Source organism: Pholcus phalangioides, unplaced genomic scaffold, assembly GCF_987345545.1.
Source record: "Pholcus phalangioides strain wild (caught in Gottingen) unplaced genomic scaffold, Ppha-v1.0 ptg000014l_1, whole genome shotgun sequence".
Classification (NCBI taxonomy): Eukaryota; Metazoa; Arthropoda; class Arachnida; order Araneae; family Pholcidae; genus Pholcus; species Pholcus phalangioides.
In genome coordinates, this window is record NW_028301607.1 from 26608591 (window position 1) to 26814782 (window position 206192).

The following is a 206192-nucleotide window of genomic DNA, read 5'->3' on the forward strand; positions in this document are numbered from 1 at the left end:
AATATGGTGAAAATTTGTCTGTCCCGTAAAATACGGGATGATCCGAGGCGAGCTGCACAATAAGTCGCTTCACCGACACATCGCCCCGGATCAGCATGCCTCCGCACTATTCACGGCTAAAGATGTCTAACTTCACTAAATTCACAGCGGAATGTCTACCTGCACTAAATTCGCAGCTAAACATCTACCTTCACTAAATTCGCAGCTAAACATCTACCTTCACTAAATTCGCAGCTGAATGTCTACCTTCACTAAATTCGCAACTGAATGTCTGCCTCCGCTCATTCGCTTCTGAATTTGTCTGGTTCTGCTCTATTCGCAGCAGATGTCTAAATTCCCTTCATTCGCAGCTGAATGTGTCTACCTCCGCTCATTCGTATCTGTATTTGTCTGACTCAGCTGAAGATGCCTGCCTTGGATGCGTATGTACGCCTCAGGCGCGAATGCAGAGGTGGGAAGGGGATAGGAACGACCATCTCTCCTAAGAGCTCAATGATATGGGAAAATTTGTCTGTCCCGTAAAATACAGGACGGTCAAACGAACTCACACAGTTCACCACCCCCCCCCCTCCACCGTCACGTCGTGCTGCATCAGCACCCGTACCATTGAAATGATTGGTATTGCTTCAGCAACATTAGCACAATATGTTCCGGTGTCCCTACAGTGACCACACCTCTCGTATTTCCGGGGCAGTCCCGGTTTTTTTTTTTCTGGCGATCTCCCGACTTTTTTGGCAAAAATGTCCCAGTTTTTCAAGTATTTTCAACGAAGCCAACTTAATTTTTGTTCTCTTCAAATCAATAATTAAAATTACCTTCCCAACTCAGAAATTACACTACAATGATTACGACTTTAAACAAAAATATTAATATTGCATATTTGATATATACAGTATATATACTAGCAAAAATACCCGGCAATGCCCGGGTTTTCTTAAGTTACTGGCAGGATTGAAAAAGTGACAAACCATTATAATAAACTATTATACATAATACTGGCAGGGAAAAAGAAGTGACAAACCAGTGTAAAGGCATGTGCATGTCTGAAACATGGAGGTATTATAATAGACAATACCTTCTAGGTAATGCCATGGAAGGTATTATACTAGATAATACCTTCCATGGTCTTAAACGCATTGTTAGGTAACCACGGTAACCGAAGTGAAAATTACGAAAGTGATTGTTGGAGCCCAGGAACCATTGTTGGCCAACAGTTTTTTTGCCCATTTCGGGCACTTGCCCAACTCTGATGGACTTTTTATGTATCTTATGGTTCAATCCCGGTCCCGTCTGGTATATATATATATGCAAAATTTGGCGACGATCGATCTCAAGTTGTATAAAGAACAAACATACATATATATATATATATACATACTTTTACTTTTATATATAAGATATATTTTTTATTTCACGGCGATTTGCTGTGGCGCGTCATTTCCCACGATTGACGACTTTTTCTGGGATTTCAAATGGTTAGTTGGCAACTCTTTCTTTACTTTTGGTATAATTTTTCGCGATAATTGGCAATGTCCCGTATTTGTAAGATTAATATCCCGCATTTTCTCGAGAAAATATAGTCAGCATAGGCGTTCCTGACTGACCATTTCAACTTGTTCAGAATTGGCAAAAAAAAAAAAGAAATGGAGCCAAAGATGATCCGGACACTACATTCCAACCAAAAATGAGAGAGGGAACAAAATGAAATTAAAACTATCCAAAAATCCTAAAAAATTTCCATCTCTAATTCGGTATGCATAATAGTACTCCAAAAAAATTGCCAACTAATAAGGCAAACACCAGGAAATACTAGAACTTAGGTAAACTTAGATTTTCAACATTTCTGTGTATAAATTGGTTAAATAAGCCGGTTCAATAAAGCTTATATTGTAATACAGGTTGATCAGCGAATAAGTCCTTATTTCAAAATTAAATATCTCTACAACAAAGATCAATAGAATTATGCGGTAAACGGTACGTTTATTAGCAAAACTGTAAGAATGTTGTACAGAAATTTCGAAAATTTGGTTTTTTTTTTTTAATTTTTTAAAATGTAAAAAAAAAACTGGAGATTTTGGGGTTCCGAAAATCCTCATTTGTGCGAAGAGAAACCACTGCATTCACCTAAAGTTACTGCATGGGCTGCGGTATGCGCCAGAGGCATTATCGGCCCCTTCTTCGTGCGAGAAACGATTACTACTGAACGTTACGTTACAATTTTGGAACAATTTGTCAGCACACATGGCGCATACAGCAGCCCATGCAGTAACTTTAGGCGAATGCAGTGGTTTCTCTTCACACAAATGAGGATTTTCGGAACCCCAAAATCTCCAGTTTTTTTTTAATTTTAAAAAATTTAAAAAAAAACTAAATTTTCGAAATTTCTGTACAACATTCTTACAGTTTTGCTAATAAACGTACCGTTTACCGCATAACTCTATTGATCTTTGTTGTAGAGATATTTAATTTTGAAATAAGGGCTTATTCGCTTGATTTATTAAAAAGTTAAGTGCCATCTAGGATTCGTTTGAAAAAGTATTAAAGAATTGAGTTCGATTACATTTCCATAGATGTCGCTATTGTGAGATCGAAAAGATATTATCTATTATAGATATATCTATTTGTGGTGGAAATTTAAAATTAAAGTGAAATTTAATTTATATTTAAACATTTTTTTGTGGAAATATTTGGCCTATTTAGGCCATATCTATTTCCCCGTGACTTTCAAATGGGGGGGGGTCCAAAGAGACTAAGCCCAGATAGTTGAAGACTTTCATTAATATTGCAATATAATTTCTTCTTTACGAGGAATCTGAATCCCTCCCCCCACCCCCGAATAATTAATGACCAACGCACCACTCCCCCTCCTGCATAAAGGCTCGGGTCCGTCCCGTGTGTACGGGACAAATGGCAACTTTCAGCCTCCCCGCCGCAATGTTTTCTTCATGTCGACGTCTCTGATCCGAGAATTAAAATTTTATTAAATTATTTCTATTTTTGAGTATAAAGAATATTTTCTATTCTTTCATTAATTTTAACGTTCCATAAAATAGAAATTTACATTAACTATGGATTTTTAGTTGATCTGAAGTTGTTTTTCTCATCGAATCCGGATTTATATTAAAAATCTGGAATTTTATTATTTCTGGAATTATCTCTTTCAGTAAATAATGAGCTTTTATTTATTCCGAAATAATTTATTTCAATAATTCTGTGAACTTTATTCATTCTGACCATTATCCCTTTCTGAAGTTCCGAACTCCGAACTCTGAAGTTCCGATAGTCATTCTGACATTATCTCTTCCAATAATTCTTAACTTTCATTGATTCTGCCATTATTTCTTTCAATAATTCTGAGACCATCTCTTCTGAAATTCAATTGGTTATTATGCAACCAGTTATTTACTAATAACAAACCAAGAGATATATAATCATATAATATTTTTCAATAACTTGTATACACTGCTGTGCATCAGTATTAGTGCTGTTATCTATTTTTCAGACTTTTTCTTTCAAACCGAGCACAACTGAGGGCTATCACCATCTATGGACGATTACCTAGTGAGTTGTGCCGGAAGTGTAACTGTGTGTATATACTTAATAGTCTGAGTGCGTATGTAGTGTTGTGTTTGATTTTTCAATGCTGCCATCTGTATTTCCCAAGTGAAGTGAGTGATGTGTTATGATTGAATTACATTTGGGGCCATTCAAGTATTACGTAAACAGATTTTCAGCCATTTTTGAGCCCCTCCCCCCGTCAGAAAAACACTGACCCCCTCGCCCCCTGTCAGCAAAATTTCGTCAGTAGCTTAGAATATTTCATATCTTCAAAAAGGGGTGGTTGATGACGTAAGCAACCTTCAACCCCCCCCCCTCCCCCTTGTCATCAAAAGTCAGCAAATCCGAAACCCCCTCCCCCCACCCTCGATGCTGACGTAATACTTGTATGACCCCCTTTGTACTGTTTGTAGTTCTGTTGCTCTCTGTGGCGAGACTGGTTCGCATTCGCGCCTTGAAGTTGGGAACCATAGAAAACCAACTTCAGACGACCACCACTTTGGTGACGGTGGGGTTCGAACCCGGGACCTCGCGACGCGAGTCCGTCACTATGACCAACCACTATTTTTCAGAGTATGAGCGAGAAGTGTAGTGATTAAATATTTGTACCGTTGTGGGGTCTTAATCTCTGTGGGGCGAGGGTGAAGGTTGGACGTGGGTCCTGGCGGTGCAAGTCCGTCGCTATGACCCACATATTTGGATGGTATGGTAGATATTGTCAACTTTTTTTAAACAAACGCTCAAGATTCAGATGAGAGATGCTCAGCATTCTTTGTCTCTTCATAAAAAACTTCGGAAGTAACGTCAGAGAATTCTGAATATCTCCTTTAAATTCTGCACTATCCCCGTTTCCATAGGATCGTTTTCTTCAATTGAAATTCTGATGTTTATTATCAGAAGCGTACCCACAATCGATCTTTGGAGGGGGGCACAAAATTCAGGGGTTCTCAAACTTCTTCCACACCCCTTTACCCTAGTCAACGCTTATCCGCTGACCCCCAAGAAAATTTAACGAAGGATCTCTTCGAAAAACCTTTGTCGGGCTGCCTCTCCACGCGCCTCTGACAAAAGTTACTGGCGCATAGTTTGAGAACCCTTGGCTTAGGGGATGGGGTCACAATGAATTTCTCAAAGATAAACTTTGAGTTCTTAGCCGTCAAATGGCATTGAAATTAACACAGAAATTGTTTATACAGTCGACGTTCGTTATAACGACCCCACATTATAACAGCCATTCCACAACGACCGGTACGATAAGTCCCAAATGTTTTCATAGAACGACTATGATACATTTGGTTTGAACGACTATGATTACTTTCGATATAACGACACTCCCAATATAACGTTCGTTTTCGACGGGACGAAGGAAGTCGTTATATCGAACTGTATTGACATATAAGGTATTTTGTAACATACAAGTATTTTCTTCTGATATTCTTTCAATATTTTGTCATCAAAAATAAATTATTGACAGTCTTCCCCCGTCGCATAGTCTCTCATCCCAATATGTGTTGAGAAGTGGGAGGGGGGCAGAGCTGACGAAACTTTGTTGATAAGAGAGAGAGGGGGGGGGGGGTCAAAAATGAGACTAAAAATCTGTTGATGTAATACTTGAATTTCCCCCTAATCTTTGAGCGCATAGAAAAGGGAACTTATCTCTGTCTGCGGCGAGGGGGAGGGGGTACCAAAAAAAAAATTACATTCAAAAAATAGTTTTTTTTAAATATACAAAATGTAAGAGAAAGACCGCGCCAACCCCGTCTAAGCAACTAAAAATTCAAGTCCAGGGTTAGATGGGAGAGAGTTTGAGAATAATTTTAAGAGGAACCAAAGAGTTATAGTAGATAATTCTTGTCATTAAATAAAAGCAAATTTGACTTTTTCTTTTCATTTTTGTTAATGTATTTAACTTTCTTTGCACGCAAGCTTTTGCCAAGAAACTTGGACAATGTGCAGTTGAACTAGCAGAGATAATTCTCAAAAAAGTGGTGTTCTTGTTGACATACAGCAAAGGAAATGAAAGGAGTCAAAAAAAATTAGAAAAATACGTTTTTCATTCTTTTTCTCCCTCTTCCAGCCACAATTTCTCTATGTATGTAACATTAATTTTTTTGGAGAAAAAAACCTCAGAGAAGAGAGCGCAAATATATACATTTCTTCCATGTTACGCGCGTTAACGTAAATATATGCATTAAACAATTTCTGTTAATTTTAATGTTTTTAAAGGGTAATAATTCAAAATGTCTCGGGAAGAAAATTTTCGTGCCCCCCCCCCCCAAAGGTCGATCCTGCGTACGCCCCTGTTCCTTGTAGGTTAAGGAGTTAATTGTATCAACGAAAACTTTATTAGGCGCGGTAGCCCAGGTCGATAAGATACTCGCCTAAAGTACCATAGGATGTTAGAGGTGTCGCGAATTGGATACCCGGTTCGTCCTTGTCAGAAAACTTTCCTGGTACAGGGGTACAACAAAAACGGCGACATGACCGCAGAAAAAAAAAAATTGCTACCGCAAGGAGTCCCCCATCGAGGGATTAGCGCATCAGCCTATCGACGAGTATAAAAACAGGCCTGGCGTTCGGAATCGGCGATAAATTGTAGGTCGCGGTCTAGTTAGCCCTCGTGTGCAGAAAATGACTGTGGTGCGACAAAAATGATCAAATGAAAACTTTATTGTAAAATACGAAACATTTCTTTCCTCTTTCATTTGTGTGTATATACAGGGTGTCCCATCAAGGCCGTCCAAACTCTGCACAGCCAGGCTCCTCGCTTTGAATACATAAAAAATGCCCAGCGAACTGTACCTGTACGACCCATAGTTTTCGAGAACAATGCGAAAGAAAAAGTATGACGTCATATCCGGTGCTATATCAAACGACGGCTTGATGTCATTCCACGGCTCGCATGCTTAGAGGAGAAATAAAGTTTCTCCTCTTTATTTCTCCTCGATGCTCGCATGCATGCCTCGATATGCGTGATAGATATTTTGAACATCTTCCCATGTAAACATATGCATATACCGATGTGTGGTTCATGTATCCAATAAAGTTTTTTTTTCCCTTGCACCGCATATGACGTCATATTTTTCTTTCGCATTTTCTCGAAAACTATGGGTCGTACAGGTACAGTTCTTTGGGCACTTGTTTATGTATTCCAAGCGAGGAGTCTGGCTGTGAAGAGTTTGGGGCGTCTTGATGGGAGTATAAGTTTCTTCTTTGCAATGAAGGCATTTCTCCCCTAGACAAAAATCCCAAAAATAATTGATATTACACATGAATACATCACCTCCAAGGTTTCCTCCGTCGGTTGTTTCAAGTTCAATGATACACAACATCAATAAATGTGAACTAGACACATGAATTTGGTAAAACATTTATTCGAAATTACCATAATATGGCAACCAACCTTTAATAGCTTTTTTTTTTAATCCTTCCATTTTTTTTTTTTTTTTTTTTTTTTGCTCACATAATGAAGCATCGTCTGAAAAAACCATTTTCAAGTAATGGAAAAATCATTTAATTTTTCTTATTACAATATAAAACACGCCACAAAGAAAGGGGGGAAAAAACCATCATGGTCCAAATACAAAATTGGCTTCGACAAACTTTGAACAAAATCGTCCTACAAAACGATACAATAATAAAAAAAATTTTAAAAAATGAGCACTTTATTGTATTGTCTTAAATTGAGTTTTAAAGGAAACACTCTAAAATAGAAATAAGGGAACTACATCGAAACAACGTGAAGATGTTTCTTCTTCTTCTTTTTACAACCCAACATCAATGACATATAAATAAAATGACAAAACGCGTGTGACTATTAAAAAATAATAATAATAAACATGAAAAAAAAATGTGTTTGTATAATAATTATGAGAGAAAACAAAGAATTCATCTATAATACAACGAACACATGATGAACTTGACTTTTCACACAGTTTCTCAGCAAATCCACACAGTGGATTATTTTATATTATCATCACCACTCATTATTATTATCTTTTCTTTTTTTTAAATATTATCTACAAAATGAGCTACTGCTGGCAGTGCTGTTTCCAATGATGCGGAGACTGGATTCAACAAAAGGATTGGATTCACATTTACAATAATATATCACGGACATATTACTTTTTTTTTTCTTCCCTTAAATACATCCTCTCCTTCGTTGACATGCATTATTATAATTTATAACATCATACACCAAAAAAAAAGAAAAAGAAAAAAAACTCCCATAAAAATGATTATTGGTTATATTCACGTAGGCTTTTGTGATAGAAATCTGTGCACGCTATGCAAAATAGGTTCTCAATGGCAGAGGTATCGACTCGACTCGATGTACACATAACATGTATATATTGACTGTATGAGGCAGGAATAGAAACTACGGATGAAAAGGAAATTAAATAAGTTCATAATGCCCTAAGTCGATTGCATATCATGCAGGCCGCAGTTTCTACAACTCTTATAGCCAAGCAGTTCGCCTAACAAAACTAATTAAGCAGACTGCTGAGTGTAGAACAGACCCAATAAATAGGTTCTTGCACGGTTTCTCAACAACTCGGTAAATGCCACTCAGTGCATTTATTGGATGAATGCTTTTTGTGAATAAGGATGAGCAATATAATTTTCTTTATAATGGCAATATTCTTCTAGCAGAACCTTATCGCAAATATGCACAGATCTCTGAGCCTCTCAAATGCACACAGATACACATATGTATATAACATTACAAAGCAACTGTAAAAAATGGCAGTGATACAGCTGAGTTGTTTAATTTATTTTACTAGTGTCGCACACACAACACACATAAACAAATCAAAGGACACAAAATTCACATAAAGAAATTAAGATACAAACTATACAGGGGAGAGGGAGGGGGGAAATCGGAAGGAAAATTCACTTATACCGGCCTAAACATGTTGTTTGAATGTCTTGGAGCCTTTTCTAATTTTTGAGAGTGAAACAGAAGGATCTAACAGAAAATTTTTGTTTTTTTCTTCTTTCAGAAAATTAGCCAAAAAGGCACGAAAATAAACATGCAAAAGGTATGCATTTGAATGGATGGTGCCAAATATATTGCATGGAAAAAAAATTTAATCCTCCTTGCAACAGTCCTAGGAGCTGTGACATACATTTTGAGAAACGCTATCCTAGAGGGCTCTACCCATGAAATCTCCAACAAGAGGGAAGCTGGCAAAGCTTGAGTCCATATAAGTTGATTGAACTGATCAGGAAGGAGGATGAGGGATCAGTTAAGATGGAGGGGGACGACCCAAAGAAGAAAATTCATTCAAAGAGGGGCCATGGATGGCAACAGATTAACAAACAAGCACTCAAATATATGTAAGAAACTGAGCGATTCACTTTGTGACTAACAGAAAAAAAAGCAACTGTAATGAAACAGTCTCGGCTAAGGCACCTAGAAAGTTAGAAGTGGCCTCATCCTCCACCATCTTTGAACAAAAAACTGGTTTGCTGCTGCAAGTGATGTCCAGCATTCAAAAAAAAGAGAGCAGAATACAGAACAGCAATTGGCTGTGTAGCGATACTAATAACATCACACATTCACTCAAATATGGCAGATGAGCCAGCCTGGAGTTGCCTCAGCCAAATTGAAGAATATGCATGAAAATCAAATGAAAATTTAGATTAAGTAAGGAAAGTATTGGTCACAAAAAATTAAGCAAGTGGAGGGCGTGACACCTTTCAAGAGCAAAGTTGAGACAACATCATGACAATGCAGAGTTCATGCTCCATTTGAAAATAGATTATGTCTTTTCCGTTCCGAAATATTTGAGATAAATTATGGGATAAAATCAAACAAATATGACAGAGAGAGAAACAAAATTGACTGATTATAATTAATGAGCATCTAACATCTATGGCATCCTTTACACATTAACAACATACCAAATAATATTTCAGTCATCATAAAAAAAAAAAAAACATTTAAAATAATTTATAAAAGGGGAAGCAGAATAATTTCACATATACAATCAAATATAATAATGATGCAGTCACGGTACGTCACAGTATTACAAACTGATGCACAAGGAACGAAACGAAAAAAAAGAACAAATATATAATGATAGTAAGCCTCATGAAGTAAATTTTAGTTGAAAAAAAATCAACACGATGAAATCGAAGGGACGGGGTGGGGGAGGGGGCAAACCATGGCATATTTGAAGTGCAGCGTATGTAAATACTTCAAACACTATCATTATATTACTTTCTTTCTTTCCAAAGGAGCCACTATCCATACAATACACACAAGATTTAATTTATCTACACAATTCAAACTGGGAAGGGGGGGGGACAACAATATTTTTCGACAAAGAAGACGGTGATATTCACAATTTTTTTTTTTCCATCTTCGACTTTTTGATGCTATGTCAATATTCAATGGTGCTCATTTAGAAAATGAAAGCAAAAAACAGTAAGTCTCTTTCTTTTTTCGCCCTCGAAGGAAACAAAAATTAATTGCAAAGAGTTCATTTACGGTTTCTTGCAAGAAGACAAGGGAGGAAATCATTATGATTCAGCACACACGCAACGCTTGTTGCTGGTCATTTCATATCGTACGATAATACAAAAATAGTTGATATACAATATGTATCAGATTACAGTGTTTTTTTTTTCCCCTAAACAGTCACTTGATTTTCCTTGATCCAAATAGGCAGTATGACTGTATAATTTTTATTTGGGCATGAGGCGCGTGAGTTGAGTTCCTTTATTTATTTTTTTTGTATTTCTCAAGCAAAACCATTTGCTAAGCATTTCAAAAAAAAAAACCATGCTCATGTCGAATTCCTACACTTGTTTTAGACACAATTACTACACTTTTTTCAATATACATCCCGACAAAAAGAGATGCGAAACCACTTCTCACCAAACTATATATTATATATAATATATATATATATATATATATGTATATACACATATGCACACACTTATAGGATTCAAGCCCACATTCAAATTTTTTTTCACATTTGCAAACATGACACAAGCAATTCGAGAAAATTTGTTTTCTTGGTAAACATTTTGATAAATGAAACTACACTTTTTTTTTTGACATGCAAAAATTCGCTCTCCGTGGATGAACTAAACTCTAATATCAATGATTAACACACACATCAGCCTAAACAAAGCTGTAAATGTATTCTGAGATGTGATAATATTCAGTGCGGAAACGACCTTGTCAATTCTAAACATGTTCAGCCTTTATGCTTCGAAAATCATGAAATTAGAGTACAGAGTGTGTTGCTGATATAGCTCTTTTTTGTATAAGCACTATTTACAATTAAAACAGTGCTTATACAAACTTGAAGCGCTCATTGGCGAATGAATTAAATCTTCTAAGAGATAAGAAGATTCAGAAAGAAAATATCCATTTATTGAGCTTCCCGACATTCTAAAATAAATATAATTAATCGGAATGGCAGATAAAGAAGAGAAAGAAATGAGTGTTTTTGTCGTAAAGCATCACATGTTTCGAATTAACAAGGTGATTTATTAATGATATTTTTTTCCCCGCAAAATGTTTTCAACATTGTTTAAGATATATATGATTAAATATTAATGCCTTGTAAATTTTCTCTCAACATTTTGATTATGTCTTCTTTTGTTTGATAGCAAACGGGGGGAACATAAAATTTCCTCACCTCCTGCCCGTAAGCAATAATTTACAATTTACATCCGTTCATTACTTCCCCCCACTTCATCTGAAGTCTTGCGACCATCTTAGAGAAAATTATAAATAGATGAAATTAACTACAGAGTTTTAACTGCATATTCAACAGACCCATGAAAACAAAACCCAATTATTCAGCAAATATGTTATCGATAAGTTAGACATAATGTTTATAAAAGAGAAGATTCTAATGAATATTATGGTACATAGTATTCATTGATGCAAATAATATGTGCCATTTTAATAACAAGGAAATGAGATGGGAAGACATTATGTCTATTGATGCAAATCAAACCATTAAAAACACCTAAGAAGAATGTTTTGCATTGTCCTGCAATGAGCATTCACATAACTGAAAATTTTCTACAGTAAAAATTTGTGCATAATTTGTTCCACAGTATTGTATTTAATACATAACTGTTTTTGGTATTTCTCTCAATTAATAATTATCTAGCTTTTTTTGAAGAGATTCCAGCAACTTCTATAATAATTGAGAAAACATGGAAAGAGTTTACCTCCTTAAAATTTGCCTCAACATTGTTCTGTGACGTTTTTAATGCTTAAAATGATTATGGAAGAGATGACTTTGCCTAATAATACTCAAACAATTGTCAACAAATAAGGCAAAAGGAAATACTAAAAAATTCCTAATGTATTTTGGCAGGCTATGGGTGTTGCTTCAGAGGATAAGAGTATCACACTGACTGAGTTTCCGATTTGGATTGAGTACCAAATCTTCAATCTCAGTTGTTCAGCGGAACGAAAAAAATTATACGCTGTTCAAGTCAAATGTCATGTTCTGTGAAAAGATGTTAAACGTATTCATCACTTCATAGACTCATTGCCATTTAAGATGGGAAGAGTAGATGACTTTGCCTAATAACACTCAAAAAATTATCGGTGAATAAGATAAATACCAGGATAATACTAAAAACTATGTTACACGATGTTTGATTTGAACAGATGTATAGTTTCTCATTCTGCTGAGCAACCGAGATTGAAGATTTGGTAATCAATTCAAGGGAAACTCGGTCAACATGATATTCTTATCCTCTGGAGATGGTACCTATAGCATGTCGAAATGCATTAGGAATTTTTTTAGTATTTCCTGGTATTTGCCTTATTCGTTGATGATTTTTTGAGCAAAATGATTATCTTAACAAATACTTAACTCACAAGATCTTAAAAGTTAACGATAATACTAAAATTATATTTTCAATCTGAAAACAAGAACTTAGGTCAATGGAAAAACGGCCATAGAGAGTAACACCACATATATTGCTGGCAAAACGGATTAGTTGATGTCTTTCATTCAATTGCTAATCTTTTTTCTATGGATTTTAATAAATTTTTCATTCCGCTTCTTCTTAATGTCACTCGATCACTTTATGGGCAAGTGTTTGTTATCACAGTTTTGTTAATCTGGTTGGTCGTGTGCATTGCTGCTGCTTGAAAATTAAATTTCCGAAATAATATGTAGGTTCTTTGTTCAAGTCATTTCTCATGTGTGTATCATAATCAAAAAAAAATTACTATTCTTTCTATTTTCCAAGGCTGCTGTTAAGATTTGAGTCTATTACAGATATTATGAGCATCTAGATATTTTAGCCGCCGATGATATTGCTACAATAGCTAGATTATCATGATGATGGTCCTATATTTTGTTCAAAAATTATCTTCCACTTTTAAACTTCATTAATAAAGTTCAAAGATGATTGAAATAGATGCTTTAAAAGTCACATGCAGATGTGTTTTTCTGACACTACAAACGACATTAATGTCTTAGCATTAAGAAAAAATCATATTTGTACTCCAGGTGTTGCTTCGATACAATTACATCAGTCAGTCATAATGTCACTTTAAAAAAAAGAAGCACATAATGCATCACAGAATCACATTAAAAACTATTTGTTACATCTGAAAATGACGACGAATTGTCATCATATGGACCATTTCTGCTCTATCCACTATATCACCAGTGAACATGCATAATTAGAAGCTCTCGTCTTATTATTATGTTTAGCTTTGTACTTTTACCATACAAAGATATAAAATCTGAAGGTTTCGGCTTCTTATAATTTCCTTGCAAAAACAAAACTATTTAACTGTAACAAACATGTTTAAAGTGATACATTATTTCAAATGAAAACTCATAGTAACGAATCAAATAGATGTACAAGAAGTTGAAAGCTCTTTCTATTTTTAGACTGAAAAAATTAATGCAACTGTTAGAAATCTGCATGTATGAATGGCTGTTTCTTACGTCATAAATTCACAGTGTTTAAGAAAAATTACTCTTCAAATGGGTCAAAGTTTCTTGGGTGACATACCCCAAAGATTCCTGGGAATTCTACACATATATCGTAGAACCTGCAGGAAAGAAATCAGCAGAATGATCAGAGTACAGTGATATTTTGGCTAAGGAGAACACCTCAGCTAACGAAGATGCAGTACTTCTATCTCAGCTAACCAATATGGATTCCAAATGAATGGTTTGGTTGATATGGATGTAAGTGCTAGCATTCGCATCATGAGCTAAATTTTTGCACAATGATAATTATCAGATTTATTGTCACTTGAACCGGATTAATTTATACATTTTTCCCAGCACCACTTCCCGGATATACGTCTCGATTTCTCTTTCAGAAAATTTTTGAGCCATTTCATATAAAATTAAACTAAGAAAAAATGTGTTAAAAAAAAGAAAAAAAGAGAGAGAGAACCTAGACTTTAATGTCATTAGTGCACATAGTAGAATTTTTATGACCAAACTGAACGATCTGGAAATGTTTGTAAGAGCTTATCTGCTCCACTTGCGTGTATAAGGGGGGGTGGGGCCCAACACCTAGAAAAACTCTCGCACTCCCAACTGAAATGTGTAGGATAAAAGATCTTTATAGTGTGTCATCTTCTGGTAAATTCTCATTTATCCAATTGTGAAGTTGTTCATTTCGGTCTCTGATCTTTTTCACGGTGCTCCTTAATGTTTTATAGGATTAATAACTCCAGGCTTTACCTGGAATGAGTTAAACAATTTCTGTTTCCTATGGAAAATTGTATTTCAGCAAATGAATATCGCCTCCCTCATGCCAGAAGCCTGAATGTGCAATGTCCTCGGGAAGAAAAAAGAACATGAGAAATGATGTTTGAATGTTTACTCTACCCATGTTACTCTATGGAAGTTATTTTCCTAAAATGTTTTAGGGCAATGTGTTTCAATAGGGGTGCATATTCACATTTCATGGGAAAAATCAGCAAAGTAAGGTATCCAACTAGCTGATGAATAATAAAAAAAGAGAAAATTTGCACATTTGTACTTCTGGCATGTAGGAGACGGCATGATTTCCGAATGAATTATCAGCCAAGATATCACTGAACTAGGATTTCAAAAGATGTTACAAAATGAAAGCAGCTGTAATATAAGAGGATGCTTGCAGGCAGCACACACTCAACAAATCTACATCAAAAGAGAAAAATTTGCACATTTGTGCTTCTGGCATGTAGGAGACGGCATGATTTTCGAATGAATCAGCAGAATGATCAGAGTACAGTGATAAAAAACCACATATTATTAACCTCTTAGTTCCTATTTTAGCCTTTCCGCAGCTCTATGAGAGCTCTATGATACCACAGAGAGCTCTACTATGAGATATTTATTCACACACACACACGTGGGACTTTTCTTATTCCAAATGTGTTCCGCCTTTTCTTGTTATGGATAAAGAAGGTTTCTATTGTATATTTAAAATTATGACAAATTTTAAGTGAGATAATTTGTCGACTGCTGATGAAGATTATTATAGACATATTCTCTCAAGTCCCTAAACATACTCTCTTTATGACGACATTTCAACTTCAACAAATCATTCATAAAAGCAGATTTCTAAAAGTATTTCCAGAATAATGATTGAAACAATATTGAATTTTGTGTGTTCTTTGCATAAACCATAAAATATATCAGTGGAGTCACTCTATTCTGAATCGCTTATTACTTACAGATTCTTACAGTAAAAGCGTGTGAGTAAAATTATTTTCCAAAATTATTCAGCATTCTATAGAGTTTCGATAACTTCCCTGATATATGAGAATGTTTGCTATACAATCAGAATTCATAATATAATTCGCCAATGAATATTTGCTACTTATACAAGTGTGTGAAACATAAATACAAAGTTTGAAGTCTGCAGCACTTGCGAACGTGGAATTTGTGACTGAACATAGAAACAAAGCACTCGTTTACACCAACTATCACGTTAGCTTCAGGAAAAATCGTAACCTATTGCATAGAAAAAGAGCATTACGAGAGAGCTAACCAGATGGCAGAGTAGTTTAGAAAAGGCACTCATCAGACCAGCTTTACAATTCTGAGAGCCACCTTGCTATATTCTTCTTTGTTTTCATTCTTTTCGAACCTACAAGTGAAACAGAGTTCTCGACAGACTTATCTTTTTCGATTGCTGTGTCATTCTAACAGAATCATTTACTGCTTCCCCTTGGTGTTTGCCAACTGTAGAAGAAAGGAAAAAAGACAAATTCGTTTTTGCATCAGTTTTGCTTTCCATTGCGATGATGAACGATTTAAACTACAAAAATAAATTATGTGGTATATGTATGATATTTTCCTATAAAATCGTGAGGGGGAGAGAGGAGGGATTCAAACAGTGATGTGATCGGGGGGAAGTAGTAGGCAGGTAATGATGAAAATATGAATATATTATGAGTGGACTAATACACACATAATAAAAATAGGAGGGTTGGTTGCCCATTACCCTTCCCTAGAGAAGTCGTCAGTGGCACTTGAGATGAAGCCAGTCACTTCTTCTGTCTAATCACTCGTAAGTCTTGAGGTAAAAATTCGATGATGAAAAAAAAAAACAAATATAAAGAGCGGGGGGAGAGGAATTGACACACTAGAGAACACACAAATATGAGTATCATTTCATTTTCTTCGTCTTTTTCCTGGTCGAGGCAAAAGTTTTGCACTGTATACAGGATCCAAATGAACTAAACAATCTGGAGGTAGACTGGATATTGGAATGGTTTTCTGACAACTCGAGAGAGCTTCTTCCTCAGGCACCCAACAGTCTGGCAACCTGCATCGATGCAAAAAAAAAAAAAGTAAAAATATATATATATATACATCCTATCTTAGTTGACGATACAGATAAATTGAACTACAAAAAAAAACAAATGCATATTTTGTGGTTTGAGAATTTTTAGAGCACGCGTATTTCAATTTTAGTAGAAAAACCTTGTGGACAACATCTTCAATAATAAGATAATAAGATAATTTCATTAGGTCACACCAGACAACTATGAAATTGCATCCCCATACTTGCCAACTACTATGAAATTTCAGTAGTTTATACAGATTTCTACCGCAAAATACAGAGCTACGGCGAATTGTGAAAACTATGGAAATCTGTTTTATAAAAACTACTGTTGCTCAAGGATTTCTTTGAATTCCATTATGTCCTATCGAGTACAAAATGACGTCACGCAAAGACCACATCTCCAAAGAGTAAATATGAAATTAATAACAAATTAACCAAGTGACATAAAAAGGTGTGGTTTGCAGTAAGATAACTTATCGTGGCCTAGATTTTTGATAAATAAAAGAAAGTTCAAATTTTATTCACAGATGGCACTGTAAAATTAAAAAACTCGACATCTATGCATATAAAATGTATTTACCGTGTGTCTGCCTGTGTTTATATTCTCTATGCAAAATCTACAATTTCATACTAATCTTTGGCAAATTTTGTATGTGCACCAAACAGGCCCCCCAACTTAAACGATAGACTACTTTGAAGGTTCTTGAGAATTGATCTAATGCCTGATAGGGTCTAAAGACTGTCCAGCAACAATGAATTTTGTTATCTTAGTTCCCCAAACAATGGTCTGTCAGTTTTTTAATGCTCCCAGTATATATTCCCGGGCAGTGCTAGGCATTACTGCTAGTTCTATATAGAATGTCAGATTCACAATTTTTTCTAGAGTTGAAGAAAATTGATTTTTGAATTTAAAAAAAAAAAGTTTCATTTTCTTTTGGGGGGGGGGGCGAAAGGGAGAGGGAATCACATGATCTTTTTTTCTTCCAGAGATGTGTGAGCATTATGACTGTGGAGAGGCTTGGTTCCAAAGTTGACATGTATGCGCCCAGCATAAAAAATATAAAATTCTACATGGTTTTGACCAGCTGAACACGAATAACACCATTAAAAAGTTTTATTAGCTCTTGTGTTTTTAGCTATTACCCTGTTAACAGTTACAAAGTGCTTTATGAATGTTTTTATATGGTGAAAAAGTAGTAAGGACCAGGACTGGACAAATCTATTGCCCGACATGTATAAATTCCCCCAAGTCGTCACCTCATGTTATCGAAAAATTATGGCGGCATAAGCGGAGTGTCATCAGTATCAATGTGCAATGTTATGAAAATTGTATAAATTTAAAATAACATTTATTAAAATATGAATCAAAATTACAATATTAATAAAATTTATAGATTGCAAAACAAAAAAATAATAGAATTTTTTTACCTTTTTGAGCTCTTATTACTAGATAAACTGGTACACTTTGATTTATACCAGTAATTTTTAATTTAGACTAATCAGAGCAACTGTTATAATAGTGAGCTTTTTCTTCACAACTTCACATCAATTTTACATATAGATGAAATTTAATTTTAGTGTCTTAATTCTTCATTAGTAGTTCACGATACAACTACAAGGTTATCTCAAACACAGGACCCACTTTTGTCTTGGGAGGGGGAGCAAGGGAAAAATAAAAACATTAGAGGACATTAACTTTCCTGTTTTATGGGCCCCATGCAGAAATCAGGTCTAGCTCGAACACTTGCTCACATTTTAAAAACCTTGGTCTGCAAATGAACTTCCCCAGCGTAACTTTTTGTTACTTAAACTGTTCAGTTTTGGTACATAGGTTTTTATGGTGACTTTCAAGCATATGGCAATGCTGTTAACAAGATCTTTTTTAAAAGAAAGCCATAAAAATAATCTGTTCCTCTCTCTCAAAATTTTCCACAATGATGAGTTAACCGAAATTAGCAACAAGTAACGATGGTTTAATAACATTGTTGTCTATGAAAGCTGGAAGGGCCCATATGAAAACGACGACTTGAGCAGAGTGGCGGCCAATGGCATCTTAACGCATGGGTGGGCACGGTGGACGTGCACATTCAAATAACACCTGGGCATGGCTCTAGGGCCTCGAGAGAATAGGGGCATAAAAAAATGAGAAATAGTTTAATTTTTTGAGAATTTACCAGCTAAAGGCCTCAGAAAAATCACTTGGCCTGGGTCCCCGTGATGCTCTTAAGACGGCCCTGGGAGTGACGACTTATTAGTCCGACAACTCAACTAGGTTTTACTGTATTATAAAAAGGGCAGTTTCGTCAGGTCACACTATAAAAGTTTTCTGAAAGTTCTGTTACAAAACTTGGAAAATTCAACCAGCTGTATATTTGCTGAAGTGTAACCGATATGCTCATTGGTTGCATTTGTCATGGTTAGTGTAATACCACACAGCCTTAGACTACGTGGCTATCACTGATCAAAACTCGTGGGAAGAATTGGCGGCAGTCTGTGTCAGTTTATAAGGCCGGGATTACGCTACAAAAGTTTGATAAAATACCTTTTACAAATCTTACTTGTCCATATTCCACAGCTGAACTTCTATCGAATCATTACATGTTGGAATGTGCATGTCTGTGTTTTGAACCTAATGGGAAGTTTATTTCTGTGTAATGCTTGTTATAGTGATGCCATCTATTTTTCGAACAATGAAGTGTAATGATGCTGGCTGACTACTGTTACTGTAAATACATTAGGGCGACATGTACAATACAGACAACAAACAAAAGTACTTTCTTATGTTTACAAGGTGCATATGTAGTAGGAGACTCCATTCCACTACTACACCCGGGGGGGGGGGGGCATTATGCTGTTAAGATGGCCCCGAAGGAGACAAATTCATAGTATCAGTTACATTTACATGCGATTATCCTGATAGTATTTTATGAACAATATGTTTGTACTTACATGTCCTCAGGATCCCAATGTAGTAGCACTTTGGCTTTCCCTGATGCTTCGACCCGACGAGCAGTTATCTAAAAGAGAACAACGCAGATGTAATGATGCATATTGAAACTACCAGAAAAGGTTGCGGCACACAGTCGAACTTGGTAATCAAAGAAATATGTGAATATAATGAAAATTATATATCTTTAACGAACAATTTCTCAATGTTTGAAAGCATTGTGAACAAAGGTTCCGCTTTCATCAGGATACAACTTTTGTATTAATGACATAGTAAACACAGCAATCAGTAGAAACGGATATTGCAGGCAATACTACTCTGAAAAAGAAGAAGTTAAATACCAATTTAGCTTGTTGTTGTTGTTGTTGTTTAAATTTTTTACCATATCGAGGGCACGCAGAGAAGGTTTGTGCATTTTTAAACTTACAGAAACGAAAATTGCACCGATCGCGAATCTTTACAATAAAAATACCCTAAAAGTATGCACGAGCAGTAATGAATGTTTTTTGTGTTGCAATGATGCAGCACATACACATGAATATATCTTTCCACTTTAAAAAAAAAGAAATTGCATCTGTAAAACCAAGTTCAGCTGCAGTAATATTGAAAGCACATAGAGTACACCCAGAATTCATATTACTTGAAGCTACTCACAATACAGGAAAGTTGCTAAGGTAGTTGAGTATTCTGAAATAATTAAATGAAAACAAATGCACGGTGAAACATCAACTTCACAAAGGAATGTCAAATGGAACTTGATTCGAAAAGAAGGTACCTGAAGTTTCATTTGTCGATTCCGATCAAATAAGTATCACCGAGCTATATAACTGCAAATTTAGAGTTTTTAAAGTGGCGATTCTATTTACTCATAAAAATGTGCTCATTGTTTTTGGGTATATACACATCTGCAGAGAGGTTTTGTGTTTATTTAACAGCTAAAGCTTTCATCCTTCACGACTCCCTTGCCCTGTCCCTCCAGAGGGTGCTATTATTGATAAAATGTCACTATCCCATTGTCAAATGCCTTGGAACTACAAGAAACCCATCCTCACAAAATTAATCATTTCAATGGTGGACATGTATCTATGGCTCATAAGAGTAGTCTAATAAATGACTGCTTCAACTGTCAAACAGGCACTCGTGAATATCGCCAGCTTGCAGTGCCACTGCTGACAAAAGTTGGTGAGGCTTTTAGGATTAGGAGCAGTGTCACACACTTTGAGGACCACTACCATAGACTAAGAAAATTAAAAAAAAAACTATGAGGAAACTGGCCATATGGTTGCCTGTAACTTCTGGAAGATAAACTGAAGCATGGATAGTTTCATTCGCTCATTTCTGTTATACCACAGTCATTTTATGGGCACATGCAAAGGCAGGTTGAGGTCGGTTGAGGCCCTGGGTGCAGAAAAAAAATATTGGGCCCCTTAAAATTGGAAAAAAAGTGTACAATTGGGGTTTTGCGGAGCCTTTCAGAAGTTGGAACCCAGGTGTGCTTGCCATTACCTGGTCTCAAGAGCTGATCAAAATCTATTCTCGAGACCATATGTACACTCTTTCAATAGTTAAATTAACAATTTGTGTGACCTTATACAAAATTGCTGCATATATATATATATATATACCACAACAATATTTTCCCCTATCCTTCCTTTCATTTAAACAAATGAATTGGTCCCATTCAGATTTATTGGTCTCATATCACTCACCCACCTCCTTCTTAGAAAATACCCCCCAAGAAAACCTATGAGATCCTGTGTTTTATTTGCAGTTGGTACAGTCTTCGGGGTCTGTTCTAGTCAATCCATTATCCTCTCCCTTCCAATTTGTTTTGCATTTGCGAGCAAATCAATGAAACTGGGACTTAAAGTTTGGAACCAACTTTTTTAAATAAATCCCCTGTACTAAATTGATACAGAGAACTATATATTTCAAATCAAACTGATCAAAAAATGTTTGCAATAATGCGATCATTCTTTTGCTTTTCTCATTCTTAGTTCACTCTGGACTGGAGTATGCTGTAAGGTTTTGGAGACTATATCTACAGAGAGAGACATAGACTTGGTTGAAGGGGTGCAGAGAAGCGCTATGTGTGTGCTCTTGTTGGTACGCAAGGCTTGAACTAGGAAGAATGACTCAATTTCCTAAATATGTCCACATTGGATGAATGCGGGTATCGGAAGTACATGATCGAAATGTTTAAAATTTTAAACGGGGTGGATAGGATGAACCATAATTTATTAATACACCTTCAACCAACTGCTTTGACAAGGGGATACCAGTGTCATTAGATAAAGGATAATTCCAGGTTGTGTGTCACAAGAAATTTTTCACTGATAGGGTTGTAAATAAATGGAATCGCTCAATCCTTCGGGGGTCGTGAATCCTATCTCACAATTGAAACATTTATAAAGATGCACAATAAACGTAGTGGGATAAATCATATCCATACTTAGTTTAATGCAACCATAATCTTTGTTATGGGCAGTGCATTTTTTTTTTAATGTAGGCTTTATACTGGGTTGCTGTATTCAATTAATATTTGGCATCCATATTTTTTTATGGGCATCTTCTTTTTTCAGTCACCTCGTTAGGCAATTTGCCTATTGTGGCCTTTGTATTAATAACTTTGCATAATAACTTATGTACAGTATTGGTTTTGAATGCCTAGTTCTTCATATCTGATGATATTAAGCAGCATATTCTGATTAATCGAAATGTGCAATCAGATTCTGGCCTGAATATTTTGGTTCATTTTGTTTTGCTACAAGTGAATAAGAGGGGGGCATAGTAGCAATGGCAATGGTGATTTTTTTATTACGCAGTCATATAACAGGAAATTTGCTTCCCATCCCCAATGATAGAAATTTCATCAGGTCGAGTAACATAAAACTCAGGGTACCTTCTTCGCAGAAACAAACATGATGTAAATCAGTCTGATGTCAGGGACTTCCAACTGCTTTGCTGTGGAAAATTCACATAAGAATGTGTTGTGATAAGCAATAATGTGCTGAAAAATTAGAACTAATTCATAATTTCAAGATATGCTAAAGGTCATTTTATTACTATACTAATTTATATACTATACAGATTGTACCATAAATGCCAATTAATAGCTAATATAACATAACTCCTTGCATACATGTAGATCATATCTACATTATATAAAACTGATTTTCTGTGTGTGTGTGTGTGTTCTCTATACAAATCTACAATTTTAGATCTCCCATCGCCAAATTTTGCATACATGCCAATATAATTAAATGATAAGCTACTTTAAAAGTTTGTCAGAGCTGTGCAAATGACCAAAATGGGCAAAAAACTGTCAGGAAACAATGGTTTCTGTGCTTCAACAATCACTTTTGGAATGTTTACTTTGGTTGTGATTCCCAATCAATGTGTTTCAGACATGTATATGCCTTTATGGTTTGCCACTTCTTTAATTCTCCCAGTAAATTAAGAAAACCCGGGCAGCGCCAGGTTTTATAGCTAGTAATCAATAATAGGGCTATGTTTTAACCTCCTCAGTCCTGGCGTCGCTTATTGTCACTACTGCAACTACTTAACCATACATGCACCTCGTACACATTCCTCTACTGAATTTATAATGAATTGGTACATGCCCGAATGTGTGTTCTGAGTGTATATATGTGGCTCTAAAGTATATATATATATATATATATATATGCTGTAAGAATTGTGCGCATTTTGTGTTCCTGCTAGTGCTATCCACATTTCCAATATTTTGAAGTAAAGATGGTAAATGCTTGAATTTTCATGTGATGTCAGTATCATGTTGTAAGACTGCTCTTGTTCTTTCTCTCTCTCTCTCTCTCTCTCTCTCTCTCTCTCTCTCTGCGGAGAGACATTTTAAATAGGAAACAAGCTTGCATTCACGCCTCAAAGTTGGAAAACCAACTTTAGTCCAACCAACTTTAAACCAACTAAACCAACAGAGTTCGAATCTGGATCCCCACAATGACCACACAGCGGTTGTAGGAGACGCTAGACCCACACTTCTAAGAAAATTTCATCTACCTAAATGAAATGCTCACAGAGCCCTCAAAATTAGTTCTAGACGTTGTTGATTGTTACTGTTAGGGAAAAGAACTTGCTATTTGTGTTCTTTCCCAGGATCGAACCTGCAGACCTGACAGCAACCTACACGGTGATAGGGCACTAGAGGTACCAAACTGGCAATGAATGCATATTTAATAGAGCAAATATACTTTCCCTGGTAGAGCCATACAAAATTTCAGAATTACATACACTTTTATTGGTTGATTTTATATGCTTCGTTGTTGTTGTTTTTTTTCGTATTACTATGCTTACCTAAGGCAGCTGCTAAGGAATTACAATTTCAGCTGGACAGGGTAGCGTTCGAAAACAATATATATGGGTAAATCTATTAACAACTGAAAGATGAGATGAATAAATAAATGGACCTTAATATTTTTCCTTAAATTAAATAACTACACTAAAAATTACCTATAGTTTAACTTTTTGTTTAACTATAGTTAACTTATAGTTTGAAATTTTTGTGGCAGAATATTATTATTATTATTATGGCTCAAGAAAATGTAATACATGTATCATATCATCATGCAAACCATTATGCGCTGCAAACAGATCAAAATATTGCTCATTGTAATCCCTTCATATTGATGTATAATTTCAAGGCCATCAGCAAGTATGCATGGTTCGTAAGAGAACTTGCTCAACAAAACTCCAGCTGAAGAGTAATGCTAACAAGTTATATTTGCCTCACAATTAGGAACAATGTACATACACATTTGGTAATATCAGATCTTTCTCATGATGATTCCATTCATTTATTTACCTTTGTTCTAATAGAAGTTGATTCCAATATAAAACCTTGGGTGTGACAGGATTCACCCGACACAAAAATAAAACACCAATTAATTACTCTATAAACATCAAAATTAATTGGAAGTTGCATTCAGCTCTGTAGTTAATATCTAGCACTATTTTCATCCAAGGCGGGGGAAAGAATGCCATTAAAAAGAAACAGCATGCTTAAGTATATTTTAGCACTTTATACAGCTGATGTTTGTTTTTACGAACTTGAACAATCAGTTCGTAAAGAGGAAAGACATGAAAAAAATTACATACAGTTTGACCCCCAATATAACAAACTGTCATTCAATGAATTTCTCGATCTAACGATTTTTTCCTGAAATTCTGATGAAAATAAAAGTCAAACTCTATTTAATGAATAAAAAACCCTCAATATAACAATTTTTATTTTCCAAACTACTTTTAATATTTTTCTTTCTCATATTTTGTCTCTCAAAACTACAATCCGAAGATTTGACATTACACTCTTGTTCTTTAGAGCCAAGGGCAATAAGAGTATGCATGGAAGGTTTCAGTGAACAATTAGTGTATGCAATACCACAAAACATTGTGCTATTCACATGTTTAGATTTCAGTAAAGAAATGAAGTTACTTCAAGTTTGAGCTCTGTCTTGACAAGCAAAGAATGAAGGGTCATCAAAAGAGAACAAATTTTTATAACCAAAAGAATTACAATTTTGACAGAATTTGATGAAAATGTGATACCAAACAAACGTCTACCAAGCAATTTTTTCAAGCATCCTGATTTTATTTTCACTTTTTTTTTCCAGTCGTCACAAATAAGTTTTAACAGCAACTCCACAGTAATATTGTAATGGTACTGTATCTTGAAATGAAATCTTTTTTGGTGAAGCGTTTTGTAAATCTCAGAAAAGGCTTCATTCATAGTGACAGTCATTTGTATAAGGCTATTGTATAAGTTTTTTAAATTTGCCTTTTCGAGTGTATTTATGTTCTTAATCAATTTGATCCCTATTTAATGATTTCCTTCATTTGACAAATAAATTGTCAATTTATTCTGATTTGTTGAATAGGAGTTCAGCAGTGTTGTTCGAAACTAAAGGAATCCTTCCTCATGAGCGTATGGGCTCATAAAAATCAAGCCTGTACTCTTGTGCTTTACAGCACATTTCCATTTTGAAGTTGTCTGAATTACATTGGATCATAAGCAAATTTACAGTAGTGGTTATTAGTGTGAAATTCTCAAGCAAATTTATCAGTTACCAGCACCAACGTCTGTGGAACACGAAATGAAACAAAACAAATATTACAAAAAAAAAGCTTCATAGGTCAGAAGGCCAGTCACATTTCTGCATGAGAAGATTTATGAGCTTCTGGCGCAATAAAGAACCAGCAATAAAAGCTAATGATAAAAAATTATAAATCATAAACACATTCCAACACAACTATGGGTATCTTCATCAGAAGAAATGTATAAAACCACTATCATGCACCGAAAAAATTTCAGGTTGGTTACCAAATCTCAACTCCTGCCGCTAATTGAGCAAAAAAACCTTGTTTTAACAAATCAGAGGCTATGGCTGGAATAAAGCTGAAACTATGCATGCAAGTTGGAAGCAACATTTAATTGGTTGTTAACAACCCAATCAGAAAGTTGCTTCTGCCTATTCAGAATTTCTGCTGCAGTTTGAGTGAAAGTGAAAGTATGCGTGCAAGTTGGAAGTCACAATTATTGACGCCCAATTGAACTGCTGCCTCTATCTGTTCAAGAAAGAGTATAAAAACTTTTTGTCCCATCATCCTCTTCTTTCAAAAATGTTTTTCTCTCATCGCCCACCCCAAGCCAACCCATAGGATCCTGTGTTATATACGTAGCTTCTGTCGCCCTTCTTGACCATTTCATCACCTTCCCTCCCCCAGAGGGCAATATTGTCCACTTTGGGAAACGCTGGTTTAGGATGTGATTTACCTCATAATTTGGCTTCATCATTGATTCTGCATTATGTTGATATCAGGCAAAGGATTCCAATTTCTCCTCATGAGTAACTGTTGTCAGAGTCAAACTCAGGCACGAGTAAATTTGTAAGTTATCAAAGGCTGTCACTCTGAGGCATGAACAAACTTTATCAGTCACCAGTAATCAGAGTCACACAAGGAATGGTTTTTAAGGTGTAAACATTGATAGGATATTGATAGATGCTGAATACGTTCTACTACTACATTCAAAAAGTTCTGAGACTTATTTTATTACAGAAGAATGAATACAGATAGAACCTGTTTATTTGGTGTTTCATTCAAAGTAACTACCCTGTGCAATCATGCATTTTTGCCATTGTTCATACAAAGACGTACATGGGAATTGTGGAAGTATTTTTTGTCACATCCTCCAGTGCCTCAATCGCTGAACTTCTACGGAACATTAGAATCATTGCCCCTTAAGCAAATTATTATCTGGGCTTTAGATTCTTATCAAAAGCTTCATCTGGGGGGAAAAGTCACATGGGGCAAAATCTGGGCAGTGAGCTGATTATAGAAGTATTGGAATGTGATGTTTTGGCAGGTAAATCTGACAACAGGAAAGACCTGTGACTCCTAAAACGTCTGCATGATTTGGTGAGATGCAAGTGACCAGATCTTTGGAAGGCCCAGTCATGGGTGTTCCATCACGTCAACGTGCTCGTCAAAACATCATATTCTAATACTTCTACAATCTTATGGCCCTGATCTTGCTCCATGAGATTTTCCCCCCTTTTCCTCTGATAAAGAATTAGCTTAAGGAGCAATGATTCTCATGATCTGAAGAAGTGCAGCGACCAAGGCACAACAACAAAAAAAAACTTACAATCAACATTTACGTCTTTGTATGAACAATGGAAAAAATGTGTAATTGCACAGGGTAGTCACTTTTAAGCAAATACCAAATAAACAGGTTCCATCTGTATTCACTCTTCTGTAATAAAATAAGTTTCGAGGTAAAAAAAAGTTTGTTCTCCCTTATATAATTGATGACTGCATAAGTAGTCATAACATCAAAATTATAAATCAATGTAGAAGGTTTGAAATGAGCCTTGTTTGATTCATTCTTCTTTTATCGTCATTGGTTCACAGGGTGTTTTGATTTCTTTTTGCCATTTTATCCTATTTACTTAGTCGCACAATTACATTTTTTCAGTAGATAAGCTAAAATAATCCACAGAGTCACAAAACAGCTGGATGTTCTTGAACAATACTACTATCTCAATACCAATAATGAGCAAATGACATGTTTATCAATTTTCAATGGAAATAGTTGGGGCATCTTGTGGATGTGAGCAGAAATTCATACAGTAAGATTAAGCTATCATTAAAAAAAGCAGATATTATAAGTGGTAATGAGAATTGTCCTCATTGTTAATGCCAATGTGAAGTATTACAACATGAACAAGCAAAATGTAGCATTCATACACTGAAAAAAAGGCCTACAAATAATAACATACACAGAATATGGCGAAAAAGTAATTTTTCAGAGCTCCATAACATTGTCAGATAGTTAGGTGCACCAAAGCCATGGTCTTCACAATGGTGGGGCTGGGAGGGCTTCATCCTGGTGGCCAGGAAAGTTTGTCTTTTCCCACTATAAATTCATTATAGAGGATGTCCAGTGAAAAATTATGGTCAGGCAGTTACCCCCCTACGATCCCAGTATAGGGACCCTGCTTGCAGGATGTGGAACCTATGGCCAAAGTAACCTGTCTAGTAATGAGCAATTAATTGTGTATCCTAACGTGTATTTAACCCCCAAACACAAAAGTTCAACATATAGGTTATACGTCAAGGGTGGTCAACCTTAATGAGAATGGTGCAGGCCGCTCTTCAGTGATTTGAAACCATGTTGCGATCACTTACTTAAGTGATCAGTGAATGTGTTTCTGGCCTCTCAAATGAACTGGAATTGTGTCAAGTTTTACTCAAGTGATCGGTAAATATGCTGCGTGTGTCGCTTAAGTTATCTGGAATTGTGCAGCAGGTCCTTCAAGTAGATCTGCAGATATGGTGTGGGTCACTCAAGTTATCTGGAAATATGTCACGAGCCACTCTAATGATGTGGAACTGTATAGTGGGCCACATAAGTAATCTGAAAATGTGACACCTATTTTGATTTTTAAAAAATTAGGTTTAAGATTGTGGGCCACATCAGATGACTACGATGGCCACATTTTGCCCGCAAGCTATTGGTTGAGCATGTATTTTATACGTTATTGAAGTTCCTCTGTTCCGAGCTGTAACAGTCAGAAAATTATGAAACTTTAGGAATGTCCCAATAAAAAGATACTGTGTTCGTAAAAGAATTTCACCAGCAAAGTACATTATTGCATAGCTGCCAACTTTTGAAAATGAAAATTCGGGAGATTTTCGCGCACACCCGTATTTTATGCTAAAACCACACCCTAATAAATACAATAGGGATTTTTCCCAAATAAAATAGGGATTTTCCAAATATAAAAGTTAGAGCGTAGGGAATAAAATCCCTACTCAAAAACTGAAGTCAAATTAAAATAGGGATTTTACACACATGGAAGTTAAACCCTTGGGAATAAAATTCCTACACAAAAAACAAGTGAAATCGGAGAAACGCTGTCAACAAACATTCTGCGCGAATGACCCCAAAATCATCGGAAGATGAAGGAAAACACCGTCAATTTTTGAAAAACACTGACTTTTTGTGACACTTGCTGGATGTTTTTTTTTTTTTCATTTCACGAGTGATGATGGCAGTCTTTCCATGACCGATGTTTATGTCCGTAACACAACTTGTACAAAAAGGAAAAGTCGGCCCTCTTCTGGAACGTTTGATGAAAGGAAATTCATCGGAATAAGTATCTTTAAAATTGATTAAACATGTTTTTGCTTATCAGTATTCGTGTTTTGTTATATCGCACGTTATAACAAAAGAAATTTTGACCACATGCGCGTGACTATAATCTTCAATTATTATCCAGGACTATTGGCTGCTAAGTCATTTCCCTGCATGATAAGACAAACAACTTTCTTGTTACCATCAGAGGGTTTGTAAAACTTCCTTAAAAAGGGAATTTTACATTCACGACGATACCCCATTTACGACGTGTGACGTCATTTCGAAAGGGAAAAAAAAGATGCCCCACAAGAAATTCCTTAGGGATTGTTTTCATAAGCGGGGATTTTTTTTAATGAAGTAGGGAATTTTAAGGGACAATTAGGGATTTTTGTGATTTTCGTAAAAATTCGGGAGATTTAAGAACTTTTCGGGATGTCGAGCGATGAAGTTAAAATTCGGGAGATTCCCGAAAAATTCGGGAGACTTGGCAGCTGAAGATTGTGAAATCAACGCCACAATCTTCAGTGAATAAATTAGAATGGAAATTTGTGGATACCCTGCTGTCAAGCTTCGGGAGTTTGTTCACGTGTTTGCAATAAAAAATTAGCATGAGCCACACAATTTGCATAGGAAATGGTCTCCAGGGATGAATGTAAGAACCTATTTGCTTTTCTTTCATAGTTTCCATCCCATCTCCTTCATTCAGGAATTCCCTAAGTTTCATGTCTTTCTGATGAACAGTTACAGCTGTAGGCAGCTCGGAGCAGGGGAACTTTAATTATGTACATCTCGCAGAGGTGTGCACAAGGAAGGGGGAGTGCTGCTCAGGGGACCCGTTTCCCCCCTTCCCAAGATGACCAAAAAATGTGACAGAAAATAGACATGTACATGTAGACCAGAGCTTGACAAATCCCAGGTGCCAAGTCTATTGGCCCCCTATAAAATTTTCCATATGTGATTGCTAAATAGGTATCTAAGAATGATAGAGAAATTCTGATTTCGTGACAGAGTCAGAAGGGCCATAAAATTGCACAATGGTTGAAATTAATAAAAACCATGCTTTTGGCTCCCAAGAAATCTGATTTTCTTATAATTTTTTTTCTTTTCTTTCCAATTTATGAAGCCCCGATACAGACAGCATGAAAATGCAGCAAAATACAGAAAGTGTGATATGATAGGAGCGATGAGACTTACAGTACTGTGGAATGTTATTGCTGCTGGTGGCCCTGATCTGTCCATCCCCTCAACGGAACTGAGCTCCAACAGACTGTGACGAACTTGCTCCATTATGCCATCATCAAAAAAATCATTGGACTTGACTGGAAAAATTATAGAAATATGTGAAAAATGAGTATATTAAACAATGTAAAGTTTTTGCACAAGCATGTATGGGAAATACACAGTAAAATACATGAAAAAACCATAGAACATAGTTTTATATAATTCTGAAATTTTTGTATATTTTTTATATCTCAGTTTATAACACAAGCCATCATTTTTGGAGCAAGGCCTTCAGTTAGAAACAGGGCTGTAGCATACCTTATCGGGGCCCCGGGGCAGACTGGGGGGCTTTAAAAAGGAAGAAGCATGCAAAATTAGTGTACGTGTTTTGTGGGTCCCCATTTGGCTTGGGGCCCAGGGCAGTGCCTAGCTATGACCCTGGTTAGAAAACAGTCCAATATAAATCTGGATACACAACCAATTGAACTGAAAATTTTCAGGTGAATATCGCTTAGATATCTGACGTTTTGAAAATAATCATGAAGACCAATGAAAAGGCAAATGCATAGAAGAGACACAAAATTTCTAATGCTTCTTCGACACACTATGGGTATCACATCTTCTGAGGAAAAATATAATAACCACTATCACACTGACTAGGAATCACACTTGGATTGGATGCCAAATTTTTAATCAGGGTTACTCGTCTACAAGTCAAACGTCATGGTCAGAATGAAGCTGAGCACCTGCATAATGCAAGTCTAATGCAACATTCTGATTGGTTGCTTGGGAAATGGAGGTACAGTTGAATTCTATTTTAACTAATACTGTTATAGTGAAAATCTCATTTTAATGAGCACTTTAACGAGCACCCCCGATAAGTTTTCATAGGAACAATGCAAAAACCTGGAATTCCATTATAACAAAATTTCGTTATAACAAAGTAATTTCTCCAGTGTTCTTGGAGTTCATTATGACAGGATTCGACTGTGTTTGATTGACCTATTCGAGTATTCTTATAATTCCCACTCGTAATGATAAGCCATAGCGATCACAGAAGTCGTGAAGATGAAGCCTGTAGTGTGTTGAAATGCATTATAAATTTTGTATTTTTTTCTGTGTATTTGCTATTTTGTTTGTCTTCTTTTGTGATTATATAAGGCGAAGAATTATTTAGTCTTCCATTTAATATCGTTCATAAATCCTTCGTAACATTTGAAGATGTGCAGAAAAAAAAACCTATGTTACATTTAGATAAAAAATTTAAAAGGCCTGCATTAGCTCTTAACAGTAAAAGTGCCGTTGTTCAAAATGTTTTTATTACATTCAATATTGTTCCTCAGCTGTTATTACATCTAACACTGATTAAAAGAATTTAATACACTTAATATTGTTCGAAACGGCTGTGTTACATTGGTTTTATACTGAATCTTAACTTACAGTTAGTCACCTCAGGAGAAAATATACGCTATAAAAGTCAAACATCATGGTCAGAATGCCAGATTCCATGTCAGTGTGATGATAGGAGTTATTATGTTTATTAGGACGTGTCGAAAAGACAGTATGTCAAATGCATTATGAATTTCAATTTTTTTCTTTTTCTGTATTTGCCTTATCATTGTTCTTATGATAATAATTCTTATTATTCCTTCTTTGCCTTATCATCTTCTTTTTGTGATTATATCAGGCAAAGGAGTGGCCCTTCTACTGACGTATCTTCAGAAAGAAAGAAGATACTTCCCTATCAGAAACTTATTTTGTGAACCATTTATTGATTCTTACTACACCACTCTACTAGTACTTCCTCCTATATGAACCTCATATACATTCCTCTACCGAATTGCGAACAAACTGGTACATGCCAGAATGTGTGTTCTGGGTGTATGTGTGGCCCTAACGTATTTATGTTGTTACAATTGTGCTTGTTTTGAGATTTTTCTGGTGCAGCCATCTTTCTTTCATATTTTGAAGTACAGATGGTAAATAATTTAATTTTCATGTTATGTCAGCAGGGCCTAACTAGGGGGCGGGGCGAGGGGCAACTGCCTGGGCGACAAAATTTAGGGGGGAAACAGTTTTAGGTGGAAAAAAAAAGAACACTTTTACAACATCATATAATTTTAAAGGTGTGGAGGGGGGCATAAAAATAATGTTTGCCCCAGGCGGCCAAAATCCTAGTTAGGGGTCATTCAAAAATTACGTCAGCATCAAAGGGGGAGGGGATTTCGGATTTGCTGACTTTTGATGACAAGGGGAGGGGCGGGATTTGAAGGTTGCTTACGTCATCAACCACCCCTTTTTGAAGATATGAAATATTCTAAGCTGCTGACGGGGGAAGGGGGTCAGTGTTTTGCTGACAAGGAAGGGAGGTCAAAAATTGCCGAAAATCTGCTTACCTAATACTTGAATGGCCCCTTTCGGCCCCGATGTCACGCCTTGAAGTTCAAAAACCGCAGATAAACTACTTTGGCCGAAGATTATGGAATAAATGCGCCAAACTAAACCACCCCGTCCCAAAATTTTTGCACAGAATCAATAATGGTTTTCCAACTTCCATGACAAAATGACGACTGGAATACGTAAAATAATCTGCGGAGTTGTTGCTTCTGCATTCGGAAGAGAGATGAAAGCACCTCCCAAACACAAGCAATGCTTTTCTGAGAAATAAAATTCACATTAGGTCACAATTCTTTCTCAGCACATTCCGGCATGCACCCTTTTGTTGGAAATTCCTGTAACTAATGTTTACGAAATGCAAGTGGGAGTAATAACAGTAGTAGCGAAACGAACTCTCGTCACGAAGCCCCGGGTTCGATTCCCGCAAACGGCAAAGTCGTATTCGGCTGAAGTTACGCTTTTCAACTTGGAGGCGCGCACGCACAAGTCCCATCTGAAAAATTATCTCCACAGAAAGTAGGCAAACCTTCGATACTCAAACTCAGGAATCCGTCTCTTTCACTTCCAATGTGGAAGACAGGTGGCAGCACTTCTTGAACCCGAGACACGCATAACTCTGGCATCATGAATAAGTAAAATCGGCAAATTTCATACAGTCAGTTCTGAGAGAGACTTTCAGAGACCTTCTGAAAAATGGTGAATGAAGCGCGTCCGTTGGTTGTGTCTGCGATGGGCATAGCGACGATTCTTGGCCACGAAGTCCATTTCAGAGGCAATAGATGTTTAAAAAACCCTTTATAAGTGGTTTTTAAAATTTTTCCGATCCGCATTGTAACTGCCACACTGGCAATAAAAGCGAACTTTCACTGCGGAATATAAAAACAAGGCTATATCCCTACCACTAGCATTTTATTGTCCCATAATAGAACGCATTGACCGTGACGCCACGTCGGCGTCAACCGCCGACTGGAGAAAGACGAATGCGTGGCGTCTCCCGCACCCGAGATATTTTGAAAGAAATAAAGAAGATAAGGTTTGACGAGATATCTCGGGATCGCCGGCGTCAACCGCCGACTGGAGAAAGACGAATGCGTGGCGTCTCCCGCACCCGAGATATTTCGACAGAAATAAAGCAGATAAGGTTTGACGAGATATCTCGGGATCGCCGGCGTCAACCGCCGACTGGAGAAAGACGAATGCGTGGCGTCTCCCGCACCCGAGATATTTCGAAAGAAATAAAGAAGATAAGGTTTGACGAGATATCTCGGGATCGCCGGCGTCAACCGCCGACTGGAGAAAGACGAATGCGTGGCGTCTCCCGCACCCGAGATATTTCGACAGAAATAAAGCAGATAAGGTTTGACGAGATATCTCGGGATCGCCGCTGTAAGGGTTAATTAATTCTATACGGCTTCGAAAGTATGAATATGGTTCGTTTTCTGATGTTCTTATCTCTATCAAAGCTACTACTGGAGCTTTAACTATCCTCTCAAAGCTATTTTTGGAGCTTTAACTATCCTCTCAAAGCTATTTTTAGAGCTTTAACTATCCTCTCAAAGCTATTTTTAGAGCTTTAACTATCCTCTCAAAGCTATTTTTAGAGCTTTAACTATCCTCTCAAAGCTATTTTTAGAGCTTTAACTATCCTCTCAAAGCTATTTTTAGAGCTTTGAACAATCCTGTATATTTCTGAACCAGGGTTACACACGTTCCAAAAAAAAACAACCACACAAGATGGATCACAATCCTCCATTGGAGAAACATTTTATCTTTGGATAGAAATCTCTCAGGCTATTATGGAGATTTCTCATAGACCCATCAATCATTCGTGAGTCATGAACCATTTTCTCCAGCCGATCGCACGTGACCAGCTCCGCCGATCAAAACAAGTGAAGGTCACGTGAGACATTCAGTTTCTGAATGACAGTTTCTTTTTTTGAAGAATAAATAAGTTTAAAAAAAAGAAAAGAAAAGAAAAATCCTAATTATTCAACGGATGACATCACGTCTACATAAGCCTAAAAAAAGCGAATTAAATATAAAATGAAAACGAAACCAAGAAAAAATAAATAAAGGTAGGTAATATCATCAATAACGGACTGGAAGGCGGAAAAAAAGAAAAGAAGACTCTCTTCTCTAAATGGTCAATCGTCTTAAGTAGGTTTCATTCAGGGTAGAGGGGTGGAAGCAGGAAACGTCTAGAAATGTCTACTTCCAGACAACAACAAGCGTATTTGGTTATTCAGAACAGAAACAGAAAAGAAAAATCCGAGACGAGTTCTACGGGGGCATCAGCCAGTAAAATCGTGGCAATGGCCTCTTTCAAGTGTAAAAAATAAAATAATAGACCCCATGCGCGTGTGTATGTGTGTGTGTGTGTGTGTATATATATCGATATTTAAATCAGATAGCATCGATTACAAATAGCAAATGGTACGTGCGAGCTGATAGAAAAACAAAACAAGCGAGAAACTTGAATGGCGTGTCGAAGCCTTTCAGAAAAATCGAGTCGATGAATCCACTACAGGAGTGTTCCCCCAAAGTGGACGATGGAATGCAATACCAGAAGGAAGTGAGCAATAATAGCTACATAGAAACGATATAGGGTTATAATGGGTTCACTCAAGACGTACGGGGAGGGGGGGGGGGTATTCTGAGAAGATATCGTTCTCAAACCAAGGGTACTCGATTTTTTTCGAGAATGTGGGCCATTTCGTTGGTTTGACGAGTCGCAGGTCACTAAAGTAACAAAGCAATCTATATATATGACGTGGATCAGTTGAGTAATCTATGTATAATGGGCCGCGAGCCGCTTGAGCGATCTGGAACTGTACCGCGGGTAACTTGAGTGGTATGGAACTCCGCCGCAAGCAACTTGAGCGATCTGAAACAGTACTGCGCGTAACTTGAGTGATGCGGAACTTTACCACGGGCCACTCAAGTGCTTTGAAACTGTGTCGTGGGTCACTCGTGATCTGGTATAGAGCCACGCACTTGAGTGCTCTGGAACTGTACCGCGGGTTACTTAAGCGAACTGTAAATGTCCCGTGGGTCATTTGAATGATCCGGAACTGTTCCGCGGGTAACTTAAGCGATGTGGAACAGCACCGGAGGTAACTTTAGTGATGTGGAACTGCACCAGAGGTAACTTTAGTGATATGTAATTGCACCGAGGTCACATTTAAGTGCTCTGGAATTGTGCCGCTTAGCTCATTTCTACAAAAATTAGATTTGAGGTCTCGGGCCACATCAAATGACTTCGCCGGTGAAGTCAGGCCCAAGCGGTGAGAGTGCCCTTCCCCCGCATTGCCAAAAACAGGCAAACCACATTTTATTTCCCATCTACTATAATTAATGCTACCTCTATTTGGCGACCACCACAGAATACCAAGAGGCGCGAAAGAAAGAGAGGGAGTTTGACTGCACCAGCAAAACTGGAACAACATATTGAAGCGTCAGAAAATTGTATTTCAATTCCTTCGTACACAATCTCTTCCGATCACGAAAATACCCCCCGCCCATGTAGTACGGTTTCCAGTGAAGAGAAAGGCAGAGCGACGGACGGTTCAAGACCAAGAGAAATCATAGGAATAGACTCTCTCCGTGTACATTCATGGCAATAAAAGAAGACGAATGGCGTCGGGAAGTTTGTAGCAAAAGGCAGGAAGGACTTCCTTGAAGCTGACCCGAGAGAAATATCTCACAAAAAATAAAATAAAAAAAATACAAACAGGGATGGGGTTTGGGATCTTGCCCCGGCTCAGGCTAATTCTGGATGCGGATGAACTACCACCGCTACTACAACTACTCCTCTTCCTATTGGATATTCTGGTAGGGAACCCATACGAAATCGAATTGTGTCTCGGATTCCGATCGAGAGAGAGAGACTGGCCTAATGTGATAAAGTCCTGTCCAGCAGTCACTGCGGAACTTTCATTTCCTGCTGGAAGAGAAACTCGTTATCATCTTCTCTTCCAGAGAGAGAGAGAGAGAGAGAGAGAGGAAAAGGCCTTGGCTTCCTCCCACAATCCCATTCCCATGGCTGATGACCATGCATTTCCTCTTCCACCCCATCCATACAACTGTACCTTCTCCACAGTGCACAACTTTTTATCTTCACCAGCAAACAACAAGAAAGCCCGTTTCTTGATGACACCGTGGATCTCCACCTATCTCGTGACTAAATATTCATATATTTTTGCATGCTTGAACGCCTGGCTGGCTCACAAGCAAATCGGGGAGGATGGGGGGGGGGGGGGTCCCCCCAACCGCCATATTTAAGATTCTGAACATCCTTGAAGCTGGAATAACGCACAGAACGGCAAAAAAAAAACGTGACTTTATTTCTGGGGTTTCTGAGAACCAAGATGGGAAAAATTAACCCGTAAGACGACTTCGTGCCACATTTCGATCGAAACCTAGCCAAAAATTACTAAACTGTAATTATTAAAATAATTTCCTCGTGTGTAAATAGCCCTTACAGCTATATAGCCCCCCGTAGGAGAGGAAAAAGCTCGATATACAAGACCGGGTCGGAACTGGGGGGGGGGGGGGGGCAAAGGGAGCAACTGCCCCGGACGGAGAATTTTAGAAGAGAACAAAAATACTGTTAAAAAATCATCGCATTTTTCTGTGGTGGTGGCAGAAAAAAATCATGTTCTTTCACTAAAACTCTAGTTACGGCCTTTATAAACTCACAATATTGCATAGATTGCAATATTGCATAGACCAGTGTTTCTCAACGATAAGCGGCGGCCCGTTCGTCAGTGATTCGATATGTTTCACTCTCACTCATTTATTTCTCATTACTCGTTAGTAAAGCCCGGCCTTCCACTCACAAAAGAAAAAGAATCACAAGGGTAGAGTTGACAGGGTTCTGAACCCGAACGATTCTCATCATTTTTTAACTCTGTAAATTTACTATAGGAGGGGGTGGGGCATTTGGCGTCTGCCTCAAAAGATGCCAGCGGGGGGAGGGCGGTCCATAACGGGTGATTTATGGGTACGTGAAAAATATTCGACGTATTATAGTATAGAAAGAAATATATCATTCCTACGGGTACCCAACCAAGCCTTGTGTACATTTTTAACGGTATGAAATCCTCCTATGCATATCTACGAGCAGAAGGCATGCTTCCCGATAATTCCTAGGCCTTCTATGTGCAACTAGACGTACGTAAGTTTACTAAGCATTCCAAGACGAGGTGAGCTCGACTTCTAAGCATTTGCTGCGGGATCGCGTATAGTTTTCCAAAGGAAATACGCATTTGTAATTTCTAGGGACACGCAAGCCTTCTATAACTTTCTAGGGTTACGTAAGTTTCCTATGCATTTGAATAGGTGAGCACCCTTATACCCTTACACTTCTAAGCATTTGTAGGGACTCATGGAATTCTAAGGGGTGTCACTAAGCCGACCTAAAGGATTCCATATTGCCGTGATTCCCAGCCTATTCCCTGCGGAGCCCTTGGCACTTCGTGTGAACTTCCCAGGGGTTCCACGGCCGCTCAAGAAAAATAGTCAACTCAGAAAACTTAATAAATAAATAAAAAGTCTAAGAGCGTTCCACCATGAAAATTGATTCTAAATGGGGTTCCAGAATTGTGAAGATGGGAACTACTGCTATACTCTATTTGCATGTGTTGCTTCTACAGCCTCCCCCCCCCCCGTTTCATTGCTGTCCAAAGAGTGATATCGCTTACTTTAGACTTCAGGGTCCCCGTCTGCTTTATGTCTGCTATTCACCTAGTCGTATGACAATGATGCACGCAACGAGGCACGTTACCTCAACATTACAGCACCATATCAGAATAGCCCTAAGATCAATCCTCTCCCCCCCCCCCACCTCTCCTTCCCGCTTTAGCCGAACTCTCAAGGCCAAGGAAAGTACACATTTTTTTACACTATAATTTCTAGAAATGGACGATGAAAAATCTTGACCGGAAGGGGGGGGGGCTCTCCGGGGACCCAATGAAAAACGTCAATGGCCTCCACTGATCCTACAATGCATAATGGCATCATCACCGCACAACCACAATGTTACGTCAACACGTGAAATTACAGAATAAGATATCATTACTATTGAAAATAGTGAATGTTCTCAGATGACACCATTCAGACAAAGGAAATTTCAGAGAAATGCCCAGGTCCATTTCGCTCCCTCCCTGCTTAAACTTCAAACCACAGGACTTAATAGCCGAGCAGTCGAGTCTCTACGACCGACCTATTGGGGCTCAGCTTTTATTATTACACCAAAGAGGACAGGAGACTGAAAAAGTAAGAGAGAGAAGGGTCCACAGATTAAGAGCATTCGGCGCCAACCGTTCTTTAAAAAAAAAAAAAGACGTTCCTGGTCTTTATTTAATGGTCTGTCTTCTCCAATTTAGGAAGATCTTTTTTTAAGGGTCCTTAAGTACAGGGTTTACTCCTTATCCACCCCCCCCCCAATCTCTCTGCATGCCCTATTCCTTAACTCGTTTTCTGGCAAGTGCCCCCCTCCTATAACCATCTCTTTCTTACGTCCTTTGGGGTTCCTAGATTTTTTTTTCTTTTTGTATGGGCTGGAAGATTAACATGAGTTACTCATATATAGCTTCTGGCAAAATAATACGTCATCACGAGTAAAAAAAAGCTTGAAATATAGAAGTTTCTGAGGATACTAATGATGTATGGGGTTATAACCAAACGTTCATGATCCAAGCATCGAGATGATCATGAACTAGTCTTTAATGAGATCAGATCCTGATCCAGATGTACAGGCTAAGATCTCCTGGAGATCAATGTATTCTAATACAATGATTTAGAACAGTGCAGTTCCCAACATTTCTTGCATTTGAGAGGTTTGCGTACGTACTCAGGGATCGGTCCTCCTCCTCCCGTTATTATTCTTGATTTACATTAAAGACCTCTCCAAATCCCTCAACTGCACCACTAGATTCTTTGCAGATGACTGCGTTATTTACCGCATCATCATTCACCAACAGCCTGATCAAGAACTTCAACAAAATAATCTGGCTTCCATCTCTGACTTGTGTTCACTATAGCAGATGCCTATCAATATTTCAAAAACAGTTTTCATGATAGTCACCCGAAAATTACTTCCTCTTGAATACTTTTACTCAATCGATAACTTAACTATATCCCAAGTTTCTGAAATTGAATAACCTCGGCGTCATGATCTCAGCTGGCCTACGTTGGAACAAACATGTTGATTACGTCTTCAAGAGAAATGTCTCTTTTCTTCCTCCGCCGCAACCTCATAACATTCCGTTCGGGATATCAGACTGCTCTGCCACCAAACTTACATCTCTCCCGTTCCCTCCTACGCCGCTGAAATCTGGGACCTCTACACCTCTACCAATATAAACAAACTCCAATCAATCCAAAATAATTCCACCCGTTTCATTCACGACTGCTGATCATCTTTTGTCTCCGTGTCCAAACTTAATCTTCCTTCCACCCCCGTTCGTCTTATTTCTCGACTAACCCTGATTTATAAGAGAGATCTATCATGGTCATCTTGACATAGATACTTCTGGTATTCTTGCCAAACCATCCTACATCTCCTGACGACTCAACCATTCTCTTAAAATAAAACCAATTTATGCTTCTACTGACTGTTTTAAATACAGCTTCTTTCCTCATACCATTGATGAATGGAACAAATTCCCAAGCTCTATATTGTCAACTCCCCCACTATATCTCTAGCTTTTTTTGCACAATATCAAACAATATCTGTCTCATTCAATCGCATTCTCTCAGGGCGCCCATCGTATAGGCCTCAGGGCTACAATATTGTACAAATAATAAATAAATACTCTTTTGGAAAAGCGTGCGCGACCCCTACAAAGGATTAGAACGCTTGCGTGCTCCTCTGGGGAAAAAGTATGTACCTCTACAAATGTTTAGACTTTTTACAAAAATGCTTAAAAAGCTTGCGTGATCCTTTGGGAAAGCGTGTGCGTCCCCCTCAAATGCTGAGGTAGTTTAGTGCTGCTCGGAAAGCGTGCGTACCTCTACAAATGTTAAGAAGCCATACGTGATACTCTAGAAAAGCGTGCGTATCCTAAAACTGCTAGAGGAGTTTGCGTGATCCTCTGGAAAAGCTTGCGTACCCTTACAAATGCATAGAACACGTGTACTGCTCTGGAAAAGCGTAGAAAGCTGGCGTACTCCTCTGATAGTCCTACAAATGCTTGGAAGACTTGCGTGATCCTCTAGAAGAGCGTGTGCACCTCCCTACAAATACTAAGAACGCGTATGTACGTCTTGGAATGCGTGGGAAACTAATATGCGCCTAGAAATGCATAGGATGCTTGTGTAGCTTTTGAAATGCTCGAGAGGCTTACCTGCTCCCAGATATGCGTAAGAGGCTTTCACAACTCAAAAAAATGCGTTAAGAAGCGTTCGTACCCGTACAAACGTGCGAAAGATATGTGTTTTTTCTTCTCCTTTCTACAAATTAGTCCATGACAGATATGCACTGCACTTTTTTATTACTTTACAGGGTATTTCCGCCATCACTGATTATTTTACGCGTACCTCTCTAAATGACCCATCATGGACCCCCCCCCCCCTTCTTCCCCCATGGAGCAAAGTAGCTTGGAACAATCTCCGTATTGTAAAGAATCCCTGGAATAATTTCATGTTTTAGGAAGCACTAGAAATAATATTCACGTTACTGGGCAATCCTTGAGGTTACGTATATGATCTAGGAATTACATGCAACTTATCCATGTCGTAACCGTTCGCGCGGTAGGTGGCTACGAAACCGTTCCGTGGAACCCCCCCCCCCCGAAAAAAACGGGGGGGGAAAAAACATGAGCAATTCTTCAACATAGTTACTTTCATTGATGCATGCGGAACACCCGTGAGAAACTTATGATCATCTCGCGAGCACATGAATCTATAGACAGTACAGTACTCTCAAATACTTCAATGAGCACCGAAGAAGTGAAGGCAAGTGCCTATCACTAATGTAGTATAGCGTCGGAAAAGTTTTAAACCTGTAGGTGCTCGGCTTGGATGTTATGCAGGAGATTTTGATTTCTGCATTAATTTTGGGGAGTGCTCAATCACATACTAGAAAAAACTGAGGATGTTTGAGCACCCCCCCCCCCTCCACGCCACTGTCCTTAAAGGCAGTTCAAGGGGTTTAGTTTGTATTCAAGAGCTTTCTCTAAGGGGTGCAGTTTGTTTAAGGGGTTCACACAGTTTGTCCTAAGTGGCCAAGCTCAAAATTTTCGATGAGAATAAGAAACTCAACTTGTCAGCAATCTAAGAAGTAGTAAACACCAGGTTAAAATTTCAGGGAAAGGGAATGTGAATCACATGTGAGTGCTCTCTTCTTCTGATGATAGGTATGGACCATCGCTTCACGGAAAACTTTCAGTACAGCCCAAAATATCAGAAGAAGAGCACCCATATGACAAGTTCTCATAGCCAAACAAACCTAATTTGAATTATTAAATGCAATCTGAGCGTGATGATTCAATTTAAGAGCCAAATACCAGCACTTTCGGAGGTGTTTCAATGAGCAACAGGTCGAAACTACGTAGATAATACCGCAACAAATTATTCCTACGTGAACCTTTCTCCTACAATTCAAAGTCCCGTTCCTATTTGAAAATCATCAAATAGCGGTAAAAGTCCTCTAGAATAAATATTAATAGGGTTGAAGCCTAACCCTTATCCTCACTTGAATGAATACGCCACTATATATACCACTGAGTACGTGCTCCAAGAAGATGTATATAAAGATGATTAGAGCCCCATAACTAACTATACAACACATAGATCGGAATAGACAAGGGAAAGCGGTTCTACCAGTGTTCTCACATAACAAAAGGGTATTATATGACCGGAAATTGACCGATTCCAAAGCAGCACAGACTTTACAAAAAAAAAAAAAGAAAAAAGAGAAAAAAATATATAGAGAGGGCATGACTGCATTACCAATAGGCTTTTCTTAGAAAAATTTAGCATATGCACGCGATGCCTATTTACCTCACGACAACAACAACAACGATGATGATGTCGAGTATTAGTAGGAGGAGGAGGAATATACATACAGGTGATGCCGGCGTGAGGACAAGAAGCACCTAGGCCCTCCCCTCCCTACAATCAACGTCGGCCTAAGTGAGTAACCTTCTCCTTGTGCACTTCCGCTGAATATTACTTCCATACAATTTTCTTTCTGTATAGTATTATGTTCTCACGTCCCCCATCCAAAAAAGCCTATCCTCTCTGTCTCCGCCATTGACCCTCTTTCCGGTATAGATGATGATTTCGGAGGGGATGAAGAAGAAGTGGCATCAGCTGCGTCATTGTCCTCTGAGGATGTCGGATGGATACGTAACCGAAACGTACCATATAATACAAAAAAGAGAGAGAGAGAGAGAGAGACAGAAAAAAGAATGTTGTGTATACGACATAGGTGAATCGGTGAAAGGACACGGGAGAGGGGAGATGGGTTATATTGAAATTGTATGCAGCAGCACCTAGATCTGTATATCCCATGGACTGGAAAACATTATTAGAAAAGTATGTGTGGAGAAGTGACTGGTAAGGGAGGGGAAATCGAGAAGAAAGCTGCTGATCTTAGGGTGAAGGACAAACGGGTGCATGAAAATGTATGCTTTTCCTTTGGAGAGACATGTGTTAAATGCTTTTTTTTTTCCTATATCATGTTGTGTAGCCGTTACTGTAACCAGATTTGTATAACAAACAGACATGATTTTTCGATGAACGTCTCCGTACTTCTTAATCACCGTAACAGAGGTTTTTAGAAGCAACCGTAAATTATTTGAGACACAACAACGTAAAAAATTAAATAATAATTGTTTTTAATTAGGGCTGGTCCGATCAGTTATTAAATGCAGTTAAAATTTTTTAATTAATCGACTCGATCAATTCGATTAAAGTTCAATTAAAATTTGCGTAAGCAGTTAGTGATTTAACTTGATTTATTTAACGAAACCGATTTAATGTCTTAAATTATGCCTATATGTAACATTTTAGATAATGGGCCATGTTTGAAAATATTCGAATCAATATTTTGATCAAATTTTTCGTCACGGTGAAATACAAGTCAATGAAAATTGTTGATTTCAGTTTCAAATCATTGAATCATCAAATTTGAGTTCAATGAATATTTTAGAAAACAAGATCCAAATTTATCGCCTCCACTTATGAACAGTAGTTTTCAGTATTCTTGGAAGCATTAGCTTCTCACGAGTGCCATTTAGGAGGAGTTTCTAGGAAAGCAAGCAACAGTATCATCTATAGTAGTTTCGAAATCGGTAACTAACCTAAAATAAATGATTTTAAAAACAAAAACCGACAAGAACAGAATCAAACTTTACTCCCGGGTCATCATCAGCGGGCTTACAAATTTTGGCCTCATGGAGGCAACGTGTGAAGGGAAAGACGAGAGCGTATGTATGTGTGTGTCTGTGGAGAGAAAAATTCATTTTTGTCTATTCTCCGGGTTCTGGTTCGAAAAATTTCTGCCTGGTTAATTCCCCACACATTTCGAGATAAAATGCACCACAATCTTCAGCTAGTAGTGTTAACATGAGAAGAAGATAAAAGGAAAAAAAAAAACCAGCGGAAGTACATTATAGAAGACTCATCCGTCCTGACACGATTGAAAAATAAAAACGACAAGATCCAGCAGAGGTTCCAAGATGTTCCAGGTTTTGGTAAAATATGTTCAGCATGTTTTAAATTTGTTCGAGTGTGCAGCCTCAATTTCTTAGTGCAGCGATTCCCGAATGGTAGTGCCTGGACCCCCAGAGGTCCGAGACCTATTTACTGGGGGCTCCACGGCTCAATTGCAGAATTTAAAAAAAAATTCTAAGTTAAGAAAAACAAATTATTAAAACAAGAAAGGTAATTTAATTAATTTAACGTGCAAAAGCAGTGTTGCAACGATAGTAGACTGCAGTAGTAATATTGTTATAATTTGACAAAAACCGCTCTCGATAGGAGTATGAAACGTTGTTTTAGATCTTCCTGTATTTTTGCAGTCCCATAGATGGTATTGCGTCGCATCATGTCTTCTACTACAGTAGTACTGGATTAGGGTTACCAGATCCGAAGGCTGAGGAAAGAGGACCCCTGCGCATGCATCCTTAGTGACGTCGTTTATCCTACTTTCCCCAATAGATGGAGCCACTATTCCGACCAATAAAACCGGCCACAGCAATCTGATTCTGGTTTCTCTACAACAGAACCGCTATAAAAAAAAACAGAAACAGAAAAAATTCTGGGAATTTCGACGGCTATTGGTGAATGCGTGTGGGAGGGAAGGATATCAATGAATAAATATGTGTTTCAAAGTGGGGGGAAAATTTCCCCAGAAAAATGAAAAATAATTTCGGAAACCTGAAAAGGAGGACAAAAAGGCGAATTTTTCGAAACGTAGGAGGACGCTTGAAATGACAAAAAAAAAAAAAAAAAGAGGACGGTTGGTAACCCTATACTGGATAGAATGTAGAAAGATAGAAGTCCATCAATGTTAAAAAAAAGAGGACATATCCTCCTAAAGGAGGATGGTTGGTAACCCTATACTGGACAGAATGTAGAAAGTCCATCAATGTTCGCTGAAAATACAAGTGACGTTGAAACCGTTCACGTTTGAGATCAGCAATCCTACCACGGCAGTCCTGAGTATCAGCTCGTAACAAGGACAATTTAGAATTTCGCAATGCTTTACGAGTTCTGTTGGTTAACGCTAAATTGCACTCAGAAGAGATGAAGTTGGGGAAACATTTCAACTCCGAATACAATCAAGCAGAAAGAAAAGGTGGTTAAGATATTTGCATGTCTTCAAGCGAAGTTGAAGAATCGATCATTTTGTATTTTTAGCGAACATCGTTGGACTTTAGCTTTCCATATTGTGCTAAAAAGGTATTTCCATCATAACTGGGTAGAGTGTTTTTCATCGTTCGAGAACACTCTATCTGTCGATGAATATAGTTTCTGCTGCTATAATTGGGGGTTCAATGTGCAGACACCCGTGACTTACGGGGAGGGAGGTCCACGCACTTGGGAACCGCTTGTCTTAATTTATTCCTATATTTATTTACACGTGGCGAATAGGAGCGTGAGAGAGAAATGAATAAAGTGTATCAATTAATACAGTTACGAAAAATATTTGATTAAAATTCGATTAATCGATTAAACTTTTTAAATTAACCAGTTAAAAATTTCAATAAATTCCCAGTCCGATTTTTAATCTTTGTGAGAATTGCCCGTAACACTGCTGTAAAAATGCTATTGCCCAGAACTAACTGCAAATGGGAGCACCGCGACGACATTGAATCTCACATTTCTTTTTCCTCGCACAGCAGGGCCGTAACTAAGATTTTTGGCACCCCCCACCCCAGAACTTTAAAATTCAACAATATTTACATTATTAGGATGGTTTTCTCTGTTTCCATCTAAAGTTTAAAAATTACCATATGTAGGCCTGCTGGAAGGACTTTACCGACCCATGGGGCTACTGCATGTTGGTAATATATGTGTGTATTTTGTGTCGTTATCTTTGTGTAATTTATGTTTGTACATGTATTTGTATATTTTTTCCATTTTTTGTATTTGTATTTTATAATTTGCTGTTTGTTTTAATTTTAAAAAAATTACTCCCCCCCCCCCCCTAAATTCTGCCCTTCTATAGTTCCGGCCCTGCCCTACAGTACACATATTATTTGCCCATTCTATAGAATCTATGTACTCAATCTAATCGCAGTAAAAATTTGTTATTAGAAAGTCTGGAACCACTGGCTTAGAGAAACTTTTCTCCAGCCTTCTGAACACTAAAAACAATTGGAATGTCCAACTAGCGTTGGACATTCCAATGGGCACTAGCGCTGTCTCAACACATGAACAAATCTGGGCAAGGCCCGATGGGGGGGGGGGGGGGATTTCTGGTAATGTGATCTGGCACCATGATTTTCAAGAACAGAAATGAAGCTGGCAGATAGATATTTCCCGCCTAGCCCAGGATTTCAGTTTGAAGGTCGTCTTTTGACTCCTTATGTTAGATTTAGATATTTTCGCTGACCCACAAGTCAGAATTTTCCACTGTACTGCTTTCTATAGCAAATTTATAGTGTAAAATAACAACAATAAAATAATTTATATTACGATCCAGGGTTGAAGACCCTACTAGCCTTCCTTATGAAGAAGCCATAAGTCTTGGCAGCCCTAATCTGTGATGAATTAAGCCGTTAAATTTAGAACAAACGGGTAAGACCAAATATGAATATTTAAGTCCAAAAAAAAAAAGATAATAATAATAAGTTCCAGTTCAATGTTAATTTCAGTTTTACAAGCCCATATCTTCATGTAAGTATATATAAAGGCCACCACCCCCCTCCATAATCCCCGAAAGTCATTTTTCACCTTGGGTCATCCAGACTGTAGTGCATCACTAATATTAGTTACATACAAATAAATCACTTGTCGCCTAATTAATATTTGAAGTCTGGTCCACGGGCAGTGAGTGATAGTAACCTTGTCAAACAAAATTTCCCTTTTGACTAAATTTTTCCCACACATTCCGAAAATTGTCCTGCCATCTATCGGTGGAATTATGCAGTCAAGTATTTTACACTAGAAAAGCATTGTTTTGCATTTATATTTTTTTTCAACGAAAATTCTTTTGTTTGATGAACTCTCAAAATTTCCCACAAACGCCAAGAAATTTTCCATGTAGACCAATTTTTCCCACGAATATGGGAAATTTCCCACAAGTTACCATCACTGTCCATGGGTCACAAGTGGTGGAGAGAAATGGATAACGGTTAAGAAATGCTGATCCAGAGCAGTTATTTAAAGAAAAACCCAGCAGTGTTGAGAAATAACCATTCTTTGCCAGATCATACACTATTTTAAAACATTGATTGTTATTCCTAAGAGAGAGCAGTTTCAAAACCCTTTATGGAAGAAACATTGTTGTATGAATAGAAAAGTATTGCCACAGAATTACTGTTGTGAATAGAATTGTTGTAGAATTACTGTTGTGAATAGAATTGTTGTAGAATTACTGTTTTGTGAAAAGCATTGTTGTAGAATTACTGTTTTGTGAAAAGCATTGTTGTAGAATTACTGTTTCATGAAAAGCATTGTTGTAGAATTACTGTTTTGTGAAAAGCATTGTGGTAGAATTGTTGTCAAACGATTGTTATAGCATTACTATTGTGAAAAGCATTGTAGTGGAATTACTGTTGTGAAAAGCATTGTAGTGGAATTACTGTTGTGAAAACATTGTTGTAGAACTACTATTATGAAAAGCATTGTTGTAGAATTACTGTTGGGAAGAGCATTGTTGTAAAATTGATGTGATGAAAAGAATTCTTGTACAATTACCATAGTAAAATAGGAGTGTTGCAAAATTACTTTTCAGAAAAGCATAGTCGTAGAATTACTGTTACAAATATAATTTTACAATTACTGTTATAAATATAATTGTAGAGTTGCTGTAGTGAAAAGAATTGTTGCAGTATCACTGTTGAGAAAAGCATGGTTTCAGAATTCTTCTAAGAGCACAATTTTAGAACTTGAAGACGTAATTACAGCATCATCCAATTATTCTATTCTTTGTGGGAGGCGCTGTTAAAGAATATGCGGCATGAGGCATTTTTATAGAATCAGTGAAACTATCATTTCCGAGACCATTGTTGCAAAACCGTTGTCACTTCAGGACAACAAAGCAAAACAGATATTGCTCACCTTCTTTTGTCGCAGCCTCATCATCTCCTACAAACCTTAAATCGCCTCCAGCATTCACTGTACAATTTCCAAAAAAGAAAATCGGATCACGGAATTTAAAAAAAAAAAAAAAAAAAAAAAAAAAAAAACAGCCAACGGGAAGATAACTCCGCCAATCAGCAACCCCGCCAGAGAAGAAGGTTAAACGGAAAAGGACGAGAGAGAAAGGAACTCTCCCAGACACACACACGCACACAAAGACGTAATAAGAAAAATTCAGACAGGAATAGAAAAAAGAAGCCAGAGCAAGACAGATAACCAGCTGTCCCGCAGGGACGTGTCATCCCACCACCAACCCTTCATCCCCCCCCTCTCTAAGCACACCAAAGTCGCCAAACCGGCACATACACAACGGAGTGTTCCCTTCAATGGAGGCTAGTGGATTGGTGGGTCGCGCGTCGCCATCAACAGAGAAAGGGAAACGTCCTAAACAGAATAGAAAAAAAAAACCGCGAAACAGGTCTTCCCTCTTGGCGATAAAAACAAAAAAAAAAAGACAAAAGAAAGGGAAAGCCACAGAAAACAAGATCGTCTTTTTTCTACTGTGTTGATTTAAAAAAAAAAACAAGAAACAATTGTGTAGGTCATTGTCACGGTCTCAGCGGTCAGATCAGTGTAAATCGAAGTGGTGTGTGGTGGTGAGGAAAAGAAAAACAATAACAATATATATTGACCGCCAATTGGCTTCAAGAAAAAAAACAAATTTTTTTTTCATTGGCGATTTTATCGATCGAAGTAATACGAGAGGGCGGGTCTGGGACTAGGTTGGAAAATATTCACGCCCAAGTTTGAATGAACACCTTTTTTTTAAACATGGGAGTGTATAAGACACTACTACACACGGCAATTTTCCGTAGAAGGTCCGTGAACTTAGTTATGTACCCCCGGGGGCCCGATGAAAGAGGAAGGGCCCAGGATTCATTAATCAACATGTAAGAGAAAAAAATGTGATTTTTTTTTTTAATGGTATCTTGAGATTTATATAACATGGAAAGGATATAATGATCAAAATATTCGAAGGTGATGTGTGTGTGAGCTAAATTATAATCATGTTGTATCCTCGACATGAACTCCGAATGGGAGAGGGATCAAATACGGCGTTGAAAGTGACTCGCATACTATGAGCTTGTAATACATTCACGTATCTAAAGTACGAGTATGTTTCCTCGTACTTAGCAATTGCTCTCAAATATGCGAGAATATATTCACGCCACCTATCCCCTATTTATTCGCTTTGCATTCATAAACAACTGCTCTGGATGCTACCTCTCAATAGGGTCAATTGTTTCTGGTACAGGTTTTTTTTTTTCACTGTCAATAAATTACCTTTAATTAAGGGGTAACCTCTCTGAAGGTTCAATGTAAAATAATATCTGTTAAACTCGCAAAATAACCTAATAACCGGACTCTATAAATCCTAAACAGTTTAAATTTTTGGTTCACATCTTTCTTTGATAACAATCATGGAAAGCCAAGGAGGACTTGGAAATTCTAATTGGTGATAGGGAGGTTCCAACGAGTAGCAATAACTCGTCAAGACCCTCTCCCGATTTAACAAGCAGTAGTGCAAAACGCGAGGACGACTTGGACTTTTCGAGGCGAACAAAACTGAACTAATACTATAGCTCATAAAATATTTATAAATACCATATTGTTTGTTCTTATACCACACATTAATCAAACACGGCCACGAATTTCAATCGAAGAATTATAACAGTTGTGCTTTTTTATCGGATAGGTGACAGGAAACTGGAGTATTGCACTATTATATGGAGTCCTCACAACAATCTAGAGTCACTGATTCTAGAAAGAGTCCAGAACAGATTTTCTACGTTACGTGTTTCACAGGCAATTCAATTCCACGTCTACATTAATGACGTAAGTACAACTGTGAACTGCGATGGTTTTTTTTTTTAAATTTTCAATCATTAGAATGCCGAAGAAGAAATTGTCAATAATATAAATGATGACTGCGATCTCCTTCAACTTTATTTTTCTGTGAAACCTGATACGTTCAATTCAACTATAACAGAATTAAAAGTTATATGTGAGTATTGAATGTTCATGTTATGTTTTTCCGTATGTATTTCTCAGTATCGTATTTTTAATCATTGTTCCACTCGTTTTTGTTTTCTGTGATTCGTTGTATTCACCTTTTGTATTTCTTTTCTCTTGTCCATCTCTGTAATTTTGCAATCCTTGCTTGTTGAGATAGGAATAAATAAGTAGATTAATCTACGTTAAGCGGTGTATTACACACACACACGAAGCGGATCAAACACATCAAGTGCTAGCAGTGAAACTAATTTCAAATACATATACTAAAAATTGGCAAAAATTAAGATCGCGATACTCTCTATTGCGAGTACGTATTTATTTTTCGAACCGGCGATATTTTCAATTAAAGGGAAGGGTGGATTAAAGTGATTGAAATCCGGCTTCAAAATTCAATATGGCGAAAACGTCTGCAGAAGCGTGATATATTCATCGGGGTCTCTCCTATTCACGTTTTCTAATTCAACCAACGATCCTCTTTCTTTATACGGCGTTAATTTAGTAGATAGACACAGACGAGAGAGAAAGGTAGAGATCTATTCAGAAATTGAAAAGCGGAGACTTTTCATTCACTGGCACTTCTTCACCAAAGAAAGATTAACTTACTGCGTATTGCAAACAGGGACCTACCTTTTATCTTCCAAGAAGAATGTCTGTAGTGATGTTTATCTCAACATTTTTCTGATAAGTCCCCTCTAGACCTCGGGAAGGAATGCATCTCTTAATGGATATCAATGCCATGAATATTTTCATTTCAATTGGGGTAAAAAAAAAATATATTCTCAATTACCTGCAGCGGAGTTGTTTACGGAAGTCGTGATGGAATTCAAAATATGTAAATCTGATGAAATTGATTTCATCTATGACACTATTCTATTTTCATGCAATATAGCAGGGGCTCTTATCAGAGCCCCCTTTTTTTTTCAGCCGCGACCCATGGGAGTGTTTTTCAAAATTAGTAAAACCAGTGACGCAATAAGAACATTTCTAACAGGACTGTTGGTGGATTTGTACGACTCATCTAGAAAGGAAGCTCCTGCGAATCGAGTTTGGATCGTGACCCATAACCTCAAGAATCCCTGGCTCTAGGATGATTTTGTAAGACCCATCTCCTGCGAATCCGGTTGTGACTTGGGTATTGGTTCTGGGTATATGTATTGGTTCAAGTGTACCTGGCGGTTAATGGATTTGAACGATCCATCTCGGAAGCTCCTGGGTCGCAACCAATAGGTTACGAATCCCTGTTTTTACGTATTCCGAACAGGACCCACCTTCCCCCTCTTCTATCTTCATGACGAATGTCGGTATTGATGCTTATCTCAACATTTTTCACACAAGTGTCTGCAGATCTCGGGAAGAAAAGCGTCTTTTTGCATAACATTTCCACGAATATTTTCATTTCAATTGCAAAAAAAAAAATCTCAATTACTCGCAGAGTTGTTTACGGAAGTCGTGATGGAATTCGGAATATATAAGTCTTATGAATACGATATGGACTGACCTCCGAGATCTATCAGATGGGCGTTCTCGAATCTACTCTCTCGAATTATTTTATTTCTTTTCATTCCGTTTACAAGAAGAACACTCCAAAAAAAAACAAAAAAAAACGCGAAATGCATGGATGATGAAAAAATTTTGAGCACGTCCCATAATGACGCAAAACTGCAAATTACAGGATATAATAATGAATAACACTACACGTATTACTATATAGAAATGGCAAATAGTGCAAGATCACACACACACACACACACAGCAGGTTTACGACTCGAGCATTGCGCGACCATTTAAGCGAGAAGAAAAAAACAGGTAGGCCATAGAACACAATACATGCTTAACTCATGGACCGAGGACCAAATGTGGTCCTTAGAATAATCTGATCTGGTCCTCGACCTCAAACCGAATTTTGTGAAAATGAACTAAGCGGCACATTTCCAGATCTGTTGAGTGACCCGCTGGTGCAGTTCCACATCACTTGATTGCCCCAGATCACTAAAGTGACTCGCGGTACATTTAGGACCGCGAAAGTGAAGCGCCACACAGTACAAGAACACTTAAGCGGCTTACGGCTCAGTTCCAGAGCATTTAAGTGGCCCGCAGCACGTTTACAAATTAATTAAGTGACCCCCCAGCACCCTCCTTTGAAATCTTTGGTTGACACTAGCCAAAAAAATGATTTGATTCCTTTTTCTTTTAGATATAAAATATGAAAATTATGATATCATATTTTCTACCCCCCCCCACCCCCACCCGAAGGCATCGCTGGGGGTTCCATGAAATATGATATGATAACATGGCTTAACAAATGACCCAGGCCACCATGGCGAATAAAAAAATCTAGAATCAGCGCCAAAAATTTTCTACGAGTTGTTACTGAACTGGACAAAATTTTTGGAAATATATCAACATGGAAGGGTCTCATAGAAAAAAAAAAATGTTGTGCTCTTAAAAAACATTTCTGGCGCCTAGATTTTTTTACATTTTGTCAAGTCCAGGCAAACCCTTGACAAATCCCAGGCGTCAAGTTGATGTGACGACTAAGAAATCGGCATTGGGGGGGGGGGGGCAAAAAATCATTTTTCTTGGGACCTGAGAAATTTTACTGGCACCTAATTATTTTTTTCGCTTTGTCAAACCTTTAAACAACTTGGACAACCTACCAAAACCAAAGTGGGCAATATCGCCTCCTGGAAGGCGATAGAAGCTATGGATCGAATATAGCAGCGGTTCTCAACCGGTGCTCCGCGGAGCCCTTGGGGCTCTTCGTGCACTCTCCAGGGGCTCCGTGGCTGCTCAAGGGGGGTAAAAAACAATAAAATTTAAAGAAATAATTATAAATATTTTTAAATAGTAAAAATAAATCAGTAACTTTGATTTAATAATTAAAAAATTGGCCTACGGGGCTCCGCGAGTCAAAAAAGGTTGACAACCGCTGCAATATAGGATTCCATGAGTTGGCTTAAGTTTGGTTTGCAAGGGGAAACTGAGAACTAAAAAACTTTCTTCCTTCCAAAGTCTAAACCAATTATGACTCCTATAGCTATTCAGCAGTTTAAAAAATAACCGTTTTATTCCCCCCCCCCCCTACTGCAAAGAAAAGGGAGTTGTGCTGAAACTGGAAGTGTGCGCGCGCGAGCCTAACAGTCTACCTGCGTATTTAGGGTAGTGCGTAAAGTTGGTGTTGTTGCCATCAATGTTTCAAATTGTGACAAGATTCTGTAGAAGAGAGGTGGTAGAACAAAAGATTTTGGAGAACTCTACTTGTGTACGTCTTTGGGATTCTACCTCATCTCACCCCCCCCCCCCCCACCAGAAACTACAGATCAGAGTGTTCCCCGAAATTTCCACCTACTCACGAGGTCCTCCCGCTAATACCCCGTTCATTTCCCAATTATAACTATTGCCCCCTCCCCATAACACGTTTCTCACAATCGTCCGAGTCACATCCAGGAATCCGGCAGAAGACACTTTCAGTTTTATTGAACTAGGAGGTATGTAAGTGGTTTCACGTGGGCAGACAGAGCGATCTCTTAGCAGACCTTTGAAGAGATATACCCAAAGGTGGTCAGTAAAGCAAAACTCATTTGGTAAAAACCACGGTGGATATAAAAATGTAAATTTTGCCATGAACTAAAGAGTCCCTCAAGGAAGTGCCCTTGGCACCACACTTTTTTTTCCACTTTTTATTGATAAACTCGATCAGGAAGGGAGGGGGTATTGATGGGATTGTTAGCCAAGCCAGTGAAAAATATTATTTAAAATATAGCGGGACGAAAATGTAAAACGGTAGCCATCAAAACACGAAAAATTTGACATGGATGAAACTAGCTGAGAGAACACTATATGTTTTCACGAAAATCTAGTGGCATATGTTTTGATAGAGAGAGACTTATCCAACTGAATACTCTAATTTGAGTTAAGATAATTTCAGAGAACTCTAAAACTGCATCGAAAATTTTAAAAGCTGAACACAAACTAAGAAATTAATCGGAATATGAATAAAATAAACACACTTTTAGCCCGCATGAAGGCGCTGCATTAGCACTCGGAGCAAATAATGAGGGGGGGGGGGGGAAGAGGAGAAGAAACTCCACTACATGTGCCAGTGTTGCGTGCATCAAGCCAATTAGCATCCTCTCAATCGTAATTAGCTACAGCGAAATCAATTTCTGTTTCCATTAGCGAATGTTGTTTAATGCGTCTGAATTCGTTTTATCAATCACACCCATATGTACGCATGAACTTCGATTATTATCATATGCCAAGTTTCGTATCGCCGATGCACGTTATTCTCTTTAAGATCTATTCGACAGGCTCTGATCCTGTTGATTGCAAGTACACCTGTGTCTCTAAGGGCCGTATTCACCGACATGGTTTAAACTGTTGTCACAATTTTTAGATAAGAGATCCACATAGATTGGTTAAAAACCTGAATTTAACCAATCCGTGTCGATCTCTTATCAAAAATTGTGACTAGTTTAAACCATGTCGGTGAATACCACCCCAAGTCGCTCTTTCGGTCACTCCCATGCTTGCCCACACTCTAGGTCACCATCTCGGTCTCTCACTGATTAGATTCCTTGCTTTATTGGTCACTCTTTTGATCACGTTCTGTTGACACGTTCACGCATACTCCAGGTCATTCTTTTGGTCATCCACAAGCTTGCACGCGCTCTAGATAACTCTTGGTTATGCACATGCTTGCACACGTTCTTCTAGCTCACTCACTGGCCTGGTCCCTCGCTGTGTAGGTCACTCTTTTGGACATCCACATGCTTGCTCACGCTCTAAGTCTTTCTTTTGCTCACTCACGTGTTTACAAACTCCCTAAGTCACTCTTTTAGTCACATACTGATCTAGTCCCTTATTGTCTCGGTAGAGGCGGGTTGGGGGTTATTAGGGTTATACAAAGTTGGCCGCCCTTCTGCCATTCAATTATGTTTTTGGGTCACTCATTCCTCAAACATGCCGCCATCTCTAGACTTACCGCCCCGGACTATAAGCCCGCTAAGCCAAGCCTTCCCCCCCCCCAAACACTCACAAATACGTCACTAATACTAGGTAAACAAATGGTGGCTACAAAAAGAGGTTACAAGAAGATCAAGTGAACACAAGAGCAATGTTTCAACTTTTTTTGCCCCTTGTTGAAAACCTTGAAATGATCATAATATTCTAGAGCAGAGTTTCTCAACATTTTTTAACCCAACGATCAGTAAAGTATTTGAAACGATCAGATGGGCCTCTTGTGTCCCATATTACGGGACATTTCTGCATTTATAGTTGTTGCGAATTGTTTTAAGCATTTGTCCCGTTTTTTCAATGATGCTTATTTGAATTTTTAATGCAATGCTTAAAACTTCGATGTTATCCCACGATTTTTAACGATAAATCATGAATAAACAGCGTATTCATAATTTATTATGATAATTATAACTGTAAATGCGTAGAGACATATTCATTTTATATATTTTTCAGGTTTAACCTTTATTTGCCCACCCTTCGCCCATTTTCGCAGTAATTAGCAAATTCATCGTAAACTGCATTTCCCCCCCCCCCCCTACAATTAGTGATATCCCGTGTTTAGGATCGCAATTTATCGCATTTTCCTTGATGAGGTATGGTGAACCCACAAGTATGAAGGTATAATTTTTATTTTAACCCATGTGTTATTAATATCCATTACAAAAATTGAATAAATTTTTAATTCAGTTGGAATCACATTATCAAGTCTTCCTGCAGACCACCTATGCCATCGTCGCAGACCAATAGGTTGATGGTTGAGAAACGCTGTTCTAGAACAGTGATTCCTCAACTTTTTAGGAAGCCCCGTGGTCCGGTTGATATATATATTTTCTTTTCTTTTTTGTAGGTGGAACGCCTCGGTCATACATACAACTAGTGGTTAATGAATCGGTAAAAATGAAACGCGCGCGGCGAAACACTCACAGCCCGGTTTCATTGATGCCAGAGTTCGGCGGTTGAGAAACACTACAGATGGAGAGCCTCGCAACAATATCTGCAACCGTTTGCAAGTTTAAGAACCCTTTAAAACCGTTTAAGAACTCTTGAAACAATATCCGTGTTCTGAGGAATCCTTGAGATTCTATCCATGTTCTAGGGCAGTGGTTCTCAACCTTGGGAATCCCACGGCCTGGTTGATTCCAATTTTTATGAGTGGAAGACCCGGTCATACACACGACTAATGAGAAATAAAGGAAGAAAAATGAAACAGCGAATTTCTCACGGCCCGGCACAGGACGGCGGCGGTTGAGAAACACTGTTCTAGGAAGCCCTTAAAGCAATATCAGTGTTCTGAGGAGCTCTTGAAACAATGTGCATGTTCTGAGGAGCTCTTGAAACAATGTGCATGTTCTAAGGAGCTCTTGAAACAATGTGCATGTTCTAAGGAGCTCTTGAAACAATGTGCATGTTCTGAGGAGCTCTTGAAACAATGTGCATGTTCTAAGGAGCCCTTGAAGCAAGACCCGTCTTCAAGGGAATTCTTGAAATTCTATAAATATTCAAAGAAGCCCATGAAACGATATCCATGTCCTATGTGAAACCCTTTTGACTCTTACATTGTTTCGGTTTTAGGAAACCTTTGAGTTTCTATGTTATCCATGTTCTAGGGAGGCCTCGGAGTGATATCAGTGTTCTAGGGATCTCTTGAAGCAATATCAATGTTCTAGGAAGCCCTTGAAGCAATATCAATGTTCTAAGGAATCTTTGAAATATTCTGTCCATGTTCTTGGTAGTTCCTGAAACAATATGAATGTCCTATGAAATCCATTTGGCCCTTGAAATGTTTCAGTTTTAGGAAACTTTTAAGAAACACTGGTGTAGAGCATGGGTTTCCAACTTTGTTTTTCCCGCAATTTCGGAAACTGTAGAATTTTTTGATACAATAAAAATATCAATATTTAAGATACATGTGTTTGTTGTTTTTGTATGTTTTACATATAGTATATGTTACAGTTCCGTAGAACAGTCTCGTAACCACTAAGCGTTCCGTACGGATTGAATACAAACTTAAAACATGGGATGTCAATAATACTTCAAAGATTCAGATAGTTCTCCCTTGCTAGATGCAAAGCTAAAATTTTTCATGAAAATACCCAGAGAAGAAGAAGAGGCTTTCCTATATATTTATGGTATACGTTACCGGAATGCGGCCTTCTCCGGAATCTGTGGTTCCTCTTCCTCTTGAGTAGCCTACTGCTGCCGTTGGGCCCGTTGCCACCGGCGTGGTCACCGTGGTGCCCGTTCTTGCCGTTTCGGTTGGATTGCGGGAAGTGGGAGTTGACGTGCCTCTGGAGGGCACCTTCCGTTCCGAATCGCTGCCGGCAACCGTCCACGATGCACCGGAAGGGCTTATTGCCACCGTGAAGCAGTACGTGACGCTCCAGCCAACTGCGCGAGCTGGACGCCCTCTCGAATACCTATAAAAAAACAAAAACGACGGCGCAATACAGAAAAATTATATAAAATACACAAGGGAGGACAAAAAAAAAAAAGTCAAACAAAATACAAATTATTCGAGCCTGACTGGCTTCGGGGGATGGGGAGGATTAAAAGGCTCGTTAAAAGAAGAAGAAAAAAAACCGCAGCAATGTACAGGTCGTAAAGCGGGCACACCAGCGAGGTGGGGGGTAACGTCACGATCGATCGATTTCTGGAAACGAGTCCGTGAATGAGGAAAAAATGCTATTTTTGACTAATACGATGATAGGAAAAAAAAAATGATTCTATATATAATATCTACCGCATTTACCATTATATAGGACGAGGTTTTCATTCAATTTTCACTGCTTCAAAAACCTAGGTCCTATATGCGCGAGAGCAGGATTCATTGCATTTCTTTTAGTTTCTTAAACCGTCTATAGATCGCTCTGCAATTAGAGCTAAATGATCGGAAAGCCTTTTTTAGAGATGGGTCACCCCTTGGACGTATGCATGAAGAAGACATTTGAAGATCGCGCGAGGAAACTGTACAAGGACTCACAGGGTATGTGTTACCCTCGTAGTTACTCCCCGTAACTAGGATTTTTGCCGCTCGTGGCAAACATTATTCTACCCCCCCTCCAACAACTTTAAAATTCGATAATTTTGTAACGGTGTTCTTTGTTCCCTCCTAAAATTTCCGCTCTCGGGGCAGTTGCTACCCCCCCCCCCCCCACCCCAGTTACGGCCCTGCGGACTCATACAGTCCTTACTCTTTCATCTTAAGCGTACATGCACCTTGTACACACATTTCTTAACGTAATTGCTAATTAATTGTTAGTTACATGTAGGAACGTGGTGTGTGTGTGTGTGTGTGCGTGCGCGCGCGTCGCGTATTTCTGTTGTAGGAGTTGTGCTTGTTTCGTGCTCTGTTTTTTTTTTGTTTTTGACAAAACATGTGTCTCAAATGTTTTGAAGTAAAGATGGCAAATACTTGAATTTCCGTGTTCGTGTTATGTAAGTTTCGTGTGTGTTTCAGTGAAGCCCGTGAGCCACCAACTCACACACCAATATCTAGAATTGTAAGATTCATAAGGGCTTAATGTCCAGTATCGTGTCGGGTATGTTAACTGCCTCTGCGTTGAAGAGGAGATCCTAAATTATTGAAGACTTTCATTTACTCGCTTCTGAATTTTTTTCTTTCATTAAATATGAATTTTCATGAATTCATTCCGATTCGGGGGGGGGGGAAGATATTAATTATTTCTTTCATCAATTCTGAAATTATTTCTTTCAGTTATTCATTTACCAACAAGATTGGCAAAAAGTATCCGGGTTCGTTTTCACAAAAAACCCAACCCACTGGGTTTTTTTAAAGGTTTTGGGTTTATGATATCGAAGCATGAGGAAAGCAAGCTGTATATGTTGTAGTCAGGGGGTTGGCAGGTTTTTGACACATGGCAGTTTTTGACGGTTTAAACTGTCACGTCAAAAACCTTTCGTCAAAAACCTTTGTCAAAAAACGTCAAATATTTATAGCCTACTTTGCAATATAAATATTCCCATTGGAAATACACACATTGATTGCGTGTATCGTTTACAGTGACTATGTTATACAAAGAATAAATATTTAATATGATTGCAAAATAATTTTCTACTCTCTACAGAATTATTTTGGACAATATATATAGTTTTTTCCTTATAAAATATACAATTTGAATAAAGCATAACATAAACACACTGAAGGGAAAACTATGGAATGATTTTTGACATTCTCTGATTCAAGATGGCGGGTTCTTGACCTTTCAAAATTTCTTCAACTACTTATATATGAGCATTGATATAAACCATCTGCTGTACTCTTTTTACAACAGATAAGTGTTTAAAAAAGTTTATTACATCGTATATGTAATGTTGATTTCTGTTATTATTAAATTATCTAGATAATCACTGAGAGAGAGAGAGATACTCTTATTGTGCACAACAATGAAATATATCTAGCGATCAAAATACTAAATTGTAGGACTGAAATGTCATTTAATTTGGCAATGCTAGCTTGTACATAATGCTTAAGAAACTCCTGTTACTTATCCTTAGTCAAACTTGTTATTCTTACTTTTGCACTATGATATGGTATATTTACTAGCATTTATAATGCAATGGTTTTCCAATTGAAGCTGTATTTGATTTTAAATGTGCAAAACAAATGCTTTGGGTATCAAGTCCTGTCACTTCTGCTTTTCAGTTTTCAACAGTTTTTGATGATTTAAACCAGTTTTTGGCAGTTTAAACTAGTTTTTGATGCTTGTCATGTCAAACACTAAAACCCAATCCCCTGGTTGTAGCATATACATGAATATAATAGATCTGGTAATATATGGTAATTATCATGTAATTATTATATCAGTGATGGTTCATTACAGAATTTTCTGGGGGGGGGGGACAAAATCGTTTTGCATTTTATTATGATAAATGGGTTGTGACATGGGTTTCTTCAAGGGCTTTTCTTCAATAACCCCCCCCCCCCCCCATAATCTATGGCAATGCAATAAACCATTAGAAAACATAACTGTTAGCTAGTAAATGCAGTTTTAAACTGTGTAATTTTTGGTGGGTTTTTTCACCTTTTTTTTTTCTTTTGAAATACTTTTATGCTAATTATTCTGGAATTATTTTTTCCAATAATTAATAGAAATTCATGATAGATAATCATGAAATTCCCTTAGTAACTGCGAAATTGTTTGCCAAAAGTAACTATGAAATTATTGTTTCCATTAATATTTTTTTAAATCAAATTTCAATTGAAATTATTGTTTTCATTAAATATTTTTTAAAGTCTCTCCCAGCAGCCCGCAGACAGTAAGCAGGTAGACCTTCAACATGATATTTATATAACATGAAAATTCAGGCACTTGCCGTTTTCATTTTAAACCATTAAAGACATGGCTGTTTCATTATAACATGGAACAAGCATAACTCTGAAAACATAAGTACATTATTGCCACGTTATATATACACAAACATGACACGTTTCCTGCATGTACCAATTCATTAGAAATTCTCCAGAGTAATTTTGTTCATGAAAAGTGCATGTCCAGTTAAGTAGTGATATGGCAGTAATAATATTCATACCAAGAAAGAGGATACTTAAGAAAAGTCACGGAAAACTTGAACCGGGGGGGGGGGGGGCTGAAAAAAAAATGGGATTGTTTTGGATAGTTTTTTCCCTTGATACTTTGCAATTTTCCTTTGCCTGAGCTAGTACTTACACAGACAGTTTTAGGCACCAACATAAATTTTTCAGTCACCATAGTGACCTGGCCAACTGTGATTTGTCAAGCCCTGACAGGACTCAGGGCTTGACAAATCGAAAGACAATTTAGGTGCCGATTTTTTTGAAGCCAAGCCTACGCCTGGCTTTTCCTCAAGAGAAAAACGGTCCTGACTGATGTTTTCTAGACCTTTCCTGGACTTGATGAAACAAATAACTCATGAAATAAAAAAATTTAGTGATCAGCGTAAAATTCAGCAATCACATCAGAAAATTTCCGGTGCCAATACCGATTTTCTAGTCGCTGTGGGCAAAGCTGCATTAAGAGCAACTTACAAGCGGCTTTGCTGTGGGCGACCTGGCGCGAGGGATATATCAATACCCCCTTCAGAGTAGGTCAATAGAATGGAGTTTTTATTATCAGTTGCTTAGAATTGAATATCTTTTATTTTGCGATTAAAATAAAATTTTCGAGTTTCCCCACTTACCAACAGACCTCCCTTGATTTCGGCAGATCAAAGGTTGAAAAAGCCGATGCAAAGTATTGTCTTCATAACCATTCCTGAAGAAGTTAAGAACCCTTCTTCGATTAACCCTTGATTCGATTTTAAAAACATCAAATGACTACAAAAGGCTTCTGCTGAATATATTCGTTTGAAAATGTTCCGGATACACACCTATTACGATAAAGACGACACAGCACATCTAAATCAGAGTTCTCAGCAAAATCTGCTTGTGTTCATTTCCCTCATCAAGACGCTATTTCTCTGATTTTTCTCCAGAACTTAAAATTTTGTCTGACTTTCCCCGATGAATATGCAAAAAATCTCCGATTTTGCAAATCTTGCGTAACTCTTAATTAGTTCCCAATTTAATAATCAATTCCGAATAGAAAATTCTAGCGCGAATGTCAGTTCTTACACACACAAGCTGGCGCCAAAGATAAGTCAACTTCCTGATAAGGCCTAATTTTTCCATGATTTTCTGGAATAATGCTCATTCTAAAAACAGGGCTTGACAAATCCCACCAGGCGCTAAGTCACCATGGCGAATAGAAAATCGGCATTTGGGAAATTGCGTAATTAATTGTACAGACACCTTGTTCGAACCCCTTGAGTTCTTTGGGACATGAACCTACACCGCAACCAAATTTCGTGGGTCAGTTTCGTGTTTCAATCACTCAGAGCACGTGAGAATCGAACAACATGAGCAAAGTTAAATGCTTTGTTCTAAAACATCATCGACATGATCGACTGATTTCAACGACTGACTTCCCTATTTTTTCATTCGCGTTTAAGGACACTGAAACCGACCATTAAGAGAACACAAAAATCGATTGCGAGATCGATTTATTCCAGATTGCTGGGAGTGTAATGGGGGTTGAACGACTGGTAATAACAGGTCAACGTTGAAAAGAAACAATGATGGACGAGCTGTTATTATTGTTATCATTATTATTATGATTATCATTACCTTGCATCCGACCCATAAGCAGACGTATGTCTCTTCCCCGTCTCCGTTCTGATCCCCGAACTGCGACTGAACATGGCACTTGCGCAGGTGGTCCACCAGATCCCCGCTGGAATCGCTGGCGTCCTCCGCGTCGCAGTTCAGCCATTTGCAGGTGGTGTTGTCGTCGGCAGCTACGCTCTGCGCGTCGTTCGCGACCTGGCTGCAGCTGGACGACGACGTGCAGCAGTCGCTGGCGAGATCGTGGCACAGACCGGCGACACTAACACCACCACTACCAACTATACCACAGGTGGACGAATGTCTACTCACGTCTTCGAAGTCCGCCATCACGACGTCGACATCCTCTCGGATCTCACCCGCGGGTTTCAGACTCGCGACGTGGTAATCCGTCACAACACAATTGCTCGTCGTCGTGTCGCGCTTGCAGAGCGTATCCTCCGACGAAAATATATTTCCCGCAGATTTCTGGTCGGTGGACACTTGCACCGCCGACTCGCTGTCCAACAATAACTTTGGGCTGGAAGGTGGCCGCATGGTGGCACAACCGTCTCCCGTCTCGTCGTCCGCGGCTTTGGTTTCAGAACTACAAGACAACGATGGTGAACGACGGGCCTCGTCGCGTACCACATCGTTTTCTGAGGAACTTACCGTTTGTGAAGAGGACAGTGCAGCCAGGGGTCCGCTGTCCGCAACGGGACAGAGAGCCTCATCCAGTTCCGCCGCTGCATCTAGTTCGATACTCGAGGGTGACGGAGACGGCTCTTTAGAAACAGAATTGCTGCTGCTGCTGCAACTACTACTGACTTCTTCAGCGACCGAAGACTCAACGGACAACTCACTGGCCGTATCCGATAGCGGACACTTCTCGACAGCACTCTTCGCATTCATGAGGAACTGGAAATCCAGGACATTCCTCCTCTCCTGTCCCGAATCTTGAGGAATGTCCGTGGACGATCGTTCACAGTCGACTGACCGATCGCTGTCCGTCGGGGAGTCGCTGTCCCCGGACAGACAGAACCGGAAGCTACTCTTACCGATACCACTACTAACACTACTGCTTCTGTCCCGTCTCCTGTCGCTGCTCCCTCTCTGGTGGCAGATGCCGTTCAGGGTCTTCGGGTCGAATCTATCCGTGGTTCCCAGAATGTTCGCGACCGCGTAAGGCAAGATGAACGAGCTATCCGTACTGCCGTCCTTGATGTAGCTGCCGTTCTGCCGACGATTCGTGAGATCGAGCAACGTCTCCACGCGATTCATCACATCGTCCACGTCGTCGTCGTCGTCGTCCTCGGCCTCAGGAACGAATTGTATGGGCGAGACATAGCCGCCTTCCAGGGGCGAAGCCGGGCCCATGGACGACTTTGCCGGACTGGGCCCGAGTCCGCTGTCTTCGCTGTCCGCCCTCAGGCACTCGTACGGGCAGTGGTCGGTTAGGTGAGCAGGCACAGGAGGCATGGGCAGTGGAGTGACAGGCCGTGACGGCGAACTGGGCTCACTGGCGCTGTCACTTGCTATGCTACTCGACTGACATGATTCTCCACCGCTTGTGGCAGCCACACTGGAATTAAAAGAAAGAAGGAAAAAAAATTAATTAGATAATTGATAACTCAACAACAATTTACAGAATCATATATGATCAACCCATGACCCGCGGGCCAAATATTGCCCTCGGAATCATCTGATATGGTCAATGACCTCAAGCCTAATTTTGTAAAAATGAACTAATCGGCACATTGCCAGATCACCCGCAATGTTGTTCCACTTCCACATCGCTAAGTGGTCCGCGGCACATTTTCAGATCGCTTAAGGGACTCGCGACCCGTTTTCAGATAAATTACGTGACCCACAATACTTACAGATCACTCGAGTGACGCATGGCCCATTTCGAGCCCTTAAATGGCCCGTGGGGAATCAGACTACTTAAGTTACCCGTGGCGCATTTCCAGGTCATTTAAGTGACCCGTAACACATTTAAAGATCGCTTAGGTAACGGCAAATTCATCGATCAGTTGAGTGACCCGTGGCTCAGTTCGAGCACTTAAGCGGCCCACGGCGCATTCACAAATCACTTGAGTGACCCACAGCACAGTTCCAAACCACTCAAGTGACCTGCGACGTTGCTGTCGATCACTTCGGTGGCCCGCGACACGTTTCCATACCAACGAAGTAGCCTCGCACTATCCAGAAGGTTGAGCACCTTAGCATAAAAGATAAATAGAGGGCCAGTCCCTTCAGGGACAAGAGATCCCAACATACGACTGTCCATCAGCCAAAAATCTCTGAACAGTAGCGAAAAAATGTCCTTTGGTCGATAACTACTGTACTATCAATGTAACCTGTGAGCGGCCGTCGCGAAGTCGTAGAACAGGGGGTGTGGGGGGGGGGGGGACGGTCTTCAACCTTTCTCGAGTCAGCCTATATCCGGCGGCGTACGCAGGATCAACCTCTCGAGGGGACACAAAAATTTTCTTCCCGAGAAATTTTGCATTACTGTCCTCCAAAAAGCATTTTAAATTAACATCAATCGGCTGGTATAGCATATAAAAAATATTCTCTTTCGATATTTCAATTTTTCCAACGAAATATTAAACTTTTCCGAATTTTTGGTCGGCTCGGGGGGTGTGGGGGGGGGGGCGCCTGAGCACTTCCCCTGCGTGCGCTTCTACCTATATCCATCATCAAAAGAAGAAAATCTTTAGTTAGCACCGTATGTTCGTTCGATTGCTACCATCAAGACAACCTGTAAGCAGTTCCCGTGAAGTCCTAGAATGTTAACACCCCGGAGAAATCCCGGTATCTCCCGCGCTGTGGAAAGTCCTCATTCAAGGAGAATGTGTTCAGTCTCGCAGCTGTTCCATAGCGGAGAGGATTCTCCTCTCTCCGCCGAATTTCATTGCATTGCAATCATTCCCCCCAACACTTGGGACAACAAGCATAATTAAAAGCTTACTTCGGATCGATTTCAAGTAACGATTTTTGGTCGCGAAGTCGAACGTCGAAATCCGCATCCATCCATCCGATGTGAAGCCCCCCCCCCCCCCTCCCCAAAAGTACGTTACGAATGTGGCATCGCTACTCCGATAAGTTTCGATCAAAAGCAGGAATATTTATCCACCGTGGCCTAGCGAGCACCAAGACTGTCACAGAAGCACCCATTAGTGCTCGATGGTAGTGTCCGAATTCGTAGTCACGTCTCCAATATATTAAACCAGCGCTTGACGAATCCCAGGTCACCGTGGGGAAATAAAAAGTATGCATTGGGGCCTAAAAACTTTACGTGTGTTCATAGGCGCACGCAGAATTTCCTCGAGGTGGGGGTTTTCCAGATTTATTTTCCTTCTGGGGAGGGGGGGGGGGGGAGTTCTTACTTTTCCCCCCACAAATAACACTATAATCTTGGCTCAAGGGCGGAATTAGAACACCCCCCCCCCCCCCACCTGCGTACGCCAATGCGTGTGTTACTACTCAATTAAAAACAAAAATATAGTATGTTTACCAACAAAGACGAAATCCCAGAAAACTCAGGAGGAAGAAAATATATTATTTTAGACCGTTTTTCTAGAAAAAAAGAGCATGATTGTTATATACATTGGCTCCTTGGAAGTTCGCTTGACACGATTTGTCAAGATGTTTGCCAAATGTTTCACGATCTTTCAAGACAGAGAGAGCCCTCAATTAAACATGAAATCCACGGATAAACATTATACAAATCGTCCCTTTTCGGATCTGGGATATTCTGAGCTGGCCATGGAGAATTATTAAGAGGGCTATGATGGCTTGTGGTGGGAGAGGGAAGGGGAAACACATTCATAAATTCGCACAGGGTTCCCACAGCGAAATCTGCTTGATTATTTTTATTTAATTACATTTATTTCCTTGACCACAAATCCCAAGAATTTCCCTTACTTTTTCAGTAAAGGTAAGGTAAAAGTGAAAAAATAATGTAACCTTTTTCTCATAATTCAGTGAAACTACCCGTAAGAGCCTACACCAGAGGTCTTCAACCCTTTTCTAGTCACGAGCACTGCCTGTACCCATCATCAAAAGAAGAGCACCCCCTTACGGAAAGTTAGACGTACCCATGCATCACTTCAATCCGATTTGTGCACGGTATTTACTTGGGACGTTGATCAAGCGCTCGCGAGAAGAGCACTGAAAACTCTAGGTGCTTCAGGGAGCCCCGTGGTGCTCCCGAGCAACGGGTTGAAGATGCCTGGCCTACACCTACCCCTCCATGATGGGACCTGACGGGTATCCCAGTCCAGAGCTACAGAAATCCCCCAATACACAAATTGTCTGTCGGTCTATCTGTCTGTCTGCGTGCGTGCTTGTGTGTTCTCTATGCAATTCTACAATTTCAGATCTATCGCCGGAAAATTTTTGCATGTATACCAAACAGGGCCCGGATTGAACGATAGCCTACATTAAAAAAGTTCGTCAGAGCTTGGACAAATGCCCGAAATGGGCACAAACCTGTCGGGCAACAATAGTTACTGGGTATCAACAATCACTTTCGGAATGTTTACTTTGGTTACCGTGGTTCCCTAACAATGCGTTTCAGACATGCACATGCCTTTACAGTGGTTTGCCACTTCTTTAACCCTGGTAGTATATGTATAACAGTTTATATATTCCTTACAATGGCTTGTCGATTTTTCGATCCTCCCAGTAACTGAAGAAAGCCCGGGCTTATAGCTAGTTTATAATATTTTAAGCTACATCTCGTCGGCGTTCAAGCAAAAATCACCAAGTCACTAAAAACGTTTGACGGACTATTGCAGTTGATTAGAAAAAATTTCCAATTGATTATTTCACACATGGTATGAACAGTTATGAGCCACGAGAAACAATTATCAGGGCTTCCACTCAAAAAAGTAGGACTAAACAGTAGACAAAATAATTATAGCATAATAAATAAAATAATTATGCTATTATAAATTTTTGTTTTGTTTATTTTAAAAAATAAAAGAAAAAAATTAATAACACTGTTTTAGTTATCCTATAGGATTGACAGGAGCCAAAGCAAAATGACAGAAATGATTTGGTAACAGAAACAATTTTTTGCCAAAATTAAAGTATTAGCAACCACAGATAATCCTTTTCCTCACAATATACATTACATTCTTTCTTAGAGTCTTCCCACAGTCCAGTCTGTCAACTCTCTTTGACAATGCGCACAGCAAATTATGAAGACATGCAAGTTTTTCAAGAATATGACGCTCTTTCGAGACCACTTAAAAAACCACAGTGCGAAACGTTTAAATTAAAGGGTCCAATGTAAATAAGTCGAGGTAAACCACATAGTTTTACTGCGCTGTCCATCTGTTTTTTAAAGGGATTTGTTTACATTTTACTGTTCAATGCCAGTTGTAATCGTTTTTGAAAAATGAAGCACTTTCATTTCTAGCTCTTTGCTGTGCATTGTAAACATTGTTTATGCCTCTGCATGCCCTAAAAATACAGAAGACAATTGAATGCCATTGAGTATCATCAGAATCACAAAACCTAGAATAGGACTATGCATCCAACTGCTTTGTTATGCAAACTGTTGTTCCACCTATGCATGAAATATGCACCATAATTTTGAATGTCAGTTTACTGTTCGAGATCATGAAGTGGTAAATAAAAAATTATTTTTTCCATCCACGCGGAAGTTTTTAATGACTACTGTACTTGTTAAACCCTCAAACTAAACGAAAGAAAAATTAATACGTACACCAAATGGTTCACATACACTCATATCCCCCCCCCCCAAATAATCTGAAAAACGTGCAATTTCTGCTTTTAGCAGAATTATTAATTGCAATCTATTACATTTGTGATATTTGGCAATACATCGATTATTCCTTCCTCCATTGAAATCAATTACACGAATTTTGTTTTGGTAAGAAAGCAGGAAAAGTAGGAAGTTTTACCAAAAAGTAGGAAAAGTAGGACAAGTGGGAGCCCTGAGTTATCTAAATATTAATAAACCTACTGTAATAGTTAGAGAAACCTGTAAATAATTTCTACTATTTTTCATAACGACTCAAAAGTTTAAACTGATAAAATCTCAAAATTGGACTTGACGATTTTCTTTACTTCAAACCGAGCACAACTCAGGTCTATCGCCGTGGGCAAATTTACTACCTATTGAGTTGCGCCGGGAGTGTAAGTGTGTGTACCTTACAGCCTGAGTGCGTATCTAGTGTTGTCTGATTTTTCCGTGCTGCCATCTATATTTCAGAAGTGAAGAGTATTGACTGAATACTTGTGCCGTTTGTAGGCCTGTTGCTCTCTGTGGCGATACTTTTTAACCGGGAGATCGGCTCGCATTCGCGCCTCGAAATTGGGAGTCACAGAACTTGACGACTTCTGCTTGAACGCCGACGATATATTCATTCACTCTGAGAATCAAGGCCCTTGGTGAAGAAAAAAGAGGGCACAAGAAAACAAATATGTTTCTAAGGGGGGGGGGGGGCACGGTCGAAAAAGGGTCAAGAGACACCAGGGTAGAAAAAATTACAAAAAAAATTAAATATTGATATAGATAAGCTGTTGTACAATATCATTCGATGCACAATTTACGTTCAAATTCATATTCGAGTGTGGGTGTGTTGAGGAAATACGCTGGAAATGTGCCTGAACATCTGTCAAACGGTTAGTGTAGTACATAAAAAGCAACAACAGCGGCACCACCCCTCCCCCTATCTCGAAACGTACAACAGTCCCATTCAAAACGGAGACACAATCTACATCGTTGATGACGAACAAATGTCATTATCTACCCCACAATACACAGAACAACATTCTTTCTTTTTTTTTTCAGATCTTGTTGAGTCAAAAGAAAAATTGCCTCATTGTTTCTGAATGAGAGGATTGATGAGGGTTGAAAAAAAAAAACATGAAATAAGGTGCAAACCATCCATATCTTCCTCAGGTACTACCCGGCCCTGGATCCGAGTCTTCTCCCCCCCAGCCCGTATATACGCACAGATCTCTATGTACGTACAGTATATAATCACCGTGAGGGTGGAGAGAGAAGAGTATAAAAGTGATAGTCACGGTCGGTCGGCCGACCAATACATTACATGCTTGACTCCGGGGGTAGTGCGGAGGGTCAGCTCAGACCAATGTCAACACACGGGCCGGGCCGATCGACGGTGCAGACAGCAGCTGTTGAACTCATAGAAATAAGTTCCGAACGCAGTACATTATACAGGCTGAGAAGGGGGTGGGAGGGGGGGGGCGTGTATATATATATATATAGGCAGGAACAAAAATTACACGGTCTATTTCAGTTTCCCAGAAAGTACTGTATGTGTCAGTCGCTGTTCTGTCCACACCGTTAAATCAAATTCAAAGTACGAGAATCGGTTTTAGATTCGTAATCCCTTTTATAATTAGATTCCGTCCGCATACAATGAAGGTACGTGTGCCACAACCGACGGTTCATCAATAATAAGTAATAATGATGCAAATGCAAATTTTAGTTATGGTGCAATATGCAATGAGTATCTTTGTACCGACTGGTGGCAGCCTATAAATTCTCTGACTGACCATAGACAACGGTATTTACCGTTATTAGTAGTTTTTAACATGTTTTTTCTCAGTTTTTACCTCCTTCAGAAGAAAAAAGTCAGTTTCTACAATTTTTAATAAATTTTTCTATTCATTCTTCGTTTTATCAGCGCAAAAGCATAACTTTAGACTGTTGTGCAAAAAGCGCCGAAAACAAAAATTATTATATTCTTACTATATATATAACATGCCTATATTTCATCATATATTATTATAATTCTTTTTGCCATTTTCAATTATTAGATTTTAATTTCGTACATAATATGCATCATTCCCCAATAGGTAGTTAATTGCCAATACTGGAAGGGGGGGGGGTTATAATTATAAGGACTTTAGAAAAACAACTGTTATATATATTTGATAAAAGAAAAGAAAATCAAAACGCAAAATAATCGCAATATTAATTCGAGTTGAACAAAGAATTTAAAAAAAGCATGAAATCAACAATCAAAAATACATATGATATATCTATTGTGTTTAAAAAAATTATATACTCTACATCAAGCATCGTCAACCATTTGCTCGCGAGAACCGCGGTGCTCCTGGAGTGCTCGATGCTCACGTCCGATTTCGTGCTCGCGAGCACTTGATCAAAGTCCCAAGTAAACACCTTGGACAAATTGTATATCGAAGGATTCAAATAATCCTCATTTCGTGCAATTGGTATGTCAAATTTGCCATAAGGGTGATTTATCGCCATCTTCATTTGATGATGGGCAAGACAATGCTCGCGACTAGAAAAAAGGTTGAGGATCTTTGCTGTACATGGTGGCTGGCTATAGGAGTGCTACGTAAATTAGATATTAAAACGCAGATTAGTGGGTAGTGCAGTTACGCGATAATATTTCAACATAAATTCTAATATAAATTATTCTGAAAATGTATTATCCTTGAGTTTTCTTTTAAAATGGGGTAGATTTTCGATGATTTGCATTTCACAAGGTAATAGAATTGCAAAACCTAGGCGCTAGGGAAATAAAACGTTTGTGTAAAATATATCTTTATGTGTTTGTGTAAATACAATGTTGTCTGTGTATTTTCCGAGAGCGCGTGGACAAATGGCATTGTTTCTTATATAAAGTGATTGCAGTTTTGAATAAATGTAATTGGCGAACTGCTAAAACGTCAGCATTTCAGAGAAGAATTTGAGACGGGATGGGAAACCAAATTTTCCTGGCATAAAGGTTGTATTGTTATCACACGCTGATTGCTGATACGGATAGGAATAGAAACGAGTATGGGCTATAAATTCTGATCAAAATATCCGTTTATGAATGCTCTTTAAAGGGGTCATCGTATGAATTTTTTGTGGTGGTGACAAAAAATTAGGAAAGAACCACAATATTGATTAAATTTTTTTAACACCTACAGCGACAATCCCGAGATATCTCGTCAAATTAGATCTGCTTTACTTCGGTCATCCCGAAACATCGCGGGTTCTTAACACGCTTTTATTTCTGGTGTGGCAGTTAAAATGTGGATCAGAAAAATCTTAAAAACCGCTTAAAGGGTTAACATAATTGATAATTGGTAAAAAATCGATAAACAATAGTATTAACCAATAATTTCTATATACTATAACTTCTCTATCTCTTACCTATCTCTCAAATTGCTCAATTTTATTTTCTATGAATTTATATATATATATACAAAAAGTAGAGATACAAGAAAGGCACAAGAAAAATAAAAATAGGTTCGCTCTCACATCGCTCGAATACAGCAAGACGCTGATGACCGAAGCATTTATCATGCTACAACCGTTTTTTGTTTTGTTTTTTTGAAAATAAAACATTCATTTCTCTTTTTGAATTAAGACATACATTTTTTGAACCTTTCTCATGGTTATCGGATATATACGTCATATATATATATATATATATTGTAATAAACTAATACCTTATTATAAGACATGACAAATCCCTGGCGACAGGTCTCATATCAACTACTACTTCACCAAACACCAACTCTGGCCATATCGCTATATTGCAATTTACTGCCATTAATGAGATGGGTTGGAAATGAAGGCGCTGTCTATTGGTGGTCGCTTCAAGTTCGTTAGGGGAAAATATCTTATCTATATCCTTCCCTGACAGCAACCTCTTCACGGTGGTAGGTCTAATATCAACTAAAAAAATTTATATTGGTGCCTAAAAGTTTCTATGTATGATTATTAAGACTTTTAATTATTATTAATCTTCAGACTCCAATGTAGCAATCTCACACAGAATATTTTAGTCGCCGATACCAATTCCCTTGTCACAGTGGCGAGCTGGTGCCTGGAATTTGTCTATCCCTGCCACAGATCATGGCGTGTAGACTGCGAGGAAAAATTAACGGGATTTGACTGAAGTTAGGAAAAAAGTTTGACTTCTCTCACTTCTAACAATTTTCATGGCAACAAGGTCTCCCCCCCCCCCCCCACACACACACACACACAACAGCAAAAATATTACTTTTTTAACCTCAAACAAAAAAAAATTTTAAACAAATATTTTCTTTCTCACACGTATCCACATTTCATTCCACTATCGACAAAATTAAAAACACAAGCGAGAGAAGGAAAAAGAAACGCATTTAAAACAGATTTTATCTAATTTATTTCTCGGAGAAAAAAAGATAGCAAAAAAAATTTTCTTTTCCCTCTCTCTATCAGGACTCGTCATGACTCCTGATCAGCAATTTAAAAACTTTTACAATTGATTTTAGATTCCGTGCCATGAATTTTAATCGCTCTCCCACCATAGTTGAAAAATAATAATAATAACACTAATGTCGAAATATTAAAATTTTTATTCCCCGGGCGATTTACGAAGTACAGTATCATAGAAAAATTAATCTGATTACACTATTCGCAACATAATAAATACGCGCCATACACAAACGAGAACGTACATAGAGGGCATTCCATAGTATAGATGATGATGGAAAAAAATAATAATAAATACCCTTGGGCAATCGACATACATATCTATGAAAGCAAATTTCCATTGATATGTATTTCAAATACATTTTTTATGGCCTCCTTACGCGGAAAAGATGTTTGCAATTAATTTAAATTCATGAGAAGAAATAATGAAATGAAATATTATGAAAAGACTGATTTTTTTTTTAATTCGGAAATTAAAAAAATTATTATTATTTATCATTCATGATTTTTTTTTTTCTGTAATATTCGAGAAAATTAACTTTCATTCCAGCTTAATTATATTTAAAAAAATTGAATTGCTTATAACAAATTTAATATATAAGCTATTTTCAGAAATGCTTTGAAATTGAGTTCTGAGGCAACAAATGCATCGGTGCCAATTTCAAGACTCGACAAAATCTGCAGTTTCTCACGTGAAAAAAATATTTCGCTGCCGGAGAAAACGATATACAAAAAAAAAAATCGGAGATTAGATAAGATGACCATATGGTCCGCTTTCCCGGAACATTCCTGTTTTTATCGCACAATTTCGGGCAGTCCCGAGTTTTTTTAAATATAAAAATGTTCCGCATTTTCAATGAACGGATACGCATCAATACACCAGCTTTTTACATTCAACCAGTGCCGTAAGTGGGACATTCGCTGCCCGGGACCAACATTATTTTTCCGCCCCCACAACTTTGAAATTCGATAATTTTGTAATGTAGTTCTTTGTTCCCACCTAAAAATGTCCCCCCTCCCATCCCCCCTCTAGTTACGGCTCTGTACTCAACCCTTTATATTCTATCGTCCACTTTGAGAGACACTATTCCAGTTAACCTCATATGACTAGAGGTTTTGTAGTTGTATATACAGATTGGCCTTATAACGTTCTCACTTATAACGTTTCCCGCTTTAGTACGATTTATTCTCCTACTCTACTACATTCGACCCGACTCTTATTAATACATTGGATCCTGCTTACGACGTTTTCCGAAAAACTGGCACGAAGAAACGTTGCAAGCGGAAAAACGCTTCAAATGAGAATTTACTAGAGTTGAGATCACGAAAATAAGTCGAAGTGGGAAAGTTATAAGCGGGATCGACTCATTCATCGAGATTTTACCGTTTGAAGCGTTTTAAACGTATTGCCACATTATAGCGTCTTTTCCATGACGGTTTCTAAAAAACGTTATGAGCGAAATACACTGTATTAGTAAGAACTGAGTCCACGAAAATACGTCGTTATAAAGCGGAAAACATTATGAATGGAAAAATTAAAAGCTCATTCATCGAGATTACCCGTTTGGAGCGTTTTCTCGTTCACAACGTTTCTTCATGACGGTTTTTTGAAAAACGTTATAAGCGGGATCCACTGTATTAGCAAGAAATGGATCCACGAAAATAAGTCGTACTAAAGCGGGAAAACGTTGTCGGTGGAATCATTATAAGAGGGGATCGACTTATTCATCGAGATTTCCCAGCTATGAAGCGTTTTCTAACTTACAACGATTTTTTGAAGCATACTGTAAGAAAGGTCCGCTGTAAGTAAGAGTTGAGTCCACGAGAATAAGTCGTACTAAGCGGAAAAACGTTCAAAGTGGGAACGTTATAAGTAGGATAGACTTATTCATCGATATTTTACAGTTTGAAGCGTTTCGCGTCTATAACGTCTTTTCATGGCGGTTTTGAAAGAGCGTTTTTAGCAACATCCGACGTATTAGTGAGAGTTGAGTCCACGAAAATAAATCGTATTAACCAGAAAAACGTTTCATGTGGGAACGTTATAAGCGGGATAGACAAATTCATCGATATTCCCCGTTTGAAGCATTTTTTCGCTCACAATTTTTGTTTTTCATGACAGTTTTTTGAACAACGTTATAAGCGGAATCCACTGTATTAGCAAGAAATGAATCCACGAAAATAAGTCATACACTAAAGCGGGAAAACGTTGCAAGTGGGAAAATTTTTGTATAGATCGACTCATTCATTCATCGAGATTTTACCGTTCAAAGCGTTTTAACGCTTACAAAGCTTTTTTTTTTTCCATGCCGGTTTTTAATTAAGGGGTCATTCAAGTATTACGTCAGCATCGAGGGGGTTTCAGATTTGCTGACTTTTGATGACAAGGGGGGGGGGGGTTGAAGGTTGCTTACGTCATCAACCGCCCTTTTTGAAGATATGAAATATTCTAAGCTGCTGACGAAATTTTGCTGACAAGGGGGGGGGGGGTTAAAACTGGCTAAAAATCTGCTTACGTAATACTTGAATGGCCTCTAAGGGTTAGCAAGATCCGACGTATTAGTGCGAGTCGAGTCCACGAAAAAAAAGTCGTACTAAAGCGGAAAAACGTTCCAAGTGGCAACTCTATGAGTGGGTTCTACAAATTCATCGAGATTCCCCGTTTGAAGCGTTTTCTCGCTTACAACGGTTTTTTGAAGAACGTTATAAGCAGGATTCACTATTTTTTCCCACAAAAAAAAAAAAAATCTCCCACTCATTTTCAAATTTTCCAGATTTTCCGTTGGAGAACTTAATGCAAATTGAATTATTCATCGACATACATTCCGCATTCCCATGATAGGTGTGTAGGACAACGTGAGAGTCCGTTAGGCATCTCCAAGTGAGTGAAAGGGAAGAGAGGGAGAGAGAGAGAGAGAAAAAAATGCTCTATCTTCATATAATATTCTTCCTTCCTTCCTTTCCTTCCTCCTGGGCTCTTTCTTCTCTTGGTTGGTTGCTTCTTCCACTTCGTCTTGGGCCTGGTGTTGTTGACATACGTGCAGGGGGTCACCTTGAGAAAGAGAGAGAGCCAGGCAAGGCAGGCAGGACCAACCTTAATTCTCCCTCTTTCCGCTTACGGCACTTTTCTTTTTTTTTCTTTTCCATTTAGGTTGGTTGGTGTTGGAGTGGCATAAGAAAAGAAGGGGGGGGGGGGGGAGAAAAATCCGAAAGCCCGCGTAAAATGCAGGGAAGGAAATAAACAGTGAAAGCTGCAGCTTTTGGGATGGATGATGGTGATGATGATGCTACTGGGGAATTTCTGTTATTCATCCTATTTTTTTTCTCCCCCCCCCCTCATTCCTCCCTTATTTTTAATCTCGTTCACACTGTATTTCTCAGGGAATGGAAAAAAGAAAAAAAAAAATTTTTTTTGGCTTTTTATTCCGTTTAATGCCGCCCCCCCTCCCCACGAAGAAATCCGCAGGAAAAAATCCCTGTGGGTACACTTCCTGTCTGAGCATGTGTAAATTTTTGAATATTCTCCTGTGGAAGATGTTATTACGAGAAGTTCCTAGATTACAGGTGTACAAGAAGTTGTACTAACTCGGTTATAACGAGATTGGAGGTACCGCGAAATCATTGAAACCGAGCCTGATGCCTTAAAGGCCTCGGATCCAGAGAGGGGTGTGTAATAAGGAGCGGGGGGGGGGGGGATTCCCCAGCAAAATCGGCTTGAACATTTCTTTGATCAAAACTCCATGAGAAAGAAACATACCGTCGATCCCGCTTGGTACGACACATTTTCGTGGTCCCGTCTATCACTAACACTCATCGAAATTTTTCGTTCCCCTCCCCCTCTTTAATATACAATCATCGGTATCGGTGATTCGCCCCCCCCCCCGCGTCCAAGGAGCCTGTATCCGCCTGTGGTATACACATCATGTTTATGACATCGCGTATCTATATTTCAACTTTTGAAACTTTTTTATGGAGCACACGTTTAGGGGGGGGGGGGAACCTGGGTCCCCTTACCCAGCAAAACTGTGCCGTAGGAGGCATAAATTAAACGTCTAAGCCCCCTTTTCCGAAATTTTCAGTATTAAAAGCGCTATTCAGCAAAACTGAATAATAACTTGACTAGCTTGAACGTCAATATGCCTGTTTTTATGTCACTCACATGCTTGCACATGCTCTAGGTCAGTGGCGTCGGAACCGGGATGCTGTGGGTGCTCGAACAGCTCCAAAATTTTCTATCACGCGGTAGGGCACCCACAAAATTAATTCAAAAATCAAAGTTCCGACTTCACTTACGACGCCCCTGCTCTAGGTCAGTGTTTTTCAATCAGTGTCAATCAGTATCAGGCCGCGGCGTGTTTCCGGGCACTGACATTCGTCAAATCGGCCCGTGAGTGTTTCCCCCCCCCCCACCATTTTCACCCATTTACTCATCATTAATCGAGTATTTGCCTGAGCCTTCCAATCACAACAAGAAAACGAGCCGAACACTGTGCTTGGAAAGGTTGAGAACCACTGCTACCAGGGCACTCTTTAGGTCGCTCACTCACCTTGTCCTTCGATTCAGACTCCAGCCCCTCTCACTTCAGCTGGGGCTGATTTATGGAGAAATACCACATTTCTCCCATTCTACAATTTTCTTGACACTCATTCCCCAAATTTGTCACCCCCCCCCCCCAAATTCTCCACTCTGTCAATACGCCACTGATCGCGAGCACTAGACATTAGAAGAAGACAAGGATGGCAAAAATCTCACTCTTTTCTATGGTTCCCAGCAAAATCTGCATGATCATTTCCCTGTCCAAAGCTCGAAAATTTCCCTGATTTTCCCTGACCAAAACTCCTGAAAAGAAAAGAAGAAATATAATTCATAAATGTAAACCTTCCTAACTTTTTTCATGTTCCAGATTTTTTTCTCTTCACAGCAGTTTTCCCAGACTTTTATGAAATATTCGCACATTTTCCCTGACATTTATAAAATATTTGCATATTTTCTCCCTGAAATTTCTAGAATATTTGCATACTTTCTCTTTGAAATTTATAGTGAAAAATTTGCAAATATTCTCTGACTTTTATGAAACATTTGCATATTTTCCCTGACTTTTATGAAACATTTTCATATTTTCCCTGACTTTTATGAAGCATTTGCATATTTTCCCTGACTTTTATGAAACATTTGCATATTTTCCCTCACTTTTATAGCGGAATATTTTCATATTTTCTCCTCGACTTTTATGAAACATTGGCGTATTTTCTCCTCGACTTTTATGAAACATTGGCGTATTTTCTCCTCGACTTTTATGAAACATTGGCGTATTTTCTCCTCGACTTTTATGAAACATTGGCGTATTTTCTCCTCGACATTTATGGTGGAACATTTGCATATATTCTCTGACTTTTATGAAACATTTGCATATATTCTCTGACTTTTATGAAACATTTGCAAATATTCTCTGACTTTTATGAAACATTTGCAAATATTCTCTGACTTTTATGAAACATTTGCATATTTTCCCTGACTTTTATATTGGAATATTTTCATATTTTCTCCTTGACATTTATGGAATATTTTAATATTTTCTCCTCGACATTTATGGAATATTTTCATATTTCCTCCTTGACATTTATGGTGGAACATTTGCATATATTCTCTGACTTTTATGAAACATTTGCATATTTTCCCTGAGTTTTCCCTAACCCCCATTTCTATCTCCCATTCCAAGGGAAAACAATCCACTACGGAATTGGAAATACAGCATTGAGAGAGGGGGGAGGGAAGGAGAGAGAGCGCTAACCCACACACCAGACAAAAGAACACATAACACCAAGAAAACATTTCGGAAATAAAATTATAATCACAGAAATTCTGTAAAAATAATTTAAAATACAGTATTGAATTTTTTTTTCACAAAGGGGGGGGGGAAATCACCAATTTCCATCGAATTCATCGTTTTCCCTTCCTTTTACATCTAATACATACGAGAGAAATGCAATTTCATATTTAAAAAAAGAGTATTGTTATTTTTTGGCGAACTTTAAATGGAATTATCCCTACAAAAAAATCCCCAAGCGGGGGGGAAGGGGAATAAAAGCAATTCAAACCAACAGCAGATCGGATCTCAGCGGATAACAACAAAGCAAAACCACATATTGTACATGTACTAGCGCATCCATCTTATATATTCTTATTTTTCTTTAAAAATATATGTATGTTATTTATTATTTCCTTGCCGAAAAAAAATGGTTGTTACACCGGCGCCGCCACACGAGAGCGTATCCCGTCATTTTCAATACCAAAAAAAAAAAGTTCTCTTTTCCATTCCGTCCAAGAAAGCTCGAAATCAAGCGACATCACAATCAATTCTCGCACCGACAAAGGAAAATCGGTGTATAATGGAAGGAATAAAGCTACAGAGAGAAAGAAGAAGGAAGCCCGACTAAAACCACAGTTACCGCGAGATCCGGCAGAGGTCTCGTGCGAGATATTTTGTGGGGGATAAAACTGTATTTAGAAGTGGTAATTAAGGACAAGGATTCTCTCTCCACGATGGTTATTATGCGTCATCACTTCGGCTGGTCGCAAGATTCCAAAGGGTGCCATGGAAAGGTCAAAGGCTCACAAGTCACAATCCCCGTGATGGATATTGGAATAGATGTAGACCTGGAACCAAGCTTCAAGTGTCAGCCAAAATTTGGGCCCGAAAAACGGACCTTTCACAAAATTCCGGATCTAAAAAACTGACCCTTCACAAAATAAAAATTAATGAAACCATAAATTTGAAATTCCATTTTTTTTTGTGGCAGATTAACTAGATTGCTTCGCTTCCCACAAAATTACTTGTTTAATGATATACTAATACGAAAGTCTTTTAACAGCTGGCTGATGCGAAGACATATTTAGGAAAGGGAGTAAATTCCTTGAATAGTAAATTATCGTGATATGCTTTAGACATGAGTCTGACATTTGCTACCGGAGAGGTTGAATCTGTTGCAAGAGATGCTGCACTATCTTACGGGCATCGAGATTTTCGACAGCAATGCTTCTAAGAAATGCTTTTGAGTTTCTTCCAGTCCCAAAACCTATACTCCCTTTTATGTCCATGAAAGACTCTATAATGTGATGTTTATTGGAAGGGCGTGACAAATCGAATAAATAATTCAGGCAACACCTTCAAATTATTTAGAGGCCAAGCATATTTTTTTTAAGCAAAAAAACATTCAAAAATATTTTTTTCTCCATTTGTCTACGTGTTCCTCTTTTCTGAATTGGTAGACTAAGTGATGAAATTTTCCATGATGATGTGTTGTCAGATCCCATTTAAATAATCAAAAATATATGATTTTAAGCACAAATGCCAATTTCCTAGTCGCCAGGCGATCCGAAACCTGAGATTTGCAAAGTCCCGTTTATTGGAGAAAGCCAGCTACACGGCTGTTTGTAGCCACCACACTAAACTAAGGGCTGTCGATTAACTAAGAGTTGCATTATAGGGCCAGGACTTGACAAAATTAGACGTCAGGCCAAAATTTTGTAGGAGCCAAAAAACTTCATTTTTCACAAAAGAAATGATAAAATAATTTTTACAGGCGGCTTATTGATTACCTTCCCCCAACCCCCGTTCGTAAAAATAATTGCACTAACTCCAAAAATTTTGCGTTATATTCAGACTCTCATTTAGTCATCGCATATAGAAAATGGCAGACGCTAATATGTAGAATTTTAAGTGGATATGGAGACCTGTCGTAGGTCCGTGTGTGCATATAACAAACAACAACATTGCATAAAAACATTGTGAAATCTTTTATTTATTTATTTTTTTAATGAGTAGGTACACAGGCTATCCAAGATTAAAACTTCACTGACTCATGATAAGTGAGGGAAAATATTTATTTTTTCATATATTTATTTCACTGACAGACATGCGTTTCTAAGACGATTTGATTACATTGGAGACAAAAAAAAAAAAAACGAAGAAATGAATTTTATTTACACAGAACAGGAAGAAATAATGAGAAAAGAATGAATTTGATACGACAAACCTTGTTTCTAGAAATCAAGGAATTCTTAAAGGGAATGGGCATAGAATAAAGAATTTCTAATTCCACAAATTATTATTATTTTTCAAACCCTTTCCCTAGAGGAATTCCTTCTTTACTTTAATATTTCTGAAGTTTCTACTGCTAGAAAATTAGAATTATATTCACAAAAAAAAAACACTACTTTAAAGAACAATTCTTTTCTAGAGAAGAAAATGTTACAAGATGGATAATAAATTTTGCGGTATGCGTGTATATATATCCTCGAAACTCTTGAGAGAAAATTAAAGTGAACGTTACAAAAAAAAATCTTTTTTCTTCTCCCCCAAAATATGGAAATCTTGTTTGTTGTAAGCAGGGGGGGAAAATAAATAAGAAAAGAGAGAAAAAAAAATCTTAAAAGAAGGGGTGGGAGAAATACAAAAATAAATACGTAAAATTAAAAAAAAAAGAATTTCAAATAACATGTTGACATGTTACGAACGTTGAAATGAAAATTTCATTAATGAAAAACAACTAGAAAGTGGGGGAGAATGAAAAACAAAAGATTTACAGTCAAGAAGCGAAGTATTTTAATTATAGCAATTAAGCCTTCTAACATTCTCGATTATGAATTCAAAAAAAATTGTATTCTTTAAAATGTATATATATTAAAAATTATTATTGTTTTTTTTTTTAAATTATCTTGAGGTTACGTAATGAGAAATTCTCATAAAATTCTTAAGAACTCTTCAAACACAAATCGAATCACTTAAAGCCGTTAAAACATTTTCTTTTTGAAAAGCGTTACACACCATGTTCTTCATACCTTATGAATACTTTGCAAAGAAAAAAAACGTTCTTCAATGTCGTTTTCTTTATTATAGGTATTTTTATTTCAACCTTTCGCAATACGTGGGCCATTTAGAAATACTGCTCTCATGTCATAAAACAGCTCGGTAGGTCACAAATGGAACGAAAGCAGTACGTTGCACACCCCAGTTTTGACCGAAAAAGGGGGGTCTAAAATACAGTCGAACACCGATTTAAGGCCACCATACTGTTCCGGATAATGTCTCTCATAAGTCCTTGAAATAAACAGAGGATGAAACAATGAAACAAAATGCGGGACGTCACAGATTTATTTCACAAAACAGCTATTTACACGTATTTAGGAGCAGAGATTCTGACGGAACGCGACCTACAAATAGAGTGCGATCGACAAATAAGATATCTCATCTTCCCGATAAAATTTCAACAACTGAAGATAGAGTACCGTTTTAGTGGCGCCACTTATGTAAGCCTTCTGTAATAATTTCGACGCTTCGGGTGACATCTTTACACTTCTTCTTTGGCAGCATAGCATCGCTAGACGTGCCAAGTTCGTTGTTAATTTGGTGAGATTTGCAGAGAAATGGATTAATAATTATTTACAGGCAAAAGAAATGACATAGTATACATGTTAAATAATGAATATTTACATAATTTTCGTAACAATATAGTTCTCAGAATTCGAACGTAATGACGAGTTCAGCATTGTATCCAATTTTCGGTTCAACGAGTATTTTCCACGAAATTTTCTGGGAATATATCGTGGTTTGACTGTTTTTTTGAACATATACCGTAATTCCTGGAATGAGCGCAGGCGTTTAAAAAAAACCTTGGTATGATGACCCACTAAAGAATCAACGCGCGCGTAACGGACCCGCTACAACAGTGGGTCACAAATCTGGGGGGCGCCCTTTGACATTCTTAAGAAACCACGGGTGAAAATTAAGCAAATGGGTAACTGTGGCACGTAACTGAGAAGGCCACACAGACCTGTAAAAAAAACCCCACACGTGCAGCATCCAAGTAAAATTTGGCTGCCTAAAAAGTGACTACTTTTATAGAGCCCGGCAGAACCACTCGCGCAAGAGAAGGGTTTGCGAGTATGTAGCCCTGCAGGGTTCCCGGCAAAATCTACTTGATCATTTCTCTGACCGAAATTCCCAAAGAAAAAAAAACATGAATCAAAAATCCCCTTTTGCCAAATGTTTTTTCTAGTTCATTCATAGAGATAGTGTAGCCCTGGCTGATACAAGGGGGACTACAAGAAAACAGAATTGTCAAAAAAAGGTGTCATGAGTGCCAAAAGCTGCCACAACGTGTAAAGGTTATGAACACTGCTATAAGATATAGTCATATCCCGTTATAACGAACATCTGAGTTTGCGACCTCTGATATACTGTATACACATTGAGATCTCTGGTCCATTATATAATATTACCAACTTTGGGAAACACTAATACACAGTACAGGGTTCCCAATGCGAGTCGATATCCCCGTTAAAAAGTCTCGGCACACAGAGCAAGAGACCTACAACGGCACATATCTCTCTCTCTCATCTCTCAAAAAGTTAAAAAAAGACCAAAAATTTTCCTGACTATCCTTGAAAAAAACTAAAAAATTTCCTTCACTTTCTTTGACCAAAACTCAGAAATTTCAGACTTTTCCTGACCATGTTTTATTTCACTGTCTTTGCAGGTCGCTAGGAACCCTGCAATATATCTGGTATACCAATACACATATTTAATTGATAGCATAACTTTTCTCCTATATTTTAAAAAAAAATCTCGAAGCTATATTTATTAAAATACATTTCACATGCGAAACCAATCCTGAATTTGTGAATTGAAATATTTTATCGCAGCAATATTTTGTGCAGACTATAAGGACTGTGAGGATCCACTCCACTCCGTTCAATTCATTCAGTATTCATTCAAGGATCCATGAAATATTGAGTCCCCAAGTTGAGTATGCATATGAAACTTCTAAAAAAGGAGAGAGATTTTCACATTGCTTCCGAAGAAAAAGAAAATATCTTTTCATTTTTATAGCCAAACAAACTTCTACGATATGCATAATGAATTGAAACGCATATCTTGAGACAAATATGGAAAATAAAACTGTTGAATATGCATATTTTATTAAAGGAGGGGGGAAAAAATCAGAATAAGAAATTGGGGAAGGCATGCGTTAAGAAATAGGAAGAGAAATTCCGTATACATTTGCATTAAATTTCGAGAGGATGTGACCAAACAGAATGAGCGTCTCACGCTGGTGTAAATAGGATTCGTCTTGAGAGGATCCTCCCTCATTCCTTTGTATATTCCGATGATTTTTGTTTCCTAAGGGAAGTGATACTTGGTGATTTTAGCTTAGTTACGTCACAGAAATAATAAAACTCCATGACGGTTTTAATGATCAATGACATGACTAGAGCCCGAAAGATCAGGCAAAATGCTACGAATGCCTTTTTTTTTTTTGCTTATTTTCACATTTTTTCTTGCAAAAATGCCTTTTTTGAATTTTATCTGCCGTAAACGGAACAAACGAAAACTTTTTATTGACATACATATTGGTGCCAGTCATGGTGGAAAATTACAAAAAGTACAGGGCGATTATAATTAAAGTTCCCGTATGTGCTTCTCCGAATACAGCTAAATTTTCAGAATATCTTAAACCATGGGAAGAGAGATTTATGCAATTAAAAAATAGTTGAAATTTTGCCCACCAGGTGAAATACCAAAGAGCAAGAAGCATAAGTGGTGCTTTTTTATTCAATTTTCCTTTTTTCCATGGTCCACATAGCGTATATACCAAATTTCGCTGGAATATGCCCACCAGAACGGGCGCTTCATAGGTCTTAGTAGTGCCCGGTATACTGAAACTCTTCAGACTTCTGTTGCGTCCGTTCTGGTGGACGCATTCCATTAAAACTTGGTACATATACGTTTTATGAACCATGGTAAAAAAGCGCCACTTTTTTACCGGGTGGCCAAAAGTTTAACTATTTTTACAAAAAGATATTTAGCAGAGGGTAATCTCGGCAGGATATTGAAATGGGAATTAAAAGCAAAGCTGTTATCTCTTGAGGATGGTCTGATTTTATCAAGGTCTTGATTATACGTAATGTCTTAGTACTGTGTGATAACAGAAGTTATTACGTTTGGAAGTAAGAAGAGGTAAGGAAAGTTCCCATACATCGGGGCAACCTAGCTTATAAAGAGTTGGTCGCCAATTAGAGGAATTCGAGAGTGTTCAAAAACAAAAGTTTTGATAATCTATTCCGGTCCATTTTCTATAGCGTCACATTTTTCCCCCTTGCCGTAAATGCCTATTTCGATATTGTTTTTAAATTAATTGGTGACTTTTATTGACCATATTCTGTAAAACTTCTGTATATTTCCAACGGTGAGAACTTCAAATAAAATAATTTTTCTTTTTAAAATCCTCAACCCAAAGAATAAATTCTTAGCAAACCCCGCTCTCTTGCCCCCGCACAAATAGGCGTAAATGCCTGAGAGATCGGAAAATTAGTGCTAGGCATAGAAGTTGCAAAAGGCTTCATCTCGGCTGTACATAGGCTTTCAGATTCACAGCCGTCGAATCAACATACAGTCGAATTCGCATGAAGATTGTAAGATTCTAGACCAAAATAATCCATGTTTTAGAAAAGCTAAGAATAAATTTAGAAAGTTTGTTTCTCTTCGCGTGCTTTACATAACATGTATTGCACAGCATTGTAGATGAATTATTGACCGATGACTAGCCCAATAACCCATCAATTGAGACGCCATGACTCGAACAAGTCGAAGATGACACGGAATCTATGGTATTTGGATTTTGTTTCTTACACCATAACCAAATGCACTGCAAACAAATACGACAAGTTATTTTAGATGTGCATAAAAATGACCTTCAGAATTCAAGATCTTTTTTTTAAATCGATGCGAACTGATCGAATACAAAGCTCGATATTTGAAAATTTTCAGAAAAAGCATGTCGTTATCATGGAAATGTTCAAATCATTCCCATATGTGAAAACGCTTTAGTTTTTATACATTATAATATATTCCTTAATTTCAGCTAGTGCTATTTTTCGTCAAAAAATTACATATTAGCCTAAGTATTCGATTAAATCGAACTCCGACCTAACCTTGAAGGACCACAAAACGTTTTTTCTTGGCATAATAATAATCAACTTGCTCATAAAGCGCATAATAAATATTATTGAAACGGTGGATTCAATGGGAGTGCAAGTCAATTTTTTTAGAGAGCTTTTTGAAACCTTAATATTGTAACTTTTTTTTAGTGTAACGTTTCCTTCTTTCCTTTAATTTCAAATGCCTTTTTAGTGCGTACTTTACGCATTTTCATTTTTTATTGCCATTCTGCGTGCCTATTTTGACCAGTTTTTTTAGTACCTAAACTTCCAGGCTCAACTGATGACACTATGGGATTTCACAAAAAAAAAACCTTCATAGAACCCAGTTACGACATCCCCATCCGTAAATTCAACAGCTGCGAGCCATCTCTTTGATGCAGCTTTTCTTATTGAACCAGGAATATAATCCTTGTCTTTACAAAACGGGGGTATTAAGAAAAACAAACTGTATAAGTTAACGCAGCTGGAACTCTTGGATAGGCATGTCTCCCAAGACATCCCGAGACATGCCTATCCAAGATTATCTGAAGGATTATCACCTGATTACCGAAGTACGTGGTAATTCAGAATGAATGACACAAAAACAAAACATGCCTGTTTCTGTTGTATGCAATTTCAGTAGATCCATCTTATAACGTGTTGTTGTTGTTTTTTTAATAAACATCTTGAAAAACGTTGTTAGCATGAAACGCTTTAAACGGGAAATCTAGGTGAGGGAGTTGGGGCAATGAAAATATGTCGTACTAAGCGGTAAAACGTTCTAAATGGGAGAACGTCATAAGCGGGACCAACTGAAATTCATTTCTCTCGCATTAACATAATGTGAGAGATGGGTAAAGTCAACTCTCCAAGTTTCAGTTTCATTTGACGACACTGAAAAGCTACCATTTAAATATCCTCCAGAAGAGCTGCAAATTTTTATTCATCGATTTACAGATATTTATTAATCAAACATCTATTATTCTATTAATCTATTAACACATCTACTAACATCTATTAATCTATTATTTAATATTACGATTTATTTGATCATATTTACAGATTACTCAAGGGACGTGTGACACAGATCCAGAGCACTCGAAAGTGGCCCGTGGTGCAGCTTCATATCACTCAAGTTAATCGCGGCACAGTTCCAGATCACTCAAGTGGCCCACGACACATTTCCACTTGACTTAAGTGGGCCCGCGGCGCATTAACGGCCGTATTCACCAACACAGTTTCAACTGCAATCGCAGGTGAAAGGATTCAAGATCGAAACGGATTGGTTAAATTAAGGATTTTAACCAATCCGTGTCGATCGCTGATCGTTTAACCTGCGATTGCAGTTGAAACTGTGTTGCCGTTAAAGATCACTTAAGCGGCCCAAGAACACATTTCTAGATCACTCAAGTCGCCAGCGACAAGATTTGAAACTAATGAAATGGCTCGCGCTCTCTAACGGCTGAGCACCCTTACCCTGATTGTAACGGAATTTTAACTTCGTGTGTAGTATTTGATTGCATTTGGTTATACTTTGCGTATTTAAAATGGATCGAAAAAGTGCACCTAAGTATAACAACAAAATTCCATGGAACCTTCAATCTCATCGTCATAACCGAGTTTCACTGTCACTCCATAAAAGTTTGCGTAAAAAACAAAAGCACAACTTACTCGTAGAAATAGTAATCGTACAACTGCGGGTGCATCACTGAAGTACTAGAGCACGTATCCATGTGATGTCGGAGCAAAAACTTAATCCCATGATTCTTAAACATCGATCCGATTCATCACGTATCCATCGTCTATCAAGGTATCTATAATGGCCGCACACTCACTCACACACACACACACAACATGCATCCGGAGAATGAAGAACGGATGTCACAATAACATTTTCCACAGCCTAGAAATTCGTCTTTCCTTAGCAGCAGCAGCAGCGTCGGTAGGTACCAACCATCACGCGGTTAGGCGAGCGTCTGACTGACTTTGACTGAACGAACATCCAAGTGGGGAGAGAAATATCCAACCGCAGAGCAGCGGCTCTCCCAGCAACTCGAACCCGAGTGATAATATTAAAAAAAAATATATAAGGGAGGGGGGGTCCCAGATTGTAAAAAAAAAAAAGCAAGGGGGAAAACAGCCTCATACATACATGCATGCATGCAGTCACGAGCCAGGTGTCCTTGACCCCTGTTTCCCTAGCATACACGCTGGGGGGGAGGGGGCGGAGAAGAAGTACCTTAAGAAAAGTGTGGGGGCCACCCCAATTATATATTTTCCCCTCTTACCTAAAGGAGGGATTTAAAAAGATGCACACACCTGAAGCAAAAAGATAGGTTGATCAAAGAAAAAGAGGGCGAGGGATATACTTATGCTGGATTGGCGGTTCGTAGAAAGGAATAACCACTAGTGCAGGTATTTGTGAACTTCGCGAACTAAGTAGGCCTACTCGTTATGATGATGATCATGATTGATATAATTTCCGAGACATTTTCGTGTACATTCCCCTGCGGAAGTCGATGAAAGTGATAAATACTCACGGGGAACTAAGAAATGATAGTCCAAGAATTGCCAGGCGTGTTTCATTTTACTCATTATTTTGACTCGTGGAAGTTTTTTTTTCAACAGAATGGAATGTATTTGGATTGGCATATTTTGATTCATTTTGCGCTCAAACTGGCAAAATGATTTCACAAAAAAAATTATAGCTCCCAATTACTTATTACCCCCCATGAATTTATTGTAATTATAACAAAATTATATCCCCCTTCATTAAAATGTTTTATTAATATAAGTTTGAAGTCGTAAAGGAAGCGTCTCCAACACTGCTGGCAATAAAGGTTGAAACACTAATAGATGCGATAGAAACACAAGATAACAATGGAGGTTGAAACAATGTTCATGATAACAACAGAGGTTGAAACAATGTTTATGATAACAATGGAGGAGGAACATTTTTAGAGAGATAAACAGATACACAAGATAATAACAGAGGTTGAAACACTGATAGATGAAAAAAAATAAACACACACAAGTAAAAAGGGAGGTTGAACACCAATTCCAGGGAAACAAGATAACAATGGAGAGACAAGCACTGATAGATAAAAATAGAAACACAAGCACTGATAGATAAAAATAGAAACACAAGCACTGATAGATAAAAATAGAAACACAAGCACTGATAGATAAAAATAGAAACACAAGATAACAACAGAAGAAAAAACGCAGATAGATGAAAACAGAAACACAAGATTACAATGGAGGTTGAAACACTGATACATGCAAGAAGAAACACAAGATAACAATACAGGTTTAAACACTGATAGATAAAAACAGAAATACTGGCAGATGAAAACAGAAACCCTAGCAGATGAAAACAGAAACACTAGCAGATGAAAACAGAAATACCACAAGATAACAATGGAGGTTGAAACAATGTTAAAGCAAACCACAGTTTGAAACAATGATAAGCCAAAAATAGATTAAAACAATGCTACAGCCAACAATAGAGATTGAACAATGCTCAAATTAACAATGGTGCCTTAACCTCATCAAAAACGGATGCTGAAACGATATAGAAAATGACAATGGCTGCTTCAACAGTAGTCAAGGTAACAATAATGGCTTCAACATACGGTCGAATCCTGTTTTTTAACGAAATTCTTTTCTTTTCCCCCAGATACGTTTACATAGGAACAATGCAAAAATCTGGAATTCCTTTACAACGAAATTTCGTTATAACGAAGTGATTTCTCCGGTCTCTTGGAGTTCGTGATAACGGGATTCGACTGCATAACAATAACTCCAACACAACTGTAGATAACAATTCTCGCAGCAACAAAGCTGACGATAACAATAACAAAATCAAATTTCTGTATGTCTGTATGCGAATTTACATGTTCCTAATACAAATCTACCTTACAATCGTGGAATTTTGCATTTACACGTAACGGGATTCGACACGTGTACGATGGACTACTTCAAAATTTTGTCAGACATCGGTAAATGTGATCAAATCGGCATTTCTTTTTACAAAACGTGGCCAAGGACCCGTGTTGTTACCATTCCTTAATATTTCATTATTGGTGAACGCAATTTGTATGCGCGGATTATACGATGGCATTCTTTTCACAAAGTAATGAAATTCTCATCTTCGGATTATAAGCAGAAATTTACACTCGTCTTATACGTAACGTATATATGGGATAAAAATTGTGAAATGTTTCAAGATTTCGAAAACGAAACAGCACATCTGAAGAACATTTAAGAAAAATAATTACAAGAGGAAACTACTCGAGACGTTTCCGGTTAATGTGTTGTTTCCACTTACTAAGAAAAACCGTTGATTTCACGTTCATTTACTTCACAAGTACTTGCTCGATGTTTCCTTACTCGGGGTCGATATCATTCTCAAGTCTCTTGGAGAACGTTCCGAACAAAGTTGAACTGGATACACAAAGGGTGTCATTGCATAAAGCCCATAAAATAACATCAACTGTTAAGGAAGGTAAGAGAAAGATGAGCAATTTCTCTCTCTCACACACAAATAATAATAGCAGGAAAACAAAAAAAAATGAGCCACAAATGGAAAAAAAGTACAAAGATGGAATAAAAGAAACACCAAATAACCATGGCCAAGGTCTTTCAACGTCACAGAATTATATAAATCGCTTTCCAACTTGACAAATTCACAACGGAATCATTTACAAACAATACTCCGGGGAAGATAGACGAAGGAGAAAAAATCATATCTTAACAGAAAAATAAGAAAGATAAAGAAGTGTCACAAGAGAGAAGAAAAAAAAAATAAAAGCGTAACTGACAATATATATGTGTATATATATATACACACACACACAAGCCAGACGCTGCCAATCCATCCAAGAGGTGAGTACACTTTCGGCTATTTGCATAGACAGCTGGTTTCTGGTCGATTGGCAGAGTTCCAGGGTCTTGGCATAAGTCCAACAACACACACACACACACACACAAAATAATAAAAGTGACAGCCAACAAGCGGGAAATAAGAAAAAAATCCCGGCACGAGAAACAAACAGGGTGCATTTTCACTCCGACGATTACACACAGATCGTTTAAGTTCTCGTCTTCCCACGATTTCCATATCCAAGTAATTAATTAGCATCAGTGATTACCGGTTTCACGGTTTCTCTCTTTTTTTACCATCTTCCTGGGATAAGTTCGTCCGTATCATACCCGGAACGGCACTTTAATACGCGGGGGGTTTTTTTTTCTTTGTTGGTTTTTTTACTGCAGTATCAAGAACGTAAGAATTTACGACAGGAAACAATGTACATTCACTTTTTTCCAATGTTCTAATCAAACTGGGAGAGGCAGGCTGTCCAAAGTAGGGAACGAGATGCACTACACCGAATTCCCAAACTTTTTAAAGTGCGTCCCGCCTTATCACGACGAATCGTGTGTCCCGTTTTTCCGGGACATTTTTAATTTTTCGCTGATATAGAATTTTGGAATCAAAAGATTCTTTCTGAACTCACCCAGATTTTTGATTTTTTTTTTTTTCGAAAATAAATATCTTATTTGGACGTTTTTCATTTTGGAGAATTTCTCGCGATCCCCTCCGCCCCAGTTCATTAATAGGACCCACACTTCGGGAATCATTGCACTACGCGCAACAGCCACAAAAATAAGTCAAACATTGATCCCAGCAATGTGTCGATTAGCGGCATCCAGTTTGTATTTCTATTAAAATACTCTCTCGCTACCAGGATTAAGATCATCCTAGGAAGCATCCTAGAAAGTGATCATTAGGGCAGGGCAGGAGAAATCGCAAAAAAATCTAGGTGCAAAAAAAAATTTTTACCCTAAGGGAAGGTTCAAAATAATGCTTCTTTTGTGACTTTTGATCCTCTTTCAGGTGTTGACAGATATGCTTTGCTACAAAATTCCAAACATTTTGTGCTACTCTCAACCTGCAATCTAGTAACTACACAAAGAAATTTTTTGGGCGCCTATAGCAATTCTACCTGGCACCTGGGATTTGCCAAGCCCTGCGCTAGGGCAAAGGTTTTTATGACCAAACAACTGCTTGAAAATGCTCCATAAAAATTATGCCCTAAAAACCTAAATATAAAATTAATTTTAGGAAAATAATATACAAATGAGAGGAATATTAATGCAATTAAAACTGCTTTAAACCGTCAGCTGTTGCTTGAAATAAAGGTTTTCAATTTATCAACTGCCAAATCTATAGGCATCTCGTAAAATCATTACATAGGCCTAGCACAACTTTTTTTTTTTTAATTATTTTAGTTTCTACACCAAACTGAAATTTTATATATTTCCTAAAGACATATTCCCGTACGGGGGGATGGAGAAGAGAGAAGAGGACTTAAAAATACAAATTTATCTAGAACTTGATGCTAAAATGGGAGTATGGGCGAACCTACTGAAGGCAAACTTGCTCAATATAATTGTCGCTTAATACGAATTGAATATTTTTTACGTTGGGCACAATCAATTCACTGTTTTGTTGGTTAATAAAGATGATTCCGAAGTGTTACGCTAACACGATAACACAAAAATTCAAAGCGGACATTGGTGCATGAGCTACAGTGAAACCTTCCCTAACGAACACTACCCGTTCACGGACACTTTTCGGGGATTCCCGGTCTCGTGGAATAGGGATTCAAAATATATTTCACTCCCCGTTAGCAGACACTCCCAATAGCAACAGTACTTTAATTTTTTTTTTTCTCCAAACTCTAATTTATTGATTTTCGGTGATAAACGAAGAATTTATCACATTCCACAAGATCATGTCCCAAGCTCTTGTCGGTAAATATGATAAATCGTCAATTAATTACTTACTTAACTGAACATGACTATGGTCTAAGATCAGGCATCTTCAACCCGTTACTCGCGTTCATCCACAGCGCTCGATACTCGTGTTGGATTTCGTGCTCGCGAGCACTTGATCAACGTTCCAATCAAAACACCTTGTACAAATTGCTTTCGAATGTCGAACTTGACGAAAGGGTGCTCTTCTTTTGATGATGGATACAGGCAGTGCTCTCGACTAGAGAAAGGTTAAAGATCTCTGTCTAAGATTATGAATTCGAATATTGGTTTTGTTTGTTGATACCTTTTGAAGATTAAACATTCACTTAATTTTTAATTTAGTTTTTATTGCAAAATATTTGTAGTGCGCGTATCATGTACGGGTAAAAATAATTAATTGGTTTAATAAAGAGATGACAACATGAGAACTTTTTTTTATGGAGACCATTGCTGATTGCGCATAACCGCCGGCGTATCACTTTGACGGTAATTAAAATGTATAGGAAGCAAATACAAAAGTCATACAAACGAGATTCCGCTGTATCATAACTCCCCATTAGCAGACTCCCCGCTAGCGGGCAAAATTTGTCCCACGGGTGTTCGTCATCGAAAGGTTGTACTGTACTCGATTGAGTGGTGAAATTTTCCATGGGAGGACGAAGAAAATTTATGTTGCTCACACCTATTTTCTAAGAAATAATTTATAGTTTCTCTGCCTATCAATTTTGATTTCCTTTTTAAATTTTGCAAAATATAGTTTCCGAAACTTCAGCAAAAGAGCTTCCATGTGCGACTTGTATGGTGTCACCGAATGCAAGGTCGCGATGATAAAAACAATAAGGCATATAACTATTTTTTTCTAGTGAACTAAGAAATGAAGCATTTAGGTCATACAGAGTTACCTCATTAACGAGATGGGACGAGTATAAGAAAAATAACAGGAAACACCTGCCGTGAACCTCAGACAGGCCCCAAACGAAGAAAAAAACATTATGACTTCTTATATTTTTTCCACTTAGAAAAAATTATTATCAAAGAGAAAGAAACTACTACATAAGCCCCCATTCAAGAAGAATCAGAAGACCGATTTCGTTTAAATGTGGTTATCTTGAACCAGGTGCGACCCTATACTATGGTTTAGGTTCGAATTATAGCTCGTATTTACGTATAAAGTAAAATTCCATTCATTGAACTCCATTCAACCATTTTAAAGTTCTGTGTGTGTGTGTCTGCTTGTAATCATTTCGACCTTTTGCAGGGTTCAAAGCAAAATATGCTTGATCATTTTTCCCTGACTTTCTCCTGACCAAAACTGAAAAACTGCCCCGTCTTTCCCTGAAAAAACTCGAAAATTGCCTTGACTTTCTCTGACCAAAACACAAATATTGGCTCGACATTCCTTGAAAAAAGCTCAGAAATCGCCCTGACTTTCCCTGGCCAAAACGCAAATATTAGCCTGACAAAAGCTCAGAAATTGCCCCGGCCTTCCCTGACAAAAGCTCAGAAATTGCCCCGGCCTTCCCTGACAAAAGCTCAGAAATTGCCCCGGCCTTCCCTGACAAAAGCTCAGAAATTGCCCCGACCTTCCCTGACCAAAACTCAAATATTATCCCGACTTTCCCTGATCAAAACTCTTAATATTAGCCCGACTTTCCCTGACAAAAGCTCAGAAATTGCCCCGACCTTCCCTGACCAAAACTCAAATATTATCCCGACTTTCCCTGATCAAAACTCTTAATATTAGCCCGACTTTCCCTGACAAAAGCTCAGAAATTGCCCTGACTTCCTCTGACCAAAACTGTCGAAGAAAGAAATATTATTATTAGAAATCTTTCCCCTCCATGTTTTTTCAGGTTTCAGTTCTTGCCTCCTCATCCAATTTTGCCCTCAGTTTAATCGAATATTAGCATATGTCCCTGATATTTTGGTAAAAATATTTCTCAGACTTAGTTCAGCGATTTTTCTCGATTCAACAAATAAAAATTTCAGCCCTATCAGGTTCGTTCAATCAGGATACGACTGAGCGTATAATAGACCAATGTTCTTGAAATTTTAACAAAAAACATTAGACCGGACCGGTGAAAATAGCGGGACGATTTCGCGAACCTGCTGAAATGGAAGGAAAGTGTTTGTGGCCCGGCAAAATATACATAAATAGAAGAGATAACTTAAAGACCGGTAATAAATAAATAGGAAAAAATAATCGGCGTAACCGGCTAAACAAAACAAATAGGAAAATTTCTTCCTCTTCTACTTCTTTTCCCAACGTGTGGTTAGGTTGCCATATTTATCGCCGATTCGTCAAATAGAGATCATCCAAATTCGCTACCAATCGCTTGTGAGCGGAGGAATTAAAATGTGTACAGGACTTCGTGGCCACCTTGTACTCGTATTTCACGCGCCGGCGGGTAATTCTTACACACACCAGCGTTTGAAGAGCGGTGTTATAGATGTTTCTAAAATCAAAAATACATATTCTCTAATCGCGATTAGTCTCAGTCGCAAATTCTTAAAATGACGAGAAAATAAAAAATAAGACACACGCACACAAAGAGAAGAAAAGCTAGAGCTATTTCTCTTTCTTCCATTGATTATATAACCAAGCTAAATTAAACAAGAGTTCTACGTCGAGAAATCTGTCTAGATCGCCGTCGGTTATAATCGATAAATATCACGGTGTTATCTTTATACATTGTATATAAAACGGCACTAAAAACAGAATTATTCTCAGTTGAAACATATTTCGCTTTTTTTATTTATTTCTATAGGTGTAGTCTCTCTCTCTCTCTTGTAAGTGCTCAAGGCGTCATCTTTAGAAGAGACATAAAGAGAGCGGAGAGGAGGTGATATCGAATGTCTGCTGTCAAAAGGAAGTCTCTCATGATTAGCTCAATTACAGCAATTACGGCAGCAGCAAAAGTGGACGCCAAAAAAGAAAAGAAAGGAAAATGGCGCACGCTCAAAAATAGAGATAAAAAGACGAGATTATATAAAACTTCCAGCCGATAAATATATTCCCATTCGTTATTTTACTTTGTTGTGCACGATTTACGGATGTATTGGCAGAATAAAATACCGTATTTCTCGAAATAAAGAGCCTTATTCTTTTCAAGTAGGTCTAACTGGGACCCAAACAGTAAACATTTTAGTTAGTGATAGAACGAATAGTTGGTTACTATTCGGTATTCGACCCATTTGCGGAATATTCGGTTCGGCCGAATATCATCTGTACATCAAACTAATTTTTAAAAAATTATATTAATTTTGAGGTGAATCAACGCCTCAGCTTACGAAATTTTTGGATGACAAAATTTTTTTTTTTTTCTTCGACGTTTTCCTGCCTCTGCTAACGAATGTGGATTCGGCTAACGAACATTTCAGTTGATATGGATGCATCAGCTATCATAAAACAGCTACGGCGTGAACTACATTTGTGCGCAAATCAAAATGAATCCAATGAATAACAGTCACTTGAGCCAGATTAATATTTTACCCACTTCAGAATCACTTCCTAGAAACCCTTCTCTTTCGGAGAGATTTTGAACCATTTGATGTACAACGAAATAAGGTAAGCGAAAACGCATTTTAAAAGAAGCCTTACAGACTTGAATGACTTCAGTGCATACAGCAGTTTTTAATACCAAACTGAACAATCAGGACATTCTAGGAACTCATTTTTTCCATCTGCATGTGTGTAAGAGAGAAATGAGCTGACTGTGTGTTAGCATACATAGCACAGTGTGTCTCAACCGCTGGGCCCTGACATCGGTTAAACCGGGCCGTGAGTGTGGTTCACCGTTTCATTTTTACCCATTTAGTTCACATTAGTTGTGTGTATAACCGGGCCTTCCATTCACAAAAAACAAACCAACCGGGCAACACTCTTCTAAAGAAGAGGGGCTCTTTAGAAGGTGTTGGCCGTGGGCTTCCAAAGGTTGAGAACCACTGACATAACACACCATATCACACACCTTCTTTTCCCCTTATGTCTCACAAACCTGACTGCATAGCGTACATACAAGTGTTTAAAAAAAAATACATTCATTGATTCTTTATCAAATATAATTGATTCTTCATTTGAAATTGATTGATTCTTTGAAATACAATATCATTATATCATCGTTAAATTTGATTGTCGAAGTATCAAAGCTACAAAAATCTTTCAATGCATAATACAAAAATTCAGTTTCAATCAAAAACACCAGTTTTCATTTATAATTGTAATAAATTTTAAGAAAATTGATATATTCGGCAGCCGAATCATATTCGGTATTCGGCCAAATCACTATTCGTCCCATCGCTAATTTCAGTAAGCTTCTTACCCACGGATATCCTTAAAAACAGTAATTATGCCGATAACCTCATTTTTATTACTTTTGCAATACTTTTCTAAGGCCGTGATTACACTATAAAAGTTTTATAAAAGTTCGTTTATAAAACTTGAAAAATGCAACCAATAGGCGGATCAGTTGAGTTCGTTCGAATGTAACAGATGTGTTTATTGGTTACATTTTTCAAGTTTCATAAAATAATTTTATCAAAGTGTAATGTCAGCCTAAGAGATTCCATGGTTTTTCAAACCAAAATTTTAATGAAAAGCAAAAAAATAAATAAATTATTGAAATTTGGGTTCAAGTAACAAACCCCCAGGGAAAATCTCGTTTTCACGAACACTTTTCTAATCTCCCAAATAACTTTACATAGGAACAATGCTAGGTGACCTGGAATTCCTTTGTAACGAAATTTCGTTTTAACGAAGTGATTCCTCTGGTGTCTTGGCGTTCGTTAGAACGGGATTCGACTGTATTAAACGCTTATATTAAAGTTCGGGCTATATATATATTAAACTTGATATACAGTCGAATCCCATTTTAACAAATACCGTTATAGCGAAAATCTCGTTTTAACGAACACTTTTCTAATCTCCCAAATAACTTTGCATAGGAACAATGCTAGGTGACCTGGAATTCCTTTGTAACGAAATTTCGTTTTAACGAAGTGATTCCTCTGGTGTCTTGGCGTTCGTTAGAACGGGATTCGACTGTATTAAACGCTTATATTAAAGTTCGGGCTATATATATATTAAACTTGAAATACAGTCGAATCCCATTTTAACAAATACCGTTATAGCGAAAATCCCGTTTTAACGAACACTTTTCTAATTCCCCAAATAAGTTTACATAGGAACAATGCTAGGTAACCTGCTGGAATTCCTTTGTAACGAAGTGATTCCTCCGGTCTCTTGGCGTTCGTTATAACGGGATTCGAATGTAGTAAAAACTTCTCATTTTTTCAAAAATTCGAAATTTTTTAGAACAGTCTTCCATGAATATCAGAGAAACGTGCAAAGAGAAGGAATCTCTCCATTCAAAAAAAAGAATTCAAGCCCTACACAACGGCATCACCTACCAGACCACATTTGAACCCAGGGTAGACGAAATCGAAATCCTTAAGGGGAATTGACCTTAAACGTTTGAACTCCTGCAGGTCACAACCGTCCAATACAACTAGGTAAGTACGAAAATAATAATAATAGACCTACACATACAACCACATATGGAGTACGGATTTTGCGCCTTGACATAACCCTACAAGTCATAACGGTGCATACATTAGTGTACAGTAACGTAATTCGGAAGAAAAAAAAAATTATAACTTTAAGCTAAAGCGGGTAGGCAGCTGGCGGCACAAAAGGGGTACAAAAAAAAAAAATCCAGCAGCCATAGGAAAAAGAGTTAGGGCCTACCTATGCATAGATTCATGCAATGTGTTGTGTTCTGGTAACGGGTTTTTACAGCTGTATGGTAGTACTTGGAGTTTTACAGGATGGAAAATAACAAAAAAAAATGCGGGAACTACATCTGGCAGTGGCCCAAAATTCCCTTTCTACCTTTAGCCCTTTTTTTTATAGTAACTTTTTTTTTCTATCTTACCATGGCCTTCAGTTCGTTCAATGACTGCTGCTGCTGCTGCTGCAGCCCAACCGCGGATACAGAGAGAAGAGCCGCATTTTATCGATTCGCCTTTTTCTTTCTCAATCGATTTTCCCTCCCCTTCCCTTCATCGATTTTTTTCCCATACACACACACACACCCTATCTTTCTCCGAACATACTATGCCAGGCAGCATGTGAATGCACAATTTTTTATTATTATTTATTCTTTGATGACCCTTTCGATGACGATAATCACGTTGCAGCTGATATTAATGGGCAGATTTAATTCGAGCGTGAGGCAGGGGAGAAAAGAGCAAAAAAAAAAAAAATGAAAGTAGACGTCGATGAGGCCGATAACTTGGTGAAGTGCCATCACTCGAGTGAAGGAAAAAATAAAAACACACAGAAGTGTATTATTATTATTTATAACACACTAACCAACACCTTTTATTAGGCCCAGACTTTGTCAAGTAATTGGTCAAATAAATTTATTATCTTGGGTTTATTACCTCGAGAATTTTTCAAACGTCACGCGGTGATATCGCGAATGGAATATGTCAATTGCCTTTGGTACATGAATCTGGTCTTTTGTTGAAATGTGGTTTTACATCTTGTGGTAATTCCTGAGGATTAAGTACTTAGAATTAGAATTGGGGCCTTTTTGTGTGTGTGATAAGTAAGTTGGAGTCTGAGGGCAACAAGAAAAGTTTTCGGAACTTATGACAGCAGGGCACGCCCAATGAAATCTGCTCGATCATTTTTCCTGACCGAATTGGAAACTTTCCCTGTGATTTTCCCTCAACACAATTCATAAAACTTCCCCGATCTCTGACAAAATCTCAAAAATTCCCCAGACCAAAATTTGAAAGTGTCCTTGACTCTCGGCGACCAAAACTAAAAAATTTCCACGACCACCTCTGACAAAAGCACAGAAATGCCCCCTGACTGTCCCACACAAATCAAAAAAAAAAATTTCCCTACTGCAAAACTTTCACAGACGGGAACTCAAAAACTTCCCTGACTTTTCGTGACCAAAACATGAAAATTTCATTGACTTTCCGTGACCAAAAATTTCTCTCACTGTCCCTAACCAAAACAAAAAAAAAATATCCGATTTTCCCCGACGAAATTTCCCCGACTTCATCTGACCAAAACTCAATAATTTCCCCGACTACCCCCCCCCCCACTATATACAGCTCAAAAACGTCCCATGACTTTCCCTGACCAAAACTCTCAAAAAACGACATGACATATACTTCAGAATTTCATCCTTTCCAAATGTTTTCCGGGCTTCAGAGTTTTTCCCCTTCTCAGAATATTCTCTTCCTTACTTCTATCAAATGTTTTAATATTGGAATCCTGCAGCGTGGCTTAAAAAAAGACGGGGGGGGGGGGGGTCACACCAAGTCTCAGAAAAGTCCGAAAAAGGATTTCAGACAGTTTTCCCGAAGTTGTTGGAACATTTCTTGTTCCCTAAGAAATGACCGATGCCAAAAAAAATCCATATTTTTCTAACCCTGCCTAAGACTAGCAATATAATTTATTTTCATCAAGTCCCAACCTACCCCCCCCCCCCCCACAATAACCCAGCTTATCAAAGCTAAATACAAATACAACGCCACAACAGGCAAATTGCCCAACGAGGTGGGTCACTTAAGAACATCATGGATCCCCGAGCCATTTTTTTGGAGGCCCTACCTACCACTGCCGCTACACCACACATGCACCCCATATGTATAACTATATTTTTTTTAACAGATACAGTTATACTCGGTTTAACATTAAGAAAATTCCAGGAACTGCGAAGTCATAGGTGTCGTTAAAAACGAAGTTGAGGTTTTAAAGATGAGGTTTCTATGAAACGCGTTTGGGTATCTATAATCAAAGATTTCTCTCTGTTCTGAGCTGTCTACAGCCGTAACTGTGCAACAGGAAGACGTGAAACTCTGAGAATGTCTTGAAGAAGTGACGCAGAGAATTTATGAAATGTATTCAGAGACAGAAAGTCTCCGAAATGCTTATGGTGCTCTGCTGATTCTACTGCTTCCACCTTATTAACAATACGTGCACCTCGTATAAACATTCCTCTTGGAAATTTCTAACGAATTGGTTATAAGCAGGCAGTGTTGCCAACAGTCAAAAAAATTTCCAACTAGATTCTTCATCAAAAACAACTAGAAACCGGGTCTAAACAACCGCAATTAATTTTAGTCATTATTTCGATGACCATGCGTCCCGTTTTTCTCAGGACATTCCCGCATTTTCAACGAAATTTAATAACAGACCACTGGTACATACTAAGTTTTTTGAAAAAGACTGGAAAAACAACTAAATGACCGAAAAAAGACTAGATCCAGTTGGAAAATAACTAAGTAGGCAACACTGCATGCAGGAACACGATGTGCGTGTGTATGCGTAGCGCTAAGGTATTTATACTATCAGTCTTGCATATTTTGAAGTGAAAATGGTAAATTACGATGCTGACTGGTTGGCCATCGTTTTTTATAAGAGGTTCGGAAAAACACAAAATCAGTGTTTTAAAAAGTGCGGTTAGTTGACGTTATTCTCTATGGCCGTGATTGGGGCCCCAGGACCCACAAGGGAGGGGGGGGATATAACTTTTACCGGGGGGGGGGGGCAATTTGATTTTTTTAAGGGAGCAATAATGAGTTATGAAAATTCATATTTGATGGAAAAAATTACTTTTCAGAATTAATGAAAAATTCATATTTAGTGGGAAAATAATTTTCGAATTATAATGAAAATCCACATTTGATGAAAAAATAATTTCCGAATTAAATAAATATTCATATCCAATGAAAAAAAAATCGCAAATTAATGAAATACCCTATTGTAATGAGGAAGTAATTGAATTATAAATGAAAATTTTCATATTTGAAGGAAAAGTGATCTCAGTATAAGTAAAATTCTTCAATAATTTAGGGCTCCGTTGGGTCCAACCGTTAAGACGCTACTGCTAGAATCAAGATACCAACCAAACACAGCATGACATATTGGCCATTAGGCTTCATGGAATATCCCTCCCCCACTATCTTCAAAGGTTGAAAACTCATGCTTTAGACCAGGTTATAGAGCTTGAGCTTGCTTTAGACATTTTGGGCTTCCTGAAAGCGGATTCCGAAGGGGGGGGGAGAGAGAGAGAGAGAGCACGCAGGCTAATTTAAGGTTGCAAGTGAGCCCAGAGAGAATCTCTCCAAAGAAATTTCGAGTTTTTTTAACCTTTAAAAATTTCCAAATTCACAGAAATAGATTAAAACAGCATATAAAGAACTTTTTTTTTCTTTCAATTTCCGATCATCTTGGGCAGCACATCCCCCCCCCCTCCGCCTCCAAGTGTGTGTGTTTTATAGGGGGGGGGGGGCATCAGGGTTTTAAAAGAAGCTGCGTGTGACATGGCGGAAAAAGGTTGGGAAACACCGCTACACTATGGGGAACAGCTCAGGACGATCGTTTATTGACGTTATAGCGGAGGTGCCGTGATAACCGAGTTTGGTTGTACTATCACTACTTACTACTTTAACCGAACAAACACCTCGCACACATTCTTCTGAGGAATTTCTAAAGAATCGGTACATGTTGAAACGTGTTACGTGAATGTATGCGTATGCATGGCACTAACGTATTTATGTTGTTAGAGTTGTGCTTGTTTTTTGTCCTCACCAGTGTGTCTACCCATCTGTGTTCCCTATTTCGAAGTAAAGATGGTAGATGCTTGAACTTTCATGTTATGTAGGTATCACCTGCTCTTAGCGGAGAGACTTTTTCAGATGGGAGACCGCAGAAAACCAACTTCAGCCGACCACCACTGTGGGGGCAGTGGGGTTCGGTTGTAACTCCACAATCTATCTATCCATCTAATCTCGGTTATATGTCCAAGTTTGGTTGCACCACGAAATTTAGATAGATTGTTATACCTATTCGATCACCCATTCAAGAAATGTTGATGGTTACAGCCATTGAATGATATCCTACAAAAAAAAAAACGTCTGAATGCCTAGATGGCTTTTGTACTGATCGAAATAGATGTCTCTTCTTCCATTTCATTACAAAACAAAACAAAAAAAGACAGGATGGCGACCACCACGAGTGAGCAGCAAGCAGCAACTCTTTCCCTAAAGTACTCTGGCAGGCAGGCTCCTTCTTAGCAGGGATAGAAGAACAGCAATAAAACGTCTCCCAAGACAAGGAAGAACTCACAAAAAAACATCATCTGGTGGGTGGAGCTTCATCGAGACTTAACTTCACCTTTGGAGACCCCCCCCCCCCACTCGCCTGCAACTAAGAAGACTTCCTCTCCATTTTGGTTTCTTCATCATCCCTTCCCCTCATCCATTTTAGTCCTTTTCCATCAAGTCTCGGCGTGCCAGAGAAAGAGAGTTTTTCGGGGAACACACTCAGTCACTGCTAATAAAAGGAAATTGAAGGTGAACCTAATGAATAACAGGGAAAAACGTCCACCTTCATTTCACGGGAGGAACAATTTCCACGAGGCACTTACCACATTACCCTAATTGTGCAAACAGGGAAAACAAACTCTGGCAACGAAAGGAAATGAGTATAAATACATATTGGTTAAGGCAACTCACAAGAGTAAGTTTCAAACAGCCCACCACGACCCCTTTGTTCCCGCAATAGAGACGCCGAAGCAATTCCGCTCTCTCTCAATCTCTCAAATGCAAGTAAGATATAGGAGAAATAGAGAAGGACACACACTGTAGGGTCAGGGGGATAAAGCAGAGGCTACAGCTTATTTCCTCTTCCCCCCCCCCTCCAAATACGGCAGCAAAGGTTGCTAAGACGGTACCACTGCACGAGTGGCTAGGCAACGTCCAAAAAGGATTCCGGAATTTCAGACCCCAAATCCAGTAATTGCCTAGGAACTAGGAGAAAGAAGAAGAAAAGGAGGATTTATGTGAAATGCCCCTGAGGACCCCACTGCTAAAAGCTCGGGTTCCTGCTGCTTTTTGGCCTGGGGAGAATGGGCCGGGGGAGGAGAATTCCCAATGGGTTTTCCTTGGACAAGTTTCTGCTGCAGCCACGGAACTACTGCAATACTTCCACTACAGCAAACACGCGAAATAGGAAGAAAGTCCGACCACATCTCTCTTCTACAAATAGTTCATCCGTGATGGAACGCTTCCCCACCCACACACGTGATATTGGTTCTTTGCGAACGACTGACCGAATAGTCTGGTGGTCTCGGTGTTGCGGGAATGGCCCTTAGGACGTAATATATGACTCTTATTTGAGGAACAGAAACATTGAAGAGAATATTGAGAACAGCGAAGCCATAAAAACCCAGCTAGTGCCTGATAAATAAGCCCATTATTGATACAATTGATCTAACCCTGACCTTACAACTTATTATGAGTAATCATTATCCAACTCTGCAATAGCTCAGCAATTATATACTGTACACATATGAAGGCACGTCTAAATACTATTACTCGCCCCGACTTTTTTCACCGCGTGTGTGCTTTTGCTATCCCTGTTTCTTCTCTTCTGTCCCCCCCCCCCCCCACGCAAAACCCGGTTCGACCGCAGTCTTAGCTATACAAAATCAAAGATATCTGCAACGCAAGCTCCTTGTTGAATTCCTCGTTGGCGGACCTTCTCAAGTTTGACGTTCATCCAGTGTATGTTGCTTGGCTTGCGGTGAATTATTTGCAACAATCGACACATGGATGGGAAATCCCAGTGAACAAATTAATGGACACCTACATGGACACCGCTTAGCGTGCGCATGTAGACGAGCCTTAGGGGTCAAGGCTATAGTCTAAGATAATTTAGCATATAACTAATACTTTTAATCTAAGGCTGTAGTTATAGTGGAGCGAAGCGTATAATGAGCGATACGAAAATTGCGACTAGGAAGAAAAATATGCATGGGGGGGGGGGGTTGAGGAAGAGACGTCTGCTAATAGTAGAAGAGGATAGATAAAATATAGCGGAAGGGGTTCTGAATGTCAGGATGAGAGATGGTGATGATGATTTATCCGCAGAAGAAGTAGAGAAAAAATAGGGAGAAACCAACCAATCACAGCATATACCGAAAATCGGCACATCGAGGTAAAAACAAACCGGATTCTTCAAGTCGCGCACCTCGTTGAGTGGCCTCTTTGAGTAGCCTCGTAGAGTGGCTCGAGTATGTAAGGTGTAGTACGGAACATTACAATTTTTTTCGTCGCTAGTCTCTATTATGCACTCCTTGTCGTCGCCTGACTATGTTTGCGCCCTTGAGCTAGCATTCCACTATGACTGGGTCCAAGCATCGTCCTCGGGCCTTTGAGGAAGCTATACCTTTTGGCTTTCAATACAAAGGTCATAGAATAATGACGGAACGGGAGCTTTTCTCCCCCACCAAGTGTCTTCCTTTGAAATTTCACAGAAAGTACGGCTTTTCTTGACGCCGGCTGCGGTTAATGTCAAACAAAGACTTTTTATTATCTTTTACCTTGATTATCTGACCTTGCGTCAGGACCCAGTCATAGTGGGACGCCAACTGTAGAACCACAAGCGGATACAGGCTCCTCGAACGGGGGAGGGGAAGAGTATCATAGAGAGATGATGTCAATCGCCGAGAGTATGCATAGTGAATGAGTAGAGATGAATGTCCTCCTCCACCCTTCCGCCTATGCCAATAATACAATTTCTCACTGAACGGGGGGGTGGGGACGATCGTCCTATCTCCCCCTCCCTCTAAATGCATTTTCTAACGATTTATGAATGTTTGCGATAAGCTCTGTCTGATTTTGAAACCATAATTATTCAAACGGGAATATTGTTGGTACAAATTATAATGTAAAGTTAGTAATTTCTATCAAAAGGTGAAAATATCCACCTTTTCTCTCCATACACTTCGATATTTTTCATCTCTCGCTAACGGACACCCATGGGACCGAAAATTTTGTCGCTAACGAGGAGTGTCCGTTATGGGAGGTTCCACGGCAGAATGATCGTGTTTCTTATGTCACTAACGAAAGGAAAATAAGGGTATCTTCCAGGGCTAGGCAAAACCTTCTGAAATCAACAGGTGAAGTAGAAATTTCCAGACTTGGACCAGCTCAACTTTTAATTAGAAGGCAACATTTTCACTAATTTTCTTTCGAAACGGAGCATTTCCAAAATTCAAATGTAGATAACTCTCTTGAATGTTGATCAAGAAATATAGCATTCAAATGTTCTTCTACGATTCCTATCTGTTAGACTATTTTTTTTTACTTTTGTAAAGCATTTTCTACTTTTTACTCTTCTACTGTAATTTTAGCAAAAGTGGAGATGTTCCCTTTTGAAAATGAGCTCCTTATTTGATCAGCCCAATGAAAAAAATCACTTTATTACCTTCAGAGCCGTTCACTTCACACATATTTTATAGTGACGTCTATGCCAGGAAACACGTGCCTCAATCTAGACACACCCCCCGCCCAATTCATTTCCCACTAATCTTGTAATAACAAACCAACCTTATCTGCTCGTAGTTGTGCTGGTCAATGGAAAATTGAGTAATCTGTTGATACGCGGTGATATCCTATTCGGCAGATTGTCATTATAATTTCCATATCCTCACTATTTGTTATAGAGGATTAGGAATAAACAACAAACCGTTCTCTTTTATGGATTCGTGGCAGCTGGGGGGATGGGGACCATCCCAAGTGATGATTCATAGTGGTTGTGTAGAAACGACAGAAAAGTCTTCCCTAGTTTTTTATATTAACGGGATTTTTTTTTTTTTTTTCAGATGTTATCTTAACCATTGTGACGTCTTCACGCTCCAGTTGCTCCAACGAGAGAGTAAGAGGCTTTCTTTTGCTTGCTTTTTTTTCTGTGTACTCTCCCTAATCTCACTACATAGTCTCGTTGTTGACGATTCATGGGAGCGCGCAGTCATTTTTCCGGAAGGCCAGCAATGCGCGAAATTATTTCCAGTATCAGCATTCAGAAGTAATGGAGAAATGTTTTTTTTTAATACTTATTAATGATCTTCAATTTAATAGATCGTAATTAATGGTCCTCTTCTAATTTTCTGACTTTCCATAGAATCTGCCAATATTAACAAACCATCAACTCATATGCATATTTTCCTGTTAATCACTGAATCATTTATGTCTAAATTCAACTGATTGTAAAGAAGGAGAGAAAAAAGATGAAATCCAGACAGAAAGTACGGAACAATAGTAATTAATGCTTTAGGAAAAATTACTGTCGGAAAATCTAAGCAGCAATGGTTATCCGAAAAAGAAAACGTGTCTGTTCTCAAAATTTCTTGCCCAATAAAGGCCATTGTCATGCTCAGAGAAAGCTATCCAAAAATGCCTTGCCAAGAAAACGTTATATGAAAAAGTTTTGCCCAGAAAACGCGATCCAAAAATGTCTTGTTCAATAAAAGCCAACTGAAAAATGTGTTGCCCAATAAAGTCCAATTGAAAAATGCCTTGCCCGTAAAACACTACACGGAAATATCCTATCCAATGAAGGACAACTACAAAATGCCCTGCCCAGAGAAAGCTATCCGAAAATGTACTGCCCAGAGAAAGCTATCCGCAAATGTACTGCCCAGAAAACACGATCCAAAAATGTCTCACCTAAGCAAGTCGAAGTTCTCACTCTCGAGAGTAACTGCGACGAAAAGCTTCATTTACCGATTCGAGTAAATGGTACAATTTGTCCAAATAATGAGTGTCCAACCGTCAATATCACTTGAGGGCGTATCAATTTAATTAATCTTTTCTCTTATTTAGTTACCAATTTAATTGACTGGTTAGCCAAGTGCAATCAAACAATAAATATAAACTACAATGAACAAATACAATAATCAAAAATTATGAATACCCAATAGAGATCAATTAGTCTTGCCCAATGAAGGCTATCCTAAAAAATGTCTTGCCAAAGTGAGAATATTCAAAAAATTAATTTCCAAATAGAGAAAATGCAAAAACTTGTTTCGCTTAACAAATGCTATCCGAAAAATGTCCTGTCCACACAACAATTTTTTTTTTTCGAATTATGTTCCCTGAAAGTGACTTTCGGAATAGTCTTTTAATTCATAATGCATCAAAAACTACAGTTTCTGATAGCTAATAAGCCGAGAGATTTAGCTGAATAAGATAGATCTTTGCCCTTAACATTGATAGAAAAAAAGGTGAGGATTAAAATGTTATCAATCATATTTGAGGCTAGAGGAGACACCTTCATCTCACCGAAGAATGGTAGGGACCACTTTATCAAATTTTTAGATTTCAGGGGTCAGTCAAAACTCAGCGATGTCATCTTCCGCGCACATATTAAAAAACGTGGTAAGGCCATTCCAAACTAGATTCACGAACAACCTTAACGAAAAAGCCCCATAAAACAAAAGAAGCACCGTATATTTGTGAATGTTTTTCCGAAGAAAGAAGCCTATGAATGAAGCAATTTTCCCCAGCGATTCATCCTGCCTTAAAAACAACAACTAAAGCTGATTTGCATAGTCACCAAGTTAAGCTCCGCTGAATTTCTGTCAACTTGCAAGAACAAAGAGCACTCTGGCCTCGGGAACAAAAGAGCTCAGATTTTCCACAATGGCGAGCATGGGAGGCCCCTGCATGGTTCTCTTCGGGACGCCAGGCAAATTTTTTTTTTTTCAGAGCGTGGTGAGTCACCAAATAACCTGGTAATTGACGGGATTGTACCAAAAGTGGGGGAAGGGCTGAATATATATGGGATCGGTTCGGAACAAGGATTGGACCAGGGTGAAGTGTTTCTGGCGCGGGGGGGGGGGGGGGGAAAGAGAGAGAGAGAGAGGACTGCGACGCTGACCGCCCAGAAAAATATCACACGCACTTGCGCAATTCGTTGTTACATAGCTTTCGGGCCCCCCCCCCCGACAACCTCCTGGGAATATGAGAGGAGAGGAAATCATCTCTGCTCTCGCTCTTCACTCATTATAACAACAAGGGAAAAAAAAGCCGCTAACTTTCCCATAGGGACAGTTTGTCACCAGGAACTATTCCAGAGACATATAGGTGCGAAATTATCTAATTCATCGAACTTCGGACAAAACTTATTTGTAATATTGATATATTATATTCCACGCGCGGAGGACATGACACCCAATAAACTCTCATCAGAATGAATATATTGTTCGAGTAAGTACAGTGGAACCTCTCTGGATTCGAATCCTTTGATTCCATTCAAATTGTCCGAACAAGAAAGATGTGGTGCCCAATGCACGAAATAAATTGGACATGTGTGCATGACTGGGTGGGTTATAGGATTTGCATTGGTTCAGATTAAAAAACCGTTCAACATAGGAAGTTGTTCAAGATAATGAGGAAAAAGTTGACAAAATTGTCTAAGATACCGTCCAATATAAGGAGCTGACCAGGATACCCTTCAATGTGGGAAGCTGTCCAAGGCGTTTAACATAGCAGGTCCTACTGTACAACGTAAAAAGAGCAAGCACGTATTTTAGTGAAACTTCAAACCCGTGTGATGTACAACTTCATATTACCTCTTTGGTGTTTCTCAAAGAGTTAATCGCGTTCCAACTAAAGGTGTCATGGAACTTTTCCAAACACGTACCAGAGAATATTGATGTCCGTTTATATACTTTTGTTTTTGTATTTTTTTATTTACACAGGGTGATTTAGGAAAGATGGGAGAAACTTTAAGAGGTGAGAGTACACACCAATACAAACAATGGTCATCAAAGAATGCATGGTCTAACACGAAACGCAAACGCGCTGGCGCATTTCGAAACGGCCGCTCCGCAAACGTTAAAACGGCATTCATGTTGAAATTTATCGGGAGAAATAGAACACAATGCATGCAAATGTAACCTGAGGAAGAAGAAACGGTATGCAAATCTGCGTTACAGTGAATAGAAGGCACGGACACCAACCCTGTGAAGTTATTCCAGCGTGCAACCGTTCTAACAGTTGTAACGTACGGGATAATGGCACCTTGCAGCACGTTTGCATTTCATTTTAGATCGTGCATTCTTTGATGAAAATTGTTTGTTTTTTGTGTGTACTACCACCTCCTAAAGTTTTTCCCATCTTTTCTGAATCACCCTGTAGTTGGTAATAGCAATTACTTCGACTTTAATCGGCTATCCACACAATTGTTGCTGCCACGAGAGCGTCCCGAATTATAGCGACCAGGCATCGAATAAATGATCACCAGGGCGAAAGAGTCGTGGGTAAATGACAACCAACACGAGAAAAAGCTTCAGATTTTTTATCATCAAAGCAAAGCTGCGCACTGATGATCACCAGGCCGAGGGAGCCACGAGTTCCAGAAAGTTTGAGAACCACCGTTGTATACAAAAAAGAAGCATTTATAATTTCTTGTTACCATACCAGATTATTTTGTATATAGTCACCGTACACATTTGCCAACCGCTGCTCTCTTGCCTCACCTGCGGCTACCCAGAATAGTTTAGTACATATATATATTTAGTACATACATATTTTAGTACATATATTTTCACTTATAAAAAAATCACCTCAAAGTGTAAATAGACACGCAAATCAACATCTCTAGCTAGGCGCGGCGCACACTTTGAGAAACACTGCTGTACGGGAATCGGTATAATTCATAGAATAACTTCGAGATAAAAAAGAACAGTCTTTAGCGATCTCGTTATCTCGGCTTCCCCAGCCGTAGCAAAATAAGAACAACAATAGAAATCTCAGAAACGGGTCGAGTCCTCATCCTCCCTGAGGGAGATTCCCTACTCAACCCCTCGAGATGTAAACATCCCCTTGTACCACAAATTTTCACAGATCGTTTGAAAAGGAATTACATTCCAGAGGGTCTGTTATGGATCATCTGCCTGCCTCTCCATCTTCTTCCAGGACCATCAGAGAAAACATGGAGAAGGGAGAGAGAGAAAGAGATCTATCTCATCCAAAAATATAGATCACCCCCACAGACGCACACACACACACACACAAATATCGACCGAAAGTGCCGCTGTCGCTGCTAAACTTGGTTTTGTAGGGTGGAAACACGCGGAGACACAGGAAAAAAAAAACCACCAGCAACTTTACTCGATGGGGCGTGGATAGAAATAGGTCATAATATGAACGTTGTATCTCATATGGGAGATTTTTTTTTTTTCAACTCATCATCATGTTTCCATGAATGAGTGAAAAGTGAATTTCCTCATGACAGGGGTGAGAAAGAGCCAAAAAAAAGACCGACTGTGGGGGGGAGGAGGAGAGTTTACGAGCACACTTTAAAAAAATGCTTCAGAAATCCCACATGTTGGTCTTAATGGTATTAGGAAAATCCCGAAAATCTTTTCATTTTGATATCGACCAGAATATAAGAGAGTTGGGTTATCGAAAACGGCGTGATATAGAAAAGACGCATTTCTAAATTTTGCAACTCTCAGGTATCACTAGCATTTTCATTAAAAAAATTTTTGTCACATATTGTAACTGTCTCGTCTGTTTACACAGCCATGTGAGAACGGTTTACTACCTGAAGAATGTAACTCCTTTTCCCTTTAAGAAAATTCTGTGTACGCCACTGTTCTTAACACCAGAACGGTCGGAGCAGTCATTTTGATGGTTCTTGGTTTTGAAAAACGTTATAATCTCGGCAGTATTTGGAGTACACATTCAATTTTTCGTGACTTTTCATTATTTCTGTGTTTCTCTTAGTATACTGAAATTTTAAGACATTGAAATCTTTGTTCGGAAGATATCATCGTTTATACCTAGAACGGCCAAGCACAGCAATCATTTTGGCTGCTATATGTAAATTGTATGTTTTCTCTTGGCGATGTGGTTGGATTCTTTTGCTTTAGGTTTTCATTCCTATCATTGGCTGCAGGCATGCACAACACAACACGTACTCACCAGTTACAAGCAGATAAGAAAAATAAAAAAATAAAATGATGATATTTGTGTTGCATCATGTTACTCTGGCAAGATAGCTGAAAAGGATATTGGCGAGGACAGCAGAACTTCATGTAATCACAACCAAAGCACCATTTCTTATTTACCTATAGTGTCCCCCAAAGCAGAATGTTTAGCACTGTTCTGAGACGAGCCCTCAGCTGACTGGAAATGTTCTGCGGTAAAAATCCCTATACATGTAATAGTGGGGTTTTTTTTTTTTTTTTGCACTTTTCTTAAAATTCTTACAAATTTTTCTGCGACGTACGTTGCAGACTTCAGCACATTCTGCTTTGGGGATAGTGTCTATTACCAAAGTTGAGGTAACTTCTTTTTTTTTCTGATCATTCAGCTAGCAAGCTGTTTTTGTTTTAGTTAAGACTTTTCATAAGTCTTCCTTTGAACGCTTCCTAGGGAACAAAGCTTCACAATCTGTAGAAATGGCTCTTATAGAAGACGGAACGTGTTTGAACAATAATGATATATTATCAGAAATAAAATTATATTTCGGACAATGAACCTGCGGCTGAGGAGACTTACGATGCAGACTCTGACAATGCAAATCATGACTTTTTGCAATATCCACCCGAAAGAGAAAGTAGCGACTCTGGAAGTGACTGGTCTGAATCAGATAATACTGACTAAAAAGAAACACAACGATATATTTCTTTAAATTTGTGTACTCTTTTATAAATTAATTTTTAGAATGAAAAGTTTTTGTAGTGACATATAAGATCATGTGTTTGTGCGCGAACGACTAAATAGTCTGAATATAAAAGACCTTGATATACATATAAAAAGGCACATATTATCAAAATGGAGGAATGTACGTTGTGATGTTGGTGTAATGTTTATCTATATTTTTTTTTATGAAAAATCTTGTAAATAGTTTCATATTTATTTGGAAAGTCGTTTTATTGATACCCTGTATGCTAAAAAAGAGTAAATTTCTTCCACATCAATAGATTAACCATGGCCATGTGGGACAATGCTTGCTACATTTTATTCTAAAAATTTAGTGTGATATGGTGCTGAAAAAAAATCAGCAGTAGTCAAAATGACTGCCGGTCGATCCAGGCTCTGACTCCGACTTCCAATGAGGACGAGGCGAAGAAGGAGGAAGTCACGAATTAGTATTTAATTAAATAAGGGTGTCAGGCAGTTGAATGCATACAGTCGCTTTCGTGGCCCGGGGTATTTGGGGGGGGGGACACTCATACTTCCGGCACAACTCAATCGGTAGTAAATTGCCTATGGCGATAGACCGGAGTTGTGCTCGGTTTGAATGAATGAATGAATGCCGGTACCTCTTGCAGGTATAACGTAGTCTTGCCCTTCCAGTGTTAATCAAGAAAAAATTGATAGTTGGGTTCTTAAAAATGGCATGATTTAAGATATCGAATGGAATACGGTCAAACTCGGTTATGACATCGAAGATTTCACAAAATTTTGTCATGTAACAACTAAGGTTGGCATCTGGAAGACACTTTTTTTTTAGCATAATAAATATAATCAGATGGTAATCAAATGCTACTATAAACGCTACTACAAATACATGAAGTTGTTACATTATATAAGTGTGAGAAAATTTGATCGATAAAAATACTGGTGATTAGGATCATCAATACGGAGCATCGCCAATTCTCGCCAAAAATGTTGCTCATTTTCAGCAAAAAAAAATTGCCAAATATCGCTTGTAAAAATAACCCTTGGCGAGAAATATAGTCATATTCATTACATAATTTGTAAATTATGCAAATGGTCTTCATCCCTGACTCTAATAAAGGTTATGAAATAAACTGAGTTTGGTGTTGAAAAAACGAAACATTGTTTTATAAAATAAAAGAAGCAATTACGGGGATAAAAGGAAAAATAAAGCAAAATTAAGGGGAAAATACGGGTCATGTGAACAAGCAAATTAGAGGAATGAACACATAATATGACATGAATGTCGCTCTCCACTTGTTAATACAAGATATACAGAAGACTGGATGTTGTGAAGATATTTATTATTTGAGATGTTAATCTCAATAATTAACATCTCAAATAATAAATATCTTCACAACATCCAGTCTTCTGTATATCTTGTAGGAACACATAATAAATCTTTTTTCAACATTGGGAATCAACTATAGACAAACATTTCCCCTATGGGATGAGCTTTAATTCTAAGAATTTCTTGGGCCAAATGCCATGAAAATGGAAGCAAAAGCGACAAAAGATAGATGTGTCGTTATATCCGTAGTAGTTGTTTTCATCGATGTAATAAGCAAAGTTCATTAACATTATTCTCTATGGGAATCAGTTTAGACCATAGTTTCCCAAACTTTTTGTTCCACATCACCCCTTTCTTCAGAAATTTTTCTCTCTTATCGCCCCCCCCCCTCCTCAACTCAAGCGAGCCCATAGGTTCCCATGTTATACCCGTAGCTTCTATCGCCCCAGTGGACCATTCCATTGCCCACCAGGGAGCGATATTGCCCACTTTGGGAAACACTGGTTTAGACCACCAATTACTGACTTTATAGCAAGGGTGACGCTACACCAGAGGTCGTTGTACCCGAGTTTTACAAGTATACGAGTTATACGAGAATGACTTGATTCACAAGATACGCATTTCTAAATTTCCCAGGTCAGTATCGCCAGCATTTTCATGGAAATTTGTTGCTACTGGCGTTTCTTTGCCTGTTGACAGACTCATGATACAGCGGTCTAGTGCCTGGAGAATGTCCCTCCTACTACTTGAGAAAATCCTGCAGACGCCACTGCTCTTATCAAGAACCAATTGATAATACTGCTCCACGATATCACCTTATTATACAAGGGCTTGATCATAGTGCACTCTGGTTTCCGATTCTGCGCCGTTACGGATTGGTTAAAAAACTAAAATTCGGGTTTTTCAATCAACCTCGCAACTGGGAAAACGTCGAAGACGTTTCTGATGACAAGATTTCCATTCCTACTATTGACTGCGTGCAGTAGCGTACGCAGGATTTTCTCAGGTGGAGGGGGGGGGGGTGTCATCCGTTTCTTTCCTTCTCATGGAGATTCATCGCTGTCAACGCCATAATTACCTCAAGGGGCGGAGGTTTGAACAAACCCCACCCCGTCCCACGCGTACGCCAGTGACTGCGCGAATATGCATTTTCACCGAACGAGTAGAAACGTGGCGAGATCGGAACTCGAATTCATGAAATAAATAAATGAAATAAAATAAACCAAAGGCAGGTGAACACATGAAAGAAAAATACATTGCGCCAAATCCCACTAAAGTACGCGTACTCTCCTATACCGAAAAGATCCAAGAGGCGAGCAGGTGGCCAACAGTGAAGACCAAATTGAAGGCCAGCCAACATCCCTAAAGCCAAAAGGCCCGAAGGGCGAAGATATACGTCATATCGATGACGACGATGGAGCAACAACAAAAAAAGATGAATAACAAAAACGGTCAACACCAAGAGGAAGTAGAGCCGAAATGCAAGAACATGAAATGATGATAAAAATGTAATATTTTTTTTATCCCCGTTCCATGTTGTTGCATGAAATAAGATGAGCGAAGGAACGGGCCGGATGTTGTTTCTCACCCAACATCCCTATCCCCCAAAGAAAGCAGATGTTTATTAAGCCTTCTTTCCGGCCGCGAAGGACAAAATGGACATTCGTGGATGATGTCTACTCTGACGTAACACTTATACCAGCCACAACTATAAATATTCTCACAGTTCTTCGTGGTATTGAAAAATAACATTGAAGAGATGAATCGAGCTATCGCCATGGTTGACATGAGGTATTTTCTTCGCACCAACTCATGAGCAATTTCAGAGAAGTGAGGAATATCTCAAGATTAGACCTATATTCGATCAATCAATCTCTCAGGACCGATCATGTGATCGACTGAATATACACGTAATCTATATATTATCCAGTAAGATCGTTATCAATATTTTCAGCCAGTATTAATTCAGTGGCGTAAAACCTGAAGAAAACACATCCGAATTCTCCTGCAGTCATTGAAACGGAAAAAACAGGACTCTGAAGTTACATCACACACATGTCAGGTTATCCCGACGATATTAATAGATTGATATTCTTAAATATTATTGTTATTTTTTTTTTAACACGGTTACTCCACTGAATAAGAGAAAAATGATTGATGAGATTTTTTCCCGCAGTGGCAAATTAAAATGAATTCTCTAAATTGCGAAGTCGTATGCACTTCAGAGTGAACTATTACGAAGCTGCTGTGAATTTCAGAAACGAAATATACGGAATATAGAAAGATGTTCCACTTTACATGGGGTGTCGAAGATATCGAGGTGTCTAACTTTATTGCATGTGTCCAAGATAAAGTGTCCAACCTGACAGAGATATCCAGAATCTTTCTGAGTATTAAACTTGATCTGAGGTTCCCAATTCTAAAATAAGTGTCTAAGATACTAAGCTGTGTACCTTTGACTATACTTGCGCAAGATATTCACTGGGAGTGACTGAAACATTCAAATGGGGTGGAGGGGGGTTCCTAAGATACGAGGTGTTTAACTTAACAGAAAGGTCCACGAGATACTAAGGTGTCTAAAGTAACAGAAAAGTCCAAGATAGTGAGGTGTCCAACTTAACAAGGATCTCCAGAATGTACCTTGATGTTCAGGTTAATCAGAGGTATTATACTTAAAAGCAGTTCCCAAGATAGGCTACTGAGGCGTCTACTTTGATCAGGTATCCAAGATATTGTCCTTTTTTCCTTCTTTCCAATCGAACATAGCCCAGGTCTTATCGATAATTGTGAATATCAGCCATTGACCCCGTTAAGGGGCAGGGCCGTGTAGGAGAAGCCAGATAATGACTGAGTGACTGAGCTATTCCAATTGAAACAGGGAGACCAAGACATAGGCGTACGCAGAATTTTCTCGGGGAGGGGGGCAGGTTCCGAAAACGTTTTCCTTCTGAAGGGGGGGGGGGGTACGTAATTTTCTGCAAAATTAGACCAGATCTCCAGACCACTCAAACGGTTAACTTGAAAGTGTCTACATGGATCAGGTGCCCAAGATATCAACTGAGGTATTCCATTCGCAAATTGAGTGTACAGGATACTGAGGTATCCAACTTGACAATGACTGATAAATTAAATACGTGATCAGCAAGATTCCAAAGAATTCCAAAGCCGAATTTCCCACACAAATTATTATCAAAAACGAAAAAAAAAACCTAAAAAAACCAGAATACATACCCCAGAGCCACCACCGTTCATCCCGACCGTATTGTGATCAATTGAGATTCCCAAATTTTATTCTATCTTAAACAAGATTACTCCACTGAATAAGAAATGATTGAAGAGATCTCCACAGACAAATAAAAATTGTATTCTTCTTCCAATTGCGATGAGGCATGTACTACTCTTCGAACATAATCTAGCATGAAAAGACTGTGAATTTCCCATGACTGGTTCCATTCAAAAAAAACCACCACTAGCTATGCAAGAACGAGGAAGGTGAGGTTGAAGAGCAATGTGTATAGAGTCCAATTCAACGAATAATCACGAAATAAATTCGCGAAAATCTCTTTTTCTCCTCGATAGAAAAGAAAAAAAAATTCTTTCAAAAGAATTCAAAAAGGAGCATTTAAAGAATTTTTCCTTCCCCCAATAGACTGGGGGGGGGGGGGCCTTTCAATACTACAAACAAAATTTTAAAACACGTATTATATGTGTCAAGTAAAAGACGCTCCCCCCCCCACCACCACGTCCGTCTCTTCCCCCCCCCCCAACATACACATACCGATCCCCGGCTCGACTTGAGAACGTGACGTCATGGTGGTTACCATGGTTACCAGAAGGACCTACTTGGCAAAAGTTCCCACCGCTTTCCACAACCTACTCTTGAATCTTCATGGCAAGAGAGAGAGAGAGATCTGTTGCCCTCTGCTGCTCCAGTTTCGGGACAGACCGAGAGAGTCGTTATCGCTTAGTCTGACAGTTTTCACGGGCGCAATAAAATAAATAAATAGAAATGAAGTTTCCTCTTATAAAAACGGACAACCCCCCCCACCACCACCACCACAAAGAAGATTGTTTCTTTTGTAGGAGTCAGGACTTTTAAAGTTTCTCTATACAGTGGTGGTTCTAAAAGATGGTCCGCCGAAACCGTAAGAGATCCTCGAAAAGTGTTTCAGAAAGGAAGCAGAAATTAGAGTGAAAATATAAGGAGCGGTTATGGCATAGCCAAGGTTTCTTGGACAAGTGGTTCTCAGGTGAAAGTGATGACTGGAACAACGCTAATGTATCAGGGTTCCAGGTAAAATCTGCTCAATTATTTTCTTGAACAAAAACGAAAAATTTCCCTGACTTTCCCTCACCAAAAAGTCAAAAAATGTCCCTGACTTTACCTTGAAAAAATTCAAAAAAATCCCTGACTTTCCCTTAAAAAAATTCGAAAACTTCCCCGACTTTCCCCTCACCAAAACTCGAAACTTTGACTGACTTTCCCTGACCGAAACGTATTCCGAGCAGCGTAATTAGAATACAGTATTAGAAGAAAACAGCAAAATTTTAATTATTATCATTAACACGATGTTTAATAATCACAGCTTCGATAAAATCACGAATAGTCAATCATTCGATGTTCAGCTGTATGAATATCACTGGACTCATGTGACAGACATAGTTTGGATCGAACCACTCCGATCATAAATCTCCAAGCGACCATTTCACATGGCCAAAATCACAGCCTGTCTGCCGTATCAGGATTCTTACTGGCGTCTTATTGACAGTGGATCCCACTTATACGGTCCCCGCTTAGTACCACATATTTTCGTGGTCTCAACTTTTACTGATCAAGATTTCCCGTTTAAAACGTTTTACTACGATTTACAACGTTTTTTCATAGCAGTTTTTTAAAGAACGTTAAGAGCGGGATCCACTATATTGTAATGATTCGAATTATCCAGCGATTCCCAAAAATGTTCACGCCCACAGCGCCCTCGTCCAAGCGATCATTTATCCACGGCTACCGTAACACATCACATGTTGTCAACCGAAACAGAAAATCTTTCGTTGGTTTGATCAAGTGACTTTTGTCACCTATTTGGAAAAAGTATGTATTTATCACCTATTGTCAGCAATTGGTACTAAATTTGATGCGTCAGCAGCTAACATGAACGGAAAGAACTTTTTTAAAACTCAGTAAAAAACTCAGCAAAATCCAATAATATAATTTCAAGAAAAAGTCATGTGTCACAAATACTAATTCTATTCACGATTCCAAGCGATAACACACACGAACTACAACCTGCGAGTTATAGAATTCAAATTTAATGCTGGAGTATATCAGCAGCACGATACATGAAATCAATCATTCGCATGTGTATGTGCCAGACCGATAATAATTTTAATAATCGTTATTACTCGACCCGACAACTGCTTCGGCGGGGAATGCACAGAATCCAGGCATGTCTGGATCGATGCTCTCTCGCCAATTCGGTTCGGTTCCAATACCGCAATCACGAGAACAGATTTCGATTAATGTAGGTATCACACAGTTACTACAGTGTGTGCGGAACTGCCAGATATACCTCACAGTTCACGAAGAGTGTCCAAAATAAATAAGAATTCTACAGTTGGTTTCTATAATAGAACAATATTGGAAATGATCAGCAGAAAGAGGAAAATTCATCTGTCATAGAAAAGCAACTATTCAGTTAACCCTTTAAGCGGCAATGACGAGATATCACGCCTACATCCGTAATCCTATACAGAGAGAAGATATGTTCACTGAAAATTTCTGGTGCTAAGCGGGCTTGGCGCAAAATCAGGGAGGGGGGGGGGGAGGTGAAAACGGGGTTCGACTGAAACTGCATCGGTAATAGATTAAAAAATGGCAAATATATTTTGGTACGTTCACCTCTGTTACGTGGCCACCTCTCAGAACAGCCAGAACGATCCAAAGGTCTCTCTTAGAAACGTTCTATTATATTTCCAAGTAAAAATGGTACACGTTCAATGGAAACGTTCGTGGAATGGTCTTCCACGTTCAATAATGTTTTAAACCTGTGTGCTTTTAAAGGGGGGGGGGGGTCGTCTCAACATCCGAATAACGTCGTCAGAGCATCCGAATAACACAAATTCCAAACAATCTCGTGATACAGTCACGAAAAGGCGTTAGAAAAACTGGTAGATTTTCAGGAGATATTATATCCACACCAAAAACAAAAAAATAATCTAATAAATTAAGAAGGGAAAAAAAAATCAATCAGAACTTGCCTGAAGTTACAAACATCGCCATATCAAGATACGGTGATATATCACACACAACCAACATACATCCAAGTAGGAGAAAAAAATCACAACAGATTTTCAACAGAAAAATGGTTCGAGTGGAGTGAGTTCGTGCACGTGTGCAGAGTTTCAAAACAAGAGCAAAGTTTTAAAAAAAAAATTAAGAAAGAGAACAATCTCCGGGCATTCTCTTCAACTGCTATCCACCACCACCATCACCGCTACTAATAACTACTTATACTAGCAAAGACAAAACCAGCCTTTCTCTCTCACTCAGATGGAGGGCGTCAAAGTCAAGAACAGAAGCTGCAGCTGTTTCTCTCTAGCCACGTGCACAAGAAACAAAAAAATAATAATAATAATAATTAAATTAAACAAAAAAAATTCCCGTCCCGTTCCGTTCCCCCCCCCCCCCATCTCAGACAAGTTACAGCAAGCAGTCTGTCACTGTCTTCTTCACAAGGAGGGATAAAGATGGATCAAGACAGACCCAGGAGGTGAAAATGATGTGGATGCTACGTCATCCGGCTCTGCCTGGTTCGTTCATCCGCGTTGGTATGTCTGTTCTACAAGCACTGATTGGAGTAGAAACAACACGCACACACACACACACAAAAGAAACATCTACAGCCATAAATAAATCACCGCATTCAATTTGCTGCTCCGTCTGCGAGGTTAACTCATAGAGCTAATTAAGATCCAAGAACCCACTCGGTATATATTCGACTTCTGAGATCTGTCTTCACTTTCAGATTACTGATTCGATATACCCCTCGGAAAATTATCTCTAATCTGCTAAGCAGTCGACATAATTCAATTTCTCTGATTGATTGAGAGTGATTTTTGCGTGATAGTATAGCCATCAAGAATTTATAAGCGACTACGCAGGGCCCAGTAGTATATTCATATGGCTAAAGAAAAATAACGGTTAAAAATCAGAATTTCAACTTCTTTTTTTGGCATTGAGCAAAGAAAAATCGAAAAGTTAGGATATTACAGACTGAAAATGAGCTCACATTAACAATGCTTCCCGTAAATTACAACTCTTGCATACATTGTTTGTCTAACAATGTTTCCGATCAACAGTTTTTGCAGTCAATGTAGGCCATAGACAGTTATTGACATTGTTGACAAGTTATTATTGATAAGTCATTATTGGCATTGTTGACAAGTTATTATTGATAAGTCATTATTGGCATTGTTGACAAGTTATTATTGATAAGTCATTATTGGCATTGTTGACAAGTTATTATTGATAAGTCATTATTGGCATTGTTGACAAGTTATTATTGATAAGTCATTATTGGCATTGTTGACAAGTTATTATTGATAAGTCATTGTGGACAAGTTAAAGTTAATATTGATAAATCATTATTGAGATTGTTGACAAGTTAAAGTTAATATTAATAAGTCATTATTGACATTGCTGATAAGTCATTATTTACATTGCTGAAAAGTTATTATTGACAAGTCATAATCGTTATTGGCAGTTATTTGGACATTTTTTGCTTACTATACAATTCACAGGCAAAAACGCTTCCCATGAATAACTATTGCGTAAAATTGCTTATCTATGTTTCCCCCCTAAACAGCTCTTACCAAAATTGTTATTCAAAGCAATGCTTGCTTCCCATAAACAGCTCTTGCGGACATTGTTGGATGAACAATGTTTTCCATGAAAAGCTCTCGCAGTATTATCAGATATAGTTTCCAGCTCTTGCGGACATAGTTAATTGAGCAATGCTTATTATATAAACAGCTCTTGCGTATATTGTTTAAGACACAATGCTCCCGTTTTATCCAACACAAGGCAAAAATGCTTCCCATAAACAGATCTTGCGTATATTGTTTACAAAAAATGCTTCCCATAAAAATGGCCTTTGCCCGCATCCTCCACAAAACAATGCAACAAGCGTACATTTGATTATTGAAAATACGATCCCCAGCTCTTGCGGACATTATTAGTCGAGCAATGCTTCCCCGCATATACAGTTCTGTGAATATTGCTTAAGACACAATGCTTTTATTTTATTAAACACAAGGCAATTCAATTCAGGGCAAAAATGATTCCCATAAACCGCTTTGGTGTACATTATTTACAGAATGGCTTACAATGACACTTACAATAGCTCTTGCGTGCATCTTTCACTGAAAAAATGCAAAAGATCACCCATGCTTTCCGTAAAAAACTGTCGCGTACATTTTTTACCAAGCAATGCACTTGCAAACATTGTAGATGTCTATCATGGGAAATAATTAGACCAAACGCACTTCAAAAAGATTCCGATAGACCGAAAAACTACCTTATTTCCATATCGTGAACATCGGTGAACATATGATTGGGAAGTCGGCTCGAATCCTAAATATGCAAAGTCATCGCGAAAGAATTATATGTACGCGTATATAGATACATATTTATTCAGCTCCACCTTCGCGTTCATATGTTCATGAAGACAACGCGCCATGTTCTTCCGACACTACCCTCTACATCTCTCTTCCTCACCAGGTGGCCACGAACCGTCAATCGCTGTAACCGGTACCAACCCACGTATTAAAAGTCTGGTCAATCAACTGCAGAGGTAACCCACCCCTGCGGGCCGTATATGAAAGTGAATGAAAAGAGAAGAGCCAAAAAAAAAAGTCTTTAATAATTATAATGAAAAAAAAAAAAAGAAGTGAGATGTACCAAGAAAAGAACTTGCTTCTCTCAACTATAACATCGTGCCTAAAAAATTTTATGTATAATAATAATAAACGATTTGTCCTTGACACTCAGTGCCTCGAAGTGCTGTGTCAAGAGGCCTCCCAAAAAAAAAAAAAGTGAAATGGCTTCACCAACATAGAAACTTATATATAAAAATATAACAGCAATCGAAGATGAATGAATACAGCATGGAAGCCACTTTTTTTTTTTAAGGGGGAAGTGTCGTGTATCATTGCATGGTGCGGACGAACAAGATACAAACTAAAGGCGTCACTTTTATGACCCCAACGGCGTGATTCTTTTCTTTTTCCTCTTCACACTTACTCGGAACGATGACCCCGAGATTATTTTCATAAAGATTTAATTACCACAATTTTTTTAAAATCATTTTTCTATTCATCAGTTGAAGATCAAAGTCTTGAAAATTATAGAGAAAAGAGATCATTCATTCTCAATGCGTTGAACTATTTGGTCCATTGGCGGAAAATATTTTGTTCAATAAGGTTATTGTTGCACGATGACACTTGGAAAAAACTAAATTGTGTTGTGATTTGTTTCCAAAGCATTTTTTGCACGATGAGCATTTCAAAAGAGTCATGTTTGGAAAATATTGTTTCACGAAGATTCGTTTCAAAAATCATTTTTTTTGGGAGGATTCATTCTAGAGACATACGCGAAGATTCGCTTAAAAGACCATTGTTTCTAAAAGACTCGTTCGAAAGACTATTGTTGCCACGAAGATTAGTTTCAAAAATTATTGTTGTTTCTAAAAGACTTGTTCGAAAGACTATTGTTGCCACGAAGATTCGTTTCAAAAATCATTTTCAGAAGAGCGTGAAGATTCATTCCAAAGACAATCGCGAAGATTCATTCCAAAGACAATCGCGAAGATTCATTCCAAAGACAATCGCGAAGATTCATTCCAAAGACAATCGCACACATGCAAAGATGCATTCCAGAAACAATCACGAGAATTCATTCCACAGACCATCGCGAGTTACGTCATCGTATATTTAGTCTAATTATTTCCCGTGATAAACGGACATCTACAATGTTTGCAAGTGAATTTTTTGGTAAAAAATGTAAGCGTCAGTTGTTCATGGAAAGCATGGGTGATCTTTTTCATTTTTTCAATGAAAGATGCACGCAAGAGCCATTTTGTAAATAATGTACACCAAAGCGGTTTATGGGAATCATTTTTGCCCTGAATTGAATTGCCTTGTGTTTAATAAAATTAATTTGCTCGACTAACAATGTCCGCAAAAACTGGGAAACGTATTTTCAATAATCAATGTACGCTGTTTGCATTGTTTTGTGGAAGATGTGGGTAAGAGTCATTTTTATGGGAGACATTTTTTGTAAACAATGTACGAAAGAGCCGTTTATTGGAAGCATTTTTGCCTTGTGTTGGTTAACGGAAGCATTTGTGTGTCAAACAATGTGTCTTAAACAATACAATACACGCAAGAGCTGTTTATATAATAAGCATTGCTCAATTAGCAATGTCCGATCACAGTAACGTTTCAAAAATTGTTTTGGGAAGATTCATACCAGAGAAAATAGCGATATTCATTCCAGAAATAATCACAAAGATTCATACAGACAATCACCATCGCGAAATTTTGTTTCAAAGACTATTTTTCCACTAAGATTTCTTTCAAGGATTATTTTTTCGCGAAGATTCTCTCAAAGACGATTCATTCCACAATGGCAGCTCAAAAATCATTGTAGCGCAATAGTTTAAAGCAATCATCACACGGAAATTTCTTTCATGAATCTCTATACTTCGCAAAGAATCATTCGAAAGAGAAAACTCTCTTAAAAATTGTAATCAGAAACATTATATAAAAAAACCATCTTTAAAAAAAATTATTTGACGCTGTGTAATGTCATGAAGTGATTTACAATGATACTCTTGAATAAAATTCAAGTATTTTCTTTCCACAGCGAAAAACTAACACGGGCGAAATAATTTTAGACACTACAAACGAATTAGAATACTGGAAACTAAATAAATAAATTCCCATAAAATACAATACACAGAGTGCATAACAAGCAGGGGTATTGCATTTTACTGGCAAACCGTTGATCCAAGAAGTATATTTAGGAAAATGTTTCCAAATAACGTGTAGTACTCAGATATGTCATTAATGTTTTAAGGGGTTGTAGTTATTAAAATTACAAAAAATCAACTTTTTATGCAGTCCCCGTGTGCCTCAAAACTCAATAAGTTATTACACTGTCTCTCTCTCTCTCACCTGATGCCAAAAAAAAAATCCACATTTCTAAGTGCAACATTCACTGAGATATTCGAATTCGAAAAACGCGGCGGAAATTTGGGGAAAAACGGCGTTAAATGAGAGTAAAACGGTGCTCAACAACTTTCTAACTGGTTTTTTTTTTTTGGGCATACGGGGACTGTATAAAAAGTTAATTTTTTTTTTTATTTTAATAACTATACAAGCCCTTGCAACATGAATGGCAAACCAATTCGAGAAAATTTATTCTAATTGGAAGTATACCTCTATAGTATCACGGTTTGCCAGTAAAATGTCATAACCCCCTGCTTGTGTGTGTGCTACGCGCCCTGCATATAGAGAGAACTCACCTGAACTCCTAAATATCTCATTAATTTCCCGAGAAGTATTCAAAGTACTCATCACCAGATTTGACAATTATAACATCACAGCGAATAATAATAAGATTTATCCCCAGTAAAGAAATCAATATCTTTTTTTTTTTTAACCAATTACCACAGTCTAAATAAAATAAATCATCTCACAGCAATTAAAAGACAATATCAGTCAATATTTAAGAAAAAGAAAAATCCTTCCTCAAACTCATCACCGAGAGAGGAGGGGGGTAAAAAGGGAATAAAACAAAGATCATCAAAACAAAACAAAAAAATCCAATTACATTAAGCAGACAACACATCAATGCATTCATGATTATCATTAAGTATCATTATGGAAGCATTATTTATCAATTTACAACGAAATTAACTCATTAAAAAATAGAGAGGAATCCATTTGCGCGCGTGTGTGTATGGTTCCCTCTTCTTTTCGTTAATTAAAAATAGAATAATAATAAAGACTACGTTATTTCAACAAAAGAAACTAGAGGGAGAGAAACCACACACACACAAAAAAAATGGTAGAAAGTTTTTATCTTCCCCTTTTTTTGTATTTAGAATAATAACAACAACAATAACAGTGTTGTAATTGCATTTTCGGAAGTACAATCAAAATCCGATTCCTATCAATAAACCACGATTTTAAAATGAAAACTCTCTCTCTCTGATGGTTTTTAATTATTTATTCTCTACTCAAAAGCTTGTTATGAATTTACTGCAATGGTAGGGGAAGCTGCCGGAAACTCGTCCATCGCTAGACCATATTTACAGACTAGACTGCTTTTTTGTGAAACAATAATTTTTAAAAGTATTAATAGAGCCCGGAAGTTCAGGCTAAAATGTCGTAAATGCCTGTTTTTGTCTTATCTTCAAACTTTTTTTTTGGTAAAAATGCCTTTTTTTTAAATATTTCTCTGCCGTAAATGCGTATTTCGACATTGTTTCATGTTTATTCGTGAATATTTAGAGGTCATTTTCTGTAGCATTTAGATATTTTTTAGCATTGAGAACTTGAATTTTTTTTTTAAATCTCCAACGCTTAGTATTAATTCTCATCAGAAAGCCTTCCTTAACACGGCCCCGAGGACACAAATAGGCCTGAGAGATAGGAAAATTGGTGTAAGGCATAAAAGTGAAAAGGACTTTTTATCTCTGGTATGTGTAGCTTTCAGATAGCAATCAAAATACCGTCGAATTCGCATGAAGTCATTAAGAGTTCCAGACGAAAGCAACCCATCATGTACAGTATAAGAAAAACTGGGAATAAATTAAAAGTTTGTTTCTCCACATGTGTTGCTCGTGCATTTGCACAGCATTGTAGTTGAATAGCTGACCGGTAACTGTTCTAATAGCCATTCAGTTGACATCATACTACAAAGGGATGGGAGGTGACTAGCCCTAGAGCCCATGTATAGCACCCATCATTTTCAAAATCGACGCAGACAGAAGGAATACAACGCTTATTCGTTGAAAATGTTGAGAAAAATGCGTCGTTATATAAACTGAAGAGCCAAAAAAACTGGTACAGGCATGCGTATGCAAATAAAGAGATATGGAACCAATCAGAGTACGGCGCTGCGGTCGGAAACGCATATGTAACACAACAAGTGCCTGGCAGAGTTGTTAGATCGGTTACTGCTGCTACAATGGCAGGTTATCGAGATTTAAGTGAGTTTGAACGTGGTGTTATAGTCGGCGCACGAGAGATGCGACATAGCATCTCCGAGGTAAATTTGGATTTTCACGTACGACCATTTCACGAGTGTACCGTGAATATCGGGAATCCGGTAAAAAATTAAATCTACGACATCGCTGCGGCCGGAAAAAGATCATGCAACAACGGGACCAACGACGAGAATCATTAAACGTGACAGACATGCAACCCTTCCGCTAATTGCTGCAGATTTCAATGCTGGGCCATCAACAAGTGTCAGCGTGCGAACGAAACATCATCGATATGGGCTTTCAGAGCCGAAGGCCCACTCGTGTACCCTTGATGACTGCACGACACAAAGCTTTACGCCTCACCTGGGCCCGACAACACGACATTGGACTGTTGAGGACTGGAAACACGTTGCCTGGTCTGACGAGTCTCGGTTCCAATTGCTTCGAGCTGTTGGACGTGCACGGGTATGGTGACAACCTCATGAATCCATGGACCCTACATGTCAACAGGGGACTGTTCAAGCTGGTGGAGGCTCTGTGATGGTATGGGGCGTGTGCAGTTGGCGTGATATGGGACCCCTGATACATCTAGATACGACTCTGACAGGTACGTAAGCATCCTGTCTGATCACCTGCACCCATTCATGTCCATTGTGCATTCCGACGGACTTGGACAATTTCAGCAGGACAATGCGACACCCCACACGTCCAGAATTGCTACAAAGTAGCTCCAGGAACACTCTTCTGACTTTAGACACTTCCGCTGGCCACCTAAATCCCCAGACATGAACATTATTGAACATATCTGGGATGCCTTGTAACGTGCTGTTCAGAAGAGATCTCCACCCCCTCTTACTCTTACGGATTTATGGACAGCCCTGCAGGATTCATGGTGTCAATTACCTCCAGCACTACTTCAGACATTAGTCCAGTCCATGCCACGTGGTGTTGCGGCACTTCTGCGGGCTCGCGGGGGCCCTACACGATATTAGGCAGGTGTACCAGTTTTTTTGTCTCTTCAGTGTATATATATTATGAAAAAAAATTGTTAATCATTACATTTGAAAATGTTATGAGTTTAATGTAATTTCTGTTTTATTTCGGCCAGCACAATTTCCGCATATTAGCCAATTACGTATCAAGTATTAGATTGAATCCAACTCCGACCTAACCTTGTGAAGGACCTCAAACATTTTTTTTCTTTTGGCATGATAACATCAAATTAACCTGACAACAAAAAAATATATATAATCTATTGTTAAAATTGTAGAGATTGAGTGAGTGTAGCCAAGATTTTTGCTAGTTTTCGGACCCTTAACATGGTAGCTTTTAGTTACTTTTTTTTACTGTTAATTATAAATGCCTTTTTTTAGTGCCTATTTTAACAATTTTTAGCGCCAAAAAACTTCCGGGTCCTAATTATTAATTACAATAGAAGCAAAAATTGAAGATATTTGTAGGTGTATTTAAGATTGGTTTTAGTCTTATAAAAGACGAAAAGCAGCAAGATTTGAGAGGACTTGATGGTCAAATATATTTAAAGACGAAATATCAGACTCCCTTGCTACTTATGAAAAAAGAATACTTCTTGTAACGCCAACACATACACACATCTTGCATATATATACCAAATGGGACCCGACTTGAACGATAGGTTTAAAAGTTTGTCAGATTTGGGCAAATGCCCGAAATGGGAGAAAAACTGTCGGGTAACGATGGTTTCTCGACCTCAACAGTCACTTCCAGAATGTTTACTTTGGCTACCGTGCAATGCGTTTCAGACCTGTATATGCCTTTACAATGGTTTGTCATTCCTTTAATGCTGCCAGTATTATGTATATATGTTTATATGTCTTTATAATGGTTTGTTACTTTGTCAATCCTCTCAGTAATTGAAGAACACCCGAATATAGCACCGTTATTATAGCTGGTAGCTTATAAATGCAATAGATTATAATAGCTTTATATAAAACACAAAAGCTAACATGTAGAGTGTAGAGGCCTTCGTGTAATCGTGACTGCATGAAGGATGGGGCACTATAAAGTACCAATGAAGAATCGAAAAACCTCTGGACCACAAAGGGTTAAATCTTCGAGGGCCGTAAAGGCTGAGTTACGAAAGTGAGAGCTGCAATTTACTCTATAGAGAACGGCATAAAAGCTGAATAATTTCGCGCGAAAACCGTATAAAATATTAATTTTTTCAAAAGCTGTGTACTGTTAACTAAAACTGCTCGATTACGTTACCCAAGAGCTGAATAGAGGCTGAGTAACTTCGACGGCTGTATGAAAGCTGCGCAACTTTTTCAAAAGCCGTGCATAACTTCATCTAGGCTCGCAAAATAAAATAATTCACTTCTTCATGTGGGCGTTATATAAAAAATAATTCACTTCTTCGAAGACTATACAAAAGTTGAAGAACACTTCCGGTCCATATGAAAGCTAAATAACACCTCCGGTTGCCGTATAAAAGCTTCACGAGTTCTTCGACAGCCATATAAATGCTCGACTCAAGAGCCGAAAAGAGGGCGAATCGTTTTTTCGACGGGCGTATGAATTTTGGATAACTTTTTCGAAAGCCGTGTAAAAAGTGTACGACTTCATCTAGGGACGTATAGAGATATTCACTTCTACGAGGACCGTGCAAAATATGTATTCGAGGGCCGTATATGTGTATATGGTATAAAAGCTGAATCACTCAGAATGATCGTATTTAGCTTTTATAACCAAATGTCTGATGAAGATTTACTTCTACATAACCTCGAATGAATTATCCATTATTATCGTATTATTCGATCTCTCATTACCGCACCATCAATTACTACCAATAAATAGATAGAAGATGACCTTCTCGGTTCTATCTCGCAGCTGAATATCACAAACAAGATAATGTGGGAAAATTCCACAAATTCAACGAAATATACGTTGTTGTTATTATTATTATTATTAGTTACATTCTCATGTCAAGAGAGCAAAAACCTGCTGTGATTCTGAGTTTGTCACGTATCAGTTTCAATTGCTTCGGGTATGAGACATATCCGATTCTTCTCTTCATCATCATCGTTTTGAATAGGTTCCTTCCGAATTTCTCCTTCTTTAATCGAGTTAACTCTTATCAGCTTCCTAATATGCCAGCCGAGAGATCGTTTAGTAGTACCACCGTATGATGGGGATATGAAATTATATAGAAAAAAATATTGTAATTTCCAACCTGTACCACAAAAATTACTTCGAAACCACAGGCAAGGGTGCCATTAACGTAAAAGAGGTTCGGAAGTTTTCCCCCTATTTTAAATTGATTTTTCCTGTCATACTCTCCCATGGTACTTCACCAAACACCAACTCCTGTATCGCAATTTACTGCCATTAACGAGTTTGGTTGGTGCCATGTATCGGTGGTTACCTCAAGCTCATTAGGGAAAATTTCTTATCGATATCCTTCCCCCGGTTCGAACCTGGGACCTTCACGGTGGTCGATGAGCATGTTACTAATCTTCCACGCCGACCAGTGCTGACTTGAAGAAGCCACGCCCGTTCACCACGTGCTGTTCCTCGCGATAGACATGGTCACCTACGGGCAGCATCACAAGAAAAGTTCAACCACAAGCTTCTATTCCTACTCGGTTACTTCAAGTCCTCAAAAATCGGGCAATTTCTAAGGTCGTTCTTTTCCAAGTTGATAAGTAGCGACTATTTAACAGACCATACTTGATTTGTTATCCATAGCTTACGGCAGAGGTCCTTAAGCTTTTGTGCTTGGCCACAAACCCTTCAGAAGGCAGCACTAATTCCCGCGCAACACCATATATACACGCTCAGACTGCTAGGTGCACACACACTCATACTTAGTGCCGTCTTAAGGCATGGGGCCCACCCGGGCACAGCCCGGGGGCCTCAAGCGAAAAGGGACCTCACAAAAGTGAGATCTGGTTGAAATTTTCGAGAATTTGTTAGGTAGGGCCTCTGAAAAATCAATTGGCCCGGGGGTCCATGATCCATGATACTCTTAATACGGCCCTGCTCACACTTCCGACACAACTCAATCGGTAGTAAATTGCCCATGGCAATAGACCAGAGTTGTGCTCGGTTTGGAAAAGAAAACGTTGGTGTTTGATGAAGTAGTAGTTGTAGTAGACAGTCATGCGTAAGTACTGTATCCGTAACAATCATGATACGTTCATTCCTATGGTGAGTTTCCCATCATAATACAAAACTGAAGCATAAATATCAAAATAGCCGTAATGTGTGTGCAATAAGTACCCTAAACCCACCGCATTCGTCAAAAATTACCATGCTTCATCAAAGAGCACCGCCGAATATACTGCATATACCTCCGCAAATACTTCGCTATGGGTCAGTGGATATGTAAGCGAACTTATGAATCATCACCAAAAATTATTCACCTAGAGAAAGTATGTACGTACAAGAGAAAGATATATATGGGAATTCCCCTGAGATATCAGTCGCTAAAAAATAATCATAACCGGTGCGTTACGGAAGATGAAAATCCCGGTTTTTATTGCGGCGATTCCGCCATAAACCTTGCCAAAATAAATGTAAAAACAGTCTCTTTGAAGAGTAAAAAACGCCGCCATTGTTCATTGTTTGATCGTTTTGTGCATGTGGAGATCCTGTATTTTATTATTACGAGGGGAAAAGCCCAAGTAAAAGAGTTTGTATTTTGTGTATGTGTGTGTCTCTTTTCTCACGTTCTCCCTTACACACATGACTAGGGGGAGCTCTCGATTCACCCTTTTCCTTGACACGGATTTCTTTCTTGCCTTTTTAAAAAAAAAAATTGAAAGAGGAAAAACGGCAACTTTAAAGGAAAAAAGCTCTCTCAAAGCGGAAGCAACAAGTTAAAATTTTATAACAGTCTGGAAAAATTTAGGTCAGCTATACATGCTGCTGCTATATACAAGGTTATCCGTTACCTGCACGTGGGAGCATGGTACGAGACATACCTGGAATTATACCGGTTTACGTGTCTGGGACTGGTGCTGTGTTCTGCTGTTCCCCCCCCCCCCCTCCAGTGTGTCTTGACGCTTTGTCTATCAAAGACCCTTGATCCGCACGAGTCAAACAGTGTATGAAGAAATCTGCGACGTACGTCGCTGAACAATCAGTGCTGCTGCAGAACAATCTAGAAGAATTTTAAAGAAACTGTAGAAAAAACACTGTTATATAAGAATTTTTGCCGCAGAACGTATTTCCAGTCGGCCGAGGGCTCATTGCAGAACAATGCAAAACATTCTGCTTTGGGGCCTGTGATAGACCCTTGATCCCTCAAAAAGAGCAGTTCTATTTTCTCCGAAAAAACAACGATGGACTGTTACTCAAGAGACTCTTTATCACACACACACAATCACTCAGAACAACCACTGATAAAACCACCTGAGATAGTCCATCACAAAGGGCAGTGCCTTTTTCTCCATACGAACCCCCACATAGAGACTAGTCACATAGACACTTGGTCACACACACAAACTTGGTATATCACACACGCCAGTGCTACTTTCTTCGAATGTCCACCTATAAACCACGTGACGACCCTAAAGGTACCCTACACACGCTCAGTTATATCTGTATAAGCATAACTGAACGGTTCGGTACATCCACACCTCTCAGTTGTACCTGTGCAGGCGAAGTCTCTAGAAGCGGTTGTGGGTAATATCTGTGGGAATATTTTCACTCTTCGATCTCTTTCTTCACGTCTGTCAATCAGTTTGAACTTTTTCACGCGCGCGCTCCAAAGTTCAAATAGGCTCGGGCAACCGGGGCCTCTACCCGAATGGGTTCATCACAAAAAATAAACACTTATTTCGTATTTTTCTTTCCTTTTTAGGGGGGGGGGGGCAGGTAAGAAAATATCTGCCCCGGGGTCCCGAGAAGGTGTGCTACGGCCCTAGTGTAGTTGGATTGGTCACGGCAGTAAAAGTTATTAATTCCAAAAAAGAGACGGGTAATGTGGCGCAAAGGTTGGTTAAGGTAAAAAGGCAACAATTTTCGCTCGTTAAATTATTACAGGAATTCAAATTTGAACCGAAAAATTGACATAATTTTCTCAGAATGGATGAAGATACCTATTAAAGGCTGTCTCGATTCCTCTTTTATTCGTCTTTTTTATGTGTATTGTTGAAATTGCACAATTCCATGAACGTTCCCACCCCCAGCAAACTATTGCGGCCCCCGAGGGTAACCTGGCCACTTTTTAGAAACAACTAGTTCAGCCTTATCCCAGAAATATGGTTGCTCAAGGATCAACCAAAAATATTATTTTCTAATTATTTTACTTATAAAATCAATATCGGGGACCTTGGTAGAAGTACTAGCCTGGGGATTTGCCAGGAATCCTGGAATAAGAGCTCTGAACAAGGACGTGTAGGTGACATCATTCGACTAATTCTGAGCATGCAATAATGGTTTCTTTTTGGGGGTTTTTTAATGATTTTTCAGGGTAAAATATTGTATATGTTACTGCCAAAGCCCGAAATTTGCCAGTTCACGAAGTGTCCGACCATATCCCGATGTCCCAATTTCGGGCTATGGCCAGCCAATTCGAGAAGTGGCCGGCATCCCTGGCCAAAGTCTGATACCAAAAGACCTGATTCGGTATCATCGCCAAGTTTGCGTATTTTTTCGTGATAATTATGGCCACGTTAGATATGGCTGCCACCGCCGGGGGATTCGTCTGTAAAAGAGAGGGGTCACCAATAATCAGGGGATTTGAAATGCATTCTTTTATTACACAAGGGCAAATTATTATTTGGTCATGAAAGAGCGGTGACCGCATCTTAGGAGTGACCGTCAGGAGGACTTTTACTGCATTGTAGTTTATACAATACTCATTGAAGACAAATGCTTTTTTTTTGGTACATTTTTTTCTTGTGTCTACGACTGATATTCACGCATGAACTCATCACAACGAAAACTTCTAGATCGCATCAAGTACTGTACAAAGTCGATAACAAAAGCACGGAACACGCGTGTGGCTGAAATGGCGATGATTTATTCCCCCCTGGCGAGGGGGGAAGAAGGAAAAACTCTTTTAAGAGAGAGTGGCAACAACATTTCCTGACAACATGACATGCGATGTACAAGTCTTGTCAATGTACATGACACCTGCAGTACCCGCACGTCCACACCTGAGACCGTGACGGCAGAAGAAAAAAAAAGGGGGGGGCGGAGTGTGAAACGTATTTAATGTAAATATTATAGAGTGGTTAGGAGGAAGTATATATATATATATATATCAGAGGAAAATCCTAGTTGACATTCATGGCGTCGCAAACGCGCACACGCTCCTTCTCAACCTAATCACGTTTGTCAGACCCTCGGTCAGTACTTCTCTGACTCAGTGATCTATAATACGAACTGGCACGTGAGTACTCGGCAAAAGAAAAAAAAATTGTTCAATGCACTCACTCACACATTCACTCTACGAAGCAACTAGTGTTATAGGGGGGAGGGAGAAATTACCCATACTGTACGTCTTTGTTTCTCAACCGGAGTTACGAGGATCAATAAGGTTCCTTTGAGACATCCTCATGGGAATTCTGTGAGAACTAGCAAGAACTAACAATGCAAATAGATACATAATGATTTTAGACGTATAGAACATAGATGTTAAATCTACGACCACTGACATTTTCAACGTAATTTTGGAGCCATGGATATTTTTCAATTCATTTCTAGATCATGCGATTTCTAGACGATAGATATGTTCAGGTCATTCCTAGACCATGGATATGTTCAGGTCATTCCTAGACCGTGGATATGTTCAGGTCATTCCTAGACCATGGATATGTTCAGGTCATTCCTAGACCATGGATATTTTCCACGTGATTTTGAGACAGTGGATATTTTCCATATCATTCCTTGACCGTTGGTAGTGATCTCTCACTTATACTTTTCTCTCAGTTATAAGACGATTTTCCTGTTCTCCGGGTCAAAGATTCCTCCCTCTCTCACTTAGGCGTCTTTTTTTCCTTGTTCCCTTACACTAGAGGGCTTCAACGTTTTTCCAGTCGCGAACACTGCCTGTACCCATCATCAAAAGAAGAGCACCCATACGGCAAGTTTAACATACGAATGCATGAAATGACGATGATATTTCAAACCTTGAATGCGATTCCACCATTGGAACTTTGATCAAGTGCTCGCGAGCACGAAATCAGTCCGACGTATAATTGAGAGGACACTGTATTCTCAACGAGATTCCGAGACCATCGATATTCGGTTTGTGATTTTCCTAGGACATGGATATTATCGAGGTGTGATTCCCATACCATGAATGCTTTCCAATTCATTCTTAGATCACGTCATCTCTAGGACATGGATATTATCGAGGTGTGATTCCCATACCATGAATGCTTTCCAATTCATTCTTAGATCACGTCATCTCTAGGCCATGGATATTTTTCAAGTCATTCCGAAAAACCATGGATATTTCCCACGCGATCCGTATACCATGGACATTTTAATGGACAGGCAATTTTTCACAGGATCCATGATTAGTAAGTCATAGAAATTTTCCATATCATTCCTAGACCATAAAAATTTTCCACGAGATATATAACATCAGTGTTTTTCAGTTAACGTTAACCCGAAGAAAAAAACCCTTAGAAGAAACTTAGAAGAAAAAGAAAACTTAGAAACCCACTGTTTTTCCTCTTTTTTAACCTACGTGAACCTATTCTTTCTGTGTGCAGTACGTCATAATCAAAACGTTATTTCTAACTAGCACTGAGCATTATCGCGGCAATAAAAAAAAATATCTATACTTAAAACATATCTATATTTGTTTGGGTTCCGTGTAACGATCTTGTGCTCATCAAGGGTTTCAATAACTAAATCATTGGAAAACTCTGCCTTGAAAGCTGGAAATTGCTCCAAGGTTCCCTAGAATATGGAAATTATTTGAAGGGTTCCACGGAGGGCAAAAAGGTCGGAAAACGCTGTTACTCATAAATGAATAAAAGACTTAAGTTAAGGGTGCTCAACCTTTTGGAAAGTGCGGGAAACTACATTGCTCTGAAAACGTGTCGCGAGCCACTTGAGTGGTCTGAAACAGCGCCACAGGTCACTCAAGTAATCTGTAAATATGTCGCAATTCACTCAAGCGATCCAGAAACTTGCCGCGCGCTATTTAGGTAATGTGGAACTGCACCGAGGGGTTACTTAAGTGATCTGTAGATGTTTCGCGGGTCGCTTAAATGCACTGTGACTGCTCCGCGGGTGACTAAAGTGATTTGTTAATGTGCCGCGAATCACTCAAGTGATCTGGAACCATGTCGTGTGCCATTTAGGTGATGTGGAACTGCACAGGAGGGTCACTTGAGTGATCTGTGAACAAGTCGCGAGTCACTCAAGCGATCTCGGAACGTTCCGTGGGATATTTAAGTGATGTGGAACTGCACCGCAGGTCACTTAAGTAATTTGTAAATGTGCCATTGGTCATTTGAGTGATATGACACATGTATCCGAAATGTGTTGTGGGACGCTGAAGTGACATGGAATAGTGCCACGGGTCACTCAAATGATTTGGGAATGACGCGGGCCACTCAAGTGATCTAGGAATGTCCCGCAAGTCACGTGGTCTAGAAATAACGTCGATTAGTTTATTTTTACAAAATTATCTTTGAGGTCGGCAGCCACATAAGATGACTCCGAGGCCCATGGGTATGGCCCATGACCCTCATATATTCCTTAAATATTTCATCATCAGAATAACAGCATGAATGATATTTGCTGAATTCGATAACATAAAGTGTAGACCCGTCTATTCAATAGTTTGCATGAGCAACAACACAAACCATTTCATTTCGGCGTAGTCTATCCACGAGATGAAAGATTACTCTAATGCAGCAATGACCGTAACCACCTCGTAACCCCCTTGGGAATAGCCATTTCCCATAAAAGTTGAAATGACGAAGGAGTATATTACTCGCTATTATAAATCGGCATGTAATGAGGGAATTTTATATTAAAATTCACTTGGCATCTCGTTCGAGTGGAGAGAAAGCGAGAATATGAGAGTCTCAATTAAGAGCAAAAGTGTCATTAATTTCTAATTTCATTAACGCTCAAGCAAAAGTTCATTAAATGGTTACACGAACCGAGACTGTTATTATGAACAAGTCAGAGATTATAAATTACTATTCGGTATTCGTCTCTCCCTAATTTCTTCCGCCCTTATGAGTAACTATGAACCGGAATTCGTGATGTCAACTCTATATTACTTATACTGTATATGGAGGCTATCATATATTTATGAATTATCCCTGTATAAATAAAGAAAATCGAAGGCTCCCATGATGCGTAGTCAAGCAGGGGATGAAAAGTTCATTTGCGAGCTTTTTGGCTTGACTCCGCGTTCATGGATGCAGCCCTATCTTGGCGCAGCCTCCAGCGAGCAGGAATTTGAATTCCCTGGCATGTCCGAGCCACTACCGAGCCATTCGTTATGTATACAATGTACGAGATTTTCACACAGTATATTATTGCAAGGGTTTCTAAAAACATGGACGACCTAACAAGAAAATATAAAAAGTTCTCTAGAAAATATGGGTATTTTTCACATCATTCCCGGCTCGTGAATATTTCTACTGGATTCCCAGTCCATGGACGTTTTTCCACGTGATTCCTAGACAAAGGATATTTTCTACGATATTCCTAGACCATGGATATTTTCGACAACATTTTTAGACCATGGATATTTGCCATCTTTTCTATGGTATTCTTAGACCATGGATATTTGCCATCTTTTCTATGGTATTCTTAGACCATGGATATTTGCCATCTTTTCTATGGTATTCTTAGACCATGGATATTTCCCACGCGACATTCATAGACAATTTTTATTTTTCTCCGCCATTGCTAGACCACTGGTATTTTCCACGATATTCCTAGACCACCGGTATTTTCCACGACATTTCTAGAACATTGGTATTTTCCACGACATTCCTAGACCATTGTATTTTCCACGACATTCCAACACCATAGATATTTCCCACGACATTCATAGACAATTTTTTATGTCTCCGTCATTCCTACACCATTTGTATCTTCCACGACATTCCTACACCATTTGTATCTTCCACGACATTCCTACACCATTGGTATTTTCTTCGTCGTTCCTAAACCATTGGTATTTTCCACGACATTCCTAGACCATGGATATTTGTCATCTTTTCCATGACATTCCTAGACCATGGATATTTGTCATCTTTTCCATGACATTCCTAGACCATAGGTATTTGTCATCTTTTCTATGACATTCCTAGACCATGGATATTTCCCACGAGATTCCTAGACCATGGATAGGTCTGACTGATGGTCGTTGGGAACACACACACAGGTTTGATTTGACAAAATGAAACCAAGAAATGGCTAAACAAAATTAAAATTTTTGAGGATCATCGAATTCTTCAACGTCACAGTATAAAGCATGGGCCTGCAAGATCCAGGAGCAGGCCTCCCGATGCAGGCATTTTTGTCAAGCCCCAAACGCAGAAAATTTTCCGTAGTGAAGGCCTTCCAGTTAGATCTATAGTGCAAAACAACCAAAAATGATTCATTTCAAGCTTTTAGCCATTTTTCATGTCAGACACTTTCGTTTTCGGGGGAAGGGGAGTATCACGTTATGAAGTGAAATTATTCAACCTTTTTTCGTGTCATGAGCAAGCACTATTTTTGCCAGGGGTTCTTAACCAGGGGTCCATTTTGTACAATAAAAAGAATTGACTAATTTTTTTATTCCAGAGCTCCTGGATGAGAGTGGGTTAGGAGGGGCTAGATAAGATGGGGGGGGGGCACGAGAAGAAAATATTATTCAAAGGGGGGGGGGCACAGGCTAAAAAGGTTAAGAAACTGCTTTAGAGCAGTGTTTCTCACCCGCCGGGCATTGGCAAGAGTCAACCGGGAATTCCACTGAAAAAAAATAATCCTAACAGATAGGCCGTGGGCTTCCAAAGGTTGAGAACCACTGCTTTAGAGAGCACCACGGTGCTCGCGAACAATAGGTTGAAGATGACGGAAAGAGAGAGAATTCAAATAATCTATGCCATGATCGTACGTTTTTCTCCGGTGTTTCTTGGGTATTTGCCAAAGCCTCACACATTTAAAAAATAGTAAAATAGTACTTGCCACGGGACATTAAAATGTCTAAGTGAAAGCTTTCAAGACACATGAGATACCTCCCAGTTCTTTACCAGACATAAACGTCAAAATTCCAGCATCAGACTGTTTGGCACTCGCATCAAGAGTAGTCAATTGCCTGTCATGAGAGTGAAAGGCATCTTACATGCATCTCATCAATATTCATCACGCTTCAAGTCATCATCGATTAAAAACGTGATGTACATCGAGGCGCTCGACAGTTAATGTCACAAACGCCGTCGGGGGGTCGTTATTCCCACGTGACGAAAACTCGTCAGGTGGATAATTCATTTTTTTTTTAGCAAGTATCAGAATGCACCGTGAGATACGTGTATCTGCGAATCTGGTAATTTCTAGAGCTTCATGCCTAGCCGTTATGAACATCATACGCGTGAGCGATTTCCCGACAAGTCTGCATGAACACGGGAGATTCAAAAAAGTACTAGAAGGGGTACACCAGGGTGGAGAATAAGAAAAAGGGGGGGGGCACAACTAGAGACATAATCCCTCCGTTATTACAAATTCTTTTCCAGTAAAAATGAGCATAAATCCAGGGCTTCAGATTCCCACTGAAAATCACCCCTTTGATGAAAACTTTTTTCTGGCTCCGTTGCAGCGGAAATTAACGAGGAAGGGAGGTCCATGCGGCCTTACGGCCCGTGAAGAGGAAAGTTCTGACGTCATCCGGGATGTCTATTTACTAGTCTGGGAGATCTAGCTTCCATATCCACCTTTTTCTACACGCTTTGCTGGAGAGTGAGAGAGTCATGTTACCCCCATGTCCCACTCAGTTTTTTTTTTTTTTTCTCGACTGAATGGGTCCTGAAGAGAAGATACCCCGGGTACGATTTCTAGAACTGAACTCGAAAAAAAATTATTTAAAAAAAAACAAAGTGGCGACAGATCTCTGAAAAGTGTTCGTTTTAATCATCAATCCTCCGGACATTATACTAACGACTGCGTACTTTAATAGGCAAATACTCTAGTGGACAAGGGACGTCGGTACTCGTAAAAGGAGACGATAATGATGAGAAATCAAAGCTGCGGAAAAAAATTGGATCACGTTTCAACTATGGACCAGGATGGATGGCAGGGTTCCCAACAAAATACTGCGTACTTGATTATTTCCCTGAGTTTCCATGATCTAAACTCATTAATTTCCCTGACTTTTCCTGACCAAAACTCCATGCGTGGAACATTGTATAGAAGATTTGTTGTGTGAAACATTGTTTAGAAACTTTGTTTAAAAGATTTTTTTTAAAGCTTTGTTTCAGGAACGCTGAAAGCCAAAGCCTTGTTATTGGAAACATTGCTGAGGAAGTATTGTTATGGGAAACATTGTTGATAAACATTGCCGAGAAAGTATTGTTGTGGGAAACATTGTTGATAAACATTGCTGAGAAAGTATTGTTGTGGAAACATTGTTAATAAACATTGCTGAAAAAGTATTGTTGTGGGGAAACATTTTTGATAAACATTGCTGAGAAAGTATTTTTGTTGGAAACATTGTTGAGAAAGCCTTGTTGTTGGAAACATTCTTCAAAATGCTCTGTTGTTAAAGCATTGTCTTTAGAAACACTGCTTAAAAGTTGTTGGGAAAAAAAACCAAAACATTATTTTCAAAACATTTTGCATTTGATCAAATCTATAAAAATTGATTCTCTCTCCTTTCTCTATGTGCATGCATGCGTGTGTGTGTTCTTTCCACAAATCTACAATTTTAAACCGAACGTTGAAAAAAAATTGCATCTACGCCAATCACGATCTGACTTGAACGATAGGCTACTTCAGTTCGTCAGAGCTGGGCAAATGACCGAAATGAACGAAAAACTGTCGAGCAACAATGGTTTCTCAGCCTCAACAATGATTTTTAGAATGTTTACTGTGGTTACCATGGTTCCCAAACAATGCGTTTCAGACATGTTTATTTTTTATGAATTGAAATATTTAATTTTTATCATCATTTCACTTTAACTGAATAATCAGTCAACGTGCAATTTTTTTTTTTCATCCCGCGGTTAAGAGCCACTGGTATATATACATATTTTATAACAAGTGCAATAATCGTTGAAAGAAAAAGAAATTAAAATACTTCCTTCGCAGATTCCTAGAGAATGTTGTGATTTCTTATCAAAGATAACACGACACGCCTCCCGAAGGCGTTATCGTGGATTCTTTCAACAACATCCATTTCAAAAAAAAAGGAAATGCTACCCTTTTTTTTTGTGCTTTCCTTTCCGGAAGTAGTTTTGTATTTTAACAAAACGCCCTTTCGCTTTCCATTCTTTTTTTTTAACGCTTTTTTTATTTTATTTTACACTCGATGAATTTGATTTGAACTAAACTTTCACTCTTTCAAAAAGAAATATATTCCACTAGCAACTAGATTTCTTTTAACAAATAACTTTTTATTTCCGTTTTTCTTGGCTCTCTGCCGGAGGAGAAGAAAAAAACAAAATGAAAAGATTCCATCCAAATGATGCATGTATCCGCTGTCAACGATGGAGTGAGCAGCGCTTGACATACACACTAAAAAATACGAAAGTAAAGTAAAAGAACACTCCATGCATTTTATTGATCGATGTTCAAAAAAAAAAGACTTACTAGACTTTCAACAGCCTTGTAAAATAAAAGCCGAATTGTAACACGAGTTTAAAAGAAAAAGAAAGGCTCACACAAAAAAGTCGTAAGTTGATACGGCTGTTTTATCCCTTTCTTATCGTTTCTATATAATACCTTATAAGAAAAACAGGAGCCCAAGAATTTCGATATCTTCAATTTTTCTAAGACTCCTATCCAAAAAAATAAAACTTTACTGTGAGCACTTCCTTATATATTTTTTTTTCAATTATATTTTTTATGCCGAAAATTTTTTCTATACTCCCCCCCCCCCCACTTCAATTGAAGTCCGTTCAAGTGAAATAGTTGATTGTTCTGTCTACATCAGGAGGTCTTCAACCTTTCTGGCATTACGGACCAAATTAAACTTTTCTACGAGCGAGCCTGCGAGCCTGCACTGCGGTATTAAGATGGTATACAGGATTCACAAGGACTTGACTACAGTGGCGTCTCAACACATGGGCCAACAGGCCAAGAGCCCCGAATTTTTACAAGACCTTTACTCTGAAATTCTTCCAAAAATTCTGGAATTATTTTCAATAATAACACAGTTAGATTCTATTTTCTTTTTACCACTAATTCTTGAAATTATCACATTTTCCTCCCGAAATATATGAAATCAAGGGCAGAAATCATCTCAGAAAGGTGTTCGGACCCCAGGCCCCCAAACTTGTTAAGACGGTCCTGGTAATGTATCAAATGCACAGCGTTAATAGTGTCAAAAAAACCCTCAAAGTTTCAAATCATGGCAAAGCTCTCGAGGTTCTTGGATGTTATGAATTTTATACATACATACATACATATATATATATATATATATATATATTCAGGGAGGGTGTCCTGTAAGTGCTAATGCGGCCTTTATCTCATCAACCGTCAGGCGTAGATGTATGATTCTGCTTTAAAACATGCTCAAAATTTAAATGCTTTTGAAATATCCCGGTGAACATTGCAGTTGAAACATGGGACTATTTTGTTGGGCTCAGAAAAGACAAGGCATCAACTTTCTAATTTGAAGTTAGAGGACAAGGGAACCGTGTAAATTTGTAGATTTTATATTTTGTGACACACACTGTATTCTTACTCTTAAAACTGGTACAGGGTAAGTCTGAGCATTTTTGTAACTGGAATCATATCTCCACGACGGGCGGTTGATGAGATTTAGGCCGCATTAGCACTTACTATGGTATACACCCTGTATATATTTCATTGTCTTTCACTGTCAAAAAAGTTACTCAATTACTTCCCAATTATAACGTTTTCCCGCTTAGTACGACTTATTTTTGTGGTGCCAACTCTAGGTAATTCTCTAATATTTCACGTTTAAAGTGTCTTGCCGCTTCCAACGTTTTTTCATTGACGGTTTTTTTGAAACCGTTATAAGCGGGATCCACTGTATTAATATATAAAGTACTGTTATCTTTAGCCTGTCATCTGTGTGTGTCGAGGTCCATCCTTTGTGTGTGCACTCCCACTCATAGCCTCCTGCTATTTTTGAGAGATGCGTGATCACAAAGAGCAAAGATTGTGTGCATATGAACATCTGTCATTCATTGGAAAAGACCGCAGCTGGGGCCGTAAATATGATATTTCTACATTGTCTTTTAAACATATCTGTCCCACCAACCCACTCCTTTCTCCAAATAAAAATTTCCCATCTCCCCCCCCCCCCTGCAAAGCCTACATATAGGAAACAATGCTGTATCTATAGCTTCTACTGCCACTTTGTTTATTCCATCACCCCACCCACAAGGAATGATACACCCATATTGGGAACACTGCTGCACAACAAGCTTTAAGAATAGTAGTGAATCTACAGACCTGACTTGAGACCTGCCACAAACTGGCCATCTTTCGAAGAGCAAAATTTCAGAGCAATATCAGATCGGTTAACAGTGCATACAGTGAGAAGGACAGATAACGAATTTTATCAACAAGTTTGAGACTGCGACACACGTGCGTCCAATTTCTACCTCTCATGCTCAAATATGGACAGAAAGACAAGATAATGCAGGGGTGTTGTTGGTAGAAAAGTATTGTAAAGGACGTTGTATACTGGTAGAAAAGTATTGTAAAGGATGTTGTATACTGGTAGAAAAGCATCAATACCCACAGCACGATAAATAGCACGGCTGACCATATTATCATTTTTTTTATAAAAATACGCGATATCGCCAAAAAAAATTGTCGAAGACAAGTGAAGTTGCCGTTTACAGCAAAAAAATTGTCGAAGGCAAGATCTATGAAAAACTGGCTATATGATTTTTTTTAAGGAAAAAATTCACTTCTGCCTCCACAGGGGCTCACTCCCCAGACGCGAGTGCTCTATCTCTAAACTTTGAAGATAGATTCAGTATTCCTTCCTTGGAGCGTATATATGTTTCTGAGAAAGACTGAAGTGCGGACAAAGTTCTCTCGAAATGGCTGACAGGTTTAGCTAGTTCGATGTGCTGATGCAAGCATAGGCGTATGCAGAATTTTATCTAGGGGGGGAAAGGTTCACATTTTTTTTCTTTCTGAGGGAGAGGGGTTTACGTTTTTCCTGCAAAATAACACTATACTGTTAGCTCGGGATGGGGGAAGAACCTCAAAACCTCCCCTTTGCGTACGCCAATGGATGTAAGATAGTCCATGGGCAACAAATAAATTTTTTTTTTATCATCAACGTGTGATACATGGATGCATATAGTTGCTGTGGGGGATTACCTCCATGTGACGAGAGGAAAAAAAATGCTTGTATAATAATGTTTGCTTTGATAATAAGTTTGTGTTGTTTTTTATGGTCAAATTTCGAAGAACGGAAATGATTACCGCATCGTGACTGCGGTTTGATGGGTTGCTATAGCTAACGTGGACAAAATTATCACGAAAAATACGCCAACTTGGCGATGACCCTGAAGATGTGATTTGCTATCGGACTCGCAAAGGGATCTCCTTAGGGAATTCTTTCCGCCAAGAAATTCTTAGATTGTTCCACAGCAACTATGGTTGGTTCTGCGACTTTTCGTCATATTCTACTTTGGGATTAAACGACACCGTGCGGCGGACAGTGACAACAATCATTTAATTGCTCGTAAATGACATCGGCGCCACCAGAAGGCGGCACATAGAGATAGGTGTCCTCTCCGATTATTACCAGATATTCGGAAAACTGGCAATATATGCTCCAAGGAAGAAGTATTCAATTTGTCTTCATAGCTTACAGCAGTGGTTTCTCGAATAGGGCAATATCACCCCCTAGTGGGAGATGGAATGGTTCATGGGGTTAATAGAAGCTAAAAGACTGCAACAGGATCCTGTGGCTTCATTCGAATCGGAGGGGGGGGGGGCGTTATGAGGTGGAGGGGATTTCTGAAGAAGGGGACAGTGGGGATCCTAAACTTTGGCTTAGAAATAGAGCACTTGACCGCGCGACCTAGGCTCAGGTTCCCCGTATTGGCAGTTACGAATTTTTTTCCTCAAAAAAACCAGTTCTCCGTTTTTCCTGTATTAACAAGTAGAGAAGAGATATCTCTACAGCTACGTAAGTAAAGTTGCCAATTACGGCCGAAAAAATTTTCAATCGCGGAAAATGCTAGGTACTGAAAGTCAAAATGTAATTCGCCAAAAAAAAAACTTATGTTTGATAGATATGCGACACGAATATATTTATATGATAATTAGAGTCATAATTATCATAATACAACTAACTCATACGTCATGAAAATAATTTTAATTCTTTTTCAGTTTCTGGCCCGGAGGCTATAGAAATACGTCGTATCTGGCCCACTGACTGAAAAGGTTGTGCACCTCCCTGGCTTATATGGTGTTTCGATACCCGGCAAAGGAAACAATGGAGAGAAACTCTTTGTCGCTGGAAGAGACAGAAAAAACACTAAACACGCGCGGGCTAAAATGACGTCACCGATCTTTTGCGGATACGTGACATGTCAGTGGACCTTCAACAGACCTGTATCCCCTTCTACCCCCTGCGGTGAGCATTTCATTAAAATGTCCATCCAGTGCTTCCTTCCGCAAGCCATCCATACTATGCTATGTGCAGAAACACGCGAGCCTTTTTTTTCCTATATATCCCTCTTTGCTTTTAACTCTTCCTAGGATCGATCGATCGGCTATAAGGCCGTCACGCATTAACTGGAGTTTCACTCCATCTACTCTTGCCCGAGACACGTGAGTGGCACACACAGGAGTCACACACACACAACTCCCTTTCTCTTCCCTCGGCACGTATGGTGGTAACAGCCCCCTCACTTTCAGGTTTCAGTCCCACTCCCATCTTTCACTTCGTATCCCCGGGGCCATTGGGTTATCCAAGGTGGAATAGATCGTGTATCATCAAATTGGTCTGCGTGGATTGGTCAAGGAAACGTAGCTGAAGTGTTGGGATCCCGATATCTGGCACTGGCAACATTCGGAAGGAAATCGCTGGGAGCGCAAGTTACGAGGCATCGTTCATAGATGAAAACATACGAGGTTACGTAAAAAATTTAAAGCAAAAAAAACCAACCATATATTGATTTATTCAGAGCAGGCCATCAACTCTTACGGTGAATTTTTTTTTTCTTTTAATAAATCTCGAAACAATTGAATTGGAGCACGCACGTATCTGATTTTCAGTGGATTAAATATGAATGAAAACTATTGCAAAAATTCATTGTTAGAAATGTGGGTTGTTCGGCAAAATATTGTGAGAGGAATACAATTTGCGCACTCGATGAGATTTGCAGTGTTAAATATTTAATAAATTATTTAAGAATCACAAATTGTCTGATGACGCATTGTTGATATTCACAAACTGACTGATAACGCATTGTTGATATTCACAAACTGACTGATAACGCATTGTTGAGAATCGAAAATTGGCAGATAACACATTGTTTGGAATCGTAAACAGTCCGATAACACATTACTGTAAAATGCATAGTTGAAAAATGCTGAATGACTTGACCATAAATTTTTGAAAAATACTAATTGTCTGTCAACACATAGTTGTGAATGCATATGGTCTGAAACCCCAAAAATTGTTTGGGAGATCAATAAAATAAATGACAATGCACCGTCAAAGTAGAAAGAAAAACTAAAACGGACTAAAAAAAAGCGTGATTTTAAACAGCCCAATTTCCGTATCTTAAATGTTATAAAAATCAATGTTTTCGATGTAATATTTCCAAGCTCTTTTTACTATCAATAAAATAAAATTACAAAATATTTCTCATTTTAATTTATTTATAAAAAAAGATATAATTGGACGGATCTGAACAATCAATTTCAAGTTCGTAAGGAAAAACACGGCAAGGACCGACCATGTTTCTCGCAATTACACGTTCATATCAACATAACAATCTTGAACAAACAAAAAAAAAAAAACACCACGCAATAAGATTAAACTTAATGAGAACGATCTCGAATATTATTTTTAATCGCTCCATCTCTCGTCATAACACACAACACACACAAATAATAATAACATTGCCTATGGCAAATAAATAGACAATATTTCACGACATCCATGTCCGTCTCATGAAGAGGTTAACAACCCCTTTCAAGAAAACATGAAATTCCATATGGCCCAGACACCCGAAATACAGTACAATATCCGCTTGACTAACTCAGAACAGAATAGGATATGCATTATTTAAAAGCAAAAATAGCAATGATAATAATGATAAGTCCTCCATATATTACATAAGAATATGGCAAAAACATCTCTGTCATAAAAAAAGAAAACAAAAGTAATTAAAATGACGGATGGAGGAAAGGCGTAACAGAAAGTCGATAGAGCAAGACGACGATGATGTTATACCCGCGAATAATATTTTCCATACTTTCCATCAAATTTTCTACCGGTCCGCAAAACATTTCGCCTAATTCATATAACAGCTAAATAATTTTGAATTTAATTTAAATATTATACCATCTCTATCTTGGTTTTTATTTCTGTCTCAGCCATCAGCAAGCCTGTACATCATTTCCCACGTTTATTTATTGTTCACAAGTCCGCAAATTATTTGTTTTTCCCCAATTGTCAGCAAGTTATTTATTTTCATTTATTTTTTGTTGGTCCGCAAATTATTTCTTCTATTCATTTATTTTTTGTTGGTCCGCAAATTATTTCTTCTATTCATTTATTTTTTTGCTTGTCTGCAAATTATATAATTTTTTGTTCAAAGAATTTTTAATAGTGCATTGCAAAACAGTTTGCATTTTACATCATTACATCAATGCGTTGTTAAAAATTTGTAACAATGCATTACAAGACCATAAGAATTTCTCAACAATGCATTGTAAAGACCATAAGAATTTTTCAACAGTGCATTGCAAGACAATTAGTGAATTTTTCAACAATGCATTGCAAGACAATTAGTAAATTTTCCAACAATGTATATTAAGACAATTAGTAAATTTTCCAACGATGTATATTAAGACAATTAGTAAATTTTCCAACAATGTATATTAAGACAATTAGTAAATTTTCCAACAATGTATATTAAGACAATTAGTAAATTTTCCAACAATGTATATTAAGACAATTTGCATTTTATGCAATGCATAGTAAGACGATGTCAATTTTTCAATAATGCATTGCAAGACAATTAGTAAATTTTTCAATAATGCATTGCAAGACAATCAGTAAATTTTTCAACAATGCATTGCAAGAGAATTAGTAAATTTTTCAACAATGCATTGCAAGAGAATTAGTAAATTTTCCAACAATATATATTAAGACAATTTGCATTTTATACAATGCATTGCAAGACGACGTCAATTTTTAACAATGCACTGCAAGAGACAATAAGAAAATTTCCCCTTTTTTCTCTAGGGATTTTTCATGTTTTGCGAAGCACAATTTTAAGATTATTATTTTTTATAAAGATGCAAAAAATCAAAAGAATATAGTTTCCGACCGAAAGATTTTATTATGGCGGGTAAATTGACATCTAAGAATTTCAAATAACCTTCGTTGGAAAAAAAAAACGGGACAACTGTATTAAATGGCCAAAAACACGGGAATTTTCCATAAATTATGGTCACTTCAGTACTCGATGAGTACCCCCATCCACTCTAACATCAACTTCAAATTACAGTGATTGAAATTTTTTAAAAACACGAAAGGGTATGACACAAGAAAAGACAGGAAGCTCCGCCCATAGACATGATAGTAACCCCCGTTCCCCCTCAGAAGTTGTTGATGAGTATGTACAAGAACAATATTACCTAGTATTCGTAGAGGGGGGGCGGCTTTTTTTTCTCTATCTTGAGAGGGGGGCATCCCATTCTTAATAGTAGAGTATACCCCCCGCCCTTCGTTTATATTACTCTTGAAACTTCTGTACAAACACCTCCCTAGAGTCTGCTAACTCCTTAAAAATCCATCAGACGTCATATTAAAACCGGGTAGGGGGGGGGGGTGCTTAATGGTTATGTAATTGTTGTTTACCAATTTGCCTTCTGAATGACACATGCGACTATGTTGTCATGCTGCCTCTCAAGAAAAATCATTGTTATTGTCTGGGGATACATGGAGAGATATTATTCGACAGTCATTGACCTGTAATGAGTTCATTATACCCCCCCCCCAACACAACTTTAAAAATCAAGAATAATCGATGAACCCCAAAACATTCTATGAATTATGCATATGGAACTTGTGATTGAAAGAGAAAATGAAATAGATAAGGTATTGAGATGGATGAGTTTTGTTAACAACGAACAATTCTTCCGGTAACGCATGGGGATTCGGAATTCTTGTTTTGCCATGTTTTTGCGATCATGAATTCGTGCATTTTCGCACCGATTCTGACATTCTTATCAAATCCCCCCCCCCCCGAATAAGAATATGAAGTAAAAGAAAATACCGCAATACCATACCGCACTATTATCGCCATTGGCATTATTATTATGAGAAGAAATGCTTATAAGGGGTCGTTCAAGTATTACGTCATCATCGATGGGGGGGGGGGGTTTCCGATTTGCTGACTTTTGATGACAAGGGGGGGGTTTGGATAACGCTTACGTCAACAACCACCCTTTATGAAAATATAAGTTAGGATTCAGAGGGGCAATGAATGAATGAACGCCAGAACTTTGCTACTGGACTTATCCCGTTGCCGAGATCTCTTCCAGCCTGGAACACTTTATTTTGTGTCAAAAAAAAAAAAACATACAAACTTTTGAAACATATTTTCCCCGGACAATTGGGTACTGTCGCGATTAACAAATTTTGTGGTGATTACAGACGAGATGGGATTAGGAGTTGGAGAAGTTTTGGGGTTTAGTTAAGATGAATGTACACATATTAGGATGGAGGTATGTTTTAAAAGCAATTGAGCCCCCCCCCCCCATGCCATCTCATCTGTTACCTTACACTTGCCATATTATATACACAGGATACAAAATATTCAGAGGGGCAGAGCTGATGACGAAATTTTGCTAACGGGGGGGGGGGGGGGGAGGAGTTCAAAAATGACTAAAAATTTGCTTACGTAATACTTGAACGGCTTCTAAACAGTTCAAAGCTAGTCAAATCCCAACTTCGGTAGTAAAGTCTAATTCTTTCAATAAGGAGACTAAGGATAGCACAAAAATCTCTGGTTTCATGACAGCGACCCTTTTCCAAGTAGGGTTCCTAGCAAAATCTGCTTGATCATTTCTCTGACTTTCCCTGAGCAAAACTCAAACATTTCTCTGACTTCCCTGACCAAAACTCAAAACTTTCCCTGACTTTCAATGATCAAAAGTCATAAAATATCCCTGACTTTCAATGATCAAAAGTCATAAAATATCCCTGACTTTCCTTGACCAAAACTAAAAAATTTCCTTGACTTTCCCTGACTAAAACTGCCGAATAAAAGAATATGAGGCCGTTCGTCCACTGGCAGCTACTACGAGGGATAACTAAGTCTTTTGCATGCAACGCATAATCACTGGACGACCAGCCTAATTCAAAATGTTAACCTTTTAAATTGCGAATTTTTGTATTATATCAAATGTTTTGCATTTTATCAGATATTTGCATATTTTCCCGGACTTCTACCAAATATTTCACTTTCCCTGAACATTTTCCATTTCTCTGATTTTCCAGGTCGTTAGGAACAATGCTATGTCAGAAGACACGCTATGCCCTTGAAAAATCGAAGAAAAAAAAGGAAGAAAAAGAAGATTAAATAAATAGTTCGTCTCGAAAATAAATCATGTTTGTAGCCCGTAAAACATTTGGCTAACGCCTAGATTACAATATTACACGGACATAACAGAGAGGAGGCGACACTGTGTTAGCGAAGAGCAAGATACACTTCGATTCAGGGCTGTAATTACGTGAGGGGTGGCAGTGCTGGTACCCCTAGGCCTCGACCTCAAGGGGATCCCAAGATGTGCCTAATTACGTGGAGAAAGATCAAATTACGGGTTTCTGATGTTAATTTGACCCCTACTGGACTCGGTAAACGGCCTTGGTTTCGAGTTCATAAATTCTTTCCGTGATTTTTAGGACAAGGAAGCCTGAGTGTAATGCAAACAGGACCTATCCCGTTGTTGAGCGTGACTGCAGTAACACCAAAACTTGTAAATTCAGCAACTGTCAACGGAACTTCTTAACTAAAAGCCACAGGGGTCAAACATTTGAAAGCCATTGTCTTACAAGGTCCAGTCATCAAGTCACCATGACGATTGAAAAAAATTCGTATAGGCACCTGAAATTCTTTTGTGTGCAGAGATGCCGCTGTACTCTAACTTACATGGGTCTTGGCCAAATCTGGGTACTTTTGAGTGAAAGTGGGTCCCTCTCGAAAGAAAGAAAAAAGTACGTCGTCGTCGTCCCCTCCCATCATTTGCTGATATCTCTGTGAATCAAATAAATAACTCATCTCTAAAAAACATGTTCAATCCAAAGGTTCATTGAAGAAAAAACCGATTAGTAATTTACCAGCTTATAACTAGGTTCTTAAATTTTCAATGTCTACTACGCATCCCACGAGACGCGTGAATCAAATTCTTATCCATCTTTTTTACGAAATTCCGGGTACAGTCAAACCTCGTTAATGAGTCACTATTGGGAGAGCAAAAATATGACTTAGTAAGCGGAGTGACTCGTTAAACGGAGTAAGCCATAGCTGTGTGAATTCTTGTCTGAGGATAATTGGAACTTCCAACAAAAAGTGGCCCGTTAAGCGAAGTGACGTTTAAACCGGGTGACGTACTAAGACTGTATTTGACGCGCGTGAGCGGTATCTCTGGTGTGCGATAATTCAATTGGCGACTGAAGAAAAAAAACAAAATTTTCCGGATTTATTTCAACGTATCTAAAAAAATATTCTCGGAAAATTTTGGCGCAGTTGCCCAATTTTTTTTTTTTTTTTAACGATTTTTCAAGCCCAGTGATATGTAAATCACGCCAAGTGCCCGAGGCTGAGGTATTTATAACATTCCTCTGATTTTTTCTACAGACCGGACTTGACAAACCCCAAGCGCAAGATCGCCATACCGGCTACAAAAATTGACATTGACACCTAATTTATTTATTTATTTTTTTGTAATTTATATCAGTCTTTCTACCAACATGGAAATCACCATGCACTGAGGACAAAAAAAATGGTTGACTCCGAAAAATATTTTTGGCTCCTAAATTTCTCTTTCGATTTTCCAAGCGCTGGCATCAAGGTATACCAAACCCTGACGACACGTCGATACACTGTATCAACTTCAAAATAGTTAAAAAATACTCCTTGGGAGAAAATGCAGAGGGGTAAAAAAAATTTAATTCATAAATTCGAATACATACCACAGTCTGTACGTCGTAAAAAAAAAAAATTATTCCTTCCAAAGACTTCTAGACAAAACAACCGGGTCCGTTTATCCTATCCATGATGTGGCATAATCAGGAAAAAATTCTCATTTAATATATTCCAAAACCAAGAAAAGCTAATAATAACACGAACACTGATTCCAAAATAAAGAAGAAAATGACAAACATTTTCTTTTGAAAATTCTCTTCCGGAAAGGGAAATATAATAACAAAAAAAAAAAAATCCCTATTCCGAAAAACATATATCTCTCCTCTTTCCCATTTCCATAAACCACCTCCACACAAATTCATTTCAACGTCCATCTTTGAGAATTAACAATAACCAAAAAAAAAGGGAAAAAAACCACGAGAAAAAATGAAGCTTGGATAAAAGGAAAGGGAGGGAAGACGGAGAACAAAAAGAAAGGAATGAAGCCAAAGAGAGAGTAATTTTTCGCTCATTACACGCTAACGTTAATTAGGTATTTTCCACCTAAATAACTTCGAAGTCTCTTTTCGTAGAGACTTGAATACGTGCGAACATTGATGTAATAACATAAAAAAAAGGAACGGGGGGGTGAACACGTTATATGCAAAAGAGAAAGAGGGGGAAAAAAAGGAGAGGAAAAGGGTGGATGGAAGGAAATGTGGTAAATTGCATTTGGAACGAGTCATCAATTTAAAAGGCTCGGCCGAAAAACAAACAAAAATGACCATTGTGAGGTTGTTCTAACCTGTTATTAACCATTAAACGTCAGCCGTATTTCAACGGCTCAAGACATTTTTTTTTACTCTTTCTCTCTCCGTCTCCTCTTTCTCTTTCTTACTTTATTGTCTTTCCCCCCCCCCCCCCCGCCCTCTTGAATTTCCCTTTTAAAGCCGAGATATTGAACCTGTAATGTACACGTGTTAATGTCATCATCAATGCCATGAAAACTGAGAGCGGTTCACAAAAAAAAAAAGCGAGTGCCTTTCTTCTAATGGTAATATTTTCCCGAACGTCTCCTTTAAAATATCGCCGCGTTTTCTAATTGATGGTGATATTTAGCTTGTTTAAGATCACAGTTGGAATATTTTACGTTGGCCCGGGGGGGGGGTCTCTTATGCCCCCCCCCCTGATCAGTTAAAATATTTTAGGCGTTCTCCCTGCCCTCCTCCTCCTACGCCCATCTTCCATGGTTGCTTCGGCGTTGTTACAGCCCAGGATCTGATATGCATGAGTAATGTGCCTGCTCCCCCAGAGCCATTTTGCTAGGTGGACCATCCATCTACGATTTCATTGCTATATGTGTTCACATGGAATTTACGTGGAATTTTTATAACTCCTTGCTCCGTCACGGTGAAGCAGAATATGCTCGATCTTTCCCCTCATCAAAACTCAAAAATTTCCCAGACTTCCCCTGACCAAAATTCTAAAATTTCCCCGACTTTCCCTTGACGAAACTAAAAAAATTTCCATGAATTTCCTTTAAAAAAATTCAAAAATTTCCTCGGATTTTCCTGACCAAAACCCAAGTATTTTCCCGGCTTCCCCGACCAAAACTGCACAAAACTCGAAAATTTCCCCGTTTTTACTTCACTAAAACTCAAATATTTCCTTGCCCAAAACTCGAAAATTTTCCCGTTTTTACTTCACTAAAAACTCAAATATTTCCTTGCCCAAAACTCATAACTTTTCCAACGTTCCCCCCAACGTGATCAAAATTCAAAAATTCTCCCAACTTTCCCTGACAAAAACTCAAAAATTTCCCCGACTTCCCTTCACCACACTTTTTTCGCCAAAAATTTTTAATTTCTCTGACTTTACAGGTCACTGGGAACTCTGCCAGTGCATAAGCTCTCAGCAAGTTCCTCAGGCCAGATGCTTCACGGGCTTTTTTTTCTCTATATAATGAATTTATAGTGTGAAAAACAAAAAAAATTATAAAAATCGTTCCTAGCCCTAGGGCTGGAGACCTGTCAGTCCCACCCTTGAGAAGGTCTCTCATGGGTACCTACCCCAAAACATTTCTCGCCTAAGGACAATGGAAGCCATATACGTACATGAACTACGGATGGGGAGGGGAAAAATTCATTATCTAATCATTGTAAATGTTTAGGATTATGAATCTTATGAAATCTAACGGATTTGCAGTTATGTCATTCAGCCATTTTCGTAACACAATGGTCATGTCTATGCCTAAGAACCAATAAGAACGGGACCAATTCTTTAACCCGATTTTAGAGAGCAGTTGTTTTTGGGATCCTAACCCTGACCATTGGAACCAGGGGTCAGACCACCAGAGGCTAGAGAGAAGCATTTATATCTAAGATCGATATCTTCCAACACTATTTTTGTGAGAAACGAGCACCGTCTATGCTCGCAATCATCAGCAGAAGAGTACCAATAGTATAACTCTGAAGTGTGATCAGAACTCAAATCCCCATAATGGTAATCTTTGAATCGGGTGTGATCATTCGGGGGGGGGGGGGGGGTCCGATCAATATATAACTCGCTAGTGCGAAATCGGGAACCAGAATCGCCGAGCACTCACGGATACACTTCACTTGCCAACAAGATGAAGATGCGTTAGCTCATCGATGAAATAATAGGTCGGAAGAAGAGAAAAGGTCGGATCCGTCAATTTAATGGGCATTAAATGGGAATCCGGCTAGTCTGGATACGAAATTCTCGTGGCGTGGATGACATGCCTTTGTGGGTGCGTGAGCCTGCCCGCCATCAGAAAAGGATGTTTGTGTGAAAGCCGCGTAACCGCAGAGAACCGTGATTTGAAGGCGGGGAGGAAGGAAGACGGCTCGTTCATGTGTGGACAACATGGAAATAGACCGCAGTGTAATTATATACGTATCTTTTTTTATAGAAAATTGTGGTCAAGAAGAAAAACTAAGAGTAAAAAATAACCAATGTCACTGTCAAGGATCTTGTAGATCAGTGTTTCTCAACTGCAGGGCCCTACCATCAGCCAAACCTTGCCGCGAATGATTCACAGCTTCATTTTTCCTCATTTATTTTCTATTAGTCGTGTGTATGACCGGGCCTTCCACTCACAAAAAAAAAAGAAATCAACCGGGCCGCAGGCTTCCAAAGGTTGAGAACCACTGTCATAGATCACTGTTTCTTAACCTTTTTTTATTTTGTTTCTCCTCCAATGGCCGGCCCACTTTGGCATTGGCCTCAGGGCGCTTCCGCGAGCGTGGTCGTCGCTGTCTTGGAACGGCGGGGAAGGGGGCGGGTCCCTGCAGCTCTTGAATCGAAATGCCAGCTGGGCCTGGATACCGGGAGTGTTTTTCCAGCATGGCCCAGTCGCCAGGTAATCTGCTTATATCATGCAAGGGACAGAGCAGGTGGCCATGTTTGGTTTGGTGGCCCGCTTTGGACAATGCCCTGCAGCGTCTTATCCATGCCCCCCCCCCCCATCCCCCCGCGCCGATACCCTTCTACTCATTGAATTATTTTATTTATTTATTTTGAGTGAATTTACAATGACTTTTTTTTTCTCGTTATTGAGGTCTGTCTCCTTATTCCCGGGTAAAAGTTCAGTGTGTTCTCCCCGTTGTGGAGGTTCTACGCCGGGGGTCATCTCTCAACATCATTTTCCTTCAGGAAAAGTGGTGGTTCTGGGACCCTTCATACTGATTGAAAGTAACAGTTTACGTATTAATCATAGTAATGAGTGTCACCATTCAGGCAGGGCCCGACTTTGACATGAGGGGAGGGGGGATTCCTCCAGGAATTTGGGGATCCCTTTAACTAGGATCAAAGATTTTTGGTTCCTCACAGAATATATGTTGCTCAAATTTAGGGATTCCGGGAAATTGCTCTACCGGAAATCTGGCTCCTTCTGCATGTAAACCTTCTATGGACATGAGTGCTCTACTGGCAATGGCCGAATGAGCCCAAGCATTAAAATGACTCCGGTTCTAAAGGCCAGTTCTGCTGGATTCTGAATTTTCTCGCAGTATTTCACTTGAAAAATTTATTCTTTCGCATCTGAATTTTTTTCCCCTACAGCTTTTTACGGTCCTGTCGGACCTTTTTTCAGCCAGTTATCATGGATCTCCTTTCGTTTGCTTTCCACCCGCGGCCTCCTTATAATATCCAGGCTGAATGGACCCCCAGGTTGAGGACCACTGCTAGATGTCCAATTTTTCACATGTAATTTTTCCAATGTAATATAAAAAAATACATAAAACTCGCATAAGCACACAGTCGTGATCATTGCCAGGTGATCCATACCTACAAGAAACTATAAGGCACGTCTAGGAAAACATAAGTACATAAAAAACCGAACACCTCTTCTTAAAAAAAAAAGATATCTAGCCCACATACGAACAAGAAGCAGCACAGATAGATAGCCAATGAAATGTGCTCCAACACTTACAGCCATCTTTCTTATTTCCTGGTCATCATCAGATTGTTAGGATGTCTACACCAGGGGGCGAAAACTCACTGATTATTATATAAGGACTTTCTATATCTGTACCGAAACTACTTCTGGAATCTTGAAAGAGGCAATCAAGGGGGAGGAACAAACAAGCTCTTTGAGATTTTGGCGCGTGAAAAATGAAAAGAAAAAAAAAATTAGAATAACAATAAAAAACAATAATCAAGAGGAACATGCAACGCAGTTGTCAGAAGTGACGAAAAAGGAAAAAAAGTCCATGTTATCAAAGGCCACACTGATGAAAAGTGACAAGGGTTCAAACAGAAAAAAGAAAGAATAGTAACAAATGTTCCGTATTAACTCCATCGAGAAAAGATCAAATTCCCTATTTACAGTCTGGAACAGCTGACCTGTTACCCTAGTATCAGATACAGTATATACAGAGAGCGAGCTGTTATCAGCTATAACAATATAAAAAAAACGAAAATAAAAGCACGTACCAATAACGGGCCAGTGGCGTAGTATATGCACTCCTCCATTCAGGCTATTAAGACATACGGCAAAAATAATATAAACAAAACGAAAAAAAAAAGTACCTTACTGGAGACCTGGAAAAATGCCAATACGAAAAGGGAAAAATAAGAAGAAAAAAAAAAAAGAAAGCCCGAGGAAGTCGCTGAATGAAAAATTATCCACTGAGTTCAGTGGCGAAAGTTACGGTTAATCATCGCGGGGTTTTTATTACGTAATGGATGAAATAATAAATGTGGGGGGGGGGGGGGAGGAAGAGCAAAGCAAGAAAGTTGTACACACACACGTGACCACTAAGTAGACAGGAAACCGTGGAAAAAAAAAACGATTTCCTCTCTCTGATTGTTTTTTTCATTCCTTTTATATAATATGTGATCTGTTATGGAAGATGGAAAGAATCACGAGAGACAAGTTAAGTGGAGTAAGAAAATGTTTCCGATTTCTTTTCGAGGATGTACACCATATGTTACTTAACCGGTGTTCCGCGGACCCCTGGGGGTTCCAGTGAGAAAAGCTTAACTAGAATTCCCGGTAGCATCAAAAAACGCTGTATTTTAAAAATACTGTGCGGTGTGTTCCCAGAAAAATCCGCTTCACATTTTCTAAAAAAAAAGAAGCAGGGATGAACAAATCAAACGTACCAGGTCACTCATGGCGACTAAAAAATTGGTATTGGCGCCTAAAATTTTGTTTTGTGTGGTTACTAAATTGCAGGCTGTGAGCAGCACAAAATTTTTAGAATTTATAGCGGCGTATCTGCCAACGTCAAAGAGGCCACTATGCCCGGAAAAAGTTAAAAGAAGCATTGTTTCGCGCCTTTTTCTTTGGGTAAAGGTTATTTTTGCGCCTAAAGAACTTTTTCTTAGCTCCTAGATTTTCTTGCGATTTGTCCAGCCCTGTATACATAAAATTTAAAATCTCAGCCTTCAAAATGTCCAGGACTTTTCCTGACCAAAACTCATTTCTCTGACCTTCTTTGGCCAAAATTCAATTCCCTCACCAAAACTCATTTCTCTGACTTACCCCACAATCACTAGGGGGACCAAAACTAAAAAAGTTTCTACTTTCCCTGACTGAAACTAAAAAATTCCCTGTACTTCTCCCAGACGAATACCTAAAAATTTGCCTGACTTTCCCTGGCCAAATATGAAAAATATTCCTGACTCTTCCCTGACTAAAACTTCTTTCTCTCTCTCTCTCTCTTACCTAAACTCAAAAAATTTGCTTGACTCTCCCCGACCAAAACTTTTCCTTGAATTTCTCTGGCCAAATTTCCCAGACTCTTTTCCCTGACTAAAACTCAAAAATTTCCCTGACCAATACTCAAAAAGTTTCTAGACTTTTCCTGACAAAAACTCATTTCCCTGACCTTCTTTGGTCAAAACTCAATTCCCTCACCAAAATTCATTTCTCTGACTTACCCCACAATCACTAGGGGGACCAAAACTAAAAAAGTTTCTAGACTTTCCCTGATTAAAACTAAAAAATTTCCCTGACCTAAAATCAAAAATTTCCCTGACTTTCCCTGGCCAAATATGAAAAATATTCCCGACTCTTCCCTGACTAAAACTCAAAAACGTCAAACTCAAAAATTTTCTTGACTCTCCCCGACCAAAACTCAAAAAATTTCCATGAATTTCCCTGGCCAAAACTCCCCGACTCTTTTCCCTGACTAAAACTCAAAAATTTCCCAGACTTACCAAGTATCTGTTGTAATATCTGTTTACATCTAGCGAATAGGTGAGTGAAATTAACAAAATATATTTTTGTAGCATAAACTGATAATAAAAAAAAATTGTTACTCAATAAGTTCTGTCATAAAGTGTGAGCACGTTTGGAAATACTCGATTAAAATTCGATTAATCGATTAACTAGTTAAAATTTTTTAATCGATTCCCAGCCCTAGTTCCAAATAAAATCAGACACTGAACGCAGTGTCGATCTATAAGTACCTCGCTAGTACGAAATCAGACACGAGCAATTGAGCACTTCGGGTTATTGGAAAAGGTAGGCCTAGAAGACCCGACGTACATTTAAAAAAATTCCGAATGTAGGTAATACCCAACAAAAACAGGGACCCACAAATTATATGCAGGGGAATATCAATGACTTAAATACAATGGGAAAATCTGTCAAGAGAAAAACGACCACCCAAGTCATCCTTCTTGATTCAGTACTAGCACCTGGGGCAACAAAATGCGTACACACACACACACCCAAAAAAGTGCCTCCAATGTCAGGAACAAACATAAAAGTTATAGGGGGGGGGGGGGGTAATGTGAGAGGTGAGCACTGTAAACTTGCACTAGTGGATTGGATGGAAAGCTTCTTATCAGCATTTTTTGTGGAAAAGCAGGAGGATGTGGATGGAGGCTGCTGCTGCAAACATGGACAATGAACCTCTTTCTGGTGTGTGTGTTATCAGGGAAAAACTCCAAACTCGCAGGAACACAATCACATGTCCTCTCTTTCTTTCTCTACCCTCCCCTCCCCCTTCATCCTTCTTCACTCCCAAGTCCATTTATGAACCTACTACATCCACCAGCACCCCAGAAGTCTCTCGTTTCCCGAAAGCCCTGACCATAAATGCATCCACGGAGTGTAAACAGAATTGAGTTTTATTAGGGTTAAATTTCTCAACTACTCCTGGGATCGAGTGTCACTGGATTTTTGCAACAGCAAAAAAAAAAGAAAGAGGCCAAAGTTTTGAAACGGGTAGAAGACATATTTATGATGCAAAGGTTAGACAGATACAGCCTTCTTCTTTAGAAAAAAATTATTTTGACAGGAGAAGATTTCATGAAGCCATAAAAAAAAAAAAACGTTCACTCAAAGGGAAGGATTTGTCAAGCAATGGACACAAATCTCTTTTGAACAAAATGATTTATCGCAGGACTTTCTGATTCTTTCTCGATCAACGCGGACGAGGTTCAGTCAGAGCCTGATTTGGACTCGGGAGGACCCCCCCCCCCCCGGTCAAAGCTATAATTAAGAGACCTCGGTGATGAAAAACTTGAGAAAGAAGATGTCCTATCAGTTGGCGATAATGGTTTGTGGTCCTCCCGAGCCCAAATCAGGCTCTGACTGAACCTCGTCCGCGTTGATCAAGAAAGAATCAGAAAAAGTCCTGCAATAAATCATTTTGTTCAAAAGAGATTTGTGTCTATTGCTTGACAAATCCTTCCCTTTGAGTGAAAGTTTTTTTTATGGCTTCGTGAAATCTTCTCCTGTCAAAATAATTTCCTCCCTCCCCCCCTCCTACAGCAAGTTCCCTAGGCTGGGATCTTTCAAGCCTCCCACCCCCAGGCCAGACTTTTCATGGGTCACTCAATAGACAATTCATAGTGTGAAAAAAAATATATAGAATGGTAAGTGGTGCACCAGGCGAGCCTCCCCAGGTCGGATCCATGTTAGCCCCACCATCGTGGGGCTATAATGTTGTACCGTATTTGAAATTGGGGTTCCCTAAATTATGGAATACTGGGGGGTGGGATGCCTGACTTCTCGTAAATCAGACCCAAGATTCAATAAAGGCCAATAGATGTATATCAAATCTTATTTGTAAAAACTTGAAGTGATTTTCTATCGCAACGTAACGTGGAATTATGGTTTTATCAACGAATGTTCCCCCTCAAGATCATGAAATGGTGTAGGAACGCCCCTCAAGATCATGAAATGGTGTAGGAACGTTCCTCAAGATCATGAAATGTTATGATAATGTCCCTGAATGAGATCATGAAAATTTTTATTACAATGTCCTAAATTAAACATGAGAACTATTTTTATGGGCATTTTCCATTGATTCTCCCCATGACGTCTGGGAACAGGAGGAACTAAGATGATTTTGAGTAGAACTTTGTGATAATTCGGTCGACCTACAATTTATCCTTGTAACGGATATGATAGATATTGACACTATTGCACAAAAACCCCGATAGCAACTATATCAGAAACCGAACAAATGATATGGAAGAAAACATTTGCGACAGCTTTTCTCGCTTTTTTTTCACGACTTTTAAATAAAAAAGAAATACGGCGAAATCTCGATATAACGATATTTCAGCGGATCACGAAAAATATATCGTTGTAGGGACGTTATCGTTATATCGAGGTTCCACTGTACTAATGAAACTACGCGATGTCATCTTCCGTTCGTCACAAAAACCTTTTAGAAGTGCCCCCCCCCCCCACAGCCCCCATAATAGAGATGAACTTGGTTTATAGGTGACTCTATAAGTATAGCCCTATGGGTGACTTCTCAGAGAGGTTTCACTGCAAAACATTACTGATATATAATAATTATTGCAATGAAACCTCGATATAAGGTTTCTACTCTATGGGCCAAGGAAAAAATATCGTTGCAGTGAGATTTCACTGTATTTGTAGAGACATAGTGATTTATAATAATGTCAATTATTTGTTCCATATTGAAGTTATGACAATCATTCATAATGAATAGTATAATTTTAGAAAAAAATAAAAATTCTTTCCAAGAGTTGACAGTATCAGAAATGTAATTATTGATTTTTATTTATCATCTTAAATTAATTAGCTATTCAAGGCAGCGTTTCTCAACCAGGGTAACGCGGAACCTTGGGGTTTCCTCCCGACACAATCTCTAGCGGGATCCTTGAGGAATAGCAAATGAATACTCTTATAAATACCAGTGAAAATAATTATATAGTGAAATAATATTATATAATTATTATATAATTATATAATTATATTATAATAATATATAATATCCTAGAATGAGCTAAAACATCTGGGTGTCCGAGCATTGGCTGACTTGGACACTTGGACCAGGACATGTGACGCAAACATGACATCGATTCGTCGTTGTACGGCCTACATGACTAGTGACATCCAACGAACGCGGACGGACCGCCACCAACGGAATTTGATTATCGAGTCTGGACGTGCCCCAAGGACGCTATAATATCAATTTAGATTTCGATTCTTAGATCATGATTTATCATAATTATTTTGTTGATTTATACTCCTGTAATTGGACTTGTTATTCTGTTATACAAATTTATATAGATATATATACATGTACATATTTAATAAAATTCCGGATGCACCCATCTTTCGGGAACGCTTTGATATCTCCTTGAGATGGGAAGCGGGGTGTGTCCGGTCCTTCAATGTTCAAGTATAGGGCTCCCAGCGAAATATGCTCTATATTACGAAATATTTTACATTTTCATTGACTTTTATGAAATATTTTACACTTTTATTGACTTTTATGAAATATTTTGCACTTTCATTGACTTTTACGAAATATTTTACACTTTCATTGACTTTTATGAAATATTTTACACTTTCATTGAGTTTCACGAAAAGGTTGAGAACCACTGGTATAATTATTTCCTAAAAGACACGTTTTGGCTGGCAAAATTTTACTTCTACCCATTTGTTGGTAATGGACAGAAGTGACTGAGAAAGGCAGCACTATTTTTTTATGATATATGGAATATTATTTTATTCGATATATATCAAAATATGGACGTTTGGAGTGTAGGAATGATTGTGATAGGTCACTGCAGGTGAAATAAAAGACAATATACCCCTTATCTGGAAGAGAACAACGTTATAGAGAGGATACATTTTTCTCGTGTAGAAATAAAATTTTTTCTTTCCACGCGAGCATCTCTCTCTCTCGGTGCACATCATGCGCCCCCATTCCCCCCTAATCCTGGACCCAGATCCCACTAGACAGATATCTTTGGTGAGAACTCCTCTGTATTGAAATCACAGCGCCTGAGTGGCTCAGTGGTTAGATGCTCGTTTACTACAGTGGAGGTTGTCGTCACGTCCCAGATTCGAAACCGGGGGGCGGGGGGGGGGACGAATGTATAGATAACAAGATACTTTTCCTAAGATCTTGAAGGCGGCCACTGATAGATATGGCATTCATTTCCAACCCAACTAACTAATAGCAGTAAATAGCGATATAGCGATATGACTGGAGTCGGGGGAAAAATGCTTGGCGTCTACGAAATGTTTTTGGTGCTCGAATTTTTTTTTTTTTTTTCAATTAGTCAAAATCTTGATTTAGAGAGATACATCCGTGTTTGTTCGGAAAGGGGGGAATTCCGTCGAATACTCTCACAACACTATCAAGTGTTCCGCACGAACCGGAAAATAAATAATCTCTGTCTTTGAACATGAAAATCATTTCAGGGGTTCCCCAAGGACAAGAAGGTTGAGAAACGCTGTTAGAAGGCATAAAGGAAAATGTGAAAATTTGAATGAATAAAGTCATAGAAAAATGCAAACTAAATACTAATTTCTATAACTAAAGGAAAAGACATAGAAAGAAAGAGAAATAGAAAAGAAAAAGGTACCTGTTATGAAGTCAACACGCACTCACACACAGTATTGTATACGTACTCAAATCCTGCAAAACAGATTATCGAGTTCTCCGGCCGTTAATCACTGACAGAGAGAGAGAGAGAGACAGTACAGCCGAGGAGACCAGGAGAATCAGTTTCCGACACAGGAGCGTCACGAAATTTTTGCATTTTTAAAATATACTTGTTGCGTACCTGTGACAAAAACTAAAAATCAGGCAAAATTCCATACATAGGAAAAATATAAAAAAAATTAAGAAACTGTTATATACTTAATTCTTCATTAATTGAATAATTTTTAAGTTGAATTCACACATGGAAAAAATTAAAACCTATTCACTAAATCTAATACTGCAAAATATGCTGTTTCGAATGTGTAGTATGTTCACTTAATATTAACGTCAAAACGATTGTTGCCGTAAACCCTGCTTTCATTCATTGCTATTCGAAAACCGTTACTGCATTCAGCACCGTTAGAAACCCTAATTTTATACTCAGCTCTGTTAGATACTCGTTTTTGTACACAACATTGCTAGAAATCTCTTATAACAGTCAGCACTGCTTAGAAACAATAGTCACACTCAGCATTATTCAAAAACCATCGTTGCATTCGAAGTGTTTGACATCATATTTATGCTCAAAAAAGTGTTATTAAAAGTGTCAAGCTCTGAGTGAAGATCGCAGTTGTAAAAACCATTGTTGCATTCGGTGCTGTTAATAAAGCATTTTGCGTTCGGTGCTGTTAATAAAGCATTTTGCGTTCGGTGCTGTTAATAAAGCATTGTTTCATTTGGTGCTTTTAATAAAGCATTGTTTCATTTGGTGCTGTTAATAAAGCATTGTTTCATTAGGTGCTGTTCAAAAGGCATTGTTGCGTTTAGTGTTGTTCAAACGTTGCTGTAAAGATCACTGGTGCCTTAAAAACTGTGTAAAAATCACTGGTGCTTTAAGTACTGTGTAAAGATCACTGGTGCTTTAAGTACTGTGTAAAGATCACTGGTGCTTTAAGTACTGTGTAAAGATCACTGGTGCTTTAAGTACTGTGTAAAGATCACTGGTGCTTTAAGTACTGTGTAAAGATCACTGGTGCTTTAAGTACTGTGTAAAGATCACTGGTGCTTTAAGTACTGTGTAAAGATCGTTGTTGTAATCGTCGTGAACGCGATTGTTCTAATCAGCGTTGTGTGAACGCGATTGTTTTAATCAGCGTCATGTGGACGCGATTGTTTTAATCAGCGTCATGTGGACGCGATTGTTGTATTCAGCACTTTTCAAAGCCCTTTGTTGCATTCAGCGCGTTTCAAAAACCATTGTTATATAAGTTAATCTTAATCACTGTCACTAACGATTTTTATTTTTCATTCCAAAATCATTTCTATCACAGATCCAAGGAATTTATAAATAATATACTGAGTGATAAATTATCGATAGCAAATGTTTTTCTATCGGATGCGGAAAAAGTCATCAATATGACCAAACATTCAAAAAGATTTCCCTCATCAGACTCACTGCGACCATCAGCATATTTTTAAATTTTTTTGTTATCAATAATACAAAAAATAAAAATTCCCACGACAATTCTAAACTATCGGTTAATTATAATTATATAAATCTCAAAAAGACAGAAAAATTAAGAGACTCGTAATATTAATGGGAATGACTTACTTTGGGAATGACTTACTTCTCCAACTATTTCACCAAAACAACACGGATCTAACTGAGAATATCAAATTCTAATCAATACATCTAAAAAAAAATTATTTATACTGAAATATTGGTAATTAATTGTTTAATTATTGATAGTAATAATAAAATACTGAAAATCGTATTTTTTTTTTAATATATGAGTAAGTCAGGGCTGAGCAAATCCCAGGTCGCCATGGCGACTAAAAAAAATTAGTGTTGGGCCCCCCCCCCACCCCTAAAATTTTCTTTGTATAGTTAAATTACAGGCTGAGAGCAGCACAAAATGTCTGGAATTTATGGCAGTGTATCTGCCAACATAAAAGAGGATCACTATGCCCTGCAATTTGCCCAGCCCTGGCATAAGTTTATTTCTTTTCAAAACAATTATACGTAGAAATAATGAATATTGGAAAAATACGAACTGTGAAGAAAATGCTGTAAGAATTCATACTAGAAAAAATAAAGAAATTCAGTTTCAGATCTAAGAATCAAGAAATTTCCATAAAAAGAAAGATAAACGCTGTACTATCTCCACACAAACATTGGAACATCATCTTTAGATACGAGAATATCGCATTACAAAACTGTTGGCATCGATATGGGGAATTCGATATGGACATCGAGAGATGCGATATTAATCTTTTTTAATTTATCTAATTATTAGTAGTACAGTATATGGTGGGAAACATTTTGAAGCAAAAAGAAAAATTAACCCTATCGGAAGGTAGGTAACCCTTAAGGCGGGGGGTTCTTAACCTTTTTCGACCGCGACCCAAAATCAGCAACAAGATCAGCTTCGCGACCCATGTGACTGTTTTTCGAAATTTAGTGAAAACAGTGAAGCAATATGTGCATTTATAACAGGACTGTAAGTGGATTTTTTACGACTGATATCGGAAGCCCCCTGCGAATCAAGTTCGGGTCGAGATCCATAATCTCAACAGCCTCTAGCTGTAAGTGATTTCGGTTAGCGACCCATAGCTCAGGAGGATCCCCTAGCTTTTAGGGGATTTTTATGACCCATCTCGGAAGGCCCCCGTCAATCAAGTGTGGGCTGTGACCCGTAGCTCGAGTTCCCCCCCCCCACTATTATTGACAATGGTCGATAGATCCTGGGCGGTGTACGGTATGAAATGAAATGGAAAAAAAAACTCGAGTCCCCCCTAGCTTAGTTGATTTTTACGACCCAATTCGGAAGCCCTAACGAATGAAGGTTGGGTCGTGATCCGTAGCTCAAGAATCCCTGGCTGTAAGTGGATTTGCGCGACCCTTCTCTCGGAAGCTCCCTGCGAATCACGTTAGGATCCCCATAGCTGGTTGTTAGTGGATTCAGACAACATCCCCCTACAGGTAAGATAGATCTTACTACAGAGAGTGTTGATTTAGATGACCCATCTTGGGAACCGCCGCAACCCAAATTTGAGTCGCGACCCATAGGTTAAGAACCCCTGCCTTAAGGACTTTTGATATTGGCCATGACATATATATTTCAATTCGATTAAATATGTAACATATGAAGAGGGGAAAAAAACCCAGATTTTTTAAGTCTTTCTAATTTCGTGCCACGAACTTGAGGGAAAAAAATCGAATGCTTTCATGAATTTCTCGACCTTTTTCAGCCCGTACCTCCCACTTCGGACCGCATTTTTCTCACGTGGCCCCCGGTCTTATCCCTACCCCCTCATCCAAGAGCGAGACCCTTCCAACTTATCGAATTGAATTTAATCAAAAGCTAAGTTTATTTTGAACAGAAACTTTTATAAATAAGATCGATCATGGAACCCTGGGCCAGGCACGGATCCAGAAGGTGGGTGATCATCCCTCCCAAGGGCCGAATTATACGAGAGAAATAAATCTGTGTAAAAGTACAGGGCGATCTAACGAACCTACTCAATAAATCGCCCTTCCCGACACATCACTATTACTAAACTACACATGCACCTCGTCCACATTCCTCTGCGGAACTTCTAATGAATTGGTAGATGTTGGAGTGTGTGCTACAGTGAAGTTTGTTTCAGTGTAATGCTTGTTATGTATAGTGCCGCCATCTGCTATCAGTTTTTCTAACTATGAGTGAAATTTAATGATTGAATAATTGTATGGTTGTGTAGGCCTGTTGCTCTCTGTGACTTTTTTAACGGAGGATTGACCCGCATCGGCATCTCGAAGTTGAGAATCACCCAAAACCAACTTCAGCCGACCACCGCTGTGACGATAGTGGGGTGGGTCCTCGCCATTGAGAGTCCGTCACTATGACCACTCAACCACCACAGCGGCACCTACCTTGGGCTAGGGTTCGGTGAGCTTGCTTCTTGTGGTAAGTTTCATGCATGTGGTCGTCTCAACATCATGTGCCCCCGGGCAAAAGTGGTTGTTGTGGAAGGGTCCCCGCACATAGCTGGAAATAACAACTTACATACCTACATTCGAAAATCATAATATCGGATCTCATACTGCAGGTCCTCCGATAGATATGAAGTTCCGGGTCATGCCCGCGTCGGTAAAGTTGTCCTGGTTCTATGGACAGCTCTGCTGGTCTCTAAAAAGTAGTCACATTTTTCCCCAACATATTTCACTCAAAGGCTTTATTTCTAAATTCTCTCTGTGGCCTCCTTCACCACTTGTCGTGGCTCCCCCTTTCATCTAATTTTCACCCGCGGTCCCTTTATCCCAGGAGCATAGGCGTACGCAGAATTTTCTCGAGTGGGGTCTCAGATTTTTTTTTTTTCCTTCTGGGGGGGGGGGAAGGGATTACGTTTTTTCCTGCAAAATAACACTACAATCTTGGCTCAAGGGGGCTTGCGTACGCCAATGCCCAGGGGGGAGGGGGGGGGCGATATGGTCCCACACGTTGAGGCGCCCTCGTATATAATGTACTGAGGAGCTTGAATTCCGATTCGCGTATCGAAAGTAGGAAGAAAATAATGAAGCCCACGATGCAAATAATCGCCACAAGCACGTAATCAGACAACAAAGAACAGGAAAAGGAAAAATGAAACAACAAACAACATCTCACATTAATGAAAGTAAGTGAAGAGTGGCATTGGACTGTAGCCCTTCACTTCGGCCAGATAAGCACGTGAATATCGGGATTGCGGGGGGGGGGGGGGGGGTTCTCGGTGCTGTCACGAAGTATGGAAAATAAAATATAAAAGTTCCCCTCTAACAAACACACACACACCAACACAAAAGCGAGAAAGTTCGTGAAAGAACACAAAGCTATTCATTACCAGCAACTACGAAAAGCCCAGACGCATAATTGAGAACCGATTTAATAGTAGCGGAGGGAAGGCGGAAAGGGGGGGGGGGAGAAAGAGCACCCCCAGTAAAGTATGCAGCAAATCGTTTCTCCATTCCACGTAACGTTATGACTCCATAATGACAATATCTACGGAAATACAACGAAAAAAAGAATCATTAATAAAAGTCTACAACTTCCGAGACTCTTCTCATAAACTGTCAGACAATCGTTATATCGAAAAATAACGCGTGTTTTGAAAATTAAATCATAAATTGGATCATATCGATTCCTGAACGTGGATATTAGTTTGAAATGCTCTTAAATGAAGATATAATACAGGGTGCTTCAGGAAGAATCATCCGATTTAAAAAAAAAAAAGATCATATCTATTTTAATCCGTTTTGATCGAATAATGTATAGGTAGAAAGAGGGGAGGAAATCTCGAGTTTCACGCAGTTGCCGACAGGTAGCGCTGAAGCTCTTCCTTCGGCCGGCACTTCAGTGTTTGTCAGGATCGCGAATGCACAACAGAAATCGTTTTGTGTTCTAAGCTTCGCGTGCGAGTCCGTAACAATTGTTCATCGTGCTTTTCGTCGACAACAAACACCCTGGTGTTGAGCTTCCTACCGCTCAGAGCATTAGCCGATGGTATAAACAATTCCGAGACACGGGTTGTCTGTGTAAAGGGAAATCTCCTGGCCGTCCCCACATGTCAGACGAAAATGTGGAGCGCATCCGACAGAGTTTCACACGAGTGTATTATACAGAAATCTACTCTCAGTGGATGCAAATATGCTCGCTAAAGTTTGGAACGAATTTTACTACCGTATATAGACATATGCCGTGCATCCCGAGGTGAACATATTGAGCACCTCTAATTTGGTTTGCAAAAAAAACTTCATGATTAGCCATGTAATGTAAAATTAATCTTAAATTTTATCTATGTTCAATATTTTTCGTAATATATGCATTTCAAATCGAGTGATTCTTTTTGACACAGCCTGTAATATTCAGCACATAACACCGTAATGTAAAAACAATATATTTTCTCATCCAAGCTCCAGACCCCCCCCCCCCGAAAACTCCACAACCCCCAAAAAAAAATCCGTGAATCCCTCCCCTCTCCTAGTTAAGAACCACTGCTAATAATCCAATCGCTTGACATGATCGTCTTTAATTCAGGGCTGAAAAAATTGGGAGCCAGCCAAGAGTTTATTAAAAGCCGAGGATTGTTCCTGCTCAAAATACGTGACTGCGTGATTTACGGCATTATTCACCAAGAGTCAGATCAAGAACTTCTCTAACGTAATCCGGTTTTCATCTCTGACTGGTGTTCATTATAGCAGATGCCTATCGATATTTCAGAAACAGTTCTCATGAGAGTTACCCGCAAATCTCTCACTTCCTCTTAAATGCTCTTAATAAATAATTTAACACTATATCCCGAGTTTCTCAAATTAAATAATCGCAGCGTCATAATCTCAGCTGGCCTACGTTGGAACAAACGTGTTGATACGTCTTCCACAGAAATGTCTTAACAAGCTTTTCTTCCTCCGCTGCAACCTTAAATAACCTTAAACTCGCTCTCTGCTACCAAACTTATATCTCTCCTGTACTTTGTCTATATTGGTGGCGATCCCAGATTTCAGCAAACTCCAATCAATCCAAAATAATTCCACCCGTTTTATCCACGACTGCTGGTCATCTTTTGTCTCCGTGTCCGAACTTTGAAGCGAACTTAATCTCTCTCTCTTCTTCCCCCCCCCCCCCTACTCTTCGTCTTATTTCTCAACTATCCCTGTTTTATAAGATCTATATCATGGTCATCTTAGCTTAGATACTTCTGGTTTCTTGCAAAACCACCCTACATCCCCAGAAGAATCGACCATTCTCTTAAAATAAAACCTATTTTTGCTTCCACTGGCTGCTTTAAATACAGCTTCTTTCTTCATACCATTCCACTGGTGAATGAATGGAACAAACTCTCCAGCTCTATTGTCGACTATTTCCCCCCTCCCACCCCACTATTACTAGTTTTTTGTACGTATCAAACAATATCTATGTCACATTCAACCGCATTCTCTCTTGCAGTATAAGCCTATAGGTCCAACAATATTGTATAAATAGATAAATACATTGTTTTAAACAATGTTTTGTCGACTTTTCCGGGACATAATGTCTGTCTTCTCCCCATGTAAAAAGACACATCGCCAAAAAAATCAGAACATTTTGCACAATTCTTCCAATTTAGCAACTGCATGTAAAAAAAAAAAAAAAGTAGGCACCAATACCGATTTTCTAGTCGACCTGACGAATAGGATTTGTCAAGCCCTACTTTAATTCATTCGCCCAAGCAGGGGGGCGTACGCAGAATCGATCTTTGAAGGAGGATGCACGCTGGGGTTTTTGTGGGGGAGGAGGGGGCACAAGGAATTTCTTGTAGATAATTCAGAGTAACTTTTCTTCAGAGAATTAAGAGGAACTAACCTTCAAAATGCATTTTAAATTAGCAGAAATTGATCAAGATATCATATAATATTATGCATTATTTTCTTTCGACATTTTTTCTAGCATTTAAATTTTTCGATGGGCTTTGCAGGGGACACGGGTCCCCTATGCCCCTCCCTGCGTATGCCTCTGCTCCTCGAGTGAAAATTTCGCCGTCATGCAGTCGAGTGGGCATCGCGAAGATTCAGGTTCGAACCCCGTTGGTGGTTGGGTGGAGTTGGTTTGCTGCGGTTATCCAGAAACCTGATGATTTCCAAGAACGCATTTGAGAAAGTCTCTCCGGCAGAGAGCAGCCAGATCTTTAACGCGATACTTGCATAGCACGAAAATTGAAGCATTTTCAATTTTCACTTCAAAACATTAAAGGCACATGGCAACACCAAACAACAGCATCACTCTAACAACGTAAATGCGTTATCGCCACGCATATACAAACACAACACGTTCCTACATGTAACCGATTCGTTAGAAATTCCCCCAAAGGAATGTTTGCACAAGATACATGTAGGCCTACGGTTAAGTCAGAGTTTCTCAAAGTGTGTGTCGTGGCTCCTAGGGGCATCACGGAGAGCTGGAGATATTGACTTGTGTGCCTATTTATGCTTTCAGGTGGAAAATAATTACTATAAAATATTTTGCGGAGCCGCATGTTAACCATGAAATGAGCAAGGAGCCACGAGTAGCAAAAGTTTGAGAGCACATGGTTAAGTAGTAGTAGCAGCAGCAGAGCTTCATGGGTCCCAGGAAAAATTAATTTTTCTAAGACTCCCTACCTGACTACAAATAATTACTCACCAATTTATATATGCTTGATATCGAAAATCTTAACGAGATCTCATAATCTCACGTGCGCTCCTTTCTTCATCTGAAGCCCCCGGGTGGACCTATGTGATGCGTTAAGACGGCACTGAGTAGTAGTAGATGCACAGGTGGTCGAGCGGTGATAGTGACAACAAAGCGTAAAAATGGCGTCGGTCTGCTATATCCAATGGAAAATTAATTACCTTTTGGGTTAGAAAAGACAATTGAACGAAATTCAATTCATTGATTTATTTGAACCCAAAATTTCAAAAAGAACCACGGCTAATTCTGGCTTCACGGCTGGTTCTTTTTACAATTTTGGGTTCAAATAACGTCGTTCATTCAACTGTCTTACATCCAATGCCTCTAGGTGAGATGACCTTCTTCAGTGACGTCACGAGCCGCTGCGACGGTCTACGCGGGTTCGAATCCCACCAGTTCCACAGTGGTGGTCGGCTGAAGTTGGTTCTGTGTAGTTCTCCCAACTTCGAGGCGTGAATGCCAGTCGACCTGACCTGCCCAATTGAAAAGTCTTGCCAGAGCGAGCAACAGGCCCACAACGGTACAATACAAATCTTAAATCATAACACTTCACTCACAGTGCGAGAAATATATGGCAGATGTTCAGCGCTGTAACAAGCATTACAAAGAAACAAACCTCACGTTAGGTTCGCAACACGCACATTCCAGCATGTACCAATTCGTTAGAAGCAGTGTCATCTTAACGAATGGGTCCTGGGGCTTCAAGAAAAGAAGGAGCCTCACAAAAATGAAATATGGTTGAAATTTTCGAGAATTTGCCTGGTAGGGCCTCAGAAAAATCACTTGGTCCGAGGGCCCACGATGCTCTTAAGACGGCCCTGGTTAGAGGTTCCGCAGAGGAATGTGCACGAGATTCATATACGGTTAAGTCGTAGTAGTAACCTTCCTGTTGGTCATCATAAGATCTCAAAAAAAAAGGCGTCTTATCCATTATTTTCTCATGTTTCCGAACGACTGCAAAGCGTAAATTTTCCCATACGTTTAAAAAAAAACAAAGTATGGAATTTAGAGTTTGATATTTTTTTTTTCTTCTTTTTCTTCAATGATTAAAGGGTAAAAGGCAAAATTAAAGGGTATCTAAGAAGATGAAAAAAAAAAATCCCCATGGGGAATTTATCTCAAAGGCTAGGAGTTTTCCGAACTGAGAATAAAAAAAGGAAGCGGTTAAGGACCATCAAACTTAAACTATGATAAATCGAGAACCTTATATTCCCCCCCATTTCTTTTCTTTTTGCATATCCCAATACCAAGACATATGTTATGGTTCAGAAATCAACCAGTCAAAAAAAGTTGCGTATTTTTATATATAAATATATGTATACATATATTTTCTTCAACTGAATATAAAGAAAATAAAAATGACGATTTTTCATTCTCTTTGAAAGTTTGTACAGGAGTCCCAGCAAAAGGAGGGTAGTTGGAATCCACTACATTACGTTTGGACGTGGCCGTTTGGTAGCGGGACATTTTTTTGACCCGTGCCGTTTGGACACCGGCTGATTGGACGCCGCCGTTTCGAAGCAGCAATTCTCTACTATATCATGAGACTTCGATAATATTAGAAATGATCGAGTACTTACCTTGTGCCCACAACTTATTCGTAATGTGATTATGCTGAAACTTAATGTGATTATGCTGAAACAATGTGATTATGCTGAAACAATGTGATTATGCTGAAACAATGTGATTATGCTGAAACAATGTGATTATGCTGAAACAATGTGATTATGCTGAAACAATGTGATTATGCTGAAACAATGTGATTATGCTGAAACAATGTGATTATGCTGAAACAATGTGATTCTGCAATAACTCAATTTGATTATGCTATAACTAATGGCATTTTTTACATTATATATTTTTTCTGAATTTCATGTTTTCAAATTTCTTGTGTGGTTTTTATGGATTTGTTGTTTTTTTTTGTTCTAAAATTTGTTATTAAACGCGATTATGTAATAATGAAGAAATTATATGATATGTAATATTGATTAATGATCAATAACTGTTATTTATTAATTTAATTGTTAGTTATTTATTTAATATTATTAAGATTAACCTATAAATATAAAATTGATTTTGTGTGTGTGTGTGCGTGCGTGCGAGCGCGTGTTCTCTATACAAACCTACAATTTTCGATCGATCGTCGTCAAATTTTGCATATATACCAAACGGGACCCGACTTCAACGATAGGCTGGGCAAATGCCCCTAATGGGTAAAAAAACTGTCGGAAACAATGGTTCTTGGGCCCCAACAGTTTCATTTTCGGAATGTTTACTTTGGTTACCGTGGTTCGGTAGCAATGCGTTTCCAGACATGTGCATATATATGCCTTTATAATGATTTGTCACTTTTCAATCCTCCCAGTGATTGAATAAAACCCGGGCAGCGCCGGGTATTGTAACTAGTAAATAATATGACATGAATGTCGCTCTCCACTTGTTAATACAAGATATACAGAAGACTGGATGTTGTGAAGATATTTATTGTGAAGATGAAATATCTTCACAACATCCAGTCTTCTGTATATCTTGTAGTAAATAATAAACAAGTGAAAAAAATCTCGTGTATTTACAATGGTTTGTCACTTCTTTAATGCTGCCAGTACGTATATAATAGTTTATGGCTTTTTATAATGGTTTACTACATTTTCAATCCTCCCAGTAATGAGGCAGAGTCATCATCATCATCATCATCACTTTGAGGGTCAGGCAAAGAATGATCCCCCATAGAAATCAGCGTTAAAATTGCCGATTTCACTTTCGAAATTTAGAGAGGGGAGGGGGTTTCGCCACATCAATAATTTTAAAAGTTATATTGAATTCTCGATTTTCGAAATATTGAATTCGCTCAGAGATACATTCGCTCAGCCCAAAAAATTGAATATGAAGTAAGTAGCCGGACTCTTACGTTTGAGTTGGATATCCATGCAATAACATTGATTTCAACTTTTTATTTATATCTTCTCAAGCATGAAGATTAATGTCTCCGTATATTGTCTTTTAATATTCAACTGCATAAATTCATATAGTTTAGGTTGTTTTAAAATTAATTAGGGGCCCATAAAGTACATCGAAGAAATTCCACAGCTTTAACTAAGCATTTTTCGAAGCTGAAATAGGCAGATGGATAACTTGAAGTTCGGGGGGAAGGGGGAAATCGAAATACCTAGCACCCATTGATAAAGGGGGAAAAAATCATTTCTACGTTTCTTTAAATGTAGATTTATTCATTTCATGAGTCGCGCAGGAAGTAGCCATATTTGATAATTTGGACACGGTTTGTATGTTCCTCAAAGAAAGAGAGAGATATCAAGTGATCCAAAAAAACCTCATTGAAGAAAACCCGGGCTGCACCGGGTATTATAGCTGGTAACAAATAAAATGAAGGTAATAAATAAATTGGAAAGTAAAACATAATAAAAATTAATTACATAAGACGTTATAAGATTAACGATCCGGCTAATTGGACGCGGCCACAAGACGGCGTCCAAACGGCACGGGTCCAAATATCTGTTGTCCAAAGAGTCGCGTCCAAACGTCCTGTTCCGGTTGGAATGGAATTCAATAAAATGGAAGGAGGAGAGAAGTGTATAGGCGGATTAAAACAAATATACGAATGATGTAACCATAACGAATGATTTGAAACGGCACTTTGGCTCATGTGTATTCAGATATAATCAATTTCTATATTGACTCCCCTGAGACTGATTATATTCCATGAAGAAAACTGTTACATTGAGCTCCTGCTTTTTCTATTTCACCGCAAAAGTCATGTCAAATAAATGATTTAATGAACAATATCTGAAGCGATTCTTTTATGATATTATTCTGAAATACACCAAAAAATATTCAGTATTTACAACTAATTTTAGACACATATCTTCACTATTTCTGATTAAGAATTCCACGAAAATTAATTGCTGAATTATTATTTTCAATAATAATAATAAATAATAATCGTGTTGATAGCTATGTGTGTGTGCGTGTCTATGACTAGGGCATGAAAAATTGTAAACCAGAAATTTAGGTGGCAGGAAAATTTAAATTCCGCCAAGTATGGTCTTTTTAAAAGAAAAAACAATCCTAAAATGATGTGGGGTTTTTTATTTTTTCGACTTTCCGGGGCCTAATGATTTCGATGATGATTAATATTTTCCGTGAACCAAACTCTGACTAATACTAATAGAGATTTCCCGTTTTCCACGAGCGGCTTTCACGAGCGGCTTTTTAAAAACATTATAAGCAGGATCGGCTACATAAATGTTGCAACTTTCCTCCCATTCCACTAAATTTTTTTTTAACCACTCATTCTTCAAATTTGCCGATGTGGGGGTGGGCTACAGCCAGCTAAGCCCCACATCCCACAAATACACATCTGCAATATTCATGAAGAAAAACAAAAAAAAAAAAGAGTAAAGAGAGTAAAGAGAAAGGGATGAGAGAGAGAGATGATGGACGCTACCCATAATCCCCGGCGGTGTTATTACACATCATTAGTCCCATAATCGCATGTTCTGGATATTCCATAGGAAATGGTAACAATAAAGAAATTTTTTTAAGATCAAACAGCCAATTAATTAGGAATAAATTAGACACAAGATCCATTTGATGAAGAAGAAAAAAAATCCATGCAGTGGAGACAATCTAGGAAGATTATGTAAATGAGGCCGCAAGCAAAGGAACTCTTTGCCCGAGACTCAGTAAATCATCATCCACAGTCAATTCTTGAAGATGTGTTTCTGTTTAGGAAGATTGTGTCTGCGAGGCACCACGACTCCTTATTCCTCAAATTTACTGCCCTGGGCACTCAACAAATCCCCTCCCCTCCACAGTAAATATGCCTCTGTCTGACAGAGGCATATTAAAGGAGGGACTTGAAGGAGCTTCTTTTGGTCACCCTCTATGCCCATACACTCTCTAGGTCATTCCTTTTTTTTCTCACTGACTTGGTCCCTCTCTTTCTCTCTAGGTCACTTTGCTTGGTCACCCATATGTTTGCACACTGTTTACATCACTCGCATGCTTGCAAACTCTCTAGGTCACTCGTTATGTCGCTCACTGATCTATTCCCCCGATCTCTAAACAGAGCGGATTTCAGTCAATATAAATGTTGAACATGTATTTTTGTATACGGAGATTGTATCTACGAGGCATGACCACTCATTCTTCACATTTGCTGCCCTGGACCCCCCAAAACCCCTTCCCCACGTAAATATGTCTCTGTTTCCAAGTCCTTCTCTTGGTCACTGCCATGCCCACACTCTCTAGGTCACTTTTCTTCGTCACCCATATCCTAGCAAACTTTTTTGGTCACTCACATCAATGAACACTGTTTTGGCCACTCGTTTTGTCGCTCACTGGCTTAGTTCCTCGCTCTCTAGGCATAGGACGATTTATGGTTTTATCGCATATGGGCCATATACATCTAACCGCTCTTCTCCCACTCTACTAATTTTCTTGCCCACTCAAATTTGCCACCCCTCCGAACTTGCCCCCCAGGGCCCTAGCCCGCCAAGTTCCTCCCTCTCCCAGTAAATATGCCTCTGCATTTGATAAAGCAATATCGATGTCAAAAACAAAAAGAAGAGCAGACAGTAAAGAGAAAGGGATGATGATGGACGCTACCAATAATCCCCTGCAGTGTTATTTTTTATAATTAGTCCCATAATCACGTGCTCTCGATGAACAAAATCGATATTTACGAAGATTGTTGATTGTATCTACGAGGCACCCTCTGTGTGTGCAATGCACCTCATGGGCTGTGGATACACACGAGGAGAGTTACCGTTAATACCAACAATAATAACACTGTTATTGTTGAAATTAAAATATTTTTAGAGGAAAATATCTAACTCTCCGGTACTGCCGGAAGTGAGCACTGCGACATAGCCCGTGCTCTTTCTTTAGGACACTATTTTAGTCACTCACTGCCTGTAAACTCTCTGTGTCACTCTTTTTGGTCACTCACGTGCCTGTAAACTCTCTGTGTCACTCTTTTGGTCACTCGCATGCTCACAAACTGTCTAGTCACTCGTTCAGTCACTCACTCACTGAGAAAGTCCCTTGCGCTCTATGCCGAAGCGGATTTGTGGTTTTACCGCATATGGGCCATATGAATTGTACCGCTTCTCCCAGTCTACTAATTTTCTTGCCCACTCAAATTTGCCACGCCCTCTGAATCTGTCACCCAGGGTTGTAGCCCACTAAGGCACAAGATATACACTATGCATTCGATAATATCGATGACAAAAAAACAGGAAGATGCACAAAATTGAAAGGGATGGTGTGTGTGTGTGTGTGTGACGCTACCCATAATCCCCTGTAGTAATTATTTATCATTATTCCCATAATCACGTGCTCTCCATATATTCCATAGCAAACAATAACAATAAAGAAAAATTTTCAAGATCAACAACCAATTAATTAAGAATAAATCTGCCTTTCCAGGGATTCAAACCCTATGGGATGAACAAAAACAATCCGTGTTTTACAGAAAATCTAGGAATAATATGCAAATGAGAATGAAAACAAAGGAATTCTTGATGATCATTCAGTCAATATAAATCTTGAAGATGTTTTTTTGTTCAGGAAGATAGTACAGTATATACGAGGCACCATATCCCATTCATGGCTCAAATTGGCTGCCCTTGGACCCCAACGCCCCTTTCCCACGTAAATATGTCCTGTCTCGAAGTCCTCTTGGTCACTCCCATTCCCACACACACACTCTTTATAAGGGTTAGACTATTTTAGGCCACTCGTTTTGTCGCTTACTGACCTTGTCCCTCGCTGTTTGGGCAGAAGCGGAAGCGTCAAAATTTATACGGCCCATATGCTGTTTAAACCGCATATGGGCCGTATAAATTTTGACGCTTTTTTATCCCATTCCACTAATTTTTTTTTTACCACTCTCATTCCTCCAATTTTCCGCTTCTCCGCCCAGGGCTGCAGCCCGCTAAGCCCCTTCCCTAGTAAATATGCCTCCGCATTTGATAAAGCAATATCGGTGACAAAAAAAAAGTGGCGACAGAAAAAAGGGGTGATGATGATGATGGACGCTACCTATAATCCCCTGCAGTGTTATTATGCATAATTAGTCCTATAATCCCGTTCTTTCGATATTCCATAAGAAAATAATAAAAAAAATTATTTCAAGATCAACAGCCAATCAATTAAGAACAAATTATACAGGATTCAGAAATCGCACTGGACGAAGAAGGGGGAAAAACCCAAGATGAAGAGACAATCTGGGAAGATTATGTAAATGAGCCTGCAAACAAAGGAATTCTTGATCGTCACCCACAATCGATATAAATCTTGAAGATTTGTTATGTCTAGGACGATTGCAGATTGTATCAACGAGGCACCAAGTGTGTTGGAGCCTCTTCTGTGTGTGTGTGTGTGTGTGTGTGTGTAATGCATTACATGGACTGTGGAAACGCGAAGGGGGAGTTACCGGACAATAGTAATATTGTTATTGTTGAAATTACAATATTGGAGGAAAATATATCTCACCCTCCGGGACTGCCGGAAGAGCACTGACATAGTACCGTGCTCTTTCTTTAGGATACCATTTTAGTCACTCACATGCTCACGAAAACTCTCTAGGTCACTCGTTCAGTCGCTCACTGACCAAGTCCCTTACTCTCCAGGTCGAAGATGATTTGTGGTTTTACAGCATATGGGCCATATGAATTTCACCGCTCTCTTCTCCCAGTCTACTAATTTTTTTTTGTCCATTTAAATTTGCCACCCCCCTCCGAACTTTCTCCCCAGAGCTACGGCCCACTAAGCCCCCCCCCCTCAAGATATACGCCTCTGCGTTCGATAAAGCAATACCGATGACAAAAAACAAAAAGAGTAGACGGAAAAAGAGAAAGGGATGATGATGGACGCTACCCATAATCCCCCGCGGTGTTATTATACATCATTAGTTCCATAATCACGTGCTCTCCATATTCCACTGCAAATAATAACAATAAAGAAAAAATGTAAGATCAATAGTCAAATTAATTAAGAATAAATCAGCCTTTCCAGAGATTCAAATCCCATCGGACGAACAGAAAAAAATAATAATAACAATCCGTGCTGATGAGACAATCTAGGAAGAATATGCAAATGAGCTCGAAAACAAAGGAATTCTTGATTATCATCCACAGTCAATATAAATCTTGAAGATTTGTTTTGTTTAGGAATATTTGGGATTGTATCTGCGAGGCACCAGCTGTGTTGCTGCCTTTGCGTGTGTGTGTGCAATGCATCCCATAGACTGTGGACACACAAGGAGGGGAGTTACCGTCAATACCAACAATAATAATATTGTTATTGTTGAAATTTAAAATATTATTGGATGGAGGGAAAAAAATCCCTTACCTTTCAGTGCTGCCGGATCTTTCTATCCTCAAGGTTCTACCGTTCTGCCTACCACCGTACAAACCATTGTTCTGTTTGGAATCTTTATTATTAGATGACACACACAGAGTCAGGGGAGATGTACCCTGAAGAAGATCAACGAGGTCCTCAACGGCGGATCCTACAACGACTTTGTTGTTGGTCGAATTGAACTTCCAGCGTCCGAAGCACTCGGGGATGTCCTTTTTGTTGTTTTGGACGACACGCACTTGGTTATCCCGGTCCAAATCGAAATCGTCGTCGAACATACCATTCTGTAATCCATTCATTCTGGACGATATTATGTCGCGGTCGCCGGCAGAGCCTTTCTTCTCCACATACCCGCTGGCCGCCATTTTGAACGCACGCTCTCTGTCTCTCCCTCTCTATCTCCGCCGCGCACACACGCACACCCCTCCCCCTCTACTCTCGATCTCTCTCTCTCTCTCTCTCTCTACCCTCCTTTCCTCCTCACGTACAATAAGGGAGGGAAAAAAAATTAGAGGGCGAGAGTTTTTTATTTTTATTTCTACTTCGTTTTTCCATCGCCAAAAAAAGTCGCCAATAAAAAAATATCCCGACAGGGAAACCAGATTTTTCGGTTTTTTTTCTTTTTTGGTTGTTTAGTTAATAGTTACACATTTTTTTTTCTTTTTTTTGTTTTTTGTGTGAGAGAGATCAAGGACGGCCAAATAAACTCTCATTTTCTTTTATATATATATATATAACACAGCCAATGTCCACCGTGAACCTTGACTTTGGAAAAGAAAAAAAAATTTTTTTTTTTTCTTTCTCCTGTGAGAAAGAAAAAAAGAACAGAAAAAATGAATTTGTTTGTTTTTTAACGTTATGTAAACACAGCGGGTTTTTTTTTTCATATTTTTATTTGTTCTTCTCTTTCTTCCTCGACTATTAAGGTTAATGGGTGACAACATCTTTGATGACAGGAAAAAAAGATGGCCTTCCGAGAAATAAATATTCCTACACTGTACCGGGCTTGCCCTTTATCGGGAGCGGTGCGAAAAGAATTCCGGGGCTCCTTAGTCCCCCCCGATTTTACATGTATGTTGTGGGAATCGGGCGCCCGAAGATTCCATGCGTTGCCTCGGAAATATGCTGAAACAATGCTGGAAAATATCTATTCGCAATTGAAAATCCAGAATTAATGAGGAGCGGAATGATTATAGATATGGTGATGGAAATAGTTCCAGAATGGATGGGAAAAAATAATTCCAAAACCTTTGAAAGAAACGATTCCAGAATTGATGAAAGAAACGATTCCAGAATTGATGAAAGAAACGATTCCAGAATTGATGAAAGAAACGATTCCAGAATTGATGAAAGAAATAATTCCCGAAATGATGGAGATGATAATTTCCGAGTTGTAGAAAGTAGTGATTCCAGAATTGATAATAGAAATAATTCCAGAATTGATAATAGAAATAATTCCAGAATTGATAATAGAAATAATTCCAGAATTGATAATAGAAATAATTCCAGAATTGATAATAGAAATAATTCCAGAATTGATAATAGAAATAATTCCAGAATTGATAATAGAAATAATTCCAGAATTGATAATAGAAATAATTCCAGAATTGATAATAGAAATAATTCCAGAATTGATAATAGAAATAATTCCAGAATTGACGCAAGAAATAATTCCAGAATTGACGCAAGAAATAATTCCAGAATTGACGCAAGAAATAATTCCAGAATTGACGCAAGAAATAATTCCAGAATTGACGCAAGAAATAATTCCAGAATTGACGCAAGAAATAATTCCATAATTGACGCAAGAAATAATTCCATAATTGATGGAAGAAATAATTCCATAATTGATGGAAGAAATAATTCCATAATTGATGGAAGGAATAATTACCGAAATGGGGGAGATAATAATTCCAGAATTGATGAAAATTCCAGTATCAAATCAATGGAAACTCAGTCACCTTGTTTTACTACGAAAAAAGGTGTGTTTGATGCAAGTATATTTTTTCCACTTGCATTGGCGTAAGTGCTGCCCCCCCCCCTAAGCAGAGGAGGGAGGTGCGATCGCCCCTGTCGTACACCCCTAAAGACGGCTCTTCTGCACTATAAAACTATCAAAGAAAGCACAGTTAGAGACCTTGGGTATAACGTTCTCATTTATGGCTTCGCCACCCTCCTCACGTTATAATTTGATGTTCTTGACCCACCTTTAACTAACATTTGCGACCCCTTCGAACAGACCCGCCTGAGCGAAAGCCTACGATCACCCACCCCCTCCTTTCTCGTGAATATGACATCCTCTAGTAGGTGCATCCACGGGTCCTTGTGGGAGTTCTTGGAGAGGTTTTAGGGGGCCCGTTAGCTTCGATAAGATGTCGTACCAAGCGAGAAAACGTACAGTGGGAACGTTATAAGCGGGATTCATTGCATACAACGACGCCGAAAGAAAAGAGGAGTATCAGAAGTCTTCTTGAAAAATCATGGAAGTAAGAACTCAGAGTGCTTCTCATCATTCCGAAAATATCAGCGTTAGAGATTGGGAATGTACAGTGTAATGTGAAAAATGTGTGCATAATACGAAGCGAACATATTATCAGGGCCGCAACTAGATGCTTGGTCACCCGGGGCTGGTGCGCATTTTGGCGCCCCCTTGAAATGTTGAAGGAAAGGTTTGAGAATAAAATCTGCTCCCCCTCTGGTCCAGCGCCCGGGGCCCGAGTCCCGCTTGCTCCCCCTAGTTGTGGCACTGCATATTATAGTCATATAAAAAAACTTATGCCTGTTCAAAATTTTTACATGCCCTGGGCATTTCGGGCAATTTGTTCAGCCCTGTTTTCCCATACTCAAAGCATTATAAATAAACACTAGAAATGTATTACAATACTTATTTTACTCATAAGTTTTTTAACATTTTTTCAACTGTTCTGGTTAATGAAAGCGCAAGAAACATCGTATTAACCGATATTTCACTGTATCCGATTCCTTTTATAAGTGGGGACAACGTGGCAAAATAATAAATTATTTTGTAAATTATTGAGAAATTGATTTCTCGAATAAAAGAAACGGTAGAAATTGAAAAAAAAAAAAAAAACATATGGCCAAAATTTTAAACGAGTAAAATCAGGAAATGGTATTTATAGTCAAAGATAGATGTCGCTGAAAAACGAAACTAATTTATTTTGACACGTACAAAATCGAAACTGAAACTGTTTTGGAATGTAATAATATTTGCTCACATCAACAAAATAAGATAAAAGTGAATTAACCGATATTTGACTGCATAAAATTCCGCTAAAATTAAGCAGAAATAGAATAAATTTTATCAAAATAATAACTTATAACATAACTTTTTCTCCAAAAGGAAAAATAAATAAATATTCTAAATATGCATCAATTCAAAAATTAGTGCTTTAAGTCAACAACAGAGGACGCCAGTAAAAACGTTACTTCTCTGGCACACGCATCAACACATTGATCGCTCTTCCCATTTCCTAATTGCACATAGTTTTTACATAGGATTACTTGAATAACATTTGGCACATCGGATAGAACAATCGACCTGTCGGTGGGGACACAAAAATTCAAACCTTTCCATTTCGATTGAAATCGACCGAGCACCTTTAATTCATACTAAGAGTTGAAGATTTCGAACATGAAAATTATTTTGAAGTTTTCAATGCTAAAAATATCAAAGTTCCACAGCAGATATCTTCAACCCGTTACTCGCGAGCAGCACGGTGCTTTCTGAAGCACCCAGAGTGCTCGAGTCCGATTTCGTGCTCACGAGCACTTGATCAACTTTATAATTAAACACCTCGTACAAATTGCATTCAAGGACTGAAATCACCCTGATTTCTTGCATTCGTATGCCTAATTTGCCGTCAGAGTGCTCTTCTTCTTATGATGGGTACAAACAGTACTCGCGAGTAGAAAAAAGTTGAATACCTCTGTTCTACAGAATAAGGCCTCTGAAATTCACCAATAAACATAAAACAAAATCGAAATAGGCATTTACGGCAGCAAAAAGTTTGAAAAAAAAGGTATTTACATGCCATTTTTCCTGAACTTCCGGCTCTAATCATCAGTATTTACTGCATAAATAGTTATTCGCATTGTTAAGAAAAAAGGTTTTTGCAAATCCATTTTTTTTCATCTCACATAGGCCTACTACCATTAGACATACCTCAAAATGCATAATTATGAATACTTGTGTATGTCTGTAGTACCAAAATGAGAAATATTAATAGATTTTGTCAAAATAGAAAACGTGGGCTTCGAATATCGCTCATTTTCATTTTGAGGTTATATATACTGTATTTTTTAATAAATTTTTCATGCCAAATAATTCGATTAGATACACGAAATAGTGAATTGAATCAGCGTTGTTCAATCTTTCTAAACTCAACGACCAGTAAAATGTCTGAAACAAATTGACGAACCACTTGCGTCCCGTATTACGGGAAATTTCTGTAATTTTAGTTGCTCCGACTTCATGAATTCTCCATTATCTCCAGTATATTTGAATTTCTAATGTTTACTAAAGTCGTTTAGTAAACATTAGGAACACTAATACAAGAAAAACACAACAAAGAATACAAAGCGAAGTCATGATATATAAATTATGTTATGATAATTTATGTCAAAAAAGTATTCAATTCAGATATTCTTCAAGATAAACGTCATTTCCACAATTTTTCAGCAATTTTAATAACGATTGTTCATTATGCTTACTTCTGGCAAACGTTTTGGATTACAATTGACGATGTCCCGAAAGTAGTAGTGAAATGTGCGTTCCTGGCATCACTTACTACTCGAATTCGACATCTTCCATAGACGCTACCAACGGCCCAGAAACGCACATTTCACTACTCGTCCCGTATCTCCTAACGTATTTAAAAAAGATTCCAGTTTACCATATTTTTCTCAATGAAATATGGTCATCCGATCATTTGAATGCTTTTTTTTGGTGAGACATTTTTTTTTAATGCGATTTATGTAGCAGTCCATTATTTCCCTACCCTTCTGCAATTTTAGCAGTAGCAATTATCGAACTTCATTTAAGGTGAGGAATTGTATTTTTTTTTAGCAAAATTTAGGGATATCCCATATTTAGAATCACATTTTCCTCGATGAAGGTGTAATTTTTATCTGAACCCATACCAGTTGCAGCTAATATCAATTACAACGATTGAATAACTTCCCATTTAGTTAGAATTGAATTATCAAGTCTTCTCCTGCGGACCACGTATACCCTAGTGTCGTGGATCATAAGTTGAGAAACGCTAGTTTTAAGCCATTTCAAAACACAGCTGAAAACATGAAAAAATTACGATTTTTCATTGATTACTTTAAAGTAATAAATGCGAAAATAGGACAATAATACAATCAATCTTAATCAGTTTCGAACTGAAAACTTGACACGCGTATCCGATCATCAAAAAATATCTCTTTTAAAACGCGACCTAATTTCACGTAAATACCTGGGAAGTGAGTGTCTGGTTCCAAGAATGTACCAGACGGTAATATTAATCGAACCAATTTCAATATCCGACATTTTCAAGGTTTCAATTCTCCACAGAGAACTCGTTCTTTAAAAAACGCGAATTATTTTTGTATTACACGCGATTCTTTTCTCTCTTTAAAGAAAGACCTAAACAAAATGTAGATTCAAAACACGTTCGCACTCAATATTCTCTACCCCAAAAAAGCGCCATTTACCAGTATCACGGATCGTATTCCAAACTAGTCAAGCTTGGCAATAACGGCATTGAAGATGCCGTGAAAATGTTGTCGTTATAAATGAGGTATCGTTACAACCGGGGCTGAAATTTTAAAGATTTTCCTTCTTTTTTTTTGACGAAAAATATACTTGAATAAGAAAAATATACTTACAATCAAACAATGTGCATGAATTTGTTAATTGATTGTTATTGACATTGTAAGTGAGGATCGCTAACATTGTTTTCTCCTCGTGCTCACCCATGGCCCGAAGGGCAATTGTGGTCCTCGGTGTCATCTGATGTGGCCCGCGACCTCAAATTTAATTTTGTAGAAATAAACTTAGTGGCACATTTACAGATCACTGAAGTGACCTGCGGTGCGATGCCACATAATTCGAGTGGGCCGCGGCACATTTCTAGATCACTTGAGTGACCAACGGCACATTTATAGATATTTTAGTTGACCCGCGGTACATTTCCAGGTCACTTGAGTGCCACACCCGTGCCATATTTTTAGATGACTTCAATGACTAACGGAACATTTACAGATATTTTAGTTTACCCGCGGTACATTTCTAGGTCACTGGAGTGACCCATGGCACATTTCAAGGTTCCAGGTCACTTGAGTGGCCCATGTCCCATTTCTAGATCACTTCCGCGGCCAACGGCACATTTATAGATATTTCAGTTGACCCGCTGTACATTTCCAGGTCAGATCCGTAGCATAGTTCCACTCGAGCAGCCCGTGTTGCAATTCCACTGCATTCAAGTTACACCCACGGTAGATTCCTAGATCATATAAGTTACCCACGATAAATTCCAGGATCACCAAAGTTACACATGGCATACTTTCAAATCACTTAATTGACGAGCGGCAAATTTCCAGATTATTTGAGTTACCCGTGGTACAGTTGCAGAGCATTCAAGCTGCTCGTGGTGTAGATCCATTTCACTTGAGTTACCCGCGGCACATTTCCAGACCACCTAAGTGGCCTGAAACACTTTTGCAGACCTTATGAAGTGACTCAAACTTTCATAAAGGGTGAGGATCCTTGCTCTACGGCAGAGGTCGTCAACCCTTTTCTAGTCTAACCCATCATAAGTTCTACCCATCATCAAAAGAAGAACACCCCTTACGGCAAGTGTGACCATTATTAACCAAGTATTTAGGTAAGACTGATAAATTTTCCTAAATTGATCACTTTTACCGGAGATTAAGCATAGTAGTATATAGCGTCGTTGCTAGATTTAACAAGTATTAAAGAAATTATCACTTTTATCGGTGATTATGCATAATAACAAAACTTCGCGTCGTTGGCAAACATGATAATCGTACAATGTGATACAATAGATGATAATTCTTGCATTTATTGCATCATTATATTGGGGTCCGACTACGTTCATCCCATATACTATTCGCCAATTACCATAGGTGCCGGAACCTAGGTGCTGAGGCCATTGGAGCCTCCCCCCCCAAAAAAATAATTTCTGATATCCTTTCTTTTCCTACGTATGTGCTGCTGGATCCTGTATATACGGGACGACCAGGAACTTTCAGCCCCCCTCCCCCCCCCCCAGAGATTTCTTCATGTCGGCGCTTCTGCCGATTACACTAGAATATTATGCATAATCGCAGATGAGGCCATAAATTTCAAGTATTTATCAAATTTACCAACGATGCTTGGGAATTTCACATATTCGCCGGTAAACACGTGATAAATTTATCAAACATTTCAAGACTAATCATACTGTGTGTGCATATAATTACCGATTATTATGTGCATAATTACCGATTCATAATATTTACCTGTGGCATATATAAATAGAAAATGTTTATTTCATTTATATGTTAAATACTAGCACTGCTTTTTTTTCGAATTGCTAAATGTGTCTTGTTTTGTTTCTCCCCTTCTCTGTTTGGCAATAAGTTGGCCGTTACCCTCTCTCTCTCTCTCTGCTCAAAAATAGCAGCTTCTAAACAAAAATACGTGTAGAGTGAGCGAGTGAGTAATCTTCTGGCATCCAGGGTTGAAAATACTTGAACATCGTGGAACACGGGGGGGGGGGGGGTGGAGTGAACGGACATCATAAGTTACGTCAGAAAAGTGCGGGGTTAAAACAAATGAGGAATGTTTTTGTGACCAACAGGAGTCGAGGGTGTGTCCTCGAACATCCATCGTCTAAATTGTGGGTCGAGGTGGTGACGAAAAACGTTGGATGCTGATTAGCGATTTGTTTGTTTTCAAGAGGAGGTGGAGAGAGAAGGGGGGAAAAATGGTTTCTGGAATGAAGTGTAATAAGATGAAGAATTGAGTGAACGCGTTTTCATTGCAAAACAAAGCTTCGAGGAATCAATCATTGTTTTTGTGGGTGTGATGTACATTCGGCTTCGAACTGCCGATTGAGGGGACATTGACACGTCGATAAAGTCTTGAAATGTGAACAAGTGCGTCTACACATGCGAGCTCTTTGTCCATCAATGTGTATAAGTGTGGGCCATGGCCCCCCACATCCTGTAACGGGGCCCCCCTAGGCTGGGATCTTTAGTTTCTGTAGTTAATTTATAGCGTAAAAAAGTAAAAAAATGATAACCGTCCCGGGCCCCAGGGCTAGAGCCCCCCCTGTCAGCCCCCCCCCCCTATGTGGGGGCCACACTGTGGGCCCTGATTTTTCAAACTTTTTAAAAGTTCAGCGCTGCTCTCTCATTTTGTTTCAATCGACAACAAAAAAAGTTCAGAGCAAGCTCAATCGGCAATTGCTAGGCGTCCTCAAAGCAGGGCCATATAATAAGGGCTGTCTCACGAAGCGATGAAGTCGGTACCAGCCGACGCAATTAGCCTGCAGAACCGAGTGCGCCCGCTTTGCTACCTTGTTAATTACGGTAGTCTGCACAATCATCGTACTACCAACACCATCTATGGCAGAAGAACTAGCTCGTGATGTCACTGAAGAAGGTCATCTCATCTACACTTAGCCATTGGATATAGCAGGCCAACTCATGCGCCATTTTTCGTTTTCTTTGTAGTATATCCAATGGCTATAGATGAGATGACCTTCTTCAGTAACGTCACGAAGCCGCTGTGGTGGTCGAGTGGTGATAGTGACGGACTTTAAAAAGTCTGGCCACAGAGAGAGCAACAGCCCTACTAAACAGTAAAAATATTCAATCATTACACTTCACTCACTTCACTTCTGAAATGCAGATGGCAGCACAACACCAGATACGCACTCGGACTGTTGGGTACTTACACTTACACTTCCGTCACAACTCACTAGGTAGTAAATTGCCCATGGCGATAGACCTGAGTTGTGCTCGATTTGAAAAGAAGAGAAAGAAAGTGACGCGTGAGCTTCGCGCAGAATCCATGTGCTATAGATGGTGTTGGTACTACCCATTTTACTCAATTTTTTCCAAAGTTATCTTCTCGATTATTTCCATTAGTATCTGTTTATTTCTTGGATTCCTTTGTTAAACATTCAAAATAAGATTTGCATTTTCTTATGAACGTAACTTCCACTGAGAATATTTTTCCTCGGATCCCTCCATCTCAGTTGAATCACGTACGTTATTTAACTGTCATTGAGTTGATTTAAAACCAACCACAAAAGAAAACTTCAATTATCTTCTGAACACTCCAATGTTTTTTAAATTAACTTTTTTGTTTTCATTTGAATTACGTGTAGCTTTTATAGAAGGGTTAACTCCGTTATTAACCAATATTAATGCAACATAAGAACATGGGAAGCAAAAACAAATTCTTACATAAAATGTTTGAAGTTACTACCATTAGTTTGAATGCTAACACACACACACACACACACATCAAAATACATCAACTACTTATAAGCATAATATTCTGATAAAATTCCTTATCTTACAACTAGAATAAATGTGGATAGGGGTCATTCAAGTATTACGTCAGCATCGGCGGGGGGGGGGGGATTTGCTGACTTTTGATGACAGGGGTGGGGGTTGAAGATTGGTTACGTCATCAACCACTCATTTTTGAAGATATGAAATATTCTAAGCTGCTGACGGGGGGGGGGGGAGAAGTAGGGGGGTCAATGTTTTGCTGACAAGGGGGGAAGGGGTCAAAAATGGCTGAAAATCTGCTTACGTAATACTTGAATGGCCCCCATAGCTTGTGAGCATGGTGTATAAAGGAACTCCTTCGTGAGTCTTTCTTTCAGATCTTCAGTAACACCTTTCGGAAGGTTGAATGTTGAGCTGAGCTGAAAATGGAGCGTAATTCGCCGATTCCGCGGCACAAATTCTTATGGCCGTTCTATCGGTATTATCAGTGGGCACTCTGCCTCTCTCTACCATGTTTAAACCATGTCGGTGAATACGGTCCTGAGGGATCTATAAAGTGAGCTATTGACAGAATGAGTGAACTAGGTAGTAAGTGCGTGACCTGGTGATTGGGTGTATCTAGTCAGTAAGTGAATGACCTGGTGATTCAGTACGTGTGACAAGAGTGAGTGGTAGAAGGAGCTACCCCCAGTGATTGACAGAGTGACCTTGTGAGTGAATGAGCGAGAGCGAGTTAGATCTAGTGACAGGCCGATTTCTCTCATTCATTCACTCACTCTTTCACTTGCTTATACGCGATCATTTATTTATTCACTCATGTCGAACCGATATTTCGGTGAATGTTCCCGGCGATTAATTCTCCATTCGGGGACTTGGTGATCGGCGAAGTTTTCGGCTAAGAATTCCCCGGACAAAAAAAAAAAAAAGCTTTCTGAACCGCTAAGCCGTTGTGAAGAAGAAAAGCCGACACAAAACCGTTCGTCGATTTGTTTCTGATGGACATGATCGATCAACATGACGCGATTGAACGCGAGGTCAATCATTATATCGCAATGATACTAGTGCCCGCCCGATAAACTGTTGAAACCCTCGAGTTGCAGAAGCATTAATAATGGCTGAGAGAGAAATGCGTATATAAAATATACATACTGTATATCTTCTATACAAAAAAAAAGAGAAAGGAAAAGAAAGGCATGGACTGGATCCTTTTTTGGTGTGTGTTGCGAGGATCTTTGAGTCTTTGCTGTCTGTCCATTTGGGTTGCTCTTGTGCCCCTCGTCTCTCTTCCCCCCTCGTGGAAGCAAATTATGGGGTTTTACCCTTTTTTTTTATTTTTGGAATGTTTTCCTGGAAAGCTTTTTCGTTTTTTTAGCTTTCTTATTTTTTTTTTTCGGCAGACATGACTTGTACTTATTTGTGGAACATGGAGATCCACTTATTGCCATTTATGAGCCCTTTTGTGATTATTATTATTATTATTTTTGTTGGTTTTTTTTGCATGATATAAATACATATGTAGGAAAATGAGAACCACCGGGTGAAATTCTGTCTTCTCTTTATTGTGAAACCGCTTCGTTTCTTTAAAAAGAAAAAATTAATATATACAGTCGAATCGCGTTTTAACGAATACCTTTATAGCGTAAATCTCGTTTCAACGTAAACTTTTCTAATCCCCCCAGGTAAGTTTATATAGGAGCAATGTTAAAACCTGGAATTCCTTTATTACGAAGTGTTAAAACGGGATTCGACTGTAAAAAAACTGTTCTCAACCTATTTCAGCCCATGGTCTCCTTTCGACCATATTTTCTTCTCATACGCCCCCCCCCCACCTTCCTCTTACCCAGGGGCCACTCCACCCTCATGCCGGAGCGAGACCCTTTTCTTCTTATTGAATCAAGTTTAGTCGTAACTAAATTGATAATGAACAACAATTTTATTAATAAGACCGATCTCTAGAACACTGGACCTGCATCCAGAAGGTAGGTGATCATCTCTTCCAAGAGCTGAATTATATGGTGAAAAATTGGTCTGAGTAAAATACGGGACGAAACAATGAACTTCTCAACAAATCACCCAATGAGTTCAGTCAGTGAGTTTTCTTCTTGAGGGGGGTTCTATGCATACCCGTCCGTCTCACCATCATGGGTCCTCGGGCAAAGTGATATTCTGGGCCCCTATTACTTGGAAGTAAGTGTAACACCTTACATATTTATACGAAAATCACAGTACCAGCTTTTTATCATGTAGGCTCCATATGGACCTTAGGACCCCAAGCCCTGCCTACAGGACGGCATGGGGTTGAGATGGCCCTGGTTCCCTGGGCAGCTCTACTGGATTCTGAAAGTAGACATATTTTCTCCAAACATATTTAACTTGAAAGCTTTATTTCTTCACATCTCTCTGTGGCCACCTTCATCACTTGTCGTGGCTCCCCTTTCATCTTATTTTCAACCGTAGGCCCCCCCCCCCATGGTATCCCAGGACCGCTGGGGGGCATATGTCTCCAGGTTGAGAAACACTGGTATAGAAAATTCATTTTAGAGCGGAATAATTCTTAATGTGGGCTAAATGAACCACAATGAGCGTCCTAAGCACTATAGCTTAGGGCGGCAAGTTTAAGGAATAGGTGTTCCGGAAATTAGACGGAGAGATGATGGAAAAATTAGTCTGGTAGCCTACAGTTGGGAAACCACCTCTGATTCTGAATAGATGTGATTCAAAAATGCAGAATTGTTTCTAAACTGATTCTGATTGGATATGAGACAATACAGAATTTCTTCAAACAGATTCTGAATAGATGTGATTCAATCAAGAATTTTCTATAAACAGATTCCGAATAAACAGGAAGACCGGATTCAATAAAGAGTTTTCTTGAAACTAATTTTCTGAATACATATGATTCAATACAAAATCGGTTTCAAAACAGATTCTGAATAGATGCGATTCACAATCAAGAATTGGCTTCAAACAGATTCTGATTAGATATGATTCTATCCAGAATTTTCTTCATACTGATTCTGAACAGATATGATTCAATTTAGATAAGCTCCAGACCGAAATAGAAATACGGAATCAATTTCTTTCTTGGGGGCCCATCTTGACGAGCAGTCCTGAAGTCGTGAATTTTTAGTTCTTAGTCGGCCCTGATGCTGGTCCAAGGGCTCTCAATGAGGAGATAGTACGTCTTAGAATCAACTTTTGACTGGCTCCCAGTTAGGACGTGTGGAATCACCGTTCTTCTTAGATTCAATATCATAAACCAATCCCCGAATAGCATAATGTACATTTTCCTCAATATCTCCGTGGACGTGACGTACAACTACTGTCTAGGTGATATAAAATTTAATATGAGAAATAAAATGTTTATATTATACATAGATATATATATATATATATATATATATATACACATACATACTTTTTTTTTCAGAATCTGTTAGAAGAAAATTCTGTGTCGAATCCCTCTATTGAGAGAATCAGTTTAAAACCAATCCTGTGTTGAATCATATCTAATCCAGAATCTTTTCGAAAACAATTCTGTGTTCAACCATACCTAATCAGAATTTGTTCGAAACCAATACCAGAATCTGTTTGACAATCTGTTTTAGGTTTAACCATGCCTAATCAGAATCTTTTCAAAAACAGTTCTGTTTAACCATACCTAATCAGAATGTGTTCACAACCGATTCTGTGTTGAATCGTATATAATCAGAATTTGTTCGAAACCAATACCAGAATTTATTTGAAAATCTGTTTTAGGTTAACCATACTTAAACAGAATCTTTTCGAAAACAATTCTGTGTTCAACCATACCTAATTAGAATCTGTTCAAAACCAATACCAGAATCTATTTGAAAATCTGTTTTAGGTTTAACCATGCCTAATCAGAATCTTTTCGAAAACAGTTCTGTTTAACCATACCTAATCAGAATGTGTTCACAACCGATTCTGTGTTGAATCATATATAATCAGAATTTGTTCGAAACCAATACCAGAATTTATTTGAAAATCTGTTTTAGGTTAACCATACTTAAACAGAATCTTTTCGAAAACAATTCTGTGTTCAACCATACCTAATTAGAATCTGTTCAAAACCAATACCAGAATCTATTTGAAAATCTGTTTTAGGTTGAACCATACCTAATCAGAATCTTTTCGAAAACAATTCTGTGTTCAACCATACCTAATCAGAATGTGTTCAAAACCAATTCTGTGTTGAATCATATCTAATACAGAATCTTTTCGAAAACAATTCTGTGTTCAACCATACCTAATCAGAATCTGTTCAAAACCAATACCAGAATCTGTTTGAAAATCTGTTTTAGGTTGAACCATACTTAATCAGAATCTTTTCGAAAACAATTCTGTGTTCAACCATACCTAATTAGAATCTGTTCAAAACCAATACCAGAATCTATTTGAAAATCTGTTTTAGGTTGAACCATACCTAATCAGAATCTTTTCGAAAACAATTCTGTGTTCAACCATACCTAATCAGAATGTGTTCAAAACCAATTCTGTGTTGAATCATATCTAATACAGAATCTTTTCGAAAACAATTCTGTGTTCAACCATACCTAATTAGAATCTGTTCAAAACCAATACCAGAATCTATTTGAAAATCTGTTTTAGGTTGAACCATACCTAATCAGAATCTTTTCGAAAGCAATTCTGTGTTCAACTATACCTAATCAGAATCTTTTCGAAAGCAATTCTGTGTTCAACTATACCTAATCAGAATCTGTTCAAAGCCAATACCAGAATTTGTTTGAAAATCTGTTTTAGGTTGAACCATACTTAATCAGAATCTTTTCGAAAACAATTCTGTGTTCAACCATACCTAATCAGAATCTTTTTGAAAACAATTCTGTGTTCAACCATACCTAATCAGAATCTGCTCGGAATCAATTCTGTGTTGAATCATATCTAATCAGAACCATTTGATCATTTTTGTCGCACCGCGGTCATTTTCTGCACACGAGGGCTAATTTTAGACCAGGACTTACAATTTATTGCCGATTCCGAACGGCAGGCTTGTTTTTTATACTCGTCGAGGGGTTGGTGCGCTAAACCTTCGATGGGGGACTCCCTGCGGTAGCAATTTTTTCTACGGCCATGTCGCCGTTTCTGTTGTACCCCTGTGTCAGGAAAGTTTTCTGACAAGGACGAACTGGGTATCGAACTCGCGACACCTCCAAACATCCTTTGGTACTTTACGATATTATCTTATCTGCATGGGCTACCGTGCCTAATCAGAATCTGTTTGATACAAAAAATCTGTTTGAGCAAAATTTATAAATAATGAAAGATAATTTATAAATTTTTCTGTACAAAATATATTTCTATATTGAAATGTTTATTCAGTCAGTCACGAAAATTAAAATTTATGTTGCTTTTTTTTTTTAACAGTAATTATTTTATAGGCAGTATAATTATCGAATATTCCTTATGAAAATTTATCATTCGAATAAATTTCGAAAATAAATTTCAAAACGTCCGATAGTTCCTTTTTAATGATAAAAAATAATCAATGAAATTTTCTACCGATATCGTTTTAGTACATAATTCACAATTGATTTACTTGAATTGAAAGTAGAGTAATAGGTTATTGTACGTGTATTACATGTATTCAGTGGCGTAATTGGAAAAGGGCGGGGGGGGGAAGGAGAAAAACCGATTATTTAAAGGAAAAAACATATAAAGCTTTATTTCGAGCGTAAAAATTTATTGATTTCCGCTTTTCCCGAATAAAAATCTATTTAAAGTCTTGTTTCCCGATTCGAAGTGAAGTTTCAAAGACGCGTTTTTTCCTCATTTCTTATATTTTTCTTTTTAAAAATTTATAATTTCTTCTTTATACATTTCTTTCAAATATGTCCGAGTCGATAGAAATTTCCTACATTTTTTTTTAGATTAATTTATTTTTCAAATCTGTGTTTCCCTAAACGGTGTTCTGGCTCAATAAAAGGTGGCGCGAGATGCTTCAGAGACACGAATTATATTGGGAGTAAATTATTTTCATCTATTTAGGTCTGGGGGCTCAACCCATGGCACGCGAGCCTACGTCAAACCTAATTTTGCCAAAAATGAACTAAGCGGCGGCATACAAACACTTTAGTGACCAGCTGTGCAGTTCCACATCAATTGAGTGGCCCGTGGCATATTGCCAGATCTTTTAAAGAACCCACGGCGCATATCATTTGAGCACCATGCGGCACAGTTCCCCGGCACTTCTGTGTCCCGTGGTGCATTTTCAGATTGCTTAAGTGGCCCGTGGAATATTTACAGGTCATTAAAGTTATCTGCACCGCAGTTAGTCATCACTTAAGTGATTTATGACATATTTACGGATCACTTAAATGATCTGCGCACATTTACACTTCAGTTAAATGACCCGAAGCACATTTACACTTCAGTTAAATGACCCGCAGCACATTTACACTTCAGTTAAATGACCCGCAGCACATTTACACTTCAGTTAAATGACCCGCGGCACATTTCCCCAGATCATTAAAATGACCCGTTACGCAATTACAGATAACTCAAGTGAGCCACGGCGCAATCTGAGATCGCCTGAGTGACTCGAGGTACATTTCTAGATGACAAAAGTGGCCCGTGGCACATTTCAAGTTTTACTTAAATTAGCGCGACGCATTTCCAGATGACTCAAGTGGACCGCGAAACAATTTTAGATCACCTGAATGGCTCGGGGAACATTTTCAGATGACGAAAGTCCTAGAGGTACAGTACTTACATCCCCATGGGACAGAGCCTGGGCCATGTCTGGTTCTATACATGGCATTAGTGGCCCGTGGCACATTTCCAGTTCAGTTAAATCGCCCAGGACACATTTCCAGATGACTCAAATGGCCCACGACACGTTTACAAACCAATTAAGTAGCCCGTATTTGCCTAAAATGCTGAGACCACCTAACATCATTGAGATAAAAGCAACAAACAATACACGAAAGCAGTCATTCCCAATGTCCAGGAAGAAGACGCGAAATTGAAACAAAACAACAATCAGAATAAGTAACCTCATAATAAAACCCTCAATTGGTTCTCACTGTCCTTCGTTGCACCAAGCATCTCCCGTCCTAGACAACAATAAAAAAACCAAAACAAAATGGCGGGGAAAAAAAAAAGGGTTTGACACAATCAATTACCTCTCGAAAAGTCGGAAACAACTCAGACAATGGAGATTGTTGAGCTGTTAGAAAACACTGTGTTGCGAGCGAACGGGAAATGCATTATCATTATTGTTTTTTTTTGTTGTTGTTGTTGTCATTATTACTATTAATCCTACCTTTTTCTCCATATTACGTGGGAAAAATCGACGAGACTGTTTTTTCGCTTTTTTCGTCAGTAAAGAGAGACATGATGCCATATTAAGCTGTTCAACAAACAAACATCCGCGTTTTTAATGTATTTAGGTCAAGGAAGAAAACCGATTTGTTTACTGCCGAGATATTGTTGTGTTTGTCCTTTTGTTTATTTTCCATCATTTTTTTGTGTGAAGTTGTTTCCTTACCCGGAAACAAGCTTAACCTGAAACTGGTGCCGCCATGCGTAGGCGTGAGCTTTGAAATTTTCATTTTTACTTCATGTGATAACCGACATGTAGTATGACCGATAATTTTAAGACGAACCAGGTCTTAACGTATGCGCTGACCTTAGAACAGCCCGAATTTCGGGGAGGGGGGGGGTACCATGCAAGTACGGATCCCAGAGGCGGGGGAAAGGAGCAATCGCCTCTCCCAAGAGCCGAATAATATGGGGGAAATTTATCTGTCCCGTAAGATACGGGATGATCCGATACACTTACACGTGAAATCGCGTCTCCGACACATCGCCCTGGAACTACCTGCCTGCAGGGCCGTCTTAAGAGCATCATGGGCCAAGTGATTTTTCTGAGGCCCTACCCAGCAAATTCTTAAAAAAATTAAACTTCTCATTTTTCCGAGGCCCCTCTTCTCTTGAGGCCCCTGGGCCGTGTCCGGGTGGGTCCATGCGTTAAGACGGCACTGCCTGCCTCCGTCCTTTTCTTAGCTGAAGATGTCTGCCTTCTCCCCTTTCGCAGCCAAAAAGATGTCTGCCTCCTCTCCTTACACAGCCAAACATGTCTGCCTCGGCTTCATTAGCACCTGAAGATGCTAATGGAGCGGCGGAAGATATCTTTAGCTTCGAATGGAGTGAAGGCAGAGATATCCACAGAGATATGTGTCGGAGAAGAGACTTATCACGTAGGTCACTTCTCAACCTTTGGAAGCCCGTGGCCCGTTCGATTTAATTTTTGTGTGGGGAAGGCCTTAGTCACATACACACGACTAATGGGGAAAAAATGATACAGTACACCATTCACGGCCCAATACCGGGACGCGACTCGACAGTTGAGAAACACTGGTATAGGTGGATTGGATCATCCCGTATTTTACGGGACAGGAAAAGTTCATCCCACATTATTTATCTCCACGCTTGTTCTTTGTGGAAGAGCGGTTTTGGGCCACTCTTCAACTACAAACTAATTAGAGCATTTTTTTTAAAGCCAAATCAATATCATTCCAAGTGCGCGTGTGGTTTTTCCGCCATTTTTCATATAAACTTGAGTCTCTTAATGCATTTCAGTAAAATTCATCTCCCTCCGTTGTAATATAATATTTTTATCTTATTAAACCGGGCGGCCATTAAAAACACAACGGGTCCAGTCCCACTCGGTCTCCGTTTCCAGAGGGGTGGATTAGATAGTTAATGGGATGGGACAGATAAGTCGACGTGGGGATCGCGTTGGAAAAGTATGTATGATAGCGGAGGGGGAATTTTTCGACTCCCTACCGCCCCCAGGGTACGGCTGATTAAGAGCAATGGAGGGAGAACGAAGGGGGCCCTCGTTTCCCCCCCCCCTCCTCACCTACCGTCATCATCTTTTTTACCTCCACCATTTGGGTTGGTGAAATAGCACTAAGAGCTAGTGCCGGATGGGACGCGGAAAGGAGTGGTAGAAATTGATGAACGAGACAACGGACGTCCATGTCGCCTCCGGGCCGTTCGTGACCGAGTTGGGACGCAGTTGTTTAAATATTCCAGATGTACATCGTATGTGATTAATTTACGGTGTGTTTTTCTATGTAAATATTCCATGAATTTTTTTTTTTAGCCCGAAAAATATCCGGAGAACCCCTGGCTCTATCATGACCATCCCGAAAAAATTCTAACGTTTTTTTCTCGTAAATCATAAATGCTCAGGGCCGAAACTAGGGGGGAGAAGACGGGTCTCGTGCCACGGGCGATAGACCCGAGGGGTGGGGAGGAATTTCATTCTAAAACCTCTCCTTCAACATTACAAGGGGGGCGTCAAAATGCTCGCTTGCCCCGGGTGACCAAGCATCTATTCGCGGCCAAATGTGACCCTCTGAGAAATCTGACGTGGCCCGCGACCTCAAACCTAATTTTGTAAAAATGTACTAAGCTACAAATTCGCAGGTCACTCAAGTGACCCCGCGGTTTATTTACAGATGAATTAAGCAATCCGCGACTCATAAATATCATTTGAGTGACCTGGGGGTATATTTACAAATCATTCAAGTAAGTGACCTGGGTCCCCATTTACAGATCGTTCAAGTGACCTGGGCCATATTTACAGATCACTTACGTGGCATTGGGCACTGTTCCGTATCACTCAAGTGATCCACGGCACATTCTCACTTCAATTAAGTGATTTTCAGATCGCTTAAGTAACCCGCGGCACAGTCCAAGATCGCTCGAGTAGCCCACGATGAATTTACAAATCACTAATGACAAATGACACAGATCACTTAAGCAGCCCGTGGCATATTCCCAGATCACTTAATTGGCTTGTGGTTTATTCCCAGATCACTCTAGTAACTTTCAACATATTTACAGATCACTCTAGTGATTTTCAGCACATTTACAGATCGCTCAAGTGACCCAGAGCACATTTACAGATCACTCAAGTGGCCCAGAGCACATTTACAGATAACTTAAGTGTGATCTAGAGTGCATTTAAAGATCATCCAAACGACCTGGCGCACACTTGAAGATTACTCAAATGACCTGGGGCACATTTAAAGGTCACTTAAGTAACCTGAGGCATATTTACCGACCACTTAAGTGACCTGGGGCACTATTATTCATCACTCAACTGGCACGCGGCTCAGTTCAAGATAACTTGAGTGGCCCGCGACATGTTTTCATATCAATAGTAAAGTGGCCTGCGTCCTCTAAAAGGTTGAGAGCCCTTGTTATAAATTTTTGGAAAATCTTTTGAAAAATTTCGCTCCCATTCTTCTCTCCAACTTGAAGCCATTATTCAAGCGCATGCCCCCTTGTAGGACATGAAGGACAGAAAAATTCTTAAAAGGGCAAGAAGACAACTTATTCCAATCAATTTTGTGAGGGGGGGGGGGGGGCTGAGGACTCCCCCACCAATAATTAATAACTCCCCTCCTCCCCCCCCCCCCACACGTACATACGGGACGACTGGCGACTTTCAGAACTCCCCATTCCCAATGTTTTCTTCATGTCGGCGCCACTAAACACGTGTTCACAAATTTTCCTATACTTGTGGGCTATATTTACTATTACGGAAATCCATAAAATCACTCATGTATTCTAAAATTCCGCGGAACACCAGCTGGGAATCTACGCTCTAGTGCGCAGTGTTTCTAAAATCTTTTAACCCATGGGCCCGCCCTTTGAACCAACCATTTTTTTACCGGGCCTCCCTGTCTTATCCAGAAGCGAGACCCTTTCTACTTGTCGAATTCAGATTTGATCCAAAAATAATTCATGAACGAAAATTTTATAAAATAAGATCTATATCTGGAAGCCTGGGCAAGACACGAATCTACAGGGGGGGGGGGGGGGGGTGCTGCGATCATGGCCCCCCACATCCTGTAGTGGGGCGCCTAGGCTGGGATCTTTTGATGGCCCCTCAGTCAGGCTTTTAACGGGACCCTTCTGCACTTCATTTATAGCATGAAAAGCAAAAAAATTATGATAATCGTCCCGGGCCCTGTCAGCCCCCTCTATGTGGGTCCATGGCTGCGACCCGCGGCACTGTTTCAGATCACTTTAGGGACCCGCAGCTCATTTTCCGATCGCCTGAATAACCGACGACAACATAGTTCCAGATCACTCAAGCGGCCCGCGGTACATCCGCAGATCACTTAAGTGAGCAGCTGCGTATCTACAGATCACTTAATTTATCCGCGGCATACTTACAGGAAACATATATAACCTGGGGCACAGTTCCAGATCACTCAAGCTGCCCAGCGACGCATTTGTAGATCACTTAATTGGCCCACGGCACGTTTTCAAAATCGATAAAGTGGCCCGCATGCGCTCTCCTGAAGTCAAGCTCCCCTTGTTCTACCGCATTTCTCTCGGATTAAGCAGGCATTTATTTATCTTGAGCAATCAAAGAGGCTTTTTATTAGAGAAAAAAAAAATCCCATATAGTAGCCTATATGTGTTTCCGGTTTATCTGTCGGGGGGCCTGGAACTCCCGAAGGGCCAGCCGAGAAATGGGGACCACCAATGATCTTCTGCAGGTTGTTTGAATCTACTAATGAGAGGTCAAATCATTAGGCTGCTTTGTGACGTGGCGGAACCTGTTTCTGTTTTCTGAGGGAGAATTTAGATATTTTATCAACCCGTGAAAAATGAAAGTGAATTTCGAAATACAGCATGTGTGCCAGAGGAGAAACATTGAACCAGATAACATGGCGGCGAATATCGGTCACCACCACTAGAGACCGGATTATATGCGCTAAAAAAGTGCCAAAGTATACACTAAAAAACACAAATGTGCACCAAAAATAAAAATAAATTTTCCACTGAAAACGATTAAATATGTGCCAAAAATGATGAAATGTGCACTAAAAACGATGAAATGTGCACTAAAAACGATGCAATGTGCACTAAAAAGTAAAAAATACATTAGCACTAAAAATAAAAATGCATTTGCATTAAAAGTAAAAACAAATTTTGCACTAAAAACGACGAAATATGCGCTAAAAACACCGAAATATGCGTTAAAAACGCTGAAATATGCGTTAAAAACGCTGAAATATGCGTTAAAAACGCTGAAATATGCGCTAAAAATGCTGAAAATGTCGAAATATGCGATTGAAAATGGCAAAATATGCAGTTAACAATGGCAAAATATGCAGTTAACAATGGCAAAATATGCAGTGAGCAATGTCAAAATATGCAGTTAACAATGTCAAATTATGTAATTAAAAACGTCGAAACATAGGCAACAATGGTTTCTGAGCCCCAACAATCACTTTCGGAATGTTTACTTTGATTACCGGGGTTCCCAATAAATGCGTTTCGGACATGCATATGCCTCTACAATGGTTTTTGTCACTTGTTTAATGCTGCTAGTATTGGCCTAGTACGTATAATAGTTTATTCCTTCATAATTGGTTTCCCACTTTTCCGATCCTCCCTGTAATCGAAGAAAACCCGGGCAGCGTCGGATATTATATAGCTATTAGATTGTATAATTCAAGGACCGGCAAACGAATGGGAGAAATGACTCGCAAACCTGCTGACGGGCTAAGACGGAAATCAAAACCAATATAGAGAGGAGAGAGAGAGACGATATAAAATTCAAATTTCAATCTAAAATTATACGTAGTGGCTATACATGAATTGTACGAAATGTTCGAATAGCCACGGACCAGCGCGGTTGAAGAATACGAAGATAATTCGTAAGCCGGGGTATCACTGTGTGTGTGTGTACACGCATATATTACACATGTATTCAAGTTCAGAAAAATAATTATCAAAAGGGAAATGATACTTTTATGTAAAAATTATTCGGCGGTATCGGTATTGGGAATTATCGGTCGGCATCAGTTTCGGGGAATTCGGCTTCTCGTTCTCCCAACGCCCTGGCAGTATTTATTTTAGCGGTAACTATGAATAGGTATTTATCTATAAATAAAAAATAATTCATTCTAAGAAATTATTATATCAGTTCCTGTGTGTGTGTGTGTGTGTGTGTGATATAAAGAAAATAGCATCTGTGCGGTATATATATATATGTTCAGTATTTAAATCTTTTTCGTGATTATATAATTATATTTCAAGTCCGTTTCGCTCTTTATACTGTGCATCGTAAATGCCTGCAAATGACCGTAACCTTGGCAACCGCCGAAATGTCACCAATAAAGACGATTATTGTTATTATTATTGTGTTTTGTTTTTTTGTAGTTGTTGGTGTTCGTTCCAAAAGAGTATCGATGTTTACGGCGTGCGAAACACGCGATGACAAATTCATATGGAGGTGGGAAAATGCACGCGTTGGATATTGGAGGGGGGGGGGGGGAAATAATCGGGAATTTTTTTATTCCACAATGAATGTAATTATGATAATACTGTGTGCATCAGGTATCTTCAACCTGTTGCTCGCGAGCACCATGGTGCTCCCCCTGAAGCACCAAGAGTGCTCGATGCTCATGCCAGATTTCGTGCTCGCGCGAGCACTCTTAATCAACTCTTCAATTAAATACCCTGTGAAAATTGCATTCAAGAATTACGATTATGCAGATTCCAAGCATACGTTGCCGTAAGGCATACGTGCTCAACTCGTGGCTCGCGTGACCTCAAACCTCAATTTTACGAAAATGAATTTAGTGGTACATTTACAGATCACTTAAGTTGCCCGCGGTACATTCAGAGATCACTTAAGTCATTTTTGTAAATATGTCGAGGGTCCCTTAACTCGCGTGGAGAACAGTTCCAGAACACACGAGCTGCCGCGGTATATTTTAATATTATTCAAGTGACTTGATCAAATTTACAGATTACTTCAGGTGGCCCGGTTCCAGATCACTTTTAGCGGCTCTCGCAACACTTAACTCACTCAAGATCCACGGCGCATTCACAGATCACTCGAGTGTCTGTCGAGTACTTAAGCGGTCCGTGGCACGTTTTCAAACCAATGAAATGGCCCGCTCTCTTCTAGGGGTTAACCGGCACCCTTGGGGGGGGGGGCGCTCTTTGTTTTATCCCAAGTATAGGCAGTGCTCGCGACTCGTGAAAGTTTGAAGAGACAGACCCCCTGCTGTACATTATGTACATAGTTAGGCTTAGTACATATTGTAGGCTTGATGAGTGATCAGATATGATCACCCCTCTTTGACGGCCAAATAATAATTTCCCCTTATATAATAAAAGCATGCATTTGAAACCCCTGTTTAGCGGTCACCTTTCTTTTACGGACAAATTTGTTTTTCTCGAAGGTGTCCGCGAAAGAGAGGTTTTTTTACTATATTCATAATTATTCAAGCTTTAAATTCGCATAAGTCAATTTTAAGGTTAACTACAAGAAAAATCTATCAAGTTTTGTAGAAAAATCTATATACATAAATGACATGAATGTCGCTCTCCACTTGTTAATACAAGATATACGGAAGATGAGATTTTTCCTTCCTTAAAAAATTAACATCTCAAATAATAAATATCTTCACAACATCCAGTCTTCCGTATATCTTGTATGTACATAAAATTGATTTTCTGTGTGTGTGTGTGTGTGTATGTTCTCTATACAAATCAACAATTTTAGATCGATTGCTACCAAATTTTGCATATATACCAAATGGGATCCGACTTGAACGATAGGCTACTTTAAAATTTCGTCAGAGCAGGGCAAATGCCCCAAATGGGCAAAAAACGGTTGGGCAGCAATGGTTTTTGGGCCTCAACAATCACTTTCCGAACGTTTATTTTGGTTACCGTGGTTCCCTAGCAATGAATGCGTTTAAGACGTGTATATGCCTTTACAATGGTTTGTCATTTCTTCAACGCTGTCAGTATATGTATAATACTTATGCCTTTATAATGGTTGGCCACATTTTCGATCCTCCCAGTAACGAGGCTTATTGAATAGACTTCATAACCATCATCAGCATCACCTTGAGGGTCAGGAAAAGGGTAATCCTCATAGAAATCAATGTTAAAATTGCCGATTTTACTGTAGAAATGCGGAAATTTGGCGGGGTTTTCCACCACACATCAATAATTTTAAAAAATTTTATTGATTCTAGATTTTTGAAAGATTGAGTTCGCTTAGAGATATACGAAGCCTAGGAGATTAAATATGAAGTGATTAGCCAGACCTACTTTTGAGTTGAGATCCATGCAATAACATTGATTTCAACTTTTTATTTATATCTTCCCAAGTATGAAAATTAATGTCTCTTTATTGTCTAACTTAATTCATATAGTCTAGCATAAATTCATATAGTTTAGATTGTTTTAAAATTAATTATGGGCTCATAAAGTACATCGAAGAAATTCCAGTGTTTTAACATTTTTTGAAGCAGAAACAGGCAGATGAATAACTAGAACTTCAGGGGGGTGGGGGAAATCGAAATACTTGGCACCCCTAGAAAAAGAAAAAAATTTCTACGTTTCTTTAAATCTAGATTTGTTTCTTTCGTGAGTTGCGCAGTAAGTCGCCATATTGGTTCAACTTGAACACGGTTTGTATGTCCCTCAAAGAAAGAGGGAGATATCACGTGATCCAAAAAAGCCTCATTGAAAAAAAACCCGGGCAACGCCGGGTATTATAGCTAGTATGTTATAAAATTGCTTCATCTCTTCCGGAAAAACTCACCAAGCCAAAATCTATAATCAAAATTTGATTTTGGGGGGGGGGGGCATTGTTATATAACCACAAGATACACCAGAACGTGATTCTTTTATGACACATTCTTCTTTAGGTGCTGTTTCATATAATAGATATGTTACCGCCAAAGCCCGAAATGCGGCCACTCCGAATCATTTATGAAAATCGGACTTTATCCGGTAAATTGGCCGGAGATCCTTGGCCAAGCTGATGTAAGACGGTCCTCCAACTTGGAGATGACCACGAATTATGTCTTTTGTCATCACACTTTAGTCAGAGGCGCTTTTATGGTTTTGCCGCCGGTAGGCTCTACATTAATTTTTCCGCCCCCCTTCTCCCATTCTAGTCTAATTTTCCGTGACTACTCTTTTCTCGAACTCGCTACCCTACGTTATATATAACCCGCTTGGCCAACCCCCCCCCCCTCCTGCAAGTACACCGTATGCCCTAAAGCAGGGACGGAACTAGAGGGGGGGACAGGGAGAGAAACTGCCCCTGGTGGAAAAGTTTAAGGGGCGGCAGTTTTAGGTGGGAACGAAGAACAGCGTTATAAAATTATCGATATTCAGATTTGGGGAGGGGGGCAACGGCAGAAACCCTAGTTACGTCCCCGCTCTAAAGTCACTCTTTTTGCCATTCACATGCTTTCACGCTGTTTTAGTCACTCACAGACTTGCACACGCTCTAAGGTCACTCACTGACCTGTCCCTGACGCTGTTATTCAGTGTTATCCAATGTTATCGCTGTTATAAATTCATCTGGTTATT

General features: G+C 38.7%; 1 protein-coding gene across 5 annotated transcripts; it reads right to left on the reverse strand.

The window, feature by feature from the left end:
* Positions 1-6901: 6901 nt before the first annotated feature.
* Positions 6902-180634, reverse strand: LOC149078373 (uncharacterized). Of its 5 annotated transcripts, XR_016193925.1 has the most exons (8): positions 180222-180634; positions 77580-77666; positions 62620-64177; positions 57598-57874; positions 30180-30304; positions 19312-19379; positions 14381-16341; positions 6902-14052 (listed from the first exon to the last, which is right to left on the reverse strand). XR_016193925.1 is itself a non-coding variant. In XM_089242021.1 (7 exons), the coding sequence occupies exons 1-7, from the start codon at positions 180593-180595 to the stop codon at positions 16188-16190; spliced, it is 2643 nt and encodes an 880-aa protein (XP_089098147.1). In that variant the 5' UTR covers positions 180596-180634; the 3' UTR covers positions 6902-16187. The 5 variants fall into 5 exon arrangements, 4 of the variants coding, with proteins under 4 accessions (XP_089098147.1, XP_089098149.1, XP_089098148.1 ...); XM_089242021.1 differs by having other exon boundaries at positions 6902-16341; XM_089242023.1 differs by lacking the exon at positions 180222-180634 and adding an exon at positions 87480-87773 and having other exon boundaries at positions 6902-16341.
* Positions 180635-206192: the final 25558 nt, after the last annotated feature.

Bases quoted from the DNA above. Each gene is read 5' to 3' on its own strand.
- LOC149078373 (XM_089242021.1), bottom strand. From the start codon at position 180,595: ATGGCGGCCAGCGGGTATGTGGAGAAGAAAGGCTCTGCCGGCGACCGC. The intron at 77,667-180,221 runs GTAAGGGATTTT...TTTTCTTTTCAG, and splicing joins AGATCCGGCAGCACTGAAAG to GAGTTTTGGTCAGGGAAAAT. The intron at 64,178-77,579 runs GTGAGATTTTTG...TTTTAATTCCAG, and splicing joins GCTGGGAACCATAGAAAAGA to TGTGGCTGCCACAAGCGGTG.